The following is a 255,188-nucleotide window of genomic DNA, read 5'->3' on the forward strand; positions in this document are numbered from 1 at the left end:
AGATTTTTATGATTTTTTATTAATGATGGCTTTGATTGTGGTATCTCAGAAATCTTTACCTTTTTTTTTTTTTTTAGAAATCTTTACCTTATACAAGATTACAAAGACTTTTTCCTATGATTTTCCGTAGAACTTTTATAACATTAGGTTTTATATTTATGCCCATGATCTCTTTTGAGCTACTTTTTACACATAATACACACGATTACATATCAATCAAAGGTGGGGGCGGGGGATTGTGTGCAATTTTCCCATAATACTTATTTTTTACTGTCGTCATCTCCCCACAGAATTGTTTTTCACCTTTGTCAAAAATCAACTATAAATGTTTGCATAGGTCTCTTTCTGAACTGTATTCTGTTCCATTGATGCATCCTCCTATATTACCATACTGCTCTCTTACTGAGCTCTATAATAAGTCTTCAAATTGAGTAGTACCTCTTGTTCTTTGTTATCTCTTTGTAGCATCTGTTCTTTGCTTCCATTTCTCTATTTTTTCTGACAATTTTTGGATTGTCTATTTTTAATTCCAGTAAAATAAAAATTAACTTGGAGTATTATATTAGTTTCAATGTACAATGTAGTGATTCAATGATTACATACATTACTCAGTGTTGTCCAAGTACTTTTTATGATTCACTTTTTCTCCTTTGTTAGTTAATAATATAAAAACCTTGCAATATATTTCTTCCCAGTCTTTTTTTGCTGTTGTTTTCATACATTATTTTTATGTACATTTTATACTAATACATTATTTTCTGTGTAAGCAATTATCTTTTTAACAGCATTACTGAGCTATAATTCAGATTCTGTAAGATTCACTCTTTTAAAATATCCAATTCAGTATTTTTAGTATAATCACATAATTGCTCGCCATCACTATAATAGAACTTTAGAATGCTTGAATTCCTCCCAAAAGAAACCTATACCCATTAGCTGCCCCATACCTATTCTGAGCCCTAAGCAAGTAATTTTCTGTCTCTATGGAGTCACCTCAATATATTTCATATAAATTGAACCATACCATAAGTGGTGTTTTTTGACTGGACTCTTTCACTTAGTGTATTTTCCAAGTTCATGCATGTTGTAGCATACATCAGGACTTCATTTATCTTTATTGCCAATTGTACTCAATTCCACCTTTCAACTATTATGAAGGATGCTGTGAGGAGCATAAGTCTTCATATGGATGTATGTTTTCCTTTCTCCCAGGAAGAAATGGAACTATCAGGTAATAAGGTAATTCCATGTTTGCTTTTTTTGAGTGTCTAAGTAGCTGCACCATCTTACATTCCCACAAGCAATATAGATTTCAATGTATCCATATCTTCTCCAGGATTTTATTATATGTCCTTTTCATTATTGCCATCCTAGTGGGTATGAAGCTTTCCAGTGTCTATTTTTTCCAATGACTAATAATTTTCAGCATCTTCTCATATATCTATTGGCCATGTGTATATATATTTTTGGAGAAATGTCTATTCAAACCTTTGCTCATTTTTTAATTGTGTTTTCTTTTTATTATTGAACTATAGGAGTTCTTCAGATATTCAGATATTCTAGATTTAAGGCCCTTATTATTTTGAAAAATCAATTTCTAGGGTGCCTAGGTAGCTCAGTCAGTTAAGTGTTTTATTCTTGATTTCGGCTCAGGTCATGATCTCAGGGTTCTGAGAGTGAGCCCTGCACTGGGATCCATGCTAAGCTTGGAGCCTGCTTAAGATTCTCTCTCTCCCTCTCTCTCTGCCCCTGCTCCTTCCCTCTCTTTAAAAATAATCAATTTCTGTTAAAAAAAAAATAAATGAAAGTTGCACTTTTGATAAGGATTACACTGAATCTGGAGTTCAGTTTGGGAGTATTGCTATCCAAACAGTAAGTCTTTCACTGCATAAATGTGAAGTGTCTTATGATTTATTTAGATCTTTAGTTTCTGAAAATGATGTTATATAACTTTCAGTGTACAAATTTTGTAATTCTGTGGTTTTATTTATTTTATTCTTTTGATGTTATTATCCATGAAATTGTTTTAATTTTATTTTCAGAACTTTTATTGCTATTTTATGCAAATATAATAGATTTTTGTGTATTGATCTATATTCTACAGCTTTGCTAACCTTGTTTATTAGCTCCAATAGTGTGCGTTCAGGTGTGCATATTCCTTAGGATATTCTATATACAAAACCATGTCATCTTCAGCAAAGATAGTCTTACTTCTTCCTTCATCATCTGCATAGCTTTTCTTTATCCTGCCTAATATAAGTGTAACATTTGTTGTGGATTTCTTGTAGATGGCCTATTTTTGTATATTGGTAAGGAAAGTCTCTTCTATTTACAGTTTATTGGGTAGTTCTTTTGTTTTGTTTGAGAGAGAGAGAGAAAGACAATGAGCAGGATTGGAGAGGGAGAGGCAGAAAGAGTCCCAAGCAGACTCTGCATTGAGCAGAGAGCCCAATGCAGGGCTCAATGCCATGACCCTGAGATCACAACCTGAGCCAAAACCAAGAGTCAAATGCTCAATCAACTGAGCCACCCAGGCGTCTCTTGAGTAATTTTGTCATTAAATTGTATTAGTTATTTCAAATGTTTTCTGCATCTAGTTAGATGATAATATGGGTTTTATCCTTTACTCAATTAATAAGATTTATTGCATTATTAGTGATTTTCAGATGTTAATCCTTGCATTCCTGAGATCAATTCCACTTAGTCATAGTGTACAACTCTTTGTATATTACTAGATTCAGTTTGATAGTATTTTTTGAGAAGTTTTAAGTGTATCTTAATATTCATAAGAAATATTGGCCTGTAAATCTGTAATGCCTTTGCTTTTGGTATACTGGTTAAAATGGTATCATATAACAAGTTAGGAAATCTTCTTTTTCTGTATTTCAGAAGAATAGGTGAGCTATAGGTATTAATTCTTCTTTGAATGTTTGGTAGAATTCACCAATCAAGTTATCTGGGCCTAGACTTTCCTTTTTTAAAAATATTTTATTTTTTTATTTGAGAGAGAGCACAAAAGAGAGAATGAGCAAGGGGGAGGGGCAGAGAGAGAGAGAGAGAAGCAGACTTCCTGCTGAGCAAGAAACCCGATGCTGGACTCAACCCCAGGACGCTAGAATCATGACCTGAGCTGAAGGCAGACTCTTAAGTGACTGAACTACCTAGGTTCCCAAAGGGTCTGGACTTTTCTTTGTGGGAAGCTTTTAAATTATAATGCTGGTCTATTCAACTATGTTAGGTCTTTTCATATTTTCAATGAAGGGAAGAATAGGGAATAAATATGCAATTATGTGGTCTTTAAAAATTACCTACATAATTCCCTCTTTAAAAAGATGTTTTATTTTTTAATTTTTTATTTAAATTCAATTTAATTAACCTATATTATTATTAGTTTCAGAGGTATAATTCAGTGATTCATCACTTTCATACAACACCAAGTGCTCAATAACTTCAAGTGCCCTCCTTAATGCCCATCATCCAGTTACTTCATCCCCCCACTCACCTCCCCTTCAACAACCCTGTTTGTTCCTTGTAATTAAGTCACTTATGATTTGTCTCCCTCTCTGTTTTTATATTATTTTTCCTCTCCTTTTCCTATGTTCATCTATTTTGTTCCTTAAATTCCACATATGGGTGAAATCTTATGGGACTTGTCTTTTTCTGACTTATTTTGCTTAGCATAATACCCTTAGTTCCATCCACATTGTTGCAAATAGCAAGATTCCATTCTTTTTGATGGCTGGGTAATATTCCATTGTATATACACACCATACTTTCTTTGTCCATTCATCTGTCAATGGACATCTGGGCTCTTTCCATATTTTGGCTATTGTAGACATTGCTGTTATAAACATTGGAGTGCATGTGCCCCTTTGAATCACTATGTCTGTATCCTTTGTATAAATACCTAGTAATGCAACTGTTAGGTGGTAGGGGAGCTCTATTTCTAACTTTTTTGAGGAATCTCCATACTGTTTTCCAGAGTGGCTGCACCAGGTTGCATTCCCACCAACAGTATAAGAGGGGTTCTCCTTTCTCTACATCCTCACTAACAACTGTATTTTCCTGCGTTGTAAATTTTAGCCATTCTGACCAGTGTGTGGTGGTACTCATTGTGATTTTGATTTGTATTTCCCTAGTGCTCAGTGATGTTGAGCATTTTTTCATGTGTCTGTGGCCATTTGTATGTCTTCTTTGGAGAAATGTCAGTTCATGTCTTCTGCCCATTTCTTAACTAGATTTTTTGTTTTTTGCACGTTGAATTTGCTAAGTTCTTTTAGATTTTGGATACTAGCCCTTTATTTGATAAGACATTTGCAAATATCTTCTCCCATTCTATAGGTTACCTTTTAGTTTTGGTTATTATTTGCTGTGCAGAAGTTGTTTATCTTGATGAAGTCCCAATAATTCATTTTTTGCTTTTGTTTCCTTTGATTTTGGAAACATGTCATTGTTTTCTGAGATCCACTGCTTTGATGAAAAGTTGGCTGTTACTCTTATTGTGATTTTTTTTTCTTATTGCATGATGCGTCATTTGTCTCTTGCAGCTTTCAAGATATTTTATTTTTGTCTTTCCACATTTTGACTATGATGTGTCTGGATATGGATTTTTTTGCATCATTTTCCACTTAGAGTTTTTTAACTTCTAAGGTGGGTACATTATGATTTTCATTACATTTGCATAATTTCAGCCATTATTTCTTCAAATATTTTTTATGTCTCCTTGCTCTTCTGGTATTCCACATATATGTTGATGCACTTAATGATGTCCCACACTTGTCTGAATCTGTTAACAATTTTGATTTTTTTTCTTTTCTGTTATTCACACTGCACTATCTTGGTTTATATCCATACTTATTAATTTTTCTTGTGCTTCATCAAATTTACTGGAGCTCACCAAGTGGTTTTTTTTCATTGCTATTATTCAGCTTTCAACTCAAAAATTCATTGATTATTGGGAATTTCAGATAATACATGGTACCAATTCCAGACACTAATTTGTTCCCCACAGGAGATTGTTTTTGTTAGCCTGGTGATTTATTTGTTAAACACATTTATTTGTTAAACAAATTTTTTAAATAAAAACTAATTCTGCAAAGCCTATTGTGCACTTCTGGTATGTCTACTCAGAAAGTCTTATCTGGCTACCTACTGGTCACCAATGGATCAGCATAGCCTCTTGCTGGTCAATATTTGTGCATAAGCCATTTTAGCCAGTTCTATTTTTTCTCTTTACCACTGGAAATATATGTGGCTTGGAGCCTGCTATCACAGTACAGATAGTATACATTTTTTTTTGCCTCACGTTCAAGCAGATATTAATACCTCAGAGATTCCCTCTCTATCACTCCTGAAAGAGCACAGCCTTAGACATGCATCAGCCTTCCTGATTGCCAAGAATGATTCTGATATTATTTTAAAGCCTGAATTACTAAGAATTCCCCTTGGGTCAGAGAAGCCTATTGTGTAGTCAGTATTTGGTCAGAAGTTGGGCTAAAGCTATTTGGGACAGTGATGTTTCTATCCTAATTTGATGGACTGGTTTGCAGCTTAAGAATACTCTCAAATCTACCTTCAAATCCTTCTCTTGTTTAGGCACAGTTTAACACATGCCCACATCAGAGTTCACTGGGATCCCAGAAAGACTCTTGTCTGTTTTTGGTTCAATCTATTATCACACAGAATACGACATGACAAGGAAGCAGGTTTCTTGAATCTTAATTTGCCTCTTCATAATATTAAAAAATCTCCATAATTGTTCCTCCTTTAATATTGTCTGTGTGACTTTCCTGCTTCTGAAAATTCTTAGTGCTGTTCACTGTTCTCAAGACACATTTTAAAGTCCTTGAAAAGTGCTTACTAATTCCATTTCTGGTTACATATCCAAAACAATGAAAAGCAGAGTCTTAAAAAGGTATGTGTATACCCATATTTGTGGCAGCATTTTTCACATTAGCTGAGAGGTGAAAGCAAGGATACATTATATAGATGAATGGCTAAACAGAATGTGGTATACACATGCTAGGGAATATTATTCAGCCTTAAAAAGGAAAAGAATTATGAGGCATGCTGCAACATATGTGACCTTTGAAAACATTATGCAAAGTAAAATAAGTCAGTCACAAAAAGACAAATACTGCATGATACGACTGATAGGAGGTATCTAGTCAAATTCAGAAAAACAGAAGTAGAACAGAGTCTGCCAGGGGCTGGGGATAGATGGGAAATGGGGAATTGTTTAATAAGTACAGTTCAGTTTCGGTTTTGCATGAAGTTCTGGAAATTGTTATACAACAATGTGAATATATTTAACACTGCTCAATTATATACTAAAAATGGTTAAGATGATAAGTTTATTGTATGTGTATTTTACCACAATTAATTTTTGAAGACTTACTATATCCTTCATGATCTTATCCAGTTCCTCTGTCCAGCTTCACTTCTAGCCTTCTCGGGAACAATTCCCTGAACCCTATATGCTAGCACTCATCAGTTACATGCCATTTAGCAAACTCTCCTTGTTCTCTGCCCTAACTCCCTATAGATACCTTTGATTTTTGACTTGGCAAGTATACTTTTACTTTAATCTGCTTTAGAAACTAATTTCTTTTCATTTTTAAAAAATTTAGTTCCAGTTAGTTAACATACAGTGTTATATTAGTTTCAGGTGTACAATATAGTGATTCAACAATTCCATGCATCACTCAGTGTTCATCATGACAAGTGCACTCTTTAATCCCCATCACCTATTTCATTCATCAACAACTTTCACATGCCATTCAACTCACCCATTAAACTGTATAATTCAATGAGCTTTGAAATAATCACAGATAAGTGTAACTATCATCATACTCAATTTCAGAACATTTTCATCACCCCAAAGTGAAACCCCCTAACTTTTAGTTATCACTCTCAATCTTGTAATGCTCCAAACCCAGTTCTAGTCAACCACTCTTCCACTTTCTGTCTCCATATATCTACTTATTCTTGATATTTTATATAAGTAGAGTCGTGTAAGATATGTCTTTGGTTACTGGCTTCCTGTTGTATGTCCATATCATGGAATGTTTAGCCACAAAAAGGAATGAAGCATTGATACATTAAGACTCTTTCCTTAAAAAACATTCCTTGACAGCCCTGAAATTTGTTTAAATGATCCCCCCAAATCCTACTTCCCTCTATTTTAATCCTTAATTAGCCAGATGTTCACACTGGACTTGAATCTTTTTTGACAGCTGTAAAATTTTATATAAGTTTATATGAACATACTGTTTTATCAGGTTTTCTTTTTTCCTCACAAGAACTCATTAGTTTAAAAACAAACAAATCAAGATTAGTGCTTCTCAATACTGACTTCACAATAAAATGTCCGAGAGAGATCTTAAAAATTCAGTACCTGCACCACAACTCAGGTCAATTATATCATAATCTCAGGAAGGAGGTCTGGGGACTGAGACTTCAGTATTGCTTTAAAATTTCCCAGCTGAAAAAAAAAAGAAAAAAAAATTTCCCAGCTGATCCACAGCCAGGATCAAAAACTACTAATTTAGACACAAAAAAGACTTAGTCATCTTCTACTACAGTATGTTGTATGTATAAATTAATAGTACTGTACTAAGGGTTGCCTAGGTGGTGGCTCAGTTGGTTAAGTGTCTGCTTTTGGCTCAGGTCCTGAGATTGAGCCTTCTATCAGCCTCACTGCTCCGCATGGAGCCTGCTTCTCCCTCTCCCTCTGCCTGCTGCTCCTCCTGCTTGTGCTCTGTCTCTCTCTCTCTCTTTCTCTCTCTCTCCGTAAAATAAATAAATAAAATCTTTTTAAAAATAGTACTGTACTGGGATGCCTGGGTGGCTCAGTGGTTGAGCATCTGCCTTTGGCTCAGGGTGTGATCCTGGAGTCCTGGAATCGAGTCCCGCATTGGGCTCCCTGCATGGATCTTGCTTCTCTCTCTGCCTATGTCTCTGTCTCTCTCTCTGTGTCTCTCATGAATAAATAAATAAAATCTTAAAAAAAAATAGTACTGTACTAATTAGGTCATGATTGATAGCATTTATTTCCCTATGATGACTTTAAATATTGTGAAATAAAACAATAACACTTTTTATAACGTAGTAAACATACTATGTGCAGAATTGTATAAAACACATCAATTTTTCTAGACACTTTTAACTTTTTGACCTTAAAGCAGAAATCTCCACCAATACTTAAATACTCACAAATCAAACACTCTGTTGCCCCTCAAAATAGAACACTTGCATGTATCTCTTCTATTAATATTAGTTGTATCTCCTTCTTTTTGTATACCCAATAGAGTTTATACATCTCCTTATATGAGAAGTAAGTCAAACTGTATTCTTTAAAAGCCCATAATGCCATTAGCCAGTGGTATCTTTAGTTTTTTTTCCTTGAATATTTTATTTTTTATTTTTAAAATAAGCTGTATGCCCAATATGGGGCTTGAACTCACAATCCTGAAGTCAAGAGTCATATGCTCTACTGACTGAACCGGCCAAGTACCCCATATGTGGTATCTTTGCATTGTTAAAGTTTCTAAAGTTTCTATCAAGTATGGGAATGAATACAGCCTGCATGGAAAAGATCTTCCCTAGTTCTTCCTTTTTTTCTTTCTTTTTTTTTTAGTTCTTCCATGTTTAGAAAGGGAAACAGGAAGGTAAAATTTCAAAAGCTTCTTGGGTGTTTCTGATAGGTTTTACCAGTAGATAGCTTTTTGCCAAGAATATATTTTCAGTTTTATAAACTGACTTGTGTTCCTCATTATGAAATATTTATCTCTCATTCCAAGAAAAACCTTGCTACTGAAAGTCAAATCTTTTGATATAAAACATCTCTGACAAATATAGTTGAAGATTTAAAGTGAAGTAAAAGAGTGATTTCTATATACTCCATATATTAAAATACAACAAAATAATATTTTATCCTTACAATAATAGAGACTCCATAGGTTAAGAATTGGTTAACTACCCAGAAGGTTATAAGGAGAAGGAAGAATAACACCCATGTACTCAATTTTGTTAATAAATTTAAAGAAGAAAGATTGAATAGCACGGACAGGAAGATATTTTTAATAGTAACACCTATAAGATTCAATTTTTAAAATGAATTAAGTTGATGACCACACATTAAAATTTTCTCGTAATAAAAAGACTGATTTATGTTCATAGTAGAGATGTTCCTTCTACTTTAAGAAAAAATAAAATTACCCTCTAATGACATACAGTATAAACTTTAGACCTGGGGCATATTATGTCAAAAAATATTTTCCCTTTGATTTAAGATGATAAATATTCACAAAAGCCTAATCTTACTTAGTACTAGATATATGGAGTGCCCCTGGGCATGAACATTGTAATGCTGGAATCTCCTTCCATCCTTCTTCATTTGCTTTAGTACTTGTTAAAAAATTGAGGTAATTTACATGGAATTTGTCAATTTTGGGAAAATAAAAACTGAATCTATTCTGTCCACCTGCCCTTGAAATGTCCTTTATGAAGCCTTCCAGATCATTTCTGATGAAAGGCATCTAATAATGTTTACATTTCCTCTGGACTTTCTCTTTTATTTTAGTCCTTCATGTGCTCTCATATATTTTTTACCTCAACAGCTACATAGGAGAATAAAAGAATGATCCAAAATTTGACATTTCTCCTTTTTCCTAACCTGTATACCTTTCCAAATAGCTAATGTTACAGACCTCAGTCACATTATGCATCCCAAGTGATGCAGAGCTGGGCTCTAAACAGGTGGACACATCTGTTCCAGTCCATCAGACTTGACTTACACTGACTGCGTTCTGTAATCATTATGGTTTTTATCCCAAATTACAGTGTCAATCTGTTCAGAATTAATATGTATTACTCCACCGCTTGTTACAAAATTCTCAGTTTATTTATTGGACCAAATCCTGCCCTAATCACTTAGGCACAATTCCCACTGAAAACCTAAAAGAGAAAATGCGTATCCAGAGGTTATGTTTTCACTGCATGTCAAAAGATATTTTTGCATAAGTGGATGTTATTGCAATTCCCAATGAATGCTCTTTCTGTGTCAATAGTGAAAACTATTTAAAATTTTAGTGTGCTGGTTTAGATCATTTTTAATCACTTCTTCCAACACATGTCGTATCCCAGTGTGGATGTTCACATAATGAAGAGGGGGTTGACAAGTTATTTTCTTCACACAGAATGTAGCTTATATTTTTAATACTTGGAAAATTATAGTTTTAATTCCCTCTTCCCTTTGTGTTGGGTAGTTTTTGAAGACTAGGAGTCCTTGAAGCCACAGCTCTGTTTTATTATAACATGATGAATCATTTCACTGTGATTTTATTTCTATTTCCTCATCTATTTTCCCTGAAGCTAACTAAATACATGGGTTTTATTGAGGAGGAAAGGAGTTATTAATTCATAATTATTATGTAAAGGTTAATCTGGCCAGCATCCTCCAAATGACTTTCCCACTAGCTGATGATTTTACTCTATTTTTTTTTTTTCCTATCCTGGTGGATGTGGAGAAAGGTAGGTTTCAGAAGGCGATGAAAATTAAAAGCAAAGTCTTAAAAAAAAAATGGGTCAGAAATCTGATGGAAGAAAAAGACTAAATGATACACTAAAATATTAAGGTACAGTTTAAGTTTCCAAAGCCATGGAAAATAAAAAGAACAAAAATAGCAACAACTAGTGTGTGCGATTTAAAAACAAATAAACAAACATGAATGCACAGTCCTTCATCTCCAAGGTCAGACTAAGCACGTAGAGGTAGTTGTATTACTATGTTTCTAATCAGCACTTCCACTTGCCTGCTATAGCATATGAAATGGCAATATTGCCTATGGCAATACAAATCCTATTAACTTGATGCATCATACATGAGTAAGTTATAACCCAAGTTTAAACAAGATTAGAAAAGAATGATCAGAATTCAGCGGAAGGAAGGAAGGAAAGAAGGAAGGAAGGAAGGAAGGAAAACAGGCAGGCCTCACTTCTGTGCCTCCCTTGACTTCTCCTTGGTTATAACAGGCAACACAAAGGGAAAGTTATCCCCGTGTGTTACATATTGAATGCTAGACACTGCCCAATAACCTGCCTCAGAATCTATCATGGTAACTATGCAAGGCCTGCCCAAATTATTTGAACAAATTGCTTTGCAATTATTAGATATGTTATGAGAAAGTATGAACAGCTTGACCAGCAAAATTTCAATATATCTTACCCCTCAAGCAAGACTAAAACTTAAAAATAAAACTCCAGAGACACTGACATTCTTCTCATCATATAACACATACTGGTGGAGAATAAAAAGAAGGGAAAAAAAGGACATGAATATTTGAAAAGGCCTTTTGAATCTTGCAGGCATAAAGTAGAAGTATATATCATTCTCACAGACCCAGAGTCCATGCAGATACACATTGAAAGACACGCTTTGTACCATCATCCTCTGCTGATATGTCAGAGGAAAAGCATTCATTCTCACCTTTTCAGGGTGTCTGTCATTAGGTACATTAATATGGATGAACCACCACAAAATCAAAAGGCAGTAAGAGAGGTGAGCTTAAAGGGATAAAGGCTTTAAACTGCATTTAAGTTGGACTTCAATTGAAGACTAAACTTCGGGTTTCTATAATTACTTTCCCTTCTCTACATGCCCATGAAGAAAAAAAAAATACTAATTAGATATGCTCTCAAGTCCATTTGTCAGCATTTCACTAAACATTCCTCAAGTTCTCCTACAAATGAAGGCATTGACTGATGCTGACATGGGTTGAACAAGATTTCCTTTTTTTTCTGTCAAAACATCCCTTATTTTGAAAATAGAACACAAAAGTATTTGCTTTTCCAATTCATTCTATAACTAAAAATCATGTTAACTCAAAATCAGTTCAGGAGCAAGCCAAATATATTTTATTAACATAAGAATTTACCAAAAGGTCAATGATAAGCACAGATATTTCTATAACATTGAATATTCAAAAATAGGTTTCAATTCATTCATATCCCATTTCTGCACACAGTTCAACATTTAAGTCATGACTGTACTAAATTATTCTATATATATATATACCATTTGAGAGAAAAATTTAGTCATTAAAACACTAACATTTTCTTTAGTATCTAGGCAATGAATTCAATACATAAAGAAAATGAGAGAATAGTATAATGTTATTTGAAAGGGCAACAGACCATAACTTGAGATTTTATCCTAAATTTTCCTTACATGTCAACCAAGTTACTACTGGAATTTGTAAGTCAAAATGTTTTTTGTATTATCAAACCATAATAAAAGAACTCAAATTCTGCTGACCTCAAATTTACTAAAAAAAGGAAAAATAAAAAAAGAAATTTGTTTGTTCTCTTCATAACTTCTGAATCTACAGAATAGATCATCAAATGGATAGATTGTATTTAATATTTAATATAATGCCCCAGTATTTATTTTGAAGTTTCAGTCTAAAAAAATGAGGTTATTTTAAAGTCTGATCTCAAAAGCTAATTTTAACAAGATTATGGTATTACCCGGAGGTGTCTAGTAAATTATAGTATTTATATACTTGTGTCTGACACACTGCAAATTGAACAGATATAAGATATTAAATCTATATCTCCCAGATTAGAGGTTTTAGAGTAGCTTGTATTGGTCAAATGCAAAAATTTTAGATCAGTTTTAGACCATGTTTCTTAATTTTTTATAAAGAAGGGCACCTGGGTGGCTCAGTCATGGTTAAGTGACCAACTCTTGGTTTCAACTTAAGTCATGATCTCATGGTCATGAGATTGAGCACATCAGGCTCCACACTCACTGCAGACTCTGCTTGAGATTCCCTTTCTCCCTCTCCTGGCCATCCTGTTCATGCTCTATCTCTTTCTCTCATATAAATAAATCTTTTAAAAAATTTTATAAAGAAAATTTGTTACTAACTCAGTATGGGGAATCATTCCACCATGTATATTTATGCCAAATTATCAAATCGTATATCAATCAAACCTACGATATATCATAGGTTTATAGGATATATAAACCTAGGATATAGGTATCCTACGTATATCCTACGTAGGATATATCAATCGTATCAAATCAAACCTTAAATATTTTATAATTTCATCAGTCAATTACACTTCAATAAAACTGGGGGAAAACTGATTTGTTGATGATGACCTCTGCTTTAGTGAAAATTATTTTTAAATTTCCCAGGCCCTCAAAAGGAAAAAAAGTGGGAATAAATGCAATAAATAAATAAATAACACATGTAGTTAGTTTTATTTTTAAAAAACTAAAGCTTGAGGTTGACAGAATAGAATATCCATTCAAAAAATGACTGCAGAAAATGAAAATAAAAACTTGAAATGGGTATGTCTTGCTTTTACCTTCACCCACCCACTACCTTACCCCAAGAGAGCAGACACATACATCCCTTTCAGACCAAAGTCCGATCACAACAGGCTGAAATGGCTCCCCATCTTCCTCACAGTAAAAGCCAAATTTCTGACAATGATGGCCTACTGTGCCCTCTGTCAACCTCCACCCCACTTTCACCTAAAAGACTCTTCTCCCCTCGGTGCTAGATAGCCGACCACTTTGATGATCCTTAAATATGTGCCTAGGATGTCTCCAATCTTGGACCTTCATACTTCCTGTTCTCTCCCCTGGGATTCTCTTCCCCCCAGTATTGCTATAGTTAACCACCTCACATTCTTTAAGGCTTTGCTTTTAAATATCACCTTTCAATTAGCATGTATCTTATAAAGTTAAATCCCACCCTGCTTACAAAGCCCCCTTTTCCCTGTCTAATCACTTTTTGTAGTATTATCACATTCTCATGTTTTATAGAATTTACATATTTGCTATTTTTATTCATTGTCTGCCTCTCTCCACTGCAAACACCATGAACACAGTAATTTTTTCCTCCAAGTTTTCATTTAAACTCCACCTAGTTAACATACAGTGCAATACTAGTTTTTGATATAGAGTTTAGTGATTCATGACTTACATATAAAACCAAGGACAAGAAGTGCCCTCTTTAATACCCATCACCTATGTAATCCACCCCCCCCCCCACCTCCTCTCCAGTAACCATCAGTTTGGTCTGTATAGTTAAAAGTCTGGTTTTTGGTATGCCTCTAATCCCTCATATGTTCATTTGTTTTGTATCTTAAATTCCACGTATAAGTGAAATCATATGACATTTGTCTTTGACTGATTTTGCTTAGCATAGTATTCTAGCTCTGCCCACATCATTGCAGGTGGCAAGATTTCATTCTTTTTGATGGCTGAGCAACATTCTATTGTGTATATCTACTACATTTTCTTTATCCTATACTACATTTTCTTTATCCACTCATTAGTTAATAGACATTTGGGCTCTTTCCATAATTTGGCTATAGTTGATAGTGCTGCTATAAACATTAGGGTACATGTTCCCCTTTGTTGCTTTTTTTAAGGTTTATTTATTTTTTTTTTTTTTAAGCCAGGATCATGCCCTAAACCAAAAGGAGATACTCAACTGCTGAGCCACTCAGGCAGCCCTACATGTGCCCCTTTGAATCAGCACTTTTGCAACCTTTGGATGCACCTAATAGTGCAATTGCTGAATCATGGGGTAGTTCTATTTTTGACGTTTTGAGGAAATTCTATACTGTTTTCCAGAGTAACTGCACCAGCTTGCATTACCACTGACAATATAGGAGAGCTGCCCTTTGTCTGCATCCTCACCAATACCAGTTGTTACTTGTATTATTAATTTTAGCCATTCTGACCAGTGTGATGGGATATCTCATTGTAGTTTTGATTTGTATTTCCCTGATGATGAGTGATGTTGAACATCTTTTCATGTGTCTGTTGGTCATCTGAATGTCTTCCTTGGAAAAATATCTGTTCATGTCTTCTGTCCATTTTTTTAACTGCATTATTTTTTTTGGGGGGGGTGTTGAGTTTTATAAGTCCTTTATAGATTTTGGATACTAACCATTTATCAGCTTTGTCATTTACAAATGTCTTCTCCCATTCTGTAAGTTTTCTTTAGTTTTGTTGGTTGTTTTCCTTCACTGTGCAGAAGCTTTTATTTTGATGAAATCCCAATAGTTTTTTGTTTGTTTGTTTGTTTGCTTGCTTGCTTGCTTTTGTTTCCCTTACCTCAGGAGATATGTTTGGTAAGAAGTTGCTATGGCTGATTTCAAGAGGTTGCTGCCTGGAAGGCAGTAATTTTTGTCTTTTTTTTATTCATCTGTCCCAGGCCTATAGTAGTCACTTGATCAGTATTTGTTTGAATTTTTCAATTAAAATTGTTTTACTAACATGAATCTAAAACAGCTTATGCTAAAAACATAAAACTTTAACTTTTTCAACAGACTTTTTAATGAGTAATAATTTTAGTTTATTATTTTAGATAATATGAAGAGCCCCCATATATACTTTACCCAGCTTTCTTTAATGTTAACATTTTACATAAACTGTCAAAGCTGCTAAATTAACACTGGTTCAGAGCCACTAAACTGTATAGACTTTATTCAGATTCAGACTTTGTTCATCATTTTTTTCATTAATGTCTCTTTTCCAAGATCTAATCTAGAATACCATATTGCATTTAGTAATCATGTCAAATTGTCTCCTTCAGTATGTGACAGTTTCTGAGTCTTTCCTTCTCTTTCACGACCGTCATACTTTGGAAGAGTACTGGGCAGGTATTTTGTCCTCCGATGCTCAATTTGAGTGTGTTTGAGCTTTTCTCATTATTAGACTGGGCTTTTTGGTTAGGGGAAGACCACCACAGAAGTGAGGTATCCTTCTTATTATATCATATCAACATGATTTGTCATCAGTGACCTTAACTTTGATTACTTGGTTAATTAAGATGATGTCTGCCTGGTTTCTACACTGTAGAGTTACTATTCTTCCCTTTTAATATGCTATGCTGTGTAAGCAGTTTTAGGTCTAGCCCACACTGAAAGAGAGGGAAATTAAGCTCCATTTCCCAGACAATAAAAGTATCTACATATTATTTATAATGTCTCTCTAAAGAACAGGAATTCTTATTTATTTTATATGTCTGAACTCATGTATATATGTTTTATATTCTTTGGGTTATAATAGAATAAAATCAGTATTTATTCTGTTGTTACATTGTCCCAGCTTTGGCCTTTAGAGGGGCCCTCAAGTTTTACTTCTGTCCTTTAAAATTTTAATAAAATGTTTTTGCATCCTCTGTATATTTCTGAAAATTTCTGTGGGCTTAAATTATGATAGTCACCTTTTATTCAACACTCCCTAGAAGACTCAAAGCATGATGTTTAGTATGTCTCTCCTTCAGCTTCAGTTAGGAGAAGTTGCCACAGCACAGAGGATAACTTAGGATGAAATGTTACACAGACTTGATCTCAAAACAAAATCCCCTCAGCTGAAGCCCATGTGGATGTTTTCTCATGACTCTGCTTCTCCCCTGATGTTCTCCAATCTCCTGTGGCCTTTTGATCCCTCAAGAGTGTTCTCACATTTGTCCTCCTCTTGTAAACCTCACAATCCTGAAATATCCACTTTGTTTTTCAGGCAGTTAATTTAGCTTTGTCAGTGTTTGCAGTGACCTTACAGATAATTCCATGGGACCTTATCTTTGGCAACAAACACAAATCATCAAGGTATTTTGCTACAGAATTCAGTCTTCTTCCTTAAAGGCAGAATATATTGTGGTTAGTCTTGTGGTAGTTTGAAATATTTTTTTCTCTCTCTAATATTTACATTTTATTATATTCAGAGGGAAAAAAAACACTCAAGGAATCTCCAGCAAGAAGCTACAGACCTGAGACTTCCTAAAATGATTTCTAAAGAATAAAAAAATACTGTATTTTAGTGTTCTTTTACTACAGTGCTAAAGAGATAAGTTAGGAGACGAAAGTAGAAGAATGCCCTTGAAATTAGTTGTCAGAATAATTTTTTGGAAATAAAAAAATACTGCCATTATTTTAATCCATCTGTGACCTTTCACTAATTTTCCGTTCCTAGCACTGTAGCAAAATAGCATGGAAAGGGAACTTACATATACCTCAGAGAGGCCTAAATCCTTGCAAATGACATTTCCTATTTAATTCAATAGGTTTTTCCCATAAGATGGGCTGAAAGCACAGCCTGGTGGGAATATGCAATGGAACAGGCTTGGGGAAAAGTGCAGACTGAGCAAATTTCAAAGACTGATGAAATCATTTCTAGAGTAGATTATAAAAGTAAAGATCTATGGCAAGCCAAACTGGCAGAAGGAAAATAGGTCTGGGAGTGACGCCAAACAGAGTGCGTATTAAGGTGAAGATAGGGTCAACTCACAAATAAGGGAAATACAGTTTGGAACTTAAAGACTTTATGTTTTCAACATATTCGGCAAGATAGCAGGAAGTGAACTTGGAGTTAGATTTCCTCTATGAAATATTTTGGATACACTGTAAGAAGAAGCATCTGTAATCAAACAAAATACAGCATCTGGCCAGTAGTACCTACAGCAGCTTGTCCAACTTCCCACCCAAATGCCTAAGGAGTCAGAAATTACAAAAACTCACAGCCAAATTAACAAGCAAGATGGGAAACAGTCTAAGGACAGAATATGGAATAAATCCTCACTGAGACTAAAGTATTGGGGGGGGGGGAGGTTAAAAATTTATCAGAAAAAAAAAAGACAATTATCCTATGATCTCACTCCTAGGTGGGATTTAAGAAACAAAGCAGAGGATCATGGAAGAAAAGAAGAAAAAATAAAACAAGACTAAATCAGAGAGGCAGACAAATCATAAGAGACTCTAAACTCTAGGAAATAAACTGAGGGTTTTTGGAGGGGAGGTGGGAGGGGATGGGGTAATTGGGTGATGGGCATTAAGGAGGGCCCATGATATAATGAGCACTGGGTGTTATACAAGACTGATGAATTACTGACCTCTGCCTCTGAAACCAATACTACATTATATGTTAATTAATTGAATTTAAAATTTAAAAATGAATCCATATTTTTATTTAATGAAATATTGCTGACAATCTGGAAAAAGGAAGAGAGCCAGTTCATATCCCTTCAACAGGCATCAAGCAACTGAAGTCTAGACCACAATGTGTATATATGACCTTAAAATTTTGGTAGATTGGAAAAAGTATGAAGACAGAAAGGAGAAGAGCTTGGAAACTTTTATAGAGAACTATTTACACAACAATAGTCAGAGAACATTAAGTAGACCAACCTGCCTAATGTCAAAAGTGTCAAAGTATAGAAAATGTGTAATTCTAAGTAGAACATAGAAAACTCAAGAAGGAGCTTAAAAATAAGCCAGATTTTTAAAAATGAATAAGTTACTAGAAGCAGAGGAAGGAGTCAGGATATGTACACAGAAGGAATGATGAACATAAAGACAGAGATATGGATGCAAAATGCACTGATTAAATGCAGGTGTTGTCCTCTCAGGGGTGAAGAGTTTAAAATATGTTTCAGAACCAGAGAAATAACCTGGAGTCAAAATAAAGATGACTTTGAGTATCCTAATGAAAGTTTTAGGAAAACTGTCTATGACATACAGAATGATATTGGAAAGAAGTAAGGATACAAATTAAGATTGTTTTTACTAACCAGGAACAAGGTAGTGAATAAGGTGACAGATGTCAGAAGAATTAACTGAGAGGCATCTGGGTGACTCAGTGGTTGAGCATTTGTCTTCGGCTCAGTTCATGATCCCGGGGATCCTGGGATAGAGTCCCACATCCTGCTCCCCACAGGGAACCTGCTTCTCCCTCTGCCTGTGTCCCTGCCTCTCTCCCTGTGTCTCTCATGAATAAATAAATAAAATCTTTTTAAAAAAGAATTAACTGAGTCAAATACGAACTGAAGTTTGAGTCTCAATGGCTAGAATGATGAAGTTAGAAATAAGAGATTTGGGTTACAAAAACGAATTCCATTTATCAATGTTTAATTTTATATCCTTAAAATCTAAACCTGTAGATGTAGAACAAGTATAGGAAGACTGGATTTGAGACGTAGACTTGGAAATCACCTGCATGGACGTGATAACAGATGCTGTGAGAAGGGGAAGTAGAAGATACAAAAATAGAAGTGCTTGGGCTAAGGTTCAAAATATAAGAACCTCCAGTAGCAAGAGCAGAAAGAATGAATCTACAGGAAAGGAAAGGAGTGGAGCCCGGCTGCCTCAGTCAGGGGAGCATGTGATTCTTGATATCAGGGTTATGAGTTTGAGCCCTGTGTTGGGTGTGGGGGTTACTTAAAAAAAAAAAAATCTTTAAAAAAAAAAAAAAGGAACAAAGGGGGAGGAGGGGGAGAGGGAGGAGGGGGAGGGAGAGGAGGGAAAGGGGAAGGAGGAAGAAGAGGAGAAGGAAGAGAGGAAAGGAATCTTCTTTTCTTACTGTTGGTTGCACTGATTCGTATTTCTAAGACTGGGAAAAATAGAAATGAGCAAATGAAAATCATAAAACCAAATGAAAATAAAATTGATTATTTTCTCTAAAATGTCTACTTAACAGTTGTTTGTTTTTCTTGACGTGATATTTAGAGATTCTCCATAGTTGTAGCACTCAGGATACATGTTTTATTTTGTTTTAAGTCTAAGGACATGAAATATGGATGAATGAAAGCCAAGCACTTTCCAAGACATGTGATTGCTTGCTCCTCACAAATTAAAACAAAACTAAATAGAAATTATTGAATGTCTTCCATTAGTATAGGAAGATTCTCCTTCTGTGAGTACCCACTAAACATACCGTGAACTCACTCTAAAAAGTTCAAACACCAAGCTCACCTATTTTAGACTGATCCCCGGTCACCACATGAATACAGGGAATTTTCACTCATTCCTGAAGTGTCCTTCAGGACACTGTCGTTCCAACTTCTCCCAATGTGACTGCTGACCTGTCCTGTCCCTTTTCTTCTCTCTCTTCTTTTGTACTCCCTTTCTCCTTGCCCACCCCCATTCCTATATGAGTGCAAGCTTCTCCTCAAGTGAGAGTAATTGTTAGCAACATTTACCACCACTTTCAACCTGACCCTTTGACTATTTGAGTAGAACTTTTAATCAGTTTAAATACAATTATTCAATGAATGTGTATTCAGAATTTACTACATATGACAGGCACTACTGTTAGAGAAATACTATAGTTACTATTGCAGGCTATCCCATTTTTCTGGAATCTTGTTTAAATTATCAGATAGATATGCTTATTCGAAGGCACAAGCAACAGATAAAGAAGGCTAGACAAATCAGGATACCATCTGATGAACTACAGTTGGATGAACTTTATACTGTAAAAATGCATGGCTAACTTTTGTTTCCTAAACGTTACAGACATGAAGGGCAACATTTCATTATGAATCCCACTCATTCGAAGCCATATGTCAATAGCATGCAGTTTCTAAAATAAAAGTAGTTGTTTAAATTACGTTAATATAAAATTATTTCTGGCCTTGCTGATTATTTCTTAATTTCTTATTTTCTGTTGAATGCAAATAAAGGATTCTAAGGCATTAGCATATTCAATTCTTATAAAAAGCACAATACAATGTCTTCTTTTGCCATCAGTGGCCATTTCAAAACTTATGAGTAGATAATATAAATGTTCTAGACCCTACTGATATCTCAGATAAGCTCTTTTTCCCCATTTCCCATTGTTACAGAAAATTCCATCTGAGGAATTAAGTCGTTGAAAGATTTGCTCTTTATCAATACTGAATTGTATCATCTATACATAGCTAATACTTTTCTATAAAAGAAAACTTTTAGTAACTTCCAGCTCCTATTGATTACTATTTTACATAAAGCAGGGGTATAATTATTTCATCTGAATATTTTAATCCTATTTTTATTACTAAATGTTTACCTAGTTGATAATGCATGTGTATAGTGGTTGTAATTGGTGTGGTTTATAATTATGCATATCCAGATTAAAGAGAACAAATGGCAGGGTTGGTAATGGCATCATATTAAGAATATAAATATATTAAAGAATCTATTTAAAAGTATAATTATAAAAAGGGAATGAGAGCAATTTTAAACTCCTTTCTAGGTATAAATAATCACATTTACCAAAGGGTATTACAGAAATCACATAAGCAAAAGATATTGCAAAGTATTATTTAGAGAAACAATTGGAACTCAGACTTCTTAATAACTACTTGCTACTGCTGGCCAAATACAAAATGAGTGTAATCTACCATGATTAATTGCTTGTGTTTTTTCCCCACTCTGTATAATTGAGAAACAGTGTAATCAATGATATAAATGTAACTCTAATGTATCTTTCATACACAGCTTTAATGGCTTTTATTCTCTCTAACCTTTCCTATACGTAAGAGTAAACTGTATTTGCAAAAGTTTGGTTTCTATTATTGCTTTTATCCCAGGTGGATTGTAAGTGAATTTTTTTTTATCACATCCAGCACAGAAATGGATTTTAAGATGAAAATATACCTTATTTTGATATTCTTAGTGATTAATGTGGCAAATGGGCTTTAAAACATAATGCAGTCTACAAATATAAGAAATTATATCATAATAAAAGTGTAAGTTAAATAAATGAGCTGACTTCCTGTACTTTGTGCAGTTTCTCAATTGCTACAGAGAAAAAGAATGGCTAGGGAGTTCTTCTGCCCTAGTGACTGATGCGCCTTCTCCACCATCCTTCAATGCAATCCTACTAGCCCACCAGGAGCACTACTCAGGAGTCACTGACATCTGCTGAATGACCCTTCATCACCTCCAGTCCTCTCTTAAAACTTCCATTAAAAAAGGTCAAACGCTGCCTCACAGCCTGTTAGCGGCTCCCACCTGTAAGTCACCCAATCTTCATTTACAGTTTGTTAGTCATTTGTGATGTATTTTTCATCAGTATTCTTATTTCAGCTTCCAATTCTTTCGGTGTCTTTTCTCCACCTGCTCAGAGAACTGCCTGTGATTGGAAAAGTTAAGGTGATAGTGAGGAAAGTTTAATTTACTTCCACTTTACCCTTTAAGATTTCTTCTCTTTCCAGCCCACAGGTGATGAGACAACATTCCCAACAACTATAAAGCTCCCCTTTCTGTGATCAATAAATTCAGTATCATCCCAGAATATCTGTTTAATATTAAAGAGTTGATAGCAATCTGTGCTATCAGGGAAGATCTCTCAAGTATATACTTTTTTCTTTTCCAAAGTAAATCTGCATGATTTTATCTCCTGTAATCTACCATAAATACAGGAGATGACACATAAAGAATTACTTCGAAATATTAGTGTTTTCCTATTCCACGGTAAGTACAGAAAGACCTAAGAGCATCCAAATAGTGATTGGTATATATGTTATCATTGCAACCAATTTTTCTACTGATCTAAGATTCATTACTGGAGCACCTAGCTTAAAGTGTTTACAAAATGAAAGAGCCACCTCTCTATAAAAAAATAATCTCTGTACTTATGCCAGCAAAGATAAAATTTATGATGACTCTCAATTGTAAGGCTCCAAAGCCCGTACTCACAGTCGATTGCACTTTTCAACCAATGATCTCCAAGTGCTTTACCAATAAGGGTTATTGAAAGTGTATCACACAAGAGCAAATACAGGTGACTTGTCAAAATCATGGAGCAAATTTCAAATCAGCTCATGAAGTAAACTCTCTGTCCATCTCTCTGTCTCTTTCCCTATATTTTTCATATATCTATGTTAATGTATTTATTTTAATGTTCATATCATGATGACCACTCCTTCCTTTTTTCCAATGAAGGTCTATTTACAAGCATGCATGTACAAAATTACAGCATGCAGTTACTTATCCATTGTAAAGACCAGAAATCTATATAAATCTATGTACATTTATTACTCAATTTTTTTACTTAACATTTCACTAAAATGCACATGATTCTGTTTCAGAAATATGGTTAGTAAAAAAGCAGGTATAAGATACAGTGAGTTCTCAAATATCTGTCTGAATGAAAGAACAAAGTACATGGGTTGTCTAAATCTACATTTTAAGTACTGGTATTTCCCTTAAAGTCTTTAAGTGCATTTTGGTGTTCGGATGTCAAAGTATTTGCATTCTCAAAAGACATAATTAGTCAAATCGAATTGTAAAAACACACTGTAAAAACACGATGTGAGAAGAGCAGTGCACTGGCCAGCTTCTGTGCACACTCTGACCGCAGTTCCTGCCTCTGCCCTAGGCTGGCCAGAAGTGGAATCATCTCCTGGACAAAAGACCTCTTTCTTCCTAAGTTTGCACTTTTCCTGGCTGATACCTTTTTCTGTAAAAGAAATGGCTTTTATGTATTTTTGGTAGTAAGTTTATCTTTAATTCAAATCCTCTGGGCTAATCACTATAAACGAAGTACGGACCACCGTCCCAGTTCTATTACAGCATATATCATATTGCATTATTATTACTGATACGCATGTCTGCATCTCTGTGAGAAGGAATCACATTTATTCCCTGTTGAAATCCTTGGTGCCCTGCATAGTACCCAGCATAAGGCGGCACTTGGGGAGAACTTGAAAATGGATAAAAGAACAAGTAGAATAATGAAAAACCAAGATTTACATTTGCTCGTGTCGACTTTGGGTCTATTTTGCCCAGTAACACCTCCAAGGATTACAAATAGAAAAGCACTCTTTCAAGCCATCTCTGATGCTCACTCCACACATGTTTGAAGAAGCAGCTTAATGCGCCATGAATATGACACTCTTTCTGTAGCAAAATGCAAACCAAAAGAAAATACTAAAGCCAGTGTAGATATTTTATGAAGTGCAATGTCTGAGGGGGACAAACCTTACATTTATCAATGGAGACATCTCGAATTTATTTGGTTCATGACTTCTTTCATTATAGTACCAGCAAATTCATATCTTCCTTCTCCTTTTTTTAATTCTTTTTTTTTTTTTTAATCCTGTAATGGAGGGAACACTTCCTTCTAACCTTCTACAGGGCGGCCAGTCGACAGACAACTCCAGACTCACATTTCACAATACAAATCCAGGAAGCCAGTGGCCACAGAAAAGCCTTCATTGTTATTAGTTTCAGGACCTCTGGGATATTAATTCATCATGCACCCTCTCATCACTCCATCCATTATGCTTGTCTATATGGCTCACGTGGAGCAAAGAATGATGCAAACTCCCACTAAAGCAATAGCGTGAGATTACCAACACAATTACTTTCGGTGCGGGTAGGGAATTTTCTATACCAGCAGAAATGACTACAATCTGCTTTAGAAATATCCTTGTTGCTGCGGCCTCTTCAAGCGGCTACATAAGTGAGATTAGTAATATTAATGTATTCTTTAGCAGGGAAAGATATTGTGTGTGGAAAATTAAATAGGACCATCCATTTTAGAATTGAAATGCTAAGCTAAACCTTCTTTTGCAGCCTCATCCTTTTCCTAGAGTGTGGTGCCTGTGTCAGTGCTACAGGAAAGCATCCTGGCTCCTTCCTTTGTTCGGATCCGGTTTTACAAACAACCGTAGTATCCATTTCCTCGGCTTACAAAATCTGCAACAAGCAAGGCAGAGAGAATCAGCCATTTTATTCTTCCTTCAAAATGCATGAAAATATCAGCTGCCTTTTCCATGCTTTCGCATGCAACGTCAATGCCCTGACACAAAGCAAATGAGCGCACCTAGTTAACCAGTTAATGTTGGGCTTTTTTTTTTTTTTTTCCTGTTCCGGTGAGTTAACTCGCAAAATGCACTTGCAAAATTCAGAGATTACCAACTAGTCTTTGAGTGAACTAGAAATGTAATTTTTGTCTCTCACAAATACAGAGGCTTTGTGCTAACAAAGATTTTTCTCTGAACACTGCTTTCCACCCCTTAAAATGAACGGTAAGAAGCAGGGGCCCAAACTGCCTTCTTGAGACGGAGGCCGAGCGCCATCTGCCGGTGTGAGGGCTCCATGACGCCTGAGCATCTCGGACTCCGGAGAGGAATTAAAGGATTCTAAGGGTTCTCGGGTTGTTTACAGGAGCCAAGAAGGTCTTGACTTTCGTGAGAAAACCTAATGAGCACTAACTTCATATCTGAGTACAGGAATACGCCAAGGGCAATGATCCCCACAAAAGCACATTTCTATGTCAATGAATTTATTCTTATCCTGCTCAGCTGTTTGGAAGTTGCATTGTTCAACTATGATTCTCTGCATTTCCTTTGAAGAGTAAGCAGTTGGGGTACAGAAGGAAAGAGAAAACATTTTACCCGACCTCCTCCCTATCCCTATGTAAGTGGACATTAGTAACCCTCACACTGGAAGCTCATTGTTCACCAAGTCTTTCGCCTATTTAACTACTTACATAATCAAAATATTAGAAAGTCACCACTTTATACAGAAAGAAATGCAGAATGCTATCTGAATGGTACCATTATGCCATCTTTTTCATTTGGGTATTTTATCCTATTGTCTGTATAGTCAATTCTGGACTGAGAGTCCTGCCACGGTGTGCACTGGATTTGCAGTTTCATTATTTTTCATACTATAGGATTCTGCTCTTCATCTTTATACAACTATGTAAGCAAAATAGTTAATCCCACATTCCTCACCTAGAAGCATGGTTAAACCTAACTTTGTAAATTGAAATGTATTTGTTGGCTCATTCTTTATGTTATTAAAAAATAGTCCTGGATACATCAATGTATTAAGGCATAGAAACTAGGCAGATAAACGACTTTTACGTAAGTGTTTTAAAATAAAAGTTATCATTTGTTTTTCAGTTGCTTTTTCAAAGGAAACTTTTATGGACGGGGGGGGGGGCAAGAAAGCTTTAGATCTCAACAAGAAAAATCATTCTTGCAGTGGCTTTACCTTGCTATCATTTTAGAGTCCAAACCTGTCATAATAAATGCAACCATAAATCCATGGCCAGTGACTGAACCTATCAGCTTCACAAGGAAGCATTTCCAAACCATAAATATAAGCTGATTGAAAGCCAAGGTCAGGTCTTCATGAGGATTTATAGAGCTATTTAAGGAAACTGTCTAAGACTTAATCCCAATGAACAAGAACAATTGCCACGAATATGAATGTACCTCACATGGAAATGTTTGAATAAAGAGAAGGGCACATAATAGAGTTTTTAAGCTATGTTCTCTCCATTTTGTGGACAAAAGGCAGGAGAGAAGAAGATAAACAACAAACTTAAAATACCACCAAAAGTAAAGATTGAAGAAATGGGACAATAACACTGCTCAAGGAGAGAACTAGAGTCTATATCTCAGAAGATGGGCTCATATTGTGAGCGTCCACTCACCCCTGCCCTCAACAGTCACGAATTCCTTCTCAAATCACCTCAATCTTAACTTCCTCGTGGAAGTCTTGACTGACCTCCCCGACTAGGTCAAATTGCCTTATTATATGCTCCACAGCACATGTATCTCTACTTCAGAGCTTTTATCATAAATGCAGTTTTATGTGCTTATTTGATTAATTTCTGTCTCTGATATTGAACAGTAGTAGGCTTCACAAAGATAGCATTCTACCTTGAATGGCAACACTCTAGAATGTTTAAAAAATTTTTTCAAAGGACAGGTGTTTAATAAGTGAGTGAATTAAAGAATGAGTGGGAAAAAAAGTAAAGAATTTGTTTGACATTGATTCAAGTTTATGATTTATTTGGATCCTTATCTTTATGTATTCTATGCTGAGCTCTGGTTCCCAAACAACAAATGAAAAATTTAACAATAACAAATGGAATTGAGCCAAATTCTCAGGAATGTAAAATACCCATTTGAAATTAATTAAGTTCCTGAGGAAGCCTTGTAAACAATCTTAAGTCATTAAGTTAGTAGCCTCCTAATGTTTCCACAGATTGTGTTGTCCCTTTCAATCTTTCCCCTATGCTAGCATGGCAAATGGCAAACTTAATTTTTTTTCTTTTGCTTTCTAATATTAGCCAAGATAATAACATTTCTATTTTATGTTAAATATTCTCTAAACTCAACTCAATGCTCTAAACAGATGAGTGACATTGATATTTGCAGAAAATATTGCTTTCATAGTCCTAAATATGAGGGTAGGATAGTAGTAAGCAATGAAGATTGAAATAGCATTTTTTTAAAAGCTGAAAGAGAATAGGATTAAATAAGAAGGAATAAGCATATCACATAAAAATTATTGCATGAAATATTTTCCCAGATAAATTTTTGTCTATGTGTGTTCCTGTACATTGATGAGATGTAAAATAGAGATATTCCCTTAGGAACCAATCAAAAAAAAAAAAAAAAGTGAAAGCCATGGAGCTTAAGCAAGGGTCAGCAAACATTTTCTATAAAAATCCAGATAGTAAAAAATGTTACATTTTCTGAGCCATACAATCTCCCTTGCAACAACTCACCTCTGCTTTTCTAGCATGAAAACAGCCATAGACAATACATAAACAAACAGGTATAGCTGTGTTCCAATAAAACATTTTTTATAAAAAACAGACAGTCAGTGGATTTGGCCTACAGGCTAGAAGATCAAAAGAAAGGAGGCTTTTTCCACGTAGACGTCCACAAAAGAGAAAAAATAGGTATTAATGTGACACTAAAACACTGCTCTATCAGTCATAAAGTGATTCACATTGGAAAAAATGGGGTCAGAGGGGCCACTTTTAAGTGTCCTAATATGTTCTCTACCTCTTATCTTTCACTTTGCCTTTACTGACACAATGTTCTACACCAACATTTTCTAAATTAATTCCTACTCTTCCCTACTGAAAGCCCCTTAAATTACTGATTTCCAATTTAATTCTTTACTTCATATGCTTTTTCTTTTTTAAAAAGATCTGACTTATCTGAGACAGAAATAGAGAGTGGCCATGGGAGGGGCAGAGGGAGAGGGAGAGGGAGAAAGAGAATCTCAAGCAGACTCTGAGAGCCCGACTCTGGGCTCAATCTCATGACCCCAGGATCATGACCTGAGCTGAAATCAAGAGTAGGATGCTTAACCGACTGAACCACTTAGGCACCCCTACTTTTCATATTTTATTTCTTGAAGTCTAATATGCCTGTATTCTTTCTCTTTCAACTGATCCTCATCAGCATTTCACAACTAATGCTATTACCTCAACTGGGCCCTGAGTACTTCCCAGCTCTATCTATGGGAACTTATCCCTTCCCTGGTATATAGTATATGACTTTGGGGCTACTCAACACACTGTGAAAATGAATAATACTAAAATAAACCCACAAACATGCAACCTTAGCTTTTCTCTGTATCTATTTCCCTGGAGATCTTTGAGAGCTCCCTATGTGAGGAAATTCAACTGGCTCAAGAGAATTACTTTTAAGGCCAATAGAGGGCAAGATGCTATAGAAAATTATAGTCACACATCAAGAATAATAAGTAACACAATTTCATGTATCTTGGAAGAGTCACAGTAAAATGTGTCAATGCCTGTTCTGTGGTGTTGGTCACCAGGCCTTTGAAAGGATTTGAGAAAGACCACAGACAAGAAACAAGAAATGACTCCTTCTGAAATGCCTTTAGAAAGTAGCAGTTTTGGAAAACTATTCAAGGAACTAATTAAGGTTAACTCATAAAGAGTAGGAGTTCTGTGAAAACATTAATTTGGCTTTCATTGACACAAAAGAGTTAATTAAGGACCCCAATATAATCTATTTTTCATATTTTAAAGGCCAACATTAAAGAATCAATTTTAAGAGTAAGGAAATTTTTATATATCTCAAGATGGGTCTCCCAAACCCTAGTTAAAAAGATCAGAATGAAACTAGACCACTCTCTTGCACCATACACAAAGATAAACTCAAAATGGATGAAAGATCTAAATGTGAGACAAGAGTCCATCAAAATCCTAGAGGAGAACACAGGCAACACCCTTTTTGAACTCGGCCACAGTAACTTCTTGCAAGATACATCCACGAAGGCAAAAGAAACAAAAGCAAAAATGAACTATTGGGACTTCATCAAGATAAGAAGCTTTTGCACAGCAAAGGATACAGTCAACAAAACTAAAAGACAACCTACAGAATGGGAGAAGATATTTGCAAATGACGTATCAGATAAAGGGCTAGTTTCCAAGATCTATAAAGAACTTCTTAAACTCAACAGCAAAGAAACAAACAATCCAATCATGAAATGGGCAAAAGACATGAACAGAAATCTCACAGAGGAAGACATAGACATGGCCAACACGCACATGAGAAAATGCTCTGCATCACTGGCCATCAGGGAAATACAAATCAAAACCACAATGAGATACCACCTCACACCAGTGAGAATGGGGAACATTAACAAGGCAGGAAACCACAAATGTTGGAGAGGATGCAGAGAAAAGGGAACCCTCCTGCACTGTTGGTGGGAATGTGAACTGGTGCAGCCACTCTGGAAAACTGTGTGGAGGTTCCTCAAAGAGTTAAAAATAGACCTGCCCTACGACCCAGCAATTGCACTGTTGGGGATTTACCCCAAAGATTCAGATGCAATGAAATGCCGGGACACCTGCACCCCGATGTTTCGAGCAGCAATGTCCACAATAGCCAAACTGTGGAAGGAGCCTCGGTGTCCATCGAAAGATGAATGGATAAAGAAGATGTGGTCTATGTATACAATGAAATATTCCTCAGCCATTAGAAACAACAAATACCCACCATTTGCTTCGACGTGGATGGAACTGGAGGGTATTATGCTGAGTGAAGTAAGTCAGTCGGAGAAGGACAAACATTATATGTTCTCATTCATGTGGGGAATATAAATAATAGTGAAAGGGAATAAAGGGGAAAGGAGAAAAATAAGTGGGAAATATCAGAAAGGGAGACAGAACATGGAAGACTCCTAACTCTGGGAAACGAACTAGGAGTGGTGAAAGGGGAAGTGGGTGGGGGGTGGGGGTGAATGGGTGGCGGGCACTGAGGTGGGCACTTGACGGGATGAGCACTGGGTGTTATTCTGTATTTTGGCAAATTGAACACCAATGAAAAATAAATTTATTATTAAAAAAAGGATCAGAAAGTCTTCAGAAAATATTTCAATCTTCATAAAATCTTCAGAAAATACTTGTATCAAATTAATGTCCACTAATTCTGGTTTAATTTCTATACTAAAAGACTTCATTTCTAATAGTTTATTTCTACTAACTTAAATTCTACTAATAACTATAATTTATGCCTCCCCCAAAAAACTTGAAATTAGCGTGATATTTAACTAAATACTTCCAGCTTATTCAACACACAAAACAAAGCTATTAAAACTACGATCAAATATTTCCTCAAAACATTTAGCTTAGAGCGCAATAGATAGGAAGAAGCCAAACATCAGAGTTATAACTGGGTTTCTTATTAAAGACTTGGTTTTCATAATAGTTATCCGTCAGTCTGCTATTTCTACAATGATGTACAACAAACTTCAAGTCTCAGCAAATTACAATCAGCAAGCGGGTGTAGCTTGCTCATGTGTCTCAGGTTTCCTGGGGCACCTCTGCTCCCACAGGTCCAGTTCAGGTCTGCTGCAAATGTCTCTCACTCCAGGAGCCTGGCCAAAGAATACAACTACATTGCTCTTCTCATCGTGCAGGACAGGAGCGTGGAATAACAAACAGAAACACCCAATGGTTCTTCAAGTCCCCTCAGCACAAGCACACTGAATTTTTCCTCATTTCTCATTGGATAAACTAAGTCACAAGGGCAAATTTAAAGTCAATGGGATGAGGAAATATGCTCCACCCACAAGGGAACCTCAGCAAGGGTGTGGAATGATTGCAGACAAAGAATACCATCTACAAGAGGCTGCACAGAAAATCTAACACAATAGATTTTATGTAAGATCATGATGAGAATACTCAATTTTTGTGAAAGGCTTTTGTGGAAAAAAAATATAAAAACAAGTGCCAGGAAGGCACCAACATGACAAATTGCCATGAAAGCCAAAGAATTTTGTATTTGATAATGACAACTCCCAGGAGCAAAAAGAGCAGACAGTTGTTGCAGCATGTAATTCCTTCAGCCTGAACTAGTGTATAGAAAAGGAGAAGAAATGTAATTTCCATTTCACTGGGAAACTTCATGACAGATTTGTTTTTTTAAAAAAAGATAGAAATAAAAATGGTTTCAAGATGTGTAAACTAATGACTAGTTATTAAGAGAGCCATTTGGGCATACAAAGAGATGTCAAGTTCAATTTGCAACACGTGGAATTTGAGATATCAGATCATTTACTTGGATTTTTTTTTTTTGTTCTGAAAACACTTGGAAAATGGATTTGAAGCATGAGCCAGTGTTGAAAATGTAAAGATGGGAATCGGGTATCTGAATGTGTTAATTAAAGCTGTGGGCATAGATGATGCCATTAAAGGAGTATAAAAGGGGACAAGAAAACCAACCCAGACAGAGGTCTCAGTGTCATCGAGCTTCAGAAGTGGAAGCAAAGAGAGCGAACAAAAATGAGAAAGGGAAGGAATTATCTGCTACCGGCTGAATATGTCCCCCCAGATTCATATGTTGTAACTCTGCCCCCCCAATGTGCTGGTGGTATGAGGAAGTGAAGTCTTTGAGAGATAATTAGGATTAGATAAGGTTAGAAAAGGTTGTGAGAGAGAAGTGACCAAGAACGGCATGAGTGCCCTTATAGGAATCATGCAAAAGCTTGCTTCCTTCACCTCCTGTACCTACCACATGAGGATACACACATGGATGTTTCTGCAGCCCAGAAGATGTCTCTCTCCAGAACCTGACTATGCTGGCTATTCCCTGAGCTTGGACGTCTAGCCTCCAAAACTCTGAGGGCTATATTTCTGTTGTTTATAAGTTACGCAGTCTATAGCGTTTTGTTAAAGAAATCCTAACCAAGCTGATGCTCAGACAAGTGTGTCCTAAAACAAGTTACTCGATAGGCACCTAAGAAACAGGATCGAGTACTGGCTGTGGCATCAGACACACCTAGGTGTTGAATCCTGACACTGTGCAGTCCTGACACACTGGGGAAGGAACTTCACTGAACTTCAGTCATCACATAAAAAAAAAAAAAAAAAAAAAATGGACCACAGCATCCATTTAACAGTGAAGTTTACACATGTATTTCCTTCTATATGTGTGTGTGTGTGTGTAAACATTATATATAAAACAGTGGTTTTACAAATGAATAAACAAACAGAAAGCAAAATCAGACCTCTAAATACAGAGAATAAACTGATGGTTCCCAGAGGGGAGGGAGGTGGGAGGTTAGGCAAAACGGGGAGAGGGGGATGGGAGATACAGGCTTCCAGTTACGGAATAATAAGTCATGGGAAGAAAATGCACAGCATGGGCAATACAGTATTATAATGACATTCTGATAGTGTTAGATGCTAGGTACACTTGTGAGCACAGCATAATATATAGATATGTCGAATCACTGTGTTGTACACCTAAAACTGATGTAACATCATGTGTCATGTCGACTATTCTCAAATATTTTTTTAACATAGTGATTTTAGATTCTGAAGGTGAAGAAACAAGACTTTGTCCCAACTATCCTTGCCTCCAAAAGCCCTCAATACAGAAAAAAGCAAATGCCAGTAAAATAATTAACAAGTGTCCCAGTACCTTAAATTGATGTGACATGTTCCCCTCTCATTTTTCTGCCTATTTCGGCTTATTCTTTAGGTATAAGTTAAATTGAAACCCTTCCCTGATCCTCAATCTGAATTATGTAACCTGCTATTCTCTTTCAAAGTATCCCATTCTTTTTCTTCCTAGCACCTATATTCATCTATTTATTGTATGTTTCTATCCTGTCCTCTCTACTAGCCTGTCAAGAGTAAAATTCATACCATTTTTGACACCACGTCCTTCTCAAGATAGGATCATGTGTATTACTTTAGAGATCAGTGCTATCAGATGCAAATCCTCTCAACTTCCCACTTTATTATTTACTATAGTTATGTAGTAAATAATATAGCATACTATATTTATTATTTTTATTTCATTTTCTTCCCTCCTAGGGAAAGAAGTATTTTTTCATTCAGTTAAGGTTGATTCTTCACGTTCCTCACATGTGCTCTTTATGTCCTCTAAGACTTCATGTCTCTCTCTCCGATTTCAACCTTTCTTCTTCTGGGTCCTTCTATAGAGATTAAAAACATGCCAAGTCTTTCTCATCTTGAAATAATGTCTCCTCTCAACTTCCTTCTGTGCAGGTTTATGTGATTCTGTGGTTATCTGCACAGCACCACTCCCTATGAGAGCACTCCAGGATTACTGTACCTACTTGCTGATTACTGATTATCCATAGCTCCCTGAACCACTACAGTAAGGTTCCATCCACAGCAGTTTAATGAGACTGGTTAGGCAACAATCATCAACAATTTTTTAAAAAGATTTTATTTATTCATGCACAAGAGACACAGAAAGAGAGGCAGAGATACAGGCAGAAGGAGAAGCAGGATCCCTGTAGGGAGCCTGATGCAGGACTCAATACCAGGACCCCAGGATTACGACCTGAGCCTAAGGCAGGCGCTCAACTGCTGAGCCACCCAAGCGTCCCTCAATAATTTTGATTAAAACAAAAATACACATCTTTCATTTAGTTTTCTTGACCTTACAGTGACATTTGACAGTTTTCTTGATCTTACAGTGACATTTGACTATTCTTAAAACTATTTCACTTGACTTCTGTGATGTTACTCTCTCCTAGTTCTCCTTCCACATATCTGACAGTTCCTACTAAGCTCCTTTTGTTGATTTATCTTTATCTACATGCTTGTTCTTTAATATTGGTGATTACCAGAGTTCTGCTTCTTCTTACTTTATTTTTTTTTTTTTTTTTTTTTATTTTTTATTTTTTAATTTTTACTTATTTATGATAGTCACACAGAGAGAGAGAGAGAGAGAGGCAGAGACACAGGCAGAGGGAGAAGCAGGCTCCATGCACTGGGAGCCTGACGTGGGATTCGATCCCGGGACTCCAGGATCCTGCCCTGGGCCAAAGGCAGGCGCTAAACCGCTGCGCCACCCAGGGATCCCTGCTTCTTCTTACTTTAAAAGGTTCTTTTGAATTACAGTCATGTCCAAGACACAAAAATGTGTCATGGAAGCTTTTAAACAAGGAATGAAGTTAGAGCTGTGGCCTAGAAATTGTACATAAACCTACAACATATTCTATCTATGTTGTTAACAGTTAACAGTTACCAAGCATATAGCTTGCAATTACCATGTAAAAATAAATAAACCCACATTCACAACTCTAAACTTTATTAATATACTCTAGGTCTGATCCAAAGACCCCATAGTTTCAATGACTTTTACATATATATACTATAGTTGGCTCAAAAACAGTAGGTCCAAACTGAAATTAAATTTTCTACCAAAATGCTTCTTCCTCCTGTATGTTCTATATCAATAAATGGACCACCTCTGCCCCTGGAAGCAAAATTAAAAATCTGGGAGTCAGTCTAAACTCCTATTTCTCTCTATATATACTTCTAACCAGCCATAAATCCAGTCAATTAGACTTCCTTAGTCTCTCTTACATTGACCATGCTGGCCATGGGTTATTTTTGCTTGCCTGCCCAAAATTAAATAACTACCATCTTAGATACCCAGAAATCCATGGGTTATAAGTACTAAACACTGTGTGACAAGAAGCCATTGGGTATGGCAAAAAAGGTGTCAGCAAGAGAAAATCTTCAGTTGATTGATGGAATCAGAATCCAGATTATAAAGAATGCAATAGGCATAAACCATACTTCTGGAGCATTGTATGTCTTTGTAAATAAAGAAATTTGGTAGTTTATGAGGTTATCTTAAATGAGGAAACTTAATTTTATTTCATTTTGTATATAAAAGGTAAATATTAGTGTCTAATCCCTGTTTTAGATTTTTAAAGATCTTACTCCAAATCCTTTTTTTTCAATTAGATATATATATATATATATATATATATATATATATATATATATATATATCTGCAAATGCTAACTTACTCAGATTTAAAATGCTATGAGAATTGTGGCAAAATATAAACTACAGCGCTTAAACACATATATTCCCTTTGAGACTTCTTTAGAACTTACTAATAAGTGAATCCAGTTACCACTATTATTGTCCAAGGACGTACTATATTCCAGAAATGTTGCTATATACATGGATTATTGTGCCCAATCCCTACAAAGCCTTGTCAGGTAGCTATTGTTTTATTACTATTATTGTCTGGTGAAGATGAGGAAACTTAACAGAGAAAGCTAGACCTTCCTCAACATATATTCAATGTGAAGTTCTAACAACCTGGCCTCTGCAGCATTGCTCAAATCTATTTTGATATTTTAATTTACCTCATTCATTTTATATTGGCATTTCCATATTAGCATAATAAAGCAGCAATGATCTTAAACTATTTATAGTTCTATTTTGATTAAAACAGGCCAGTTTTTATCTTCCTAATTGTCTCCTTTATAACTTGTTCACTGTTAAAATTAGTCAAATTTTACTATATACATTATCATGCTACTCAAATTTTTGGTATCCACTACTCAAACTACTACTCAAACTCCATAAAATATAGGCTCCAACTAAAAAAAGATATTGTCTCTCACAACATACTGTAATGATGTAGGGTTGACCCCTGAAGGAACTAATATTTGTATATTTTTAAATTATCAATTAATTATTACCTCTAATAATATCAGAAATGTAAACTGAGGTCAATTAGACAAATAGGTAGAAAGATAAACAAAAATATTCTAAAAATATGGTGCTTTTAATTTATCTGGATTAATTGGGATAAGTCTATTATACAAACTTTTATTCATCCTTACTTCAGATGTCAACAGTCATAGTTGGTAGGTTCCCTATAGACCTCCAAGCAATGCAATAAGCAAAAATATTAGCTATGGTAGTACCTCACAAGTTAAAAAAAGAAGCAAGATAATTCCATGTAGAACCTCATTTCAGAATCATCTTCTTATCCATTTTGAGAATCACCCACATTTCCAAATAACACCTGCCCCCATGCTCACATTACTCTTCCCCGTTAAGAAAGTAATCAGTTCCTAAACACTTTAACTGGTTTTCTTCTGGAAGGACCAGGACTCCTGGAGGGGAATCAACACAACCAAAGTAGCACAGAGTGAAACATAATTTCTCTTGCAGGTGTCAGACTCGGAGAGATTTGGGGCGCTTGCCTAGCTGGAGCTGAGTTGTCTACGACACTAAATAGCCTGGCACAGCAGTGACTACAAGTGCTATCTGTTTTTTCTCTGTGCATTGTGTGGATTGGGATTTTTCATTTCATACTTCATTTGCACCTGCTGAGTGATGCCACAGAATGGCAATACTTTCCATCTCCTAACGTGTAGGAAGCAGCACATTACATGTAGCAGTGGCACCCATGCCACTCATCAAGGCTCAGCCTAATCCTTGTTTTGGGATGTGTAGCTATCTTCCTTTTGCAGTCCTGCATAGGTGATAAAAGGAAAAAGGTACTATGATTTGATTAATAAGAGTACAAAACAAAAAGTAATGTGCAATTCGATCTCTCTGTTTGGATTATATGCTCAGTTAAGCTACAGTTTTCATCAAATGCTCTTTTTGGGAAAAAAAATCCTCTAAACATGGAGAGTAATTAACAGATATTCAAGAGAGGGAGAGATGAGAATCACACTTTTAAAAGTTTGGAAATACCCAGGTTTTACTTGTATGATGAATATTTTTAATCTATATATTTACCAAAAATATAAACATGATTTGAAAACATGAGCACATTAATGTTCACAACAACCTAACTATATTTAGAAGATCCACCTTTCACTCAGGATGTTCTCACATTCACTAGTGGAAAAGCATGCCCGGAATATTCAACTCTGCTTTTTAGATAGGCTTCGTGGAAGATATGTATCACTAAAATTAAAGAATTTCTGGGGAAAAAACTCAAGAATAAAAAGAAAACAGATTTATAAGCCATGCTTTCTTGGCCTCTTGAATGAGTCCAACTACCCCATCATTTTTAAGCTCTCTATGTAATATTATTAAGGGAAACAAGACAAACACCTGAAAATAATAATGGTAAACATAAAGCGCATGTGTTCTGTTCAGAGAATTAATTTAAAAGCATGTTAACACAATCTAGAAGCAATGAAGTACAGCTTGTTATATGATTGTATAATATGATTGTGCAACCTGTTATAAAGAATGCTATTGATAGCATATAAAATATATGTTATATAACAGATGATGCTTTCTGTTATAAAAAAAGTAGGTCATTTCATAATTAAAAGACCTTCACAGTTTCGGGAACAAGGGTGTAGAGTAGACTCAGACTTCATACAAGGCACTCTGAGAGTAAGACAGGGGAATTAATAAAAAAAGAATGCCAGTTTTTTTTTTTTCTTCTTGTAAAAATGATCTTTCTTTAGAGATTTGAATCATCTGGAAATTTTAAGTTAACTATTATGATGTTTAGTGATTACGTAGAAGCCAATTCATTATTAATCACAAGATTTAAAATAAACTTTTAAAAAATTAACACAAACTAGCTGCTGTAAATGCAAATGTCTTGTCACCCTTGTATTTTAGTATTCTCAATTCGACTGAAAGTGAGTCTCAAACGTGTAGATTCAAGTTTCATTAAAAGAGAGTAGTTAGGCAACAGAAACATCCTAGTTAATGAAATATTAACTGAGTGTTCTGGAAAAATTTTATAAAATTCCATCAAATGTCAATTATCAATATTAAGGAATTAGAATTAAATAGAGTACATATACAGATTATGACAAACTTTCATATTTAAAATTGTCTTTGATGATTCAGAAGATGCCTCATCACCGTGAAGCCCTTAGGAGTATCATTATAGGTTGTGTACTGAAAACTAATTTTATTACATTACCATATTTAGCTCCATTAACTCATTTATTCTTTCAATGAAGGTTTATCAAAGGCCTGCTCTATCTCCAGCATTGAGCTGGTGCCTGCAATAAGTAACTGTACTGACTCTCTTCTGACCCTACCCTCAAGGACTTTATACTCTAACACTGTAGATTAATGGAAACTTGAATTCATTACTGCAGTTTTATAGGCTTCAAGGAATGTTAAGTCATATACCCTCCTCAAGAGATCTCACATGGACACATCACAGTCATCACCACTTTTGGTAAATATCTGGCTGTGTTTCACAAACAAGTTGATTAGGGAATTGCACGGAATATTATTAAACATCCCAGATATACTTAGAGCAGGTTTATTAGAGTGTTAAATCATATTTGCTATTCCTGATATATTTTTTTCATCCTTTTCAATGAGGTTTGTTCCTTTTTGCTGAGGGACTTTTGCTGAGCTGAAAGTAAAAGCTTTTTTGAGAATAAACATTTCTCACTGCCTTTTGTAAAAGTTTAAACTCCTTGAAGAGATTACTCCAAGAGTGCTAGATAGGGAAGGGAGAAAATTGATTCTTCTGGGCGTCACAAGAGAGAAGCAAAGATGGTTCTGAAATCAGGAAATGGTAAGAAATGGATAGTCCCTCTCCCTGCAGGAAAGGCAGTGCCAGTGCTTCTGGGAGGTGGCAGTTTGCAGGATATGAAAGCTGTGTAGTCCATATAACAGGATCCTCTTACTATCAATGTGGCACCAAAAAAACTAACAATGAGAAATCGGAGGGGGCATATAGGCTGCTACCACTGCTGTCTCAGAAATAATCAGTGGGGACCTACAACTAGAAAAGATCCTACCATGTTTCAGTATTTCACAGAAACTGGAGACTTTGTACAATTTTGCAAGGGAGAGGAAATTTTAATAGCAACTGAGGTTAAATGGCCCTCAGAAAATATTTAAGTCTATTTAAAGAAAATGATGTAATATAGTTCTTGCTAACCTACATTGATAGGCTAAAATTTATTCTTTCTAGAATTGTAACTCATTTCTTCTGGTTCTAGTCCTTAAAAAGAATAATTTATTAACCATATGGTGCTTATGGTTTTATTTTTTTAGTAGTCAGTGCATGCATATGATACAAAATTAAGACTTGGCAGGAATTTAAAATAATGTTTTCCCAGGATAAACCCATAGTTAATGAAGAGGAAATTAAGTCAGAGAGAAATTAAGTCTCTCCTTACTGTGATACCAGTTTGGGAATCACTAGTTGCATATTTTGGTCACAGTCTTACCATCTATTGTGTGGGTATATTTCTCATTATTTTCTTTATTTCTTTTTATATATACTTAAATTAGGAAACTTATTTTTTTATATGATCATGTTTGGCAAGATGACTTCCAGACAGCGTAGATTAGTTGCCAAATCTAGAAAGCTTGAAATGACCTGTCACTCTGCATTGTAGTCAACAGAATAATATAGAAGAATTCTGTTCAAGGTCTCTCTTTCTATACTCTTCTATTTTACACAGTTCCTGTAGAAAGCAAATGAGCAACAAATTTGGAAATAGATCTAGACCATTAGTATACCTACTAACAGCTACAAAATTCAAGAAATAAGTTTACTGGAAAGGTAACAGGTACTCATTGTTTACACACAGAAAGGAGTGGCATGTGTATCCATAGCTATATCTATTGGTATCAATAAAACGATGAACAATCCCAAGAGGATTGAGAAGGAAATGTCCACTTCAGGCTGTGATTTAAAGGCAACTTTGGGGTTGCCACAGAAGTGTAGTGGTATTATATAAAGAGGAGACTGGGAGCGTCCAATTCTCCCCAACACAGTTTGAAAGGAAAAGGATATAGAATGGCAACTCTGAATCATGACAGCCCAAAGTCTACACATGAGGAGAAATATTTATGGGAACCTTGTACATAGAGTTCATATTCACAGACCATGTCAGTAATTCTAATCGCTGTCCCCATTAAATGAACCCAAAGTTAGAAATAAAATAGATAATAGGGAATGAATGAGGCTAATTTGCAATTTAAGGCAGTGTGGTTATCAAAAATTATTATGAACCCTCCAGTCTTGTATTGTGAGGGAAAGGTGGTTATGTTACCATTCCTTCCATAGTTCAGGGTCTAAGGAAAAGCAAATGCAGGAACCAGGACCCTTCTCTCAGAAGCAGACCTGGAAAATGACTTTGAACCAAAATTTAAAGGTGTTTTAGTAAATGATAACATTTGAGACATATTCATGACACTGACTTTTTGTGCATAGACTTGAGAAGAATGGGAGATGTTTCTATGTGTTTGTTTTCATACACTTGGGAAGAAGGTCCTTGTACCATGCACAAGCTAATTTTGATACCTGTGAGTTGCACCAGTAAGTGAACCAAAAAATTCTGCAAAGAAATGTGCTGCACGGTTGTGAAAGTGAACATATAAAGGCAAATGTGCATCCTCAGTAAGCATTATGTTTACTTTCATCTTGGTGATGCAATATTAAACCTAAAATGGACTGTTTGGTCATAATATCAACATTAAAGTATAAATTACAAAAGAGTCCTAACACTTAAATGATACAGCAAAATTAGCACTTTGTAAATAGATTCAAACAAGTCTGGAGAATATCGATACTGGGTTGTAATCAGTTCAGATTTCTGATATTTTTCACTAAGATGAAAAATGTTTACACAGAATACCTAACTTAATGTAGCAGAAGTCTCATACAATAATCAGTATTAAGCATTCCTTTAAAGGCTTTGAATCTAGATAAACTAACTGATAATAAGAGCTTTTGTTAAGCCCTTGGTACACATACAATAAAAATATCATATTTGTAATGGAAGTTGGATAAATTATTCTAAAGAATAAGAAAGCATTTGCAGCAAAAATTGTAGCTGCAGGAATAGAGCTAATCTTCACAAAGGGTCCTAGCTGAATTATAATCAGCTCTATTCTTTCAAAAAATATATAAAAATATGTTTTTGCTGTATAGCTTTTTTTGTTCAAACATAGATTTTTAAAATCTACATTAGAGGAAGCATTGAGAAAAAAGTAGGAGGAATTTGCAAATTGCAGAGTAGTCATTTGTATTCCTAGTCATATGTCATTTTATGTTTACAGTTATATAGTATTTAATTTAAAGAGTTAATGAAAGGATTTGTAGCATTTTCCCTGATCATTACTAGCACTCATAATAATTTTTGATATGCAAAAGCATTGGGTAGGTATCTGAAAATCATTACTTGAGCTGAGTAGGGACAGAGAGAAAGAGAAAGAAAAACAAAGAGACAGAAATGCATTCTAAACGTGCTATTTGTGGACTATTGTGAATTTTTTATAAATGAAAGTTCTGACTGTAATCATGGTGTTCATCAATTCACAACTCATTCTCTTTCTCACCGTGCAGCTCTTTCCCCCTTTCTATCTCTCTCTCTCTCTCTCGATCTACACACACACACACACACACACACACACACACAGGGCCCAACATCCATAGCTTGTACTTTGCTTCAAGTAGACTTACTAGTACTGAACCTTCCATTACAAAGGCAGTTGGTTCATGGTCTGGGGCATTTATCTGTCCCTAGAAACATAATTTTATCTTAATATAGAATATAATATATACTTATTAAAAATAAGCATCATTCAAAAAAAAATAAGCATCATTCAGAATTGCTGGATATACTTAAAAAGCATATTGTAGTTAGAGCCAATTTTGGTTGTTTTTGTTTGGAGGACTTTCTTAAATGAAATAATTAAGACAAATCTAAAACTATAAAATTAGCAGCAGATAAGTGCCTATGGATCCAAAATACAGCTTAGGAAATGAAATATAAACACAGTTGTTATTCCTTAGGTCTCTCTCTCAAATTATATTTCCCTTACTCCACCTCAGAAGTAAATATCCTCCAGAATTAAATGTTTATCATATTCATGTGTGCCTGTATATCTGTATTGTTAATACTTACATACAGCCTTAACATAAATATTTGGGCTAACACTGTGTGTATTTTTTTCCAAGAAGTTTTTTTTTTCACTCAGCATTATGTTTGGAAGATGGACCCATAATGATACAAATCATTCTAGTACAGTTCATTTACTTCCACTGCTTTAACATATTCCACCATGCTTTTTTTCCATAATTTACTTATTCATACTTCTGATGATGGTAATATACATTTTATCCATTTTTTTCAGTCTCAAAATACAAAGAACAAACCGATGTTTGCCAGGGGTGAGAGAGTGGGAGGATGGTAAAATAGGTAAAGAGGAATAAGAGGTACAAACTTCTAGTTATACGACAAATAAGTCATGAGGATGAAGAGTATAGCATAGGAAATATAGTCAATAATATTGTAAAAAGTTTATATGGTGACAGGTGACTACACTTATCAGGGTGAACATTACATAATGTATAATGTATATACAATGTATATAATTAGTTATATATGTAAAACTAATATAACACTGTACATGTCAATTACACATATAATCCTATATCTATATCAATAAAAATATGTTCCCTGTTTCAAATAATAAGCTATAAACATTCTTGTACATATCTCTTTCTGAATTTGTAATATTATCTCTAGGATGCACATTTAAGAATTTCTAGAATAAGTTTATGTGCATTGATAAGTTTATTATGTAATAACCACCTGCTCACTTTAAAATGATTTTATCAATTTACAATCACAGTAGTTCTGTGTCAACACTTTAGATGTTTAACTTCAGACCAAACCATAACATGGTACCTTATTTTGGTTAATCAGCATTTTCTTGTTTACTAATTTTTTAAACAAAGATTTTATATATTTATGAGAATGAGAGCATGAGCATGGAGGAGGGGCAGAGAGATAAGCAGAGAGCTTGCAGGGCAGGGAACCTGATGTGGGGCTATTCCCAGGATTCTGGGATCATGACCTGAGCCGAAGGAAGATGCTTAACCAACTGAGCTATCCAGGTAGCCCCTACTGTTTCATATAGTTTCATGTATTTACTGACCAGTGAGATGCCATCTTCTTGTTTCTCATTTTCCCCATTTCCTATTGGAGTATTTTACTATAATATTATTGATTCATAGAAAACATTGAGATACTCTTGGTAGTAATCCTTGTCAGCTTTATGCACTGCAAGTATCTTCATCTATTCAGTTCACTTCCCTTTCTTTACAAATCAGTCAAGGGATTCAAAAAATAAAAGGGTGCATGCATGGTATGACACCATATATACCTAAATCATAGGAGGGAGAGAAGTAAAGAATAGGTTCAAACTTAAGTGACCATCAATTTATTATAGACTGTTATATGCAGAAGATGTTATATACAAACCTAAAGAACTTATTAAACTCAACACCAAAGAAACAAACAATCCAATCATGAAATGGGCAAAAGACATGAAGAGAAATCTCACAGAGGAAGACATAGACATGGCCAACAAGCACATGAGAAAATGTTCCGCATCACTGGCCATCAGGGAAATACAAATCAAAACCACCATGAGATACCACCTCACACCAGTGAGAATGGGGAAAATCAACAAGGCAGGAAACCACAAATGTTGGAGAGGATGCGGAGAAAAGGGAACCCTCTTACACTGTTGGTGGGAATGTGAACTGGTGCAGCCACTCTGGAAAACTGTGTGGAGGTTCCTCAAAGAGTTAAAAATAGACCTGCCCTACGACCCAGCAATTGCACTGCTGGGGATATACCCCAAAGATACAGATGCAATGAAACGCCAGGACACCTGCACCCTGAAGTTTATAGCAGCAATGGCCACAATAGCCAAACTGTGGAAGGAGCCTCGGTGTCCATCGAAAGATGAATGGATCAAGAAGATGTGGTTTATGTATACAATGGAATATTCCTCAGCTATTAGAAATGACAAATACCCACCATTTGCTTCAACGTGGATGGAACTGGAGGGTATTATGCTGAGTGAAGTAAGTCAATCGGAGAAAGACAAACATTATATGTTCTCATTCTTTTGAGGAATATAAATAATAGTGAAAGGGAATATAAGGGAAGGGAGAAGAAATGTGCGGGAAATATCAGAAAGGGAGACAGAACATAAAGACTCCTAACTCTGGGAAACGAACTAGGGGTAGTGGAAGGGGAGGAGGGTGGGGGGTAGGGTGAATGGGTGATGGGCACTGGGGGGGGGGGCACTTGACGGGATGAGCACTGGGTGTTATTCTGTATGTTGGTAAATTGAACACCAATAAAAAATAAATTTATTAAAAAACAAACAAACAAACAAAAAACCTAATGGTAACCACAAATAAAAAACCATGGGGCACCTGGCTGACTCAGTTGGAAGAGTATGTGGCTTTTGATTGCAGAGTTGTAAATTCAAGCTCCATGTTGGATGTAGAGATTACTTAAAAACAAAATCCTTATAAAAATAAACTAATAGATATGCAAAAAATAGAGAAAGGAATCCAAGTATATCATTAAAGAAAGCCAGCAAATCATAAGAGAACAAGAAAAGAAGGCAACACAGATGAACTACAAAAACAACCATAAAACAAGTAACAAAATGGCAATAAGTACATACCTATCAATAATTACTTTCAATGTAAATGAACTAAATGTTCCAATCGCAAGATAAGGGGACAGAATGTATAAAAAAGCAAGACTGAACTATATTCTGCCTATAGGAGACTAATTTCAAATCTAAAGACACATGAAAAATGAAAGTGAAGAGATGGAAAAGCATTCGTGGAAGTGAAAATAGGGTCAAGTTAGCAATATTTATGTCAAACAAAATAGACATTTAAAGATAGAATGTGACAAGAGACAAAGAAGGGCACCATATAACCATAAGGAGAATGATCCAACAAGAAGATGTAACAATTATAAATATGTATGCACCCAACATGGGAGCACCCAAATACATAAAACAATAAGTAACAAACTTAAAGGAAGTAATAGTGATATAATAATAGTTAAGGACTTTAACGCCCACTTACATCAGTGGAGAGATCATCCAAGTAGAAAACCAACAAGGAAATAAGGACTTTCAAAGACACATTGAACCCGGTGGGCCTAACATGTATTCAAAATATTCTACCCTAAAACAGCAGAATATACATTCTTTTCAAATGCATGGAACATTCTCCAGAATAGATTACATATTATGACACAAAATAAGTCTCAACAAATTTAAAAGATCAAAATCATACCATGAATCTTTTTTTTTTTAAGATTTATTTCTTTATTCATGAGAGGCATAGACTGAGAGAGAGAGGCAGAGACACAGGCAGAGAGAGAAGCAGTCTGACGCAGGACTCGATCCCAGATCCCTGAATCACGACCTGAGACCTGAGCCAAAGGCAGGCGCCCAACCGCTGAGTCACCCTGGCATTCCCCATACATCTTTTCTGAGCACAGTGCTATGAAACTAGAAATCAATCACAAGAAAAAATATCTGTAAACAGCACAAATACATGGAAGTTAAATAACATGCTACTAAACAATGAATAAGTAAACTAAGAAATCAAAGAAGAAATTGAAAATTACATGGAAACAAATGAAAACAAAATGGCCCAAAATATTTGGGATGCAGTAAAAGCAGTTCTAAAAGGGAAGTTGTTGTTTTTTTAAGATTTTATTTATTTATTCAAGAGAGAGACAGAGGCAGAGAGAGAAGCAGGTTCCATGCCGGGAGCCCGACATGGGACTCGATCCAGGACTCCAGGATCATGCCCTGGGCTGAAGGCAGGCACTAAACCGCTGAGCCACCCAGGAATCCCCTAAAAGGGAAGTTTATAGCAATACTGGCCTATTGCAAGAAGCAAGAAAAATCTGAAATAAAAAAACTTAACCTTACACCCTAAAGATTAGGAAAGAAGAACAAACAAACCCCAAATCAGCAAAAGAAAGAAAATAATAACAATTAAAGCAGAAATAAATGATACAGAAACTAAAAAACAAACCAAAAATAGAACAGATCAATGAAACCAGAAACTAGTTCTTTGAAAAGACTGACACAATTGATAAAGTTCCAACAAGACTCGTCAAAAAGAGAAAGAGAGAGAAGAGGACTCAAATAAATAAAATCAAAAGGAAAAATAACAACCAGCACCACAGAAATACAAACAAGAGAATATTATGAAAAATTATATACCAACAAATTGAACCTAGAAGAAATGGATAAATTCCTAGAAATATATAACCTGCATGAATCAGGAAAAAAAAAATAGAAAATTTGAACAGACTGATTTCCAGCCATGTTCAGGACCAAATGGCTTCACATGTGACTTCTACCAACTTTTAAAAAGACAAATATGCGTTCTTTTCAAATTATCCAAAAAATAGAAGGAAAGCTTCCAAAGTCATTTTATGAGGCCAGCATTACCCTGATATCAAAACCAGATAAAGACATTACAAAAAATGAGAACTACAGTCCAATATTTCTGATGACCAAAGATGCAAAATTTCTCAAAAAAGACTGTCAAATCAAATGAAATAATACATTTTAAAAAATCACTCACTACAATTAAGTGGGATTTATTACTGGGATGCAAGAGTGATTCAGCATTTGCAAGTTAATCAACAGGATACAATATATCAAGAGATAGGACAAAAGCCACATGATCATTTCAATAGACACAGAAAACATATTTGACAAAGAACAACATCCATTCATGATAAAACCATCAACAAAGCAGATTTAGAGGGAACATTTATCAACATAACAAAGACTGAATATGAAAAACCCACAGTTGACATTATAACTAATGATGGAAAACTGAGAGCTTCTCCCCTAAGATCAGGAACAAAACAAGGATTCACTCCAAACAATTTTATTCAATATAGTACTAGAAGTCCTAGCCATAGCAACCAGGCAAGAAATAAAGAGAATTCAAATTGGTAAAGAAGAAATAAAACTCATTATTTGCAGATGGCATGATACTATACATAGAAAACCCTAAAGACTCCACCAAAAAAACTACTAGAATTGATAAATGAATTCAGTAAGGTTGCAAGATACAGAATCAATATACATAAATCCATTACATTTCTATATACTAGTAATGAAGCAGTCAAAAGAGAAATTAACAAAATAATCACATTTACAAATGCACCAAAAATAGTAAAATAACTAGGAATAAACTTAATCAAAGAGGTGAATGATTTGTACTCTAAAAACTATAAAATACTGATGAAATAAATTCAAGATGACACAAAGGGAAAGATATCCCATGCTCATAGATTAGAAGAACAAATGTTGTGAAAATGTCCATTCTATCTAAAGCAATCTACAGATTTAATGCAATCCCCATCAGAATACCAATAGCATTTTTCACAGGACTAGAATAAATAACCCTAAAATATATATGGAACCATTAAAGACCCTGAGTAGCAGAAGAAATCTTGAAAGGGACAACAAAACTGGAGGTATCACAATCCTATATTTCAAGATATACTACAAAGTTGTAGTAATCATAATAGTATGCTACTGACACAAAAACAGACACCTAGATCGACAGAACAGAATAGAGATCCCAGAAATAAACCCACAGTTATATGGTTAATTAATCTTTGACACAGCAGGAAAGTATGCAATAGAAAAAAGATAGTCTCTTCAACAAATGATGTTGAGAAAATTGGACAGCTACATGTAAAAGAATGAAAGTGGATCACTTTCTTATACCATATACAAAAATAAACTCAAAATGGAGTGAGGACCTAAATATGAGACCTGAAACCACAAAAATCCTAGAAGAGAGCACAGCCAGTAATTTCTCTGACACTGGCCATAGCAACATCTTTCTAGATATGTCTCCTGTGGCAAGAGAAAACAAAAGCAAAAGTAGTTTTATTGAGACTACATCAAAATAAAAAGCTTCTGCTCAGAAAAGGAAACCAATAACAGAGGTGAAAGTCAACCTATTGAATAGGAGAAGATATTTTCAAATGACATATTCAAAAAGGGTTAATATCTAGAATATATAAAGAACATATACAACTCAACACCTCAAAAATGAAAATATGGTTTAAAAATGAGCAGAATGTATGAACAGACATGTTTCCAAAGAAAACATACAGATGGCCAACAGACTTGAAAAGATGTTCAGTATCACTATCAGGAAAATGCAAATCAAAACCACTATGAGATATCACCTTACACCTGTCGGAATGGCTAAAATCGAAAGCACAGGAAACATCAAGTGTTGGGGAGGAGGTGGAAAAAAACAAAGCCTCATGAACTGTTGGTGGAAACACAAAATGATGCATTCACTGTGGAAAACAGTATGGAAATACTTTGATAAATTAAAAATAGAACTACTAGGTGATCCAGTAATTTCACTACTGGATATTTACCCAAAGGATATGAAAGTACTAATACAAAAGATATATACACCTTATGTTTATTGCAGCATTACAACATGCAACCAAAGCATGGAGCAGCCCAAGTGTTCATCCACAGATGAATAGATAAAGGAGAAGTGGTACATATATACAATGGAAATATTATTCAGCCATAAAAAAAGAATGAAATCTTGCCTTTTGCAACAACATGGGTGGATCTAGAGGGTATAATGCCAAATGAAAAAAATGATAAAGACAAATATGATTTCAGTAATATGTGGAATTTGAGAAACAAGACAATGGACAAAGAAAAAAAAAGAGACTAGCCAAGAAGCAGACTCTTCATTCTAGAGAACAAATTGATGGTTGCCAGAAGGGAAGTGGGTGAGGGGATGGGTGAAATAGGTGAAGGAAATTAAGCACCTGATAAGCACAGACTAATGTTAGAATTGTTAAATCCATATACTGTACTCCTGAAAGTAATATAATACTGTATGTTAACTATATTGCAATTTAAAAAAAGAAAAAGATTATTTTATTTTTTAAAGATCTTATTTATTTATTCATGAGAGACACACACACAGAGACAGAGAGACAGAGAGGCAGAGACACAGGCAGAGGGAGAAGCAGGCTCTATGCAGGGAGCCCGACATGGGACTCCATCTCGGGTCTCCAGGATCAGGCCCTGGGCTGAAGGCAGCACTAAACCGCTGAGCCACCCAAGCTGCCCAAAAGAAAAAAAAATTGAAAGAAATTATTTATCGCTACAAAATAAAGAGATATCTTTCTTCATTTGCCTCACAAGGCCTTAAAGTTTTGTTCTATTTAGGTCTTTCTTCAACAAGCTTTTGTTGTTGTTTGTAATGAAAGATAAAGATCCTATTTTTTTCCATAAAGGTAATTTATAAAAAGTTCACCTTTCCCCACGATTTGCAAAGCCTGGTCTCTCATGTATCAACTTTAAACACACATTTTGTATCTGGGCTTTCCATCTGTCTCCATTAGTTCATTGTTCTATTTTCATGTCAACATCACCTCCTCTTGATTGCTATCACTTTACAATGTCCTCATATATTGATAGGATGCCTTCCCAAGATGCTCTCTTTCATAGCTGCCTCAGCTTCTTTCCCTTTTTTTCTTCTAGTGAATGTTAGAATCATCTCAAGTTCCATGAAAACACTAGTGAGACTTTTTTAAAGATTTTTATTTATTTATCCATGAGAGACACTGAGAGAGAGGCAGAGACAGAGACAGAAACACAGGCAGAAGGAGAAGGAGGCTCCATGTGGGGAAACTGACATGGGACTGGATCCCGGTTCTCCAGGATCACACCCTGGGCGAAGGCGGCACTAAACCGCTGAGCCACCTGGGCTGCCCGTGAGATTTTTATTGTAATAATTCCTTGAATTTATACACAAATTGAGATAATATACATCTATAGTATTTTTAATCTATCACACTTTCTCCATGTATCTAGTTCTTCTTTAATGACTTTCAATAAAGTTTTATAATTACCTCCATAAAAGTCTTGTACATCTTTTGTTAGATTTATTCTGACTGCTTTACATTTTAGTTGCTATTAAATGCTATCCTTTAAAAATTACATTTTCAAATGTTTTTTGCTGGATTTTTTTTTTTAATTTTTATTTATTTATGATAGTCACACACACAGAGAGAGAGAGAGGCAGAGACACAGGCAGAGGGAGAAGCAGGCTCCATGCACCGGGAGCCCGACGTGGGATTCGATCCCGGGTCTCCAGGATCGCGCCCTGGGCCAAAGGCAGGCGCCAAACTGCTGCGCCACCCAGGGATCCCTTTTTGCTGGATTTGATATGCAATAAACCTGTGGAAATCTTTTCTTATTTTAACAATTGAGTTGTAAAGTCTCTTGAGCTGCTTATTATACTCACATATGGCGTACGGTTTTTTCCTTTACAATCTCTATATTTTCTTACCCTAATTTCTGGGCTTCCTGGTCAGCACAATGCAAAGTAAGACATGACTTTTCTCATACCTGGCCTCAAAGGTAATGTCTGTTTCATTGCTATCAGTAAGATTTCATCAATGAAGGAAGCGTTCCTCTATTCCTATCTTTCTAAAAAGTGAGATCATAAAAGAACATTGGGTTTTGGGGCAACTGGGTGACACAGTCAGTGGAGGTCCAACTCTTGATTTTGACTCAGGTTGTGATCTCAGGGTCATGAGACTGAGCCCGTGTCAGGCTCCACTCTCAGTTTAGAGTCTGCTTGAAATTCTGTCTCCTTCTCCCTCTGTCACACCCACTAATGCTCTCTGTCTCTCAAATAAATAAATAAATATTAAAAAAAACATTGGATTTTGTTGACTTTCCTATTTTTTTAGATAATCCTGTGACTTTTCTACATTAATCTGTTAATGCTATGAATTTCATTAATGGTTTTTCCAGTAGTATATCATCCTCACATTCCTGGAATAAAACTCATATGAGCATGATGCAATTTTTTAGACATTTTGAGTTTAGGTCATTAATTAATTGGTTTAAGATTTTTTGCTTATAAGTAGATGCAATGGTCTAGCTTGTAATTTTACACTTAGCAGCTTATTAGACTTTGGTTAAACTGTTCTATTTTATTGTATTTTATTTTTAAAGATTTATTTGAGAGAAAGAGAGCACACGCTCCCTCACATGGAGAGGCATAGAGAAAGAGCGAATCTTAAGCAAACTGTAGTGAGCACAGAGCCCAACACTGGTCTTAATCTCACAACCCTGAGATCATGATGTGAGTTGAAACCAAGAGTCAGAGGCTGAACTGACTGTGCCATCCAGTGCCCCAATTTGTTTTATTTTAAAAGTTGGACAATGCTATGCTTTTTCCAGTCTCTGAAACAATTTGTTTATAACAATACTGAGTTAAAAGCTATCTTTTACTTGAATATTTGGTATAATTTGCCTATAAACCCAACTTGCACCCAACATCACAACTTGTAGATGTGAGAGAGAAGGAATGGGAAGTAGTTTGAGTTAATTAAAGGTAGTTGTTTAAAATACTATTTCAATTTATTAAGTAGGTAGAGATCTTTCATGTTTTCTGTTGTTTAAATCAGATTTTGACAAGTTGTATTTGCCTAACAAATTGTGTCCTTCACCCAATTTTTCAAAATTATTGGCAATAAGATCACCATACCTTTTTAATGTCTGATTTGTGTGTGATTGTGTCATGTTGGTTATTTATTTATTTCTGCCTTCTCTCTTTGTCAGTCTTACTTCTTATAGTTACTTTGAATTTATTCTGTTGTTCTCTCTGTAGCTTCTTAAGCTGGACACTGAGCTCATATTTTTCAATTTTTTTTTGCAATAAATTATTTTCTGAGCACTGTTTTACCTATATCCCATAACTTGTGATATATTGTGTTTTCTTTATTTCAGTTATATTGTCTAATTTCCATTATGATTTCTTCTTTGAGATATATAGAAGTGTGTTATTTTCAAACATAAAAAGGTTTCTTTTCCCATAAGGTGTTTTTTTTTTTTTTTCTTATCAATCTTTTTGTTGAGAATTTAGCACTGTTTTATTTAAGAAGCTTGATCCAAGTGTCACCTTATTCAAACTTAAGTCCTCGACTCTTTTAGTGCAGCAACCAAAACCCAATCACCTCGAGATTGGCAATACCCATAAGACAATCTTTGTAGTAAGAACAGCTTATTATTTTGGTTTTCTGTTCTTCTTGTGCTTTGAGCTCTTGTGATCCTTAACTATCTTGCAAGCTAAATTATACATTTTTTAATGTTTGTCAGCAGCAAATTTTCAGACTAGCTAGTCAACCACATTGCCAGAAATAAGTCAGAGGATGGGTGTTCATTTACAGGCTGGTCTGGGGAGATTGGAAAGGCAGGAAATTTTTCCAAAACTGGCACTTTTTGTTTAGTAAATACAATTCTCAAGTGAATATTAATTATCAATGGGATCTGTATGACAATACTGAACCACTATCTTACATATACAAAAATAAACTCAAAATAGGTTAAAGACTTGAATGTAAGGGCTGAACCCATAAAACTCCATGAGAAAACATAGATGGAATTTTGATATTGGTTTTGATGATGAATTTTTAGATTTGATAGCAAAAGCAAAGGCAGCAAAAGCAAAAATAAACAAGTAAGACTACATCCAGCTGAAAAGCTTCTGCACAGTAAAGGAAAGCACCAACAAGATAAAAAGGCAACCTACTAAATGGAAGAAGATACTTGCAAATTATATATCTGTTAAGAGATTAATATCCAAAATATAAGGAGAAATCACACAACTCAATAGCAAAGAACAACCCTATTTCAAAAAGGGACAGAGGATCTGAGTAGACATTTTCCCAAAGAAGACATACAGATGTCAAACAGTAGTCAAACAGGAAAATGTCCTCAACATCACTAATCATCAGGGAGACACAAGTCAAAACCACAATGAGATATCACCTCGACACCTGTTACAAGGGCCAACATCAAAAAGACAAAAAATAGCAAGTGTTGGGGAGGATGTGGAGAAAAGAGAAGCCTCGTGCTCTGCTGGAAGAAATACAAATTGGTGAAATCACTATAGAAAACACTATGAAGTTTTCTCAAAAAATTAAAAAGAAACCACTATATGATTCAGCAATTCTATCTCTGGTTATTTACTCAAAGGAAATGAAAACACTAATTTGAAAAGATAGCTATATCCCCATGTTCACTGTAGCATTATTTACAATAGCTAAGTGGAAACAACCTAAGTGTCCATTAATAGATTAACAGATAAAGATATTATAAGAGATAGATGATAGATAGATAGATGATAGATAGATAGATAGATAGATAGATAGATAGATAGATAGATAAATAGAATATTATTGAGCCATAAAAAAGAATGAAATCTTACCATTGGCAACAACATGGATAGAACTGAAGTTAAGTGAACTGAACTTGAGTTAAGCTAAGTGAAATAAGTCAGATAGAGAAAAACAAATACCACATTGTCTCACTTACATGTGGAATCTTAAAAAAAAAGCGGGAAGGTGGAGATAAAACACCCAGAACTCAGATGTAAAGAACAGATTGGTGGTTGCCAGAGCCAGAGGGTATAGGGTGGATGAAAGGGATGAAGGTGGTCAAACAGTATAAAATCCCAGTTATTAAAATAAGTTGAGGAAATGTAATGGACAGCATGATGATTTTAGTTAATAAAACTGTATCATACATTTGAAAGTTGCTAAAAGAGTAGATCTCCAAAGTTCTCATCATAAGAAAAACAAATTATAACTATGTGTGATGATGGATATCAACTAGACTTATTGTGGTAATTATTTCACAATATGTAAAAATATTGAATCATTAAGTTGTACACCTGAAACTAGTATATTGTTATGTATCAATTATGTCAATAAAAAAAATTAACAGCAGGGTGCCTGGATTGGTTCAGTCGGTTGAACATCTGCCTTTGGCTCATGTCATGATCCTGGAGTTCCAGGATCAAGTTCTGCACTGGGCTCCCTGCTCAATGCGAGTCTGCTTCTCCCTCTGCCCCTCAATTCCCTCATGCTCACTCTCTCATTCTCTCTGTGTCTCTCAGATAAATAAATAAAAATCTTTAAAAAATTAACAGCAAAATATTCCAGTAAAGAAAAGACAATGTACATATGGGGAAGGGGGATGGTAAAAAAACAAATTAGCAATTGTGAAAGTTTGGGGACAGGAAGACAGGAAGAATTGGGTGGGAAATAATAAATTCAAGGATAAAAGTATCATGCCAATGCAGTATCATACTGCGCTGTACAGTTACTAGCAGTGAACCAAATTTGCTACTGCAAAAGGAGAAAAAGCAAAGAGGGAAACATTATCCATCATAAAAATCAAAATGTCCCTAGGATTAAAATAGGCCAGTTGTCAAGGTATTGGATCAAATATGATATTATAATAAAGCAAAGCCACATTTAGCCCTGGGCAAACTCTAACACACTATTACATAAGCTGAAACATCTGCCCTTGGCAAAAACAGAAAACATCTAGCCAGTGATGTGTCGGGGGCTCTAACAGACATACAAAATGACGAACGACAGAGATTTTTCTCTGTAGAGATTAGATCAAGGTGTATCTTTTGTGGAAACTTTGGGTGTATTTTCTGTGGTGGAATCATTAGGTTAATTTTTCAAAGTCCTATGCCTCTTTAGGATACTAATGCACTAACTCGTATCACATATCTATGGGTCATAATATAAAAGTATAGTTAGTTTGGTTTTACGGCAGAAGTTGGTATCAGGATAATATTCATGCCTGCAGACATGGAAACTAAAAGCCAGATAATGAGTTCTGTTTAATTTTTAACCACTGAAATGTTGAGATGTTATGCCAAGCTTACTGTGTCCTATTCTAATATGTATAAGTAGATCAGAATAAGTCTTGAGTAACTCTAGATATTAGAGAACAAAAATTAGTGCAAGTCAAGATAAATTGTATACTGTATCTCAAATAGGTTGGTGCTTCTGATGAATGAAATCATACTGATTTTAAAATATGGAGGAAAATTAGAGAATTTTTTCAAAAAAGCATAAAATATTGTGTGAACCTATATATATAGCTAGAGATATATTGGCCAAGTTGACTAGTTCAAGGAAGTGTGAACAAGTCAGTAAGGTGACACTGAATTATTCTGGAAAACAGTATACTTTCAAAAGGAGGCAAGTTTTCAACAGACTTATAAGAAAGAAGAAATGGCAAAGAGGTAGTAGAAAAACAGAGTACACTAAAAATTACATGGGAATAAATAAGCTGCATGCTGGTACCAGAAATAAGACTTACCTTAATTGAGATGGAGAGAATGAGTTGAGAATAATGCTCGGAGAAATGCTGAAGAAAAAAGGACAGAAGGCCTTGATTTTAGAGACAATAAGGGGCTAAACCAAGGCAGTGCTACGATCATATATAATTTTTAATCCTTAAGTAATAGTGTTTACCTGGCTACATTTTGAATGCATTTTGGAGTCTAGAAACGAGTTAATCACTCTATTAACCAAATAATCATGAAAGCTCAATTAAAAGGAATTTCTATGAAAGTAACAGAGGAGAGTAAGAGGTTAATCTGTTTGATGTTAAAAAATAAAAAACAAAGGACTTGCTTGATGGTAAGTGTTGAAGATACATCCCAAAAAGAGAGGAGCAAAATAAATAATGCTGCCAATGTTTGCCACTATACTGAACTGTAAGGTTGTTGATACAAATGACAGTGAAAGGAGGAATTCTGGCTGGAGGAAGGGATGTTAAATATGTGTTTGCAATCTTCAACTAGCTCATCAGGAAACACGAATGAGTTTAATTTTTCAACCTGGGAAAAGGATAGCAATTCCTAAAATTAAACAAAGGAATCTGCTTCCATCTTGTGGCAAATTTGTAAATTACAGCTTGTTTTAGTATTTTTAGATTCTCCAAGACTTAACAAACATGCGTCTAAATCATTTAGTTATTTAAAAGATTTTCACATAGCCATCCTACTTGTTTATAAAGAAATCATGTTTCCTATATGTACTAAACTTAAATTTCAGCTTCATCGTAGTCAAGTAGAGAAAATATTTAGAGAACACACACTCCAGCATATTGATTTAAAAAAAAAAACCTACAAAAATTTGTAAACCAAATAAAAATTATAGTGACATACTTCTTTATCATCAACTTCATACTACTGGCAAAAAAAGTAAAATGAACAGGAATCTTTTGGTATATAATGAAAGATTATGCTTTGAAAAGCTACATAATGGTATTAAAAGCACTGACTTCTAGCTTTACCTTTATATTTAGCAGTTCTGTGTCTTAAGGCAAATTGTTTGGTACCCGTTCTCCTCTATGAACTTGTCCCATGAAATGAGGTTTGAATGAAATGACACGCATAAAAGAACTCTGAAAGCTATAAAAATCTATTTAAACATAAAAAGAGAATTAAACAATAGATAAAGCAGAAGGTAGCACTGGATGTGTGCATAAGCAGAGAATGGAAAGTGAATTGGAATAAGACACTTTTCTCTATGTGAGATGAATTAAAACACCTCAAAATATAGATATTTTACACCTAATAAATATTAAACATCTGTTATGTATGAAGGATATTAAGAAAACTTGAATCCCAATAGCTACTCCAAAACAACTCACAAGTCTAATGGGAAATACAGTCTATTTTTTTATTGCAAAAAGATGTGAAAATTCTATGGCTAACTATCTGCAAAGTTCAGTGAGTAGTTCCAGAAAAAAAAAAGTATGGATCTATTATTATTCCTATTTAAAATGTAATATTAACTTTAGGTGGTGGGAAAAGGCATAAAAATTAAATTCATAGGATGCCTGGGTGGCTCAGTGTTGAGCGTCTGTCTTCGGCTCAGGGTTATGACCTGAGGTCCTGGGATGGAGTCCCGCATCAGGCTCCCTGTGAGGAGCCTGCTTCTCCTCTGCCTATATCTCTGTCTCTCTGTGTGTGTCTCTCATGAATAAATAAATAGGATCCTCTTAAAAATTTTTTAAATTAAATTCATGAAATAAACAGTAGCTATGGCTACCTGATGCTAGAAGTTGGGATAAAAGCTTAAACATTCTTTAAGTTATATATGAAAGTCCCAAAACATCTGTGTATTTCATACAATGCATACCAATACTTTCTTCAAGGAAAGTCCTCTACTCCACTACCTGAAACAGAGTAATGAGGAAATCCACTAGATTCAGTGCATTTGAGAACCCCGAGACCTTCACAAACTGCTTCATCCTTCACGACCACCCTTTCCAAACCCCTGAATCAGGTCAGAATCCTGTTAATCCACTTAGTTCCACAATGAATTAGGAAAGGTGACTAATCGAGAGATAATTTTTATTTCATATCATGGGAAGAAAGAGGCTAAGATGTAAGGGAGTTACAAGGAAGTTTATTCATCCCTTAAGAGAATTTCTTATAATCACATTTTCACAATGTCTCATAAGACCAGTCCTTTTGCATCCTGTGTTACTCATAGTAATTCTTCTAAAAGAAATATAAATCCAATTCTAGTAACGAAGCAAAACATCCATCAATAGATAACAAAATGTTAAACTAGGCATTTTGTTTGCCAAAATGATAATAGATATTCAGCGCCAAAATGAAATATTCCATCAGGATGCAAATATTCAAAGAAGAAAAGGAGCCTCTATGAAGCTGTGGAGCCTCTTTGCTGAAAGACTGGAAGAAAGATGCTATATTAGTCAGGATTCTTCCAAGAAACAGAACAAATAGGGTATCATATGTATTTATACAAAGAGAAAGAGAGAAATATTTAATATACAGAATTGGCTCAAACAATTATGGAGGCTGAGAAATGCCACCATCTGTCATCTGCAAGCCGGAGGCTCAGGAAAGCCAGTGGTGTAGTTTCCTTTCAAGCCTGAAGGCCTGAGAACCAGGGGAGCCAACGGTTTGAGATCCCGTCCAAGCACAGGAAAAGACCCATGTCCCCACGTAGTACAGGCAGAGGGAACCAATGCTTTCTTTCTTCACTCTTCTGTTCTATTTAAACCCTCAAAGGATTAGATGATGCACGCCCACACTTGGAAGGGCAATGTTCTTCATTCAGTCTACGGGTTCAAATGCTAATCTCACCCACAAACAACCTCACAGACACACCCAGAAATAACATTCAGCCAAATATCTGAATATCCTATGGTCCAGTCAAGGTGACACATAAAATTAACTATAATATGTATTCTATAATTCAATTTTTAATTTTTGAAAGATTGTATAGTATTCATTAAATAACACCCTCAGTGGATATTACATATCAACATTTCTACAGTAAGATAAACACACATTCCCACCAAGTGGGATTTTTTAAAGGTTATAAATATCATAAACAACCTCCTGTTGATTTGTCAGGTATTGCTGCCAAACACATATACAAGACACACACACATATGTAAAGAGATATAGATACATTCATCATTTTTTCTTTATTTTTTCAAGAATTTCTTAGATTTCAGAATTATAGATAAGGATTGTAGTCAAAGGCACACATATTATACTATGTCTTTTATCTTGCATGGAAAAGAAAGGCAATTTGAAGAGGACTTCTTTGAAAAATAAATGGGAGACATGGGGGAAATACTTGCTAAAGTTTTCCACGGGAACTCTCAGAAAAATGACATGCTCCTTTCCTTAGGAGGATATACTGGACTGGTACCTAGCTTCTGCTTGGGAAACACCAACGGGGAGAGACAGATCATCCAGAATAAGCATTAGTGACATGAAGATCAGCCTGCAGCCCAAAGCCTATCAGGACAAAATATGCATAAATATTTCTCATGGGGCACAAGTCGCCATGTGATTCTTCTAGAGCCTAATCAGTGAAATCACGTAGACGGGGTGAGCAGAGATCCATTTCTGTGGAATCACCACCAATTGTGGCTTACAACAATTTCTTGTGTTGTAAAAAGAACATTGACAGTAGGGATCCCTGGGTGGCGCAGCGGTTTGGCGCCTGCCTTTGGCCCAGGGCGCGATCCTGGAGACCTGGGATCGAATCCCACATCGGGCTCCCGGTGCATGGAGCCTGCTTCTCCCTCTGCCTATGTCTCTGCCTCTCTCTCTCTCTCTCTCTGTGACTATCATAAATAAATAAAAATTAAAAAAAAAAAAGAACATTGACAGTGTTGAACATTGTGACAGGGCTAATTCATTCAATCAGCTTGCAGCTTGGATGTGGCAAGATTGAGTAAGATGGCTTCACTCATATTTCAGGAGGCTTAACTCCTGATGAGTGATGAGAAGATTGGCATGATGGAGCTGGTCTCTCTCTCTATCCAACTTGTCTTTCATCTCAAGCACCCTCACAGGAATGCAGAAGTATTCCAAGGGGATGATGTCAAACTCAGAAGTCACAAAATGTCACTTCCAGAATATTCTATTGTATCAAAGCAAGCCACAAGGCCAGCCCAGTTCACAGAATAGGGAGGTAGATTCTGCCTTAATGATAAGGAGAGTTGCAAAGAATTTGAGGTCATATCTAGTATACCACAGCTGTGAGAACCTGCAAGCAGGTCAACAACTCCCCAAAGGCCCAAAGAAGTCACAAGCTGTAAGTCAGAGGAGGATTCGTTCACTTGAATCAGGAAAATGCAGGATGAGTGTCTCCAACAATGGCTGAGTTTGATTATAATATGGTACTAGCTACTTTTAATTATAAAATAATAGTGATCTTTGCAACTTAAGATGACCATCTTTTTTTTTCCAAAAAGAGAACTGAAAATACATGGATTTGCCTGAATTTTCATTTTTGAGAGGGAATAAATGCCATTACTCAGTAACTATTTAAGGGAAGATGAAAGACAAAAATAATGATACTTTCTGGGTGGTTACTATTGCTACTAATCTTGAAGTTGGAGCTTTAACATGTATATCTGGTAGTGAGAAGTGAAATCCATATACTGTGAAGTCTGTTGGTTCAATGTATGAATATTTCTCGAAGAAATGGTGAATGAGAGTACTATATTACTTTAAAAACAGCAAAGTATTCTGAAAATTAGTTTGAAACTTGCCCTTTCCCAGAGTTTCATGTCATGGTGCTTGTTCAGATCTCCCCTGCCCTCCTCTATGAACACTGCAGCCTATGTGTCTTTTTTCCTGAGGCTCCTATTCATGAAATTAGTATCTTTTTTTTTCTTTCAGCAATGGCTCCTTGCCAACCACACATCCACATATATGTACATCTGATTTATAAAATGGAGAAGAAAAATTTTCAAGTGTTTGGGAAGAAAAATTTCTCCTGCAGCAAATTTCAAAACCTAGTTTCACAGGTAATGAAAGAAATATATTGAATATATTAAGAAGGCTTACCTGATGGCCATGTAGAAGCCAAATTCAATAAAAAGTTTTAAAGGAGAATAGCAGAATTAAAAGTGATCGAAATAGACTAGAAGTGATATTCAGTTATGTGCAAATGATAGTTAACTCGACATGGAGAACCATGCTTTGCAGATGAAAAATAATAAGTGACTAGTTATAGCTATGGAGAAAGGGATCTACTTTTAGAGCATTATTGTACTCAGGGGTAAATATAATTTGAAGTAGATTTGCATTAATCAAAATACCAGAAATTAAGACTTCCTGAAATCTCAATATATTGTGACAGGTTAGGAAAAGATGACACTGCACTGAAGATGCAATTCTAAGATCTATATCAACAAAGTATTTTAAATAATTATCAAAATACTCCAGATGGGCAAAAGCAAGATTCCAATGTACCAAATTATCGATTATCAAGATTTGCCATTTACTTGGGCAACCCGGGTGGCTCAACGGTTTAGCGCCACCTTCAGCCCAGGGTGTGATCCTGGAGTCCCGGGATCGAGTCCTACCTCAGGCTCCCTGCATGGAGCCTACTTCTCCCTCTGCCTGTGTCTCTGCCTCGTGTGTGTGTGTGTTTCTCATGAATAAATAAAGAGAATCTTAAAAAAAAAAAAAAAGATTTGCCATTTACTGAAAATGCTCCAAAATTGATCATGATTAAGTGAGGCACAAATCTATGAACACATTACAAACCATTGAATTATGTAATTTTATGTGTGCAAACTGTATGGTGTGTGAATTAAATCTCAATAAAGCTGTTACCAAAAAGAAAACAAAAATTGCCATTCACACTAACTAAAGTCAAATTTATTTAACTTAGATTATTATACACATTCAAAATTGTTCAGTTTTATTGAATAATACCATAAAAATCATTCGACATTCAGTACTCATTAGAAGTTATTAATAGAGTATCCAGTATATGATAGGAACTCTACTGAGCTGTAAAAAATACCGTTATGGGATGCCTGGTGGCTTAGTGGTTGAGGGTCTGCCTTTGGCTCAGGTCGTGATCTTGGTCCTGGGATCGAGTCCTACATCGGGCTCCCTGCGAAGAACCTGCTTCTCCCTCTGCCTATGTCTCCACCTCTCTCTCTGTATGTCTCATGAATAAATAAATGAAATCTTTTTTTAAAAAAGATACACAGTTACAAGACAGAAATAGACCTTGCCTTCATATAGGCATATAGGATTCTGACAAATAAACAGAAAATTATGGAGCTCCATGATCTGTGCTACCATAAGGGAAATATAGGATGTGGGGGCAAGAGGGAGACATAGGAAGAGAATTTAATCTACATTTGAGGGAAAGGTAGCAGTCAAGGAAACTTCGAGGAGGAAATGGCATTTAAATAAAAAACTTTAAGACTCAACATGAAAAATAACAATACAAATAAAAAGGAAATCATAATTCACATCAGATGGGATGCAGAGGCAAATCTCTGAAGATTTTAAGAATTGTGATGCATTTTAAGAATTGAATCGGTATAAAGAAACAGGGAGATGTTCTCAAGAGACAGTACTGGAGAAGTTAGAGAGCCACATGTGAAGTCTGGCTCATCAGCCACTGGGAGGCAGTAAGCAAAGGTATGACAACATTCAATTTGCAGTTTTCAAACCTGCTCTGGGTTCAATGTTAAGGGTAGAATGAATGGAGAACACCAAGGGAGGAAACTGGGGCCCTGGGGGATTGGGGAATGACTGGAAGTGGGGGACCAGAAAGGTTAGAGAGGACTTTCTCTCCCCCAGATTACTTCTGTTTTCCCTGAGAACTGGATGAAACTCTATCTTTGGGATAACCTTCATGGAGTTTCCAGATCCAGTTTTGAGGAGAGCAGTAATTATTTGATAGTGTCACCACGGAGGGTGTGATCTAGACCTCACCAAGAAAATACAAAAAGGTTACCATTTAACACGGAGTGCTTGATTGTGTGTTGAGACCAGAATTCAGAGGAGAACCATTCAAGTAACAAGTATTTACCCTATACTCCTCTCTATTACCCTGAAAACGTATACCTCTTTCTTCAGTGATCCCTCTCTTAATGAATGGCATCACCAAGCATGCAACTATCTAAGCCAGAAACATACGTCACTCTGGGACTCAAATCCTCTCTCTTTCTCTCTCCTTCAATTTCTCAGATTCACCTTCTTTCCTGCAATTTCATGGTCTATAGCTTTAGCCCACTCTGGATTCCTGTAGCACCTTCCATTCATGACTTTGCCTTCAGCATTGTTCCCTCTAGTGTCAAGTCAGAATGGAATCCCCTGCCACCAGCACATGAGGCTGCTTGAGGCTATTCCTCCCATCCCATATGTGCCTGTTATAGTGGAAAGAGGCAAAGAGTGTCACATTGGACAGAGTTTGAGGCCCTTTTCTCCCTCCAACACTTCCTATGCTTCATCCTCTCCCTCACCCATCTTCTGCCTAAGAACAGGAAGGACTGGACTAGAATGAAACAATGACCCATTACGGAGTGTGAGTGAAGGACATGCTTGCTCATTTTTGTTATCTTACTGCGGCCACAGGCAGAATGACTAGAAAAAGTATTCAGCATGCTCAGTACTGAGTCCCCTGGGAAGCCAGTCCAAAAAGGGGTATGCCGGGACACCATGCAGTTCGGAGGAGAGCACCTGCCATAGTTTTTGAAGGACGATTTGAAAGCAGGCAGCTCTGTGGAACCCAATTCTATCATATCAGCTCAGTATCTGGTAGCTTTTTGATGAGTATTTATTCATTTATCTGCTCAAATACCTTCTATGTATCAAAATACCTCACCATGAGAATTCAAATATGAATAAGGCTTGTCCCCGCCCTCACGGTCTTGATAGAGTGATAGCTGCAAACAATTCTAGCAGATTCTTCAAGGTTTTCAATCTAATTAAGTAAAAGTTTCCAAGAGATCATAGGAAAAGGAACTTAGAAGTGGACTTTACACATGTTTGCTAGATAATATAACGTCTAGACTGTGTCCTAAATGATTGGCAATTATTGGGGTCTTTTTATCATGTACTCCATGTACTACATCCATGAAAAAATATGCAATTACATTACACACTATTATCAATAGTTAATAGTTAATGAAGCACAAATTACATATAGAATGGGACTGTCTTCTGGGGGTAAAGTACCTCTTCTTTTCTTAGGATTTTGTTTGAATAAATTGTTAAGAGTATTATATGTAATATCCTATGTTTTTTTCTGAAGAATTTCAATATTGGGGGTAATATCTATTAATTGTCTTTTCCTTTATGTGTTATGACTGAAAAAAATCTCATACTCAAAAGGTGATGTACTTTGTTATTTTCTTGCCGTTTGCTCATGCTTGCAATTAACAGTATCATCTCTAGAGTTTTTTTCAGGAAACTTTTTATACTCTTGCCCATATTGTGAGAATGAGTTTATTTAGAATGGGAGAGTGTAACCCATAAAGCCATTAAACTGGATATGGATAAACTATAAAACATTATACCATGTAGCCTGTGAACAAGAGTGAGACATTTGCCATGTTCTCACCTCACTGTGGAAATGCCTCTTTCTAAAAGCCCTCAAGGGCACCAGTGTTAAGTCAGACTACCTGTTTCTGGAGTTTTATTTTTTTCTACTTTGCAGAAAGAAACATGGAAATTGAGGATATAATATTTCCTCCCACATTTCTCAATAGATCATTCCATGCAAACCCTATAATACATACCACTTCAGTCTCTGTAGGAGACTACAATAGTAGGTGTTAGCCAGGCATTGGACAAAAAGGAGTCTGTGCAAAGGTTTTGAGACTAGAGAGAACATACTGTTTTGGAGAAACTCTCTATTATATGAGCTTTGAAGCTGGAGTTCCTGGGCCTAGTTCTGGCTGTGACTGGGAACAAGATCTTACATTATCAGCTTCTTAGTTCTTTGTTGTTGTTGTTGTTGTTGTTGATAAAATGGGGGTAATTGTGCTTGATAGTGTTACTTTGAAAGTAAAAAATAATGATGTTGTAGGTCACATGGGTGGCTCAGTGGTTGAGCGTCTGCCTTTGGCTCAGGTCATGATCTCAGGATCCTAGGATAGAGTCCTGCATCAGGCTCCCTGTGGGAAGCCTGCTTCTCCTTCTGCCTATGTCTCTGCCTCTCTCTGTGTGCCTCTCATGAATAAATAAATAAAATATTTTTTTAAATAAATAAAACAATGTAGCAAAATAGTATCTTGGAATATTAATCCATGTTATGTTAATTTTCCCACTTATTTCTGTGTGAATCTTTCCCTAGTAGTTAAAAAGCATCACCACTACTTTAGGAAGAAGTGTGATTGCTACACTGAAAGAATAAAAGGATCAAGATATAATCAATGTTGGTGTTGGTGTTTTTCTTGCTTCTAGAACAGAACAGGTATTCTAGAATAAAGAAGGAGGAGAAAGAAAAGGAGGAGGAGGAAGAAAATGAAGAGTATGAGCTTTTCATAGTCAAAGTAGTAAGTTTAGAGAGGCTAAAAAGAAAAACTAGATGATTCTACACATATTTCCTAGAAAAAATAGGGGTGAACTTCCTGGGATGGAGGATAGGGAGAGTTATGAATGGAATGGGACCTCACTGGAAGTCAAAGGTAGGAAGAGAGGGGATTGAATCTGGGGGGAATAGATGGAAAAGAGTGAGGTCAGCATACAGAGACTCAAACACTTTCAGGGGCCTACCACTCAGAGCCATGTGGAGGCCAAGCCAATCACCATCAGTGAGTGCTAATGTTTACCCTGACAGAAGCCATGCCAGATACTCATGTGCTTACTGAGGAGCTTGGGCCTCTGCTAGAGAGGTTCCTGTGTAAGACTTTGCTGAACTCCATACAGACTGTTTCTGTGTTCATGTGGACTCTCTTTTGAAGGTCCAAAATTTTCAAGATTCCCAAGACATAAAGAAGAGGGACCTTAGCGGTACCTGGGTGTGTCAGTTAGTTAAGTGTCTGCTTCCAGCTCAGATTATGATCCCAGGGTTCTGAGATTGAGCCCCATATCAGGCTCTCAGGTCAATGAGGAGCCTGCTTCTCCTTCCCCCTGCTCATGCTTTTTCTCTCTCTCTCTCTCTCTCCTCTCTCTCTCTCTGCAATAAATAAAATCTTAAAGGGAGAAGAAAAGAAGAAGAAGAAGAAGAAGAAGAAGAAGAAGAAGAAGAAGAAGAAGAAGAAGAAGAAGAAGTTGTTTACACTCAGAAGACAGTGTTATAGAAGGGAAAACCCCAGAACTGAGCAGTACTTGAATAGACTGAAAAATGGGAAATTCCATTCTAGTGTAGCAATAGTCACCATCCTCATAATAGCCAACATTTTCTAGAGCACTGACCATATTATCAGGAATATTCTGTGCACTACATCACTTAACCAGGGTCTTCATTTCTACACTACACCACTCTTAACATCTACACTCTGTTCTCTCCCAGATAAAATCAGATTATGCATTTCAAGTATTTAATGCTGTGCTGATGTATATCCTGCTTGCTTATAATTACAACTGCAATATCATGGGAAGGAACGGGAGAAGACAGGGAACAGGTTGATTATCTGCTGTGATACCAAAAGAAATATTGTATCTGAAACTTTTAAGGTTCAGATGGCAAAGTTCAGAAAGGTTTATTTAGAAAGAAATTCAGGAAGACATAAAGAGATGGAAAAATATTCCATGCTCATAGATTGGAAGAATTAATATTGTGAAAATGTCAATGCTACCCATGGCAATTTGCACACCTAATGCAATCCTTATCAAAATACCATAGACTTTCTTCAGAGAGTTGGAACAAATCATCTTAATATTTGTGTGGAATCAGAAAAGACCCTGAATAGCCAGGAGAATATTGAAAAAGAAACCAGAGCCGAGGGCATCACAATGGCAGATTTCAGGTTGTACTGCAAAGCTGCGGTCATCAAGACAGTGTGGTACTGGCACAAAAACAGACACATAAATCAATGGAACAGAATAGAGAACCCAGAAGTGGACCCTGAACTTTATGGTCAACTAATATTTGATAAAGGAGGAAAGACTATCCACTGGAAGAAAGACAGTCTCTTCAATAAATGGTGCTGGAAAAATTGGACATCCACATGCAGGAGAATGAAACTAGACCACTCTCTTTCACCATACACAAAGATAAACTCAAAATGGATGAAAGATCTAAATGTGAGACAAGATTCCATCAAAATCCTAGAGGAGAACACAGGCAACACCCTTTTTGAACTCGGCCACAGTAACTTCTTGCAAGATACATCCACAAAGGCAAAAGAAACAAAAGTAAAAATGAACTATTAGGACTTCATCAAGATAAGAAGCTTTTGCACAGCAAAGGATACAGTCAACAAAACTAAAAGACAACCTACAGAATGGGAGAAGATATTTGCAAATGGCAGATAAAGGGCTAATATCCAAGATCTATAAATAACATATGAAACTCAACACCCAAGAAACAAACAATCCAATCATGAAATGAGCAAAAGACATGAACAGAAATTTCACCAAAGAAGACATACACAAGGAACCCCAGGTGGCTCAGCGGTTTAGCGCCGACTTCAGCCCAGGGCGTGATCCTGGAGACACTGGATGGAGTCCCACGGCAGGCTCCCTGCATGGAGCCTGCTTCTCCCTCTACCTGTGTCTCTGCCTCCCTCTCTCTGTGTCTCTCATGAATAAATAAATAAAATCTTTTAAAAAAAATAAAGACATACACGTGGCCAACAAACACATGAGAAAATGCTCCCCATCACTTGCCATCAGGGAAATACAAATCAAAACCACAATGAGATACCACCTCACACCAGTGAGAATGGGGAACATTAACAAGACAGGAAACAACAAATATTGTAGAGGATGTGGAGAAAGGGGAACCCTCTTGCACTGTTGGTGGGAATGTGAACTGGTGCAGCCACTCTGGAAAACAGTGTGGAGGTTCCTCAAAGAGTTAAAAATAGAACTGTGTGGAGGTTCCTCAAAGAGTTAGAAATAGCAATTACACTACTGGGTATTTACCCCAATGATACAGATGCAGTGAAACGCTCAGACATCTGCACTCCAATGTTAACAGCAGCACTGTCCACAATAGCCATATTGAAAGGAGCCTCGGTGTCCATCAAAAGATGACTGGATCAAGAAGATGTGGTCTATGTGTACAATGGAATATTCCTCAGCCATTTAGAAATGACAAATACCCACCATTTGCTTCAACAAGGATGGAACTAGAGGGTATTATGCTGAGTGAAGTAAGTCAATTGGAGGAGGACAAACATTATATGGTCTCATTCATTTGGAGAATATAAAAAATAGTGAAAGGGAATAAAGGGAAAAGGAAAGAAAATGAGTGGGAAATATCAGTGAGGGAGACAGAACATGAGACTCCTAACTGGGAAACGAAACAAGAGGTAGTGGAAAGGGAGGTGGGCAGGGGTTGGGGTGACTGGGTGACAGGCACTGAGGTGGGCACTTGACGAGATGAGCACTGGGTGTCATACTATATGTTGGTAAGTCAAACTCCAATTTAAAAATTTACCAAAAAAAAAAAGAAAGGTTTATTTGATTTTTCCTAAGGATGTATTTTTTTTAATTTACATAGTTTAGTCTTCTAACTTCATGCCTGACCTTAAGGCAATAGAGCAAGAATCTAAAGAGTTTCTCTTCTTGAACATGGTCCTTATTTTCAAATCTCTAGGTGGAAAGACAGTAAATGGCTGCTAAGGCTTACTGTCCTCACCCCATTTACTCTATCTTTCAGAGCTCTTGAATCATCTTTATACCCATCCTAGCATTTTCCCCACTGAGGTGCTTCCCACTTCTGAGGTATCCACTGAACAAAAGTACTTTTTATTCTACTTTACTGCCAAGTAGGGATTTGATAACTAAGTCTCATAAGCTGGAGATGAGTGATGGTGAGAAATTAGTAACACTTTGACCACACATCTAAGCCATGTCCTCCAATCCACATCTGACTTTTGGATATATTTCTCTATGGACTCCACAGCAGGGAGGGAAAGAGTATGTTAATGGTGTGTCAAAACCACACAATATATACAAAGCAAAATTCTCTACCAGTAGTATATGTTTTAAGAATATGTTAAAATTGTAATTAAACATTAGAAAATTGTATAAATAATATAAAGTAGGGCTTTATAAAATGCATTTATTCAACAACCTTTTTCTGAGTCCCCACCACATACTGGGCATCAAGTATAGAAGGATGAAAAAAAAAAAGAAAAAGAAACCCAGACACAACCCCCGTAGTTTTGGAGTGTGGAGTTAGCAGCAGAGACAGATATTAATCAAATAATCGAAAATAAATGTGAAACTACAATGTGACACTTATTAAAAAGGAATGTTACATGGTGTTTGGAAAGCACATTATGGAACACTCTCAAGCTACTCAGGTCAGGAAAGGCTTCCTTAAGGAAATGGAAACTGACCTTAAATCTGAAGAACGATCTTTCCAGTTGAAAGGACTAATAGATGTTCAGTACCCACAATGCAGATCCCAAGTGTATTGTTTCAAAGCTCTGTATGAATTTGTTAAAAATGAAAACAGAATCACAGATACACATATATAAGACCATATTAGACATAGCTCCTTCCCAGTGCAGCTAACAAGACAAAATACCTAATCCCTAAGCTCCCTAAAAAACCTTACTCTGGGATGCCTGGGTGGCTCAGCGGTTGAGTGCCTGCCTTCTGCTCAGGTCGTGATCCTGGGATCCTGGATCAAGTCCCGCATCTGGCTCCCCGTATGGAGCCTGCTTCTCCCTCTGCCTATGTCTCTGCCTCTCTCTGTGTGTCTCTCTTGAATAAATTAAATAAATCTTTTAAAAAATTAAAAAATAAAACTTTGCTCAAAATACCACCACCAATGAGCCAAAAATCAAATGTCAGTGTAGGTCAACATCCTGGAAATGTAGGAGTTGGAGAATGAGTGTTAGGAAAACTATATACTGTAACTGCACACAGGAGTAAATAAAAAATTGGAAAGATAAACTAATTTCAATCTTTCTGAAGGTTTTTAGAATTCCAGCGAGCCCTTGTGTTTGGGCATAGTCTTAAAGAAGGTTTTCATTAACTTCTACAGACTTACCTTGGCACATAAATGCTAAACAATGGCTATTTCCTGGGATAAAACTCCTTCTGCATCTGCACATGCAGCTGTATCCAGCAAGTCACTGAACTCTAAAGCAAACTGAAAAAAAGCCATGACCTACGCAAAAGAACTGGAAACCTTTCCCAACAAATGCACGCTTACAAAAACAATTTCTAAAATAAGTGTTATATATAAGGCAGAGTGTTACCATGGTTCAATTGTGGTATTTATTTGTTCCTTTAAGGTATTATTAATTTTCCTATTTTAAAGTCCCTATGCAGCTGTAGACAACAAGATTGTTTTGATTATGTAATAATTTATAAATGCAATAAAATGCTATTTTGAAAGTATCGTGCCCCCCTGCGTGTTACTGCTCCCCAAAGGACCTAAATAACTTTTATCAATGAGCATTTCCTCCAAACGCTACTTACCAAATGAGAAAATTTAAAGTAAAAAAGAACTTTAATAAAGCCAAATTTAAATTGTTGTGCTTCATCCAATGCAAACATGACATTTAAATTAATAGTATCTATCTCCATCCCTTAGGACATACAGTATAGTTTTTTAAACAACAAAAGGTTTATATTTACTTCTGTCTTTCTGATGTAGACACACTGCCAATGGGAATTTTAAAAATAGTGTTCTTGCAGTTACTCTATTTCACCACCACCATGGTGAATTTGAAAATTAGCGTGGACTTAGTAAAGCCCATTACATGATTAAGGAACTATCAAGAAAATAAACAGCGATATATAAGTTTTATTCTGTGACCAAACAATACCCATGATGCCTTTCTTTTCTAAACCAGTTCTAATCAAGAAAAGGGAAACATGCAAAATGTTTTTTTACCTGTGTCAAGAAGTATCTCAGCTCTTGGGACATTTTGTAATCTTTATAAGCAAGAGAAATATTGCATATAAATGATATCACACCCTACGTTTTAGCTAGTTATGCCTAAATCCTTTGTTGATTATAGGCCATATAACTTCAGGCAGACAAAAGAAAAATAATCCCTATCATGTTGAATGCCAGTCTGTGGTGTTTATGAGTACCGCCTGCTGTGTTAAATGACTCAAACATCTGTCAGGTGTGCTACATTATAGCCACAGGAAAATCTCAGTACAGGTTGTGTGCCAGGCAAAATGCTTTGTCTAAGACCTTGTCAATCCTGCTGATGGATGAGTTCAGTATTCTAATGAGTAAGATTCTAAATATGTTTCTACTTTGCCAGATCTCTGGATCACATCAGGAGGCACAAACCTCAGATGACTGGAGAGAATAAGATCATTTTTAAAGGACAGGACTTCTCCTGACTCATACAATGTGTGGGTTTAAAGCTATCCTGGTGAGATGGTCTCCTACCCTTTTGTAATCCTTTTTTTATAAGCTTCATTTAACAGACTAATTTCCGTTTACTCAAAACAAATTAATTCCAAACAATTTGCAAAGGCTACCAAACTTCTGAAGAGCATTAGTTACTGTTAGTTTTACATTTTGCACAAGACCATGTCTACAATCAATGGATTTGCAGACACATTATTTAGTGAGTTATATTTTAAACTGTGTCCAGTCACTAAATCAAATGATATTGTTATGGTGGGATGCTATATGTGTGTTCCATGTAGAAAACTTGTAAGTAATAAATCCAACCATTTTTCTCATGGCCTTTCATATTCTAATATAAAAACACTGTTTTTTAAAATTGACTTTGGAAAAGCATTATAGTAAATATATTACCTACCTATATATCAACAGTTTGCTTAAAAATTACACGATATTCATATCATACACTATACAGAGGTATAAATCCTGTCCTTATAATAAGGTAGAGGAGGTTCATATTTTGTAAAATTGATATTCCAAGTTTATTATTTTTAACTTTACATAACATCTAACATGAATCCTAGTAAATTCTATTCCAAACAAGACAAAAACATAGTTTTTGTATTTTTTATTGGACTTTGATTTGCCCACCTCCCTTTCCACTTCTCCTTGTTCGTTTCCCAGAGTTAGGGGTCTCTCATGTTCTGTCACCCTCACTGATGTTTCCCACTTATTTCATTATTTTTTATAGTCTTTCCTGCTTTGTCAAATATTAGTTGACCATAGAGTTGAGGGCCCATTTCTGGGTTCTCTATTCTGTTCCATTGATCTATGTGTCTGTTTTTGTGCCAGTACCACACTGTCTTGATGACCACAGCTTTGTAGTACAACCCGAAATCCGGCATTGTGATGACCCCGGCTCTGGTTTTCTTTTTCAATATTCCTCTGGCTATTCGAGGTATTTTCTGATTCCACACAAATCTTAAGATGATTTGTTCCAATTCTCTGAAAACAGTCCATGGTATTTTGATAGGGATTGCATTAAATGTGCAAATTGCCCTGGGTAGCATTGACATTTTCACAATATTAATTCTTCCAATCCATGAGCATGGAATATTTTTCCATCTCTTTGTGTCTTCCTCAATTTCTTTCAGAAGTGTTCTGTAGTTTTTAGAGTATAGATCCTTTACCTCTTTGGTTAGGTTTATTCCTAGGTATCTTATGCTTTTGGGTGCAATTGTAAATGGGATTGACTCCTTAATTTCTCTTTCTTCAGTCTCATTGTTAGTGTATAGAAATGCCACTGACTTCTGGGCATTGATTTTGTATCCTGCCACACTACCAAATTGCTGTATGAGTTCTAGCAATTTTGGGGTGGAGGCTTTTGGGTTTTCTATGTACAGTATCATGTCATGTGCGAAGAGGGAGAGTTTGACTTCTTCTTTGCCAATTTGAATGCCTTTTATTTCTTTTTGTTGCCTGGTGGTGGAGGCTAGGACTTCTAGTACTATGTTGAATAGCAGTGGTGAGAGTGGACATCCCTGTCTTGTTCCTGATCTTAGGGGAAAGGCTCCCAGTGCTTCCCCATTGAGAATGATATTTGCTGTGGGCTTTTCGTAGATGGCTTTTAAGATGTTGAGGAATGTTCCCTTTATCCTTACACTCTGAAGAGTTTTGATCAGGAATGGATGCTGTATTTTGTCAAATGCTTTCTCTGCATCTATTGAAAGGATCATATGGTTCTTGTTTTTTCTCTTGTTGATATAATTTATCATGTTGATTGCTTTATGGGTGTTGAACCATCCTTGCAACCTGGGAATAAATCCCACTGGGTCATGGTGAATAATCTTCTTAATGTACTATTGGATCCTATTGGCTAGTATCTTGTTGAGAATTTTTACATCCATGTTCATCAGGGATATGGGTTATAATTCTCCTTTTGGGGGGGTCTTTCTCTGGCTTTGGAATTAAGGTGATTCTGGCCTCATAAAATAAGTTTGGAAGTATTCTGTCCCTTTCTATCTTTCAGAACAGCTTTAGCAGAATAGGTATTGTTTCTTCTTTAAATGTTTGATAGAATTCCCCTGGGAAGCCATCTGGCCCTGGACTTTTGTGTCTTGGCAGGTTTTTGGTGACTGCTTCAATTTCCTCCCTGGTTATTGGCCTGTTCAGGTTTTCTATTTCTTCCTGTTCCAATTTTGGTAGTTTGTAGTTTTCCAGAAATACGTACATTTCTTCTAGATTGCCTAATTTATTGGCATATAGCTGCTCATAACATGTTTTTAAAATTGTTTGTATTTCCTTGGTATTGGTTGTGATCTCTCCTTTCTCGTTTGTGATTTTATTAATTACAGTCTTTTCTCTTTTGTTTTTAATAAGGCTGGCTAATGGTTTATCTATCTTGTTAATTGTTTCAAAGAAACAACTCCTGGTTTTGTTGATCTGTTCCACAGTTCTTCTGGTCTCTATTTCATTGAGTTCTGCTTGAATCTTTATTATCTCTCTTTTTCTGCTTGGTGTAGGTTTTACTTGCTCTTCTTTCTCCAATTCCTTTAGGTGCAAGGTTAGCTTGTGTATTTGAGGGGTTTTTTTTTTCCAATTTTTTGAGGGATGCTTGTATTGTGATGCATTTCCCTCTTAGGACTGCTTGTCCTGTATCCCAAAGATTTTGAACGGTTGTATCTTCATTCTCATTAGTTTCCATGAATCTTTTTAACTCTTCTCTAATATCCTGGTTGACCCTATTTTAATCTTTTGGCAGGATGGTCTTTAACCTCCACGTGTTTGAATTGCTTCCAAATTCCTTCTTGTGATTGAGTTAAGTTTTTTATCTGTCATTTGCAGAAAGTCCCATGTTGAAATCTCCTAATATTAGTGTACTATTATCTGAGTATGTCTTTACTTTGGTTATTAATTGATTGATATAATTGGCAGCTCCCACATTTGGGGCATAAATATTCATGATTGTTAGGGCCTCTTGTTGGATAGACCCTTTAAGTACGAAACAGTGTCCCTCTTTATTCTTACTACAGTCTTTGGGATAAACTTTAATTTATCTGATATGAAGATTGCTACCCCTACTTTCTTTTGAGAACCATTTGAACGGAAATAGTTCTCCAACCTTTAATTTTCAGGCTGTAGGTGTCCTTAGGTCATATGAGTCGCTTGTAGACAGCAAATAGATGGGTCTTGCTTTTTTATCCAGTCTGAAACCCTGCGTCTTTTGATGGGATCATTAAGCCCATTCACATTCAGAGTTACTATTGAAAGATGAATTTAGTGTCATCATAATACCTATTCAGTCCCTGTGTTTGTGGATAATTTCTTTGGGCTTCCTGTTTCTTTTACAGGATTCCCCTTAATATTTCTTGCAGAGCTCGTTTGGTGGTCACATATTCTTTCAGTTTCTGCCTATCTTGGAAGCTCTTTCTCTCTCCTTCTATTCTGAATGAGAGCCTTGCTGGAAAAAGTATTCTTGGTGCAGGTTCTTCTTATTTAGGACCCTGAATATATCCTGCCAGCTCTTTCTGGCCTGCCAGGTCTCTGTGGAGAGGTCTGCTGTTAATCTAATATTTCTCCCCATATAAGGTAGGAATCTCTTGTCTCTTGCTGCTTTAAGGATTTTCTCTTTATCTTTGGAATTTGCAAGTTTCACTATTAGATGTCAAGGTGTTGAACAGGTTTTATTGATTTGGGGGGGGGGGGAAATCTCTCTGTTTCCTGGATCTGAATGCCTGTTTCCCTCCCCAAATTAGGGAAGTTCTCAGCTATGATATGTTCAAATATGCTTTCTGGTCCCCTGTCCCTCTCAGTGCCCTCTGGAACCCCAATTAAATGTAGATTTTTCCTTCTGAGGCTGTCATTTATTTCCCTTAACCTTTCCTCATGGTCTTTTAATTGTTTTTCTCTTTTTTCCTCAGCTTCCTTCCTTGCCATCTACTTGTCTTCTATGTCACTCACTCTTTCTTCTACCTAATTAACCCTTGTCATTAGGACCTCCCGTTTGGATTGCATCTCATTTAATTGATTTTTAATTTCGGCCTGATTAGATCTAAATTCTGCAGTCATGAAGTCTCTTAAATCCTTTATGCTTTTTTCCAGAGCCACCAGTAGCTTTATAATTGTGCTTCTGAATTGGGTTTGTGACATCAAGTTGTAATCCAAATTCTGTAATTCTGTGGGAGAGGGTACTGTTTCTAATTCTTTTGTGGTGAGTTCTTCTTTCTAGTCATTTTGCTCAGTGCAGAGTGGCTAAAAACGAGTTGTACTGGAAAAAGGAAGAACAAAAAAAAAAAAAAAGGAGGAGTATCCTCTGGTTATATATACTGTAAATCCCTTGACTTTCCCTGGAGCTTCCCAGTGCTGCTGGATCAAGAACTTGCTCTTCCCCTGTCCTTCTAGCTGGTCTTCTGGGGGAGGGGCCTGCTGTGCTGATTCTCAGGTGTGTGCACCTTGGAGAGCTGCCCCGCCCCCCGCTTGGTGCATGGCTCAGGGGGAGCTGTTTATCTTGTGAAGCCCCTGTTCCCTGGCAGCCCCCCTCCCAGGCACAGGGTGACACCAGGAGGAACAACAACAGTGGCGGCGGCCAGCTCCCCAGCCCTGGAGTCAGCTCCCCCAGTAACTCCCGCAGCTCCCAGTCCGCAGGGGCCTGGATGCTCCCGGGGGCGGGCCGCTGACCTGGGCCTTCCCAGCCTCCACCTGTTCCAGGGGGAGCGCAGGATCCTGGGCTGTGTCCCCCTGCACCCTGGGCTCCAGGGCCTGCGCCACTGGGATCGTGCTCCCAGGGCGTGCAGCCCCTTCGAGTGCCTTTCAGTTCAAGAAGAATCCGGTGCAGATTTTTTAAGTTCCTCTCTCCAGGGCTGGGCTTTTCTGTCCCCAATACTCTTGCCGCCCCACTTAGCCTGGCTCCTCACGGGGGCCCCTTCCCCATTGGAGTCTTTTTTATTTTTTTTCCACCTTCCTACCTTGTTAGAAGTGCAAACTCTTCTGTCTATAGCATTCCAGTTGTTCTCTCTTTAAATCTCAAGTCAAATTTGTAGGTTCTCAGAATGATTTGAAAGTTATCCAGGTAGGTTGGTGGGGACAGGTGACTTGGGGACCCTACTCCTCCATCTTGCCACGCTCCCTCCAAAAACACATATTTAATGGAAATGAACAAAGATAATAAAAACAATGAGCTATCAGAAATTATAAATCAATCTTTCTCTATTCAAAATGTTATACTACTTAATGTAGCAGTGAGGAAAAACTCACTAAGAACATTATGCCTTTCTAAGAAAACAACTAATTTCATCTAATGCCCTCAAAAATTACATAAGCTATATGTTAGCCTTTACAATTAAGCCAACACAGTTTTGAGGCTAGTGATTTAGCAGCACATCAAAAATAAAATCTTAATAGCATTTATGGTTAGTCAATATAGAAACTATTCATTAATCACAAAAGGAGATTTATCTGGGTCATTTATTGATTCACCCATTCATTGATTTATTCATATTATCACAAACACTACAGAAAGAATACTGAAAGTTCTAAATATCTAGCCAGATTTTAGCATTTTGCTGATTGGGTCAATGCATGCATTAAAATTATAGTACATACTAATCAGCAAGCAATACTTATGTCATGACAAGACTTAATTTTTAGTTTTCAAATCTTTACTGATTTGTTATATAGATATATATACATGTTTACTATAGAACACTTAGAAAATAAATCTTTTTAAAGATTTTATGTATTTATTCATGAGAGACAGAGAGAAAGAAAGGCAGAGACATAGGCACAGGTAGACATAGGTTCCATGCAGGGAGCTCAATGCGGGACTCAATCCTGGGACTCAGTCCTGGGACTCCAGGATCATGCCCTGCCCTGATCATGCAGATGCTCAACCACTAAGCCACCCAGGAATCCCTAGAAAAAAAAATTTAAATAAAGATAGTAATTAAAATAAAGTGATCTACAGTCCTATCACACATATTAGTAAAAAGGTACCCCCTCCACTACAATGCAGATTCCTAAATCAGTTAACATACATATATAGTCCATATCAGAACTTTGTGTTCTGCATCAATGAAATATAAACAAAATACCAGTTGTGGAAATATGAATAAAGGACTTGATCAGGCAATTAAAAAAAAGAGGCTAACCAAATGGCCAATATAAAAAAGATGGCTAACTTCAGTAATCAAGGGGGGAATAAAATTAAAGCAATTTAATATTCTCTGGAATGTCTACATGAAAAAGAGAGAAAGTTCCAAGTGCTGGAAAGGATTTGGAGAAACTGAAACTTGCTTACAGTGCTAGTGGGAGTGTATATTGGTATAATGACTCTGAAAATTGTTAGGCAGGGTTTCCTAAAACTAATTATATGTGTAGCTTATGATTCAGCTATTAATATCATAAATATACTCAACAGAAACAAAATATGTATGTTCACCAAACTCATGTACAACAATATATAACAGCTCTACTCACAATAGATCTAAACTGAAAATATCCCAAATATCCAATAGTACAATAAATAAATAAATAAATAAATAGCAGTATAGTGATAAACTCTCTTCTCTTCAATAATAATGAACATACTAAACCCAAAACTACATGGAAGTGTTTCCAACATAAAACAGTAAAAGTAAAAGTAGATAGATTATCAAAGTTTAAACAAGTGAAAGTACCAGGGGGAAAAAAACCATGATGCTCTTCCCTGATTCTGCACCCCCATCTCCTTTATGGAACAAAAGCCTGAAACTTCCAGGATAAGGTCAGCAAATCTTACTGCCCTTTAAAGTACTTTTAAAAGGGATCCCTGGTGACTCAGCAGTCTGGCGCCTGCCTTTGGCCCAGGGCGCGGTCCTGGAGTCCCGGAATCGAGTCCTGCGTCAGGCTCCCTGCATGGAGCCTGCTTCTCTCTCTGCCTGTCTCTCTCTCTCTCTCTCTCTCTGAATAAATAAATAAAATCTTAAATATATATAAACAAATGTCTCTTAATAGCAGGATGCAAACAAAATAATCCCTCTACACCCTGCGGGAGTAGAAAAATTCTGGGCTGAAACCTACAACTGAGGGAAACGAGTAAGATCACTGAAAAAGTCCCTCCACCCAACAAGAATCTAGGGACATAGGACCTACCTAAGAAGAAAGGAGAGGGGGATCCCTGGGTGGCGCAGCGGTTTGGCGCCTGCCTTTGGCCCAGGGCGTGATCCTGGAGACCCGGGATCGAATTTCACGTTGGGCTCCCGGTTGCATGGAGCCTGCTTCTCTCTCTCTGCCTCTCTCTCTCTGTGACTATCATAAATAAAAAAAGGAAGAAAGGAGAAAGTCTTCCTCTTCCTGTGCGTACCACCAAACTAATGGAGCATCAAGTGACAGCACTCTCCTGCTTGTACAGAAGCAAGAAGATAAAGAAAGACCCTCTCTAGCATACAAGTTCAAAGGGAAGATCTAAAGTTGAAGAAAAAGTAAATCTTGGGAAAAAAAAACCTGTAGCAAACCAGCCCCCACCCTAAATTTAAGGTAAATTTAAGGTAATTCTAAAGGATTTCTAAAAGCTGGGAGGCACAGAAGTTAACCATAGCAACATCACAGACCAAACTCAGTTCAATTCCTGACAAACTGGCTCAACATTCCATCCAGAAGCCGAGCAATGTGGACCCATTTCCAGGTATGAAATCTAGTCACTTCAGTCTCTATTATCCTATACAAAGTATCAGTTGTCAACAAGAAACTAAAGGCATAAAGATTTTTTTTAATTCACTTTCAAGAGATAAAATCATCAACAAAATAAGACTTCCTAAATATGAGAACTATAACACAGAAAGTGTAAAGTAACTGGACATACTTGAATAGAAACATACCTGAAGAATATCAGTAGACTCAGCTCAGCACAGAAAAGAATCCGTGAAGTTTAAAGGAGATCAACAGAAAACTCAAACTGAAATATCAACAGGTAAAAAGTAGGGGTGCTTAGGTGACTCAGTCCATCAAGCATCCAACTCTTGAATCCAGTTCAGGTATCAATCTCAGGGTTATGAGTTCAAGCCCCATGTTGGGCTCTATACCCAGTAGAGTGTACTTCAAAGCAAAACAACTCAGGAAAGAATAGAAAAGAAAAAATAATCTTAGAGGAGAACATCTAAGAGCTCTGAGATGGTATCAACAAGCTGATACATAGGCAATTAGAACCATAAAAGTAGATAGGAAACAAGGAAAAGTAAAAAAATTGAAGAAATAACAGCTGATAGTTTTGAGTTCCAAAAATCTCAATGAACATTAGGCATAAATTATGATAAATGCAGAACACACACACACTTAGACATATCATATTAAAATTCCTCAAAAGCAAAGAAGAAAATATCTTGAAAAAAAGCCAAAGATTAAAGGTAAATAACATAGATAAGGTACAAAGATAAGAATTACAGCAAGCTTATCACCATAAATAATACAAGCCACTTAAAAAATATAGAGACATCTTTAAAATGCTGAAAGAAAAAAAAAGAAACTGTTAATGAGGAATGTACTTCTTTTGTACTTCCATAGTACAAGTATAAGTTTCTACAATAATAGCACAAAAGAAGAGAGGAAAAAATTTGGAATATCCCCTCTTTTAGTCCTCAAAGTACCTATGAAGTGGTTCAATATGATTTGAAGATATGTTCTCATTAGTTAAAGATACATATTATGAATTCTAAGGCCATCTCTGAAAAAAAAAGTGAGAGTTACATGTAATAAGGCAACAATGGAGTAAGAATGAAATTACAAAAATTACTCAATCCAAAAGAAGCTATAAAAGAGAAAAAAATACAGTTATCAGACAACACTAATAGAAAATTGTTAGGAGGATGGTAGATTTCAGTCCAGTCATATCAACAAAACAATGAAGTAAAAGTGTGGGAGAAGCTATGCATGGAAAAACTAATCAAAATAAAGATGAATAATTATATTTATATATGATAAAATCAATATGCAAGAAATAATAATCTTAAATGCCTATACAGCAACAGAGCTTCACAATCCCTGAGGCAAAATTGATAATACTGAAAGGAGAAATAGAAAAATCCACAGCAGTTGGAGACTTTGACACTCTTCTTTCAGTAACTGAGAGAAAATGTAGATGGAAATTCAGAGAATTTCAGGGAATTCCAACTACAGAGAAGATCTAAGCTATGTCACCTATAAATTTGACTTATTTTCCCTTTAGAGAATACTCCACTAAATAATAGCAGAATATGTATTATTTTCAAAAGCATATGAAACACTTTCCAAGACAACTATTTAAAACCAAATGTCAACAAAATTTAAAAATTGATCTACACAACGTATGTTTTCTAACAATCACAGATTAAAATTAGGAATCAAACCAATAAACTATCTGGAAAATACCCCAAATATTTGAAAATTAATACAATACTAATGGGTCAGGAAAGTCGAAAAGGATATTACAGTTAAATATACTTTGCACCAAATGACAATGAAAATACGTTAGGTGATGCCAGAAGCTAAAGAAGTGCTTGGGGGAAATTTATACATTAAATGCTTATCTTAGATGAGAGGAAAAAAATCTTAAACCAATATTCTAAAGTTTCCACTCTAAGAAACTTGAGAATAAAAGGGAAAATTAAGTCCCAAGCAAGTAGAAGAAAAAAAAAATAAGTAAAAGCAGAAGTCAATGAAAACGAGGGCAATAAAAAATTGGAAAAAATCCATAAAACACTTGTTCCTTGATGGAGAGGAATGGGGGAGAGAAGATTGGTAAAACTGGTAAATTTCTAGCCAAGCAAACCGAGAGAGAGAGAGAGAGAGAGAGAGAATCACATTACACATACATACATTATGAATGTCAGAAATTAAAGAGAAAATATCATGACATTAATAGGAACACTACAAACACTCTACACTCATAAAATCCACCACTTAGATAAAATAGTGAAATTCTCTGAAAGATCCAAACTCCAAAATCTCACTGAAGAATTAGATAAATGGAATATTCCTAAATTTATTACAGTAATTGAATTTATACTGGAAAACTCCCCAACAAAGCAAGCTGCAGGCCACATGGTTTTATTCCTGAATTTTCATCAACTGATCAATATACTACCTTGTTTTAGTGTGTTTCTGTTTTATGAACCCTTATTTAATACATATTTTTCATCCATTGACACTGGACTCACTGACCAGCAGCAGGATTCTTCTGCCCTGAGCAAAGCTTCTCTCTCATGTGTTTCTTCTTTAAGTCCTAACACTTAGGAACACCAGACATCATTTCAGCAGTACACTAAGGGGGCATTTGAAACAGTAAAATCTCTAAATAAAAAGCACAAAAATGTGAGTAACATGAAAATAAACAGACCAGGAAAATGCTGCTTGTTTGCAGTATGAGAGCTGAGACAGAAAAGCAAAGTAACACCTTGTCTGGCCTCTGCTGGGACCATGCACACTGGGGGACTCAAACTTTTTGCTGTTCTGTGCATGTCTGCAAATGTTGCAAAAGCACCATGAATATTGATTTTGGGGTTAGAGACAAATTTTACCAAGTAGGCAAATTCACAAACACAGAATCTACAGATAATGAGGATTGACTGTAATTCACCATATCAACAGAATAAGAAGAAAAACTCTGTTATTATCTCAATAGATGGAGAAAAAGCTTTTGAAAAATTCAACACCCCTTCATGATAAAGCTTTGAGCAAACTGGTAATAGAAAGGAACGTCGTCAAGTTGATAAAGGGCACCTACTAAAAAAACTACGGCTCAGATTATACTTAATGGTAAAAGGCTAAATATTTCCCTTCCCTATGATTGGAAACCAGACAGGGATTTCTGCTTTCACATCTTTTCATCAACATCTTATTGGCTGTCCTACTTAGCATAATAAAGCAGGACAAAAAAAGACACACAGATTAGAAAAAAGAAATACAACTGTCCTTATTCTCAGAAAACAAGACTGTCTACCTAGAAAACTCCAACTCTTTTTTATCTTATTTTATTTAAATGCAATTAATAAACATATAGTGTATCATTAGTTTCAGATGTAGTTTAATTATTCATCAATTGCATGTAACACCCAGTGCTTGTTAGATCACATGCCCTTCTTAATGAATCTTAAAAAAAAAAAAAAAAAGTAATGCTAAAAAGCAAGTTTATCATGGTTGCAGGATATAAGGACAATATGAAGAGAGCAATTTTGTTCTATATAGTAGCAATGAACAATTGGAAATTGAGATAAAAGTAAACTTTACAGTGGCACCAAATATAACACAGGTATAAATCTTACAAAGTATGTGCAAATCTTCATGCATAAAATTATAAAGCTCTAATTGAGGACATCAAATAAAACTTAAATTAGTTGAGCAATATATACCATGTTCCTGGAGTTAAAAATTCAACAGTCTTAATATGGCAATTCTCCCCAAGTTCATGTACAGTATAATTTCAATCAAAATTTCAACAATTCTTTAATAGAAGAATAGACAAGTTGTTTCTAAAAGCTGTATGTGAGGGCAAAGAAACTAGAATAGCCAAAACAATTCTGAAAAAGAATAAATTTGGAGTATTTACACAACCCGATTTCCATTCCGACCATAAAGATCAAGACAGTGTGGTCTCTGGTTTGAGGGGGAGAGGGGAAGGACATCAAGAGAGCACACTAAAAAGTCCAATAATATATCCACCTATATACAGGCAATTAATCTCCACAAAGATGCAAAATAATTTCGATACAGAAAGGATTTTCTGTTTAACATGTGGTTCCAGCATATACAAAAGAATGACTCTCTCTCATCATACGTCACATTCAACACAGTAAATTTAACCAAAATGGTCATTGACATAAATTAAAAACCCTAAAACCATAAAAATATATGATGCCTGATATAATCAAATAATCTATATCCTTTTTGATTCTTTGTTGTGGAATTATACCCTCAATACTTGAGATTTTTTTTTTTTTTTAATCACCAAAAATTTTGCATTTGTCTATTTCTCCATTAAGTCTGTCAGGGTGTTTTTTTTTTTTTTCCTAACTTTATTTTATCTTATTCTAAGTTTTTATTTAAATTCCCGTTAGTTAACAAATAGTGTAATATTAGTTTCATGTGTACAATGTAGTGATTCAACACTTCCACACAACACCTTGTCCTCATCGCAGCAAGTGCGTTTAATCCCCATCATTTGTAAGTTTGTCACTTTTTGATTTGTGTATTTTGAAATTCTGTTATTAAGTGCATAGACATTTATAAATTATTATAATTCCTCAATATGTGAACATTTCTTTAGGAAATGTGCCTTTTTGTCTCTTGTAACCCTTCTCATCTTGAAGTCTTTTCCTACATAAATATAACAACTCCAGCTTCTCTGATCTTACAGTTTGTGTAGTATATATTTTGTCTTCCTTGTAAATTCACCCTATCTGTGTCTTTGTGTCCAACTCTCTTGCAGACAGCATCCAGCTGCTTTCTGGTTCTTGTTTTCTTGCCCATCTGAAAAAGTCTCTTTTTGCCCATCCCCCATCCCCTCGGGCAACCATCAGTTTGTCCTCTGCATTTATAGATCTGCGTCTGCTTTTTGTTTGTTTGTTTAGATTACACAGTATAAGTGAAATCATATGGTAATTGATTTTCTGGCTTTTTTTTTTTTTCTGACTTATTTCACTTAATACAACCCTCTCTAGGTCCATGCATGTTGTCTCAAGTGGTGAGATCTCATTCTATTTTTATGGCTGAGTCATATTCCATTTTACTGAAAAACAGTCTTTTGATTGGAGTGTTTTGCCCACTTTACCTGAAGGTGTACTCAGATAGTTGTATTTAAGTCATTTTGCTATTTTTCGATTTGCCACCTATTTATTTCTGTCTGTTCTTTCTCATTTTCTGCTTTCTTTTATGTTAAATTATTTTGAGTATTACATTTTTTCTTTGACCTACTAGCTTTAATTCTTTGCATTTTAGTATTAGCAAGGTATTACAACATCCATCATTAATTTAGTGCAAAATTCTTGGAGTTAATGTTTAATTATTTAAGTTAAATATTAGAAATTTGGAACAATACTTCTATAGTTATTCCATATTCCTTGTGTTATTGTTATCATACATACTACATCTATTTTGTCTATTTTATAAGCCTGATATTCAGCTATAACTTTAGCTCTAGGCCACCACCCGCCTTTTAAAATACTTTAGAAAAAGAAAAATGTAATATTTTATATTTACCAACATATTTATTTCCTGTGTACTTTATTTCTTTTAAATCTGAGTTACCATTAGTGTCCTTTCCCTTCAGTCTAAAGCACCTCGTCTAAAAATTTAGAGGCAGTATGCTAGATTCAGTGGATATAAAATTATTAATGGACAATTTCAACAACTTGAACATGTCTTCTCAATATTTTATGGACCGTTGTAACTGCTAAGAAGTCAATCATTAACTATACTGCTATTCCCTTGCATGTAATTTGTTATACTTTTCTAGCTGCTTTCAATATTTTTCCCCATCATTGACTTTCAGTAGTTTGATTAAAATACACCTACCTGGGACGTTCTGTTTTCGTCCTGCTTGAGTTTTATTAAAAATTCTTGAATCTTCATTTTTTAAATTTCCCCCAACTCATTTGGGAAGATTTTGGCTATTATAACTTCAAGATTCTCTGGAACACTTGAGACTCTCTCCCTTCCTCTCCTTCTTCCCCTCCTAGGACATAAATTACACAGATATTGGACTGTTGGATATTGTTCCACAGCTCCCTAAGGTTCTGCTTAGTTTTTTTTTTTTCAATAAACTTCCGTTATTTACATTAGGTGATCTTTATTGATCTAATCTCAAGTTTACTAATGTTTTTTCTACCACCTCCAAATATAGAGCCTACCCATCAATTTTTCCTTTTAATTATTGTACTTTACAGGTCTAGATTTTTTTTCAGTTGATTCTGTTTTTGTATTGATAGTTCCCCTAACTCTTCAATTTTTCCTGTATTATTTGAGCATATTTGCCTTTAATTTTTTAACACATTATAATAACTGTTTTGATATCTTCATTTGCTAAAGCTAGTTTCTGGACCCACTAAAAGTCAACTTCTACTGTTTTTTTGTTTTGTTTTTTGTTTTTGTTTTTGCGTAGGTCACATTTTCCTGTTGTTTTGACAGGTCTAGTAATTTTTAGTTAAAAATGACAGTGTACATATTGCAATCTGTATCCATCTTCTGAGGACTGTTTTTTGTTGCTTCCTTTGTTTTCTGTATTTTATTGTTGTTCTAATACACAATGACCTATTCCAGATTCAAAGTGTAAACTTGGTCTACAGTACATTTTGCAACAGGTGATACCTCTGCTTGATTTTTATAAATTCCCAAAGCTACATGTTTTTAGCCTGAGAGTGCCCCCTGCATCTGCAAGTTGAGCAGTTAGCCAAGCCAAGGATTTGAGCAGGGTATAGACATGGATTGGAGGCCTCACTGTATAGGATCGCATGGCTTAAGTGATCCCTTCAAGTTTCAGCTGCTCCTCAGTTTCAGGTCCTGTCCACTGATGCCTCAAGCCCACAATACTTCAGCTGCCTGCCACCAAGCTGTGCATACTTTGGGAAAGGTACTCAGTTAAAATAGCAACAAACACAGAGCTCATCCAGTGCAGTTCTGTCTTTCAAGGTTCAGTTTCTTCTTCAATCTCTATTTGTTTAGGGGTAGTCCCTCTAGGCTCTTCCCTGCACATGTGTAGTTTAGTATCAGGGATTTAGGCAATATACACTAGATTTTGGATCTCATCCATTCTGTAATTCTCACAAGATTTCCCTCTTAAATTTACAGCAATCCTTCCAGGCCTCAACTGGTTCTTTGAGTTTTTTTGCTTTGTTTTGTTGTCATCTCCACCCACAAACATGTAGTTTTCTGCTGCCATAGACATAGTGGTTGAGAAGAACATGCAGGAAAAATAATTACAAATGCTCAATTTCTACCTTGTATAGTTACAATTTTTCAAGAGTAAACTCTTCTCCATTTTTACATAATTTAAAATGTTTTCCAGTGCTTCTATCATTTTTTGTACAGATTTTACAACTGCAAAAAATAAATAAAATAAAATAAAAGATTTTACAACTGCTATTTCCAAAGAGTTTGCATTAACAGTTAATTCTATTGCCAATACTCTAAAGAGCATTTAAAGTGTTATTGTTTTCAGTTTTATTACAGAAACAAAACATGTTTATTATAATAAATTTAGCAAATATAGGCATATGAAGAAAAGGAAATGAAAATTACTTATAATCTAACTATCTGAAGGTAACCATCGATAATATTTTTTTAAGATTTATTTATTTATTTTTATTTATGATAGACACAGAGAGAAAGAGGCAGAGACACAGGAGGAGAGAGAAGCAGGCTCCATGCCAGGAGCCCGACGTGGGACTCGATCCTGGGACTCTAGGATCGCACCCTGGGCCAAAGGCAGGCGCCAAACCGCTGAGCCACCCAGGGATCCCCTAACCATTGATAATATTTTAATAACATTATAATACTATTGATAATATTTCTATCATTTCTGCAATGAGATTATTGCATAAGATTGCCAGTTTTCAACCATAAACATTCCTGAAAGATATGCAAAAGTCATTATTAAGAATGACTTTTATGTTATAAGATACCAAACTTAGATATATTTAAAGAACAATAAAGAAATATTATGAGCAACTTCATACTCAAAAGAGTGACGGCCTCAAGAAAATGGCCAAATACCTTTAAGGAAATAAATTACCAAACTTTCAAAATCTGTGGGGAGAAGAAGTAATCAGTTTTAGATGTTTATACAACTGAGTATCCATCTGGAAGTTTATGGAGAAAAATCAGGGCTGCATTAATAGATTTTAAAGTCACCACTATCTAGATAAAACTGGATGGAGACCATATACTGTTAGCCTTTGTAGGGCATGTGGAAGAATTTTGTCTTTACTCCCAAAGCAATAGAAGCCACTGGCAAGTTTTATGCAAGAAGTTGACCTAAGGCTTGTCTTTTGAGAGGTTCAGTAACTACACCACAAACACCTTAACAGGGGAGAGAGAGAATTGCAGGGAAATAAATCTTATAACTATTTCAGTAGGTCAGATGAAAATGATGGCCTACAGTGCTTTTGAATAAAGTAGGAAGATTTATGAGCTATTAAGGAGGTAAAATCAGAAGGGTTTGTTGATGGATTTGATGTTTAGAATGAAAAACAGTTTCTTCTGGCCTGTGTAACTACATATGAGATTGCCATTCACTGGACTAAGGAAAGTGCAAACCATACGTTCATTTTTTAAATTTATATCTACTTGGAAAGTGTGTAAGCCTTAAGAGAATTTTTTTCTTTTACATTTAAAACATTTGATCTCAAAATTAACATAAATAGAGAAGGAACATATCTCACATAATAAAGGCCATATACAATAAGCCCTCAGCTAACATCATGCTTGATGATGAAAAGCTGAAAGCTTTTCCCCTAAGATTAGGAACAAGGCAAGGGTGCCCACTCACTACTTTTACTCAACAGTGTTGGAAGTCCTAGCCAATTAGGCAAAAAAAGAAAAAAGGAAAAAGAAAGAAAGAAAGGGCATCCAAGTTGGTAAAGAACAAGTAAAACTGTCACTATTTGCAGAAGACATAATACCATATATAGAAACCCTAAAAACTTACCAAAAAATAATTAGAACTCATAAATGAATTCAGCAGTTGCAGGATACAAAAATCAATATGCAGCAATCTGTTATGCTTCGCTAATAACAAACTAGCAAAAAGAGAAATTCAGCAAATAATCCCATGCACAGGGACAGCTGGGTGGCTCAGTGGTTTAGTGCCTGCCTTTGGCCCAGGGCGTGATCCTGGGGTCCCTGGATTGAATCCATCAGGCTCCCTGCATGGAGCCTGCTTCTCCCTATGCCTATGTCTCTGCCTCTCTCTCTCTCTCTCTCTCTGTCTCTCATGAATAAATAAATAAAATATTAAAAAAATAATAATCCCATGCACAATTGCATCAAAAGGAATAAAATACCTAGGAATAAATCTAACCAAGGACTGAAAGACCTGTCCTTTGAAAACTGTAAGATATTGATGAAAGAATTTGAGTATGACACAGATAAATGGAAAGGTATTTCATGCTCATGGATTGGAAGAATACATTAATAGGTCTGTGATACCCAAAGAAATATACAGGTTTAATGTAATCCCTATCAAAATACCAATAACAGTTTTCACAGAACTAAAACAAATAATCCTAAAATTTGTATGGAACTGTAAAAGACCCCAAAGAGCCCCAATAGTTCTACTTGAAAAAAATAACAAATCTGAAGTTATTACAGTCTCATACTTCAAGATATACTATAAAGCTCTAGTAATTAAAACAGATATGGGAACAAAAATAGACATAGAGATCAATAAAACAAGATAGAAAGCCCAGAAATAAACCCATGTATATACAGTCATTTAATCTACAACAAAAAAGGCAAGAATATACACTAAGGAAAGGATTATTTTTTAATAAGTTGTGTTGGGAAACTGGACAGCCACGTGCAACAGAATGAAAAAAGACCACTATCCTACAACATACACAAAATAAACTCAAAATAAAAGATGACCTAAATGCAATATCTAAAACTCCTGAAAGGAAACATAGGCAGTAAACCCTTGGACATTGGCCTTAGCAACATTTTTCTGGATAGATCTCCCCAGGCAAGGGAAACAAAAGCAAAAAATAACAATTAGGGCTATATCAAACTAAAAATCTTCTGCAAATTGAAGGAAACCATGAACAAAATGAACAGACAACCAACTGAATGGGAAAAGATATTTGCAAATATATTCAGTAAGAATTTAAAGTCCAAAATACATAAAGAACTCCTATGACTCAACATGAAAAGAAAATCTGATTAAAATTGGGCAGAGGACCTGAATAGACATCTTTCAAAGAAGACATCTTTCAGAAGCCAACAGGCACCTGAAAAGATGTTGAGCATTACCAATCTTTGGAGAAACACAAATCCATATCACAGTGCGGTATCATCTCACACCTGTCAGAATGCCTAGTATCAAAGATACAAGAAATACTAAATGTTGAGGAGGATCTGGAGAAAAAAAAGAACCCTTGTGCACTGTTGGTGGGAATTTGAATTGGTGCAGCCCCTTTGGAAAACAGTACAAAGGAAGACGAGTGAAATGAGTTAAGGAGTTTAATAAGTAAAAACATAAGGAATATAGTCCATAATGTTGTAATAACTCTGTATAGTGACAGATAATAACTACACTTATCATGGTGATCATTTAACAATGTATAGAAGTGTCAAATCATTATATTGTACACTTGAAGCTAATATGTCAACCATTTGTCCATTAAAAATAAAAACTATAACAAAAAAACTGAAAAAAATTAACATGAATATCCTGTCTAGACACATGAGACTAACAAAGGCACTCCAGTTGCCTAGTAATATTGTCATACCTTTTAAAACATGATTACAAAGAATCATGCTAATATTGTCACACCTGTCTCTACCTCAAATTTTCCCACACTAAATTGTCAGTGTAATTTCAGCTCCCGGTAAACAACTTAGCCTATTTCTGAGTCTTAGTCCTTCCATAAGTTTTAAAACTCCTTCAGCTTCTGACACTAAGTGATCATATTTATTGCTGTTTACGTGGCCCACCTTAAAAGTTTCATGTGTTACTGGATGAAATATGCAGAATGATGACTTACTGGGGGGACACCTGGGTGGCTTAGTCTGTTAAGCCTCTGCCTTGGCTCAGGTCATGATCTCAGGGTCCTGAGATCAAGCCCTGCATAAGACTCCTTTCTCAGCGGGGAGTCTGCTTCTTTCTCCCCATCTATCTGCCTCTCCCCCTGCTTGTGCTCTTTCTGTCTCTCTCTCTCTCAAATAAATAAATAAAATTTTGAAGTGACCTATTGCTACAAGAAAAATTTTAAAACAGGTCTTTCTAGCATGTAAATAATTATAATAAGCATTGAGTATTAATAATATTTAGCATAAAACTTTTGGCAAATTCATTTATTTTCTCTTAAAACACTGATAGCATTTTGTAATTGTTGCTCTGTGTTATATTGATTTTTGTGACACTATCTAATTGCTTTCTCATTTCTCTAAAAAAAGTCATTCATTCTGATGGTATCATATAAATAAAAGTGCATTTCACAAAGCAACGCTAACAATTAGTTCAAATAGAAAATTTAAAGTTAGAAGACTACAGAGGACAAATACGTATCCTGTAATATTAAAGATAACCATTTAGTAAGTATTAAATTATAAAAATACAAGCCATACTAAAGTTACTCAAATGTGAACCATGGACTACATAGCAGTTATCAGTCATATATCATTATGTGATACATCTCACACCTATGTATTTTCAGTGCCTAACTGGAAATGACAAAACCTGACAAGAGTATTTTTGACACTACCTGACAAGAGTATTTTTAAAAAAGACCTATTTATTTAGAGAGAGGGATGGGGAAGGGGTGGAGGGAGAGAATCTTTAAGCAGACTCCCTGCTGCGCATGAGAGGAGGGAGGTTGGGGGGGGGCAGTACTTTATCTCACAACCCATGAGATCATACTAGAGCCAAAACCAAGAGTCAGACACTTAGCAAACTGAGCCACATAGGCACCCCTTGACAAGAGTCTTTTGTGTCCAGTAGAAAAGAACAGCAAGGCATGATAGAGACACAGTACCTGGAATGTGTGGTGATGACCAAGGATGCAACAGTCCTCAACAGTGGTGCCTAGTAGGCATCATGACACCCAGGAAAAACAAAAGTGGTTTCTAAGAGAGCAACACAACCCAGAACATATATTCAATATAAGCAACAAGACTGTTCACTGCATAACATATGGTCATCCAACCAACCTGTCAATGAAAAGATGTGAAGCATTCAGCAGGAGCTCCCAGAAATATTAAATTTAGAGGTAAGAGACTTTTGAAACCAGATGACACCCTACATGAGCCAAGGGAAATCTTGGTTATTATCATTAATATAAGCCCTCAGTAAGGCCTGAAGAAATAAATGATCCTGGTGGACTCTATAAGGGAAAAGCAGAAGGGAGAGAAGTTTATCCCAATCATCACCCAAGTCCTTGAGTATATAATCGTTGAATTTGTTATTAACAAAGAAGAAGTAGCACCATCCTCCAATCTCTTCCTTGGTATCAGGACAAGAGGAGAAATGGCTTGGCAATAAAACTGATGTCGTGGCTCCTTTTGGATCATGATAGGGACATAGTTGGGCCATCACTTCTACTGTCTGTCCAGGGGAAGCTGAGGAGTTGTTTTAGGTCAATAGAACCTGAAACAGCAGATTGCACAGCAGACAGAGGAGACTACCTGGTGACCTTGGCAATCCTTTTATATTGTTTCTCTCTTGTTTCTGTCTTCATAAATGAGAGTTTGTGCTTCACTAACCCATCTCTCCTAAAGCAGCACTGATTGCTCAATGCCCCAAGTGCAACTGTATTTCTTAGTGTAACAAAGTGGATGGATATCAAGAACTATCACATTTCTTTCAGTCATTAGGCAGGCAGAGTTTCTTAAAGAGAACCAATTTATTTTACTTTGTGAAACATTGGGAGTACATAAATGTGCTGACACTTGACCTTTCCTGACTTAACATGTGAGTAACTATCAACCAATACTTTAAAACTCCCCTAGCCAACTGTAACATTACAAAATAAGCTCCATGAAGGCAGGGATTTTTGGTCTGCTTTGTGTAACACTGTACCTGTGGGGCCTAAAATTGTGTTTGACACAGATTAGATTTTCAACATTTTTAATTAATCAATACCAGTGTCTTTGCTCAAGATAAGATGAATTAAGGACCACTAATAACTTAAAATGAGGACAGTGTATTTCAAATATCTGGGGAGAATAGTAGCAGGCATTCCAGGCTTAAGGAAAGGAATAGTTAAAATAAATCATGAGAAATAAAAAGTATGTGGGTCATTCAGATGAAAAGAAAAGATATCCCAGGTAGAACCGAACAAAGTAATCTAAGTCCCTGGGGCTAAGAAACACACTGTGTGTACAAAGAAGAGCAAGTGATGCAGTGAATTCAAGGAATGGAACGTGAAAGAGAGAAAACAGAATGAACATTGGAAAGACAGGTTATGGTTAAGGTTGATGTAAGGCAAATACAGAGACTCAAAGGGCAAGCCACAGGATATGGATTTTATGCTCTCGGAGTGGAAGAGCTGCTTTCTGCTCTGAATGTGAAAATCATATCTGACTCCTGGAAAAATTAATCAAGCAGCAGTCCAGATTGGTGAGGATAGAACTGAAGACAAAATGCACACTAGAAAGGCAGGTCATACTCTTCCTGAACAATCTAAAAAACAACACCTGACAGCAAGGAGTGGCCTCCTCCAGTCAAATCTATCTAACATGAATTCGTATAACTTACTTCAGATGGGCAGTAAGAATAAAGGCAAAAATGCTATAAAACCAAGAATTGTGGTTTTCTTAGATCTGTCAAAAATTGATTTTTTTCTTATTCTTAAAGGCTTTTAGGCACCAACTGTAAAATAGTAAAACAAAAGAGTAAAAATAGCTTTCAGTACAAAAGGTAGGAACACAAAGAGAAAGGAGAAGCCCAATGGCAATAGACTGCAATGATATGAGAAAGGTGTGTTTGGCAGAAAGAGCAAAAAGCAGGTGGGAGATGAGAAAACACTGAGATGTGACACCTAGAAGTGTATTCTGCAGGACATGATCCATGATACACTGCAAAATCCATAGGATGCATATATTACAAAAAGTTCGGGAAAAAATGAAATTCAGCTTTAAGAATTTATACAAAGGGCAGTACAGCCCTAGTGATTGATTATCCAAATCCCAAGCAAATAGGAGTATTAGTCTGTCATCCCCCTGCAATGCCCAGGAAGAAACCACAGGGTCCAAAACACTCAGGGCACAAAAGCAGAAATAAAATTTTGACCTAGCAACGTTTGGATAGAGCCAAGACTAAAAGTCAAGTGAGATGAGGTTAGATGGAAAAACTAAACTCACTTTTGTAAAGTATGCACACCAATTCGTAATGCCTGATTTAAATACAAGGTAACTCTTGAGCACAATTTTATCTCATGCTATTCATTTTTGTTAGAAATTTCAATTGCATTGTTTTGCCATTTTCTAAGAATCATTAATTATCATTAAAGGAAAAATGTCTAAATCTGGTCATGCTCCACCAAATATCTTTTCATTTGAACTGGTGGTCAGGTGGTAACATTGGATATACACAATTGGGTCTCTAGGCTTTAGAGAGAAAGGAATGAGAAGAGTGACTATCTGATTGGCCTGAGAGAGGATGGCAACACGAAATGCACATGTTATATGTTGAGCTCTTCCTTTCATATGTGAAAAGATTGGACATTATTCTGTCCCTTCCTTACCCAACACATGCAGAGAGTTTGACCATGATCTCTAATCCATTCCCTGATGGTGCTCATGCATTGCTGTACTTCTTTTGTTTAAGATTTTAATATTTATGCACAAGAGACACACAGAGAGAGAGGCAGAGACATAGGAAGAGGGAGAAGCAGGCTCCATGCAGGAAGCCTGATGTGGGACTCAATCCCAGGATCCTGGGATCACACCCTGAACCGAAGGCAGACGCTCAACCGCTGAGCCACCCAGGCATCCCTGCTGTACTTATTTTTAAGATTGAATCCTTAAAGGATAGGAAGCAGCATGTCATTGATCCACGTCATATACAGCAGCCTGAAAATTGCTCTTTCCTGTTGTGAACCAAGCATCTATGAGTGGAAATGAGTCAAGGGACATCACTATTTTTTAGTCATAGAAGGAGAGCAGAACATGAGAAAGCTACAGAGAAGGGGACACAGGCTTTTACCCAAAGGCAGAGCAGAACATATAATTCACTGGAGGCTATAAGAACCAATGGGTAGGAGGGAGATGTTCTCCGGGAAGAACTAGGAGGAGGAGGACAACCAAAAGGCTGTTTTCTGAAAAAGAAGTTGAGCTAATCTGAAAAGGATTGCATTTTAAGCCACTAATTGACTTAAATGGATAAGTTGAATCCTTTCACACACATTCACATATCTTGCCCCACTCCTGAAAGAAATGAACTAACACATACACGGGTTGTCAAATCAAACAAACGAATCAGTCATATCCAGTAGCATACTTTATGAAATAATTTCGAGTAGACATGAAATCAAGAGGTTCAGATAAGATAAACAGAAGTCTGAATCATCAAAAGCAGCTCCTCAGGTCTTTCCTTCCCATCTAGAACAAAATTAAGGAGGTTTGGGGAGGGCCTCACAGAGCAGAAAGTGTTTAGGTTATAAAACATGTCTGTTTTACACTCCAGAGTGTTGAAAGCCTTTGTGAAGTTCTCCAGGAAGCTAGGCCTTAACCTCTGGGTTTTACTTGCTATGGATAATCTTCACCTAAGGGCAATCTGCTAAGGGCATATCAGGGATAAAAATACATCAGTATATTTATTCAAAAGTCCATTTGAGATTAGACTGAGCCACCCAATTCTTTCCACTTCCCCATAAGATCTCTCTCTCCATATCCAAGCAGGACAGATTGCAGGTCAGCTGCTCTAACCCCCCTCCATGCAGTAAGTGGAACTCTTATAGAAGAACAAGAGTAAAGAAAGTTTTATTCCTGCACCTATGTGTCATTGATTCCAATTTCCTGTGATCTAACTAGTTCAATTTTGGCCATGATCTGTCTTCTCATTTAAATGCTATTTTGCCATTTTTTTCATGAGTCAGCAGCTCCTCTACAGAGTCTTCTTTCCATAAAATCTTTCCATAAAAATCCTATTGCCTATCACTTTGAGTTCATATTTTGGAAATCTTAATAAGGTCCTTACATTTGGAAGGAATATTCAAACTGACTTCAAGATAGAGTATATTTAGCACATAAAACTTCAGTAACTAAAAAAATAAAAAATAAAAAATAAAACTTCAGTAACTATTTTTTCGAGTTAAAAAACATTGTCCTGGGCACCTGGGTGGCTCAGTTGGTTAAGCATCTATCTGCCTTTGGCTCAGGTCATGATCCCAGGGTCCTGAGATCAAATCCCACACGTCAGGCTACCTGCTCAGTGGGGAGCCAGCTTCTCTTTCTGCCCTTCCCCTTGCTCACGATCTCTCTCTTTCTCAAATAAATTAATTAATTAAATGTTTTAAATGTACAGAAAAAGGTCAAATATATTCTATTAAGAATAGAAAAGTCCCTCTCTCCTCCAGCAAGCCAAGATGCTGCAAGGGAAGAAGGCAAAGGGGAGAAGGTGGCCCCAGACCCTGCTGTTGTGAAGAAGCAGGAGGCCAAGAGGATGGTCAATTCCCTATTTGAGAAACAGCCCAAGAATTTTGGCATTGGAAAAGACATCCAGGCCAAAAGGGACGCCAATTGCTTTGTCAAATGGCCTGGCTACATCTGGCTGCAGCAGCTAAGGGCTATTCTCTAGAAACATCTTAGAAGTGCCTCCTACATTTAACCAGTTCACCCAGGACTTGGACCACCAAGCAGCTACTCAACTGTTTAAGCTAGCCCACAAGTACAGACCAGAGACAAAGCAAGAGAAGCAGCAGAGATTGTTGACCTTAGATGAGAAGAAAGCTGCAGGCAAAGGGGATGCCCCCACTAAGAGGCCACCTTTCCTTCGAGCTGGGGTTAACACTGTCACCACCTTGGTGGAAAACCAGAAGGCTCAGCTGGTAGTGATAGCACATGATGTGGATCCCATTGAGCTGGTTGTCTTCCTGCCTGCCCTGTGTCATAAGTTGGGGGTTCCCTGCTGCATTATCAAGGGGAAGGCCAAGCTAAGGCATCTGGTCCACAGGAAGACCTGCATCGTTGTCACCTTCACACAGGTTAACTGGGAAGACAAGAGAGCTCTGGCTAAGCTGGTTGAAGCCATCAGGACCAATTACAATGACAGGTATGACAAGATCCACTGCCACTAGGGAGGCAATGTCCTGGGTCCAAAGTGGGTGGCTCGCATTGCCAAACTGCAAAGAGCAAAGGCTAAAGAACCGGCCACCAAACTGGGCTGAGTGGACGCTGTTGAATTTTCTGTACATAAAAGTAATAAAATGTTCTCCTCAAAAAAAAAAAAAAAGAATAGAAAAGTCACCCTAAAATGTGTTATGAAAACATTTTCAATGCAACACAGAAAGTGGGCAGTTCTTTTTGTCCAAATACATGGGATGCATTTAATACTAAAAGTATTCTGAGAATGCCCTCAGTCAGAGTCTTGCTAAAATTAAGTAAGGGATGTTCATAAGCAAGCAAACAGGTATATGGTCCAAAAGTGACGTAGCATAGCTAAAGTCTTCTTAGTTAAAATCTACTCAAGGCATTGCATTTTTTCTGGCAATAATTGGAATAGATGTTTTTTCTTGCCCTGAAAGAGTTTGTTGTATCTTGAGTAGCATCCCTTACACAATTCTGCGTTGTAACATGACAACACTGCAGTGTAGCCCACTTGGTTATTTCCCACATTTCAAAAGAAACTCCTAGCTCTGAACTGTTTTTTTAACCAATTTTTGACCTTCTTTTTTTAAATGGTTTTATTGGTTTGAGTGACTAATGATTAATAAATACTTTTTTAGGTTGAATGCCGTTTGGAAATATATTAGAATTGACTGCTTTTTACCTGAATATTTGGACTTAGATAAGATAGTATGATGTTGGGATTTTCTTCAAAATAATCTGGAGTGACAAACATTATATGTTCTCATTCATGTGGGGAATATAAATAATAGTGAAAGGGAATATAAGGGAAGGGAGAAGAAATGTGTGGGAAATACCATAAAGGGAGACAGAACGTAAAGACTGCTAACTCTGGGAAACGAACTAGGGGTGGTAGAAGGGGAGGAGGGCGGGGGGCGGGAGTGAATGGGTGACGGGCACTGGGGGTTATTCTGTATGTTGGTAAATTGAACACCAATAAAAAATAAATTTAAAAAAATCTGGAGTGATAACCTCATCACAAAAGATCTGAAATGAGCTGATCAATATTTTAAGCTAGTTTATGAGTACTTAAAATTCATAATATTTTTCCTCTACTTCCAAATTTTATGCTGGATTTCTTTGGTAACAAAAGTTTTGAAATATCTTAATGGACTAGGAAATCTCATCAAGCTACTCTCTTATATTGTAATATCTTCATTCTACTCACTGGGAGAGAGGACTTCACCATTTATTGCCAAGAAGTTTCTTTCTTGGGATGCCTGGGTGGCTCAGTGGTTGAGTGTCTGCCTTTGTCTCAGGGTGTGATCCTGGAGTCCCGGGATCGAGTCCCACATCGGGCTCCCTGCAGGGATCCTTCTCTCTCTGCCTGTGTCTCTGCCTCTCTCTCTCTCTATTTCTCTCTCTGTGAATAAATAAATAAAATCTTTTTAAAAATTTTTCTTTCTTAGCCTTGAATTAATACTGTAAGTAAAAAATATTTGGCAAGCTATTCATCTTGTTATCTGTGATGATTTGGCTTTCTGTCCCATCCCTCTGAGTCTCTCAATGCTGGCTTTAAAAAAAAAAAAAAAAAAAAAAAGTTAATTCCCAGAATACCTCAGGAGAGAGAGTCAGATATTCCACTTTTGTTATTACTTTAGAAGAGCTTTAAAAACTTGTTCAAGGTCACAAGCAATTTGCTATAAAAATCAACCCAGAAACCCTAAACTACGTGGTGCTGAAACGAGTTCTAATTACTGGTAGTTGTCTGGGTCGAGAGTAACCTTGGATTGTTGCTTTGATTGAGATTAATTTAGATTATAGACAGGCCTGTACTTTTCTGCTAAGTCTTCTCTTCTCTGAGAGTCATTGGTAGTTACGCACTAATTCAAATGAATCATCTCCAAATTTAAATCAAAAATGTGTTTGGCAATAAACTACAGGCTTTTTGGATCCAAGCAGAAGCTTTCTAGCAGTGCTCTCAATCAGTCATAGGTTTATGAGTCATATCAGTCATCGTGAATAAGGACTGTCAGTATCACCAACATGGACCTTGGCTGAATAATCACTGTTATGCACCCTAGTGAGGTAAGTTATAGTAGTTAATGAGATTTATGTTGTCATATCCATAAGAACAATGAAGTTCTTATGATTATTTTTAGAGCAGATGGGGAGAGTATTTCCTGTTCTGAGAGCTATAATCCTTCTCTAATAAATAAGCAACTAAATATTTTGAGTCTATACGCTAAGCTTTGACAGCAATATGTTTCAGAATTGGTACCAAGGATATTTCATTAAAATAGATTTCCCAGGAAACAAAATGCCAATGCATTGCCCTGAAGAAAATGTTGACATACAAAATGTGTTTCTATTTCCTTATTTGCCATTAATTAGTAAACTATAGTATAGAACTTTTTAAGAATATTATATTTATTTGAGAGAGAGAGCATGCACATAAGCACAAGGGAGGAAGAGAGAGAGAGGGAGAAGCGGGCTCTCTGTTCAGCAGGGCTCAATCCCAGGACCCCAGGGTCACAACCTGAGACAAAGGCAGATGCTTAAATGACTGAGCCACCCAGGCACCCAGTATAGAAACTTTAAAGTTTCACGAAGGCCTGTTAATATTATGAAATTATTTCATACATGGCCCTGAAAAGGGGAAATGATAATTACTTCCAATTAAATGGCCTGTTTTTAATTGCCATGTAACAAATTACCACAGAGTCTTATGACAGCCCCCATTTATTGGCTTACAGTTCTATAGGACAGAAGTCCAGCACAGCATGGTTAGGTTCTCTGCTCAAAATATCACAAGGCTGAAATCAAGGTATAAGCCAAGCTGAGTTCTTCTTAGGAGGATCTGGAAAAAAGCCAATTCCATACTCAGTCTTGGAATGAGTAGAGTTCTCCTTCTTGCTAAAGTAGGGCTGAGGTCTTGTTTCCTTGCTTGCTATCAGCCAGAATGAACACTCTCCACTCCTGAAGGCTGCCTACATTTTTTGTCATGCAGCTTTCTTCATCTTCAGTTCAGAAATAGCATGTCAAATCTTTCTCTTTTTTTTTAAGATTTTATTTATTTATTCATAAGACACACACACACAGAGAGAGAGAGAGAGAGAGGCAGAGACACAGGCAGAGAGAGAAGCAGGCTCCATGCAGGGAGCCCGATATGGGACTCGATCCTGAGACACCCCAGGATCACACCCTGGGCCAAAGGCAGTTGCTCAACCACTGAGCCACCCAGGCATCCCTCAAATCTTTCTCATGCTTTGTGTCTCTGAATTCCATGACCAGCCAGAGAAAATCCCTGCTTTTAAAGAGCCCATTAGATTAAATATGCCCCACCTGGATAATCTCCCTATCCTAAGGTCAACGAATTTGGGACCTTAACTGCATCTATACATACCTCAACAGCAATATCTAGATTATTGTTTAATTAAATATCTAGGAAAAGATATGTGTGAACCTGGGGCCAGAATCCTAAGGGGATTTTGAATATACCCATTCCAAATGGTATAGTATAAAATGAAACTTTACTGCCTTCAAATATTTATAACAAATCAGACAAATGACCATCTTCAAATTCCCTTATATACCTTGTGTCTTAGTCCATTTGGACTGCTATAAAGGAGTACCACACACACACACACACACACACACACACACACACAAAAAGAGTACCACAGACTGGGAAGCTTATAAACAACAGGAACTTATTTCTCACAGTTCTGGAGGGTGGGACATCCAAGATCAAGACAGATTTGGTGTCTGCAGCGAGCCCCCACCTGGCTTACAGACAGCTACTTCTTGTTATAGTCACACCTGGTGGAAGAGGCAAGGGAGCTTTATGGGGTCTTTTTTATGAAGGCACTAATCCTGCCCATGAAGTCTCCACTCTCATGACCTAATCAACTCCCAAAGGTCTCATCTCAAAATACCACCACATTTGGTGTTAGGGTTTAACATGTGAATTTGGGGAGATATGGTATTCAATTTTAATGACATGCAGATGGCCATCAGACATATAGAAAAATGCTCAAATTACTAATCTTCATGGAGATGCAAAACAAAACCATAATAGGATAGTGCTTCACACCCGTCAGAATGGCTAGTATCAAAAAAACAAGAAATAACAAATATTGGTGAGGAGGTGAAGAAAAGGGAAACTTTGTGCTTTGTTGGTGGGAATGCAAATTAGTACAGCCACCATGGAAAACAGTATGGAGGTTCTTCAAAAATTTAAAAATAGAAACATCATACAATTCAGTAATTCCACTACTGGGTATTTACCCAAAGAAAACACTAATACAAAAAGAGACATGCATCCCTACGTTCATTTATTGCAGTATTATTAACAATAGCCAAGATATGGAAGCAACTTAAGCGTCCATATGGATAAAGAAAATGTGTACACACACACAGCATGGAATATTACTCAGCCACAGAAAATGAGATCTTGCCATTTGTGACAACGTGGATGAACTTAACAGGCATTATGCTAAGTGAAATAAATGAGGCAGAGAAAGACAAATACCATATGTGGTATTTCACTTATATGTGGAATCTAAAAAACAAATAAATGAACAAACAAACAAAACTCAGAAACAGAATCATAAATTGAGCGAGTAAACTGGTGATTTCCACAGGAGAAGGGTTTGCAGGGATGGGTGAAATAGATGAAGATGACCAAGAGGCACAAACTTGCAGTTGTGCAATAAGTCACAACGATGAAAAGTACAGCTTAGGTACATAGTCAAGAATATCATAATGATGTTATATGTGACAGATGGTAGCTAGACTTATGGTGAGCATAGTATAATGTATAGAATTGTTGAACCACTATGAACGCCTGAAACTAATGTTGTATGTCAACTATATTTCAATAAAAAAGAAAAAAAATATCAAACAATAAATAAAAGTAAAACAAAAATTCTGATGCATGACTTGTGTGTATATATTAACAGGTGCTATTAACAGGTGCATGTCTCTGCATGTCATTAAAAAATGTATATTCAGGTCCTCTGCCCATTTGTAATCTGATTTTTCTAGTATCGAATTGTATGAGATGTTTAATATATTTTAGATATTAAGTCTTTTTTTAATATAACATTTTGAATATCTTCTCCCATTAGTAGATTGCCTTTTTGTTTTGTTGATGCTTTCCCTCATCATGTAAAGGCTCTCTTATTTAGGTATAGTCCCAATAGTTTATTTTTGCTTTTGTTTCTCTTGTCTTGAGGGGACATGGCTAGAAAAATGTTGTGAAGGCCAATGTCAAAGAAATTACTGTCTATGTTTTCTTTTAGTAGTTTTATGGTTTCAGGTCTGTGGTTTTCTTTTTCTTTTTCTTTTTTAGTTACCTGTTTATTTTCAGTTGGCCATATATAATAGTTTCCACCTCTGTAACATAGACCCAAATTTAGCAATGCATTGTTTTATCCATGTACTGATAGATCTAGGTTAACGCATGTACACTTATGTCCTAGCCCAATGGCCTCTAATCAATTTTGCAGATTGTCAGTACAACTGTTTATGACAAATGGTACTATACATAATAAACACAGAACAGAGCAAATCAAATTTAACTACTATACTAGTCTATCGAGTACCATCTGTAGATAAAGGCAATGGTAATGATCGTCTAGATCTCTATCATGTTACCACTTTGTTTTTCATAGGCATTTAGAGCTTCCTCCTAAAATAGATTAAAAGCCAAGCATTGTCTGATTGGTCTATCAGGTAAAGCATTATCAGTCTTCTCACTAATCCTGGTAAGAATTAATTTTTCTTTCTTAAAAAAAAATCAGGTCAACTCAAGGTTTGTCATGATTCAGAGTCTTTGACTCATCAAAGTGAATTGAAAAGTAATCAGATTTTTAGAACCATCATTCTTATAGTATTAATATCAATTACTGACAAGTATAGTCATAGTAATACCTGAGATGAAATAGTATACTGTCATAAAAACCATTGCCTATAAGGAATAATGTAGTTTCCAACAACAAGTTTTGTTGCTTTTTAACCAGGTCCAAAGGAAATAAGTCTCCTTAAAAAAACAATATTGTAAAATACATACATATATATATGTGTATATATATATATATATATTTGTTTTGGAAATATATATATAGTTATTTTACTAATTTCTAGGTTTGTTTTGGAAATATATATATATATATATATATATATATATATATAGTTATTTCATAATACTGTGTGTATTAGCATTTGATCATGAGGCATGGTAGACAGAACTCATTGAGGAGCTAGGCCAGAAAAAAGTAAACTGTGATGTTCAGACAAGAAACTAAAATCAAATACAATGTTGATTATTTGAAATGAATTTGGAATTCAGATCTCTATCCAAGATAGAATACTCAGGATACCAAAGCCATTGTGTCAGAATCTGAGCAAAAAAGGCTGAGCAAATACCTAGTCAGAAACAGAGTTTGCATACCAGTAAAACCTTAGAATTGAGGGACCTCGATTGGCTATAAAATGAATTATATGACAAAAACACGAACCATATTATTCATAAATCCTTCAATGTCTCCCCCTTGTACTTAGTATTCCAAATCCAAATTTCTTACTGTATCCTTCATGATTTGGTTAGAAGAACAGGAATTCACTCTATGAATTCTTCCCTGTGAGGGTTTAATTTAGATATTAGGGGTTTTGTACAACTATAAGAGCTTGAGCAACAAGGGTCAAGGGAGCTGCTGTTGAAGCATGATATTCTCAAGAATCTTTGTTGATTACTATGAATAAAATACATTTGATTTTTAATATCATACATCTTGAGACATTCCTAAACATGTTATTTACTTCTAGTTATTTTGGGGATTTTCCATTTATAGCAACATTTCTGACAATAAAGACACTTTTATTTCTTCCATTCCAGCATAAATGCCTTTAGCCATCCTTTTCTCAATATTCTTTGCCTTGTGAGTCAGCCAACTTTTTCTACAAAGGGTCAAGTACTTAATAGTTTAGGTTTAGCCAGTTGCACATTATCTATCACAACTACTCAACTCTATTGTATCAAAAAGCAGCTATAAACAATATGCAAAGAAAAGGGATCAATTGAGATACAAAAAAAGAAGAAAGAAAGAAAGAAAGAAAGAAAGAAAGAAAGAAAGAAAGAAAGAAAGAAAGAAAGAAAGAAGAAGAAGAAGAAAGAAAGAAAGAAAGAAAGAAAGAAAGAAAGAAAGAAAGAAAGAAAGAAAGAAAGAAAGAAAGAAAGACAGTAGCAGACCATATAGGGTTCATGGGATATAGTTAACTGACCCCTGACCTATTGTGCTGACTAAAACCTCTTTAAATGCTGAATAAAAGCGGAAAGAATGAACATCCTTGTTCCTAATCTTAGAAGGAAAAAAGTTTAGTCTTTCCCCATTAAATACGATGTTATTTGTAGTTTTTTTGCAGATCCCCTGTACCTGGTTTAGGAAATACCCTTTTATTGGAAGTTTGCTGAGAGTATTTATTTAAATGGTAGTTAGATTTTGTCACTCTTTTTGTTGTGTCTTATGAGGTGACAATATAATTTTTCCCCTTTATTCTATTAATAAATTGAATGAGTTGTAATGTAAAGTTTGTTAAAAAAACTTATTTTTTTCTTTAAATATTTGATATAATTCACTAGTGAAGCTGTCTGGGCCTGGGATTTTATTTGTATGAATATTTTTCACTACTAAGTCCATTTTTACTCATTATGTATCTATTCAGATTTTCTATTTCTTCTTGACTTAGAATTTTACTAATTTCTAGGTTTGTTTAGGAAATTTTTGCATTTCATCAAAGTCCATAAACACATTTATAGTTTTCTAATTCATTTAACTTCCATAAGTTTGTGGTGCCCCCCCCTTTTTTTTTCTCACTAAACTTATTTTAATGGGTCTCAAAATTCTGTGATAGTTTTTTTTTTTTTTTTTTTTTTGGTCAAGTTGTTTCCATTAAAAAAGTAGTTATTTTAAAAACTAATTACTTAGAACTGCCACACACACACACACACACACACACACAAACACAAATAGTCCAAAAACATTCTCCTTTCCTTTTGAAGGTTTTATGTTGCCCTCTCTTTCATTCCTGATTTTGTTAGTTCATGTCTTTAGTCATTTATGTTCTTGGTCACTCTAGTTAAAGTTTCCCAGTTTTGTTTTTCTCTCCATTACCAATTTTGACTTTATTGAATATCTCTATTGATTGCATGTTCTATTTAATTGTTCTATTACATTCTGGTCTGTATTATTTCATTCCTTCTGCTTGCTTTGAGTAGAGTTGATCTTTATCTAGTTTGTTAAGGTACAAGTTTAGATTATTGATTTTAGAATTTTTGTCTTTTTTTTTAAGATTTTATTTATTTATTCATGACAGACAGAGAGAGAAGCAGAGACACAGGCAGAGGGAGAAGCAGACTCCATGGTAGAAGGGATGCAGAACTCCATCCCAGGACTCCAGGATCACACCCTGACAGTGAAGGCAGATGCTCAACCACTGAGCCACCCAGGCATCCCTGTCTTTTTTAATATTGGTGTCTAAAGCTGCAAATTTTCCTCTAAACACTGATTTAAATCCATTTGCCAAGTTTTTTATGTTGTGTTTCACTTTTGTTCAGATAAAAATATTTTAAATTTATCTTGTCTTTCAATCTTTGATTCAGAAGTTACTTAGAAATGTGTGTAATTTTGAAATATTTGTCAATTTCCTCAATTTTTTCTTTTTTTGATTTCTAATTTGACTCAAATGTGTTCATTTGACCTAATACCTTTTAATTTATTGAGATTTGTTTTATGGTCCAACATATGATCTATTTTTAAAATATTTCCATATGTATTTTAAAAGAATGTTTACTCTCCTGTCATTATGCAGAGTGATGATATCAATTTGAATTAGGTAAAGTTGATTGATAGACTTGATCAGATCTACTGTATCCTTTCCAATTTTCTGCTCAGTTGTTCTATTAATTTTTCAGATTTAAGAATTAAATTCTCCAATGATTTCTTGAATTGTCTATCCTTTCAATTTTTTCTGGTTTTGCTTTACTTATTTTGTATCTGTTTTTAAGTGTGTACACATTTATAATTGCTATATATTCATGATGTATTGATCTTTTTATGATTAGGTAAAATCTCTTTATAATATATAATATTCTTGGCTTAATATCTATTTTGTCTGATATAAAAATACCCCAGATATCCTGTGGTTACTTTTTACATGATACATTTTTTTCTGTTCTTTTATTTTCTACCTACTTCTGTCTTGAATATATACTGTGTCTCTTCTAGAGAGCAGATAGTTGAATTTTGATTTATTTATCCAATCTGATGATCTCTGCCTTTTGATATGAGCTCCTCTAAGTAAATTTTTACTTATTGTAGTCTTCAAATCAAGAATTTCCATTTGGTTTCTCTTTTTATAATTTTTAATCTCTTTATCAAGATCTCTATTTACTCAGCAAGTGTCATCATGTTGTTCTTTCAGTCTTTAAACTTGTTTGCCTTAATTCTTTGAACATAATTATAATAGCTCCTTTGAAATCTTTATTTTCTAAATTTCAACATCTGGGCTAACTCACAGTCCCTAATTGCTTCTTTTTTCCTGATTACGGTTACACTTTCTTGTTTCTTTTCCTTTCTCATAACTTTTGATTTAAACTAGCATTTTAAATACTGTCATATATTGTAAACAGTCTAGATTCTGATAACCCTCCCAAGGGTTGTAGTTGTTGTTGTTTGTTTATTTGTTTGCATCACAAGCATGCTATGAAGGCACACACATGAGTTGTGTCTCTCCACGATGTCAGCTTTATTCAATCATAAAGCAAGGTTAGCATAACATAATTGTAAAGCAATTTCAGGATTCCAAACTCAATGATATTTCATTACATGTTAACTTGGCTTCTTACACATCACACAAAGCAAAGCCCAATACAAAATCATACAATAAGGGGTACCTGGCTGGCTCAGTTGAAGGAGCATATATGCCTCTTGATCCCAGGAGTCAGGAGTTTGAGCCCTGTTTTGGAGGTAGAGATGCTTAAATAATTTTTTAAAGATTTATTTATTTATTCATGAGAGACACAGAGAGAGAGGCAGAGATATAAGCAGAGGGAGAATCAGGCTCCTCAGAGGGAGGCTGATGCAGGACTCGATCCCAGATCCCGGGATCACATCCTGGGATGAAGGCAAATGCTCAACCGCTGAGCCACCCAGGCATCCCTTAAATGAATTTTTAAAAAGTCACATAAGATATAACAAGGGATAGGAAGTTTTTGTTTTATTTTATTTTATTTAAATTCAAGTTAGTTAACATATAGTTTATTATTAGTTTCAGAGATAGAGTTCAGTGATTCATCAGTTGCATATAACACCCAGAGCTCACTACATCTCCTTAATTTCCATCACCCAATCACCCCACCCCCACCGACCTCCCCTCCAGTAACCTTCAGTTTGTTTCCCAGAATTAAGAGTCCCTTAAGGTTTGTCTCCCTCTCTGATTTCTTATTTTATTTTTCCCTCCATGGGTAGGAAGCTGGTGCACCAAATGCAAAGTCAGTCTGCAAGCATACAATTGAGATGAGGCTTTGGTGCCCTTGAGATCAGTTTTCATGCCGCTCATTATGTTCAAGTAGTGGAGAATCTCTGTTATATTCAGAGATCAATTGGGCAGGTCCTTCAGAAGGAATTGCCCTTTTGATGTGGCCAGATGAAAGGGTCAGCATCTGGAAAGTCTGACAATTTGCTGCAAAAAAGGAGTTTAGCCAGTCTTGGGACTTTGGAGATCTCTCTGGTTCTGCTGGTTGTTTCGGATGCCATCAATCTTCACTGATTTCAGCGATATCTAGTCTTGGCTGTAATGCCATTGGTTGCTTGCATCACTACCTGACATAAGTCACTGCTTGACACCAGCGTTTTGCTTGCTTTCCACAGTTTGTTTGGTTGTTTAGTAATCTGCCTGGATTAAATCTGTGGAATATGTCTCACTTATAGAACATCACTGCTGATGTCTCTACTTGGGGAGTTTTTTAAATTCTTGTTTTAATTTTTAAGATTAGCTTTCTAGGGACTGGTTCTATAGATAAAATTATGGTCATCCAGTTATTGGCCATAGGTTATGCACAAACACCTTAATCCAAAAACGGCTTCTACCCTCTGCCCAAGGATCTCTGTACAGGTTGGGGAGTACATTAAAAGTTCAGCATGTTTCAGGTATGCTCCTGGTTTTACTTTCCATCAGGCCCTTTTATATACTATCTGTGCATGAACACAGTCTCTCAGACCACCTCTGATTTGTTAAAACTCTGGAATCTTTTCAATCTCCCATGAACATTTACATGGACCTCCAGTTAGCCACGGATATGTAGAAAGTTTATCAAGCCCTCCTGTGTTTTCCTCATTTCCTGGATGTTTTTGTTAATTTCTATCTAGGTCATTGTCTACTGCTTGCTGGCAGCCAGAGTGACAACCTCAGACTAGCTGAGATGTTGGCTGTCCCTGGTGACTTGCCATCAAGATGTCTACTTTTACTTACACTGCTGAACAGGGTTTTCCCCTCCCACTCCAAATCAAGAAACTCCTCCAAAAGTAAAACTTCTGATGTTTCTAGTCTTCCTGCCCTGGTAGGATAAAAGGAAACATCCAAACTGGGATGCAAGGGAATAGCCATAGGCAAGAATGTCACTGATTCCCACTAATCTTAACCGAAGTTCAGTAATTTTTTATGAATTAACACTTCTCATTTTGTTGCATGACTTTGGTAGATTTCCAAAGCTCTAAAATTGTTGTTTCTGAAATATGTGCAGTTTTATGGTTGCTTTTTGAGGAAAGAATTTTCTGACCCCTTTATGATGCCAAACCAAAAGTTTCACCTCATGAGGGACTTTTTTTACCTAAGGTCAAAAGCTCTCTTATCTCCATATTACTTTTCAGCAAAGTACTGCCATGTTTATGGTTTTTCTTCATTTAAATGGAGATACTGAGAGGAAGCAATTTTCACTTTCATTACCCAATTGAATGAGAACAACTCAGCGGCAAAAACAAGTACCAATTAGCTAAATGAAAAGTTCAAGCTGTGAATTTATCTTCAGGGCAAACTGCAATGATTTGAAGGGCAGCAGTGGGAGGCAAAGTATACAAGCAAGATAAAATAGATACTCTGGAGGTGGGACCTGCCTTTGTTGTTCATTATAAATTATAGATTGATTGACTTTATATCAAGATTTATGATATACAATCATATTTATTTAGGCTGTAACTTGGACTGAATGCAGGTCATTGAATTAATTTGAATAAATTAGTCTAAACAATATACTTACAGAATTGTTTTCAAGCTTAATCCTTTCACTTAAAAGTATAACATGTTGAAGAAAAGTTTTTTTTTTAAACCTATCTGATATCCATTTAACATAATAAAATGATGCCTGGTAAAAAGTAAACTGAAATATATGCTTGTCAAGAAAATTAAAGATATAGAATAATTCGATTTTAAAAATTGAGAATAATTAAAAGTTGGTGCACATGGGCTCAGTCAAAGTGTCCAGACTCTCGGTTTTGGCCTACTCAGGATTTCAAGGTGGGGAGATCCAGTTCAGTCAGGATTGTGCTCAGCAGCATAGAGACTGCTCATCCTTCTCCCTCCCTCTCTGTTCCTCCCGCCCCCCTTCTCACATGTGCATTTGTGTGCTCTCTCTGATAAATGAATGAATGAATGAATGAATGAATGAATGAATAAATAAATAAATAAATAAATAAATAAATAAATAAAATCTTTAAAAAAAAAGGAAAGAATTACAAATTAGGGGGTAAAGAAATTTTTTAAATCTCTTACTACCAAATATTGCCAAAGCTGTGGAAACTCATGGGAACTCTACATGCTGGTGGGAAAATAAATTACTACAGCCACTTTGGAGAACAATTCTACGTTACCTAATAAAGTCTTTAAAAGCACAATTATACAACTCAGTAATTCCATTTCTTCCAGGGAGATATAAACAAGAAAAGTCAATTAAAATAAAATGCACTAGATCTAAATGTATCAAAACAGAATAGGTTTAAAATGTAATAATAAGTTAAAAAATGTAGAAAGATATTTAGTATGTAGCATTTATTTTTTTTCTTTTTTTTATTATTTTTTTTAATTTTTTATTGGTGTTCAATTTACTAGCATTTATTTTTTAAATGTATTTGTTTATGTATAAATATAAGAAGTTAATTTTAAGATGGTAAAGTAGAAGAACATATTATAAATTCATAGTAGAGCTTGATTCTGAGGAGGGCATGAGGAGAATATGGTATGGGGAAGAAGGAGAAAAGGGAATTCATATCTCTCAGTAAAGATTTATGAGTTTAGAAAATAAATGAAAATATTGACCCTATTAATCCTCACTGATAGTACATGAGGTAGCTAATATTTTTATCTGTATGTCTAGCTTATAAAATATGTAAGTTTCGGGATCCCTGGGTGGCGCAGCGGTTTGGCGCCTGCCTTTGGCCCAGGGCGCGATCCTGGAGACCCGGGATCGAATCCCACGTCGGGCTCCCGGTGCATGGAGCCTGCTTCTCCCTCTGCCTGTGTCTCTGCCTCTCTCTCTCTCTCTCTCTCTCTCTCTCTGTGTGTGACTATCATAAATAAATTTTATAAAAAAAATAAATAAAATAAAATATGTAAGTTTCAAAAATATGGTAAGATAATATCAAAAACAAATGGAGCTATCACACATGACTGTTTGTTGTACCCATCTAAATTACCAGTTTATAGAATGAACTAATACATTTCCAAAGTATTGCTCTAAGGAATCTAAGTGATTTATGGAATATTCAATAAGGTCATCTATACCAACTCTTCTATAGCACTTATATTTATACATTACTTACATTCAGCACATAATTATTTGGGGTACTCAAGTTGGTACAAAAGCATTTTCAGAGAGATCCAATCGAAATAAAATTTGACATATGATTTCATCTTTTAAAAATATATGCCTCAGGGCACCTGAGTAGCTTCGGAGGTTAAGTGCCTTCAGCTCAGGTCGTGATCCGGTGTCCTGGGATGGAACCCCCCACAGGGCTCCCTGCTTATAGTGGAGAGTCTGTTTCTCTCTCTCTCTCTGCCTGCCTCCTGCTTGTGCTCTCTCTGTCTCTCTCTCTCTCTCTCTCAAATAAATAAAATCTTCTTTTTAAAAAATAAAAAATATGTGTCTTATCAAGAGTCTAGGTATTATAGATTTCTTTTATTCCTCTGATATTTCAAAAGGAAAAGCTGCACTACAGCCAGCATTCTTTTTGGCTGACAATACAATTAGCCTCTAGTGCTCACACTCCCTCCATGAAGTCCCCCCATGTACTCTAGAACACAAAAAACTTTTTTTGTGTCCAGAGAATTGAGAAGTGAATTTAAACATCTATCTAGGGATCGATTAAATAATTACTGTTTTACTCTAAAGCATGATTCTTTTCATCTGTAGGTCAGGAGACCTATGTCATAGCTCTGGATTTCTATTTTGGGAACCTGAAGAAATTTGGGCCTTATCAATTAGGGGGCAGATAAGGGTGTGGGGCAGTCAGGTAACTTTAATTTCCTTCCTAACATAAAATATACATCAATTTACTTGAGCAAGTCATTTAACATGGCTACACTTCAATTTCCTTATCTTCAAAATACTAACGTACTAAGAAGGATTAGTGTAAAGTTTAAAAAGAAAGGATATGTAAAATATACTTGGAACAGTGTCTGGTTTATACGAAATGCTCAGTAAATGTTTGCTATGATCACTATCATCATCATTTTTATTTGTAACAGTAAGAGTTTTAATAACCCAAAATCCTAGTTTTATAAAAGTCATTAGAAACATTCACTTAAAAAAAAAAAAAAGAAACATTCACTTATTGCATCTTTCATCAAATTCATCTAATTTTTTTTACTTTAAATTTTGTGTTTTTATGTAGATCAGTGATGCACATCCAATGAATAAGATATTTAAGATAGCAATTATAATTAAACCACCTCAATTTCTCTGTGGAAAAATAAACAAGACAAAAATTTACAAATGCATTGACTGTGAAATTATAGTATGTTTCTAACAGAGGAAAGTATCTAGTCATAAGTAAATACACAATGAGATTTATAAGACTGATAGTAACTTAAGTAATTAGTTTTGTGATCCTTAACCATTTAATCCACTCATATTACTAGAATTCTAGTCATGTTGCTTCTTATGTAAGAACAAGCTCCTTTCCCAAATTCCCAAATCATCTTTCTTCCCTTTTCTCAAATAACAACTAGATGAAGGGATAATATTCTTTTTAAATATTTATTTATTTATTTATTTAGTTAGTTAGTTAGTTAGTTAGTTATTTTAGAGAGGATGAATACACAAAAAGGGTGAGGGGCAGAAGGAGAGGGAGCGAGAGAATCCCAAGTAGAGCCCCCACTAAGCACAGAGACCGAGGTAGGGCTCAAAGCAATAGCTCTGAGATCATGACCTGAGCAGAAACCAAGAATCAGATGCACCCTAGGATGATATTTTTATAAGAAAACTCAACCTAACCAAGTGCAGGAGACAGGATCTTTCAACACGATTACCAAAGGATTATAATCCACCTCCACATTTTACAGTGTAGGCTGATTATATTCTGTATCAATAATTGCTGTTTCCTTTGGGCTCATTTAGTTGTGTGACAGAAGCATTTATCATACATTCTATCCATGTGCTCACCCACATTTCAGAACGCCCCTACAGTTTGGCCCACTGCCATAGGACTAGTTCTGGCCAACAGGCTTTGCACAGAAATAATACGCATTCGTTCCAGACTGAAGCATTTAAAAGCCAATATATAAATCTTCTGCTATCCCTTTACCCGCTGTGGCAACAGTGGGATCCACTTATTGAGATGGCAAAGCCACAAGACTAAAACAGCCTAGATTTCTAAATCTACCCTTAGAAGGGAGCCATCCCATATAACTGTAGACTTAATGTGAGAGAGAAATTAACTTTCATATGTTAAGCCATGAAAATTTCAATTTTGTTTTCTTAGCAAAGCATAATCACTTTGGGGTGTTGCATCTCCATGAAGTACCCGTCTCCATAAGCTAGTTGGCAGCTGTCATATAACTTATGTTCACAGGTACATAAAATATTTTTATCACATTAAGATTATGGTAGCACATTGCTAAGGCAAAAGAGAGGAAGAAATTGGCAATTCTAGAAGGAAAAGATTTATCCCAAGATAATGACCACTCATTTCACATAAATTGTTTCCCTGCACATATTTATATAAATATAAATATAAAGAGATGCCTAAGTGGCTCCGTCAGTTGAGCATCTAGCTCTTGCTTTTGGCTTAGGTCATGATCTCGGGGTTGTGGGATCCAGTCTTGCATTGGGCTCCTTGCTCAGCAGGGAACTGCTTAGGATTCTCTCGCCTCCCTCTCCCTCTGCCCCTCCACCTCCTCTCCTGATCTCACTCATGCTTAGTGTTCAGTGAGGAGTGTGCTTGAAGATTCTCTCCCTCTGCCTCCCCCCCAGCTCTCTCTCTCTCTTTCTCTCTCTTTTTCCCTCTCTGTCACTCTCAAATGAATGGATAAATCTTTGAAAAATATAGAGAGAGACATAACACATCTCAGATTTATAATGAAAATATCTCTTCTAAATAGCAATCTTTCCTCTTGGCTATCCAGATAGAAAATTAATTTTACTTCAAGAAATACCCCCAAAAATAAATACCCTTTCACACATATCCCTCTTCCACATATACTTACGGAATGGAAATTAGTAGCATAAATGTGATTCAGAGGTAACCTGGGAAAAATAACTGAAAGAAAATAAGTTGGTAGATTACATAACTATGAGTTTTTTCTTTTATGTTTTTCCTACCAAACTCCAAAAGGATTTGTAGGTGTTTTAATGTTTCCTACAGAGAACTTGAACACCAAACTTAAAAGCAAATGTGTGTTGGGGTCAGTAATCAATTATTCCCTCTTAAAATAGCTCTTTCACAATTATCCTTTGTAATAGATCCGTATTATAAGTCCTAATGATGAATTGTTTCATAATGCATCAAATGTATAAGTAAATCTTTCCTTAGATTTCCAAATTTCTGTTATATTCCATTTTTGATTCAGATCAAAATTTTCCAAATAGAATCACATTTTTTTCTAGTTTGCAAATTCTTTTTAGAAAGGAAGACAATGGAGAGGGAGGATAAGGTCCCAAACACATATTATTGTCATTTACTACAAGCCTTTACATTATGATGAAAGTAGTGGTGTAAATTTGCAAATAAGTTGTAGGTCAATCAAATGACAAAGATTATGTTTTCTATCAATTTTGGCCATTCTCCATAATGACTTTTAATGTATTTTAATAATATGATGTTATGAATATTTTGGAAATTGCAATTTCAAGCCTTTAGGGGAAAGGTATTTCTTGCATGATTTAAAAAAATAAAAAGTTCTGAAGACTATATTTCTACCAGTCCATTTTCAAAAGTATGTAACATCAAAAGATTTTTGGCTCCAATAGACATCTAGTTTTCTGCCAAGATCAATTCTATAATTTGTAAGTGACAGTTTTCTCCTTATATAAAGAAAGCAGTGCGAAATCATACTTTATCTAATTAACATCCTTTCCCAGTTTGGCTTTCAATACTACTGCTATTAACTAGTACTCTGCTACCAATCACCAAATCCTACCATCCTTGAAGGCTCTAGTGATGCCAAGCCAGGTCCCAATTCTATTGCTCTTTTCAGGACCTGCTCCAATGTGGCTGCCCCCCACCCCAACCCCTGCTACCACCACTTCCATTATTGCCTTAACCACTAGTGTCACAGTTCCTCCAATCTCCAAACGAGAAGATATTTCTTCTTAAGTAGAATAGTTATTTCAATACATTAAGAGATATCACAACCTTTTTATTTCTCACCAACAATAATAGCACTATCCTTTCAGAGTGGTATGTCCCTCAGATAATGAGCTTTCATCATATTCATGAGATATTGGACAAGGAATAATTTCTGTGCCACTATGTCAAGTGCTCTGCTTTTCTCAGCACTAATACCCAGAAGCAATCCCATGTTTTCCAAGAGTTCTCTTGTTAAATGAGATGTTCTTGATGAAAGAACAAGCCTCCGTGTTAATTCACTGCTTTCATGTTCAAGCAATTAGGTCCAACTTAAACTTCCTTCAGAAAAAAATCCATGCAATCAGTTGACTTGCCATAGTTATAAACAAGTCTTTACTATGCCTTCATTATCTACTCAACAAAATTTCAAGTATAAGATACTTATGAATTATCTCAAATTTGGTCTATTTGCCAATGTTATTATAATTTTCCAAATTTGGAAGATATATGTAGCTATTTGGGACTGGCTATTGTGTACCTTCCCTGTGATTTTTATGAGGATCGTATGAGGCAGTGCATTTAAAGAAATGTGTGTTAAACATGTAATAAATACTTAACATTAGTTACCATTAATTATCACTAGTTATTATTATCAAAATTCTTTCTCCTACATATAGTAGGATTCTACATGTTATAATTTATATCTAAAAAAATATCTAATTCCCCTGAATTTTACATATCACATCTTCTTTATCCACTCATCTACCAATGGATATTTGAGTTGCAGTCCTATCTTGGCTATTATAAATAATACTACATTATTTATGGTATATATTTTTTCAGATTAGTGTTTTCGTGTTCTTTGGGTAAATACCCAGTACTGAAATTGTTGGATTGTATGCTAATTCTAATTTTTATCTTTTGAGTAACCTCCATACTGTTTTCCACAGTGGCTGCACCAATTTACATTCCCACCAGCATTGCATGAGTGTTCCTTGTTCTCCACATCCTTGTCAATACTTGTTATTTCCTTTTTTTTTTTTTTTATTTTAGCCATTCTGACAGGTGTGAGGTGATATCCCATTGTGGTTTTGACTTGAATTTCCCTAAGAATTACTGATGTTGTGCACCTTTTCATGTATCTGTTAGCTATCTATCTTTGGAAGAAATGTCTATTCTGCCCATTTTTAAATTGGGTTCTTTGTGTTTTTGGCATTGAGTTGTATAAGCTCTTTATATATTTTGGATATTAACCCTTTATTGGATATATCACTTGCAAATACCTTCTCCCATTTGCCAGGTTGCCTTTTTGTTTTGTTGGTAATTTCCTTTGCTGTGGAAAAGCTTTTTATTTTGGTAGAGTAAGTGTGTTTATTTCTAAAGGTTAGGTTTTTTTAACCCCTCCTATCTCTGAGTTTGTGATGTGTAGTAATGAAACCATTTAGTTATTATAAATACATTTATCATTATTATTATAGCTATCTTTTAGGTAGACTCAATATAATGCAGATACTTTTTATACATACTTTATGCCACTAATCCCCAAATTAGCATACGATGTATCTAATATTATCCACATTTTACAGATTGGAGAACAGTTCAGAGAGATAAAATAACTTACCCAAGTTTATACAACTACACAACTAGTAGGCTACAAAATCAAGTTTCAAACACAGGTACATCTGCCTCCAAAATCTCATTCTGACAAGCTATGCTCTTTTATTAAATGGGTGATATCTTAATAAAATCCATATATGACAAGCCCACAGCTAACATCTTACTCAGTGATGAAGAGCTGAAAGTTTTTTGTCTAAGATCAGGACAAGACAAGGTAGCCCACTCTTGCCACTTTGATTCAACATAGTATGAGAAGTCCTAGCCAGAAGAATTAGGCAAGAAAAAGAAGTAAAAGACATCCCAATCAGAAGGGAACAAGTAAAATTTCACTATTTGCAGATGACATGATATTTAGAAATATTTATAAAACCCTAAAGATTCTACCAAAAACAATGTTAGAACTAATAAATACAGAAAAATTACAGGCTACAAAATCAATATACAAATATCTATTGCACTTCTATAAACTAATAAGGAATTATTAGATAAATTAATAAAACAATCCCATTAAAAATTACATCAAAAACAACAAAATACCTAAAAATAAACTTAACCAAGGAAATAAAAGATCTGTACACAAAATAGAAATCATTAAGGTAAGAAATTTAAAAAGACACAAATAAATATGTATTCTGTCTTCATGAATTGGAAGAATTAATATTGTTAAAATGTCCATATTCTCTAAAGCAATTTATAGATAAATTCAGTACAATCCCTATCAAAATTTCAATGGTATTTTTCACAGAAACAGATAAATAATCCTAAAATTTATACAGAACCACAAAAGATCTCAAATAGCCAAAGCAATCCTGAGAAAGAAGAACAAAACTGGAGGCATTATACACCATGATTTCAAACTACATTACAAAGCTATTATAATCAAAACATTTCAAAGTTATTGTAATCAAAACAAATCAAAATCAAGACACATAGACCAATGGAACAGAAAAGAGCCCAGAAATAAACCCACGCACAATGGTCAATTAATTTATACTAAAGGAGCCGAGAATAAACAATGGGAAAAGAGCAGTATCTTCAATAAAGGGTATTCATGCAAAAGAATAAAACTGGACCACTATCATATACATAAAAATTAAGGGGCGCTTGGGTGGTTCAGTTGGTTAAACATCTGCCTTCAGTTCAGGTCATGATCTTGGGGTCCTAGGATCACCCTGGTGTTCGGCAACCTGTTCAGCAAGGAGTCTGCTTCTCCCTGTCCCTCTGCCCCCGCCTCCTGGTCATGCGAGGGCACATGCATGCTCTCTCGCTCTCACTCGTTCTCTCTCAAATAAATAAAATCCTTTTAAAAATTATTTTAAAAAATTAAATCAAAATAGATTAAAGATATGAATGTATGATTGGACACCATAATATTCCTAGAAGAAAACATAGCCAATAAGCTCCTTTTGATATTGGTCTTGGCAATGATTTTTTTTGGATCTGACACCAAAAACAAAGGCAACAAAAGTTAAAAGAAACAAGTGGGACTACATCAAAATGTAAAGCTTCTGCCCAGCAAAAGATGCTATCAACAAAATAAAAAGACAAACTATGAAATGGGAAAGAAAAAAATATAAGTCATGTATCTGATAAGAGGTTAATATCCAAAATATATAAAGAACTCACATAACTCATCATCAAAAATAATCTGATTAAAATGGGCAGAGGATCTAAACATATTTTTCCAAAGGAGCCATACGGATGGCCCACAGACACATGAAAAGATACTCAGCATCATTACCATCAAGGAAATGAAAAGCAAAACCACAAGAGATATCACCTCACACTTGTCAGGAATGGCTATTACTAAAAAGAAAAGAAATAATAAAGTTGGCAAGGATGTGGAAAAAAGAGAACCCTTGTGCACTTTTGGTGGGAATATAAATTTGTGCATCTATTATGACAAACAGTACTGAGGTTTCCCAAAAAATTAAAATTGAAATACTACACCATCCAGCAATTCCACTTCTGGGTATGTGCCCAAAGAAAATGAAAACACTAACCCAAAAAGATATATACACTCCATTATTTATTTATAAGAGCCAAGACATGGAAACATCCTAAATGTCCATTGGTGGATAAATAGATTTTTAAAATGTGATATATATACACAGTGGAATACTCTTTAGCTGTTAAAAAGATTGAAATCTTGCTATTTGAAACCATGGGTGGACCATGAAAGCATTATGGTAAGTGAAATAAGTCAGACAGGATAAGAAAAATACTGTATGCTCTCACTTATGTGGAGAATATAAAACAAACAATTTAAAAAACCCATGGATAAAGAGAAAAGATTGATGACTGCCTGAGATGGAAGGGTGGGACATAGACAAAATGGGTGAAGGGTACAAATTTCCAGCTATAAAATGAGTAAGTCATGGGGATCTAATGAAATATATAGCGGGATGACTATAGTTAATAGTACTGTATTGCATAAGTGAGAGTAGCTAAGAGTAGATCTTGAAAGTTCTCTTCGCAAGAAAAAGAATTTTGTAATTCTATATAGCAATAGATGTTAACTGGACTGTTGTGTTAATTATCTTGTAATCATATATACAAATATCAAATCATTATGTTGAATACCAGAAATTAATATCTTATATGTCAATTATACCTCAATAAAACAATTTTAGTGACATAAATAATATAAATGGAGAATATCTTGATATTTGCTAATTTACAGGTCCCACGTAATGAATGTTCAACTTGTGAATTACCTGTGAATGTAAACAGTAGGTCACACACTACTTTCCCCTCTTACTCTACTCGAGTTTTTTTTTTTTTCTTTTTCTTTTTTTTTTTTTTTTTATGATAGGCACACAGTGAGAGAGAGAGAGGCAGAGACATAGGCAGAGGGAGAAGCAGGCCCCATGCACCGGGAGCCTGACGTGGGATTCGATCCCGGGTCTCCAGGATCGCGCCCTGGGCCAAAGGCAGGCGCTAAACCGCTGCACCACCCAGGGATCCGAGTTTTTTTTATACTCCAGTTTTTTTCAGCTAATTTCATTTTTGTTCCCTCACACAGCAACCTGCGTGCAAAAGGAAAAACTCAAAGATATCTCTAAAATCTCTTGATTCCCTGGTAAGCTCACTAAATTACACACATGTACACTCCTTATTTCCCAATAGTTTTCTATTCTTACCAATAAACTTAAAAATATCCTCCTTCTCATGGCTCTTCCTACCTTCATTTTTTTTTTCTCAAGTGCTTGTTCTCCAACCTTTAAGTAACAATGATTCAATTAGGGCTAAAAGAATTCTACAAATCGAAATTAACCATAATCTTATTAGGGCTACGTAATGGGCTGAACTGTGTCCCTCGCCCCACTCGCCCAATACACAAAGTCATCTGTTAAAGCCTAAACCTACTACTTGGAACACGACTGTGTTTGGAAATAGGACCTTTAAAGAGGTTATTGCATTACAATCGGATTGATATCCTTAAAAAAGAAGATATCGGACACAGAGAGACAGCAAGGATTTACATGAGCAGAGGAAATCCCTGTGAGGACACAGAAAGAAAAGACACAAATAAATGGATATTCTATCTTCATGGACTGGAAGAATTAATATTGTTAAAATGTAGGTAGCAATCTGCAAGCCAAGGAGAGAGGCCTCAGAAGAAAGCCAACCTTGATCTTGGACTTCTTAGAATCTAGACTGAGAGAAAATGAATTTCCATTGTTTAAGCCACTCAGTCTGTATTAGGTTATGGCAGCCCTAGCAAACTAGTACACGATAGAAGAATTCTAGCAGTCCACATGTTTTTAGGAATATAAGAATTATGTTAGGAAATTACGTAATATGTTTGTAAAGAAACTATAAATGCCTTCAACATGTAAAGTCGAATAAATGTCCAAAGTTTCCTTTCAAAAACTTTACAGATTTCTTCACTTAAATAGAATTAAACAAGTTCCTTCTCCTTGAGCACTAAAATGCAAAGTAAATAAGAAATGATTATTCAAGCTTAGTTTTCAGTTTTAATTCATACTTCCACAACTGAATTGTTTTCATCTATTTTCTGTTTGACAAGATTTAAGCTACGTTACAGACTACATTATTTTCTGTCTTGGGCAGAAGACAAATGTTAATTATAACATTGTTTATTTGAAAAATATATTGTAAGTTTCAAACAACCATTTTAACATTGAATTTTCAGAATGTAATCAAATGTCATTAAAGGTATAACTATCTTATACCTTAATGTGCATATGCCATGAAATAAACTTAGTAAATATCCTATCATACCTTAAAAGTATGCTAATTGTATATAACATCTGACCAAATTTTTTATTACAAGGATCCTAGATTTCTTCTTCTTTTATTGACATCCCCCTTAAATAAGTGCTGTTAAGAATACAATTCAGTTAGAAGCTGTATTTAGATTAATTGTACTTTGCTGTTAGTTTTATACTATTATCCTATGTCTTATAGTAACAAAATTGTTCTCTGGCCTTTTTTCTCACTTTTCCATCATATACAACAGCCTTTCAAAGGACCATGGGGATTTGTCGGTAAGATACCTACTGACATCATCTGAGTTCTCTAAATATTAAGGGATGAGTTCACTTCTTCCTACTTAGTATCTGCATATGTTTTGTTTCATAGTTTATCTCTGGCATCATTAAATACCTGAACTGTCCTCAAAAGGAAGCTGTTATCACTGGCATTTAATTACTGAGTACATTAAATTAACCTAGATGACATGTGAGCATATTCCTCCAGCTGCTCAAAAAATATACAAGGAAGGGATGCCTGAATGGCTCAGCGGTTGAGCATCTGCCTTCAGCTCAGGATGTGATATTGGGTCCTGGGATCGACTCCCGCATCGGGCTCCATGCATGGAGCCTGCTTCTCCCTCTGCCTGTGTCTCTGCCTCTCTCTGTGTGTCTCCCATGAATAAATAAATAAAATCTTTTATTAAAAAAATATACAAGGTAAAACCAGATCCATTTCAAATAATGCAGAAAAATAACTCTATATTTCCTTAAAATCTGTCTTATTTTTTTAATTGGTGTTCAATTTACCAACATACAGAATAACCCCCAGTGCCCGTCACCCAATCACTCCCAACCCCCGCTCTCCTCCCCTTCTACCACCCCTAGTTCCTTTCCCAGAGTTAGCAGTCGTTACGTTCTGTCTCCCTTTCTGATATTTCCCACTCATTTCTTCTCCCTTCCCTTCTATTCCCTTTCACTATTATTTATATTCCCCACATGAATGAGAACATATAATATTTGTCCTTCTCCGACTGACTTACTTCACTCAGCATAATACCCTCCAGTTCCATCCACGTCAAAGCAAATGGTGGGTATTTGTCATTTCTAATAGCTGAGGAATATTCCATTGTATACATAAACCACATCTTCTTTATCCATTCATCTTTCCATGGACACCGAGGCTTCCACAGTTTGGCTATTGTGGACATTGCTGCTAGAAACATCGGGGTGCAGGTGTCCTGGCGTTTCATTGCATTTGTATCTTTGGGGTAAATCCCCAGCAGTGCAATTGCTGGGTTGTAGGGCAGGTCTATTTTTAACTCTTTGAGGAACCTCCACACAGTTTTCCAGAGTGGCTGCACCAGTTCACATTCCCACCAACAGTGTAAGAGGGTTCCCTTTTCTCCGCATCCCCTCCAACATTTGTTGTTTCCTGCCTTGTTAATTTGCCCCATTCTCACTGGTGTGAGGTGGTATCTCATTGTGGTTTTGATTTGTATTTCCCTGATGGCAAGTGATGCAGAGCATTTTCTCATGTGCTTGTTGGCCATGTCTATGTCTTCCTCTGTGAGATTTCTGTTCATGTCTTTTGCTCATTTCATGATTGGATTGTTTGTTTCTTTGGTGTTGAGTTTAATAAATTCTTTATAGATCTTGGAAACTAGCCCTTTATCTGATATGTCATTTGCAAATATCTTCTCCCATTCTTAGGTTGTCTTTTAGTTTTGTTGACTGTATCCTCTGCTGTGCAAAAGCTTCTTATCTTGATGAAGTCCCAATAGTTCATTTTTGCTTTTGTTTCTTTTGCCTTTGTGGATGTATCTTGCAAGAAGTTACTGTGGCCGCGTTCAAAAAGGGTGTTGCCTGTGTTCTCCTCTAGGATTTTGATGGACTCTTGTCTCACATTTAGATCTTTCATCCATTTTGAGTTTATGTTTGTGTATGGTGAAAGAGAGTGGTCTAGTTTCATTCTTCTGCATGTGGATGTCCAATTTTCCCAGCACCATTTATTGAAGAGACTGTCTTTCTTCCAATGGATAGTCTTTCCTCCTTTATCGAATATTAGTTGACCATAAAGTCCAGGGTCCACTTCTGGGTTCTCTATTCTGTTCCATTGATCTATGTGTCTGTTTTTGTGCCAGTACCACACTGTCTTGATGACCACAGCTTTGTAATTAACCTGAAATCTGGCATTGTGATGCCCCCAGATATGGTTTTCTTTTTTAAAATTCCCCTGGCTATTCGGGTCTTTTCTGATTCCACACAAATCTTAAGATAATTTGTTCCAACTCTCTGAAGAAAGTCCATGGTATTTTGATAGGGATTGCATTAAACGTGTATATTGCCCTGGGTAACATTGACATTTTCACAATATTAACTCTGCCAATCCATGAGCATGGAATATTTTTCCATCTCTTTGTGTCTTCCTTAATTTCTTTCAGAAGTGTTCTATAGTTTTGAGGGTATAGATCCTTTACATCTTTGGTTAGGTTTATTCCTAGGTATCTTATGCTTTTGGGTGCAATTGTAAATGGAATTGACTCCTTAATTTCTCTTTTTCAGTCTCACTGTTAGTGTATAGAAATGCCACTGATTTCTGGGCATTGATTTTGTATCCTGCCACGCTACCGAATTGCTGTATGAGTTCTAGCAATCTTGGGGTGGAGGCTTTTGGGTTTTCTGTGTAGAGTATCATGTCATCGGCGAAGAGGGAGAGTTTGACTTCTTCTTTGCCAATTTGAATGCCTTTAATGTCTTTTTGTTGTCTGATTGCTGAGGCTAGGACTTCCAGTACTATGTTGAATAGCAGTGGTGAGAGTGGACATCCCTGTCTTGTTCCTGATCTTAGGGGAAAGGCTCCCAGTGCTTCCCCATTGAGAATGATATTTGCTGTGGGCTTTTCGTAGATGGCTTTTAAGATATCGAGGAATGTTCCCTCTATCCCTACACTCTGAAGAGTTTTGATCAGAAATGGATGCTGTATTTTGTCAAATGCTTTCTCTGCATCTAATGAGAGGATCATATGGTTCTTGGTTTTTCTCTTGCTGATATGATGAATCACATTGATTGTTTTACGGGTGTTGAACCAGCCTTGTGTCCCAGGGATAAATCCTACTTGGTCACGGTAAATAATTTTCTTAATGTATTGTTGGATCCTATTGGCCAGTATCTTGTTGAGAATTTTTGCATCCATGTTCATCAGGGATATTGGTCTGGTTTTGGTGGGGTCTTTGTCTCCTTTTTGGTGGGGTCTTTGTCTGGTTTTGGAATTAAGGTGATGCTGGCCTCATAGAACGAATTTGGAAGTACTCCATCTCTTTCTATCTTTCCAAACAGCTTTAGGAGAATAGGTATGGTTTCTTCTTTAAACGTTTGATAGAATTCCCCTGGGAAGCCATCTGGCCCTGGACTCTTGTGTCTTGGGAGGTTTTTGATGACTGCTTCAATTTCCTCCCTGGTTATTGGCCTGTTCAGGTTTTCTATTTCTTCCTGTTCCAGTTTTGGTAGTTTGTGGCTTTCCAGGAATGTGTCCATTTCTTCTAGATTGCCTAATTTATGGGCGTATAGCTGTTCATAATATGTTTTTGAAATCATTTGTATTTCCTTGGTGTTGGTAGTGATCTCTCCTTTCTCATTCATGATTTTATTAATTGGAGTCTTCTCTCTCTTCTTTTTAATAAGGCTGGCTAATGGTTTATCTATCTTATTAATTCTTTCAAAGAACCAACTCCTGGTTCTGTTGATCTGTTCCACAGTTCTTCTGGTCTCGATTTCGTTGAGTTCTGCTCGAATCTTTATTAACTCCCTTCTTCTGCTGGGTGTAGGATCTATTTGCTGTTTTTTCTCTAGCTCCTTTATGTGTAAGGTTAGCTTTTGTATTTGAGTTCTTTCCAGTTTTTGAATGGATGCTTGTATTGGGATGTATTTCCCCCTTAGGACTGCTTTTGCTGCATCCCAAAGATTTTGAACGGTTGTATCTTCATTCTCTTTAGTTTCCATGAAACTTTTTAATTCTTCCTTAATTTCCTGGTTGACCCTTTCATCTTTTAGCAGGATGGTCCTTAACCTCCACGTGTTTGAGGTCCTTCCAAACTTCTTGTTGTGATTTAGTTCTAATTTCAAGGCATTATGGTCTGAGAATATGCAGGGGACGATCCCAATCTTTTGGTATAGGTTCAGACTCGATTTGTGACCCAGTATGTGGTCTATTCTGGAGAAAGTTCCATGTGCACTTGAGAAGAATGTGTATTCAGTTGAGTTTGGATGTAAAGTTCTGTAGATATCTGTGAAATCCATCTGGTCCAGTGTATCATTTAAAGCTCTCGTTTCTTTGGAGATGTTGTGCTTAGAAGACCTATCGAGTATAGAAAGAGCTAGATTGAAGTCACCAAGTATAAGTGTATTATTATCTAAGTATTTCTTCACTTTGGTTATTAATTGATTTATATATTTGGCAGCTCCCACATTCGGGGCATATATATTGAGGATTGTTAAGTCCTCTTGTTGGATAGATCCTTTAAGTATGAGATAGTGTCCCTCTTCATCTCTCACTACAGTCTTCGGGGTAGATTTTAGTTTATCTGATATAAGGATGGCTACCCCTGCTTTCTTTTGAGGACCTTTCGAATGGTAAATAGTTCTCCAACCTTTTATTTTCAGGCTGTAGGTGTCCTTCTGTCTAAAATGAGTCTCTTGTAGACAGCAAATAGATGGGTCCTGCTTTTTTATCCAGTCTGAAATCCTGCGCCATTTGATGGGGTCATTAAGCCCGTTCACATTCAGAGTTACTATTGAGAGATATGAGTTTAGTGTCATCATGATATCTATTCAGTCCTTGTTTTTGTGGACTGTTCCACTGAACTTCTTCTTAAAGGGGAATTTTAAGAGTCCCCCTTAAAATTTCTTGCAGAGCTGGTTTGGAGGTCACATATTCTTTCAGTTCCTGCCTATTTTGGAAACTCTTTATCTCTCCTTCCATTTTGAATGAGAGCCTTGCTGGATAAAGTATTCTTGGTTGCATGTTCTTCTCATTTAGGACCCTGAATATATCCTGCCAGCCCTTTCTGGCCTGCCAGGTCTCTGTGGAGAGGTCTGCTGTTACCCTAATACTCCTCCCCATAGAAGTCAGGGATTTCTTGTCTCTTGCTGCTTTAAGGATCTTCTCTTTATCTTTGGAATTTGCAAGCTTCACTATTAAATGTCGAGGTGTTGAACGGTTTTTATTGATTCTAGGGGGGGATCTCTCTATTTCCTGGATCTGAATGCCTGTTTCCCTTCCCAGATTAGGAAAGTTTTCAGCTAGAATTTGTTCAAATACATATTCTGGCCCTCTGGCCCTTTCAGCGCCCTCGGGAACACCAATTAAACGTAGGTTTTTCTTCCTCAGGCTGTCGTTTATTTCCCTTAATCTATCTTCATGGTCTTTTAATTGTTTGTCTCTTTTTTTCCTCAGTTTCCCTCTTTGCTATCAACTTGTCTTCTATGTCACTCACTCGTTCTTCCACCTCGTTAACCCTTGTCGTTAGGACTTCTAGTTTGGATTGCATCTCATTCAATTGATTTTTAATTTCTGCCTGATTAGATCTAAATTCTGCAGTCATGAAGTCTCTTGAGTCCTTTATGCTTTTTTCTAGAGCCACCAGTAGCTGTATAATAGTGCTTCTGAATTGGCTTTCTGACATTGAATTGTAATCCAGATTTTGTAACTCTGTAGGAGAGAGGACTGTTTCTGATTCTTTCTTTTGAGGTGAGGTTTTCCTTCTAGTCATTTTGCTCAGTGCAGAGTGGCCAAAAGCCAGTTGTATTGGGAAAAGGAGAAAAAGAGAGGAGAGAAAGAAGGAAAGAAAAGAGAAAGAGGGAAAAAAAGGAAGAAAAAAACGAAAAATAAAGAAGAAAAAGAGAAAGAAAAAGAAAGAAAGGGAAAAAAGGGGGTGGGGGAAGGAAACAAATCAAAAAGCAAAACAAAACAAAACAAACAAAAAAAAAACAACAACACAGGGGAGTATCTTCTGATTCTGTGTACTTTAAGTCCCTTGACTTCCCCTGGACCTTGTCCGTCTAGCTGGTCTTCTGGGGGAGGGGCCTGCTGTGCTGATTTTCAGGTGTTAGCACTTGGGGGAGCTGCTGTGCCCCTGCCTAGTGCAGGGCTCAGTGGGGGTTGTTTACCCCGTGAGGCCCCAGGAGGAACAACCGCAGTGGCGGGGCCAGCTCTGCAGCCCTGGAGTCAGCCCCCGCAGTAGCTCCGTTGCTCTCCGTCTGCAGGGCCTGGAGGCTCCGGGGCGGGGCCGCTGATCTGCTCAGCTCCGGGGCAGGAGCGTCCTCGCTGTCCTGGGCCCTCCCGGCCTCTGCCTGTCCTGGGGGAGGCCGGATCCTGGGCTGTGTCCCGGCGCCCTGTTCTCCGGGGCCTGCGCTGGTGGATTCACGCTCCCGCCCCGCAGCCCCCTCCGCTGAGCCGCCCCTGAGCCCCCCCAGCTGCTCCCGCCCCGCAGCCCCCTCTGCACGGAGCACTTCCTCCGCCTGAGCCCCCCCCCCGAGCTGCTCCCGCCCCGCAGCCCCCTCCGCGGAGCCGCCCCCGAGCCCCCCGAGCTGCTCCCGCCCTGCAGCCCCCTCTGCATGGAGCACTTCCTCCCCCCGAGCCCCCCCGAGCTGCTCCCGCCCCGCAGCCCCCTCCGCGGAGCCGCCCCCGAGCCCCCCCGAGCTGCTGCGGGTCCCGCCGTGCGCGCTGCAGCCCTTAGGGAGCTCGGCGCATCTCCCGGGGCGCAGGTGTCTGTTAGTGTCCCCGGGAGCCCGAGGGCATCCCCGCCCTCCTGGGTCCTGCTCCAACTCCCAGCGAGCCCCTTTCCCCCCGGGAAGGTCGGTGCAGCTCCTGCTTCTCCGGGACGGGGCTCTCCTGTCCTGGGGACACTCGCCCCGGCCTCAGCCCGGCTCCTCGCGGGGCCCCTCCCCCTTGGAGGCCTTTTGTGTCTTTATTTCTTTTTCCCCGTCTTCCTACCTTGGTAGAAGCGCGAACTCTTCTCACTGTAGCGTTCCAGGTGTTCTCTCTTTAATTCTCAGGCCGAATTCATAGATTTTCAGGATAATTTGAAGGTTTTCTAGGTAATTTGGTGGAGACAGGTGATTTGGGGACCCTACTCTTCCGTTGTCTTGCCCCTCCTCCAAAATCTGTCTTATTTACTTATTTTTACAAAAGCCTCCCTCTTACTGGAGTTATTAATCCCAAGAGCCAGAGGACAGAACATCAGGCAGTCAACATGTGGAAGGCAGTATGTCCTTATTTCTTCTACCTGTGATTGACATTTTAATAGACATCTACTACTTTTGTGCCTTTCCTGGGATGCACTCAGATGTCACTTCTCTGCTGTCACCATGTTGTGTTTTTAAAAGCCACACATTGATTTAATTTCCATGTACTACAGTTTTCAGTACTCAGGAAAGTCTTCATTTTTCCTCCATGTTTTACTTAAATACATTTACATCTATAGAAAATAGAACCACAGCATGGTAATGATACCTGTCTCTTCACTATCTCAAAAACAACCTGTGTAACTAAGAACAGGAGAAAATTTATGATCAGATTATTGACACATAAGTATATAGAATGCAAGACTACCATTATTTACAAGTGGTTTATTACTTTCTTTTCTGAGCAAATGTAGAGAGGTTAGTTAATTATACACTGAAAATGTGGAAAAGAGTTTTTTACACCTTTTGAATGATATTTTTTCACATAATTACCTTTAAAGTAAGACAAGCATCTTTGTAATTCCTTAACTATAGTTAAATGTATATTCTCTAATATATCTTGTATACCTTAAAATACATTCACTAAATATTAAAATTTTGTCATCAGAAATTCATTTTCCTATTCTAAGACTTGTACAAGTGTAAAGGTTCAAATGTGGTAAGGTTTCACTATAATACTTTTCTCAGACTATACCTCAAATCCAACACATAGTCAACAGCCCACAATATGCAGGGCACTATTCTAAGACTTTAAAGGAATTAGAGATAATTAGGATATTGTTTCTATTCTCTGGGACAGTAAAACTGACACTACCTTGCAGCCAATATGAGATAAATAAATCCTATATGAAAATAGTATTTCAGTAGTTGAAAAAAGATGCTTTTAAGAAAAAAAAATTAGTGATTAAAATATCAAAAGAGAAAAATTATGTAAAAGTAATTGAAGAATTTATAAAATATATAGCACCTAAAATGAACCAATTGTAAGTAGTTTTGCAGGTCAATTGCATGAGTTCATCAAAGAAAGGAAATACATTACATGAAGAGATAACAGGAAGAGAGCTACATAGTCAATTATGGAAATAGATGCTGAAAATGCATTTTATAAACATGAATGGGTAGTCTTAATTTCAAAATGTCTTTAATAGGGGCAGCCCAGGTAGCTCAGTGGTTTAGTGCAGCCTTAGGCCCAGGGCGTGATGCTGGAAATCCAGGATCGAGTCCCATGTCGGGCTCTCTGCATGGAGCCTGCTTCTCTCTCTGCCTGTATGTCTCTCTCTCTCTCTCTCTCTCTGTGTGTGTATGTGTGTGTGTCTCACATGAATAAATAAATAAAATCTTAAAAATAAATAAATAAATATGTCTTTAATAAATTAGGATAGAATGAAAATGCCTTAATATTTTTAAAGTATACAAAAATAAAGAATAAACATTAGTCTTAATAAAACACTTGAGGCATTTATGGGGCACCCAAGTGGCTCAGGCAGTTAAATGTCAACTCTTGGTTTTGGCCCAAGTCATGATCTCCGGTCATAGGATTAATCCCCAAGTTGGGCTCTGCACTCAGCACAGAGTCTGTTTGAGATTCTCTCCCTCTCCCTCTGCCCCTTCCCCTGCTCACAGTCTCTCTCTCTCCAAAATAAATAAATAAATATTTTTCCTAAGCAATAAATAAATAAATAAAACACATGAAGCACTTCTGTCTAAAGTCAGAATCAATTATCAGGAGACCACTATCATCAATCCCATTCAACAGTATTCTTGAGGACCTAGTTGATATACAAATAAAACAAAATTAAAAATATTCTTGTACTAGAGGGGATAAACTTTCATAATAAACATTATTTGTGGAATTTTAAGAGTTTCTACCCAAAATTCCTAAAGAATACAGCAAATTAAAGTAGTCATTTACAAGAGAAAATAGATAACTATCTTTAGTATATCTTATAGTCAGCCACGGTCCAGGAGTTCCTAGAGAACAATGACTTTAGCAATCACCCATGGATGAGTGAGCCTTTGTGGAAGTCCAGGTTTTCAGAGAAGTTCTAGCACTCTATTACTCCATTAGAACAACTACTATATATATATTTATATATAGATTATATATATATATATATATATATATATATATATATATATCATATATAAATGAGTTTGGATGCCTAGCAGTGGGTTAGAGGAACATTTTGACTTTACCTATATTACTCTTCCCTTAAGGTGGCACAGCTTAGGGCTAAGAAAGTTCTTCCTGTACCCATAATTTAGCCCAGGGGAAAAGGAACAGTGTGTGAGTGAGCACCCACCTTCCGCAGATGTGTGGGAAACTGCCAAAGAGGTTCATTTCACTCTCAAGCCATCCAGAGTATTGAATCATGACTTACATGATGGGTAGCTAGAAGAGGTGGAGAGAGCGGCAGATAGAACTCTCAGAGGACATCAAAGAGATACGGATTCTAACTATATCACTCATTCCGTCAAGAATATTGATTCTGGGACTATTTCACCTGCAGATCCCCCAAAATGGCCCACAGGTAACCATAGTGCTCCACATGCCTCAATCACACACACTGCCGCCCTATAGCCAGCTCCCTATATGTGGTCCCAATAGCAGTATGAGTGTGCTTTGTCAAGCAGCTAGTAAGCAAACACAGAAAGTCAGCTGAATCTGCAGGCCAGAAGAGACCACAAACCTGAGCCTTAACCTCACTTCTGGGAAAACAAAACAAAACAAAAAACATGAGCCTTGTCCATTACTGGTTCCAGAGAAGGCATATAAACTTAAGAATTCTGCTACAAGAGTGATCAAGAAGCATGAAGCAGGTGTATCCACAGATGTTTGAGATAGCCTCAGGATTTAGCAGGGATAACCGAAGATATCTCTTTCCAAAGACAGTTAATAAAGACTGGGGAAGGTAACTGCTACTTCAAATATGAGGAAAGCAATGCAAAACTTCAAAGAATGCAAAAAAAAAAAAATCAAGGCAACATGATACCACCAAAGATGACAATCTTCTGGTAAATGAACACAAAGACTTCTGCACCTTAAGATATCTTTTGCAGGGGATCCCTGGATAGCTCAGCAGTTTGGTGCCTGCCTTTGGCCCAGGGTGTGATCCTGGGGTCCCGGGATGGAGTCCCGCGTTGGGCTCCCGGCATGGAGCCTGCTTCTTCCTCTGCCTGTGTCTCTGCCTCTCTCTCTCTCTCTCTCTCTCTCTCTCTTTCTCTCTCTCATCTATCATGAATAAATAAATAAATCATTAAAAAAAAGATATCTTTTGCAGATAAAGATTTCACAATAGCTGTTTTAAGGAATCACAATGAGCTACAAAAATACACAGAAAGACAATCCAAAGAAATCAAGAAAACAATACAGGGAGAAAAAACTAAGAAGTTTAACAAAGAAATCAAAGAAATTATTAAAAAGAACTAAAAAAAATTCAGAACTGAAGAACACAAAGAATGAAATGAAAGATGCCATGGGAAGCATTGCCATCAGACTTGATCTAGCAGAAGAATCTGTGAGATTGAAGACCGGACTTTAAAATTATCCATTCACAGGAAAACAATGAATAAAGAACGAAATGGAGTGAAGAAATCCTACTTGATCTATGAAATATATAAAAAGGACCAATTTATGAATTATTGGAATTTCAGAGAAAAAAGAGCAGAGGGGAAAAGAACACTTTTTTTCAAAAGGTTTTTTTTTTTTAAGATTTTATTTATTTATTCATGAGAGACATGGAGAGAGAGGCAGAGACACAGGCAGAGGGAGAAGCAGGCTCCATGCAGGGAGCCTGATGTGGGACTTGATCCCGGGTCTCCAGGATCACGCCCTGAGCCGAAGGCAGATGCTCAACCGCTGAGCCACCTAGGCGTCCCAAGAACACTTTTTTAAAATAAATAATGGCCAAGAACTTCCCAAATCTGGGGAGCGATTTGGATATCTAATTTCATGAAGAAACTAAACGAAAAAGAAATCTTGTCCAAGACATATAATAATAAAACTGTGAACAAAGACAAAGAGAGAATCTTAAAAACAACCAGAGAAAAAAGTTTGTAACTTACAAGAGAACCTCTATAAAGCTATCAATAGATTTCTCAGCAGAAATCTTACAGGCTAGAAAAGAGTCCGATATATTCAAAGTGCTGAAAGAAAAAAGGCCTGCCAGTCAAGAACACTTTACCTGGCAAAGCTATCCTTCAGAAATGAAGATAAAGACTTTCCCACACAAACAAAAGCTGAAGGATCACCACTGGGTCTGCCTTCCAAGAAATGCTAAAAAGAGTTTCTTAAGCTGTAATGAAAAGAACCTAACAAATAACATTAAAACATATGAAAATATGCAACACTCTGATATAGGCTAAATATAAGCCAAATTTGGGATCCCTGGGTGGCTAAGCGGTTTGGCGCCTGCCTTTGGCCCAGGGCATGATCCTGAAGTCCCAGGATTGAGTCCCCTGTCCAGCTCCCTGTATGGGGCCTGCTTCTCCCTCTACCTGTGTCTGTGCCTCTCTCTCTCCCTCTTTCTCTCTCTCATTCTTTCTCTCTCTCTCTATCATGAAGAAGTAAATAATATCTTAGGGAAGGTAATAGGAATAAAGACTGGGGAAGGTAACTGCTACTTCAAATATGAGGAAAGCAATGCAAAAAAAATGAATATAAGCCAAATTTAGAATACCCCAACTCTATACTCAATGGTATAATATGGTGGCACGGTTCACCACTTAACTTTTGTATAAAATTTAAATGATAAAGTATTGAAAATAGCTATAGCCACGCTAATTTTTTAACAAATACATAATACAAAAAGATATATTGTGACATTAAAAACATATAAGAGGGAGTAAAAGGTAGAGTTTTTGTATGCAACTGAAATCAATTTGCTATTAGCATAAAATAGAAATAGACTGGTGTATTTATAAAATGTTTAATGTAAGTCTCATGGCTTCTGCTAAATAGCAAAATCCTACAGTAGATTAACAAAAATAAAGAGAACAGAATCAAAGCATACAACTACAAAAAATCATTTCACAAAGGATGGGAAGAGGAAGAAAGGAATAAAGGACAATGAAACAGCCAAAAAACAATTAATAAAATGGCATTCATTGCGGAATACAAAATCAACATACAGAAATCAGTTGCATTTCTATATACTAACAATAAAACAACTGAAAAAAATTTTAACTCTTCCATTCACAATAACGGTGAAACGATAAGATGCTTAAGATTAAATTTAGTCAAGAAAGTAAGATTTGTATGCTAAAAGCTACAAGATTTTAATTAAAGAAATTAAATAAAATGAAAAGATATTCTGTGCTCATAACTGGAAAAATTAATGTTGTTAAAACGTCCTTACTACCCAAAGAAATCCACAGATTTAATGTAATCCCTATCAAAATGCCAGTGACATTTTTCACAGAACTAGAACAAAGAATCCTACAATTTGACTTGGAATAACCAAAGCAATTTTGAGGAAGAACAGAGCTAGAGGAATCATGCTTTCAGATTTCAAACAATACTACAAAACTATAGTTCAAAACAGTCTGGTACTTTCATAAAAACAGGCACATTGAACAAATAGCCCATAAATAAACTCACACATATATGATAAATTTATCTACAAAAAAGAAGACAATCAGGAATACTGTCTCTTAAATGGCATTGAGAAAACTGGACAGCCACATGTAAAAGAATGAAACTGTACCATCTTACACACTATACAAATTTAGTTCAATTTTTTTTTCAAAATTGATTAAAGGCTTAAATGTAAGGCCAGAAACCACAAAACTCTTAGAAGAAAACATCAGTGGTAAGGAACTTATCATTGGTCTTCATGACTATTTTTTTGGACCTGACTCCATCAGCAAGTGCAACAAAGGCAAAAACAAAACAAAACAAAACAATCTATTGGGACTATATCAAACTAAAAGCCTTTTGTGCAATGAAGGAAATCATCAACAAAACAAAAAGATAACCTACTGAATAGGAGAAAATCTTTACAAATGATATATCTGGTTGGTGGCTAATATCCAAAATATATAAAGAACTTACATAACTCAATAGCAAAAGAAAAAAAAGACTTATTAAAAAATAGGCATTTTTCCAAAGAACACATATAGATGGCCAAAAAAGTACATGAAAAGATGCTCAACATCATTAGTCTTCAGAGAAATACAAAACAAAATAACAATGAAACATCATCTCACATCTGTAAGAAATGCTAAAAAAAAAAAGAAAAAAGAAAGAAAAGAAAAGAGAAAACATAAGTGTTGGCAAAAAGAGAACCCTTGTGCACTGTCAGCGGGAATGTAAATTGGTGCAGCCACTATGGAAAACAATACAAAGATTCCTCAAAAAATTAAAAATCAAACTACCTTATGTTCCAGCAATTCCATTTATGGATATACATTTGAAGAAAATGAAAACACTAACTTGAAAAATATATGCACCCCAAGTTCATTTCAGCATTATTCATAACAGCTAAGATATGGAAGCAACCTAAGTATCCAGTAATAGATGAATAGATAAGGAAGATGCAGTAGTATGTACAACAAAATATTAGCCAGCCATACAAACGAATGAAATCTTGCCATTTGCACCAATATGGATAGACCTTGAGGGTTTTTTTTAAATATTTTATTTATTTATTCATTCATGAGAGACACAGAGAGAGAGAGGCAGAGACACAGGCAGAAGGAGAAGGAGGCTCCATGCAGGGAGCCCGACGTGGGACTCGATCCCGGGTTTCCAGGATCACGCAGTGGACTGAAGGCGGCGCTAAACTGCTGATCCACCCAGGCTGCCCGACCTTGAGGGTTTTATACTAGGGTAAATAATTCAGAGAAAAATAAAATGATTTCACTCATATGTGAAATCTAAAAAACAAAATAAAAACAAACAAAAAACAAAGCCAGACTCATAGAGAACAGACTAATGGTTGACAGAAGAGAAGGGGTTGAGGGGTTGGAGGGAAATGGGTGAAAAGGTACAAACTCCCAGTTATAAAACAAGTCATGGGGATGTATTGTACATTACGGGGAATATAGTCAATAATATTGTGTTAACTTTATGTAGTGACAGCCAGTAACTAGACACATGCTGATCATTTCACGATTTATATAAACATCAAATCACTATGTTACACCCCTGAAACTAATATGATGTTGTATTTCAATTATGCTTCAGTTAAAAAGTTATTTATACTGCTCTTGCCATATATTCATACATTTGAAATTACTGCAAAATAAAACTTTAGCATTTAAAAAAGCAGAATATGACTAAGTATTTTTTAAGGTAACACTCATAATATTGTATAGATGGCAGTTAAAATATAATAAGGGGGACGTTAACTGAAAAAAAAGTCTCCAAAACAATTGTTTTTCATTTAAATTATTTATATAAAATAATGATTTAGTTTTTAAACATGATATTACATTCTTGCTGTTTTTTACTGTATGGTTAATAATGTGGCTTTATATTACATACATTATTTGGTATTTATCAGATATTACATTGAAAAATTATCTAAGATACATATTCTTAAAGTATACACTCCATTATGTAAATATAAAAATAGAGACTCTCAAACAAAACTGATTAACAGTATCCTCAAAAAAAAAAAAAAACACAGTTAATGATTTCAACTTTTAAAATCATTTTAAGGGACACCTCGGTGGCCCAGTCAGTTAAGTATTTGCCTTTGCCTCAAGTCATGATCCGGGGGTCCTGCGATGGAACCCAAATGCGTCTCCCTGCTCAGCTGGTAGCTTGATTTTTCCTCCACCTGCTGCTCCCCTTACTTGTGCTCTCTCTTTCTGTCAAATAAATAAATAAATAATCATAAATAAATAAATAAATAAATAAAATCACTTAAAGTTTTTCTAGTTTTTTATATGAATTGGTCATTTTGAATCTTTTATAAAATAAAATTCCACCCAAAGGGGAAGATAAGTATATTAGATGAAGTGTTTATACTTACTATTTTTAAAAAATAACTATTTATCAGTGACTTCTGAAAATGACAAAATATTCAGCAAATAAATTGTATCAGTGTATAATAGACAATACGAAATGAAAGTACATGTGCACAAAAAACATTTCAGTAACATAAGAATACCATTTTTAAGGAATTTGTTATTTCCCCAAAAATCAAAATAGGATTTCATAAAAAAATACAACCTTGTTGAATAACTCATTGTTTTATGATGTAGTATTTATTTTAATCACCAGATTATAAACGTAAGAACACGGTTTGTTTCTTTTTTGTTGTTTTTTTTTTTTTTACTGTTTGTCTCTGGTGCCTAGAACAATACCTGAGCAGATGTTCAAAATCAGTTTTGAATAAATAAATGAATCACATCTGGAGATGATGCACTATAATCTTTTTAATACTTAGGAATTTAAATAGTTATAAGTCAGCTCCAGTCACCAAAGTATACTGTGCTATATTTCAAATCTCAATAAAAAATAATTTGAAAAGAAAAATAATAATTTGAAAAGTTTCCCTTTTCACTTACAAAATCAACAGTTATGTAGATGAAAAAATAATTCCATTTTTCTTGCCCTCTATTCAATAGTCTTTCCATCTTCATTCTGCTTAAAATTAAGCCCATATAGAAGCAGAAACCCAAAGACCTAAATCTGATATGTTCATTCTTATTATGGATCAGACATAGCATGAGTGCCTTTGAGGAAAAGAAATTAAGTTGCAAGGTGCTGTAGTAGTGGATTATGGGAAGAGCGTAGAAGGACAAAGAGGCAGAAGATTTTTAATCATAGGCTTTAATTTAAATCAGAAATTTCTGCTGAGAATTCCTTTGATAATTGCTTCTAATTTCTCTATCATTTGTCTTCTGTGTTTTTAGCTATGTTCATTATGGGGAAGATTTTAAATTTAAAATAATTGTGCATACTGAATTCTCTATTGCCTCAATTTTCATTTCATTACATTCCTTTAATATTATAATGAACAATGTATTCTCATGCATCCAGTTATTAAGGAACATTTGACTAGTCAAATACAACTTTAGAAACCTTACATTCTATTATTTTGGTATTCTATTTTAATGCATTCTTATAGCTTTTATTGTTTTTATTACACCAGTTTTCAGATCTAATTAATTCTGCCAGCACAATAGCTTGTTAAAATGCTTTGAGACAGTAAACAGTGGAGATGTATGCTGTGTGTATATATATACACAAACGGTTTGATTATTTTAAGCAAAGTGATTGGATGTTAATTGCTTAAAATGAGTAAATTCATTCAAAACAGTTAAATCTGCTGTGTGCACAAAAAAACTGCAAGATCAAAATAAAAATATTGGGAGCTCCATATAATGCTACTCTCTCCCAATAATATTTAAAAACAAGCAGTACATTTATATTGTACCCAGAAAGATTATTAAACAGTTTCTAGTTACAAAGAATCATATCTCATTTCTAGTGTTATATAATAGATATTGGCTATCTATTATATTAGGATTTTATTTATTTATTCATGAGAGACACAGAGGGAGAGGCAGAGACACAGGCAGAGGGAGGAGCAGGCTCCCTGCGAGGAGCCCGACGTGGGACTGGATCCTTGGACCCTGGGATCACGCCCTGAGCCGAAGGCAGATGCTCAACCGCTGAGCCACCCAGGCGTCTTACCTATTATATTAGGATGTAAATTCAGCCTAAATCAAAATCGGATTATACAAAGCAGACATCAGTAACTAAAACTCCTGTTTAAAGTGACCAGATGTCTAGGTTCCTTCTCTCTTGTTTTTACCATCCATCAAGTGTTATACTTCCCCTTTACAGCATAAACTAAAAGTTGCGCACATAACTTCCACTCACATCCCAATGGAAGACCTTTATCAATGGCCACACCTCACTGCAAGGGAGGCTGCCGTGCAGTGTCTATGCTAAGCAACCATATCCCAAATAAAACTTGAGAGAATAAGCAATAATCTCTGCCATAAGAGGTGAATACAATAAAATCTCACGAATTTATAAAATCACTTTACATTTTAAAAAGTCCTGCATCAGGCTCCTTGCAGGGAGCCTGCTTCTCCCTCTCCCTATGTCTCTGCCTCTCTCTGTCTCATGAATAAATAAATAAAATCTTTTTTAAAAAAGTAAAACTTTACTGTATGCAGCTATATGATTCAGAATTTAGAGCCTCCATGTTAAGTGGTCATAACTGAATTTCAAAAAGAAAGCAATAATCAGGGAACATATGAATTTTTTTCAACATGATTTTGAATATTGCTTAATGTAATACTAATGCAGTGGAATCAGATTTTTATTAGAATGTGCCATCCAAAAAGTTTATCATTAAAACATAATGATATGTTTGTTTTCTTACATTACTTTCCTTTGTTGGACACTGATAATTACCCAGCATCCTTTCTTCCCTTCCCCTCTTTCCTAAATAATCCCAGTTTAATTCAAGTATTCACAGAGAAAGGCTCTCTCTGGGTGTGTCATATACACACACAGGACAAGAACAAAAAAACATAGCAGATACTTCACAATCATGAAGAAAAGGAACCTGTATGAAAAGCTGCTGTTGCAGGCAGCGGAGTGGAGAGGCTAAAAGAACTTGGATCCTTGACAAGACGATTGAACTCCCAAATCAATCTACCTCGATGCTATCCCTCATAAGTAATATATTTTCTTATTTTAAAACTGGTTTAAGTCATTTTTTCAATCACTTGCTCCACAAAGCATCCTAACTGAACATTATTCCTAAATAATGGTCTTCACTACTTACAAAAGCATTGAGCAATACAGTTTCTAGAATAAACATAACTCTGAAAGACAAAATTTTAACCAAAAATTGTCAAACTTTCACAGAACAATTCCATACATATTCTAAGTAAGTGTGTATGGGACTAAAATGATGCAACTTAAATTTTAGATGATCAAATGAATACATTGTAATTTTCAAGGCATTGATTTCAATAAAAATTCACTGGAATCTGTAAAATTTCTCGCCTAACATGTATTAGTATGACCTTCTGAAGTTCAACTGAGTACAGATACAGTCATTAAATCAAAGACAGATGCCTATTTGTCTAGCACTAAAAAACTAAGTGTTTTCCTGCTAAGATATGTCTACCAATGTATTTTTAAGGTGTTTTTATTATTATTATTAGGCTTATCTTTCCACAAGAAGAATTCTGGAAGCTTATCTATTTTCACAGACCAGAAGTGCTGCATTATTTAAATGGAACTTCAAATGTTCTCACTTTGCAGTAGGAATTGCCCTTAAAAGGTCTTACAATAGTTAGATTCTATTGCAAACAAGCATTTATTTCCATGATTGAAAGAAGAAACTATTATATACTATCTGACTGGGTTTCTTTCTTTCTTTTTTTTTTCTCAGCCTTCCTTCTTCTTTGTGATTACTATTCATGACTTATTTACAATTTATTACACTCTGTATCACAAGACACATCATTATAATTGTTAGTCCTATTTAAGGTTTTGAAAGGGAGTGAAAGAGATAGATGTTTGAGACTTTTGAATAAGAAGCAAAGTAATATTAACATGTTATTGAATGTCAGCTGCTTGAGTAAAACAGATGATCCAATGATTTCTAAAGGGAACACATTCTGGGCTGAGATAGTGTTAACATAACTAACTAAGGCCTCTTAAAAGAATGAAAATAAACATTGATGGGCAACTTATAACTTCACAGAGAACGTACTTCTCAGTTCACAGCAATGCACTATAAATTGGTTCCCTACCTGTTAAAAGTAAAAGATTAAAAAAAGCATTGATATATTCTAGCACACTTGCTAACAAATTATATAACTGAATTACCTCTCAGACTGAAACAAAAGAAAAAGTTGTATCACAGCTACAAAGGATAAAGAAATAGAAATTGCAGGGGTGGAGGAAGGAGAAAATTATACATTTGTTTGGACTCATAGAAAGATAATTTTTTCCTTATATACAAGTAAGCTTGTAAATAAATAAAGACATAATATATTTCACATAATTTAGTAATGCTTTCAGAAATCATCATGATAAGATGCCAATATTACATTTGGTTAAGAGCATAAAACCAGAATACTGGGGTTTAAATCTTGGGCTTACCCCTTACTGATTGTGTGCCTTTAGACAAATTAATGAACACCCCTGGTCCCCAATTTCCTCACCAGCAAATTGGAAATAATAATAGTAAATAGCTTATAGGGTTGTTACAAGGATTAAAGAGTAAATAAAGGTAATTATTTAGAGCAGTGCATGTACTCAAAAAAACATAAACTAATATTAGTAACTTTATACACATTAAAATTGTCAATTCATTCTGTATACATAAGAAATGTTAACCAAAAGCATACTTTAATGTTTTTCTATTTTAATTTTTAGTGGTCATACAAATACATAATGATATGTGATTCTATCCGATAGCCTTGTTGAGAGCAAAATGTAAACCTGCAGTCTCTTTCCTTACTTGTCTAAATATTGATTTCCTCCAGTATATATATTTTTAAGTAGTGAATATACTGGTTATACTCACAAAGTGTAAGCACCTCAAAAATCTAAAAAGCTTTATTTTAAATATATTCATCATATTTAATATATCCCAACCACTTGGCACTTCATCAAAGATAAAAATAATAATGTTTACTAGATATTTTCAACTAGTGTATTGGGTATTCTATTTTCACTTAATACATTTAATTTTTTTTTTCTTGAAAGAGAAGAGTTGGGTAGGGCAAGGGGTGGGGTAGGGCAGAGGGAGAGGGAAAGAGAGAATCTTAAGCAGGTTTTACACCAGCATGGAGCCAGACTGGGCTTCATCTTATAACCCCGAGATCACAACCTGAGCCAAAATCAAGAGTTAACTGTTTAACCAAGTGAGCCACCCAGCAGCCCCCCTAGATTGTCTTTAAATAACAGCTATTTCAATTTGACCTAAGTAAGCAAAATTCATTCATTTTAATCACATTGTTCCCAAAACATTCTGCTTCCCAAATTACAAGTATTGAGATACCACAGTGTTTCCATATAGCTTGTTACTTTGTATTTGGAAGTCAAACATTATTCATAATCATCAACTACTTATCCACATACCAGCCAGATTCAGGGCATCTCTTGGGCTGTAGGTAAGTAAGCCAAAGAACTTTAGAACTGGAAGGACCTCAGAATGTGTTGGGCAACTCTCTTTTTTCATTGGTGAAGAAACTGATGCCCATTAAATGAATCAAGAAAAGAGAGAAGCTAAAGATCACTGGTTTTGACAAGGCAGAAATTTCAGATTCCTGTTCACTACATTCCACTGCTTAATATTTGCAGAGTCCCTGTCCTCAGGTTATGGCCAATTTACTAGGAAACTTGTTTTTCTGTAGAACAGCAAATGGATTTGATCCTAAGGGTATTGTTATGGCCTTTCATAAGGTTGTACTGAGACCTACAGAGGGTCCTGTCTTCAACTCCACTAAAGATACAGTGTTATTAATAGATTAAAAAAAAAGATGATATCCATAGTCCTATCTAAAGTTTGTGATAGAATCATTATGTTATCCTGATTAAAGAAATTGCTCTCCTTTGGTCAATCTGCCCCAGCTATTATCTGAGAACATGTAATCAAAAAGTGCTGGATGACATGTTCTAACAAGAAAAGATGCAGTTGTGAGTTATTAGAAGATGATGGTTGAAAAAAAAAACAGTAAGAAAAAAACAAACTGCAATAAGATATTCTTGTATCCTGACATATTTCTTGGAACACTCACAATTTTAATCTTTTAATCAATCAGAATATTTATGTTATATATGTCCATTTTGCTTTACAGGCAGTGACAATTAGAGGATGATCTTTTCTAAAGACTAAAGATGAGGGTTGAGCATCTACCTAATGAATCTTATCTGTGTAGAGACCAAACCCTAGAATTCTGTAGGAAATTTCACTTATTTTTCAATTGCTATTTTTAAACTGAACATACTGATTAATTGCCTTAATATTCAATTCTCTTTGTTAATACAAATTCAACCACAGAAAGGCCAGTAATTAAGGAGCACTTAAAATGGGGAGAATTTCCATATCTCTTTGACTCCTATTTGACAAAATGGTTTTTTGCTATTTCTTAAGACTCATTTGTATGACCATAATTGGTGAAAGTAATAGGCACACTTACATACAAATTTGGCAGAATATGAATGTCTAAATAATTTGAATATGTACAAGGTTTTTATGACTCTCCATTCTCTTTGCCATACGAGACAGATAGTGTACTATCCCCTCCTTCCAGGACTATCTTAAACATTATGCCCTTTGGTTCAAGGAAAAATAGATAATACCTTTGTTGGTAATGATTCAGATTCTGCTTTTATGGTAATCAATATCAAATGTGAAAAAATAAAGGGAAAGTAGAGTTTAAGAGAGGATGTGGATTGCAGATTCCTCTAAATGTGAAGTAAGAGAGGTCTGGACATGATACTGTAGATAGAAAACCCAAAAGAATCCACCCCAAGATTGCTAGAACTCATACAGCAATTTGGCAATGTGGCAGGATACAAAATCAATGCCCAGTAGTCAGTGGCATTTCTATACACTAACAATGAGACTGAAGAAAGAGAAATTAAGGAGTCAATCCCATTTACAATTGCACCCAAAAGCATAAGATACCTAGGAATAAACCTAACCAAAGAGGTAAAGGATCTATACCCTAAAACCTACAGAACACTTCTGAAAGAAATTGAGGAAGACACAAAGAGATGGAAAAATATTCCATGCTCATGGATTGGCAGAATTAATATTGTGAAAATGTCAATGCTACCCAGGGCAATTTACACACTTAATGCAATCCCTATCAAAATACCATGGACTTTCTTCAGAGAGTTGGAACAAATTATCTTAAGATTTGTGTGGAATCAGAAAAGACCCCGAATAGCCAGGGGAATTTTAAAAAAGAAAACCATAGCTGGGGGCATCAAAATGCCAGATTTCAGGTTGTACTACAAAGCTGTGGTCATCAAGACAGTGTGGTACTGGCACAAAAACAGACACATAGATCAATGGAACAGAATAGAGAATCCAGAAGTGGACCCTCAACTTTATGGTCAACTAGTATTCGACAAAGCAGGAAAAACTATCCACTGGAAAAAAGACAGTCTCTTCAATAAATGGTGCTGGGAATACTGGACAGGCACATGCAGAAGAATGAAACTAGACCACTCTCTTGCACCATACACAATGATAAACTCAAAATGGATGAAAGATCTAAATGTGACACAAGATTCTATCAAACACAGGCAACACCCTTTTTGAACTTGACCACAGTAACTTCTTGCAAGATACATCCATGAAGGCAAGAGAAGCAAAAGCAAAAATGAACTATTGGGACTTCCTCAAGATAAGAAGCTTTTGCACAGCAAAAGAAACAGTCAACAAAACTAAAAGACAACCTACAGAATGGGAGAAGATATTTGCAAATGACATATCAGATAAAGGGCTAGTTTCCAAGATCTATAAAGAACTTCTTAAACTCAACAGCAAAGAAACAAACAATCCAATCATGAAATGGGCAAAGACATGAACAGAAATTTCACCAAGGAAGACATAGACATGGCCAACAAGCACATGAGAAAATGCTCCACATCACTGGCCATCAGGGAAATACAAATCAAAACCACAATGAGATACCACCTCACACCGGTGAGAATGGGGCAAATTAACAAGGCAGGAAACAACAAATGTTGGAGAGGATGTGGACAAAGGGGAACCCTCTTGCACTGTTGGTGGGAATGTGAACTGGTGCAACCACTCTGGAAAACTGTGTGGAGGTTCCTCAAAGAGTTAAAAATAGATCGATCTGCCCTACAACCCAGCAATTGCACTGCTGGGGATTTACCCCGAAGATACAGATGCAGTGAAACGCCGGGACACCTACATCCTGATGTTTATAGCAGCAATGTCCACAATAGCCAAACTGTGGAAGGAGCCTTGGTGTCCATCGAAAAGATGAATGGATAAAGAAGATGTGGTCTATGTATACAATGGAATATTACTCAGACATTAGAAACGACAAATACCCACCATTTGCTTCAACGTGGATGGAACTGGAGGGCATTATGCTGAGTGAAGTAAGTCAATCGGAGGACAAACATTATATGGTCTCATTCATTTGGGGAATATAAAAAATAGTGAAAGGGTATAAAGGGGAAAGGAGAGAAAATGAGTGGGAAATATCAGAAAGGGAGACAGAACACGAGAGACTCCGAACTCTGGGAAACAAGGGGTGGTAGAAAGGGAGGTGGGCGGGGGCTGGGGGTGACTGGGTGACGGGCACTGAGCGGGGCACTCGATGGGATGAGCACTGGGTGTTATGCTATATGTTGGCAAATTGAACTCCAATAAATAAATAAATAAATAAATAAATAAATAAATAAATAGGTCTGGAGATCCACAGCAGTGAGGAAAGTCACCCATTACCCTTGGAAAAATTCTTGAGAGGAAGACTGTGATACCTAAGAGAAGAATACTGTGTGGTCCTTCTAAAAAGTTTGTACCAAGGCACAATTCAGCCAACTGAGATGATGCTGGGTTGGCCAATATTCTTTGATCTAAGAAAAATATAGATGCAGCAATAAGCTGATAGACCCGAAATATTCATTCTTAATGGTAATCAGTATTGATGGATGATTAATGATTTGTAATCCTCCTTTGACCTCCAAACCATAGCACAATTCTCATTGAAGCTTAAGAAGGAAAAACTTTATTTTACCCTTCACCCAGTGACCAGGCTGTGCTTGACAGAATATCACATGAGGGCAGCCAAGCTTAAAAGGCAGATAAGTGACACCCAGGGAAGAGACTGGTGGAGTAGTTCTGAGAACAGATAATACGCACACCAGACCAAATGGTACTCTATTCACTCATAATAAGAAAGTAGAGAAAGTGTGCACAAGATCCAATCCATTGGAGTGTACCACTCCTAGGACAACAAATTCATTCCACAGCTATCACAGGCAGTGTGGATGCATGAATCCCAGTTTTTGCTGAATTACAAGGACGTTACCCTCTCCCCTATTGCATCTGAAATACAGAAAGTTTTTGGTGTGCCTATGGGCCATTGAAACATGTATTTTTTTTAAGATCTTATTTATTTGGAGACAGAAAGAGAGAGTGTGTGTGAGGCAGGGGGATGGGAGGGCAGAGAGAGAGGGAGAAGCAGACTCCTCTGCTAAGCAGGGAGCCCTATATGAGATCATGACCTGAGCCCAAGCAGATGCTTAACCAACTGAGCCACCCAGGCACTCCTGAAATCTCTTTATTATTTTTTAAAGATTTTATTTATTCATGTGAGACACACGGAGAAAGAGACAGAGACATAGGCAGGGAGGCCGATGTGGAAGTTCCCTCCTTTGTGGAACTCAATCCCAGGACTCCAGGATCACACCCTAGGCCATAGGCAGGCACTCAACAGCTGAGCCAGCCATCCAGGTGTCCCTGAAACATCTCTTTAAATAGAACAAAGGAGTACATATTGAGTCTGACACAAGGAAAGATATTCTCATCCAAGGCAGTAAGCCCAGAAAGACAGTGAGGGTCCCTATCTCTTGGTAAAGGAAGTAATCCAGGCCTGAGGATCATTCTTAGGCAGCCAAGATGAGATTGAAAGACTGAGGCAGGAGACTGCCTTTCCTAACAGGTTTCAAGAAGTATATCTGGATCACGACATAACCAATTTTTTAAAAGATTTTATTTATTTATTTGAGAGAGAGAGCACAAGTAGGCAGAATGGCAGGCAGAGGAAGAGAGAGGCAGGCTCCCCTCTGAGCAAGGAGGCTAAAGCAGGGCTCCATCCCAGGACCCCAGGATCATGACCTGAGTCAAAGGCAGATGCTTAACCAACTGACCCACCCAGGCATCCCAATTTAACTGCTTTTTAAATAAATAAATGTGATGTGTCCTGCAGAAATTAAAACCTTCTGAACACACATTCAGAGGCAGCTAACAACACCAACAAAATAATTCTCTCCTCCATCTTCTATGTTTGCTCTTACTCCTTTTTCTCTATAACCACTATTTCCCCAGTTAGAATTTAAAAAGCCATCCTAGTCTCCTAGTCTTTGCTAACCTCCCCTCTAGTTTTTGCTCATGTACACGGCCAACCTTTAGTAAAATCTGATGACCATCTACCTGAATCTTCCATCATCCTTAACATCTTCACTACTCTCATTACTTCTACTTCTCACTACATCTAGTCACTTCCTTTCACTAAACTAAATTCTCACTACTTCCTGACATCTTACAGTCTGCTTCAATGGGTGATAGCGAAGACCAGTAACTTAAAAACTATAGGTTTTCACCACTCTCTGAGAGTAGAGTGCTCCTATGTAAGCTTTTATAAGCTAAAACGGCATAAAATGAAGAAGTAATCACCATTGCGTAAAAAGTGAAAAGTCTCTTCACATTTCTTTTGAGATAGTGAAAGCAGGTATTAATGCAGAAGGGAACTTTAGGAAAGCACGAGAAACCTATATTTGCATTTGTGCAAGAAAGCTATCGATTATATATGGCCACATATTCTAATAATGTTTTACTCAATATCAGTAACTCTTTGGACTATCTCTTTTTCTTATTCTTTCTTCTTTTTTCATCTCATTCTAACGTACTAGCTTCCCAAATGTACCCCCACACACACCCAGAGCTGTGTACCCACACAAACATGCATGCACATGAACATACATACACATAAACACACAGAGCCATTTCATCCACTTTGACTTAGTGACTTACAATGATGATTTTTATGGAGAAAAAATTTAAGACCAATTATAAATAACAATAATGTCTTTAAATACACTATATAGATTCATAATTTCACATAATTATATAGCCAGCCAGCACATATTGCTTGGTTGACTAAATTCAGAAAATAAATGGTTAAACTGCTGGTAGCTTAAAAATAGTTGTTTGCTATTTTATTGTAGGCTATAATAATTATTTGGAGAGACCACTCGTGCTGGTGGCAGTTACTGGTTATCAATAATTAATCCCCTTTGGGCTCTAAGGGATTAACCACTTCTTAACTTCCTCTTAATCATTTATCTTGAACTCTTTTGCTCTACATTTCCTTGACATACGTACATACATGAGTCCTCTTTCTATCACAGAGCAATATTAATTATACAAGCATAGAAAATCTTCTCATTAAAGTCCTGAAGCTCATTAGGGAAGTTTAAGTTATTCTAACACTTCCCTGATATTGTTGTATCCATGAAGTGAAGAGTGCTGACTTTCCTGCCAGTTAATTGTCTTATATGAGTTGACCTAAAGACCAAAAGTGCATATTCTATGCTGAGTAGAAGATGGAGTTGTAGCTGTTTTTACTAAAGCAACTAATTAATGTCTCTGCCAAAACACTATTCTTCCTTTAGTGCTATTACAGTAGCACATGCTTGTAAGCTCGTTACAGACATGCTTCATTTTGTACAACGGATGCATTTCTGAAAAGTCAAAGATATTTGGAACCCATATGAGGTGCACAGAAGATTTGAGGCTAAAGGAAACCTATGCAAAATAATTTGTTAAAGGAAGCACTCTGAGGTATACAGCTATCATCTAATGGATAAATTTTCTTATAAAGTCATTGTGGGAACACAAAAATAATATTCTATTAAGCTGAAAGAGCATTGGCAAGACAAAGACTGCAATGCAAAAAAAGGAAAGGAAAAAGGCATAGAGTCAAAAATACGACAGGCAGATTTGGCAATGTCTGAATGTGGTCAGTGAAAGGAGAAAGTCTCACCTTCAGAAAGCAAGCCCACCTAAGACTGATTGTCAAGGAATTTCAGAAATCATCTAAAGCAATAGTGAACAATTAGGGAAGCTGTTGAAGAAAGAGAAAAAAGACTCTTATGTAGTCTACCCAAGTGGAAAGTATACACATAAAAGATTTCCTCTCTCAATGAGTCAATGCAATAGAAAAGGCATTCATGAAATTAACTAAAGTGAGTATCAATTTTAAAGTTCCAAGTCTTTCAAACTAAAGAGTAAATAGCTTGACAAATGTGAACTTTTTTTTTTTTTAAGTTGCAGGGCAACCATGGGATTAAACAAGCTAAACAAGTATAATTTTCCCACAAGCCTTTACTTACTAAGTATATTAGCATATATGGTAAATCTTCAACAGAAAGAGTGTTTCCCAAATTTAACCCATAGAAATTTTTGTTACAATTATTACCAGGATTAAAGATTAGAGTACCATAAATTATCATAAAGTTGTACTGAAATACAAATAAAGATTATATTAAAAATGACATTAGGAGATGAAATAATTAAGTCTAAGTAGTTGATTAAATTTCATTTAACATATCAAGACTTGGGCAGCCCGGGTGGCTCAGCGGTTTAGTGCCGCCTTCAGCCCAGGGTGTGATCCTGGAGACCCTGGATCGAGTCCCACATTGGGTCCCCTTCATGGAGCCTGCTTCTCCCTTTGCCTGTGTCTCTGCCTCTGTGTGTGTGTGTGTGTGTGTGTGTCTAATGAATAAATAAAATTTAAAAATAAAATAAAATATCAAGACTTTAGTATTCATGTGGGACTGGACACATAGCTAGTGTAGAAAAATGTCTATGTTTGACATGACTACAAAGAGAAGAAATGCATGTGTGCCAACCAGAAAAAAAAAATGGGTTTGCCACTGCTAACAGTAGCAATGCGTTAAGAAATGTATAGTGTCTTCCTCCTGACTAGTCTTTGGAGTGTTCTGTCTCAGAGCTGCCAAGTCAAGATGTCTTCAGGAAATGTCAAAATTGGGCACTCTACCCCCAACTTCAAAGCCATGGTTGTTATGTCAGATGGCCAGTTCAATGATATCAGCCAATCTGACTACAAAGGAAAATCGATTGTGTTCTTCTTTTACCCTCTTCACTTCACCTTTGTGTGGCCTGCAGAGATCATTGCTTCCAGTGACAGAGCAGAAGAATTTAAGAAACTTAACTGCCAAAAAAACAAAAACAAAAAACAAACAAAAAAGAAACTCAACTGCCAAGTGATTGGTGTGGATTCTCATTTTTATTGCTTGGCATCGATCAACATACCCAGGTAACAAGGAAGACTGGGATCCACGAACATTCCTAATACCCATGAACATGGTATTAGATCTCAAGTGTACCAGCATTCAGGACTATGGAGTCTTAAGGCTGTTGAAGGTATTTTGTTCAGGGGCACCTTTATCATTTGGTGATAAAGGTACCCTTCAGCAGATAACTGTGAGTGACCTCCCAGTGGGCTGGTCCCTGGATGAGATTCTGAGACTTCCAGTTAACTGACAAGCATGGGGAAGTGTACTTAGCTGGCTAGAAGCCTGACAGTGATACCATCAAGCCTGATGTCCAGAAGAGCAGAGAATATTTGTCTAAGCAGAAGCGAGCACTGGGCCATTTTAGGGCAGGCTGCAGAGGGCAGCCATGAAGACAGAACCTCCTTTGCACTATTGCCATGCTTAAAACACAAGACTTCAGACTCTGTACAGATGTTGTACAGGACAGGACAGGCCTTTCCTCCAGGGGTTGAGGAGGCCAGTTTCTTCCTCTAGGGAGAATGGCCTGAGCTATGGCTATGGGGCAGGTCAACTGCTGTATACAGTAGTCGGGCATCATTTTTAATCTTTTGTTGCTTCTATTAAACTTGAACTGAGGGAAAAAAAGCAATATGTGGAGAAATGAATTCTATATGGCTGATTGACATCCTGCAGATTAAAATTCAGCTGAATGTATGTAGTCACAAGCCTCTATAGGTTTGAGCATGAAAAATAAACAAAAGGTAGAGAAGATCTAACTCCCAAGGGTTGCCAAACTGTTGTAGTTTCCTTAGCACATCCCAAGTATCACACAACTTGTAAAGTGTTCTTTACTATTTATACACATTGTTGCTTCATACAACATAGAAATTCCTGTATCATAGTATGTAAGCTGGGTTATAAAAGCCTCAAACTTTTCAATTACCACCTATAGACAGGATCCTATTAAGATTGTATTTATTTATTTATTTATTTGAGAGAGAGTGCACAAGCAGGGTGAGCGGCAGAGGGAGATGACATGATCCTTTTTTACAAACATATAACCAATATGATTTGTGGTCTCAGGCCAGATTTTTTTTACTTAAAACTCGGATTTTGACTGAAACATCTGGGTGGGTAGTGAACAAGAGAAATCTGTGGGGTAAGGGTGAGGAGTTGAAGAGTTGGGTTTTACCACACTGGTACATGTAGGTGAAGATTTTTAGTAAGCAAATGAACATCCACATCTGAAGTTCAAAACTAAGTTGACTAAAGATTTGGAATTCACTAACAACTGATAGAAAATGAAGCCAGTGAAGTTGTGAAGATCATTCAGATGGGCTGTTTAGTATATAATAATATGAGAAAAAGTCTAAGGAGAGAAAAGCTCATTATTTAATGCTTAACCAGAGAAAAGCAAGAACTCCTTTCAGAATGACAATTGAACAAAGCCTGTTTTATATGAAAGTACATCATATTATTGCCTTTCATTTAGTTTATTTTCTCAGGCCTTGCAAATCACACATACACACAAACACACACACACACACATGCAGAGTTCATAATTGTGGTTGTGGTACAAGAATGCTATAATAGCAAAAATGTTTACCCAATATTTACTGTGTGCCAGGCAATGTGCTAAGTGTTTTATATAAAGTAAATCATTTAATCTTCATAATAGCCTATTCTAGTCACTTGTTGCCATTAGTGAACTAAACTAAAGGTTGATGTTTTAAAACAACAGCCATTTATTATATTTCATGTTGATTAAATCAGTTAAAAACTCAGACAGGGTTAGGATTGATGATACTTATACTCCACATGGAGGCAGCTGAGGTCATTATATGGTATTCAGTTGGTAGATGGGCTGTTCTGAAAGGTCCTAGAGGCTTAACACACATGTGATATACCTTGACTGGAATGGCTGGAAAGCTGAGTTCAGCTGGTACTGGTATCCAGAAGACTTACACATGATGTCTCCAGTGTGGCTGTTAAGAGTAGTCAAATTTCTTATATGATTGTTAAGGACTCTGAGAGACAGTTTTCCAAGGCAAGAATTCAAAAAGGGATGAGTAAAAGTTGCATAGCTTCAGATCTAGCCTTATAAATCCCAGAATCTCACTTCCATTGCAGTCTATTCATTAAGAGCTTCACAAAGGACAACTCAGACTCAAAAAGATGAAAATTGGACTTTACCTTTCAAAGGAAAGAGTAGCAAAGTATTTATAGCCATCTTTAGTCTATCACAAAGCCCTGTATGATAAATATGATTATTAATACATATTGTGAAGCAATTGTTGTAGAATAGCTATGGCCATTCAGAGGTGGAAAATAGTCTGATTTGCATTAATACTTTATATAGAATATTCTCTCTGCCATGACTACCCTTCTAACCGACTATGCAGCTGCATGACCACCTTTCAAAGTTCAACCTCAAATATTACATCCTCCTGAAGCCCGTCTTCAATCTCCAAACTCTGTGTAAACTCTCAGCCCTTTGTGTCTCTATTTTATATTGTTTACATTTATCTCAGGATACTCACCTTACCCCACTTAATATTATAGTTATATTCAGACTTGTCTAATCTCTCCTCTGTTAACCAGACATTTGTTTTACTCATCTTTGGCTCTTCTTTAGCACATAGCATTTAAAAAATGAATTGATAATTACTCATGAATTAATGTTGGATGTGAATCTATTAAGGAAGTATCAGATATCCATTTAATATTTACTTATTGTTTATTATACACCAGAAACTAGGTATAGAAAGGTTAATAAAACATGGCCCACCACTTTACAAGAGTTGACAACATAGTTGTCTGTAAGATCTAAACCCAGGGTAGGGGATCCCTGGGTGGCTCAGCGGTTTGGCGCCTGCCTTTGGCCCAGGGCGCGATCCTGGAGTCCCAGGATCGAGTCCTGCGTCGGGCTCCCTGCGTGGAGCCTGCTTCTCCTTACTCCTGTGTCTCTGCCTCTTTCTCTCTCTATATCTATCATAAATAAATAAATCTTTGAAAAATAAAAATAAAAAATAAACCTAGGGCAGCCCGGGCTGGCTCAGCAGTTTAGCACCGCCTTTGGCCCAGGACGTGATCCTGGAGACCCCGCGTCGGGCTCCCACATCTTTAAAGGAAAAAAAAAAATTCTAAACCTAAAACTTAGAGCTCAAGAATTCACACCAGTACAGTTATGGGCAGCCATGACCATGTCTTGAATCCAATTTAAAGTGACAGATTTACCTAGCACAAACTTTAAACTTTTATTTATTTACTTTACAATTTACAAAGGCCTAAACATTCAGAAAATCTCAAAACAAGCAGGACCTATTTTTTGTTAGGACCTATTTTTTGTTCAGTTAGGGGAAAAGGTCTTCTTCCTTCATCACCAAGCCATCTTATCTGCAATTTATTTAAAATTCAGGGCTGAAAATAAATGTTAACATTTGACTGACAACTTCAAAATATCAATGATAGATCAATACCCTTATTAACAAAAGCATGTTAATTAAATCATATTTCACCAAGCCTTTGGATGTATCACCAATATATTTTATTATTAAGGTGCTATATAAATTTAAAAATCTCTTCATCAAAATTTTTAGCATGATTAATGAAAATTAAATCTTGGTATTGTCAATTCACTATGGTTTGTCCATGAAGTTGTTTCTTTTTCTTTTTTCATTAAATCACCAATAATAATTTTCTAACTTAAAAATGAAGACTAAAAATTCAGGCAATGTTGCATGTCTTCTGCACATAAATTCTTTTAGTGGGCATGATCAGTTCTAATTTATCCTGTATAAATCAGTTTGAACTCAAAGTGACCCTCTGTGAAGAACAATTCCACAAATTAATCTCATCTTTCAAGCAAAAAACCCTTTTGTGTCCATTTCCCTAATCAGTGGACCTGTTCACAGCTACTTCAAGCATTCTGCTTGCTCATATCAAAGTGAAACCTCAAGAAACTCAAGAACAAATTCAGCCAATATAAAATTATTATAAAGTTTAAAGCATTAATCTTGCAGAGAAAGCTGAATTTTAGCAAGGCAAACCCTTCAGCCAAAACAAATAATTTCTAATTGACAATTTAAGCAAATGTTAGTAAATAATGGTAATGAGGGGTTTCTTGGGTCTGTTGGAGACTTGCTACATGCAAAAAGTCATGTTACATCAAAACATAAATTTGGTCATAATATAAAATTAGAGGATAATAACTACCCTACACAGATGGACACCATTCTCTTTTCTTTCTAACAATAATGTATCTAATATTCTATCTCAGTAGAAGAATGAATTTTTAACCATAAAGAAAGCCTTATCTTTTATTTCTCTGACAAATCTCCCATTAAAAGTTACCTGTACTCTAGATAATTTTAAAAGAGCACATATTAGGGACACTTGGGTGGCTCGGTGGTTGAACGTCTGCCTTCAGTTCAGAGCATGATCCTGGAGTCCCAGGATCGAGTCTCACATCGGGCTCCCTGCATGGAGCCTGCTTCTCCCGCTGCCTGTGTCTCTGCCTCTCTCAGTCTTTCATGAATAAATAAATAAAATCTTTAAAAAAAGATTAAGCTCTTAAAAAAATAAAATAAAAAAATAAAAAAGAGCACATATTAGAAGGTATCTATTAAGCAACACTTAAATTGAGCACTGATTCAGGAAGAAAGATTAAAATGTGTTTTGATCTACCATGAACTTATTTTTCATTGCAGAGTTAGTAGTAGAAGTTGGCTTTTCCCCCTCTAAATAAAAAGTACTAGAAACAGATTCATGAGACAGAGGTAAATCACAATTTTTAATATTGCTCTCTAGTCTTCTGAGATCAAACAAGTTTTTAAAAAGAGTAGAAAGGATCTTATTCAAAGAAAGATCATAATTTCTCACCATTATAGTCAAGATATAACAATGCACACAGTATGTAGAAAAATAACGGTGGTATTATTTCTCCAGTTTAAGGGTCCAGACAGAAACTATATCAATTCTTACACTTTTCAGGAAAAAAAAAAACAAACCTGCATATAACCAAGAAACCTTATCACGATCAACAGAAATAGCACACACCATAAGGCAAAGGCCACTAGTTTTCTATTAAAATCTATTTTCCCTTTATGCCTAGACATATAACTTAACAGAATTTTCCAGTCTCCTTAATAAATTTCTATGACTGTTTTCTCCATAGAATACACTGTGATATATGCCTCTTATGGACCTACATCTTGGGACCATGTCTATGCATCCACCATGTTGTCCTTCTCCTTCTCATCAGCTGAGATTTATAAAGATCCTTCCTCTACCATACAGGGAAAGACAGCTCTTGGGGGTGATAGAGCAAACAATAGAAAGAATCTGGATCTCTGAATAACCTCATAGAACAGAACCATTCCATTTGAACTATTATGCAAAGGAGAAATCAACTTCTATCTTATTTAACATACTGAATCATTATTCTCTTTGTTATAGCATCCTACTCCCCTAACTTATAGAGACCAGTATTTCCTATTCATGAAAGCTATCCAAGAAACTCCACCAGAAGTACTTTTCTTCATTATTTTTTTACGTAATTTCTGTGCCTAACATGGGGCTCAAACTCATGACCCCAAAATCAAGAGTCATATGTCTGACTGACTGAGCAAGTCAGGTGCCCAATTATTCTTGATCAGTATAAGCTTGACTCTAATTGAGAGTGGCAAGGCATTCATATATATAAGTACAAGTTAAAAGCCAACCCCACCAATATAATCCAAATATAGTAATAATAATACCTAAATTTAGCTGTATATAATCAAGTTTCATGATTTGACTTTATGTAAAACTTGAAACTTCTGCATTACTTTAGGGCACAGTCTGGTGACCAATAAAGAGGAATTATAAAGTGACATTTGATTTTTTTTTTAGAAATCATTTAAATAATTTTCAACAAGCAGATATTAATAACCGGCTTAGGTATCTGTATTATTTTAGGGTGTGTTTGATATATACATAAATTATTCCCAACCTAATTTAATACTTCAGGAATTCCTGAAAAGATCACTTCATAACTTCCCAAAGTATGCCTTGCTTACTCAAAAATGTCTAGATTTCCTTTAGTAGAGTAAAATATCTAATAAAGGGAAGATCAAATTTGAGACAATCTTCTAAGGAGAAGGAAAAACAAATTGAATTTATATCCAGTTATAAATGATTGATTTCAGATGCTTTTCTAAAAATAGTTTTTACAATTGGAGAAGGACAATCATCATATGGCTTCACTCACAGGTGGAATATAAGAAATAGTGAAAGGGATTATAAGAAAAAGGAGGAAAACTGAGTGGGGAAAAATTAGAGAGGAAGGCAAACCATGAGAGACTCCTAACTCTGGGAAACAAAGGGTTGCCGAAGGGGAGGTGGATGAGGGGATGGGTAACTGGGTGACGGGCACTAGGAGGGCACTTGATGGGATGAGCACTAGGTGTTATACGTTGGCAAATCGAATTTAAGTAAAAAATAATAAAAATAAAATAAAAATAGTTTTTACGGATTTTTACTCGTTTTTACTAGTTTTACCCAGCATCTGGCTGGCTCAGTCAGTGGAGTGAGCAACTCCTAATTTTAGAGTTGTAAGTTCGAGCCCCATGTTGGGTGTAAAGCTCACTTAAAAAAAAATCTTTTAAAATGTAAAAATAGGGACACTCGGGTGGCTATCAGTTGAGCATCTGCCTTTGGCTCAGGCCTTGATCCTGAGATCCTGGGATAGAGTCCCGCATCGGCTCCTCGCAGGGAGCCTGCTTCTCCCTCTGCCTATGTCTCTGCCTCTCTGTCCCTGTGTCTCTCATGAATAAATAAACAAAATCATTAATATATATATATATATATATATATATATGAATAAAAATAGTTCTTACCAAAAGATAGGGCACACGAAAAGTAGAAAGGAGAGAGGTATTTCTTAGCATGAAAAGATATAATTCATCTACTTTCAATTCTGTCTAGAATGGATTGATTGACTCTACTACAAATTCTTACCATTTATCAGGAATTCAATAATTATTTGTTTTCTGTTTTCACTCTTTCATTATTATATAAAATGTAAAGTTCCTCAGGTACTTCCTTTGCCTAAGGCATTATATAATTACTATGACTGTACTAAGTTTGCCAACTTTTCATTATAAGAACAGCTAACATCTGAAGAATGTTTACAATTTTATGCTACAATCTTTAAAAAGTTGTCTAGATACAGAAACTGAAATTCAGATAGGTTAAGAAGCGTCCAGATACTACACAGCTAATAATTTGAAAAGCTGCCATTTTCACTTAGGGAAATGACCTCTAAAGCCCATACCTTTAATCACTCTGTTGTACTGCTTCTCAATTTTGTTTTCATAATATCTGCCTGGACATTAAATTGCATAGCCCTATTTTCATATTTACTGTCTAACAGTTATTGAAAACACCTACTCTGACTCTGTTTATAAATTGTATATTGTACACAGCCTTCTTTTCATAATTTTCATTTCATTATATTATTGGCCTTAATATATTTTACAAATATTGCCTCAGTTGATCTATGTCAACTTTCTTATGATAAGTATAAGGAAAAGGAGATGTAAAAATGATTAAACAATAGAGCAGAAGAGAGTTTTTAAAAAGTTGACTCTTGGGGTGCCTGGGTGACTCAGTCAGTTAAACTTTGATTCTTGATGCTTGATTTTGTCTCATGTCATGATCCCCAGGTTATGCAGGGACCCTGCTCCCTCTGCCTCTCCCCTTGCTCTCTCTCTCTAATAAATAAACAAATCTTCTTTAAAAATGCTGACTCTTGCTTCTAGATTGTACACGACTCTTAACCATTTAGAACATATTAACTACTGAGCATTTAAATCTCTTAATTGCTCTACCGAAGCCCATTATCTTCCAAAATTAATTATTTGAATTATACTTTTTCACAGTGATCTCTCAATCTCCTGAATTCAAGTCAGTAGTTTTTCTGCTATGAAATCTTTCTTCTCTTGTAATTTTGCAGAACAGTACATCATTCCAGGAAAATTTTGTCTTAATGAACAGTGGCATCTCCCATTGGATAGCAAATTATTTTTTTAAGATTTTATTTATTCATAGAGACAGAGAGAAAGAGAGAGGCAGAGAGAGAAGCGGGCTTTATGTAGAGAGCCTGACATGGGACTCGATCCAGGGTCTCCAGGATCACGCCCTGGGCTGCAGGCGGCGCTAAACCGCTGTGCCACTGGGGCTGCCCTGGATAGCAAATTAAACAGAAGTAGAAATAGACTAGATTTTAATTATAAGCTATGAAACATCTTATTTTATTTTAGCATATCAAAGATTATCACTCTTATTTTCTTGCTTCCACTGTTTTTTTAGAGAAAATAGTTGATAATCTTGTCTTTATTAGCTCCTTGAAAAGTAATTCATCTTTTTTTTCTAGATGCCTTTAAGGTTTTCTTTTTATCTGTAGTTTTCAGAAGTTTTATCATGATTTGCCAAGGTAATTTTTGTTTTGTTTTGTTTTACTTTGTATTGCATTTATCCTATTTGGATTCTTAGCACTTCTTGCCTTGATATTTTTAGTTAATGTTAGAAATTTCTTCTATACTATCTTTTTATTATTTCTTCTTCATCTTCACTTTGATCTTTCTCCTTTAGTTCAGATTCTTATTATCAATATGAGCTCTTTCAAAAGTCTTCTAACTTTCCTCCCTGCCTCTAATCTGTAAATATATCTTCCCTCACTACTACTACTTTCACAATCAAAACACGCAGTGCCTGTAAGATAAAGTCTAAAGTTCTCAGTAAATGTATCTATAAGGCCCTCATGATATGATGCTTAACATTAATGCAGAAATAACAGACCAATTCCTCACAATTGAAAGATATGAGCGCTTAAAGTACAAAGTAGAGGGCTGAATTACCGTAATTAAGATCTCCACCTAGAGAAGATCATAAAAGCTTTGAAGATTAAAAACAGGTTATCTAAAAAAGAGTGAGAATGGGTGGATTTAGATTTATCACCAATACTGAATGCTAAGAAAATAGATCAATGTCTTCTACTTTACGGAAAAAAGATTTTAACTCTAGAATGATGTACCCAGTCCAATCTTTCCACCTCTCTCTCTCTCTCTCTCTTTCTCTCTTTCACAGGCACACACACAGAGCAGAATAAAAACTTTTGCTTATATTATATGTACTTACTACCTATCTTTTCTTAGTTTATGATGCTGACTAGAAAAATAAGGGACGAGAGAGAGAGAAAGAGAGAGAGAGAGAGAGAGAGAGAGGAAAAGGAGCAATGTGATTCAGAAACTAGGTATTCTACCCAGGAAAGGACTAGAGGAAATGACTGGAGAAAGGTACCTCAGTCCCAGAAAGCAACTGATTCAGAAGAGAGTGGGATGATCTATGCTGCTAGGAGGAAGGAATTTGGGAAAAGATCTCTGTTTGAGAACATATGGGGAGAATATGTGAAAATGCCTATTACCTTTTTTAAAACAAGAAGTATCAATTGCTAATCCAAAGCATGGGAAAGAGTGGAGATAGAGTTTTGTTAAGTCATGATTCACATGTGGAGTAAATACATCTTTGGTATGTTTTTAAGTAATTGATAGTTAAAAGAGAATCCATTTCATCATAGCACAGTATATGACCCAGCATAGTCACAGAAATGTAAACTTTCAGAGTCAATTAATGCTGAAAGAGTGCAAAACTTGGTTGCATGTCTCATATCAAACTACAAATGATAAAAATCATAATATATAAACAATAGGTTAGTTGATAAATAGTGAAGAGAGATAAACGTAAAAACATGGAGGAAACAGTAGAGGCAATACTATCACCTCTTAACAATGTATCAGGTCATTATTTATTACCACAAAAGTAACCTGTAGAAGTTATCAAATAAGTAACTCTAAAAGACACCAAAGAGGTCTAATCATATAATTTAGTAATATGTAAGAACCACCAAAAGAAATGAAAGCAAAAATATTTAAAAGAACTTACCCTTAGGGAGCCAATTAGCTGTTGAATAGAATGATTCTGCTTTCTTTGATTACAAAATCTTCTAAGTCATTTTTATTATTGTTACATGTCCATGTATTCCATTTATAATTATTTTCTAAATTTTTAAGAGGTATATTAGGTGGCATTAGGCTTTCCAGAAAGTCTTCCCTAAATATGAAAATCAAAGTGATTTTCCTGTAGTGTTTCCATAGTACCCGATGCATACCTCCAATGTGGCACTAATTTTACTGTACACATATGACTATATGTTCATCTTCTCCACTAGAATCTGAGTTCTTTTGGAAAAGGAACTAAATTTTATTCATTACTTTACCCTCACTATCTGGTACATTGTCTGGCGCATAGTAGGTAATGATTATACGTTTGCTTAATGAATATATAGACAACCATATTGGGTAATCTATCTTTTTAAGTAAGCTCTGCACTCAACATGGAGCTTGAACTCACAACCCCAAGTTCAAGAGTCACATGTTCTACAGACTGAGCCAGCCAGGTGCCCCCCATATTGAGTAATCTATGTTAAATTCAATATTTCAATCCATGCATGGCATTTAATATAGATATTCAAGAGATATTTAATCCCTTCCTTACCTCACTGCATATTTTAACTTTGTAATGACAGCAAATGGAATAGAGATAATGTAAAGCCACATGTTTCCAAACCATACGTATTTAACAGACACTGCAAGAAAACTTGAATTATAATGTAATATTCAAAATTCTCACACCTACAATTTAAAAATAAATCAAAAGTTGGTTCTGTCTCGTTTTAAATCAACTTACCAAGTTCAAAAATGTTAATATCCCTCACTAACTCACAGCATGCCACTATCAGCCTTAATTTGGTATTATTTCATAGAAATGTTGCAATTACAATTTAGTCCACATTGATCAGCAAAAGTTAAAGGGCAAAATTAATTAATGGAAATGGTAAAGGGCAAAAAATTAATATGATGACACATCTAAAATGCTTAGAGTAAAAGAGGCACTGTTATTCTGAGATTACCCACATTGATTTGCAAAAGAACAGAAGGAGAAATCTGCAAATAAAGCTGAATATCAACACACTAAATTGTATATCAGCAGTTTAAAAAATAATGACTAAAAATGACAGCCACATTATATATTTGAAACTTCTGACTAATAGGCCTAACAATGACTAATGAAATTACACATAAGCTACGAAGAATATGTACAGCAGCTGCATTAAAACTATGCCTTCCAAGTTGATGTGTGGATTTATATCAAAACCTCTTATTTAGGGATCCCTGGGTGGCGCAGCGGTTTGGCGCCTGCCTTTGGCCCAGGGCGCGATCCTGGAGACCCGGGATCGAGTCCCACATCGGGCTCCCGGTGCATGGAGCCTGCTTCTCCCTCTGCCTGTGTCTCTGCCTCTCTCTCTCTCTGTGACTGTCATGAATAAATAAATAAAATCTCAAGAAAAAAAAATGTTAACAGGGTATTTTAAAAAAAAAACCTCATATTTAAAAAGGACACATTTCTTACTAAAATGCATGAAAAGTTTTGGATACTATATAAAGTATGTAATATTTTTTAAGTTGTCAAGATTTTCTGGTGGTATTTATTTTGAATACTTAAGGAAGAGTATAATGTTCAAGCAATTCAACATACTTGTAGAATATAAGAGGATAAAGGTTAAGTAGTGGGCGACAATACATATTCTTATCTTTTGGGGGGTTTGTGAGACTTTCAGAGTCCCAACATAAATCAAATCCAGAAATAAAATCAGGGTATCACATTTGCTATTTATATACCTCCATCACTTACATCTCACTTTCTCTTGAGAATAAATTTCAGAGTTAGACCTGACAGGTGTTTTGAACTCCATTTCAGCTAGAAGGAACATGAGACAGATTAGAATGAGAAGCCCTACATCACACAGTTATTAAGTAACAAAATGGACTCTAGGACTTGAATTTTCTGATATTCAATGGTCTTTCCTCTAAATGCTGGTTTCCAGTTCTTGACAGCTACTAAAACACACATATCCCATCAGGTCTCAATTAAGTCATTTTGTAAAATACTGAAACCTGTGGTGAACCATTTTCAATGTAAGTAATTTTTTAAAAAATTTTTATTTATTTATGATAGTCATCACAGAGAGAGAGAGGCAGAGACACAACACAGGCAGAGGGTGCAGGCTCCATGCACCGGGAGCCCGACGTGGGATTCAATCCCAGGTCTCCAGGATCGTGCCCTGGGCCAAAGGCAGGCACCAAACCACTGCACCACCCAGGGATCCCCAATGTAAGTAATTTTTAAAGCCTCTTCCACTTCCTCATCCCAAGGAATAGCTCACCACAAGTACAGTAAATGGGATAAATGATAAAATTTTCATATAACAGCAATATTTTACATTTTCCCAACAAAGCAGTTAGCAGTGATAGTGAATTCTAAGAGGTCATGAAAGAAGTTTAAGAAACACATTTTTATAAGTTACATTTAGAAGGCCACCTACCATATCTTTATGTTTAAAATGATCTTTTTGATCAATTTAAAACAATAAATTTCTCTCTTACTCCTCCCCACCGAGGAGATATAAGGGAGCTTTCAGCAGGACATATTTTTTTGAAGAGAAAGGCCTATGGGTTTGCATTAAATTATTTATAATAATGCAAACATTTTTAGAAAAAAATTTGGGGTGCCTGGCTGGCTCAGCTGGAAGAGTATGGGACTCTTGATACTCTTAGTAGTGGAATTGCTGGGTCATAGGGTAGATCTACTTTTAACCTTTTGAAGAACCTCCATACTGTTCTCAAATTCAGAATTTGAGACCCACATTGGTAAAGATTACTTAAAATAATTAATGTTTATTTTATTTTTAAGAAGATTTTTATTTATTTATTCATGAGAGACACAGAGAGAGAAGCAGAGACAAAGGCAGAGGGGGAAACAAGCTCCTCACAGGGAGTGGAATGTGGGACTCGATCCTACACCTCGGGATCATGTCCTGAGCCGAAAGGTGGACACTCAACCGCTGAGCCACCCAGTTATCCCTAAAATAATTAAATTAAAAAAAAAAGAAAGGTCTTAGGTGGGAAACAAAAGCAAAAATGAACTATTGGGATTTCACCAAGATAGGAAGATTTTGCACAGAAAAGGTAACAGTTGTCAAAACCAAAAGTCAACCTACAGAATGGGAGAAGATATTTGCAAATGTCTTATCAGATAAAGGCCTACCTGGTATCCAAGATCTATGAAGAACTTACCAAGCTCAACATCCAAAAAACAAATAACCCAGTCAAGAGATGGGCAGAACACATGAACAGACATCTATCCAAGGAAGACATACAAATGTCCAACAGACACATAAAAAATGCACAACATCACTTGGCATCAGGGAAATACAAATCATAACCACAAGGAGATACCACCTCACACTGGTCAGAATGGCTAAAATTAATATTCAGCAAACAACAAATGGTGAGGATGCAAAGAAAGGGAAACCCTCTTACACTGTTGGTGGGAATACAAGCTGGTGCAGCTACTCTGGAAAACAGTATGGAGGTTCCTCAAAAAGTTAAAAGTAGATCTACCCTATGACCCAGCAAATCCACTACTAAGTACTTACCCAAAGGGCAAAAACATAGTGATCTGCAGGGGCATCTGCACCCCAGGGTTTATAGCAGCAATTTCCACAATAGCCAAGCTATAGAAAGAGCTGAGATTTCCATGGACAGATGAATGGATAAAGAAGTGACAGATGAATGGATATATACATATATATAATGGGATATTTTCAACCATCAAAAAAATGAAATCTTACAATTTGCAATGATGTGAATGGAACTAGAAGGTATTATGCTAAGCAAAATAAGTCAGAGAAAGACAATTATATGATTTCACTTCTATGTGGAATTTAAGAAACAAAACAGAGGATCATAGGGGAAGGGAGGGAAAATAAGATGGAATCAGAGAGGGAGAAAAACCATAAGAGGCTGTTAACTATAGGCAAAAAACCGAGGGTTGCTGGGGGAAAGGTGGGGGCGGGAGGGACAGGGTAACTGAGTGACGGGCATTAAGACGGGCACATGACGGGCATTAAGACGGGCAATGAGCACTGGGTGTTATATGCAACTGATGGATAACTGAACACTATCTCTAAAACTAATGATACAATGTATGTTAATTACATGGATTTAAATAAAATTTAAAAAAAGAAAAAAGGTCTTAGGTAATATGTTAGTGAAATAGCCTGGTATACTCAGGAGAAATATATTATGGTCTTAGTTCCACCAAAAATAATGGTAAAGATACTAAGTAATAAAAAAAATCACACTATGTAATCTTTAAAAATAAATTTATGAAGTATGCTAAGAAAGAATAACAATTAAGAACATATTCACTAATTCTGATAACCAATTTCTCTTCTTGAAGGCACTGATACCCTTTACTTATATGTTAAAGACAATAAATGCCAGTCACTATTCTAAAAGCTTTAAGACCAATTTACTTTATCCCCATAATAATTCCATGTTATTGTTGTTTTATAGTTCTTTGTCTACAGATGAGGAAACTGAGGCACAGAGATTAAGGAATTTGTCCTACATTCCCTGGTAAGTAAGAGTCCCTCTTACTGTCAAACTGCAGTTTTCTATCAACGCATTGGTAGTTGTTACATCACTTAGAGGCCCCAACCAGTAAGGTTTTTTTGTTGTTGTTTATCATCAATTTCTCTCTCTCTACTGGACGACTTCTATCAGCAATAAAACATACTTTTTCTTTTTAAAAACGATAAAAAAAAAAAAAACCCTTTCTCGGATCCATGTTTCCCTAACTAATGCCTCTTCTATCATTTCTCTTTTCACAAAACCGCTCAATAAATTGTCTACACTCTATCTCATAGTCTTCTCTTTTCCATTCATTTTTAGTGATCACTCAAGAGACTTTCATCTCCACCATTCTAACGAATCTGTTGCCCTCATGGCCACCAATGACCTCCATAGTGCTAAGTCAAATCAATTTTTTGTCGTTATCTTACTGGCCCATCGGCAGCACTTGCTACAATTGACCACTCACACTCCATTCTTTGGTTTCTAAGTCACTGTGTACTCTTGGTTTTTAATCTAACCTCAGCTAGTGCTTTTTCTCTCTCCTGTTCATTCTCCCCTTCTCCCTAACCTCTAAAATTAGAGTCTGCTGGACCCAGTCCTTGGTCTTCTTCTCTATTTAATATTCCATTTGTGATCTCATCTAGCCTAACTGGCTTTAAATGTCTTCTATTTATGTGAAACACTCACAAATTTGTATCTCCAGCCAAGACCTAATTATGAACTCCAGACTCATATCCAACTGTCATTTGACATTTCCACTCAGATGTCCACTACACATCTCAAACTTACCATAACCAAAACCAGTAATCTGATGTCATATCCAAACCTGAAGCCCTCAAAGTCTCCTCATTCTCAGTCATCTGAAACTCTAGTTTTCTCATTGTTCAAGCCAAAAGTTTTCTAATCAATGTTGACACCTCTTTTTCACATCCCATCAGGCAAATATATAGACTCTACCTTCAAATTACCTACAAAACACAAACTATTTTTTATCACCATTGCTAGTCCAAGGTCCCCATAACTCTCACCTGAAGTTTTGCAATATCTTCTAAATTGTCCACTAGCTTCCCACACTGATACTCCATAATTTGTTCGCCGTAGGGTAGCAGGAGGATTTTTTTTTTAAAGATTTTATGTATTTATTCATGAGAGACACAGAGAGAGAGAGAAGCAGAGACACAGGCAGAGGGAGAAGCAGGCTCCTTGGGATGCAGGACTCAATCTCGGATCCCGGGCTCCATGCACCGGGAGCCCGACCGCAGGACTCGATCCCGGGTCTCCAGGATCGCGCCCTGGGCCAAAGGCAGGCGCCAAACCGCTGCGCCACCCAGAGATCCCCGAGGAATTGTTTTAAAGTGTTGGATTATATTACTCATCTACTCGAAATTCTCCACAATGGCCTTATCTATGCATTTACTTTATTCATATTAAAGTTGAAGTCTGGGCAGCCCCGGTGGCGCAGCGGTTTAGCGCCGCCTGCAGCCTGCGGTGTGATCCTGGAGACCCCGGATCGAGTCCCACGTCAGGCTTCCTGCATGGAGCCTGCTTCTCCCTCTGCCTGTGTCTCTGCCCCTCTCTGTGTCTCTATGAATAAATAAAATCTTTAAATAAATAAAGTTGAAGTCTTTTCAATGACCTACAAAAGTCTATATAATAAATACCCTCCCTTCCATTGTTTCTCATCTCCTCAGTGTTTCGATTCAGCTATACAGACCTCCCTCTCCAGTACTATTGTTGTTTAAAGATGCCACACATGGGGGGCCTGGGTGGCTCAGTCAGTTAAGTGTTTGCCTTCGGCTCAGGTCATGATCCTAGGGTTCTGGGATCGAGCCCTGCTTTGGGCCCTGCATCAGTCTCTCTGTTCTGCCAGGAGCCTGCTTCTCCCTCTCCCTTTGCCAGCCATTCTACTTGTGTGCTCTCTCTCTTTCTCATAAATAATTAAAATAGTTTTTAAAAATAAATAAACATGAGGCATGTTCAACTTCATGGTCTTGCAAGTGCTATTCTTTCTGCCTACAATATACTTCCCCCAGTTACCCACACGATTCATTCTAAATCCTTTGATGTTTGCTCAAATATTACTTCTGTGAAAGGCAAGACTCTAAGACTCTAAGAGGTCCCCAAGATTTCTGCTCCCTGGAATAAAACTCTATAATTGTGTTAATTTTTGACAGCAATAGAAATCCAATACAATCAGTGGTCTCTCCTGGCAAACCTACTGAAAATTTTAAACACTCTCTTTTACAGTCCTTATCCCCTCTATTCTCCATTATATGTTTCATGACGCTAATTTACTTTGTTTATTGCCTCTCTCCAAATGGAACGTAAGCTCTACAAAAGCAAAGTTGTTTATCTGTCTTATTCACTATTTGTTCATCTGGTACATAGCAGAAGTTCAATAAATACGTGTTGATTGAATGAATAAAATTGTTAGACACATGAAAAAAAAAGATGTAATAGTATTCCCCCCAGAATAGTCATTCATTTAACTTATAAGTCAAGTCAAATTAGTCATTCATTTAACTTATAAGTCTATATATCCAAAATCTTAGCTAAAGGGACACCTGGGTGGCTCAGCAGTTGAGCGTCTGCCTTGACCCGGGGAGTGATCACGGAGTTTCAGAATCGAGTCCCATATCAGGCTCCCTGTGAAGAGTGTACTTCTACCTCTGCCTATGTCTGTGCCTTATCTCTGTGTCTCTCATGAATAAATAAATAAATAATTTTTAAAATATTAGCTAAATTTGAAGTTTAGTCAACAAAACAGTAGTATTTAACTTACCTCTGGATGTGTAAAATACTATTATCTTTATTATTAAAAGCAATGAAAAAATCTTTAAAATTCATAAAGTTGAATACAATAAGCAATAATGCAAGTGGTAAATGTTTATTTTGTGCTTATCATTTTCCTATTGTGTAAGTACCCTCTTTATAAGTTTAAGTTATTTTGTCCTCATAAAAACATCATGAGATAGTTACCATTATTATTCTCATTTTACACTTAGTGAAACTATAGCACAGAGAGGTTTAATAATTTACCCAAGGTCACATACCTAGAAAGTGATGGAATCCGATTCAAAGCCTGGCAGTGTAACTCTAGAGCTTGAGTTTTCTAGCCACCATGCATTTAAACTTTGAGGTTTCAACATCATTAACTTTTGAACAGTTGAGTATATGTAACATTTATATTTTTCTATAACCAAAAGTATAAATTGAAAAGATCAATGAAAATTTGCAAAACATATTTGAGCCAGATGACAAAGCGTTAATATTTTTAATTAAAAAAACTCTGAAAAGTTAATAACAAAAGCACAATATTGTAACTAAAATAAAAGATTAAACAGCACAAAAATAGACAAAATACATAAAGATACATTACAGAAGAAGAAATAAAAAATGTAAATAATACTCGAAAAAAATACTTTAATCTTGATGGTAAGATAAAAAAAATACACATTAAAGCAAGTTTTAGATATATTTTTCCTCTTCAACTTACAAAAGAAAAGTTAATATTTAATAATGGTTCAATAAGACACATACTTTAACAGATTGCCAGTGTAAGAAAATTCATACTGTGAGGCCCAAAATATCCATCCCCTAAAAAAAATCTATTAAAAGGAAATAGAGTTCTGGAAACATCTCAAGTCATTTTAATGATGAAAAAGTAGAAACAACCTAAATGTAAATCAATTCATAAATTAATATAAACATGTTGATCCATAAATTAATAGCAGTTTTCAAAAATCAAAATTGTGATGGGGAAATGCTGATGGTAAAACATTGAATCAAAAAGGGCAGAACACAAAGCATACACACAGGACCATTTGAATTGTTTAAAATGTACCATATAGTATTGTACATTTATACATAGGAAAAGGCCCAACTTTTAAAAATTATGTAAAATGATAAGTGAGGTTACCTCTGGGTTTGTTTTATTTTATTTTATTTTATTTAGATTTTATTTATTTATTTGAGAGAGAGAGCACGTGCACAAGTAGGGAGAGGGGCAGAGAGAGAAGGAGAAGCAGACTCCCCCCTGAACAGGGAGCCTGATATGATGCTGGATCCCAGGACCCCAGGATCATGGCCTGAGCTGAAGGCAGACATTCAACCAACTGAGCCATCCAGGCATCCTTCTGGGTTCGTTTTAATAGGTGATTTGTATTTATTTTCATATTGGAAATTTTTGTATAGTGAGTCGTGTTAAGCCAAAATTAGAAGTAAGCAAAAATTAAAGATTTTATAAAATATTTTATTAAAAAATATACACTTCTAACTGATATATAAGGACAGAAGAGACTTTAGATTCTTACCTACTGCCTTGATCTGCAAGGTGCAGATAGTGGCATGTCTGCCTAGTAGACCATACCATAACACTACACCATAATAACAAAACTAGAAAGTTCCACTCAGAAAAACCTCCAAGGGAAGAATAAAGCTTCTCACCCAACAATCCAGAATCAGTTTTATATTAGGAAGATTTTTCCAAAATATGGACTATTTTTTCTTTTAATATAAAGATATTACTTAGAAACCCTGAGATTTCTTAGAATTCCTATCAAAAATTAAAGAGTTTCCAGCAATTATTTTTCAAATATCTGAGAACATGCTGAAATTTATAATTGTCCTATTATAAAATTTCTTTGTAATCATATGGTTCTTCACATTGTTGTAGACAATCTGTATTTTTTTTCTTTTTTTTTCTTTTATTTTATATTTATGATAGGCACACAGTGAGTGAGAGAGAGGCAGAGACATAGGCAGAGGGAGAAGCAGGCTCCATGCACCGGGAGCCCGACGTGGGATTCGATCCCGGGTCTCCAGGATCACGCCCTGGGCCAAAGGCAGGCGCCAAACCGCTGCGCCACCCAGGGATCCCGACAATCTGTATTTTTACTAGACATATCTTCCCAAGAAGCTATGCTGTCATTGTACCTAAATTCATTTCAAAGCAGATAAGGAAATACCACATTGCATACGATTATGAGATGTACATATTTTAATATCTATGAAGTGTGGATGCACCTCACAGTTTATGGCATGTCACAGAAAATTTGCAGCACTTGTTTTCCTTCATGATCTATAAAACAATGGCGCACCTTACAATGGACAATGTATTCAATTCAATTAAACAAACGAACCCCTCACTTCTTCCATTTGATCACTTCTAGTCAATAATCTAAACACCTAAATGCCAAACCCTTTATAATTTAAGAACATCCTTTAAGTGCAGAGCTCTTCTCTCAAAAATGATAAACTACCTAACCTGACCAAAAAGAATCGGTTTCTGGTGCAAAGAACAAGGGGGACATATACCAAAGTGCTGTTTCATAGGGTCAGTGCAAGGAAAGTACCCATGCAACTTTATAACATGTTAAATGACCTTTACAGGTTAGTCATGAATGATATGGAAAGATTGTTGACACCTATGGCCAAAGACATTTTTTAATGTGTCAGGCCTGGCTCTGGCTGAGATTCTGAAACTAGACCACTAAGCTCACTATGAAAGAAGAGTATGAAACCATCTAAACTTCATATTCAACTAGGAGAGCTAGAAGCTGCTTTTCTAACAAGGAGTTAATACATCTCCAGCAGATGGCTCAGAACTTGGGTGAGGGGTACAGCATTATTCCTGAGGAAGGACAGGCAACTTAATGCAACCCTAGGTTCCTGATAACACACTCACAACAACTCTTCAACCAATATAGCACTTAAAAACACGTATATGTGCGCAACTAATGCCAATACTACTTTGTTATTTGTTTTGTTTTCTTTCCAAACAAATTGTTTTTTCCAAACAAATTTTTTACCTGGGACAAACACTCATTTCAAACAGGCCTGGTACAGAAGAGAAGACCGCGTAATTATACCTGCTTCACTGTGACTGATCATTCTGCCATACAGGGAAGGAAAAACTCATTCCATTTGGCCAGTGGTATCTCTTAGAGCTAACCTGGGGGGAAAAGTAAAAGATATAGAAAGAAAACGTAATAAAAACAAAGGGGGAAGGAAAGATAGTAACGAAGCCCATCATCAAGGGCACCAGTAGCATAGGCTTCTGTGACAGCTATTACAGGGGGTCACAAGGTGGCAACCACCAAGACACTCTAACAGAACAGAAGATTGTAATAGAATCAAAAGAGAGATCCATATACTCATCTGCGTCAATTATTTTTATAGGCCCCTACTATATTCACAGCCAATTCATGAATGAATGAATGAATGAATGAATGAATGAAAACCACTGAATATTTGTAGCATACACAGCCCCTATTAAGCTCTAATTATGCCTCTCTTAATCTTAATACCAACATTCTTAAAAACATGGAATCATTATATTTATGATAGGAGATAGCTATGGTAATGCTGTATTACAAAAGAGTATTTTGCTTATTCATTTGTTTAATGTTTATCTTTCCCAACTAAGAAGCAAGCTCAATAAAGGCAGAGCATCATTTTGTTTTGTTTTGTTTTGTTTTGTTTTGTTTTGTTTTGCTTTGCTTTGTTTTGCAGGGGGGTTTGGGTTTCCTTTTTCCAATGCAGTATTCTCTGCACCAAGAATAGTGTCTGGCATATATCATAATATATGTAATGCCTGATAGATATTTTTTGAATAAATGAGAATGTGTACATATTACCTAGGGGTTTCGTAAAATTCACTGTATCTTTATAACATTCAAGATAAAATGTTTGATATTCCTTAAGATTGAGTCAGTACAGCAAGTTCAGAAGTTTATGGCCTAGTCTCATGTCAGCTGACATATATTTCTGCTTGATAATTAAATAGAAGGTTAATATTTTCAAGAAGTCCTTCCAAACACTCTATCACAAATACTTTGATAGTTAGCTACACTCCTTCACAGCCCAATCAGCAAACTTGTAGGACATGAGAATGTGGGATATAAGCAGCCACAGAGGGTCTGGGTTCTATTTTGAAGTGATACAAAAACCAACTGGTGGTTAATAAAGCTCCCCTATCTTTCATTTGGAGCCAGAGATGCTCTGGGTTAGCACAGATGCAGAAGGCTAGCCAGCTCTAGTGGCTGAATGCCAGTGGAGGGCAGCAGAGAGCCATTTGAGAGACAATACATTCAAGAGGAAGATTTAACAGCTCCCAGCTGAGACTACGGTCCTTAGCCAGATCTACACAGTGCTACTCAAGAGGCAGCCCATTGGAAAACCAAGCCACAGGGTAGCCATTAACAGAGGAAGCCAAGAAGCAAAGGAGATGGGCAGGAAACAACACCAGAATACTCAGGATAATCTGGACTCCCAACTAAGCATAACTCTGAGGAGCCATCGACTCAGACAGTGATCTCTCTCCCGAGCTGCTGAAACAGATGATGTCTTACATCCATTGTAACTCCAAAACCTTGGATCCCAAGACATTAACAATATGTTTTGAGTATAATATTTTTGCAAAGATTACCTCTCCTGTAGAAAAACATAGTATTATGCTAATAACATAAATTGTTAGTATGAGGAGGATAAAATCATACATGAATGAAGAGTAACGAGCACAGACTCTCTCATGTTCAAGGGGTCCCTAGGATCCTCTAAAAGCTGAAGCTCCTCACACATGTGTGTGTAATCTTAGTGAGGCCTGACAAATGACAACAGGTTCAATCAGTTACCCTGGTCTCAGCGCAAGGGCCCTCACCCTAAGGACAACTAGGAGTGAGATGCAGCCTATCCAAGGCCAAGATTCATGTTCCTTTTCCATATCTCCTTACTGGTGTGAGCTTAGGTGAGTCATTTAGCCTCTCTAGGTCAGTTTCCTCACTTCTAAAGTAAAATAAAATAAAATAAATAAAATAGGGCAGCCCGGGTGGCTCAGAGGTTTAGCGCTGCCTTCAGCCCAGGTTGTGACCCTGGAGACCCGGGATCAAGTCCCATGTCTGCTCCCCGCATGGAGCCTGCTTCTCCCTCTGCCTGTGTCTCTGCCTCTCTCTCTCGTGCTCTGTGTCTCTCATGAAGAAATAAATAAAATCTTTCAAAAAAAAAGTTTAAAAAATAAAATAAAAAAAAACCTGTCTCTACTGGGGAATTCACAGAAGAAAGCATGCCTTGTTAATTTTATACAAATACAGTGTATTTTTATCAGCAGTCTGAGTAGTAGGAAGAGCAGGATGATATGTAAAGAACAACAGAAAAGCATCAAAAACCTAAATCTTTGGCAGATTCAGAATATTCCTTGTAATAAACACTGTTCCTTCTACCAATCCAGGCAGCATAGTTCTGATTCCTCCTGTACATGTCTTCAGCCTCACTGGGACTCACGTTAAATGATGAGTATATTTGCATTATGGGGTAATAGTTGCCTCCTGTTAACAGTCTTCTCCTTGCTAAACGTGCATAATGATGTTCCAAGGCAGGCAGAAATGGGGGATATTTTACTGTCACCTTCTGAAGGAATTTATTCATAGGGCCACAGAAGCAGGAAGGAAATGTAGGCTGTTTGCAGCCAGAACACTTTGGCTGTGGTCCCCCACCCCCCCCAAATTAATAGTAATAATAATCATTACCATAAGGATATGGGAACAAGATAGAGAAACTCAAATACAGCTGCCTCATCTTTGTGTTCAGCTTAGTCCCATTCCTATGCTGTGATTTTTCTGGATGGACCGCAAGAGAGAGCTGGGTGCATGCCAATGCCTGAGTGAATGTTAACTGGAAAGTCTAAGATTTCTGTCATTTTAAAAATCAGACAGAGGGGAAGATTGGAGGGACAGGGAGAAGACAGTTTCATCAATTCTTCCAGTTCTTATTTCTGATAAGATGCCCAACTGAAAATTTCAGAATTGACATCGAAGAGTCACAAATTATAACAAGGGCACCAACAGAGAGTCTTCCCCAATGAAGGCTGACGATGTATTACTTTATAGCTCTTTCTAGCTATAAGGGACAATGGAGGGTTCAACTTTCTCATTTTGCATATGAGGAAACTAAGGTTAAGAGAAGTGGCATGACTAGCTCAAATTCTCCAAGGTGTTAATAACAAGTCCAATTATCTTATTATTTTAGAATACTACCTGGCTAAAATAGCTATCATACCACTCAGTGGCCAGACTCCATAGTAAAAAAAATAATAATAAAAAATAAAAAAATAAAAAGAACGTTGATCAAAAATAAAATGGAATAAGTAAAATTGGCTTCCTTTAAAGTTACGAAACATGGATCCATATATTCCAGGAGTCATCAGCTGCTTTGCTAATAGGAAATTAAGAACACTTATGCTTCAATGAGTGCATGCACAAACTATGCCTACACACATGGCCAATTTATAAAGTCATAGGGAATGAGATGAATTCTTCTGTTACCTCTGTCTGAAGTGTTAAATGCCAAGCAAATGCTAAAATTGTCATTCTGAAAGGTCTTGGGCCATTGCTAAGTCTCTGCCATTGTTAAAACTTCACCCATGCCCAGATATTCCATTTAATCTTTGCTATATAAAGAAGAGTTGGAGTCCATCTGGAAATGGGAATCGCATTCCTCTGAATTTCAAAATATTTTGAGCAAAGGTGATATAGACAGAGCATACATGTGACAACTTAAAGGAGAGGTTATCCTTAATCAGTTGCCTGATATTGACTAGACAGCAATCTCAAATCAACTAAATGGTTGATCCAGACAAAAGGAAATCTCAGAAACTTCTACCTTTTCCAACTTTACCAAGTATTTATGCATTAATAAATGTGATTATAACTTTGAAAATTGGGAAATTAAAGCACATCCCACAAAATTATTTTTTTTAGAACTGGTATCCTAACATGGAATTTAAAGCAGAAGAATGTTCTTAAAAATTGTAATTGCCCTATGTGCAGATTTGAGGTAAACATCTTTTGCTTTCTGTATATTATTACCATAACATGAACACAGTAAAATATCCATTGATATCAAGAGAATACTGTTTTCCAGACAATCAGGATTTACTAGAAAAAAACACACGATTTCTCTCTCCTGTGAAAAACCTATTCCTCAGGAAACTATCCTACACTCTCATCACTACTATTGAGCATTATGGTCACTAGATGTCGCTGCTGTCGTTTGAATAAGATTTTCTTCCTGCTTCCAAAAAAAAAAAAAATTCTTATGGTTTTGGGAATTGCTTTTTATTGTTGTTGAGATTTTGGTAAGTGGGTGCTATTTTATATATTAATGAATGCAGATCACTTATTTCTCAGATGAGAAGAGAAAGAATTAGAGTGCTGAAGCAACTTGCCTAAGAATCCGTAGGTAGAGAGTTGGTAGACACAGAGCTAAAACACTCTCTTCTCATGTCTATACTTTATAGGCTTTTAAAAAGCAAAAATGTTCCAGAGGGGAGACATGAAGACAATCATCTTTTTAAACTAAGACCCCATGAATGAAATGTCCTACACAGTAAGTCAGTTTTGTTGTATTTTCTCCCTGATGGCCTCCTTGGAACTAGATACCTATGAATCATGAAAACACATGATTTTCCCAGGCCAGAATTTAAAAGTAAGAGAACATGACAAAAGCCGTATCTAGGCTCAGGTGATTCCTCCCTTCAGAGTCTCCTCCATAAAGCTGTTAAAACTAGACAAACATACAAGACACACGACAACACAAACAGTTCTAGACAGAGAGCATCTCCAACCCAGCTTTTCAGCCAGCAGGAAAGAAAACCAGCAGTTTTCTTCAGAAAGCTAGAGCTAAGAAGGATACAGAGCAATCCTGAGCTGCTTTCACAGATGAAGTGAGGAAGAAGAAAGGAAAGATGACAGAGGCAACCAAGTGCCATGGTTGAAGCTTCCATTTATTTCTGCTCCTAAGGGAAAACCAAAAATTCACAATCTCTTGGGAGGGTTGGCAGGCAAGAGATAGAGGAAGGAGCTCTCACACACTTGCTCAAAGTTGTTGGACCCCCTTTTCTCAGCCCCCGGAGTGGGAGGGAGGAATTGACGTGCCCTGAAAAGAAAAGAAAAAGGAGCCAGCATCGAGACCAGCCTTGGGAAAATCTCCACAGATGAGCATTTTTGTTGCGTTAAGTGGCCCGCATTAGCAGCCTAAACACGTAGGGGAAGGCTAACATCGCTTGTTAATATGATGCGGGAGAGCAATGATAGAACTGGCATTTGAGAGTGGAAGCGCCAGTTGTACATTAAACAAAATGAGACATTTTTGAGGATTTAAGTTCTTAGGGCTTGGGCGGAGTGAGTTTTGGGGCGTGCCTCGTTCCATAGGCCAGGCATGTAGTAGGACATCAGTTTGAGGGGCTTGTTATTTTGTAGATTGTACACACACACACACACACACACGCACGCACACATTTATTTCAACTACCTTTAAAACAATAATTCTATAGTATGAAAAAAAGCTTCTTAGTCCCTGGTTCTGAAGTTGCCTCTGGAGGAGAGGAGAGGAAGAGTGAGCCCCAGGATATCTCCTTTAAACTCCAGCGCTGGGACTGAGGACTGACACACCGCAGTTCTGAAACTCTGCATAAAAATGGTCACCTCCACCCTCTCTAGCTGCTGCTTTTCTCTTTCACCCACAGAGATGGGGTAGGGATGTGGACAGGAATACGGATAGGGATAGGAGAGGAGGGAGAGGAGGAAGAGAGAGAAGAGGGAAGGGAAAGGTGAGAAATTGAGAAAAAACGGGGGGAAAAAAAGAAGGAAGGGGTGACAGAAGAAATTAAACCCAACCGAATTCCATTTATTTATGAGGTTTTTTTTTTTTTCTCCCCCCAAACGAATTCAACTTGCTTGTTCCCTCCTCGCCTTTCCAGCAAACTTCCAGTTTTAACAGTATTCCAGCAATACATGAAAGCAAAACAAAACAAAACTTGGGACGGGTTGGGGGGTGGAAATGCCCGAAAGCCCGCGCGCTGATGTCAACAGTCTGCTCGCTGCTCGGGTGTCAACCAGCCGGGAGCGCACGGATCACCCTCGGGTGTCAACCAGCCGGGAGCGCACGGATCACCCTCGTCACTTTTCTTGCCACGGCCTCGTTTAGCATCTCCTTTCTCCAAGATTGGCTTGAGAGCAGCGAGGCAAGATGAGGGAGTGAGGTTGGCTTTTTCTTCGAAAGAAGCCGACAGGATCCACCGAGACTAAAATATAGCAAGGCCCCTGGTCCCTGCGGGCCCAGCCTCTGAGTTCCCCGCGCACTGAGAAAGTTTTTCGAAACTCCGCGACTCAGTGTAAAGACCCGGGCGGGGGGCGGCGGGAGGGGGGGTTCTCCTGGGTTGGTCTCCCAGGCCACAGGGGTCACCCATCCAAACCTATCCTCCCCTTTAATGCCTTTACCTCAGTACATCAAGCAACCCATTTGGAAAAATCGAAGGACCCTTTGGGCTCCGAGAGCTGATTAGAGAGAGCCGGGATCTCAGACCTTCGTGCTCGGGGGTGGAGGGGAGCAGGGAGTGACGGAGAAGCCGGGAAACCCCTCCCGCAGTTAGCAACCGGCCGGCACAGGAACCCGGGCTGTTTTCTCTAAGGAAGCCCTACAAAAGCACTGGAATGTGGTGGGGTCGGCATCAGACGTTGCTTTACGAGGCCCGAATTCGGGCTGCTCTAGGCGAATTTTGGATAAAAGTGGATTATCGCTCCAGCCCCAAATATCCCCTGACCTGTTTCCCAACGCGCTCTGGCGCTTTGCTGGGAGAGCACCGCGCTGCCGGAGACTTGGCGCTTCTGTCAATTGCACAGAGCAATTACTAAGAAAATATTGTGACGATGTTGTAGGGCGGAAGGGGATGTGAGGGGGTGTGGGAGGGGGGAGTTAGTTTGGAGAGCGATTTGCAAAGGAATATTAAGTTTGATTCCCGAGGTCACGGCGGGAAAACGGGTTGGCGTTGGGTGAGCTGCAGAGCTCTTCCTCTAGGGGGCGGACGTTGGTACCGACAACAGGCGGGTGCTGACTCCAAACACAGGATTAAGCTCCTTGCTGGTTAAAAAAAATAATAATAATAGTAATAATATAGAGGTGTGGGGCTGTTTTTCCCCCTTTTGGATATTTATTTATTGTAGGGAAAAGTCATTGATTTTCCCAAGCAAACTGTGTTTCTCCTTCACTTGGTGGAAAATAAAAACTGTTTGAATAAATAAGTTATTTCTGAACATTTTGTTGTCAAAGTGTTAAATGTTCCCGTCATTTTTATTCAAACACTAACATGATTACAGCCAATTATATATTCACCAGTGTTCTTTATTTTAGAGTAATTGTACTTGTCACTAATAAAACAGAGGCATAATGGATCGCTACTGTTCTGGATTTTCAAGCAATTTTGTGTAATTTGATTGAATTATACATCTTATCTGCTACTTTTTTATTTTTATATTTGGGGATCCTATTTTCTTGAAAATTGCAGCTCTATGCTTGTTTTGTTGTTTCTCCAGTAACGTACACTTCGGTAACACTGATAAATAGAAAGAGTCCTTTTCAAATGTCGAAAATCAGCTGTTTCTTTCTCCACCCCTATCCCCACCCCCTCTCTGCACTTCAGCGCGGGGAAGACCTGAACTCTGGCTGCCAGGCAGTCTGAACCAGTGGTTGCGCTCACCCGAAAAGTCCAGCGCCAAGACAGACTCCCCATTCACCCCAAAGGCAGCAGTCTCCCTGCCTGGAGTCTTTGGGGTTTTGTGTCTTTCCTGCAATGATACTGTTGGGTGTCTGGAGCTTCAAACATGCCAAGACAAGCCGACCATGGGTTCAGTTCATGTGCAATATGTATCAAGGGAAAGAGTATGCACATCACAGCCGAAAGATAAACTGTATATATTACTCCAATTACACAACCCCCAAATGTCCTACTTACCCAGCCACCGTCACCGGGAAACCCCTACCCAGCTCATAATTACAATTATCTGTCTACTCGCCTATGTTCTTTTTGGTTTCAGATATACCAAGAGAACTGGGATCAATAGTTTCTCCCTCCTTTTTTTAGAGACAATCTCAATAAAAAACATACATGAAAAGACACAAACATCTACCCAGTGTTCACATATCTGAGCAAATCAAGAAATAAACGTGACAGCAGACAGACTGGACATAGGATTTTAAGAGACCATCTCTGCGACTGGAAGGACACAGAATGTGCAATTCTTTTCCCAGTAAATCCCTCCAGTTCTTAGGACGCGACTCAAACGCCCCGCTAGGAGCTGCAGCTGCGAGATTGAGCCAAAGGCTCTGACAAGTGCCTTGTGTATGACCCAATATTTATCAATAACAACAACAACAAAATCAAGTGAAACCAAGGCTGGAGATTTTGAACTGCTTCTAAAGCCCTGGCGTGGATACGCACGTGGGCGAAAAACATCGCTGAGGATGGGTTGGCTCCATTTGCCCGCCCTGGGGAGCAATCTTAGGGCAAAATCTACGGCTAATTGATCCCAACCAGCCACACTATCAGCTGAAAATGCTTCAGCAGACAAAGAATGAGGAGTGTGTGCTAAAGATACTCTAAACGTTTTTCAAGTAAATCGCGGTGCGTAATCAATAGCGTGTACGTACATATAAATGGGGAAAGGGAATTACTTCTAATTAATGAGAAAAATAATGTTTCATGTGTGACTCCAGACTTCTTTAAAAACCTAGTGTCTCCGATCCTTTGACTGTGCTGTGGTCGGACTTCCACAAACCCCGCGGGCCCAGTTCAGGGTACGGAGCTGGAGAGCAGACACCCGGCCCAATCAGGGGCCGTCCTCTCATCTTCTGGGCTGTTTACTCCAAGGCCAAAGGGTAGGCTGCTTGGGCAGCGGTCCCAGCGCAGCTCTCGGTGTGGCGCGCGGCCGCCGAGGCAGCAGTTGGGACAGCTCCGGGGCGAGCCCTGCGCCGCTCAGCTCCTCGACTGCGCGCCGCCGCCGCCTGCCAGCTTCACACGCTGCTTTCCAAAGGAGCTGGGCTTTTTCAACGTTTCCACCTCCTTGGGGCCTCATCTATCTTATCTAGCAAGTTCACGCTCCAAAGAGAAAAGAAAAGAGAGAAAAACAAGAAAACCTCTTCGCCGTGGTGATTCACGGTTCACAGGCTCACGAGCCAAACTTTGCCGACCGTGCCTTTCCCGTGAACACCACTTTCTCTCCTGCGTGCCTTAGGACAAGCCCAGAAGGAAGATACTACAATTGGTAAACAAGAATCTAGGATTGTGTTTCAGAATAAAAGTGACCATCCCCACGCCCCCACTACCTTTGTCGTAGATTCTGCAACCGAGGAGTCGGGTTGTTTTGTTTCCACCCGCTAACGGAAACCTGTTCCTGGCGCGAGTCTGCGTCTAGCTTGCCCGGGCCGCTCCTCGCCTCCCAGGATGCGGCTCCTTGCAAAGGGCAGGAGGGAGACCGGGCTATCACTGGGCTCCCCTACTGGGTTCAACGCCCCTTGCGTGTAACTGAATATTTGAATCAACTTCACCTACCCGTGCCCTAATCTTTAACTCGGAGCTGTGCTTTATACAAATGATAAGCTTAAAACCATTAACCGGTCTCTATTTTCTTTTTCTCCGCCTTCAGCGTAGCAGATGACCTCTTGGCCCAAAAATATTGATCTGTGTGCGTGCCTCCGGCGTGATGTGCAAACACGAGACATCTCGTCTGGAAAGGTAACTATGGGGGGGGGGGGGAAATCCGGAAATGAAACCTAACAGCAAGTCCTGTGAGCTCCATTGCGCCCGGCAGGCTCGGCGACAAAGGAGCGCGGGGCAGGCGCGCGGGAGTGCGCGGGGAGGCGCGGGGAGGCGCGGGGAGGCGCGGGGAGGCGCGGCGGGCCGGGAGCCGGGACTCCGCGACGCTCCGCGCCGGGACCCCGCCTGGTTGAAGCCTCTCCGGGCGAGCGGGGGAGGGAGAAGATCAGGACCTTTTGGAAACACCGCTCCAATAGTTTCCACCGCTTTTTGGAGGAGGAGGGAGGGGGAAGACCCACAGGAACCGCAGTTCGAGAGTGAGCAGGCAGGTGGGTACGAGATACGCAGGAAGTCAAAACTGGCTCATTGGTTTGTCCATCTGGGTTTCTAGAAAGGGAGCTGATCTATTGGATTAGCAAATAGTTTACTTTCTCTCATTTGACTTTCCCAGTGAGAATGACTCCGTGATGGAGGTTTCTCCGCGTGCCTTTTGGCCTGCCCGCCCCAACGCTTGCAGTTTCTTTTCTTTTCTTTTTTTTTTTTTTTTTCTTTTCTCATTCCTTCACAGACCCTTAGTGGGTAGGAGCATTTTCTCAAACACACTCATCACTCTCTTATACGGACCCTGGGCTGTTCAGTGCCCTTCGTGGACCTTTGAGAGGTGACCACCTAAGAACCGCGATTAACGCAGATCCATCTTTCCTCACAACGACCGGAGTTTGGGGGGCCTTTCAGAAGGGTGCTTCAAAATAGAGGAGACTGGATGCACCACAGTCTCCGAAGAGTGCTATAACACTTCCCAAAGTAGATTATTCAGGCTCCTGCGGGAAATCAAATTGAAGCTCCAACTAATTAAGGAGAACGGTGACAGGATAGTTAGAAGCTCAGCATTTTGAGGCCTGTAAGTTCTTCGTTAAGCCTGATATATATTTATGAAGTCTTTCTTTTTCTCCCTTGTTTGATGCCCCACTGATGGAAAATCCATTATCTTGTGTTCTGACTTTCACCAAGCACTGTCCCCTTTCAGATAGACTCCAGGGTTAAAGCTAAAGACAGACCTCCATCGTTCTCATCATTCTCGGTTACCATCACCCTTCCAACTCTTTGTCTTTCGCTGTAGCATTTCCTGACCCTTTGAAGGAAGAGCTGTGCCATTTCCTTGGGCAACTTGAGGACAAAAAGGACCTCTCAGAGCACGCTTGCCCAAAAGGTGTGGGAGCATTTCTCCCGATTGGATCAGTTCAAGAAATGGAACAGGCTTGCCCTCACACTAGCAGGGACTCAACAACTTCTGAAAATTGTCTACCCTCGGAGATCTTAAGGGGGCTGGCAAATAATGGGAAGCAAGTAAAGAGTAGTGGGCATTTTGTATATTTACAAAAAAATGTGTATTTGACTGAAAGACTCGAAGAGACTTTTTTAAAGTCCTTGGCCCTGGGCGATAATACTTCATTGTCTATCTCTCTGTGCCTGGCTCTCCACAAGCTAATATTGGGAAGAGGTTACTCCCGAGTGTATTTTGTTGCAGGGCTCCTGCAGTTTCTTTGGATGAGTGTGTACTTGCCTTCAGAGAGCTTGGAGCCTCTGACAGCATCACGGAAACCTGCCTGTGGAGTCCCAGGGGTCTCCATTCATCCAGCCCTTCTTCTTCTTCCTTTACCTTGGACTTTCTCGCTTCCGAAGCTTCGATAGCTCATACCAGTTAAACATTTCGACTCTCAAATACGAGGCTCTCCCATAGTTTTCTTCTTTTTTTTCTCGAGGTTCTCAAGCAAAATTGCCGGTGCCACAATGTTATGATGGAAGGATGCTGAAATGACAGGCCTAGTAGACGCTTGTCTTAATCATCGGCTTCTTAATTTAGTTTTAGTGCGGTGTGTGTGTGTGTGTGTGTGTGTGTGTGTGTGTGTGTGCTTGTGCGCGCGCACACATGCTCGCACACATGTGCGCGCCCCCGGGGATATTGGGGGTGTGCGCGTGCGCGCTAAGAGCAGCCGCTTGACAACCTGCAGCTCCCTAATGAGTGACGAGGCAGGGCTGCTGCAGAAAAGTAACACTTCCCTGGTGTGAAGACCTCTTACTGAGAAGTTTAGTTCACTACTGTTCTCGCAAACCTAATCGTATAACCTGTAACCAAAACCCACAGAACAAGGATACAACACGCTAAAGAGTAACTTACAATCACTAAATGTTAGCACCATTACCTGCTGTTAGGAAGGGATTGCAGACCTCGGCTCGTCAGTCTCTGGAAATACCTGGATGCCTCTGCATGAGTTCCACTTGTTCCCAAACGTCCTGGGGTCAGGGACTCCCTATGCATCTGCAGGAAGAGAGCTTTAGCCAGAGCTTGGTGCCACTCCAAAGACTCACTGTCCAGGGAGCCAAAAGCAAAGTGGATTTTAGGTAAAAACGGCCTCCCCTCCTTTAACTAGCAGGTAGACAGGAAGAAAGAAGTGAAAAACCGACAGAAAGCGGGAAGGGCTTTAAGGAAGACTTAATGTAACACCGCCAAATGAAAAAAAAATAAATGTGCGGCTCCCTACTCAGAAGCAATAGGCTGTGGATCCTTGGTTATTAATTAAAACTAGAGGTGAAATAATCTAATTCATTTCCCAAGCAATTCTTCTGTTGGAACTGCTGACTCTTTACAAGGCCTGTCCTCTTTTGGGGGGTAGGTGATGGGGTGGGACAGCAGACAGAGAAGGAGAGATGTTTACCACTATATATATACCAGAAAATTATGTTTGTTCTGACTTATGCTTTGATTCCTTAACAGTGTACATTTATAGATGTTTGTGTGTGAGAGATTAAGATTAAGCTGATGACGAGAAACTAGTAGACTGATACAGAATTTGTTTTAGATTTGAGACCACTGGATACCCCTCTGTCTTCTGAAAGTAATCATGGGGACTGAGTGAGGTGGAAATACAGAGTTGGGGCTTCATGTGTTTAGGACAGAGGCCCGAGGTGGACATGGGCAGTCCTTCAAATCCAATTTGCACCCAAATTGACCAGTAGGATTCACAAAGCTCCATCCAGGGACTTTCAACTTGCACAATGCTCTGCCCAAGTACCCCCTCCCCCTCCATTTCATCTAGTAGCAGTTCTAAAAAGAAGCCATTGCTGAGACAAATGTGGGCTGCTGAGTAAATAGTGCGTGTTTTGTTGAACAAGCCTACCCCCACACCTATACATTTATATATATATGTATATGTATATGTATACACACACACACACACAGAGTACTACTCTATCTCACCATAAAGTCCAATTAAAATTATTAAAAGGTTAATAAAATCACCTCCCCCCAAATTGCAAATGACCTCTGTCATTAGGGAGAAGAGATCTTTAGAGTGATTAAAGTATAAGCTATTTATTCCTACACAAATATCCTATTTTGAGACTTACATCTATGCAATCCTTAAAATAATATAACACATTCTTAATTTGCATGCAAACTATTTTTCCAGTCAATATAAGCTCCTGGCACATCAAACCAGATTATTACAGCTCTCATTAGCAGACCCCCGTTTTCGCTTTTTGAAAGTAAACAAAAGAAAAACTTATTTTCACCTGCTAAAATTTTATACAGGATTACAAAACAATGCACACTCAGCTTTGACCTAAGAAACACCTTTAAAACATTAAAAATTCATCAGTCAGTGCTGGTGTTGTATTCAAGGAATGCTCCTCCAGTTTGCTGCTGAGCTCAGATTTGAATAAAATGTCCAATGTTAACAAACAATACCCACGTTTGGCACTTTGTGTATTAAATTGATCAAACAGATTTTAGGAGGCACAATGCACAATTTGTACAGACCTGATTGAGTTAATATAATATCAGCAAATTTTACATCGAAATGATTCTGTTTCTTTTCTTTGTGTTTAAAACCAGCACAGATTACAAATTTTAATGATCTGAAAATGTTTGGTATACAAAATCATGCTTATTTCAGTATTAGCAAAAACACAAGAAATTTTTCAACACAAACACCCAGCTGTGTCTATTTTAAAAGCAGTTCAATGACAGCTTGCACTTATGAGCATGCAATCAGCTAATTTCGCTTTTTTTTCTTCTGTGTTAATCAACACTTTCCTTCCTGCATATCAGAGTACAAATAGTATAGTTACTCCACATCAGTAAATGTTTACGTAACCTGTCCTTTCCCAAGAATCCGGTTACACCGAATCATTTCACGCTAGACCGACTACGAAAACGTACCGGGCCGTCCACCTCAGAGGGAGCCCTTGTGTGCCATTATAAGTGGTGATGAGAAGGGGGGTTGTAGGGGGAGAAATGGGGAGGAGTAGGTGGAGGAATGGAGCTAGGGAGAGGAATAGACTGAGGAGAAGGGGGGGTAGTGAGTGGGGAGGAGGGAGGAAGAGGGGAGGAGGGAGGAAAGTGAGTTGAGGAAAAGTAGGAATAACAGGCCCGAGGCAGGGGGAAGAGTGAAAGGAGGAAAGTGAGCAGAAAGAAGAGGAAGGCTCACAGATCTGTCCAGCCGGCCCACAAAGCCCATTAGCTCACCCAGCTCTGTAAGAAATTGGAGCTTAGAAGTCAGTTTGGGGCTCTGTCACCATCAACGTTGATAGCTGGGACCCTTCAACTTTCCCACATGAAAATATAGATTAAGTGAGGAAATAAGTAGAAATGGGAGGAGGGGGGGATACATACATACATACATACATACATACAGTGGAAGGACAGATGCAGTTAGTCCAATGTTCAAAGTTTCTTTATGGTATTCCTAACAGATGTAAAATCACTAGCTATTGGTAATCGTCTGTTATTCAGAGTTTATTCTCTCTTTCTCTTCCTCAGGATTTCAAAGTAGGGAGTGGGGTGCCCAGAGAGAGAGAGAGAGTGCCACAACCCCATATGAACTTGAGTATTCTTGTGTTCATCAACCGAATTCTTTTTATTAGAATTGAACTTTGACATCACCTCTTCTCCCTTCCTTTTCTTAAATACTAAATCCGCCAATTTAATTGATAGTTTATCAGAGTGCGTGAATGTTTACATTTTATGATGATTTTGCAGAGGAGGGGGAAAGTGCCTTTCATTTATGCTTCTCCTCCACCTCCCTCTTCTCTAGGGCTACATCCTCCGTAAAATGTGGTATGTTTCGTACCCATGTGGGATGAAACAGCCTTTGATCAGTGTGCTCCGCACCAAATTCCAATCCCTGGGAAATGCTGGGCCTTAGCCCTGCCCCTGGCCACGGGATCCTTTTAAAGCCCCCGAATCACAATCTCCCCACTCACTTCAGTCCTCAGCCGAACCTTCCCAGTTCGAAAGCCCAAGAAGCTGGGGCTGTGGGACCCACGTACCCAGGGCTTCTAGTTGCCTTCCGTCCGCATTCGGGGTGGGAAAGGCCTGGCTTCGGCATGCGGTTCTTTCAGCATTAAGGCCCGCACAAATCAAAAGCGTTTGAGAAACGGAAAGAAAAAAGAAAAGAGGGAGTGAAAACAGGAAGGCTTTAAAAAAAAAAAAAAAAGAAATAGCCGCCCACCCTTATTTTCCTTCCAATGTCAACAAGCAAAATGAAACATTTCCAGGGTGATCGCTCGCGGCTACTCGCTTCCAATTCGGATTAGAAGCTGAGCAGACGCTGGGGCGGCGGAGAGAAGGCGACACCGGGTCACCCAGCGTGTGAGCGACGGTCCGGAGCAGGAGAGGAGGGGAAGGAAGAGAGAGACACAGAGGCAGAGCATGTGTTACCTGGTTTATTTCGAGACTGTTTGGTATCGTTCGCTGAGCACCCCTCCTTGCGGAAGGCTACCCTAGGCGCCCACCACTGAGCCGCCCCCGCCCGCCGCCGCCGCCGCCGCCGCCGCCGCCGCCTCCGCGCCGGCAGCCCCAGGGCCCGGCTTCCCCGCGGGCCCGAGCCCCGAGCCCCGAGCCCCGAGCCCCGAGCTCGCCGCCGCCCGGCCGCAGGAACCGAGTAAGTAGCCCCCGTTTGGCCCCGCGCTCGCCAGCCCACTCCCTCCGCCTCATCCCTCCGTCTCCGACCCTCGGCCGGACCCGCCGCCCCCCCACGCCAGGGGTGGGCCTTCCCTCCCCTGCCCTCCGAAGCCTCGCCGGGGTGTTACCTACGAGGGGCACAGTTTTCCTACGGGCTCGGCAATGCCGCCCCGGGCCTGGAGGGCCGACTCGGGGCCGGTCGCGCCTCGCCTCTTCCTCCTCCACTTCCTGCCCTCTCCTCGCACCCCGTCCCCGCACTCCCACACTCTCCGCCCCACCGCCGCGGCCGCCCCCGCCCCCGCCCCCGCCCCCGCTTTTAAAAATGAAATGGAATACAAACTTTAATCAATAACGACAAACACTGACGCTCAAACGAAAATGGCCCGACACGGCGAGGAGGCAGCCGGAAATGTGAGCTATCTGCCCTAAGAGGGGGACCTCGGCGGAGCGGCCCGCAGGGCGGAGGGGGTGGCGGGGGCGCCGAGAGGGCCGCGGCGCAGCGTGCTCCGGGCGGCGTATCCCTACGCGGCTCCGCGCGGCCGCGAGGCCCAGGCCCGCGGCGAGGGGGAGGCGAGCGCCGAGGGGGCGGGAGCCGGCGGGCGGGGCGGGGGTGGGTGGGCCCGGGTCCGCCGATTGGTCGACGGCGGGAGAGACGCTCCCGCACGCCGCCGGCTCTGATTGGCCGAGCGGTAGGAAAGGTTAAACCAAAAATTTTTTTACAGCCCTAGTGTGCGCCTGTAGCTCGGAAAATTAATTGTGGCTATAGCCGCCTCGATCGCTGTCTCCCCAGCCTCGCCGCGGCCGCTCCGGGACGCGCCCGCCCGCCGCCCGGCTCTCCCCCCCTTTGGGCTGCTGCTGCTGCTGCTGTGACTGCTGCTGCGAGAGGAGGAGGAGGAGGAAGCAGCAGAAGGGGGGGGGAGCGGGGGGTGGGGGGGAGACCAAGAAGTAGAGTTGGGAGCGAGGGAGCTTCACCCCCGGGGCGGTGGTTGTTTCTTTTTTCTCTTTCTTTCTTTTTTTCTTTTCCCTTTTTTTTTTTTTTTCTTCTAATTCCTGAGGGGTGGTTGCTGCTTTTGCTACATGACTTGCCAGCGCCGGAGCCTGCGGTCCAACTGCGCTGCTGCCGGAGCGCTCAGTGCCGCCGCCGCCGCCCGCGCCGCCCGCGCCCCGCTCGGCACCCACCGGTCGCCGCCGCCCGCCGCGCCGCTGTCCCGCTCCCGCGCCGCCGCCGCCGCCGCCGCTTCCCCCCCGACGACTGGGTGATGCTGGACATGGGAGATAGGAAAGAGGTGAAAATGATCCCCAAGTCCTCGTTCAGCATCAACAGCCTGGTGCCGGAGGCGGTCCAGAACGACAACCACCACGCGAGCCACGGCCACCACAACAGCCACCACCCCCAGCACCACCACCACCACCACCACCACCACCACCACCCGCCGCCGCCCGCCCCGCAGCCGCCGCCGCCGCCGCCGCCGCAGCAGCAGCCGCCGCCGCCGCCGCCGCCGCCGCCCCAGGCGCCGCAGCCCCCCCAGGCGCGGGGCGCCCCGGCGGCCGACGACGACAAGGGCCCCCAGCAGCTGCTGCTCCCGCCGCCGCCGCCGCCGCCGCCGCCGCCGCCGCCGGCCGCCGCCCTGGACGGGGCCAAGGCGGACGGGCTGGGCGGCAAGGGCGAGCCGGGCGGCGGGCCCGGGGAGCTGGCGCCCGTCGGGCCGGACGAGAAGGAGAAGGGCGCCGGCGCCGGGGGGGAGGAGAAGAAGGGGGCGGGCGAGGGCGGCAAGGACGGGGAGGGGGGCAAGGAGGGCGAGAAGAAGAACGGCAAGTACGAGAAGCCGCCCTTCAGCTACAACGCGCTCATCATGATGGCCATCCGGCAGAGCCCCGAGAAGCGGCTCACGCTCAACGGCATCTACGAGTTCATCATGAAGAACTTCCCCTACTACCGCGAGAACAAGCAGGGCTGGCAGAACTCCATCCGCCACAACCTGTCCCTCAACAAGTGCTTCGTGAAGGTGCCCCGCCACTACGACGACCCGGGCAAGGGCAACTACTGGATGCTGGACCCGTCGAGCGACGACGTGTTCATCGGCGGCACCACGGGCAAGCTGCGGCGCCGCTCCACCACGTCGCGCGCCAAGCTGGCCTTCAAGCGCGGGGCGCGCCTCACCTCCACCGGCCTCACCTTCATGGACCGCGCCGGCTCCCTCTACTGGCCCATGTCGCCCTTCCTGTCCCTGCACCACCCCCGCGCCAGCAGCACTTTGAGCTACAACGGCACCACGTCGGCCTACCCCAGCCACCCCATGCCCTACAGCTCCGTGTTGACTCAGAACTCGCTGGGCAACAACCACTCCTTCTCCACGGCCAACGGCCTGAGCGTGGACCGGCTGGTCAACGGGGAGATCCCGTACGCCACGCACCACCTCACGGCCGCCGCGCTCGCCGCCTCGGTGCCCTGCGGCCTGTCGGTGCCCTGCTCCGGGACCTACTCCCTCAACCCTTGCTCGGTCAACCTGCTCGCGGGCCAGACCAGTTACTTTTTCCCCCACGTCCCGCACCCGTCAATGACTTCGCAGAGCAGCACGTCCATGAGCGCCCGGGCCGCGTCCTCCTCCACGTCTCCGCAGGCCCCCTCGACCCTGCCCTGTGAGTCTTTAAGACCCTCTTTGCCAAGCTTCACGACGGGACTGTCCGGGGGACTGTCTGATTATTTCACACATCAAAATCAGGGGTCTTCTTCCAACCCTTTAATACATTAACATCCCTGGGACCAGACTGTAAGTGAACGTTTTACACACATTTGCATTGTAAATGATAATTAAAAAATAAGTCCAGGTATTTTTTATTAAGCCCCCCGCCCCCATTTCTGTACGTTCGTTCAGTCTTTAGGATTGTTTATTATTCTAACAAGGTGTGGAGTGTCAGCGAGGTGCAATGTGGGGAGAATACATTGTAGAATATAAGGTTTGGAAGTCAAAATTATAGTAGAATGTGTATCTAAATAGTGACTGCTTTGCCATTTCATTCAAACCTGACAAGTCTATCTCTAAGAGCCGCCAGATTTCCATGTGTGCAGTATTATAAGTTATCATGGATCTTTATGGTGGACGCAGACCTTGAGAACAGCCTAAATTATGGGGAGAGTTTTAAAATGTTAAACTGTAATTTGTATTTAAGAAGCATTCGTAGTAAAGGTGCCCAAGAAATTATTTTGGCCATTTATTGTTTTGTCCTTTTCTTTAAAAAACCGTTTTTTTTTCTTTTGTTTACTTTTAGACCAAAGATTGGGTTCTAAAATGCACTTGGTATGCTAAGTATTAAAAAAAAAAAAAAAAAAAAACCACAAAAAAAAAAAAAAAAAAGGAAAGTTGTTTCAGTTGGCAGCACTGCCCATTCAAATGAATCAGAAGGGGACAAAATTAATGATTGCCTTCAGTTTGTGTTGTGTATATTTTGATGTATGTGGTCACTAACAGGTCACTTTTATTTTTTCTAAATGTAGTGAAATGTTAATACCTATTGTACTTATAGGTAAACCTTGCAAATATGTAACCTGTGTTGCGCAAATGCCGCATAAATTTGAGTGATTGTTAATGTTGTCTTAAAATTTCTTGATTGTGATACTGTGGTCATATGCCCGTGTTTGTCACTTACAAAAATGTTTACTATGAACACACAGAAATAAAAAATAGGCTAAATTCATATATATCTTGATACTTTTGTCTCTTTTATTAAATAGAGCTAATTTTTAAAAGACCATTAAAGTCCTAGGGAATTCAAAGGCTTTTTCGGCCAACTAAAATTTAACTGCTCCTTTCATTTGAATTGAGACTTCAAAAAAATTAAAATACTTTTTTTTTTTCCCCATTGTGGAATCAAATTTTACAAGGAGCAGGCTATTTGATAAGCACTAGCTTTAAAGAAATTACAGGCTTTTCAGCTGGTATCTTCAAGTTTCTGTAGATATACAGCAAAAAAAAAAAAATTATAATTTTATGTGCATAGCTATTTTACCTTGTGTTTATTTTCAAATCAGTTGATAGAATGCTTACTTTTTATATATTTTGTTTCAGGTATCTTGTTTATAGCATTTGGCAAATTATAAATAAATATATGTATATGGTTAGATAGAAGTGAATATAATGCACACATATGTAATATATATATACATATATATATATGTGTGTATATATATGTAAACACACAGAGCCCTTCAGTTCAGGTACAATTTGCGCTATGAATGCTGCAAATATTTTTGTTTAAATATTTGTATTTATACTTTCTAAGTCAGCATTTATTTTTGTGGCTGTTTACCCACAATGAAAGAGTTCTAATAAAGATGTGCTGAAGTTGCAATATAGATTTGCTGAAGTGATCACCTGTTGTAATGACTTGCAGACCAATGTTTATATTTTATTTTTAATTATAACAACTTAAAATTCTAGATGTTCAGAAGAAGTAAAATGCCTCTCTCTCCTTTTCTTTCATTTTTACGACATAGAGGTATTTATTTGATTCCCTTTTAAATGTCTGTATAATTTAATCTAGAGGTTTGTTCCTTTTGCTTAGTCATAATTTTGCTTTAACTTACAGTATGCATATGCATGCGTATATATGCATATATATCAATCTGAAACAAAATGAAAACATTTTTTGAATTGTTTCAGCATCTCAATTGCTATGACTGCAGAAAATAATTAGAAAACCTAAGTAAAAGGTTTAGTAACTAATTGGATCCTGTGGAGAGTCTATGGAGGACAAGTTGTTCATTTGTTACAATTGTATAGTCTGAAATGTGTTCTGCAGTAATGCAATAAGCTGGCTACTTCTTACAATGGGCCCAATGAAAAATAATCTGTCCCCAAGATGTTATCGGCAAACACTTAGAGAGTTGCTCAGGAAAAAGGGGGGGGAAAAAAGCCTAGGAGAGAAGCAAGCGGACTCAAATAGATTGAAATAGAAATGCAGAATAGTTCTAATATTGGGACATAGGGATGGATGGGTTGTGGAAGGGAGAGACAGAAGAAGACAGAAGAAAGGAAAAGATATTTGGGGATGGGGGGGGGGAGCATCTCCCACTACCAAAAAGAAAGAAAGAGAAAGAGGATGCTATTTGAGAAAGATAGATAAAGTTGAGGAAAATTAAAAGAGCTGGAACCAAATATACACAAATGGGAAATTGACTAAAATAGACCAAGACAGCTAGTTTAATTATCTCCTTTAAGCAGACTGGACACGATTTTGTTTTCTTAGTAAAAGAGCAGTTTCGCCAGAGGTCCAGCTTTCTTGAAATGTAACAGTTCTTCAGAATGAAGCATGAAAGAAAATTCCACAAATAAGTTGTTTTAGAAGCCAAATTTATTACTATTAAAAACAGTAATAGAGTCCAAGTGAGTGAGGTTAGGCAAGGGAAATCCCCCTCATATAAATGTGAACCAAAACAGCTCAAAGAAAAGCATGTGTTTAGACTGAAAAAGGTGATGATGTATTGTTTGCTTTTACCATGGACTTTGTGGAATGAGAATGTATTGCCACAGAAGAAATAGTCTTTTGCCTATCAAAAAGTTAAAAAGAAAGTTGAACTCTTGTATTGTGGTAAAAGGGACATAGACTCAGAAGAAAGAGTTCCTCCATGAGGTGTTTTTTTTTTTTTTTCTGGCCATATTAAATAAGTATACTTTTTTGTGATAAATGTTTATTTGCATGATTGAGAAATCAAATTTCAAGGGCAAACTTCTGAGGTCAAGCATAAAATTGACTTCTTTGAACTCATAGGACCTAAGGACTGGAATGGAAGTTCTATTTGGATACATCTCCCAAGTTAACATAGATAATGGATGTAACTAGAAGTAAGAATAGCTTGTTGAATACGCATACAAGATAGGGGGGAGGATGTACAGAGAGAGAAATTTGTGAAGGCCTCCTGAAGCCCGATATGAACATTTCATTTATCTCAATCTGTCCTATCATCTCTCAAGTTATCTTTTTTAAAAACGTACAGTGTTCTAGCATGGTGTTTAATTGTTGTTGTTGGTTTTTTTTTTTTTTTTTTTGCAACAAATTGGTTGTAATGTTGTGTTGATATTTGTTGTCACCAACCTTTGCCAGTTAAAAATTAGCTTATGCCAGAAAAGCACTTCAAAACTTTTTGAAGCTTTTCTTCTTTCGTACTTATAATTATTTTTAATGAGATGAAGGTTGCTCTTTTTGAGATTTGGAACTGAAAATGGTCATAACTTAAAACTTGAAATCCCAAACTGCAGTTTATCTCCAGGTTTAAAGTATTTTACTTGAACGTGTCTGATACAAAGTTAATACAGACTAATATATAAAACATTGAGAAAATGATTCAGACAAAAGCAGTGAGAGAACTCTTCCAAATATGTTTCTCCAACTTGTTACAAAATTGGAAATCAAGTGAACATGAAGTCTAGAACTAAGAAGGTTTAATACAATTAGCTTTGTGGCAATGAAAGATTTCATGTGGCTTATATGACTTGCATAAAATCAAGTTGTAGAGAGAGAAAAAAATGAGTCTTGCAGTGTCTTGATATAATTGTATATATTTACGTTGATGGATAGTTCACCCAAATAGGTGGATACATTGAATATCTTTAGAGCTCTAAATATATAAATGTGAGGTTTTTTTTTTTTAAATGTGTTTCCTACAACATTGTTGGGGAATTTGCTTGTGTTGAAATAATTTTGCTTTTGAGAAATTAATTTTATAGATATCTGACGTGGTTAGTTGTGTTTGGAACCAAATGCCTGCTGGAGAAATAGGCTAACAAAGGGTGAAGGTGAAGATCATTAGAGGTTTTAGAGCTGGCTGAGATGGGTTGCTGGGGTTGTATAACTGTGCCTAGAGGGCGGGGTTCCTGTACATTCCTACTTCACCAGATAACCTGCCCCCAACACCGCTTCTGCCAGACAGATGGAACTCTCCAACGTGAAAATCTGCGCAGCCATTCCAACGAGCGGGGTAGGTGAAACTTGAATTAAAATTCTCCCCTCTCCCCCCTCCCCACTTGAAGCCAATTGAGGCCAGATTCTGGAGATGTGGAAAGAATAGGGGTCATCTAGATTTTCCTTTCGCGCGAACACACGTCTGCATTCTTCCTAAGAACTACCTACCTGTAAGAGTTCAAAGGCGCTTTCATTCTCGATTTTCTTTCGCGTGTTTTTCTTTTGCGTGTTCTCATCCCAGTTATCCCCCTTTCCCTCCTCTCCCCACCCCCGCCTCCCCTCCCCCCAGCCACCAGCAGTTAAAATAATCCACCTCTTATTTTTTGGCCCCCAAACCGACCTTTTCCCCACTCTAATGGTCAGTGCGCCCCGCACCTCGTCCGGAGGATGTAGGCCAAAGAGGCTCCGAGGGAATATGATGTAGTGTTGTGCTTGAGTCTCTTTTCTCCCTTCCGATTTCTATTTGTTTTTGTTTTTGTTTTTTTTTCTTTTTTCTTCCCCCCCGCCCCCCCCTTCACTCAAGACTCTGCCTGGTGTTGGCCGAAGGATGCCGAAGAAAGACTGATGATGGACTGGGACGCTCTTACCCCAAGATTGGTAAGTGCAAGTGCTTTTCGGAGGGAGGAGGGCCACGTCAGATTGCTTTTTGACTAAGGCTTCAACCGCGACTTTGAGGCCCGGGGCTAAAGTGCTCCTCTTTTTTTTTTTTTTTTTTGAAAAATTTCCTTAGCGGGCGCGCTATCCACAGAAGTAGCTGAGAGAGAATGCATGGTTTTTTCCACGTCGGCGGAAAGTCACCGTGGATCCCTAAGTAAAGAGGACGAAGACGTGGCAAAGAGGGATGAAGAGAAAACGAGTCGAATTTAAGAGGAGGAGAGGGGTAGTGGGAGGCTGAAATAGGTCCCAAAGTGCAGAGTGATCCAATTCGTGGAAATAAGATTTCTTAGTCTTGCCGCAGCTTCCAGGATACCGTAACGGACCTTTCTTACCGTTCAAAGTCAGGCATTTGTTCTCCCTATTTGAGACAAAGCTCCTTGCTCCAAAGTTCTTTTTTTTTTTTTTTCTTTGCTTCTTCTCCTCCCCGCACCTTTTATTCTTCTTTTTTTTTCTTTCTTTCTTTCTTTCTTTCTTTCTTTCTTTCTTTCTTTCTTTCTTTCTTTCTTTCTTTCTTTCTTCTTTCTTTTTTTTTTTTTTTTGGTAGAACGCCCCTCCTCCCCCTATTTTCACCCTAACTTTGCCAACCTCTCCCAGAGCTGGCCCTCCGCCCCCAGCTCCGTGGCCTGGGTCAGGCGAGGGTCCCCTCGGGATCTAGCGGAACTGCCCCAGGTACAGTGCGGCGGGACTGCGGAGGGAGGCTTCTCCTCCTGTTCAGAGGACTGGGGAAAAGCGCACCGTTCTGGGCTTGACTTTGTCCCTGATGGGAATATCCCAGTTCCCGGCTTTGGGAATCTCAGGCAAATAATTGATTCTTAATGCACACTTAGGAGACGGCCGTGTGAGCTCAGGAGCCTGGCTGTCCCGGGAGTGCCCGCAGCGCACCAGACACAGGTTAGCTGCACCCGGAGCGCGTTCGGGCCCTCGCCCCGATTCCCTCGTAGCCTTCGCGGCGCCTCGGGGACTCCTGGGTGAAGTCGGAGAAGCGCACGGCGGCGGGGCTAGAAGTGGTCGCGGCAGGGCCCCGGCGGCTGGCGTCCCGGGGCTCGGGAATCCCGGAGGAGAGGGATCGAGGCTGCCGAGTCGGGGCGGCGCCGGCGGCCGGGAGCCGGGCAGGGAGGAGCGCGCTTCGGGAAGTGGCGGCCGCGGCTCGGGCGGGCGGGCGGGCAGCCCGGCGCTGAGCGGGAGCAACAAGGTGAGGGCGCTCTTGCCCAGGACAAGCCGAGCTCGGAGTTGGGTCGTGCACACTGGCGGATGCCAGGAAAACTGACTCCACAGCCTTGGCTGGCGCGCTTCCCCACCTTTTTTTCTTTTTTATTCTTGTCCCCCGCCCATACACACACACACACACACACACACACACACACATCCCTCCTCCCCCACCCCCCCAAGTTGTTTCTTTGTGTTTACCTGGTGCGGTTTCAGATCTCAGCACTCATCTGCTAGTTGGTAAAACTGTTTTCTCTGTCATAGACATCTTTTCTCTGTTCCATTTCGCTTTCTACCCCATTTTTCCTTCTGTCCAAGCCTGTGGTCCAAGGTGAAGGGTTCCTAAAGGAAAAAGTGCTGGCCTGGGGACAGTAGTCACCTAAACTCTAGGGTGGCCCTGGGCTTGGAGAGAGGGCGGCTGGGGTTCGGGTGGGCAGAGGGCATCCCGAGTGAGCCCGGAAAGATTCTCTGCTGGTGATCTTCAGGCTTGGGAAGAGGACGGGAGGAAGGGGACCACGTCCGACTGCCCTCCCCCCCCCCCCCCACCAATTTTGATTCTCTAACTCCATCCCCAACTGGCCGTCTATTAACACTTGAGGTAGGCAGAAATCTCGAAAGTGTTGTCATCAGAAAAGGCATTTAAAATCATATCAAATAACTCAAAATTTTGTCTGTGGGGGTGAGAGGGGAAGGAGACACCCCGCGTCCTTTTGATGGTCTGTTGCTTAACCCCTGTGATCCTCTCCCCCCGTCTTTGGCCTTGCGGAGAAGCTACACGGGAGGAAAGCACATTGCACGTCCGAGATTCGGGGACTCGTGTCCGAACGAAACAGTGTTCCGTTGCCAGACAAGTTTGGTTATTCATTTTCGCCTTAGGTTGAATTTTCCTACAGGGCTGGCACTCCCTGAATTGGGCTGTCTTCTTCAGTTCTATCCCACCCCACCCCACCCCACCCCACCCCCACCCCCTTTCTGCTCTTCTTAGTGTCTCATCCTTTGAATCAGAACACGTTTAAGGTGCAAACACTCCGCGTCTGTAGAGCAGACGTTGTTGATGCCGTTGATTGGGCGGAAAAACCAAAAACTGTAGAGGAGTTAGGGAGAGTTGTTTCTCGGTTCTTTCATTTTCTCACTGCTCTGAAATTTAATGACCTGATCATTGTTGTTTGAAGTTAAATTATCTGTTAAATTAGCCCTAAACAATAACTGATGATATTTTCCATTTGGGTCTGGTTGCCCCTGGATGGGAAGGAGAGGAGTCAGAGAATGCTTGGTCACATAGTAATATGATCAAAACCCATATTTAGGTGCCACTATGTAAGAGAAGTCACTTTCACAGAAGCTGATTTTCATAACTAAGAAATTCTTTTAAAGGCCCGAGCTCCAGAAAGACCACAGAAATTCAAGAATGAATGTAAATAAGCATCTTTGTTGATTAAGGAAAAAATATGAACACTGTATTTTCATTACTCCTCAGAATGTAAATATTCAAAATCATCATACTCTGGTTCTTGGTAATCTAAATTAATTCTGCCCTCCAAGGATAAATAGTCTCAAAAAGGAAATTTAATGTTAAGCAAAATCTGAACCATTCTAGATGCGGATTTCTAGAAATCCAAGGCATATTTATTTCTTTCAGTCAGACACTGTTTTGCAATCATTGTATGAAACAGTTTTGGAATAACGCAGATGCTTCCCCCCCCCCCCCCCCCCGTTTCTTGTTTCAGATTGCTTGTATATGCAGGCATAGGTGTGAGAGCTTCAGGGTATATGGAGAAAATTACATTTTTCTTGTTTGTTTTAACAAAAGGACCAAAGAATCTTTAAACCCAAAGTATCATAGTAGTTGGGGGAAAAAATATTTAAAAATAGTAAGCACTGTTGTGTGTTTTTCCTAGTAAAATGTGCTGAATAATTGGAGGCTTATGATAAAGGTTGAAAAAATCAGGACAAAAAAAGGGAAGTAATTTTATTATTTGATACTTTAATAATTTTTATAATTAATAATGTTTTCAAGTTTGATAACGCTTTCTTAGAAATAGTGGACTACTTCTCCCACCTCTTCAGAAAGACTCTGGATGGAATAAAGTAGCATCAGGTAGAACTAGCAGCAGGGCTTGTTTGTTTGTTTGTTTGTTTGTTTGTTTTCCCGGTAGTAGTAGGAGTAGAGTTGAAAATTTTACTTTTAATTATACACTGCAAGCTCTGATTGCAGGTTGGAAGACTAAAATCGATCATCCCTACATCGATAGTGTTGTCTATTACAGCATTGATTTGTGTTTATTTATGCAGAGACTTTCAGTTATTTACTTACATATTTCAGCATCTGCCTCTTGATTATTATTGCGGGTTGGGTTTTAATGAAAGAACTTATACAGGAAACACATTTGACAGATCACTTTTAAGTAAACTTGATAGTGAATTACGGCAACCCAAAGAGTTTACAAAATTACTTCTTCATACTTGCTTTTTTAGCAATTAGAAATCTTTTTCTTATTAAAACCTCATGCTACTTGAAAACTGCCATTCTTCTCTTCACATATTGTATTGATGTTCAATAAACTAGAAAAACAGATGATTTTTTTTATGTCAGATATGATAGAGTGAAACCCACGAGTGAGCCATGTCTTTTTCTGTTGGCATGACTAGGTTTTTCTCATAACAATAAGCTGGCCGCTGGGTATACTAAGGACGTAGATGAAAAATCAAGAGGCAGCCGGATCTGAATATAGAAATGGTATTGTTTTAAAACAGTTATTAACTTTACGTTGTTGACGGGGGTACTCAAGCTGAACAGGATATTCCAGAATTCTTCAGTATATATCAAAGGCATATATACACTCATCTGTTTAGTTATTTAGCGTATATGTACGATTCCACCTTAGGAAGATAGGCATTTATCTTGAACTCATAGCTCACATGTCAGTGTTATATATCAGGGCTCATTTGAACAAATACAACAGCTAAGGACCACGGGGTGCATCTTTCATAGGTACTGGCAATTGTGAGAAATTGAGATTCATTTGTGTTTGTGCTTATTATCATCACAAAATTTTGAAAGAGGACTTGAAAATTGAAAAAAAAAGTGGTCTAATTTATCAAGGGCTATTTACGCCTCATTTTATAGGATTTTTCTTGCAGTTTGGAAGATGAGTCTTTCTTTCCTAGTAATTTGGAAGACATCTACCAAATATGGTTAACAGTCATATTCTTTCATCTCTTGCAACCCCTACTCCCGCCACCCCCTCCAGTATTTGAGAGAGATATAGAAAGGAAAAGCAACCGAATTCTTTCTTGAGAATCAGAGGGCCTTGGGAGATGGAAAGAGAATTAATCTCTTCACCCCGACGAGTTTTCCTGAAAACTACTTATCCTCAGCGTCCGCGAAGTGAGAGGTGGAGCCTCACAGTCCGGCAGCTGCAGGCAGAAGGTGGGCGAGCCCAGGGACCTCAAGCTTTGCAGAAGGTTGAAAGGAGGAGTGGAGGGAGAGATCTGAGTTTGTTTATTTGGTTTATTTTATTTTTCTGTCCTGTGCCAAGCCCTTGAAATTAACACAGCGACATAGCCTTTTAGGACCAAGCACTCTTGGCATTCTTTCGTGATTGAAATTCCAGAGCATCCGAAGAGCAGGACTTATAGCTAAGGCGTGCTCACCCACCCCTCCCTCCGTCTTTTTACGCACGCACCAGCTCATCCTCACGTGCACGGGGTAGTGGACAGTGTTGACTTGAATTGCTCTCGCTTGCTCCAAGCCTTTCCTGTGAATGAACCCGAAAACACTCGACAGGTCGTGAATAATCATTTTAATGAGTGTGCAAAGCGTGCGACGGAGTGCACCGAGCTGTCGGGTTAAACAAACAACTTGTACCCTGACCAAATCCGATTGTTAAAGTGCAAAGTGATGTCAGTACCATTTCCAATGCCCTTCGGAAAACCACAGATCTGACACGCGGGAGTCCAATTTTCCCCATTAAAGAAAAATAACAATATTTTCCAACCGTGTATGTGATCTTCTTTAATATTAATCTGAGCCAAAGGAAACCTCATTTGAGAGTCAGAGAAGTAGTCATGTCACTGCTTCAAAAACAAATCAAAAGGGAAAACGAGGAAGAAATCAGAACAAATATAAAAAGTCTCAGGGAGGATTTCTTTTTGATAACTCACAATATTGTAAAAAAAAAATCTTATATTAAAATGTTATAGCTCACTACAAGCAAATAATCAAGTTCACTTAACTAACCAACTGGGATTGGTAGTTTGCTTCTGTACTGACAATCTCTGTACCTGTAAAAACTTTTCCTATTGAAAATTTAACTAAAATGTTTTCTGTTAAATATTAGCCTGTGAGAGAATGAAGGGACAAGTAGTTTCCACATTTTATGCTCTTAAGAAAAACAATTTGAAGGAAAGTAATGGGAAAGGAACCCTGATGGGCCACCATCTAAAACAATAACAAAAAGCACAAGTGAGCTCTTGACAGATCACACACTCTTCTCTTTCTTTGCACAACTGCACTAGGAAAATATTTTTGTTTCTTTCCATCCAGTTAAACGATCTACTTGGAATCAGCCACATGTTCTCCTTTCCTTGTTCATTATTTTATCTTCTTTCACAATTCCAAACACCAAATACTACATGAAGAGTAAGAAAATTAAACCACAAAAGATGTAACAGAAATCCCTTTTACATATTCTCTCTAAAAATTTGGTGAAGAGAAAAGTGTAAAATCCTTCCCCTGCCAGCACCTCATACACACTCATGAGTAAAACAAAATGGCCAAGATGCTTGGAAATCAGTGTGTTACTCCCCAATAACTAGCTTCTTCAACTCTTTAACAATATGGGAAGATTAAGGTTTATATTTTCATTGGATTAAGTATTACAGGTTATGTATTTTTCTTTATTAAAGTCTGGAAATATATCACGTTCTATAGTCTGAAAGGTTATTTGTCCCCTAATAATTGTAATCAGCTTGTAGAAATGAAATGTTAGGGATATGGTACACTTGAATATGGGAGTTAGCAGCGTTTGCTCACTTAACTCCTACTAGCCATATTGTCATAGGCATATCTTTCTTTCTGACCATCTATTTCACATATGAATATGTTAACATACAACCAATTGCAGTTAAATGAAATAATCCACCTAAAACATGACTGAGGTGTTTGATGGAGTAAGCAATTTCTATGGAAGTCATTGTAGTTTTGTCTATTTTGGCTGCTAGTTTTTATACATCTGTGTTAATTTAGCACCAATTGGATAAAATGGAAGGTATTGAAATTCAGATTCCATCATCAAAACTTGGAAAAGACAACCAGTAGTTTAGGACTGTGTTTTTGTTGATTTTGACTGTTATCTAGTGAATGTCTCTATCAGAATATCAATTCCGAAAATCCTTTATTTTCTAGGAAATTTGACAAAAAATGACTATCAAAAACTAGGGGCTTGCATTTTTTATTGTTTTAAATATTTCTGGGCACACAACAGACTGTGCAGTTATTACCTAAACAGATTTCTTCTCTGTGGGCTGACTGAGTTGAGGAATTTTAGGAGTCACTGAAAGAGCCACATCCATGTCTGTTTTAAATGCACAAACAGCAAAGCTAGAGGGTGCGTCTGTTTTTGTGTGTATATATGTAGTTAAAGAACTACACTATCAAAACATTAATTATATTTGAAAGAGAGCAGAGAGCTTGTTGTGGAGAGAATTGCATTATTGAATTTATATTCCACAGAATCTGTCTGTGGAGAGGGCTGAAATTGTATACCTGTCTTATATGATGCACCCTCTCCAGTGAGGTGCATAACAAGAGCAAAGAGAGGCAAACTTGGAGGGGAGTGAGCTTAGATATTTGGATGGTCCTAAGCAAGGGAATCCACGTGCAAATGCAAATCACATGAAGAATAAACATGGGGTCTTTGTTCTCTGTCAACAAAAGCAAATATAGTATTTTTCCTCTATCAAGCAAATCACAGAATGATCTTAGCTGAATTTGGAGGAGGGGGAGAGGTTGAGTGACTAAGAATGTTTCAATTATCATATTTTTGATCCCCAAGTCCTGTTTATTTCACAGCTGCCAAGTTTTATATCCAAAATTTAGACTCTCTTCCTCCCAAATCCTACATTGGTATGAATCATCCCTGATCATTTTTAGTTTTTTGGCTTAATTACCAGTTTTCAGCTTTAAATTACCAATAAACTAATTAATCTGACTAATCTTTCTAAACTTCTGTTGAATAGTATAATAGCTGCAATAACAACAGAAATAAAATAACAAAAACTGCAGCAATAATGACAGAAATAAAATGTTAATAATAATGCAAGCAATAATAGCAGAAACAATTTTAAAATAATTTCTCTGGTCGACAGGATGAAGATGGAATCCATTTCAGTCTGAAATGTGTTTCATGGCTGCAGCGGGCATTCCTCTGATTTCTTGTTTCACTGGTTAGATGGATGATCCATTCCAGCCCAACTCAAGTGTTCTTATAAAGACTCCTTTGGTCTAATATGGTAGGTCTCTTTAATAGCACTAGGCGCTTTTGTACCCATTCCTCTTCATTGCTATAGGCATGTCCCCTTCGGACACCATTCCCAAGTAAATCAGTCTGGGGTGCAGACTGGAAACAGAGGCAGACATGTGAAGGGATTCTTGGGTAGAAAGACCTGGTGCCTTCTGGCTGGAACTCTGCTGATAAATGGGCAAGTTGTCATATTTAGGAATCATGTTCACAAAGCTGAGGAGTTTCACAAGGACAAAGTAACTGAGGTTCCTTTGAGTCTAAAGAGAACACTGGCCCTGAGGAACTCAGCCCAAAGGGCAAGACACAAAAATCAAGAATTAGGTCCCCCTGATGAACTCTTTTGATTCCTTTCGGGATGAAGGGACAGAAAGGGGCCAATAAAATGAGGGGAGTAGAAGTGAAAGGAAGAAACCAGGTTGAAGATGTTCATAGCTAGTGGTGATCCAGCTAGTAACACTGAGCCTGTCTCCTTAGGAGGAGGTAGAGGTGCTTTTGTCATTTGTAAACCTACCAACGTTTACTGTTCTACGTGCAAGAACAGCCACCAGTTCCTGAGTCTGGGCTGTAAAGAATCTGCCAGTGAGTTTGTACCTACAGGAATCTAACTCCTCTCAGCCCAGCCGAATGTTCTCCCCATCTCCTAGGCACCCATCCCCCTCCCACCCCAAGAAAAAGGAAATGAAAGAAAATAAAAATCGGGTGGGGAGGGAATGAGACTCAATGTTTGTCAGGCAGATGTTGGGATTAAAGCAGGTTGTTTGATAATTGCCTTCATTTGTGGAGGGGAAAGAAAGCTGGTTAGGAGATGAAGGGCAGTTATAGGAAAGAAGAGCAGGACTGAGATAGAAATTCCTTAGCAGCCCAGCAGCTGAGGCCAAATGGAAACAGACCTCAGTTATGGAAGAATGGACGGGGAGCAAGGAAGGGTGACTATTAGATCTTTATGCTTTGTTCTGTTTTCTTTGCAAATCAACGTAGCCCTGAACATTTATGAGAAAATAAGATCTGTATGCCTTGCCAAAAAAAAAAAAATTACAAAACAAAGACATAACTATGAATAGCCAGTTTCGTCCTCTAGAAAACTTTTTTCTTTAGATGCTGTCTTCAACTTCACAAATGTGCACAGTCCATAACTAAAGAGTAGTTGAAGGAAGCAAGGGAAGGGAAAGAAAAGAAGGTCCCGCCTGCCTGCTGGTGGTGGTACCAGGCATCTATCTCTGCACCTTTCACAGCAGGGAGACTGAGCAATCCTCTTCAGTTTCTGTCTAGTCTCTTCATCTTCAAAAGTATGAAAATATTCCAGTTAATGAGAATATTATTTCAGGAAAGATCGGCAAAGACCGAGGAGCTTTCACTTACAGGGATAAATTCACTGGGGTGATGCTCAGTCTCCAACGGGAGGAAGGCGACTGGCTGAAACAGCATCTTGCTCTGCTCCTCAGTGGTACCCCAGGCTTTCTCTGTGCGTTAATAATAACTACTAAGTTCACTTCAACTCTTCTGGAAGTATATAGCTCTGCAACTTGAAATCAAATTGGAGCATTCCATAAAAAAACCAAGTTCTAATTAAAAGACTATTTTAAGGAAAATAATCTCAGTTATTGTGATTTTACTTGAATTTTTCCTTTGATCCAGAGACAACTGCCATTTGTTTCGATAAAAAAATTACAAGAAATCACTATTTCCAGTAAACGTCCCCTCAATCCTGTTACATATACTCTCAAAGTATGGCTTTTAAGAATTTATTTTCAAACACTGTAGTTTTAATTGTATATAACTAAGAACCTCTGAGTCATTGGAGACATGCCTAACTAAAAGACACTAAATCAATACTTTTATAATGGGAATTTTTAATACAAAGTAAAGATACAATAAAAGCAGTTATTTCACAAACTAGTAAATGTCGTGTAGACAGTTGTATGCACTGTTTTTGCACTTATTTATCAAAATTAATAGGCTTCTATATTCATATCTTGAAAAATCTTTAACCAACATAACCCAGATATTTAAATGGTCATGCATTTATACACATACATACACGTTATATATAGGATGTTGCATGTGGTTCAAATATGTATGTCCATTTTTTATAGAAACTAAGAACTAAACAAATATTAGCATTTATAACTTTCTAACCACCAGTAATTGGAGTTCATGATCCATAAACAATGAAGGAAAGCCAGAACCACTACATTCTGCTTAGACTGTATTAAGAAGCAAATATAAGTTTCTTTCTGTCTTGGGGTGTTGCAAGAATAAGGAATTTAGGGATGAATGGAATTATGATCTATATATGCTTTCAATAAACCAAGATGTAGTCATTTCATCCTTTAAACACTAACATCCTACTATGAAATAAAAAATATATATGCACCAAGTTTCAAAGATAGCAAAGGTAAGCCCAAGTCAAGTGACGATATTTTGAAAGGAATGGTTTCAAATGATGCTAACTTTTGTTTTTTGTTTTTTTTTGCAACGAAGAACTTTACAAGGCAGATGCAGCCAAATCTGTTGCACAAGTGGCAACGCAAATATTTTAGAAATGGGCTGTGGGGGGATTTAATGGACTAACACACTTGGAGTATTTATAAAAGGTAATATATCTTTGAAGAGGGTCATGATTGTCCATCATGCTCCCTTAAAAAAGGGCAATGGGTAGAGGGGAAGGTGTGGGGTCAGACGAGTTCACGCATCCTAACTATTGCTACTAGTGAAAGGCTATGACCTGTGTAGGACAGGAAAGACTTTGGTACCTTCTCCTATGCCATGAGCGGAGCTGCAAAAGCCATTGGTCCTATCATGTTTAGTCTCTTTCAGGTGCACATTTCAAAAACATATCCTTTCCACTAGCTTTCGTTTGCAGTTATGGCTCACAGACAGCAGCCAGTTTGTATTAAAGTGTGGTCCAATGCATCAATCCAGTTTTGAAAACAGTGGACAGGAAAAATAAAGGTACAGTCTTATCAATGAAATTCTCATTGACAGTTGGAGAATTGGGAAGAGGGAAGCTTGAAAACAGGGAGGTGGGAGGAGAGTAATATTCTTTAGGTGAGTTTTGGGAAGATGCTAAGTAAAATGCTGTTCAGAAATTGGGATTAATCGAGCAGTTTAAATACAAATCTGCCGGAAATCATGCTCTGTACGAATGAAAATGAAGGAATTTATGCATATTCTAATTTTCCCTCTTTGGCTGCTATTTTGGAGGAAGAGACTTCTTTTGCTGATGGTGGGACTTTTTTGTTCCGCACAGGAAATGTGTAAATGAACACAAATGTCATTTTTTTTTTCCTCCCTTCCATTTCTCTTCTCTTCTCTCCTCCCTCCCTCCTCCCCCTTTCATCGATGATAACTTGTTAGGGTCCTCGGTCCTGTGGCCACTGATCCCAGGGGTCCTCCCCACTTCCCAGCGGGCGGGCAGCGCAGGGAAGGGGCGTCAGGGTTCCTCTAGACCTTTGGAAGATGCCATAGGGCCTCCATTTCATTTTTGGACATTCGCAAAACAGTACAGAGTGAGAAGTCCTACGTTTAATGTGATGAAAATCCATCTCGAAAGCTATTTCCTCACACGACTGAATTTTCAGAGAAACTGGGCTGAGCAGAGCTTACAGGTGATCTCCTAAACCAAGTCGTGAGGCTCCATTGGCCTCCGGTCCGGCGCCGAGTCGGGATACTCTCGCTCTCACGCCTCGGGAGCACACAGCGCCGCTGAACGTTCTTTACACCAAGACCGGCGGGAAACTCTCTGGTCAGCCTGTGCTGGACCAGGCGGAACGCTGCGGTCCTTCTGCGTTTCGTGACAGACACACAGGGGACGCCTGAGACGGTCCCACGAGGTGCGGCGGGGGAGGGGCGCTCCTGCCCCCGGGGAGAGAACGGGGGAGCGGGGGGCGGGGGGAGGGGCGGGGGGAGGGGCGCCGTGCCCCTCCCCCGGCTCCCACGCGGGCGGCCACGCGAGCGTTCCGAATCAATCCGGGGTCGGCGGAAGACGCGCTGAGAGACGTCCCCGAGACACCCTGGTTCTTACCAATGTCACGCGAAGAGCGCCCCCCGCCCGGGCGCCCTCAGCCGCGGCCGCAGCGCCGCCCCAGCCCCGGCGTCCGCGGAGGCCGCAGCAGCCCCGCCGCCCGGCCGCGGCCTCCGCGAGGGAGGGCGGCGAGAGCGCGGCCCCGCCCCGCCCCGGCCCGCCCGCCCCGGCCCGCCCGCGAGCCCCTGGCCCCCACGCAGACTCAGGGCCCCAGCGGAGCCGCGGCGCCCCGGAGCGCCTGCTGGCGGACGGCCGCCGCCCACTCGGTCCTCCCCTCTCAGGAAGGGGGCGCCGCTCGGCCGCGCGGGCCGGGCCAGCGTCCCCGCCACCCGCACGCCGCCCGCCGCCCGCCGCCCGCCGCCCGCGTGACTGAGCCGAGCGCCGCGGGGGCGGGGTGCAGCGGCGCCGCGGGAGGAGCTGGGCGAGGAGCGGCCCCTTCCCTGCGCGGCGCGCGGCCGGGTTACAGCCACACTCAGGAGCCTCTTGGGAAAAGCTCAAAAGTCCCCATTTTGCGGAAAGCCTGCTAGGATGTGGTGGGACCCCGCGGTGAGAGAAACCCCCAGAGGCCTCGAAAGCCCTGGTGCCAGAGCCCAACCCGGCCTCGGCCTGGCCTCGAGCGAGGTCTCCCGCGCTCCGGGGCCTGCACTTCCGGTCCCCGTCCCCGCGGGTTCCCTGACCCGCCGCTCCCGGGCACTTCCGCCGCCCACCACGTGGCCGGGGCCTGGAGGAGGCTGCCCGGAAGGCCCGGCTCTAGCGCTTGGGGCCTTCGCCTGTTCCCGTCGCTTCTCTTTATTACGGATTTCCTGTCATTTCGTCGGTCGCTAGCCCCTGTGGGAAGTGGTGCGGAGGAGGGCCAGAGGTTGAGAGAAAAGGCCCATTGAAGAGAACCGTCCGTCCCCCCCCCCCCCGCCCCCCTTTGCAGATCACCTGCCCCTTTCTGAATTCCCTGGACAAATTCACATCAGCAGCTAAGACTCAGGCATCTTTGTTTCCCCCCAGGGCCTTCACCAGTTTCTGTACTCAGGAGGCAGGGCATGCAACAAATGTCGAAAGAATTACTGAATGAATCTGCTGCCTCTTTGGGCATATGGTGGTAAGGGTTGGTGAGCGCCTTAGAAATCGGCTGATCTCTGACTTGTGTTTTGTGGACACAAGTTAAGAGTTTGATAGATAAATGGTTTTTATAGGCATTTTGATACTCTTCTTCCTTCCTTCCTTCCTTCCTTCCTTCCTTCCTTCCTTCCTTCCTTCCTTCCTTCTCTTTTTTTCTTTCTTTCTTTGACTTCCCAAAACTAGTGAAAGGAAGTGTCTTAGAGTTGTTGAAAATGTTCTCTCGGACTTACTCATCTATATGAAGTAAAATGCCGTGATTTTTACACTTTGGGGTTTATCAGCCCTTCGGTGGCTTTTCCTTTCCGCTTTGCTTTTCTTTTTAATGTTTTGCTTTTTGTGATGAGAGGTCAAGCCCTTAGGAAGTTAGTCTCTTATACCCAATTTGAAGCAGTAACTAATTTCTCTTTTGCTTCCCTGCTGTGTCATAATTTAACCTTTGAAGACCTTGAATTCACTTCTGTGTTGTGTCTTCTGCATCACTCAGCTGTTCTTGTTCTTTACAAAAGCATTTTTTTTTTTTTTAAGATTTTATTTATTTATTCATGATAGTCACAGAGAGAGAGAGAGAGAGGCAGAGCAAAAAGCAGGCTCCATGCAGGGAGCCCGACGTGGGATTCGATCCCGGGTCTCCAGGATCGCGCCCTGGGCCAAAGGCAGGCGCCAAACCGCTGCGCCACCCAGGGATCCCAAGCATTTGTTTCTAAATGCCAAAAGAACTTAGAAACAGGAGAGAAATGTTATAGTTGTGAAGTTGTGAGACTGAATTCAGTCCCTCAGCATATATTACATGCATGTTCTGCTAAGCACCAGTGGTGTAACCCATAGACTAGCCCCAAAAGTACTTAACGCCCCACCTTCATTGACTATAAAATAGTGAAAATATATAAGCAGTAAGTTGACAGTCATGAAAGTAATTTGAAAGGTTATAATTACTAATCAAATTTAAGGCGTATTTATTAGCGCCATTATTAAGAGGCATCAGAGGCCTGCAAATAAGGCCTGTTCTTATCCTCTGGGAACTTACAATCTACTTGAGCATAAACAACGTAAACACAAATTGATAGAAATAGCTATTAAGCAATATTCAGAGTCCGGCATATTGAAAACATTCAGTAAACAATTGCTTCACGTATTAACTTGCAGTACGTCATTCTTCTCACAGAAATATGACACTGATGATAAATAAAGGAAGGATTAATTAGGAAAACATTCATGGAGGAAATGAATTGTCCTTTATGTGTCACATAGGAAGATTAGCGTACACAAGCTGTTTGTTTTTGAGGCAGTAAAGGTGGTATAAATGGAGAATGAGAAAGATATTTGGTAAGATGGGGTTTGGTGGTAATTTGTAGGAAACCTTAAACAACATGTGTTTGTATTTGATAGTAGAAGTGATAGAGACCTACTGTGGCCCTATGGCCAGAGAATGGCTTTATTAAAATTAAGATTTATGTTTAGAATGACTCTGGCCAGCAACCCAGTAAAGTAAAAATTGAGGGAGAAAGGGTAGGGGAAAAGATTTTGGGGTAGTTCTGGATTGGAATATTACTACAAAGACAGAGCTATGACAAGACTTTTTCTCCTCAATTTTTATACAGTGGGAATTACATTGAAATGATAAAATCAACAGTGATCCTTGAAAGGAGCAAGAGCCACAGTACTCCTAAAGTCAGTACTACTCCTTTATTCTTCATTGTTGGTGGTTCTATAGGAGATATTAGGTGTTGACTAATGGAAACTAATATCACAATATTTCCTTTTCCATTTAAGCTCACGATATCTTTCTCAGAGCATGTTTACTCATTATTCATCTGTAGTGGTTCTCAACTGTCTCAACTGGGTGTGATTTTGACACCCTACCACCCTCCCTGCCCCCACCACAGGCACATTTGGCAAGGTCCGGAGACATTTTTAGTTTTAACGACTAGCGGGCCACTACTGGCATCTAGTGAGTAGAAGCCAGGGATAGATAGTGCTAAACATGGGAGACCCTACCCCCATCCCAGCAACAAATTCCCTGGTCCAAAATGAAGCATGAGCTCTAACTCTGGAGAGCTAATACAATGAGTCGCAGAACGTAACTTCTATTATATAACAACCTCAGCTGACAAAATGTTTTGTTTAGTGAGTCCACTGCACTCTGAAGACAGCAGTGCTTCTGTCTAGCCCCAAGGCCTTAGAAACAGGAAAATCAAAAGGGTACCTGCTTGGATTTTCTACTTCTTATAAAACAGAGTTAGAAATTTTCCTTAAGGATTTGCCATCTAAATGTTATTTATTAAATTGATAAAATGTGCCTTTGGAGTTGCTTAGCAACTTATGGAAAGCTTGCTTTTTAGAAGTTCATTTGTTTGTTTAAAACTAGGGTAGGTTGCATATTATTAGCTACATTACATAAATCAACAAAGAAATGTACACTGAAAATGGAATAAGATGTTTCAACACATTTTCTGCTCTCCGTGTCTGGCAATTAAAACACTCTAATTGTCTGGTAGAATTGCATGAAGTATTTGACAAACATTATTTATGTATGAAACTTCAACATAATATTGAGTACGTAAGAGAACCAAAGGGGAAAAATTAAGCAGGTTTGTCATAAAGTATGTGTTTATCTTAACCTTTCTTCTTCAAAAATCTTATCTACTAAGTACTTTTATCAGACACTAATTATACTCTTTCAGAAAAGAATTTCTCCAACACCCTTCAGTGCCTGCACCCTTTAATCATATCTCATTACATCTACCTAATCCATATCTTTTTCACATTGCCAGGGCTCATTAACAGTTTTAAAAGCCAATCTTGGACATTATTATTCCTTGTAATCGAGATGAAAATAATGCCAATAATATTTTATTTCTAAAATGTAATGGATCATTTAAAATTTGTTCTGAAGCCACTTCTTTAAATATTAATGAGAAATTAACTTTCAAACATGCATTAAGCTAGCAGGAATGGTGAGATGTGTCTGAAAACCCTGAAGCACCTTTTCGAAGGAGAAGTTATTTTTATAAGCTGTTTTAACAGTGGATCATCAGTCACTTTGAAGGGAAGTGATCCTTGATTAACAGTTGGCTGATATTGTGCTTCCACAGATGTGTAGCAGCAATACAGGTGCTACCTATGAAACAGGACAGGTAATTCACAAGATCTGAGCATCTTCTTTTTCTGAGTGAAAATGTAAAAGTTTGAGCGGGCCTTAGTTTTTGTGTATTGCCCTATTTAATTGTTGAAGATTAGGCAAACCAAACACCCCACTCAGATAATGAGCTATACGTGGACATCGTATTTCCCATACACTTAAAGATTGTTAAGTATGGCTGGTCCTTTATTCTTTTTGATAGCCCCTATTTAGAAAAGGAAACCTGGATCAAATTTGCAGTTACATGACTAAAGTAGAGCCTCTTGATAATGACTTTTTTAGGACTTGAAAGTCAAATCCTGGCTCTTGGGCTATAGCTATATAGGATTAACACAGTATTCTCAAAAATAGAAGCTTCTTCCACCATTATAGTTGAGTTTGAGATTCTTTCTTGAAAATTATCATTAAGAGTCTTAGGAAAAGCTTAATAGTGCATTTATTTATTGTATTTACACTATTAAGGTATAATTTTTGGAAAAAGAAACACAAATCCCCAGAAGTCATTGTTCCAAAAAAAAAAAAAAAAAAAAAAAGAAAAGAAAAATGAACAAAAGCCAGCTTTTTTGTACAAGTACCTCAAGGTGTTATTCCATAGTAATGGAGATGTAATAAAGCTTTCATTCAGCTTTGAATTCTTTTTTCATTAATTAGTTCTGCCAGACAGTAATTAGCTCTTATTTTGGGTGTTTTATTAGATTTTTTTAAGTGTTTTTTCTTTGGAATATATATCTTTTTCTTTTAGAGTTTTATGTTTCTTTTGATTTCTCCCACTAATATGGTTTAGCTTGTTGTTGACTACAGGAAACTGTTAAAAAGAACCAAGTGAAACCATATGATAGTTGAATTTTGATGTGCTGTGTCTTATCTTTCACAGTTGCTAAAGATAGAGTAAAATACAGAATTTTAGGATCAGTCACATTAAAAAAATTACTCTTGACATTTCATTTTTTCTTTTCTTTAAAATTTTTTGTTCATAATTTTTGGGAAGGGTATCTTTGCATATGCTCAGTTATACACAACAATTTTTCATGTGTTTTCTTTTTTCCTTTACTGAAATAGTTTGAGTATTCAGATATTACCAAACTTGTACAGTGGTGACACCATAGGCAATGCTTACTTTAATGGAATTTCCCTCATTTTATTATCAATTAAATAGTTTTATTAATAAAAATGAAATTTCGTGAATGTAACAACATGCTATAACACTACAAGAATTTTAAAGATTACAAATTTTTATAACTTTTGCTTTTGTAACTTAATTTTTATCTTTGTCTGTTTATCTTATTATTACGAAGTTTTGCCTTTTCTGTACTGATCACTTATGTTCTTGTTCTTTTCATGTTATTTTCAGAGGTTTCTCACTGGCCAGCACTATGAAGGTTGATGGCATGATCATTCACTCCACATCAAAGGATATCTACTCATCAGTGTGCTGTTGTCAGTCAGAGGTTTCCAAATATTGTTCTCCAACTCAAAGAAAAGTAGCTGGATCCAGGCAGAAAGGTGTCTGGGAACTCCTTTACTGTGCAGGGTGTGTCTCCAGAGAAAGCTGCTTCAGCATTCTTCTCGGTCTTTGTTTTCGGAATACTTTTCCCTATAGTATTCTCCAGACTCTAAAATACTAGAATAGTTCCCAAGTTCATCCAGATCTTCCCCATGTTTGAATTCTGGGTCCTTTTCTCACCCCCTGGCTTACATGTAGATAAAAGAAACAACAATAAAGGAATAAAAATTGTTTGTTTCTGTCTGACTGAATCATTCCAGTCTTAAAGCACCCTGGTGGTTTAATTAACCTTGTCATTGCATTTACTATCTCCCACATACTTGTTTGTGAGAAAGTGCTCCTCTTGGCATTTGCCTAGTTGGAAAAAGAAACACCAGGACTGTGGCACTAGACTTTGCTCTTGAAGTGCATGGCATGGTGGCAGCATAAAGCTTGAACAAGCTTAGTTTTTCACTGATGGGGTGCAACTGGCATAGCCATCTTTCCCTGACACTGTATGGCAGCTTTGATGAATTTTGGGCCATGCTTCCTTCCAGAGCAACAGTTCTAGCTTGGCATGGGGTTTGGTACCATTATAAAGAAAAACAGGGGATCCCTTGGTGGTGCAGCGGTTTAGCGCCTGCCTTTGGCCCAGGCCACGATCCTGGAGACCCGGGATCGAATCCCACGTCGGGCTCCTGGTGCATGGAGCCTGCTTCTCCCTCTGCCTATGTCTCTGCCTCTCTCTCTCTCTCTCTCTCTGTGACTATCATAAATAAATAAAAATTAAAAAAAAAAAAAGAAAAAGAAAAACATGGTGCCTCTTGTAGAAGGAGTTTGGAGAGCTTTAAACCCCAGCAATCAAGATGTGTGTTAAGATGATTAACTGAATCCTGTGGATATGTTGCTTCTACGTAATGTGAAAGAAAAAGAGTAAGCTGCTATTATTTATTCTCACTAATTTCTCATAAATAGGATATTTCAGTGAGCACTATTTTGTCCTGGAATTAATTCTTTCAATTCTTGTCATTTTTTTCATTATTATAGACTACCATGAGAGAGGTAGTGGCAAAAGATTTGAAATAAAAGATGCAAGATGAGGTTGCCTTTGGATTGTTGAATTAGATCAGTACAAGGATAGTTCTCTTAAAAGATAAGTTCCTATGCAGCAGGTATGACATAAACTAATTGAAGGTATTGACATATCCACAGAAAGAATTTTAGCCATGAAAGCAGATAACAAAAAAGTCAGAAGCAGTATGGGCAAAGCCTTTCCAACTATGGTTCAGAGTTGACGGAGTGGGACTTCATTCCATTGAACCTTATTCCCAAAGACAAGGCCATATATATACATATATATATATCTCCTGATACTCATATATACATATATATATATGTATGTGTGTGTGTTTATATATATAAGCATTCTATCCACAAAAATATCTTAATTCTGAATCCATATTTTTCAAATAATATTTTGATTATTATTTGGCTTCCAAAGAATCTCTGCTCTAAGGGTATATACTAATCCACATGAATTTCATATATATCATCACGGTATTTGTGTGTATGTATGTATGTGTGTGTATATATATATATATATACATATTTAAACACATATGTGTGTATGTATATACACACACATATTTAAGTAGGCTTCCTGCCCAGTGTGGAGCCCAACATGGAACTTGAACTCAGGACCCTGAGATCAAGACCTGAGCTGAGATAAAGTGTCAGATTCTTAACTGACTGAGCCACCCAGCTATCCCTTATATATATCATATATAATGGTAGTTATCTTTAGGTGAGTAATTATATTCCAGGCCCTCAGTGAAGGTTTTTTTAATTTAAATTATTCATCATAAATGAAATTAGATTTATGGGTCAAAACATTAATGATTACTATGCATCTACCCATAATAGATGGATTTTTGGCATGTTGATAAAATCAGGGTGTAAAGTTTTCACTATGAGGGGCAGATCCAGGATTATAATATAGTTACTAAAATCAACACTTCCTATCAGCTTTTTTTTTTTTTTGTGATGTACAAAATGAACATACAGCTATACGATTCTGTTTGTGGGTAGGAAAATAGTTGAAGTTATTTTTTTAATAGTTGAGGCTATTATTGCTCAAATAGTAATTGTTTAAAACCAAATATTACACTGATGCAACGTTTTATGTTAATAGGAGTGAAAAAAAGACTTTTTAAATTCTGGATTCACCACTTATTAGCTGTGAGATCATCTTTTTTTTGGAAGATTTTATTTATTTATTCATGAGAGACATAAAGAGAGAGGCAGAGACACAGGCAGAGGGAGAAGTGGGCTCCTTGCAGGGAGCATGAGGTGGGATTCGATCTCCAAATGGGAATCACATCCTGAGCCGAAGGTAGATGCTCAACCGCTGAGCAACCCAGGCATCCCAGCTGTGAGATCATCTCAATTTTCATGGACATCAATTTTTTCAGTAAAATGAATATATTCTTAAAAACTTTCTCATAGTGTTACTTTGACATTAAATGAGATAATTCATATAAAATGCTAAGCACTATGCTCAGGATATGGCAAGAAATGAATATTAGCTAATGCTTTAAGCATTTATCACTAATATTAATAATATTATCTTAATAAGAGGATATAAACTCAGCATATACTTGGGGAAACAAGAGTTTGACAGAGACCAATTATAGAATAGTTGAGATTATATACAATTGACTCCTGAACAATGTGGGGGTCAGGGGCACCAATACCAGTGGAGTCAAAAATCTGTGTCTAACTTTTGACTCCTCCAAAATTTGACTAAATACCCTACTGTTGACAAGGGTGGATGCCTTACTGATAACATAAACAGTCAACCAATACATGTTTTACATGTTAGATGTATTATATATATTCTGTTCTTATAATAAAATAAGCTAGAGAAAAAAATGTTAAGAAAATCATTGGGCGCCTAAGTGGCTCAGTTGGTTGAGTGTCTACCTTTGGCAAGAGTCCTGATCCCAGAGTCCTGGGATGGAGCCACACGCCACAGGGCTCCCTGCTCAGTGGGGGAGCCTGATTCTCCTTCTCCTGTTCCCCCTGCTTGTGCTCTCTGTCAAATAAGTGAATAAACTTTTTTTTTAAAAAAAGAAAGAAAAAGAAAATCATAAGAGAAAATACATTTATAGTACTGTATTTATAAGAAAAATCCACATATAAGCGGATCTGTATAGTTAAATCGGTGTTGTTCAAGGGTGAACTGTAGTTCCTAAAAACTATTCCTAATCTAATATTTAAATCCAATATAATTACCATCTTTGCCTTTCTCTGTAGTACCAAATTTTATTTTTATCCACTGTAATTCTTATTATTCATAATATTTGAGAAACAGAAAAATTAATGAATGAATAATCTTCTAGCTTTTCCCAAGTTTCAGTGGCTTAATACTATGTGCATTTCTCCTTTTCCCAAGTTTCAGTGGCTTAATACTATGTTTATTACTCCTTTATGTCACATTCCAGGGTTCGTCAGATAGAGAGTGGGGGGTGGGTCTTTATTCCATTATGTCACTCAGAGACCTACTCTGCCATCTTGTAGAGCCCTGGAGTCCTCCACTGGATACTCTGTACTAAATGGAGGGAGGAAAGCTTGTTAATTCTAAAAGATAGTATCTTATCCACTGATCCAAAGTCAGTCACATGGCCCAAACTAATTACAGGGGAGGTTTGGGAATGTAATTTAGTTATGTATTAAGGAAGAAAAATAAATGGGTTTGCTGAACACATAGCATGAGCTCTGCTTTACCAACCATCCAAACACTTTCACCAGCACAAACCAAGTCTTATAATTCTTCTCTAAGTTTTCATTAATTAAAGATGATAAGGAACTTTTGCCTACAAAATTTATTTGCACATAATTATGTAGAGCAAAATATCTCATATAAGAAAGGCTTTATCAATAGTGATTGGAATCTCAGAAGGCTTTCTACGTTTTGATAAGTTTTTGTCCTGGAGGAATTCTCTGGGTAACTTTTTGTGGAACGTTTCTCCTACTTCTTCATGTCTACTTAAAGCTCATATGTGTGAAAGAGATTATATCCTTAAATGAGCATTTCCTTGCTTTTATCATCTTGTGTCATTATCTCAACATTCTTTTATTATAGTTGTTATTGAGAGCATACTTTCAGATTTAGCATGGAGATTAACTGTAAGATAAGTAAATAGTGAATTGTAAGAATGAAGTGTAAAAAGTCAATGCTTTTAAGAGTTTTTTTCTTTGTTAACTGCTAATTCTAAGTGACTACAATACTCAAAAAACTGCAGATTGACAACCTTAGATTTAAGCATTTTTTTCTATGAAGAATTGCTGTGACAGTAAACTTCACACATGGTGCAAGCTTTGCTATGATACTTTAAAATATGACTTTTTCTAAAGTTTCACTTTACTGATAAGAGAGTTCCTTATATTAAAACCTATGTAGCATATGGGTTCCCAGGCACTCTCCAAAAAAACAGATTTATAATGTTTTCTTGATGTTGCTTATTCATCATGGCTAAGGAAATGGAGTGAAACTTCCTATTTATCTTACACTTTACCCAAAAAAATCACAAATGATAGCAATTAGTACTCAACATTCACATTTTAGTAAATAATTTTAGTAATAATCTGTTGGAGATGGGCTATGTCTATTAATGCTTTCATCTCCACTAAGAATATTTTAAATGATATTGATACTATTTAGAAGGTATAAATATTTTAATTATTGTCTCATAATTAATATACATATGCAAAATAGGTCTTTTGTTTTGATATTTTGTTAGAAATCAAAATAAAAGCTTAAAGGGATCAAACTATCCTTTATTTCTGTTTAATAAAAAGATATATTTATGGTGCTCCTTAAGGTACATTCTTAAGTGGCCATCTTATTTTATTTTTTAAAATCCTCTTTAAATTTTAAAAAAAGATTTTACTTTAATTTTTAAGTAGGTTCCATGTCCAACATAGGGCTGGAACTCAGGATTCTGAGATCAATAGTTGTCTGCTTTACTGACTGAGCCAGCCAGGTGCCCTTAAATGGCCATTTTAGTAATTAAGTGAAGTCAAAGACTGACATTCTTTGGATGATTATATATTTATGTACAAACTTCCATTTTTAATGGTTATTACACTAATTAGCAATTCTTACATGAAATATTTGCTGTTTTCCAACTGCTTTTTTAGTGCATTCTATAATTTTTCTGTAATTACCTGTTTGCAAATTAAAAGGTTATAGAACTGAAAATAACATTATGATTTTTAAAAAAGATTTATTTATTTAATTGAGAGAGAGAGCAATCCCGCTGGCATAGGGGAAGGAGCCAAAGGAGAGAATCTTCAAATAGACCTCTTGCTGAGTGTGGAATCCCATGCAGGACTGGGGCTCTATCTCAAGATCACAAGACCCATGAGATCACAACCCATGAGATCACCACCTGAGCCCAAACCAAGAGTTGTTGGCTTACCCAACTGAGCTATGCAGGCACCCCTAACATTATAATTTTTGTTTTCATGATAGTCTAAGCAACCTTTTCTTTATTAAATGAACATAGAAAAATGAGTATCTATGTTATATTAGTTCTTTATTGGAAATGCATATTATTTAATCGAAAAATTCCATGAGAGAAAAAAATCTTTGCAAATACACATTTTAAAAAGTTGAAAATGGCATTTTATAGTATTTTTTTAAAAAATTTTATTTATTTATTTATTCATGAGAGACACAAAGAAGAGAGCAAGGGACATAGGCATAGGGAGAAGCAGGCTCCCTGCAGGGAGGCCGACGTGGGACACGATCCCGGACTCCAGGATCAAGCTGAAGGCAGGCGGTCTACCGCTGAGCCACCCAGGTGTCCCGGACATAGACATTTTAGCTTAAGATTTTATGCATATTTGACAAAAATAACTTTAGTCCTATAGTAGTTAAGCACAAATTGTTTAGCATTTGCAGTTGTAACATAAATGCTAATTATAATTCATTGGCAAACCATTTAAGATTTTATGTAAGTTGACTTCAAGACATTTCCTTCCAAAACAGTTGTTACATTTCCCCATGTTTCCTGCATGGTGGATTTTGAATTTAGCATCTGACATGTTTTCTCAACTACTGGTTTATAATGAAAACATGTAGGTACTCAAGGGAATGTGTTAAAAGCAAAAATTCTATGATCCTTGAGAGGTAAATGACAGCGCGGAGATTGTCACATCTGGATTAGAAATGTCTCATCTGTTTATCTATCTAAACAAACACAAATAAGATAATTAAGATCCTAACAATGCATATTTTGAAAAACAACTTATGGCTTTGATTAGGTCAGAACCCAGTGATTTTTTAAAATTTTCTTTGTTCCCCCATATGAGTAAAAATAAATTGACCTTCAGCAACAAGTACCTTTGAATGATTATGGCAAATCTATTATTTCATATTTTGAATTCTGAAAGTAAAATTAATCCTCAGCTTTTAAACTATCATATATATATCATATACTTAAATATAGGTATTTATATGCATATACACATAAATGCACATGCATACACTCACATATAATCATTTATTTTATAGTATGCCTAATTATTCAGCTAAATTTACCTTACCATATTCTCATTCTTATTAGAATACAGCTAATATATTTCTGTGTTGCTAACCTGCAGCAGTGAAAAATCTATCACACACAAAATCAGTCCCTTGGAAGATCACAATTGTTTACATTTAAAATCAATGTTTAGCCATTAAGTTAAAGAAGAAATTTTAATGTAAGCTAATATGTTCTAAATTGTATTAGTTTCAGCTCCTAAAAATACCTATTTTGAAGTTCCAAAGATAGGAAATTAAAATATTTTGTTTACATTCCAATCAATTTTAAATTAGTATAATCATACTTTCTTGTTGAATTGAAAACATTTTCTTTAAATTCTAGTCATATGGCTTGCTATTAAATTAATATAATCATACGCTCTTGTTCAGGTAGTAGTAAAGTAGTTGTTTAATTAAACATGTCATTTGTTTACAATGTAGTGTTTCAAAAATGCTAGTTCAAAAGATAGGATAAGGATTTATATCAAACCTTTCAATCTGACAGGTAAATTACATTTCTTCCATCATAAATAGGGAAGCAGAAAACTGTAGCAGTGATGGAAAGACATAGTCTCATTACTTAGAGATAAGATATGCACGAGTCTACAAAATACTAGCTTTTCCACCCTGAAAATTAAGACAAAATCTCGACAACCACTAAAATAAGGATTTGTCTTGACTTTTAGTATGTTAAATATTATATTAAAATTGTCTTTTCTTTTAGTCAATTCAAAAGGTAAAAACAAATAGCAAGATGTGTTTTGATATGAAAATCTGGATAAAATGGAATCCATGAGTTATTGTACATATATGAAGAAAAAGAAGTCTCAGTTAATGCCATTCAAAATGTCTCCCATTTGCCAAAGTAGAGTTAGGATAATTGTTGTTGTTGTTTTTAAAATGTATATTTTGTTAGCTAGTCTTTGTTGTAATTTCTTTTACACAGAATGTTATTATAGCAACTACCATTTCTTTTACTGCAGTAAAAGAATTCTCCTAATTTTTGGTGAACTTCTGAAATGAATAAAGCTCAATAAAAATTGTATGGGTGAAGTAAGAATTTTATATAGTGCTTAATTTGCAGAGAAATTTGGATAATCTTCTAAAGCCCTATGGAACTAGAGGACAGGTTTCATATTTCGGTTATCTTTTACACAACTAGAGTATAATAACTTTCCGAAAAATATTTCTGGTTTTTATTTTCTCATCAAAATTAAAACATATGGGAAAACTAAAAGATTGCTAATAGCTATGAATGAATTTGTAGTTTTTTGGAACAAGGCAAACTGATGGTACTGTGTCACAAAACATAAACAATCTGATTTTCTGTTCTTTACTCAAAGTTCAGCTATCGTGAGCTTATTAAATATGTTTTCAAAATTACTGAAATATTGCCTCTTTATTCAATGAATTAAAGGTAAACATAAACATCCATTTCCTCGTTTTCTATGAGATTCTCTCCTTCCTTCTGTTAGGTTTTAAAAATTGTTATGACAGGAATATTGATATTAATATTTATTGAGTGATTATTATGTGCAAGATGCTTTATGTATCTTTACTCTTTGGATACATTTGGTCATATCTCCATACACACACGCACACACACATTGTTATGCTCACAATATACTTCTATTTTATTAAGTAGATTAAAATTGTATATGAAAGAGAAATTAGGAGCCAATCTTTTATAATTAAGTTAATAAAAAGGGATGGTTAACATGTGGTGAAACCAATATGGTATTATTTTATTTTGGCAGTTATATTTTTTCTTTCCTTGGTGAACCACAAAGGAAGAAGATGCGTATGATTTTTACAGGGGTGAAATAGGTTGTCTGTCAGTTGGGTTTAGGCGACAGTCTGTCTGCAAGCCGTAAGATGATCTGCGGAGCGCCAGAGGAAAGCAGGCAGAATTCCTGGCTTGCAAGAATAGATATTGATCTACCTTAGCCACCTAAACAATGCCTCACCTGTTTGCCTTGTCCATACCTTATTTTACGCAGTCTAATGCTTGTTTTGTTTGACTTTTCTTTTATTTCTCTGGATCTGAGCTTTGATACACTTTGGGGAGTACATAAACACAGTGTTGTACTTGAACATCACCATACTTCTGAGTCCTCTGGTGGTTTAGGACCACCCCACCCTCTTGAATAGCTCTGTTATTGAAAATTATGAACCCGAGCTAAATTACTAGGCCTCATACAGAAGTAGTTGATTCAGCAGCCTAGTGTCCAATAACACTAAATGTGAGATGCTACTAATTACTACCTTATGGACCTCGTTTAAAATTTCTTAAATTTCAGCTTGTAAAAGGCTTTATTACTATTAATTCTTTTTTTCCTCAGCAGATAAGTTGAAAGATAAGTTACTACAGTATTTAGAATTCTATCCATTTTTTTGGAGCACAACTATGTTACTATGTACTGCCTCAAGCACTAATGAAATACAAAACTACATTCAGCTTCCCAGTAAAGTATAATATAAATATTTTACCAGCACTTATTATTAGTTTGCCATTTCCTGCTGACAGCTATTCCAACTTTGCCAGCAGGCACTGGATCTCACAATTGTATTATGTTTTGAACAAATAGCGACAAACAAAAATTCTCACAAAATAAATGAACAAGATTTCCTGGGAAAAAAACCTCTTCCAATGTTAAATGAATATTTCTTTCAAACTCTGACATGTAATATTATTTAATTTGCATATTGCACATTTCACTTTTACTGGAAAACAATTAATGAGGAACTAAATAATATGCACTCAGGGATAATTTAATATTACTTTGATTTGATTTTAAGGTTTTTTCTTTTTTAACTTTTTGCTATTTTAGGGAAGCCCACATCCAAATCTTTATATTGATAATGGAACACTGGTTTTTAAATGATAACAGTTTAAGAACTAACAGGGAGTAGAGGCATCCTTTTTAGAACCACAAAATAAGAAGATTCATATAAAACTTTGTGTTTTTTTCTGTGCTGTCAAGGAAGACCATAAAACTTAGCAATTAATGAAATCTGAAAGTATTTAAGATGTGTCTTGGCTCTAAACTGGAATGACTTTCTACTAATGCTACTTGTATCACTGATAATCACTCACCAGCAAACATCATCTACTCCCCTGCTCTATTCTTGCTTCATTACAGTTCACTGGGATAAATCACTACCTTTGTTGAATCAAACCCTTAACTTACTCAACATTTGCCCACTTGCATTTGAATGTGGCTGGAGAAAAAAAATACAAAACAATGTTGACTGATCTCACCTTAAGTTTGGGATCACTTTTCTTAAAGCAGCTCTTTAATACTGTGGAGCACTCATACTACATTTTCTTAGTTCATTCATAAGATGCAGATGATTATTTTACATCATCTCTCCTCAAAATTTCCAGCATGTCTTTCCTCATCTTTATCCTAAACCATAATTTCTACTCCACTAAGAAAGAAGCACACAGAAGAGCATTTCTATGAGCTAATTCTACAACACTGACCTATCTCCATTTGTGCAAATTTACTTGAGCTTTTATTACCAACCACACTCCTAGAAAAGGCTAGCTCTCTACTTGTGTACTAGATCCTATCCTTCCATCTCCTCTACAATGTAAATTTAGCAATTCTCTCCTCTCTTTCTTGCACAGCACATACTTGCCTTGATATTAGATGGTTCACATCAGCACACACTCATGCTATTTCTTGCACTTCTAAAAAACTCACTTTGACTCCACTTCTCTTTCTTTAAAACCTTTCCTTTTCTTTCATTTTTTTAAAAACAAAATTCCCTGAAAGAGTTTTTATTTGCAGTTTCCGATTTCTCTCTCCTACTCTTTCATTGATCCAAACAGACTCTTAGTGTCAGAACTTCACCAAAATAACTTATGAAGGTTGTCAGTGAACTCCATGCTAAATCAAATGGTCAATTCTCAGGCCTCGTCTAACTTGAACTCCCATTAACATTTGACAAAATTGATCACTATCTCCTTGCAACATTTGGTTTATTTGGCTTCTAGGAAGACACTCTTACATGTTGTTTTATGTCTGTTTTGTTTTTCTACCTCTAGATGTTCCATCTCATATTTTTTGTTATTTCTTCCCAATTTCCCTGACTTTTAAATACTGCAGTGCTTCTGGGCTTAGTACTCACATCAATTCTTTTTGGCCCTTAATAATTACTTTGTCAAACTCATCTACTCTCAAGGCCTTGATATGCTGATTTAATATATATTGTATAAATAATTTGTATAATATACAAATCATTGCAAAGGTTATACGACCTTCCATGACCTTCTTCTTTACCCATCTGATGTCATAACCACTTCCTCTCTTCTTCTATTACTCTGGCCACTCCAGATTACTAGGTGTTTCTCAAAGGTACAAAAATTGCTCCTGTAACAGGACCTTTGCATTTCCTATTCCCTCTGCTGGGAAAGCTTCTGCTGCCCCAGCCACATACAGTAACCAATAGTTTACTTCCCACTTCCTTTACAGATTTCAATGAGTCTTTTCCAGATTATACTATCAAAAATTTCAACCCTCCTCCAATGCTTCCTATTACTTTTCGCTACTTCAGCTTTGCCCTTACCATTTAACTAACAAACTATATATTTTACTTATTTAACTTGTTTATTGTTTCTCTTTCCCACTAGAATGTAAGCTCCGTTATGTCAGGGACTTTGTCCTTTTTATCTTATTTTGTCTGTGATTAATCTCCAGTACTTAAAGCATGCCCTAAGATAAGTTTGGTAAATATCTGTTTAATGAACACATGAATGAATGAATGAATGAGGATTTGAGGAAGGCTGTGTAAAGAAAATACTTTATTGAATTTTAATTTTTTGTAATTACTTACAAATCATGTGATGTCTGATGAATTGAGGAAACAATTAATAATGTATTTTTCTTCTCTGATTCTTCTGGTCTGAGCCTGTCAACCCTCCATTGCACTAGTTGATTTCAAAGGCTCTGATATCAGGCATGTAATAATTCAATCTTATTCAATAATATATCTTAGATTTCCCACTTGAAAAAGGATGCTAGTTGGTAGCTACTTATAAAACTCATTATGGATGAATGAAAGTACATTAAAATGACCTATTCTAGAATTTTAGAAATTATGATCTGGTCAGAAGGAATGTGTGATGATCTCTTTCCCCTCTGGGCCTTTTTATCGACTTTACTTTTGGCCCAGTATGCTTTTACTCTTTTTTCAAATTTTCAATCTCTGTCCTTGAAGTCTCAGCTTAGATGTCACTTTCTTGATAAAATCTTCTCTTAACAACTTCCAACTCTGTAAATGGAGTTAAGGGCCATACTTACTTCTATCATGACACTACACATTGGTGAAAATGTTTATTTTTCAGTCTCTTATAATAAATAGACTTCAAATGAATTGAAGGCGGGGCTCTTATTTTGTTTTGTATACAACTCACAAAAGTCAATAGCTAAAATATGAACAAACATTTAATAATACTTTAGTATTCTAGGCACTTCTGCCCTCTAGAGATAGGACTTAATTGAGACTCCAGAGAATGAAACAGGAGCTGTGCCTGTTTTGTTCATTTTTGCATTTTGTGTCTGTGTGTAGTAAGTATTTAATATATGATGTTGAATGCAATTCTATGTAGTGAAATTTAAAAAATAATGAATATAAACACATACCATTACTTTCTACTGTCTGTGTTGTTAAGACTCAAAAGGTCTTCAAGAACCATTGCCTCATAAATATACTCTGTTAATACAGGACAAGCATATCACACTGACCTAGATTTTTGTTAGTTTCCTTTACAAGAATCTTTATTTGAGGAAGATAATTTTCCCAAAGGCCAATTTGCAGAAGGCTGATTTGTCAAGTTTGTTTCTTTTAACTCTTTAGCGTTATCAGTCAAGTTTTTATTTTTCATTATAATAGTATTTTAAGTAATGCCCAATTGCTCTCTATCTTAGCTCTCTATTTGCATATGTAGGCTAAAGGGCAGAGAGTGGAGGAGATAGAGAATGTGGAGAAATTGAAGAAAAATCAAAATTTCTTTTCACCAACTTTATATTAATTGCATAATATGAAAACAAGCGTGTTGCTCAACTGTACAAACTGGATTTGCTTTGTTCTAGTCTCAAGTGCAAGATACTTGCCAAGTGAATCAATTTTCCTTCCTGGCACCTAAAAATCATTTTGCATAGCTCTATCCTAAAAATATAATTAAATTTTAGGTTGAAAAGTATATTCTGACCCACAGATTGGGAGAAAATATCTATAAATAATGTGTATAACAAAGGATATGTATCTGGAATATACCAAGAACTCTTACAAGTCCACAATAAAAAGTAACTTATTTTAAAAATGGACAAATAATTTGAATAGATGTCTCTCTAAAGGAGTATTCAAATGGCCGGTAATCCCTGAAAAGATGTCCAACAACATTAGTCACTAGCGAAATACAAATCAAAAGCACTATGTGATACCACTTCACACCCATGAGGATGGCTAAAATAAAAAAGATGGACAAAGGAAGTGTTGATGAGTATATGGAGAAACAGGGATTCTCACATATTGCTGGAGGGGCGGTAAAATGGTACAGCACTTTGTAAAACCATTTGGCAATTCCTCAAAATGACACTTGTGTCTCTTTCCTAAGTTTGATTCCCTGTGTGTGGATTGCTAGATCCCATTTCCTTGACTCACTTCTTTCAGTTGGTGGAGTAGATCCTTTAATAGCTTCCTGAGAAAAGCTACCTGGAAGGTAAGTTATTTGAGACATTATCTGGAGAGATGATAATCTGTTCTTACACTTGACTGATAGTCTCATAGGAAATACTTTTTTTTCTCAGTATCTTTGTTATTTTTCCATTGTTTTCCTCTTTCTATTGAGCGATGCTATTGAGTTGTTGAGTCCTATTTGTGATTTTTGACAGTTTCTTGTTGTTTACTTGTTTATTCTACAAAATATAATTAATGCCTCTAATTCCTCTCAGGCAGGTCTACTCATTAACTGTGAAGTGGAACACTTCTACAATGATGGAGAATGTGGAATAGTTTGAAATCCAATTTAATAGTCTAGACAATGTATATTCCTCAATGAATTTGTCCAATAAAGCTAATTTGACTTTTCTAAGCTTTGCTAGCTTTATTGGCATTTCTTTTGATACACATTAAGTGACATTTTAATCCCACTTAGAATAATGGTAAGATGGTAGTTAACCCCTGGTGAGGGATCATTAGCTAAAATGAAATCTTCTTCTATAAAACATTTTTTTCCCTTAGATATGACAAAGTCACTCTATGGAGAAAAAAAGCTTTCAACTGCTGAGGTAAAGTGATCAAGGAACAGGAGATTAGAGCAAATACTAAAAAAGAGAAGATAATTTTTGAACTGATAACCCATTTATTTATATTTACCAGGTAATTACTTCACCACCTGCAACACTTTGATTATGAAATAAAGGACTGAGGAAATTAACTGGATTAATTTATTCAAGAAAATTGTCAGTTTTTATTTAAATTGTTTCCAGAGGTTTTCAATCAGGTGGGTAGGTGAAAAGATACTCCCTTTCCTTCTGCCCTGGGAGTATATCAGAATCTCAGCAATGGGAGTTGAGAATATAGGGCTGTGTGGGTAACGGGAGAAGGGACATGCATATATTTTGCCAGAGGTCCCTGAGGGATTCAGATTTACCTCTATGCTAGTTTAACCAACGCAGGCTTGTATTTCCACTTTACAGTAGCCACTTTACTCAGCCTCTCAATTGCCTTTTATCTGCCTAGCCGTGCTACTGCTTCCCCCTCCTCTCCATTTTTGGAAGGGAAACTAATTGTGATAAAGTGAGACATTTTGTAGTGAAAAGGATACAGTTTTAATACTTTTAAAACATTTCAAAAAGCAATACAATTAGCTAAGCACTTATGTTTTATTAGTAAGAGCAAGCAAAATTAATAAGTAAATTCAACTAAAAATGATTATGTGTCAGAGTGTATAGTTTTTACATTGACATTTCACATAATCTGACTTTGCTTAGAAGAGAAATCACTCGGCTGTTAAAATTACTTTTAAAGAGCTGTCAAAATTGGAAAACCTGCTGTCAAAAATATGATGAGAAAAGTTTAAAAATGGTAAAGTATGTTGACTTAGACAAAAAATATTACCTTAAGGAAGGAAAACTTGAATATTTATCATGATCTTCAAAAGAGATGATTTTCCCTCCTAAAATTGGACATCTTTGTTTTAAAATTTATATCCTGACACATGTATTTTCACTTTAATAGCAACGTGAATGAAACCATTTATATTTGTACCACAATGATAATATATCTAGATACTAGAAAATGCTAAAATATTAATACCATCTATGATCCTTCTTACTATTATTTATTTTACTTCATTTTATAAAAAGATTTTTAAAAGTTATTTTAGAGAGAGAAAGAGCTGAGTGAGGGGAGGGGCAGAGAGAGAGGGAGAGAGATCATCTCAAGCAGACTCTCCACTGAGCAGGAGCCAGACACTGGGCTCCGTCTCACGACCACGAGATCTTGACCTGAGCCCAAATCAAGATTCAGATGCTTAGCTGACTGAGCCACCCAGGTGCCCCTATTTTGCTTCATTTTTAATTGAAGAGGAATTTTAACCCTTATCCTAGTTTTCAGCTTCTTGGATTTCTTATACATGGATTTATCAAATAAATATATCTTAACTAATACAAAAAGGCAATTCTATACTTTCTGGAAAGGTTGGTGAGATTTTTATATTTTCATTCTGCCTATTTAAATTATAAGAAAATAATATTATCTCATGCCAGATGCTCAGTGATGCACCACTGAGAGTTTGAATTCCAAATGGTTAATTTTGAGACTTCACACTAATCTTCACTTAAAGATTGATCTTTCTGTCCCTATCATAATATAATTCAAAAGACATAAATATTCGAGGGGCTTGGAATTGAGGAAAGATACATTAGTAAAACTGAGCCTCTTTTAAACTCTTTCCATTTTACCATGAGTAAAATCTGTCAATAATTTAAACCTCAAAGAGTTGAATTTCTTCTTGAACTAGTCATTAGGATTCTCCAGAATATGTTAAGCATTAGATTACCAATTCTTAATAAAAATAAATAAGGATTTGTAGTTAGGTGAATAAAATATGTGAATATGAAATAAAACACAAGATTTTACCCCTATTTTTCTGCCTATTTAAATAAGACTTAAACTTTGTCGGTTAAGTAACTGCTTTGTCCACTTGTTACTGTTGTGTGACCTTAGGTGTTTGTCTCTTTTTCCATATGTAAGATACAAGTAATTGGAGTTAACCTCACCTGGCACATTTACAATAATGTTATGAGGATTAACACAAAAATGATTGTAAAGAGCCTTGTAAGTGTAAATGTTTAAATAGCCCTGTTTCATAAAGAAGAAAACCGAGCTAAAGATACAGCTATATTGGAGTGGATTCATTTGAGCTGGAATTGTGGAAGAAAAAAATTTTCCCTGCAAAAAAAATAACTCAATACAATTGTCCCTGATGAGTAAAGAATATTGTTTTAGGGTAGTTACTATCGTATTGTCACATGAAATAATTTAGGGCTGGCTATTAGACATACTTATGTTTACATAGCCTTATGTTTTATTACCACTAGATTTAATCATCAAATTGTAAAAATTGCATTTCACATACCATGTGAAATGTACCCTAAATACATGTACCCTAAAACATACCATGTGAAATGTACCCTAAATACATGTACCCTAAAACATACCATGTGAAATGTACCCTAAATACATGTACCCTAAAACATACATGCTTAAACAATAAAGGTACTAACAAACATTGCCATGAATGAGAGAAATGTAATTTCATCGCATGAACTTGAATGCCAGAATAATTTTAAGGGATGTCAACTATATAGAAAATTAAGCGTGAGGATTGCAAATTTAAACATATTTGAATCTGAATATATAAATCTCATTGTTCTCAGAATCATATTGACATACCCTTATTACACACATGCATAAGAAACTATAAATTTAGAACTCTAACTGGTAATCCAAAATACGGTATGTGTACATTGAAGAAAAGTTTGTGTTGCTATGGGAACTTTGGCTTTGTTTACATTATATTGCAAACTATATTATGTGCCTTGGTTCACCTTAATGACTACCTTCAGATATTGCTAATTATACTATTTTCCCTCATTCACTCTGATGATTAACTCCTTAAGGTTAATATTGCTCATCTTTATTGAGTTAGTTCATATTTTTCTTGAATACAGAAATATGAACTTACATTTACCTTCATTTGTGAAAATTGCATTATGCATGTCACCATCACCTGTTCATTACATTAAGTAAAAGAGTTTTAGCTTTTATGAAATTTGCAAAATCACATTTATGAAAATTATAAGCTTGACCTTATTTGCCTATAGATATAACATATTCCAAATTGTAGAAAATAAAATTTGTGAACATTTTTTGTTTTGGATATAAATATGTGTAATTTCCTTATTCAGAATTTCTTGTAGCATTTTAAAAGAGGAAATCTAGGCCATTAAAAAAATTGTTCACACTTTCAATGTATAGGCAAAGACATGATGAAATATTCATTATGTGTATGCAGAATCCCTTCTGAGTTAGTAGGACTCTATAGAGCTAGTTGGTAATGAATGTGTTACATCATAAATATACCTATGGAATAGATATTGAAACTCAAGGCCTTAGTTACCTTTCTACATTTTCCAATCTAAAAACTTTGAAAATCAGAAACATTTTATAATGAAAACACCATATGGGTTATTTTAATTAGGATAAGCCGGAATTGATATCTTTCTTCAAAAATGGTCCTTGGGTTTCTGTGGTGTGCTAGATATGTGCTGGGCATGGGTGTTCATGGTAATATAGATAAGCTCTCATGAGATTACAAATATACAAAGAGGAAATTAGAATATAGTCTTTCAGATTCTGTATTTTATAAAGCTGTTGTTAAATCCATTAGGATTTTCTTTCCTTTTTTTTTTTTTTTGCTTTCAGGAGCATATTTACTGTGTTTGAGATGATACATCAGGTGGTCTCTGAGTTATAAAGGGTAAAAAAACATTCCCTTATTACAAGTTGACATACGTAAAAGGTAAAACATTTTTCACAACAGCACAAACCACATAGTCACAAAGAGATATAGGGTTACTATAAATAACCTCATTCCTGATCCTCTATGTCTACTTTTATAACTTTATGCGGATAATAAATTAGGTTCAAATGCACTATAATATAGGGAGAGTAAGAGAGAGAGAGAGATCATGAGCAGAAGGGAAGGGGAGAGGGAGAAGCAGATTCCCCACTGAGCAGGGCACCCAACATAGGGCTCAATTCCAGGGCCCTGAGATCATGACCTGAACCGAAGGCAGATGCTTAACCAACTGAACCACCCAGACACCCACAAGTAGACATTTTAGACATAACTAATCTACAGCTACAAAAGTCTACTCTTGTTGGCATTTATCCTTTTGGGGGAGTCTTTAAGTCTTTAAGAGATAAAAGCAAAGCAAAGAAGTATATATACTGAAGGGGTTCAGAACAAATATTCCCAAAATGTGCTGCTTTGGCATATGGATTACTTTGAGCTGAAGGCAATCAAAACCCAGCGGGCTCAAGAAAAACTCTCACCTCTTCCTTAAACTACCTAAAAAAATTTATATAGGGGGCCTAGCTCAGAGAAAGAGCTATAACCAGGAAATAACTTTTTGTTTTCTATGAATGGCCTATTTGTATGGCAAGACAAACATCTAATTACTAAACATCTGCTCTTCTTATCTTGTGAAGTACCCTCCTTCCCTTTGAAGGCCCCAGCCTCTATCTCATTCCTTCACTCATGTAAGCTTCACCTGCCTGACTTGTCCTCTCATCTCATATTTTTATGGGATCTCCATATGTGTGTAATTAAATTTGTTTTTCTCCTGTTAATCTGTTTTATGTTAATTTGATTATCAGACCAGCCAAAAAACCTACAGTGGTAGAAGGAAATTTTTTCCTCCCCAACAACAGCAGAATTCCGTATTGCAAAGGCTATAATGATTTGCAGCATAGGGGCACCTGGCTGGCTCAGTGACTAGAGCACGCAACTCTTGATCTCTGGGTTGTAGGTTTGCACCCATGTTGAGTGCAGAGATTACTTAAAAATAAAATCTTTAAAAATTAAAAAAGATTTGCAGCACAGTGAGAAGGTGTCCCTGTACCTTCACATTGCATAGAAATTATGTGAATGCTGTTCTCTATCTCTTGTCATGTTCTGCTTTTTTTTTTTTTTTTTCGAGTACCAGTCAACTTTTATTGGATATTAATTGTGAATTAAGCAATGGAAGGATTCAAGGATGCCAGGCAAAAGTCATGGTCAGGAATGCCAAATGTGCTTCCACACTGGGCCCTCTTCAGTGGTACTTGCGTAGCCGTTCATGTTTGAGCTCCTTGTAAGAACGACAGTAGTTGAAAAGCACATAAGCAGCCAGCACCACAGAAATCCCAGCAACACCCCCTTTCTTCACATTGATATACTTGTTGTAATACCGGCAGTAACCTCTTTGAAATGCTCCAGCAATGCCCTTAGGGGTGAAATCCCGCATCAGTATCCAGCCTGGCAGCTCTCCTAGTTTCACCTCCATGAGCTTCTTTTCCTTCACTGGTATGGGCGAAGCCATCTTGGAGTCCTGGGTGTCCGCTCTCTCATGTTCTGCTTTGTTGGTCAATACTGAGAAGCAATGCTTCCAACTGTAGTATCTGGAGACTTGCAGTCTGCCAAAGGGAACGAGTCAGCAGCAAAATCTTTGAAACTGTGGAAGTGGGATTCCAGTTTTCTTTAAGGATATTCAGACAGTCAAATCCTTGACTGTTGATGTTGCTGTGATAGATTCTGGTGTGGAAAGTAACTTTTGGTGGCTTAAATGAATAATTGGATGAAAGCATGGTATCCAGAAAAACCACACCACCTTCAATGCATGCAACCTAGTGGGCCAAATATATAGTTAATCTCCATTCAGAAATGTTATCTCCTTTAGGCTCAGCATGGTAGTAGGGAAGAGGGACATGGATGGCTTCAGTTAGCTCCTTCTGAAGTCTTTTCTCAGTAACAGAAATTTAGCAGTCATTTTGATAGAGAGATTGGGGGTTTGTTTTGTTTTGTTTTGTTTGCTGGGTGACTGAAGATTTTCTTTCTTCTTGTTCTTCAGGCTCTGGAGCAGTGAGGTCTCTCTGGTCTGCATCTGAACTACCACTGTTGGTGTTGGTGCTCTCATCATTGGATCTTTACTTATCATTGGACATCTTGGTGAAGTTACTTCTTGGAAAGTTCTACTGCTTGTCTGGTCTAGTCATACAGTCCTACTGTGTGGGAGGAAGAGAAGGGGAAAAAAAATCCTTCCTTAAGGAAATGCAGGCAGCTGGGAGTGGGGGTTGAGGGAGTAGGGGATAAAAGAAGCTGAGGAGATTCCAGCTGGGGAGTATGGAAAATTGAAAGTAGGGGGGTGGATTGTGCCCCTTATGAATTTTTTTTAAGGATAATAAATTTTTAAGGGCATATCCATTGATGATGTTTGCAGGCAGGTTGGTTCAGGTCAAGAAGCAGGGGTTTGTGGAGATAAGTTTTATATATGATGGAGGAGTGATGGATACACAACATTCTGCCTTTGTCAAAACCCATAGGACTTTTTATAGAACTAGAATGAATTTTGATGTATGCAAATAAAAAAATCTTTCAGAAGGTTGGGAGATCTCAGAATGGAATGCATACTGTCACAGAACAATCTAACTTTATGACATTAACAAAACAACCTCACTGTAGGGATGGGGAGTACAGGTTCTGGCCATGGTAAGTTTGGAAATGAGTGGAGTCTGTGAGACCAACGGCAAAGGCATTGCACATAAACAGTTATAATTTCAATTACTATTTGTTTTCCATAAAGGTATGGGTTAACAATTCTGAAGCCACTATGCATATATGCTAAAATTCAACAGTTAGGTAGATGGATGGCAGATGGTAGAAGCCATGTTTCTCACTGTTGGAGCTGGAGAATACAGACAAATAAGAAAAGGCTAGAATGGCCTATTTGGTAATAAAATAGAGTGGGAAACATTGGCATTAACTCATCTTAGGTTAATATAAAGTCAGAAGGATACAGATAGTAATATTTATAGACATTACTATAATATACATATTGCATATACAAAACCCATATATAAACCCATATATTTTCTTACTCTGTTAGATGAGAGGGTCTAGAAGAAAAGACACCTAGTAGCAACAAGCACACTTAGTACACTTAACACGTAGATCTTGGTTTCTAAAGCCATTCTCCTATTAAAGGAACTAGGGCTCCCTGGAGAAAAAGCTGATTCTAAGGCTTTGGCAGGGAATGTGTGTGTGTGTGTGTGTGTGTGTGTGTGTGTATCTATATCTATATCTATATCTATCTATCTCTCTCTATATATACATATACAGATATATATAAATACAGGTGAGCCTGGATAACCTTCTACTGTCAGAAAGTAAGGAAGTACTCAACACACACACACACACAGTGATGGCAGTATGTCAAAGGGATACAGAAACCAACTGAAATAGCCTCTGATGGCCAAAGCTGAAATGATTTGAGCATCAAAATAAAGTGGTATTGAATTATATTCCAAGGCATAAGATAAACATCCATGAATCCAATTGATATAAATAAGTGGTTGAGTCAACAAACAAATGGGAATGAACAGACAAATAGCCTGTGTAGTAGAATTCCAAATGATTTATATAGAGCCTCTACCCTCAAGGAGACAGAATATAACGTTTTACATCTTAAGTGTGGGCTACACATAGTGACTTCCTTCCAAAGGGTACAGAATGAAAAGGTGGGGAGAAAGAGTAACTTTACAGTGAAGAAACCAGACAAATACCACCTGAGCCAGGTGGTCAAGATTAACATAAACAATGACGGTTCATACCAATAATATGTATTCATGGCATATGATAAGAATGGCACTTTACCCATGTGGTCTTCCTCTCTAAAACACATAACTCCCCGCTAGAGGGACATTGAACAAAACACCTAACCAGTATTCCTCCAATCTGGCAGGATCACCCAAAACAAGGAATATCTGAGTAACTGTCACAATCATGAGGTGCTTCAGGAGACATGACAACTAATGTGATATCATGGGTGGAAGTGTGGAATAGAAAAGAGCCTTTGATAAGCAATAAGGAAATATGAATAAAATATGAACTCTAGTTAATCATAATGTATCAGAATTTGTTTATTAATTGGGACATACATAGCATACCAACATCCGATGTTTATAATGGGAGAAACAACATGTAGTATATGAGTGTTCCCTGTACTACCTCTGAAACTTTTCAGTAAATCTAAAACTATTCTAAAATAAAAGGTTATATCGACAAGTCCATACTAAACACTCTATTGGATTTCATTCCTGCCTCCTACCAAGCCAGGATGTCTTCCAGTCTTTATTTCCAGTGAACCTTTGAGGTCTGCCAGTCTGGCTCAGTCAGATCAACTCTCACCAAGGGAAGAGGGAATGTGAAAGCAGCTTAAGTGGACAGAGTCCATTACTTCAGGTTTTCTTTTTAAAAATTTTCTGGTGCTATCTATCTGCCCTTTCTCTTCTGTTCTTCTCCTTCAGTTGCTTTATAACTTCGAATTTCTTGTAACTTCCTTGTTTATCATTATCTGCATCTACAGCTCTGATAATGACTACTTGCAGATTTCTTGTTTCTGTTTTTTTCCTTCAAATTATTATTTAAATTCTAGTTAGTTAATATATAATATAATGTTGGTTTCAGGAATAGAATTTAATGATTCATCACTTACATATACACCCAGTGCTCATCACAACAAATGCCCTGTTTAATTACCATCACTGTTTAGTGCCTCTTTCCACATCCTCTGCAGCAACCCTCAGTCTGTTCTCAGTAGTTCAGAGTTCTTACGGTTTGCTTGCTTCTCTCTTTTTTCCTTCGTGTGTGTTCATCAGTTTTGTTTCTTAAATTCCACATGAGTGGAATCATATGGTACTTGTCTTTCTCTGACTGACTTATTTTACTTAGCATAGTACCCTCTAGTTCTGCCCATCTCACAAATGGCAAATTTTCATTATTTTTGATGGCTGAGTAATAGTCCCTTGTGTACATATACCACTTCTTTTTTAAAAAATATTTTATTTATTTATTCATGAAAGACACACAGAGAGGCAGAGACATAGGCAGAGGGAGAAGTGGGCTTCTGGCGGGGAGCCTGATGAGGGATTGGATCCCAGAACTTCAGGATCAAGCCCTGAGTGGAAGGCAGACACTCAGCCACTGAGCCACCCAGGCATCCCTATACCACTTCCTTTTTTTTTTTTTTTTAAGGATTTTATTCATGATAGACGACAGAGAGAGAGAGAGAGAGAGAGAGAGAAAGAGAGGCAGAGACAGGCAGAGGGAGAAGCAGGCTCCATGCACCGGGAGCCCGACGTGGGACTCCATCCTGGGACTCGAGGATCAAGTCCTGGGCCAAAGGCAGGCACCAAACCGCTGAGCCACCCAGGGATCTCCCCTATACCACTTCTTTATCCATTCATTAGTCAATGGACGTTTGGATTCTTTCCATAATTTGGCTATTGCTGATAATGCTTACTTGCAGACTCTGAAAGCACTCCATGTTTATTTTTATTTTATTTTTTAAAGATTTAATTAATTAATTAATTAATTAATTTATGAGAGACAGAGAAAGAGAGAGGCAGAGACACAGGCAGAGGAGAAGCAGGCTCCATGCAGGGAGCCTGATATGGGACTCGACCCTGGGTCTCCAGGACCAGGCCCTGGGCTGAAGGGGATGCTAAACTGCTGAGCCACCCGGGCTGCCCAGAAGCACTCCATGTTTAAATCTTTCTATTTAAGTAGGGATGTGTGTGTGTGTGTGTGCGTGTGTGTGTATTGCTAATGTTTTATTTATTTAAAGTAAGTCCCTTTCCTACCTCTCTCCACAGCATCCCTTTCCACAAATTTTGAATATTTTGTTTTGATTTTTATTATTTAAACTTCACCAGACTTTTATTACACTATATATAATAATTTATTAAATACTATTGATTGCTATACTATTCACCACATACTTGTAAATGACATACTTAAACTAAAATTTGAAAAAAACACTTTAAATTTACAGAAATGTTATAAGAATAGTATGGAAAATGTCTAGATATTTTTCATATTTACTGATTTTTAACTTTTTAATATTTTACCGCGTTTGCTGTATCATCTCTCCCATGCACACTGTCTTTCTCTCATATGTATGTATGATTAACTTTTCTAAATCATTTGAGAGTTGGTTGTATGTATTAAGCCCTTTCTTCCTTTAAAACTCGAGTAATTAGTGATTCCTAAGAAAAAAAATATTCTTATGTAATCCAAATATAGTTATCAAATTTAAGAAACTTAACTTTGATAAAATGTTTTTATGCCTTTAAATTTTTTCCCAATAATATCTTTTATAATATTTTTTAAGTTTATTAATTTTTTTAGTAATCTCTACATCTAACATAGGGCTTGAACTCACAACCCCAAGATCAAGAGTCACATGCTTTTCCAACTGAGCTAGCCAAGCATTCCTTTTATAATATCTTTAACACTGGTAGAGTATCCACTCTCGGGTCATGTAGTAAGTATATTTAACTTCTATGCCTTTTTTGTTGTTTACTTTAAGTTGGAAACTTCCTCAGACTTAATTTTTTTTCAGACTTAATTTTTAAAAAATATTTTAAGTAATCTCTACACCCAACATAGGGCTCAAACTCAAAACCCTGAGATCAAGAATTACATGCTCTACTGAGCCAGCCAGTCACCCCCAAACTTTTAAAAAATCTGTCATAATATTGACCTGTGTCAAGGCCAATTATTTTATCCAATGTTCCTCAATTTAGAGTTGTCTGATTTTTCTTCATGATGAGACTCAGGTTGTATACACTGGCTGGAATACAACAAAGGAGATATCCTTTTCATGGTATCACATTCAGGGGTCCACATTGTTGATCTTAATTTTGATCATCTGGTTCTCCACTGCATGATTACTATTTTATTCTTGAAACCAATAAGCAATTCTTCAGGGAAGCATTTAAGGATCATGTAAATATCCTGCTGTTTATCCTAATTTTACCCCTGGATTTAGCATCCATTTGTGATTTTTATTTGAACCGCTCTTTACTATGAGGGTTGCAAAATAATAATTTTCCAACTCTATTACTCTCTCTGTATTTGTGGTGTCATCTTACTGTAATGGAGATAATATTCTATCTATCTATCTATCATCTATCTATCTATCTATCTATCTATCTATCTATCTATCTATCTATCATCCTTTCTCTCTCTCCATCCTTCCCCCTATCATATATTTATAAATCCCTCATCTATCTATTTATCATCTTTCATCAGTATGGACTTAAGGATTCTATTTTTATTATCGGGTTACACTCCATTACTATCTTATTTATTTTGAGTCTCAAATTGTTCTAGATTTGACCAACAGGAGACCCTATAGGCTGGTTTCTCTGTCTTCTTGGCATTTGTCCTCATCCTGTTTTTGGATACTATTACTCTTATACAATAAGATGTTCTAGACTAATTTTGCACTTTTCTGACCCACCTTTTATTTTTTTCTTTTGTGACAATAGATATGCTCATTATTGGTGCATTATTGCCTCTAGACCCTTTCACCAGAACTATGATATGCATGTACATATGAAAGTAAGAGTGCATATTGATGCCTTCAATTGCAAACTGAATCTATAGTTTTTTTTTATTTGTATCTCCCTTCTTCCACAGGGAAAACCCTGATTCACAATGACTCACAGCTCATTTGTTTGATTATCTATACACAGAACGACAAATGTACTAAAATAGTTCAAAATTTGTTAGTTCTTTCTCTTCCCTAGATTGACAGTATATAATCAAAGTGTTGTGTTAAAACTTACTTGTATTATTATATTTTCCTTTTTCAGTGCATTTATGTCCTTTATTTGAAATACCGTTGATTTCTTTCTTTTCTTTCTTTCTTTCTTTCTTTCTTTCTTTCTTTCTTTCTTTCTTTCCCTCTTTCTTTCCTTTTTCTTTTTTGGTTTGCATTTAGTTTTTAGGTGTTTCCCTCCATTCTTGTTACGTGTTGATTTAGTTTAAGTTTTTGATTATGAGTACTTCCAAATAGCAACTATTTAAAAAAGCATACTCATAACAGTGTCACTCTATCCCATATCCCTTCCATGTGATTCTTTCCACTCTGTATATAAAGAGAACCAATTTCGTCATTCTCTAGTTTATATTTCATGTTTTTATTTTCAAAAAAATAAACAGATTTTAAAGTTTCTTTTATAATATACTTACCTTGTTCAAACTACTGTGTAGTTTCCCCTGTTTAGATTATGATTGACATACTTTCATCACAATATATCTTCAAGTAATCATATACCATTTTCCTCCTATGATTTTTGTGCTATTTTTGCTGTACATTGTATTTCTACCTAAAATTTTAAATGAATTTTTAATATTTGTCTTAAACACTCAATTTTTCTTTATATGAGTGAAAATATTTTACATCTGATCCATTGTTAATTTCATCTAGTGAATTTATCTTTTCACATATTGTATTTATTTCTCTAGAGTTTTATATTTTTGCTATGTATTTCATGTTTTTCTTCATTGTGTTCATGTTACTCTTTAAATTCTTGAGCGTATTTTTGGATACCTATTTGAAAGTTAGTTTTTCGATTTTTTTCATCTTTATCACTTGTGGTCTTTTTCTGTTGGCTGATTTTTCTTTTAACTATGGATTTAATTTTCTTGCTTTCTCACACGTGTAACAATATTTTACTGAATGCTGTACATTATAAATTTCATGCCACTGAGTGTTATATTTTTAAAACTTTCCTTCAAATTGTTATTTGTTAATATATAACTTTGTTCTGCCAAGCAGTTAAGTTCCTTACAGTTCAGTTTTATCCTATCAGGACTTTCTTTGAAGCCATGGTAGAGTGGGTTTGGGACAGTCTACATTAGGTCTAGTTTAGCTTTCTTGGTGTCTCTATTGAATGCTCTAGGTAGGTATTCAGTGAGTGAGGAATCTATACTCCGACTTTTGGGAACTTGAACTCTTCACACACACACACTCCTTTTTGTGTGTGTGTGTGTGTGATTTCTGGGAATTATTTGACACACATTCTTTGTTGTCTTTGCCTCAGACTCATCTACATGACTGAGGTCTGCTTGGGATCTACCTCCTAAGAGCATGGTCCAGGAAGTTCTTCCAAGCAGAAATCTAGTTTGATTATAAAGCTCACCTATTTTTTTTCTCTTCTGTGAGTGATCAGAATCATATAATGCCTGTTGTGCAATGTTTAAAACACTTTATTTATATTTTCCTATTTTTCTAGTTGGTAATGGTAGGTGGTAAATCCTGTGCGGTTTTCTCCATCATGTAGAAGCCTAAACCCCTGTAGTCATCTGAATTCTGTCTTTAACACTGACAGGTTTTTCCTTCTAATTCTTTTCCAAGTACTGCCAACTTACAATTTATTTCATTCTACTGTTTTTCCATTTATTCTTTGAGTTCTGTATTTCTGTCTTCCTTCAGAGAGTAGTTTGCTTTGTTATGTTTTTAAAGTTCTTGCCGAAATATTTTGCTACAATTGTATTTTCTTTGTAGTATCTTTTCCTGCTGAGTATTCTCTTTGTTGCCTATGTTGTACTTTTTTCTCCTTTTAATGTCTGTGTTATTTATTTTTTATTATTCATCACTGACTGATTTTATATTTCCTCAACTAGCTATTAGTAGGAAATTCTTAGGCTGGAGAACAGTCAGGAAAGAATGGCAAGTTTGCTAGATTTTCACAACACAAAATCTCTTTTTTTACTCAAATGTCAGAGAAAGACATTTTCAGAACATGTGCAGTGTTTGTGTTATTATTTGTATCTTCCTGACTCCTCTGTTAGTGGCACTAGACTGGGTCAGTAGTATTATAGCTGACACAGTGCAGCTCACGTCATTAGATGTACCCACAACAGAAATAAGAGTATATAGTTTTTTGCATTTCAGTGGATACATCTTTCCTTCAGAGCTTATTTTTTGGTGGAACTTTTTGAGATTTGATCTCACATGGCTTTGGGATCTTGTTCATCAATTTGGAAAGTCTAGATTATAAGTGTCTCCCATTTTAGTAAAATTGGAATTGTGAGAGTTTGAAAATTTTTCTAATTGAGTTTTAATTATTTTCAAGGAAACAAGTAGTTGAATCCTGATTCATACAGCTATGTTAATACCAGAGGTAAGAGTCAATTTGTTGATTGTTTAGTGCTTTTTAAATGTCATGCTTTAATGCCTTTATGCAATTGCAATTTATAAAATGGAACATACATCTTGAATGTACTCTACATGCTAGATGATCAGTGATATGAGATTAAAATTCTGGGATCAAAGACCCGAGATGGAGGTTGGTAATGTAGTGCATAATGAGGATGAATACACTGTCAAAAATGAGGGAGAGTGTCAAGGATGGTATTGAAGAGGGAACAAAAATGTCAGAACTAAATGACTACTTACAAACTGAAAAATATACAGAAGTTATCCATATGGTACAATTAGAACTAATTGGTACTGATTGGTACTAATTGGTACTAATCTAGTCCAGGTAAGGGGCAGAGATACTATGCCAATACCAGAGAATCTTGGAATTCAGAGAAAGCCTATAATATTTTTCCACCATAGTAAGAGCTAGCAGTACCTTAGTCAGTGTGGGGCCAACACAAGGGTGTATTAATATATGGCTAACACTCCTTGGCAATAGTGCTATGATAAGCATACTGGGGGGTTCAAAGAATTTGCTTATGCCTGTGTCCATGATAGAGAAAGATTTTAAAAAGTATTGTTTAATCTCTCTCTCTCTCTATTATTCTGTTCCATGGTACCAATAAGCTTTATACTTCTAGTTTATGGTTACAAGTGAACTGCCTTTATGGCATAATTTCCAGGCTAATGCAATCACACTAGATTTTTACCTTTGTGGAATTGCTGAGGAAGACAATTTGAAGTTTATGGCAAGAACAACGTAAGTAGGACAGATCTTTACAAGATTTCTCAAAATTCAAATAATAACCACCTAAGTAAGGTAAATACCTATAAGATCCTAGAGGATAGGTCCATAATTTAGAAGGCCAATATACTTTTAAAAGAGGAAATAAAACACTATAGCTTGAAATTTAGAAGCTTTAGGAAGAAAGTCTATAATTGCAGTGTGATTCCCTAATAATGGTATTTTAGAGGACAAGTTTACAGCTACCTTTAGACAGTGTGAAAGAAGCTCACAAGTAATCTCCCAAGAGATGAAATTGAAAGGAGTGGGGCACCAAGACAGATATTAAACTTTAATGAGTTTAGTATTATATCTATTTATCTTTAAAGTATTCACCTCTTTAAAATAATGTGATAAAATATAGCATAATAGGAAAATATGTCCTATTTTAGAAGTATAGCAAACCAGGCTGCCCAATGCAAAATTGTGAGTGAGATAATTTGAAGCTGAGAAAATATAAATACAGTATGAGCCCACATACCATGAAAAGTTAACAAATAGGGAAGAGAAGCAGCGGGGGAAACCCCAGGGCATTTAATCTTATTTTATGGTGGCATTCATGTACTGAAAAGAGTGAAAGAACAGCCCCCACACTTCCAGAAGTGAGTCAGTTTCATGTCTCAAGCTGATTATAAACCATTCAAGGGCGGCAGCCTCCCACAGCTGACTTTAACTGTGATTAGAATAGAAGATGGTGGCTAGTTTGGGCTTACCATATGTACCCTGAAGCCTCAAAGCTTCAGGTAAACTCAGAATTTCTCTAGGACCAAAACATTTGCTTATAAATAACTTTCCATTTACATATTCTGAAAAAGACAGCTCATCAACTGGCTACTCATATATGTTTAAACCATGATCCATACTATTTGGCATATACTTGGCATACCAATTTCAAGAGTTTAGGAACTCCATATTAACTTCAAACCCTTTCTACTCTCTACTCTTATTCTCATCACAAAGAACAGTATTCCATCTGATGGATGTAGGCCATGCTGTTTTGCATAAGTTCCCAGGTTTTAGTGAGAATCAGAATGTTTTTCGAATAATATGGATCCAACACTGTTTGTGGTCTAGAAGGGGAGAAAACTTAATGTCATGGTCTTTGATGACAAAACACTGGGTAGAGATGCTCTTAAAAATATTACAATTTTTTTCTTTTCTAATCACATAGGGGATTTCATATTTAGAGATTTCCTTTTAATCCTTTCTTCTGAACAGCTCACTTAGAAGACACATAATAAGGGATAAAAACAAAACCAAAAACATCTGCTTTGCAGAGTGGAAAGAATTTCTGTTTTTCCTTAACTAAAAATAGAGGTTTACAACTTGTTTAGGTGATCCTATTTCTGCTACATATTTTTTTTTAGAGATTTATTTATTTATTTATGATAGGCATAGAGAGAAAGAGAGGCAGAGATTCAGGAGGAGGGAGAAGCAGGCTCCATGCCGGGAGCCTGAACGCGGGACTCGATCCCGGGACTCCAGGATCGCGCCCTGGGCCAAAGGCAGGCGCCAAACCGCCGAGCCACCCAGGGATCCCCCTCTGCTACATATTTTTAAGTGTTGAGAATCAGCAGTGAAGCTACCTCTTGTTGTTGAAGTTACATTACTAACTTTGATTAAAACAATTTTGAGTGTATCAGAGCTACAAGATAGTATATTTTCTATCATCTACCAGACAATGAAAATAATATATATTGGGTAATCCGTATTCAGGCATATAGAATAGGTTAATAAAATCACACAGGTTAAAAGCATTGCAGGCTGTAATTTAAGGAAAGTTGCCTTTTCTTTTTCACAAAATTGCCATTTTATTCAAAACAAAATGTGGAAATATTTCCCAGTATAATTTGTGGCCACTTCACACCAAACATTAAATATTCTTATTTAATTGTGTGAAAATTCACTGAATTTATGAAAGACTGAATTTAAGGGAAATAGAAGTTAGTTTTAAAAATTATTATCTTTTTCCTGAGCTCAATTTAACCCATTAAATTTGATTTAAAAATGATAAATCTGGAACAATTGTAGTGGAAATTTCAGAAAGAAAAATGCTTTATCTCCTGTGCTTATCAAAATGCAAGCCAATTAAGAGGGCATAGTGATATTCAAAAGGAAATTTCAAATTTTGAAGATGTCTAACACAATATGGGAGTAATATGTACTGTTTTTTCAGAGTCTCCTTAGTTTTGTTCTCAGATGAATATATCTAAAAATGAGTTGAATTATTAAGGGTCCAGAAGATTTAAAACCCCAACTTATCCCATCCACATCCCTCTAACTTGACAATAGTGTATATAATGGGATCTACTCAAACACAAATTCACTTTTCTTTTTTCCTGGGAAGAGATTGGTAGCAAAATTAAATTTTAACTTATTTTCCTTGCAAAGTAAAAAGTAAGAATGGTCGCTATGCCACTTCATATTCCTCCTAAAGAAAAATAAATAAAGCACATAATTAATCCAGGACAAGTGATCCAGGATTCACATAAGTGGCACTACACATTTCTGAAATGTCCTCCAAACTAAAGGTTTATAATGAGTGAGACAAGAAATTATAATTCACTCTATCAAAAATCTGAAGAGGGAGGGAATATTTTTGCTATGCACAAGCTGAATCAAGTTAATGAGGCATCTAACATTGCAAAAAGAACGTTGTCTATAAATAAATTCAGTCTGATTGGGATGTATTAGTTGTCTGATAATATTCTGTAGCCTACAGATGCTTTGGGTGGAATGTAGATTTCTTAAAAAAGAAAGGCAAATGGAATTACTTCTGTAAAGCTCCAGGTCAATTCTTCTAAGTGGCATTAAAAGAAATTTTCCCTTTAAAGCATGGCTTACCATTCAGGATATTTCCAACATAATACATTTCACATAAGACAAACTGTGTTCTTCAGTGAAATCTACTTGAACCTTGGAATTTGGGGAAAATATCTCCCTACTTACTCATATTTTTTTTCCATTGAAATTAGCATGTTGAGGTGATACCCATAGGTTGCATACCTAAACTCTAGAGGCTTAAAAGAGTATATAATTCAATTAGAATCTCAGCCTGTGCCTACAGTCTTGTACATGGACTTATGCTTATTGTTGAGAGGACTGTATTTTTATTAATGAATACATGTTATTTCTGATTAGCTACCGGGTGTCTCTACGGAGTGGTGCAAATCAAATTTTTTCAATCAAACTGGAGGTTCAGGTTTCCAGGAACTTGTTTTTTTTATAGGATTGAAAGGTGTAGAGGTGGAATATATTTAATATTGGCTAACCCTTTGCTTTTCCTCCAGGGAACTCTTTGTTCATGTACTCAAATTTATAACTCTAAGACATATCTCCTTGAAAACATTCAGTACAATTTTACTTCTGCCACTTTTATCCTTTTGAAATTATTTTAAAAATGTATATATCTTTACCTTAAAAGGTTCAAAGGATAGGGAAAGGTACAAAGTGAAAAATAGAAGCCCCTTCCCACCACTACCGCCTTTCCACAGACCCAGTCTCATTTGTTAAAATTTTATATTATTAGGGATTTCTTGTTTATTACAAAAAATTTGAAAGATTCTATGAATTATTAGGGAGTATCTTTAGATTTATTGACAGATTTTACAGGTTTTGACTTGGAGTTCTGGGAGTTTTACAGACTTTCTTGATGATGAAATCTTTGCCTCTAGTTTTTATTCTTTTTTAATTTCCATATTAGTGTCAGAATGAGGAGTATAATAAGAATATCTTTAACCTGACATCTTTTATTGAAAGTTCGTTTACTTCCCAATCTTTTAAATAAGTCTTATTCTGCCTTAATTGCAAAATTAATTTTTTTTTTGTACAAAAGTTCTTTCCAGTTACACCTACCTCTTCATCTAATCATTTCCCTTCCTTCAGTTCTTTGGAACTCCACAATATTAAGGTAGAAAGAGGCCTTTAAAATATGCAAGCTAGCCTTTAACAGAGTAAGTTCTTCCTGTGATATTCTCCATAATTGTTTTTACAGTCTCTGCTTGAGAACAAATGATTAGAAATTTCCTACCTCGTGATGCACTAATTTTATTGTCTGCTTTTCTGGAACTACCATTCATTGCCCCTGGGTACATACTCTGGAGGCTTACAGAGTAAGTCTAATTCATCTTCTAGTACCCTGCAAATATTTGAAAGCTTGTGTCCCGTTTTCTGAACATAAATTTTCTAGATGTCTAGATAAGATATTTCAAGTTTTTTCAAACATTTATAAATGGCATAGCTTTCCATCCTTTCAAGCATTTAATTCACCCCACAATCATTTATTGAGTACTTACTCTGTCTATGCTAGGTGCTGGGTTCACAATGACTATGAGATGGTCTCAAACCTGGAAAAGCTTATCTGGGTCACTATCCATTTCCAGCAGAGAAAGGGGGTGAGCAAAGTGTAAAGAAACACATGTTTATTAAAACATTAGGTGAATAAAGAGGATTATGACCAAGTAAGTTTAATGTTGGGCTAACAGTGGCTTCTGATTGTATTGGGAATAAAAATCAAATTTCTTTCGGTAGCCCATTAATTCCTGTGTGATCTGGCCCTTGCCAGCTTCTGTGCCTTCATCCCCTTACAGCTCTCATGTCACTGCTACATGTCAGCTATATCAGCCTAAAGTAAGTTCTTCAAACAAGCCTATTTCTTTTCTTGCCTTGGTATATAATATTTCTTTTGCCTAGAATGCCCTGAATTTGGTCAAGGTTAGATATGTATTTGTTAAATGGATAATTAAATGAATAAACAAATTTTTCTCCCTTCAAAACCTGGGTCTCTGAGAGCTTTTATTTTTTTAAAGATTTTTATTTATTTATTCATGAGAGACACACAGAGATAGAGATAGAGATAGAGACAGAGATAGAGATAGAGATAGAGAGAGAAGTAGGCTCCATGAAGGGAACCCGACGTGGGACTCGATCCCGGGTGTCCAGGATCACGCTCTGGGCTGGAGGGAGCGCTAAACCGCTGGGCCACCGGGGCTGCCCTCTCTGAGAGCTTTTAGTGTGCAAATATATAATTCAAATTTCTAAGGGGATGCTATGGTATGTAGTGATTCCCAAATTTATTTGATCATGATTTTTTTCATGATGGGACTAATTTATCATGCACATATTTTGAGAATTATGGTAGAACAAAAATAGGATTTGAGTCCTGGCTGGCACCAATTAATTTAGGTGATTTTGGGCAAGATACTTAATCTCTCACACTCTCCTATTTGAACTTCTGTGGGAGAGAAGTAAACAGTCAAACTTTCATTTTTCCAGGCTCTGGGAAAATGGGAGTAAACAAGAAAGTACCAGATGGAAATTAAAACATTTTATTTCTAATGGATGTCAGTGGGAGCACAGAGCTTAGGATGAATGACAAATGAAACTGTGAAGTAGATCTTAGTCACAGGCACTGATGGACCATTTCAGGGCACACAGTTTTTCCATTAATGAAGTATACTGCCTGCACCACAGAGGAAATGATCCATTGGAAGCTCTAGCCCAAGTGAAACATGAGATGGGAAGACATAGAGAATTCCCAAGAGGGGGAAACAAGAAATCTGCAAGGCATGTAAGTTTTCTGAAATTAAGAAAATCTTTCTGTCTGGTGTGTCACATCATTGCACAGAAACAGAAATGGGCAGTAAACATTTTATTCTGATACTTAGGTTTCCTCATCTGCAAATGTTGAAACTACCTATTACATATTGTGAAGAGTAAATAAGGACCTGGAATAGTCTATAGTGGCTACTTTCAGAGTGTCAGAACCCTTTCCTTCCCTTTTTACGCATTCAAATACCTCTTCCTATTTTACATGTTCAAATACCTCCCTACGTAGAGGAAAATGCACTTGAATCTTTTAAACATAGCTCCACTCATCAAATACTGAATCTGGGCAAACTTTAAAAGGCAGTAGATTAGAAGCCATTATTATAATGTCTAGAATTTTGCAATTTTCCATACATCTGTTATCTGGTCTCCCTACTACAGTACAGACCTTAGGTATGTAAGTGCCGATTAAGATAGCTTTCCTCACCCTCCTCTGGGCTTACTCAGTCCAAACAATTTGGCTTCCATCTTTATAGCTTGCTTAGCATACCATTACCCTTCTAGGATTAGAGATTTGTCCTGACCACTTTTATTATTGAATGTAGCCTTCATCTGCTTAAGCTACATGTGAGTTATGAAATAAAACAATATTTTGACTGAAAACTAGAAGAGTGCTAGTTGGTAGGTGCTGATGTTGAGTAATAGATCTGTGTCCAAAAGTAACCTTTTCAGAAAGATTTTTCTGACCTTTTTAAATAAAATAATAATAACTCTTAAATCACATTCATCATCCTAGTCTGCTTTCCTTGCTTTAAAAGATTATTGGGACCAGCACCTGGATGGCTCAGTTGGTTAAACACTTGACTCTTGATTTCTGCTCAGGTTATGATCTCAGGATAGTGAGATTGAGCCCCACATCGGGCTCGATGCTCAGTCCAAAGTCTGCTTGAGATTCTCTCTCTTCCTTTCCTTCTGCCCCTCCCCCTGGGTTTCTCTCTCTCTCTCTCTTTCTCTCTCTCTCTCAAAAAAAAAGTTTCAAAAAAATTACTGAGAACATGGTATTTCATTTGCTTTAATTTCTTTACACTATAACCCCGAGAATGTGTTATTTGATTTGTTTCCTTGTTTAGTATCTCCTCTAATTGAATGACATGAGGGCAGAGGCTTTGTCTTACCTACTGTGTTATCTCCAGAACTGAAAAGAGTTCTGAGATATAATACCTATTCAATAATATTGGTCAAATAAAATAATGATTGGAAAAAGATTGGAGAGAGGACATAGTGGAGGTTAGGAGATGTACCTGATATCAGTTTATTTGCCTCTCAGCTCCAAATTCACTCTTTCTATCTGAGCTGTAATGTCTTTGATAAAGTCTGAACCACAGTCTTGTGGAAGGAGCCCTCAGTCCAAGTTTTCACCATGGCCCTAAGCAGAATTATAGAATTTTCTTACATCTCTTATCATATGTTAGTAATTATTTATATTCAACTTCTCCTTGAATCACTGTTGCTTCTATTTCCTAGTGGGACCCAGACTGATTAAGAATGTGGGCACAAGAAGTTGGATGGGTCTCAGGAGACAGGCCCTTGAAAACGGGATTTTGAGGTTGTTTGGCCATCCCTTGAGCTTTAGCACAGTGCTGAGCATTTTTGTCAATGGGAAATGGATGCTGTAATCCATGACTTAGAGTGGCATCACAGTTAATTAAGCTACCAACTGTGGTTGATTGTAATGAAGTGCCAACTGAAGCACATTTCTTGGGAACTCGAGTGGCTGTTACACTTGACCAGATGGAAGTAATGAATTCTATAATGACTAGAATGTGGGATGAAATATTTTTGTGTGTACTTGAGCACTTATATAGAGGAAATAACAATCTTAGCTTCATTATTTCTAAACTTAACTTACAACTTCATAACCAGAGAGTTACTCTTAAAAATATCTTATTTCTTGTAGCTACATGACTGATATTGGTGAAAATGTAATGGCAAATGTTATTGTGTGAGTTGCTGAATTACAATGACAGGTAAATCCACACTCTTTCTAGGTTTCTCATGGGAAAGTGGTAGAGAACAAAACTCTGAAACTTGCATTGGGGACATCTGGTTGGATCTAAATGAAACTGACAATCTTGAACCCACATGCCATTCTGAGACTCCCTTGTTAGTGAAAGTAGCTTGCTCTCCAGTGTTCAAAAAGGTTTTTCTGCTTAAAAAACCTTGTGATAATCATATTTGAACAGATGCCTTGGAAGGGGATGCTTCTTTCTAAAGATCTATCACAGCTACCTCCTATTTGCAAAACTAATGTCAAATATGAACATTTTCTATGTTGGGTTTTCTCATCCTCAGCACTACTGACATTTTGAACTGGATAATTCTTTCTTGTGTGGGCTGTCTTGTGCATCCAGGATATGTAGCGGTAACCTAGGTGTCCATCCACTAGATCCAGGAAATTCTTCCCTCCCTCAGTTGTACAATCAAAGATGACTCCAGCAATCGACAAATGTCTTTGGGGGAAAAATCACCACTAGTTGAGAATCATCACTCCAGGGCAAACAGTTATACAATATGAGCTAGGAAGAAATAGTTTATATACCAAGGAAATCACAAGATTTTGTTAATATATATCAGCAAACGCCTAGGAAACATGTATGAGAATGGATTCTAAGGTATTAGGCCCAGGAAGGTGGACTATAACACCAATTTTTTGATATTATTTACAAGAAATTCAAATTTAATATGTTAGCTCATGTAGCTGGAGGTATCTCTAAGAGCTTACTTGGGTTGGCTGAAACTTGGACTTAATATATACCACTTAGATTATGAATGTATGGGATGAGGAAAGTCAAGAGAAATTCAGTCTCATTCACATGAACAGGAGTTGAAGTTTGGAAGCTGATCATGTTGGTGAAAGACATAAAGAATAGCATTGGTAAAAAGAAAAGAAAAATAAATTCAGTTCACTGAGGCAAGAAAGTATCCACCTGATGTATTCAAAATCAAAACATTCACTTAATTATTCGGTAGGTTTTCACAACATTAACCACTTTGCTTACAATTTCTCTAAAATGAGATGGAATTACATTAATATATAACATTTTTGTTTGCAACAGAGGAAACATATCACATTCTGTTGTACATGGTATGTTCACACAAAACAGTACATCATCTTTAGCACAAAAATTCTTGATGGTACATACACTATGAAAATCTGACATCTAATTATTTTTCTCTTTTTTTGTTTGGCTTTTTAAAGTAATTCTTTCCTTCTTTCTTGCTTCATAAATTCTTTGTTTTCATCTTCCAAATTCTAGGACAAGTACTATGAACTTACTTGTCGTTCTGATTAACCCAGTATTGGTTAAAGCCAATTTTTGTGTTTCCATTTGTGTGACAAGACAATGCTTTTCCTGGAAGATACATAGACAAATGGTCCTAGAAAAAGGAAATAGAAAGAGTGGGTCCAGTGAGGAAGAGGACAGGAGACTTAGAGAAGAGATAGAGAAGCAGATAGTTACATGCAGCATGTAGAAACCAGCTTCAAATTGGTGAAGCAAAGAACAGTGGGTGAGTTCAAGATAAGGAGAGAGAATTTATCTTTCTAAAAGTATGTCTGGGATCCCTGGTTGAGCACATGCCTTTGGTCCAGGGCATGATCCTGGAGTCCCAGGATCAAGTCCCACATGGGGCTCCCTGTGTGGAGCCTGCTTCTCTCTCTGCCTGTGTCTCTCCCTCTCTGTGTGTGTGTCTCTCATAAATAAATAAAATCTTTAAAAAATTAAAAATAAATAAAAGATAGTATGCTTTTTGTCGATATACACAGGTTATCCAGAACCGCTGTTAGTATTGAGTTAAATAAATCCCCATCCCAGATACCCTCTCTTCCCCTGCCATGAATTTTTTTTTGTGGATGCCTTTGATATTTTCTCTTTAAACTATTGACTGCCCTCAAATGACTTTATTTATTAAAATATCTATCCTTCAGTGTGTTCAAAGAAAAAAATACAAATGATTAAGAAATTTAATTTAGCCAAATTATTTGATATGTAAAACCTTTGCAGTTTCTTTATATGTAATTAGACTACTCCAGAACAACTTTATCTTTTATTTTTTTAAAAAAAGATTTATTTAATTATTTGAGAGAAAGCAAGTGAGAGAGAACATACAAGCAGGAGTGGCAGAGGGAGAGAGAGAGAAAATCTCAAGTAGACTCTCTGCTGAGTATAGAGCCTGATGCAGGGCTCAATTCCACTACCCTGAGATCGTGACCTGAGCTGAAACCGAGAGTTGATGCTTTAACCAACTGAGCCACCCAGGCACTCCATAACTTGATCTTTTAAATGTTGGACACTAAAAGCATTTAAATGGAGAAAAAATGCTTTAAAAATGAAGTTACTCAAATTATAGGATATATTATTTCAAAAGCATATTAAGGCTTCAGAGACTCTGTGCATGCATTCTTCAGGTGACACATCTGAACATATTTCTCCCTTCAGTACTTACACAGATGTACAGAGACTTATTATCTAGCAAAAAAAAAAAAAAGGTGTGAAGTTTTCTTTTCTTTAAATATAGACAACTCTACTAGCCCAACTAAATAAGGGGATATCATGAGAGTTATATAGTATATCATGAGTGTGGTAGTGCACATGGCTGAAAGCCTCCAGAATCTCTGGTTGGAGGCCTGTGGCTGGAGAAGTCTCTACTTGGTGCTCTGTTGGCCTAGTGGAACTGGTCTGACTCCCCTCCCTCACTTCTTAGTATCTAATATTCTCAGGGTGTCTTTAAAGTCCCTGCATGCATCTGGCCAACTTCCTGTTGCTTAGGAAGGTCTTCTGGTTGTTCCTGTTATATTTAGCTGTGTTTGATCTTATTCTATCAGTGTTAGCAAGACTACATTCATCTGTTGTTTTGTTGGTGTGTCTGGAGACTCGATTGTTGTGATGTAAAGTGACTTCCTGAGAATATTTCTGTGTCTTCTGTTTCAGCAAAGATATAGTTTTCCTGATCTTGTGCTGTGCAGTTTGGCTGGTAAATAAATGCCTGATAATTAGGACTAGCATTTTCTCCTCATCAAATGGGATGAATCCCAGGATGTGACAACTTCTGCACTGTTTAAGCCTTGCAGTTCAATCATGGTTTTGCTGTCCTTGCTGGCTCACAGGGCCACTCTGATATGGATTTTGAGTTTTAGCCTTTCTTGGGTTAAACTCATTTATTCTCTGAGTTTCTCTGGATGATAATGATGATGAAGAAATGGACTGATCTAGTCAAGGGGAATGGAATGGAGACGTTTGCAGAGCAGGTAGCAAAAGAGAGGAAGGAGTATGGGTAAGGATCCTCCTGCCAGATTTTGGAGGCAGCACCGACATCCCTTTCAAAAGAGATCGAGTGCATGAGGTTCAACACTGAGATCAGGTTAACTTGTTGATTAATAGTCAGCATATCATTTCCAAAGATTTTATGCAGATTCTTAATAACCTCTGCCTTATCAGAGATAAGTGGTGTGGGCCTCAGTTGTGCTCTTCAAGATGATTTTTTCCAAGGTTTTAAATGTCTACATCTTGAAGCAGTGAGGTGATCTTAGTCCTGTATCATGCTTCTTTAGGTTTCTTCCTCTTTTTTGATACACCTTCTACCCAGGCAACTGTAGGCTAATATTTCCAGAGGAATTTCTTCAGCTAGTTTGGGCTCCTTAGCCTTTTCTGAATGACTTCAAGACTTGTAAGGCATGCTTTGGAGGTTCTATCTGGGGTGATGTTTCCTCCATCACCGTGGATGGTGATAGACTTCCCTGAATCCCAGAATCCTCCTTTCTGTGGATGAACACACAAGAGACGTTTGATTTAGTACAGTTTTTACTAGCCCTGCTTTCTAATTATTGCACAAACCAGTCTGTGGGGCCCAGAGTCTACAGAGAAATAGCAATCTGTTTGAAATAAGATCCCCTGTGGGGAAATTCTTGCTCCTTGAAAGAGTGGTCTTAATATTGTATGTGCTGATGGGGCCAAAGTACTCACCTTTTCCCCAGGATGTAGGAAATCTGGGCAGAGTTGTACTCAAACTGATAAACACTAACCTACTCAATGGATATTTTTACCTCTTTATCTGTTGCACATATTATGACAACAATGGCAGTTTCTGTATTAGAAACTGTATCAAGTGCAGACTTGATCCACCTTGTTTTTGTTTTATACTGTGCCAAAAGTCCATGCAACACCTACAGAAGCAAGTAAGGAGAGCTTATCTTTTTTCTTTTTTCAGGATTTAAAAAACTTTTATTGAGTTATACTTTATATACAATATTTTGAAAATATTTAATGCTGTTGATTTAGCATGCTTTAACATAGTTATGTATCCATGAAATGATCAATCACAATCGAAATGATAAACATATCCATCACCTCCAAAATTTGTGTCACTTTTGAATCAAATTTTCTTGCCCATAAGCTTTAGGAGACTGAAAATTCAACTCTCATCATTCCCAATGTAATTCCACATTATCCAAGAGAGTGTTAATTGAACAAATGATGTAATTCTGACAGAGGTAGCTAGCCTCCACTTAAGCAAGACTCAGTCAGCCAAAGGCAGCTTCCTATGCTTGTATCTTGGACTCCTTGTCTCCTTTTCTGTCCTTTCTTCTTTTTTGTTCTCTTGTTCTTATTTTTGTTGTTATTGTTCTTCTTTTCCTTTTCCACATTCTCCTCCTTCTCTTCTTCTCCTTCATTTTTTTTCTCTATCATCTCCTCTGCTCACCTCTCATCCTGGTCATCTGCCTATTTACTGACATCTCCCCCCAACCCAGCCTAGCTCCTCCCAGAATAGAAGAAAACTGTTTCTATATTTCATAGTGTAAGAATAATAGATGTTCAAATCTATCTGAAAAAGAGAAAATTAAAGTATCACACTTTCCAGAAGCAAGTACATCTAATACTAATTATGGCAAATAGTATTGTTCTCTCTTTCTATAGTTTTGCAATGAGTTTTATTTGCTCTACTATATCTGGTGTACTGTATCTTATCACTCTGCATAGATGTACTGTATCTTATCACTCTGCATAGAACTAATTCATTTTTAATCTTTAAATAGCTGGGTAACATTCAATCAGTTTCCTGTCAAATAATCTTTTTGCACTAAACAGTGCTGCCACTAAAATCCTTAAACATATCTTTGTGTGTATCTACTATATCCAATGGAACCCTCTGTTGCATTGAAATATATGTTATAAAAATATTTTTTAAAAGATTTTATTTATTCATTCATGAGAGACACACAGAGAGAGGGAGAGAGGCAGAGACACAGGCAGAGGGAGAGGGAGGAGCAGGCTTCATGCAGGGAGCCCGATGTGGGACTTGATCCTGGGTCTCCAGGATCACGCCCTGGACTGAAGGTGGCACTAAACCGCTGAGCCACCGGGGCTGCCCTATAAAAATATTTTTTGATAAGCTAAGCAAAATTTCTCCCAAAAACGTTGCACAAGTTTATACTGTAGAAACAGTGAGAATAAAATATTATATTTTATCATTTCAAAGAATAAAATTATTAAACTGCATATGATCAGTACAACATAATAATTTTGCTTAATATAAAATATTTTAAACATTAGAAAATATTTCAAACATTTACAAAATCAAGCCATGCGGCAACTTCACTATAATAAAGATTTCATTTTTGAAAAGACAGATGAAACCTGGGTGAATGTTTCTACTTATCGACCTTAAATACCTAAGGGCTGGGATTTGTTGGAATGTTTTGATGAAACAGATTTGTCTTTGTTTTTGTGTTTTAGAAAAAAGACATTGTGGTGTAGGCAAATTTTAGAAAGGCATTTGAGAGGAAAGAAAGTTTAGGCTTATAGAAAAGAGGTTTTGGTTGGTAGTAACAGCTGAGCCAAAAAGTCAGACATGAGAGTGAGACACACATACTCTGGAAGTTAATCAGCAGTTACATGCCATCCTGGAAAATCTGATTGGGAATAATCAGGCAAAAAAACCCAATAGCTTTGGTAGGTAGGTTTGAATTTTTCCACACCTTGTAGAAAACATTTAGAAGTCCATATGTAGAACAAAAAGAAGTTGAAAGCCACTGTGGCTTTCTAAGAGAGGGAATGATGTTATCCAAACAACACTTATGGAAGATTATTCTAGCAGCTGTGTTGGACTTCTTTAGTTGCCTTTCAGTTATTGCCTGATTGCAAGTAACATTTTAAAATATGGCAGAAGAAACATATGGGAAGTTGGTCTAAAATGTCTCATCTGTAAAAAGCAGTAACATACTGGTAAAGTATATGGTATATATATATATATATTTTAAGACAAATTAAACATTCGAATAATGTGATTAAAATCCATGCCCCTCAAAAGAGAGAAGTAACCCAGTCAGTGTTTCTGCAAATTTCTTCCCAAATTACATGTATAATAAATAAATTATGTTCTCAAATATGCTCCAAACATTGAGCAGGTGCCTGATATAGACCTCTTTTCCATTTCAAAGCAGTAAAATTTCTTGAATTACTTTCCATGGATTCATTTAGAGGAAAATACCATAGGAATAATTTTGCTTTATTTGAGTACTCCCCACAATTTTGTAAATGACTGTCCCAAGTCTGGATAGGAACACAATTTATGGAGGGCTATTTAATTAAATATATCCATACCTTTGAAAATGTTCGTAACTATCGGTTACGGGTGAGCCGTGTATCCTCAAAAGTTCATATGTTGAAGTTCTAATCCACAGTACTTCTAATGTGACTGTATTAGAGATATGATCTTTAAAGTAATTAATTTAAAATTAGGTAACTAGGGTGAGCCCTAATACAATATTACTGGTGTCTTTGTAAGAAAAGGGTATTTGGACTCATGTACAGATGGAAGGCAATTTGAAGATGGAGGAAGCAGATGGTCATCTACAAGCTGAGGAGACAGGCCTGGGCTAGATCTCTCCCTCACAGCCTCAGAAGAAACCAACTCAGTGGACAAGGATTCTCAAATATCCAGTCTCCCAAATTGTGAGACAATATATTTCTCTTGTTTAAGCCACTGGTCTGTGGTATTTTGTTTTGGCTCTAGAAAACTAATAAGATTCTAGAACTCATCCCAATTCTAAATTTTCTAAATAAATATGAAGGAAATTAAACAAATTTATGTTTAACAAAATTTATTACAGTGCTTGTTAGAATTCTGAAAAATTAGCTTGTGAAATTCATTCAACAGAGGAATGGTTATATAATTTCTGATACAAACTTAAAAAGCTACTAAAAATATTTTAAAAGAGTGCTTAATGACATAGGAAAAGGATTTAAAATGCCAAATGAAAAAGCAGTTGATTACATTATTTACACAATGAACCTACTTCAGTAAAAACAATATAATTGTATTTGTTTACACAAAGAGTAGAAATAAATCTACCAAAAGGTAACATGTTAATTGATACTATCTCTTAGTAGTGATATTTATTTTCTTCTCTTAAACTTTCTGCATTTTTTGTATGTCTACTTGAAAATGTATTTTTAACATTATAAAATATTATTTAGATAAAATAAAGAAAAATGGGAAGAAAAGCAATTAAGATTGAAGTAATTACTACTGTGCTATCTCAAAGTTCAGTCAACCTCTCCTGCCATCTACAGTCTTCCACCTCATCTAGGGAATTTTAAAATTTCACATATTGTACTGTTCAGTTTTGGAATTTTCATTTCTTGTAATTTCTATTTCTCTCCTGAGATTCTCCATCTGTTGACTTTTGAGCATATTTTTTCCTTTAAGTTCTTGAACCTATTAATAACAGCTGCTGCAAAGTCACTGCCTGCTGATTCCTATGCTTAGCTATTTTTGCCATTCACTTTTGGTCATTATTTTTTATATCTACTATTTTTTAAACATATTTCACATATTACTTGGGTGATAGTATCCTGGAGAAAGGAGAATATGTCTACATTTTGAGGAATATTAGACACAGGGTATGAATTGACATTGACATTTGGAAACTTAAAGTATCATCAAGTTTCTTCCTTTAGAATTGAGACTTAAAGGTGCCATGTAATTAAATGAGATCCTGGCTTAAAGTCAAACTTATAGTGTTTCCACTATGCTTGTGGACACATCCAGTACCCATTTCCCAAGTCTCTGAATGTATAATTTGAATTGATATGCTTGATAGTTCATATATAATTTGAATTGATATACATTTGTTCATTGGCCTATTGGGAAGAGCTGCCACAGTGGATAAAGCCAAGTGGAAACTTCTGAGATATTCCATGCCCTCCCATCCCCACCAAAGTAATAGACTAAAAACAGTATCATACTTTGTGAGAGATAGTAGAGGTTAATGCAGCAATTAAAGACCTAAAAGATGCAGGTGTAGTTATCCCCCTTATTACCTATTTAACTAGACAGGTTGGTCCTAATAGAAACCAGGTGGGTGCTAGAGAATAACCATAGATCTCAATGGCAGGTACCGTGCTAGAGTTGTATGATTGTTCGAAGAGATGAATACTGTCTCAAGCATATGGTATATGGCTAAAAATGTGCCAAATGCATCCTTTCCTGTTCTAATTTGCAAGGAAAATCACACATAGTTTGCATTCACATGTGATAGACAGTAATACTGATGTACTGTTTTGCCTCAGTACTGTTAATATTACCACCAATGGCATGAAATAGTCCAAAAATATCTTGACTGCTTGGATATCTTACAGCACATCATGCTGATAAATTACATCACTGACATCATCCTGATTGGTCCAGATAAATAAGAGACAACTAACAACAGGAGACCTAGGTAAGACATTAATGTTCCAGGGCATGAAATGTAAACTCCATGAAGATTCAGGGACTAATTCAGTGAAGAATTTAGGTTTTCAGTGGTCAGTGGTATGCCCCAATTTCCCTCTAAAGAGAAAGGCAAATTCCTGAATCTTCTATTTCCTACTGCAAAGTAGGAAGTACATCACTCAATAGGCCTCTTTGGTGCTACAGGCAGTAGATCTCACAAATAGGTATATTTTTCTGGTCTATATACTAGGTGACACAGAAGGTTGCTACCTCTGAGTGGGGTCTAGAGTATTAAGGGCTATTAAGTGAGTTCAAACTGTGGATGAAGCTACCTTGCCACTTGGATCAGATGATCTTGCAGACAGACTCTATGATTTTGGAGGTGTAAGATGCAGTGTGGGGTTTATGGAAAGCTCCAGTAGAAAAAAATCATACTGCCACCATTGGTAGTGGGGCAAGATCTTACCATTCATAGTAGAAAATTATATGCCTTTGAAAAACACTTCCTGTCCTGTTACGGGTCCTGGTAGAAACAGAACATTTGACCATGGGGCATTAAATGACCATGCATCTGGAACTGCCCAATATGAGTTGAATTCCACTGGACCCATAAAGAAAGATAAGCCTAGAATCAGCTCATCATAAATTGGAAACAGTATATCTGGAATTGAGCCTGAGCATGACAGGAGGTCATAAGAAAGCTGCATGAATGAGATTTTCATGCTAATCACCATAGCTGTTCATCTCTCAGCCTTTATGTATAGCTATAAGGGGAGGGGGCATTCATATCACCAGCTGAAAAAGGATGGAACAAAAGCCAGAGTAACTATGTTGTTCATTGAGTTTATCAGCAAATGCTCCAATAGAGGGACCATATTTTAAACTACATAGATAAGCAATCCTATTGTTGATATAGCAGAGAAGGTCTCACACATATTTCTTTGGACGGAAAATATAAGATAGGCTCAGTTCCAAGCACATATGATCCTGTTCCACCAATTTTGGGTAGAGGAACTTGAAGAATTCCTTGGAATCAGCACAAATGAACTTTTCCTCCATACTCAGGAAGAGGTTGTAAAAGGGCAAGACTTGGCTTCCCTGTGTTTTCCTTGTTGCCTGCAACATCCCTGGACTGAGGAAGGTCAGGTTGCTTTCTTCATACAAGGGGCTGCTGTGGCAGTTTCAGAAAGCTACCACCCTGGACAGCATGTCAGTGAAGGTTTACACAGCAGTGTCCATGTCCTAGTGACAGGGTTCTATCAAACACATCCAGGGTGCAAATGATCTGGAGAAGTCATAGCAGACACTGGTTCAAAAGCACCATTACCTTTTTGATGTTCAGAAGAATAACACTGCTATGACATTGGAGCTTACTTACCAGAAATGGCTGCATAGAGTACACAAGGAGATAAAGAATTGCTTGGACTATCATATCTCTGTGTAGAACATGATGCATTGAAAGAAATAAGAGCACAGGATAAACTGAGAGGAGAAGCATGTGGTTCAGAGTATCTCTATACAGCAGGAAAAGGAGACAATCATCAAGTGCATTGCAGACAGATCTAAAGCTGCTGGCAAAGAAGGCTCAAGCACAGCCAGTTCTGTAAATGTATCTATCCCGATGGAGACAGCGAGAAGCAACTGACTGAAAAACCAGTCTGTGACAAAATCTTTCCGTATTGCTGTCTACTGAAGTTACACTTAA

At 37.2% G+C, this 255,188-nt stretch overlaps 2 protein-coding genes, 5 long non-coding RNA genes and 4 pseudogenes across 9 annotated transcripts; 7 read left to right on the forward strand and 4 right to left on the reverse strand.

The window, feature by feature from the left end:
* Positions 1-81,540: 81,540 nt before the first annotated feature.
* Positions 81,541-177,447, reverse strand: LOC144320394 (uncharacterized). Its single transcript, XR_013385928.1, has 3 exons — positions 176,949-177,447; positions 83,861-84,020; positions 81,541-81,943 (listed from the first exon to the last, which is right to left on the reverse strand). It is a non-coding gene; the product is annotated as an uncharacterized LOC144320394 (long non-coding RNA).
* On the forward strand, positions 92,388-95,420 carry LOC144321287 (large ribosomal subunit protein eL8 pseudogene; annotated as a pseudogene).
* LOC144321288 (peroxiredoxin-1 pseudogene) lies at positions 146,941-147,623 on the forward strand (annotated as a pseudogene).
* On the forward strand, positions 176,542-200,008 carry LOC144320389 (uncharacterized). Of its 3 annotated transcripts, XR_013385923.1 has the most exons (9): positions 176,542-176,887; positions 177,269-177,357; positions 190,238-190,319; positions 190,827-190,900; positions 191,034-191,114; positions 191,788-191,851; positions 195,418-195,596; positions 198,536-198,679; positions 199,786-200,008. It is a non-coding gene; the product is annotated as an uncharacterized LOC144320389 (long non-coding RNA). The 3 variants fall into 3 exon arrangements; XR_013385921.1 differs by lacking the exons at positions 198,536-198,679; positions 199,786-200,008 and having other exon boundaries at positions 176,547-176,887; positions 195,418-196,155; XR_013385922.1 differs by lacking the exons at positions 190,238-190,319; positions 190,827-190,900; positions 191,034-191,114; ... (2 more) ...; positions 198,536-198,679; positions 199,786-200,008 and adding an exon at positions 179,142-181,231 and having other exon boundaries at positions 176,553-176,887.
* LOC144320395 (uncharacterized) lies at positions 177,518-178,883 on the forward strand. The gene is made up of 2 exons (XR_013385929.1): positions 177,518-177,707; positions 178,499-178,883. It is a non-coding gene; the product is annotated as an uncharacterized LOC144320395 (long non-coding RNA).
* On the reverse strand, positions 179,482-182,885 carry LOC144320393 (uncharacterized). Its single transcript, XR_013385927.1, has 2 exons — positions 182,710-182,885; positions 179,482-179,698 (listed from the first exon to the last, which is right to left on the reverse strand). It is a non-coding gene; the product is annotated as an uncharacterized LOC144320393 (long non-coding RNA).
* On the forward strand, positions 183,967-187,041 carry FOXG1 (forkhead box G1). The gene has a single exon (XM_077908875.1). The coding sequence runs from the start codon at positions 184,603-184,605 to the stop codon at positions 186,094-186,096; it is 1,494 nt and encodes a 497-aa protein (XP_077765001.1). The 5' UTR covers positions 183,967-184,602; the 3' UTR covers positions 186,097-187,041.
* A 2,708-nt stretch (positions 200,009-202,716) lies between the features above and the next one.
* Positions 202,717-208,701, forward strand: LOC144321347 (uncharacterized). The gene is made up of 6 exons (XM_077910896.1): positions 202,717-203,145; positions 203,242-203,554; positions 203,714-203,807; positions 205,426-205,495; positions 206,920-206,961; positions 208,318-208,701. The coding sequence occupies exons 1-6, from the start codon at positions 202,717-202,719 to the stop codon at positions 208,348-208,350; spliced, it is 981 nt and encodes a 326-aa protein (XP_077767022.1). The 3' UTR covers positions 208,351-208,701.
* Positions 208,702-227,330: 18,629 nt separating this feature from the next.
* LOC144320032 (ATP synthase F(0) complex subunit f, mitochondrial pseudogene) lies at positions 227,331-227,721 on the reverse strand (annotated as a pseudogene).
* LOC144321348 (ubiquitin-conjugating enzyme E2 E3 pseudogene) lies at positions 227,719-228,325 on the reverse strand (annotated as a pseudogene).
* Positions 228,326-228,843: 518 nt separating this feature from the next.
* Positions 228,844-241,272, forward strand: LOC144320392 (uncharacterized). Its single transcript, XR_013385926.1, has 3 exons — positions 228,844-228,869; positions 236,309-236,356; positions 241,155-241,272. It is a non-coding gene; the product is annotated as an uncharacterized LOC144320392 (long non-coding RNA).
* Positions 241,273-255,188: the final 13,916 nt, after the last annotated feature.

Source organism: Canis aureus, chromosome 9 (assembly GCF_053574225.1).
Source record: "Canis aureus isolate CA01 chromosome 9, VMU_Caureus_v.1.0, whole genome shotgun sequence".
NCBI classification, from domain to species: Eukaryota; Metazoa; Chordata; class Mammalia; order Carnivora; family Canidae; genus Canis; species Canis aureus.

Bases quoted from the DNA above. Each gene is read 5' to 3' on its own strand.
- FOXG1 (XM_077908875.1), top strand. From the start codon at position 184,603: ATGCTGGACATGGGAGATAGGAAAGAGGTGAAAATGATCCCCAAGTCC.
- LOC144321347 (XM_077910896.1), top strand. From the start codon at position 202,717: ATGTCACGCGAAGAGCGCCCCCCGCCCGGGCGCCCTCAGCCGCGGCCG. The intron at 203,555-203,713 runs GTGCGGAGGAGG...GTTTCCCCCCAG, and splicing joins GCTAGCCCCTGTGGGAAGTG to GGCCTTCACCAGTTTCTGTA. The intron at 206,962-208,317 runs GTAATTCACAAG...TGTTATTTTCAG, and splicing joins CTACCTATGAAACAGGACAG to AGGTTTCTCACTGGCCAGCA.